General features: G+C 47.3%; 8 protein-coding genes and 2 pseudogenes across 23 annotated transcripts in view; 9 read left to right on the forward strand and 1 right to left on the reverse strand.

Moving 5' to 3' along the window:
* The window catches only part of LOC308417608 (uncharacterized protein), a gene marked incomplete at both ends in the record, with an annotated part of 23,735 nt that extends 21,316 nt beyond the window's left edge, over positions 1-2,419 (forward strand). Inside the window, 2 exons of the mRNA XM_080912968.1 lie at positions 862-913; positions 1,711-2,419. Coding sequence (XP_080769094.1) covers positions 862-913; positions 1,711-2,419 — 761 coding nt within the window. The remainder of the gene's footprint in view (positions 1-861; positions 914-1,710) is intronic.
* A 6,705-nt stretch (positions 2,420-9,124) lies between these two features.
* On the forward strand, positions 9,125-9,841 carry LOC308417137 (uncharacterized protein; the record flags this gene model as incomplete). Of its 3 annotated transcripts, none has more annotated exons than XM_080912269.1 (2): positions 9,125-9,302; positions 9,435-9,841. In XM_080912269.1, 2 exons carry the CDS (start codon positions 9,125-9,127, stop codon positions 9,839-9,841), a joined length of 585 nt encoding a protein of 194 aa, XP_080768395.1. The 3 variants fall into 3 exon arrangements, with proteins under 3 accessions (XP_080768395.1, XP_080768396.1, XP_080768394.1); XM_080912270.1 differs by having other exon boundaries at positions 9,125-9,272; XM_080912268.1 differs by having other exon boundaries at positions 9,125-9,841.
* Positions 9,842-23,956: 14,115 nt separating this feature from the next.
* On the forward strand, positions 23,957-34,622 carry LOC308417136 (uncharacterized protein; the record flags this gene model as incomplete). The annotated part of the gene is made up of 2 exons (XM_080912267.1): positions 23,957-24,348; positions 34,070-34,622. The coding sequence occupies 2 exons, from the start codon at positions 23,957-23,959 to the stop codon at positions 34,620-34,622; spliced, it is 945 nt and encodes a 314-aa protein (XP_080768393.1).
* An 8,964-nt stretch (positions 34,623-43,586) lies between these two features.
* On the forward strand, positions 43,587-44,037 carry LOC308416445 (small ribosomal subunit protein uS9-like; annotated as a pseudogene). Its single transcript has one exon. The product of its transcript is annotated as a small ribosomal subunit protein uS9-like (transcript).
* An 8,175-nt stretch (positions 44,038-52,212) lies between these two features.
* On the forward strand, positions 52,213-67,757 carry DUSP8 (dual specificity phosphatase 8). Its single transcript, XM_080912137.1, has 7 exons — positions 52,213-52,519; positions 57,173-57,495; positions 58,907-59,045; positions 62,844-63,010; positions 63,605-63,764; positions 63,980-64,103; positions 64,339-67,757. Exons 2-7 carry the CDS (start codon positions 57,265-57,267, stop codon positions 65,441-65,443), a joined length of 1,926 nt encoding a protein of 641 aa, XP_080768263.1. The 5' UTR covers positions 52,213-52,519; positions 57,173-57,264; the 3' UTR covers positions 65,444-67,757.
* Positions 67,758-83,874: 16,117 nt separating this feature from the next.
* On the forward strand, positions 83,875-137,447 carry MOB2 (MOB kinase activator 2). Of its 11 annotated transcripts, none has more exons than XM_080911463.1 (8): positions 83,895-83,953; positions 114,479-114,662; positions 115,526-115,648; positions 116,501-116,536; positions 129,407-129,567; positions 129,741-129,834; positions 135,621-135,745; positions 136,414-137,447. In XM_080911463.1, exons 6-8 carry the CDS (start codon positions 129,818-129,820, stop codon positions 136,722-136,724), a joined length of 453 nt encoding a protein of 150 aa, XP_080767589.1. In that variant the 5' UTR covers positions 83,895-83,953; positions 114,479-114,662; positions 115,526-115,648; positions 116,501-116,536; positions 129,407-129,567; positions 129,741-129,817; the 3' UTR covers positions 136,725-137,447. The 11 variants fall into 11 exon arrangements, with proteins under 11 accessions (XP_080767591.1, XP_080767583.1, XP_080767585.1 ...); XM_080911461.1 differs by lacking the exon at positions 116,501-116,536 and adding an exon at positions 108,889-109,003 and having other exon boundaries at positions 83,896-83,953; positions 114,513-114,662; XM_080911464.1 differs by lacking the exon at positions 116,501-116,536 and having other exon boundaries at positions 115,507-115,648.
* Positions 97,225-98,318, forward strand: LOC308416794 (adenosine kinase-like; the record flags this gene model as incomplete). Of its 2 annotated transcripts, XM_080911873.1 has the most annotated exons (2): positions 97,225-97,773; positions 97,945-98,318. In XM_080911873.1, 2 exons carry the CDS (start codon positions 97,225-97,227, stop codon positions 98,308-98,310), a joined length of 915 nt encoding a protein of 304 aa, XP_080767999.1. In that variant the 3' UTR covers positions 98,311-98,318. The 2 variants fall into 2 exon arrangements, with proteins under 2 accessions (XP_080767999.1, XP_080767998.1); XM_080911872.1 differs by having other exon boundaries at positions 97,225-98,318.
* A 6,478-nt stretch (positions 137,448-143,925) lies between the features above and the next one.
* BRSK2 (BR serine/threonine kinase 2) lies at positions 143,926-193,757 on the reverse strand (the record flags this gene model as incomplete). Its single annotated transcript, XM_080912969.1, has 20 exons — positions 143,926-144,095; positions 145,255-145,302; positions 147,481-147,570; positions 147,646-147,826; positions 149,213-149,336; positions 152,110-152,158; positions 152,591-152,798; positions 153,598-153,658; positions 155,592-155,657; positions 157,655-157,975; positions 158,174-158,338; positions 158,637-158,668; positions 159,926-160,072; positions 160,187-160,255; positions 160,403-160,436; positions 160,798-160,914; positions 161,228-161,368; positions 162,721-162,806; positions 164,132-164,226; positions 193,664-193,757. The coding sequence occupies 20 exons, from the start codon at positions 193,755-193,757 to the stop codon at positions 143,926-143,928; spliced, it is 2,298 nt and encodes a 765-aa protein (XP_080769095.1).
* A 1,607-nt stretch (positions 193,758-195,364) lies between these two features.
* Positions 195,365-224,968, forward strand: LOC308417610 (splicing factor U2AF 35 kDa subunit-like; annotated as a pseudogene). The gene is made up of 2 exons: positions 195,365-195,404; positions 224,270-224,968. The product of its transcript is annotated as a splicing factor U2AF 35 kDa subunit-like (transcript).
* Positions 224,969-238,973: 14,005 nt separating this feature from the next.
* On the forward strand, positions 238,974-259,560 carry TOLLIP (toll interacting protein). Its single transcript, XM_080910903.1, has 6 exons — positions 238,974-239,110; positions 247,575-247,724; positions 248,280-248,462; positions 249,504-249,656; positions 250,762-250,852; positions 256,537-259,560. The coding sequence occupies exons 1-6, from the start codon at positions 239,078-239,080 to the stop codon at positions 256,749-256,751; spliced, it is 825 nt and encodes a 274-aa protein (XP_080767029.1). The 5' UTR covers positions 238,974-239,077; the 3' UTR covers positions 256,752-259,560.
* Positions 259,561-269,865: the final 10,305 nt, after the last annotated feature.

Consider the following 269,865-nt stretch of genomic DNA (forward strand, 5'->3'; position numbering starts at 1 on the left):
TAAGCAGGTTTACTCAGAGTAGCATGTGACTTAGCACCCCCTGGTGGTGAAAACTGAAGATGACCAGAAAGACTTAAGCCCTAAGAGCTTTGCACTGAGTCTCTCCACCCCCTGAACAGGTAAAGGCACTACTCCTGCCTACTAAAACACCAGCCCTAGGCATGCCATGGGGCAGGTCCTCAAAGTCCTCAGACTTAGACTGCTGGGGTCCACCGCTGTTCCAGGGACTAGCTCATAACAGAAAGTTCTAGAACTCCCTCCCGCACTGAGAGTCTCTGGCAAGACCCATAAGATCAAAAATCTCCAGTGGAGACTATGAAATGGTGCACATGCCCAGGCTCTCCTCAGTTGCTGGAATTCCAAGCACCAGTCACCCCTGCCTTCCTTCTTTTCTTTTTGAGAGACAGTGGTTCCCCACCTCTATTCCCAGTGTCCTCTCAGAGAGAAGTTATATGATAAGCCAGATGGCAAGGAAGCATTCTTCCAGCTTGGAACCTACCAGAAGTTTTGTCCAAGGGGCAGCCTCCAGCATTGCCTTCTTCCTCTCCCACAGCCTGAGAAGGTGAATGGCGGAGAACTGGAGTGGGGTAGAACTAAACACACAAAGCTTTCTCCTGCCCCAGGCTCCTGACCCGCTGTTGTCTCCTTGTGGAATATCTAACCAGACTGGTAGAACCACCTTTCAAAGACTCCTTTCCTGGTCTCTCTCTCTCTCTCTCTCTCTCTCTCTCTCTCTCTCTCTCTCTCTCTCTCTCTCTCTCTCTCACACACACACACACACACACACACAAACACACACACCATCAGGACTGCAGGGGGCCTTGCAGACTCAATCCCGAGAAGTCAAAGTCCCCTTCTCAGATTATGAAGCAGAACCACAGATGACAATGATGGTGATGGAGAAGAGGAAGAGGTAGGTTTCAGCTTACCTGTTCTCATTGGAATGGATGTGTGAGGAACAAGATCTTTGATGTTTGGTCACCCCGTTCCTTCCAGTGTGGACTAATTATTCCTGTTGAGTTATTCTTCTAAGCTGCACTAGACATCTTACAGTTTTCTCACTGACCCCATCCCTCCTACCATGCTGAGCTGACCTGGAACACACCTCAGCCTGCCTCTAGATATGGCTAGGAGCTCTGCATCAGCAAGGGGGTGTGCCTAGGGAAGAGTGAAAACTATTGTGTGGGAGGGCCTGTAAGCTGCTCTCCATCCTCCCTGCTCAAGGCAGGGAGTACAAGCCATCCTCTGCCTTCCAGGTTTGATTTATGTATTCATGGGGCCCTGCTCTGAGGTTGTTCAACATCTACAAACAGGCAGGATCTTCACAGGGGGACAGACAGGACTACATCCAGGCAAAGACAAGGGCCAAGTTCACTCCAATGACATCTTCTCCAAAGTGTCCCTGCAGAAGCTGCAGAGAAGTATCTGAGGAACATATAGATCACTGGTGGTACATGTGACAGACCTGCACTTGAGACCCAGTCAACACAAGACAATCTCACAGTAGGTGAGGAATGAGCAGCAGGGAGGGAAAAGGAAACAAAGCCACAGCCAGGAAAGGACACAAACAACAACAGGGAAGTGACCATGTGCAGCCTCACACCTGACCTGGGTGGGGATATAAAGACCCCAGGCTCAGGAGGCTCCACATCTGCACACCTTCCTCTCCACCTTCTCCTCTCACCTACTCCATCCTCAACCACACACCAGAACCATGACCTGCTGTGGCTGTTCAGGAGGCTGTGGCTCCAGCTGTGGGGGCTGTGGCTCCAGCTGTGGGGGCTGTGGCTCCTGCTGTGGGGGCTGTGGCTCCTGCTGCTGCAAGCCTGTGTGCTGCTGTAAGCCCGTGTGCTGCTGTGTACCCACCTGTTCCTGTTCCAGCTGTGGTGGATGCAAGGGAGGCTGTGGCTCCTGTGGGGGCTGCAAGGGAGGCTGTGGCTCCTGTGGAGGTTGCAAGGGAGGCTGTGGCTCCTGTGGAGGTTGCAAGGGAGGCTGTGGCTCCTGTGGGGGCTGTAAGGGAGGCTGTGGTTCCTGTGGAGGCTGCAAGGGAGGCTGTGGCTCCTGTGGAGGCTGTGGCTCCTGTGGAGGCTGCAAGGGAGGCTGTAGCTCCTGTGGAGGCTGTGGCTCCTGTGGGGGTTGCAAGGGAGGTTGTTGTCAATCCAGCTGTTGCAAGCCCTGCTGCTGTCAGTCCAGCTGCTGTAAGCCCTGTTGCTCCTCAGGCTGTGGGTCTTCCTGCTGCCAGTCCAGCTGCTGCAAACCCTGCTGCTGCCAGTCCAGCTGCTGCAAGCCCTGCTGCTGCCAGTCCAGCTGCTGCAAGCCCTGCTGCTGCCAGTCCAGCTGCTGCAAGCCCTGCTGCTGCCAGTCCAGCTGCTGCAAGCCCTGCTGCTGTGCCCCTGTGTGTTGTCAGTGCAAGATCTGATGTACTGGCCATAGGCTTCATGTGGTTTCCCTCAATCACAACTAGGGAAGCTTTGTGTTTTGTTGTTCCCTGACCACTTCCTGATTCTGTGGTCCTGTGGCATTTTTCTCTGCAGTATCACAAGGCACACATCTGATTCATTCCCCTGGAGGAAGTATACATTACAATCCTCAGGCATGCCCCTACTCTATCCCTTCTCTAGTTTGCTTCTTCAACTCTTCTAATGGACAAAACCACATTCCTGTGCTTAGTTAAAAATGTCAGGGGGGAACCACCCCCTGCCTTCACCCATACTCATTTTTCTGCTTCTCTGACTGTGAGCTCTGCCCAGCAGGGCTTTCTTCCTGGGAAAGTGGGAGAAGTTCCCATCTTTGTCTGTTAAAATTGTATTAAATTCCCAATTTAATAAAAGATTCTTTGTTCACTACAGACAATTTTGTCCATGGTATCTGTTCTAGTTTCTTTTCTGCTACTGCAATAAAACACTCTAACCAAGAGGAACTTAAGAGAGGGTCAATTTTGCTTACACTTCCAGGTCACAGGCCATCCTTTAAGGAAGTGTAGGAATTCAAGCAGGAACTTGAAGCAGAATTCATGGAGGAATGCTGTTTGCTAGCTTCTTCACAGGATCATGCTCACTAGCTTTCCTGTATAGCCCATGTCAACCTGCCTAGGGAATGGTGCTGCCCATAATGAGCTGGACCCTCCTACAACAATTAATAATCATACAATCTCCCACAGACAAGTTCACAGGCCATTCTTGCCTGGGCAATCCTTCAGCTGATACTGTCTTCTCAGGTGACTTATAGGCTGTGTCAGAATGACAGTGAAAGCTAACTGTGACCGTATGATTCTTTCTCAGCCCCCTTTCTTCATATCACAGCACTTTTCAGTGTTTTATTCACTCCAGGAAATCTATACCCAGTCAACAGGTGTGAACATATACTATCCACTTCTGTCCTCAGCCCAGAGGCATACAAATCCCCTCATATGGTCCTAGTAGGTAACTGACATTTTGGAAGGGGGAGCTGGAATAGAATGTTTGCCTTGACTTAGGGTCCTGAGATTTAAGACGCAGTTGCCTTGATTTAGTAGATGGATATGAGGCCTCTTCATTTTCACACTGGTCTCAGTTTCCCCAACTAAACAACAGAGAGATAGCAAGGTGAAGTCTAAGTCCTTGCATCATTACATAGTCTCTGTGCTGTAGGAAGGAGTCCACAGGATTCCTTCAGACCACTACCATACAGATCTGCTTTCTGAGACTGACAAGCACTTGGGATTGCCAAGGTCCAGGAACCCATAAAGTGATGGGTGAGTTAAGCAGATCGTCACAACACACAACAGTGACCCTTATACATGAATATAATCTAAGATGTTCACCAAACCTCCTCACCCTTTCAAATAATCAAACCCTAATCTGAATGTTGTCATGAAAGTTGCCTACATTTTAGGTCTTGTATTGGTCTGTTCCATGTTACTAGCACAAAACACTGGAGGCTGGCTAGCTTGACCAAGAAGTGTTGACACATACTTTGGTTGCAGAGCATGGAGAAATCAAGCTAGTACTTGGTTTGAAGTTTCCCCTTCAGTGGCTAGCCCTTCTGGTACTAGATGGTGCCATGCAGGTTGCTAGGGGAGACCTGTCACCGGTGATCTTACTCTGTCAACCTGCTAGTAAATACATAGATATCTACTGGTGCAGTACCGGCATGAGTCTTTGAAAGTATCCAACAGCTTTCTGATTGGATTTAAGGTTCCTTAGTCAGGAAGATATTTACATCTGGTATCGTAAACCTGGTCAAAAGCTCACAGTTGGGAAGATCATAGGACCTAGTGGGAAAGCTGCTGCTACTATTGTATTACATCAACATAATGCAGCCATCAAACTACCTTCGGAATATGTTTGTGCCTGTAAATTGGCATTGTCAATAGCTTTGATCAGAGAATCTTCTTTTTACAGAGACTCATAATTGGTAAGTTTTGGGAATCAGTGACTGTTGAATGTTCAACCCTAAATGGGACATTTAGATCATCTCTTCAAAGGTTCGGGAAACACTGAGGAAGGGCGGTTGAGAAAGGATGTACAATCAAGAGGAAGGGGAGACTGTGGAATGCCAGCCTCCATGCACATGGCCACTGCACTTTTGAACCCTCAGCAGCTGTGATCAGCTGTATGAGACCTGCACACAATTGGGTTTGACACTTCTTGGCTATGGGGAGAGCAACTCACAAGACCCCACTCTCCTTGAGGATATAAGGCAGTTAATGGTTGCTTAGAGTTACCCAGGCTCCTATAAGCAATTCTAACTAAACTCATTGGGTCACAAAAAGAGCATGAAAATATAAGAACAGCTCATCAGAAGTTTGAGGGGGCAAGACTACAAATCCATGGAAAATACTTTATTAAAAAGATAATCGCACTGCATGCCTTTAATCCCAGCACTTGGGAGGGAAAGACAAATGGATTTCTGTAAGTTTAAAGCCAATCTGATCTACAGATGGAGTTCCAGGACAGTCGGGGCTACACAGAGAAACCCTGACTCAAAATAATAATAATAACAACAACAAACAATAATGTTGATTATCAGTGTAGAAGATCTAATAGAATCTGCAATCGCATATGAAAATTAACTAATGAATTTAAGGTCAATTTAAAGAAACCAATCCTAGAAAGAAGAAAAAGAGATTGTCTTAGTCAGCGTTTCTATTCCTGCACAAAACATTGTGACCAAGAATCAAGTTGGGGAAGAAAAAGTTTATTCTGCTTACACTTCCACATTGCTGTTCATCACCAAAGAAGTCAGGACAGGAACTCACACAGGGCAGGAACTTGGAGGCAGGAGCTGATGCAGAGGCTGTGGAGGGATTCTACTTACTGGCTTGCTTCCCCTAACTTGCTTAACTTGCTTTCTTATTCAACCCAGGACTTCCAGCCTAGGGATGGCACCACCCACAATGCCCCCTTCCACCCTTGATCACTAATTGAGAAAATGCCTTACAGCTGGATCTCATGGAGGCATTTCCTCAAGGCAGGCTCTTTTCTCTATGATAACTCCAATTTGTGTCAAATTGGCACAAAACCAGCCAGTACAGAGATGGAAATTTTGGTTTTACCCTCATTAAACTAGTGTGAAAACCATGTGAGTAAATTTAACAAAATCTTTTATTTAACTGTGTAATAAATACTACAAAATAATGCTAAAGTGGATTCAAATAAAAATAGAGAACGCCTATGACTATGAATCAGTATACCCAATACTGTGAATTCTCTCCAAACTGATCTATAAATTTGGTATCCCAATTAAAAACCAAGTAAATATTCTTGTAAATTTTGTTTAATTGATGCAGCTATTCAGAGAGGAAAGGGAAGGCAGTCCAACAAAGGGCTACCCATGCAGGGTAACTTGGGAAAACTAAAAATATGTTGAATGATGAAATGTTAAGGCCTAGGAATCTATTACCTGGATAACCAGCCATTATAAGGAAACTTTATAATATGTCTTTGTTTTTACTAGGAAACTATTTAATGTCAAGATTGATTACATATTTTGTTACGTTTTGTGCCCTTGTAAGCCAACCATGATAGAAGTCAGTAGACTGTTTTATGTTGTTACCCCCAATAAGCTTGGACCCAAACCAACCACCCAACAACACCCAAAAAGCACCTGTGTATAAGCTTTTATGGTATAAGCTGCCCTTGGGATGGACCTCAACATAAGAGAGATAATTGCACCAATATAAGAAACTATTTGGAATAAGACTTCCATTTTGAGTAGTGTTGCATATAATTTTCAAAATGTCACACTTGCTCTGGCTAGTTTCTGGGACTAGCAGCCACTCACCTGCCATCTGGTTGACCTCCTTGGCTAGCTAAGCTGAGATCCCGGCTATGTTCTGAGAACAGCTGCGGCCTGTATTCCAAAGAGTGCCGCCTATTCCTCCTTGCCAAGTGCTGTATTCTGGCCTCTAAGAGCATTTCACACATGTGGTGTACAGACAGATATGCAGGCAAAACACCCGTGTACACAAAACAAAATATTTTTTAAAAAAGACTGAGTCATAAAAATAGATAAGTTAAATTATTTCTATGCTGGTCTGATACTATAGTAAACACCATAACCAAAAGCAAGTTAGGAAGGAAAGAGTTTATTTCATCTTATATTTTATAGTCCATCATGAAGGGAAATTAGGGTAGGACTTGTAGGCAGGAACCTGGAGACAAGAATTGAAGCAGAGGCCATGGAAGAATGCCACTTACTGGTTTGCTCATTATGGCTTGCTGAGCCTGTTTTCTTATGAAACCCAGGACCATCTGCTCAGGAATGACCCGCCCACAACAGGATGGATCTTCCCACTTCAATTAACAAGAAAGAAAAGGCTCCAAAGACGTTGTCGCAGACCAGTCTGCAGGAGTTAGTTCTTCAGTTGACATTGTCCAGGTGTGTCAGGTTGACAGCTGAAGGTAACTATGATATTATCCAAATGAAAAAAGAATGTATTCTTTAAAGAATCAAGGACAGGCTGGGAGGGAGATAATGACTGGACTGTAATAAAAGGTTAAAGATTATATATATAATATTATATATAGAGAGAAGTGGGGGAGAGGAGGGAGGGAGGGAGAGAGGGAGACAGAGATAGAGAGAGATAAAAGTATTATATATACATGAAAAGATATTTAATATCATTTAATATAATTCAACATCAGGGAACTTAAAGCCAGGAGACCTGTCAGAATTAGGAGGTTAAAAAAAAATCACAATAGCAAATATTAACAAGGATATGGGGCCACCGAAGCTCTGCCCTCTCTAGCTGCTATAGGGGTACAACCCACTGGAACTCTGGAATTACTCTGACTATTCCATTACACTGTTCCATTATTCCAATTATACTATTCCAGTATTCCAGTATACCTAACTGTCTGTCAAGAGGTGAATGAAGAAATGGAGTCTATAGTGGAATATCACTCAGTACTACAAAGAAAGAAACTGTATGTACCAACACAGACTCATCTCAGAGGGGTTGTACTGAAGAAATGGGTTTAGCATGAAAGAGCAGAAACACTCTGTGAAATCACTCAAGGCTCTGTAATGATAGAAAGAAAACTTCCAGGTCCAAGGAGGGTGAGGGTTAGCAACAAAGCGATGTTGTCAAACTCCGCTGAAGTGAGCAGGACACATCTAATGAGAACTCACAGAGGTATTGTCAGAATCATAGACTGTGTGTGTCAAATGGAATGAGTATCAGAAATTGCTCATAAGAGCCATTGACAGAAAGAGATAGATAGATGACTGGTAGGTAGATGGTAGATATATTCTGTGATGATTTGAATATGCTTGGCCCAGGTAGTGGTACTATTAAGTGTGGCCTTGTTGGAGTAGGTGTGTCACTATTTGTGTGGGTTTTAAGACCATCATTCTGGATGCCTGGAAGCCAGTCTTATCCTGTTTGCCTTCAGAACATGATATAGAACTCTCAGCTCTTCCTACACCATGCCTGCCTGGATGCTGCCATGTTCCCACCTTGAAGATAATGGTCTGAACCTCTGAACCTGTAAGCCAGCCCCAATTAAATGTTGTTCTTTTAAGGGTTGCCTTGGTCATGGTGTCTGTTCACAGCACTAGAACCCTAAGACACATACATATGTGATAGATATATAGATTGATAGATGAATAGATATGGGTGATATATATAATGATTGCTGATAGATTTAAATTAATAGGTGACAAATGAAATAGGTAGATGATAAATAGATAATATATAGATATGAGATAATGGGTGAATAGTTGATAAATAGATATTAGCCACTCCACATCATTAAATACTCATCATAGTAATATTTGATTTCCAAATGCTATACTCTATATTACTATCTGGTAATTACAGAATTATGGTGCAACTTGATTCAGAAATATATTACCAAAGACAGTACTGGGGGGGTCCATCTGAGCATCATGGACAAACATGGGGTTGTCAGTGGTTCCTCTGGAAGCTCTGAAGGAAAGTCTGTTTCCTGACTCTTTCAGCTCCTCACAGATGCCAATGATTCTTGGTATGGAATTCCCATCACTTGATTCTTTGAGTCTCCCTGCTTTATCTATACATCTTTCTCTTCCGCTGGTGTCAAATCTCTTTCTACTAAGAATGCACCCAAGTGCCTGTGGTCCATCCAGATGACACAAGTGATACAATCTCAGTTTACAGAGTTCTATAAAGTCTCTAATTCCAAACAGGATAACTTTTACAGGTGTCATAATGAGGGTGTCATGTCTAGGGACATTAATTATTCTAACAAGTGAACCTAGGAGGGAAATACAAATAGAGCTGGTTTAGAAGAACCTGGACATGATACTGTCACCCCCCCACAAGTCGCATGCAGTCAACAAATGGCAGGTGACCACAATCCAAGAGCATCTATAAAGAAAATACCACCGTTAATATAAACAAGGAAGAGCTCAAATTTGGAAACCTAAGAAAAACCACCAGTGCATGCAGTTAACAGACAACAAATAAACAAACAAGGAAATAGATACAGCAAACAAAACTACATCAAGGAAAGAGCCTGAAGACACAAGGAAGTGACCAAGGGCCCAGCAATATCCTGGGCAGGTATATAAAGGCCCAGGCTCAGGAGGCTCACATCTGCACACCTTCCTCTCCACCTTCTCCTCTTACCTACTCCATCCTCAACCAAACACCAGAACCATGACCTGCTGTGGCTGTTCAGGAGGCTGTGGCTCCAGCTGTGGGGGCTGTGGCTCCTGCTGTGGGGGCTGTGGCTCCTGCTGTTGTAAGCCTGTGTGCTGCTGTAAGCCCGTGTGCTGCTGTGTACCCACCTGTTCCTGCTCCAGCTGTGGTGGATGCAAGGGAGGCTGTGGCTCCTGTGGGGGCTGCAAGGGAGGCTGTGGCTCCTGTGGGGGCTGTGGTTCCTGTGGGGGCTGCAAGGGAGGATGTGGTTCCTGTGGGGGCTGTGGGTCCTGTGGGGGCTGCAAGGGAGGATGTGGTTCTTGTGGAGGCTGTGGCTCCTGTGGGGGCTGCAAGGGAGGCTGTGGCTCCTGTGGGGGCTGCAAGGGAGGCTGTGGCTCCTGTGGGGGCTGCAAGGGAGGTTGTTGTCAATCCAGCTGCTGCAAGCCCTGTTGCTGCCAGTCCAGCTGCTGTAAGCCCTGCTGCTGCCAGTCCAGCTGCTGCAAGCCCTGCTGCTCCTCAGGCTGTGGTTCTTCCTGCTGTCAGTCCAGCTGCTGCAAGCCCTGCTGCTGCCAGTCCAGCTGCTGCAAGCCCTGCTGTTGCCAGTCTAGCTGCTGCAAGCCCTGCTGCTGTCAGTCCAGCTGCTGCAAGCCCTGCTGTTGCCAGTCCAGCTGCTGCAAGCCCTGCTGCTGCCAGTCCAGCTGCTGTGCCCCCGTGTGCTGCCAGTGCAAGATCTGAGATATCGGACAATCTAGTCATCAGTTGAGTTCTTCCGGTCTCTTTGATGGGTTAGGGTGGGGTGGGGTTGGCTTTTATCAGTGTTCACAGAGCACTCCCTCTGATATCCCTTCTCTGAGATGCCCTTTCTCAGAAACATGGTCTTCTCTACTACTCAGCCACGGAGGTTAGTGGCCCCAGCGACTTTCTGACTCTTCCTTGGTCAGTGTCCACATCTCCCAGGTGTTTGATATTCACGGTCTGCAGCACCTGGTGAAGGACACCTATGCCTGGATTCTTAACAGGAAAAAGCCCTGCGCTGGCCACACCGCACCATTTCCTCCTGACAGCACGGACCACATGGGTTCCCCCTTCATGCCATTTTCATACCTGTGTCCTGAACACATTCATATTTTCCTTCAATAAAGTCATCTCTGCATGACAAATTAATCCTGCGTCCAGTGTAATAATTTTACGTCCTCTGTGTGTGTACTGAGTGGCAAGTTCACTGTCAGTAGGCTCCTGGAAGACTTAGGAGGTCTCTGTTGGAACTGCAAAGTGTGACCACCGGGAGGGTGCAGTGCTCGGTTTGCCTTTGATGCTCCTTGCAAACTGGTAGGTGATACTCAGGTGAAAGAACATGGCCTTTTTCTACATCTCAGGGTATTTCCACAGTCCTCCTGTCAGGACTCCTCTGAGCCTCATCGCCCTGGGCTCAGGTTACTCTGTACCTTGCAGAAGGAATACATAAGGGTAGACATTATTCACCCCCTCTGAGGGAGGCTGAGACCTCCTTTGGATGCTAAGTCTGGGGCCTCCCATTACCCTACTTGGACCATCAAGGCTTTGTGAAACATGATTCCTGGTGCTTCCTTCCCTGGAAGTGCCCAGTCAGGAAACAGACAACAGGGTAGCCATGCTGACCATACTGTACAGGAGATACAAGAGGCCAGAGGGTAGGCTCAGATTCCCTTCTAGAATGTACAGGATATGAGTCGGGGTGGATTCCAGAAGAGAAAAGTGATAACCACAAACACCATGATCATTGCGGTAGAATGTTAGCCAGTGACCACTGCTGGGGTGGCATAGGCCAGGGAGGGCCTGGATCAGATTTGACCCACATATTGTAGAGCAGATCAATAGCTGATATATCCTAAGTCCTGAATGAGGAGGGTCAGAGGCTGAGCTCTCCACCCAGTGCACACAGGCCTCAAGGTATGCAAAGAAAGCACCAGAACCCTGCTCAGAGCATTAACCACTGCAGAAGTTCTCAGGTGTGAAAAGGACACACAGGAGCTCTCCACACTCGTGGCTGGCAGCAGACAGAAAGCCACTGTGTCAGAAAGGAGATTGGCTTCAGAATCACACCAACATGCCACACCACCTCATGATTGTGTCTAGTCACGTCCTCCAGCAAGACCCTGATGGTACAGATGAGACTGGGGATGTCAGCAGAGAATGTTAGTCAGATGTGGCCAGGCTGAGAACGGAGGCCACATAGGAGCTGCTGCAGACATAGAAACAGAGAAGCCAGCAGGCTATATTGCTAGCTACCACCCCCAAAGAGGGCCACCAGCACCATGAAGGACAAGACCACCTGCTCAAACCTCAACCTCTCATGTCTTTGATTGCAACCTCCATGAATCCTAGTGTTTCTGTGTCATTGTTCAAGCCTATCTCCCAGGGGAGGGGAGGGATGAACTCAGCCATGTAGCTACCCCAGCCATCTGGGCACATCTGTGAAGACAAGGGCTCAGGGCTTACCTAGCTGCTACCCTTGATCCCCAGGCTCCTAGTCCAGTTCCTGAGTTTAGTGGAGTCCAGAAGAGGAACAGCAATCTGTGGCTGTCTGCTTTCCAGATCCTTGGCTGCTGTGACTGATCTGGGTCTCTGGATATTTTTATTTTTGATACTCCCAGCCAGTGTGTATCCCTGCAGCTAGACCCACTTTGTACTCACAAAAGATAGATCTAGGGTCTGCTAAAAATTTTTTTTAATTGGTAGACGGCTTGAATTACAAACAAGAGGACCTGAGTCCAATCCCCATATAAAAAAGCCAGGCTGAGCAGATGGCTCAGAGGAGAGCTGCTCTTACACACGACTGAAGTTTAGTTTCCAGCTCCTATGCAGGAATATCACAACTATCACAACTACCTTAACCCTAGCTCCAAGGGATCTGAAACCTTTATCTACCATTCACATATATTCATATATATATTAGAGACACATGTACATGGCACACACACATATAAATTAAAGCCACAGTCACATACTCACAGTTTCCTCTCTCTTTCTCTCTCTCTTTCTCTCTCTCTTTCTCTCTTTCTTTCCCTCTCCTTCTCTCACTCTTTCACTCTCTCTCTCTGGCACACTGGCATATGCACACATATACACACACACAAAATAAAATACTAACTTTTAAAGTGAGGTGGCATGGTGGTATGTGCTTATAATTCCAGAGCTAGGGAGGTTGAGAAAAAAGAGGACCCCTGGGACTCACTGGCCAGTCAGCCTACTCAGAGAGTTCAAGGCCAGAGAGAGACACTGTCTCAAAAACCAAGATGGACAGCTTCTGAGAAAGGACAGCTTAGGCCTGCACAAGCACAGATGGATGGATGGGATGGATGGATGGATGGATGGATGGATGGATGGATGGATGGATGGATGGATGGATGGGTGGGTGGATGGATGGATGGGGAGGTGGATGGATGGATGGATGGATGGATGGGTAGGTAGATGGACAGACAGGACAGTAAATTCTATATGAGGATACAGAGAGAAGACTGTCTGAAAGCCAGCAGGAGATGACTTGGAAGGTGCCAGCCCTGAAGCATCTCCATCTTGACCCTCGAGTCTCAAGTACATGGGCTAATGGGCCTCTAATCCTAAAACCATCGGCTATGTTGGTTGCTACAGTAGCTCCAGTCAATACCATGGGTGTGATAAGAGCTAGACAGACCCAACTGAGGGAGGTCAGACTGGTGGGGTCAACCTGGCCTTACAATGCAAAGTTACATAGTCCGTGTTTGTAGAAGCTCCTGAAACACTGAGCTGATAAATAAATAAATAAATAAATAAATAAATAAATAAATAAATAAAAAGACAAAGCAAACAGTTTTGTTCGGGAAAGCCAGAGCTGAGCTTGGAGTCTGACCGAAACTTGGGTGGATTCATCTCTCAGATGTTGAGAGCATGTCTGAGACTGTGTATGAAACCCCCTCCTTTCCAAGAGTACACCACCCTCTAGGTCCCTGTTTCTATTACAACGAACCAACCTAGTTTTTCCCACCCTCCCCTGTAGCCTATACCTCCTTCTCTGAGATTATTGAGGGTTGCAGATCCAGCTCAGATGTAATCTGGTCGTATGACTAGGCACAGGGCTGGAGATGTACAGCGTTTTTAGAAACAATGGCATCAGCATGTCAGAACATTGATGGGACTGGCTGAAGAAGGTGAAATAGGACTTTCCACACTAGGACACCAGGAAGGTACAGCTGGGCTGTGTCTCCTGCCCCTGCAAGAAGAAAGGGACATATAAATAAAACAGTCTCAGCGAGAAAAGGTGATGCCTCCTCCACCAAGGTCGCAGGTAACCTTGATAGGTTCTCAGTCAGTCAGTTCAGACCAAAGCTCACCACGGAGTTCCACAGCACAGCAGTACCATTAGGTGGTATCTCTGTCCCCACAGAGACCCCACCTCTGGAAATGCCACTTCCCAGATGGGCTGGAACTTGGCTATCCAGGGCAGACAGAGCAGACTGAGTGCCGAGACTGAGAAGCCCGGATGGTGTTCAAACAGAGACCGCTTAAACAGCAGATCAGCTCATCCAGACTGAGAGGTGCTCTGGATCACACGTGAGCCTCCAACCCCCTCCTCTTACTGATTTCTTTTCTGAAACAAGATTCCTCATAACCCAGGCAGGCCTTGAGCTGGCTGGGTAACCGAGTATGACTGGGAACTCTTGACCCTCCTCTATCCACCTCCCAAGTGCTAGGATTGCAGGTATGCACCAGTTCACCTGTTCTATGCAGTGACAGGTTTGAACCCCGCAGTTCATACAAGGCAAGCAAGCACTCTACCAACTGAGCCATCATATCCCTTCATCCTTATTTGAGTAGAAACATACACGGTGTCATGGGAACAGCTCAGCCATGTTCAGCACATCTCCAGTATTTTGCAGCCAACGCCCTGCAGAACCCCTAACTATCCATCACTTCTAAACTATCTCCACCAGCAGCCTCTTTCCATCCCCCTGAATCCACCATTATGCTTCCTGTTTCTGGGCCTTTTCTACTTCAGACAGATTGTGTAAATGGAACCACAGCTGTGGCCTTCTTTTTTTTTTTTTTTTTTTTTAATCGGGGAGTTGTTTTTGCTTTGTGTTTTAAGACAAGGTATGGCTATGTGTCCAAGCTGACCTCGAATTTGCAATCATCCTGCCTCAGCCTCTCGAGTGCTGGAGTCATGAGTGATGCTTGATTATTTTGGCCTCTGATTGGCCTCTGGCTTATTGTATAGCTAAGAATAAATTTGAACTCATAATCTCCTCCTGCCTCTACCTTTGCACGTGCTGGAATTACAGGTATGTACTAGCAAGCCCAGATTTCATGAAATTTTAAATTCCAGAAAAATATATCTCAAGATTGAGATAAAACGGATAAAAAGAGAATAGGGAGCGGGAAGCTGGAGACGGCTGAGCTGATAAAGTACATGCCGTATGTGCACGAGGGCCTGAGTTTTAATCCCCAGAACCTACGTGAAAAGCTGAGCATGGGGGCTCGCATCTGTAATCTAAGCACGGGAAAGACAGAGACAGGACACCGGGAGCGCACCAGTCAGTCAATCTCGCTAAACCTGCAAGTTCCCAGTACCGTGGAATACCCTGTCTCGAAAACTGAGGTACACATACCTCTGACCTTCACGGGAATATACACAGATGCACACATGAGCCCTAACATAAATGCACACACACACACACACACACACACACATTCCCACACACCACACATGTCCACACACACACACACACACACACACACACATTCCCACACACCACACATGTCCACACACACACACACACACACACACATTCCCACACACCACACATGTCCACACACACACACGGAAAGAAAAAGAAACGAATAGAAGCATATTCCCTCCTAGTTGGAGGACCTTGGCATCCTGTGGCCGCCATGGCAGCCAGTGTGCTCTGGTGAATTCCTATCCTTTGTCAAGCATGCTATGGGCACTTCTGCCAGGGGATGAGTCTTGATGCTGGTGACCAGTCCTCAGTGTCTTTGGGTCTTCCTGAGCCTCCTGTGGACGACTCACAAGTCAGGGTTCAGATCTTTATCAGAACCTTCGCTTCTCATCATCCCATACACCCCCCCAAACCAAGAAGGCTCCCCAAAAGACGTTTCCGTCTCTGTACCAGTACCCATCTCTCACCCTGACATCCAGAGCAGCCTCAGCAAGCTGGAGGGTTTTGAAATGGGATCAAGTATTCAGGGAGTTCAGATGGACTGGCATTCATGAAATAAAGAGTGCTTGCCTAGCTGCACAAACCCCTGGGTTTCATCTGCAGCACACTGTAAACATGGTATATTAGCACACGTCTCATTCAACACTTGGGAAGTGAGGACTTGTAGAACAGAAGTTCAAGGTCATCCTCAGATCCATAACATTTTAAGTCCCTCAGGAAAAACCTAAAAACTATAGTCTTTAGATATTTCTGTAAGTCCACTCCCCACCTCTAGGCTCCACTGGGGCAGATTGTCTGTCCACCCTACTTAGTTTGCACAAGATCAGTGAAAGACTAATTTTTTTGTTCGTTTGCTTGCTTGCTTGATTAATTGATTGTTTGTTGAAGCAGGGTTTCTCTCTGTAGCTGTCCTGGAACTCACTCTATAGGTTAGCTGGCCTCAAACTCAGAGATCCACCTGCCTCTCTGTCTTCCAAGTGCTGGGCTAAAAGGTATTTGCCGACGCCACCTGGCAAAAGACAATTTCATTCCCAAGAATTTTAACCTGACAATCAACCAGTCGATTAGTTTACTATAATTAAGTTCCTGTCCAAGTCAACTGAGAGGTACTTTCAGGAATCTGGCCACTGGGACGCACCAGACCTTTTAGAACACACACTTAAAGGAACTGAACCACAGCTGGAGACGGCATGCGCCACCTGGTGGAGAAGATGGGAAGCACATGCCAGCGCTGCCCACCTACTGCTGAGGAAGCCGAACTAGGTGAGGCTTTGTTTCAGCCGCTTCCGTCACAGATGTTAGCGAGAAATGTAAAGAAAATACAGTTTCTTCTATCAGAAATGATAGCGATGAGATGACTTTGGAAATGTATCTATTGTCTCTTGAGTATGTTCCTTGGGAAAAGCCTTTCTCCAGCATTTAAGACAAGCAAGCAAGGGAGTAAGTATCTTGTTCAGCCAGGCCTTCTTCCTCTGTCATTAATAAGTACTGGCTCTGGAGGCTACAAGAGCAATGGCCTGAAGGAATTGGCTTGAATAGTACTGTGGGTTTGAAGAGGGAAAAGGAAAGCTGAGAACTTTGGATTTTCATCCCAGATGTTCTGACTGTTTCTATGACAGAGAGAATGTAACCAAACTGCCTCACCTCTGGGACTGAATCTTCCCTTGACGGCCGAGATAGTTCCTGCAGAAGCAAATAGAAAACTGCAAAGCAAACAAAGAAAACTACTTAAGAGACTCGGTTTTCTCAGTTAAGCACACTGGGGAATCGTAAGTGTGCAAATCCATGAAGACTGCTAAGCATGGATTTCATCGTGGTTGACTTTAGGAGGAAACGGAAGCCCAGAGAGATGTGGATAACAACTCCCTCTAATAGAGAGGGGCTCTCCCAGGCGTGCACCTGCAGCCAAAGGCTGACTTGGTTTTGCTCCTCGGCCCCTGTGTTTACTCAGTTTTGCACCTACACCGCTTGTTGACTTGGTCACAGACCTGGACACCTGGGTATGCATTCATACCCTGACGTGCTTCTTCGAGTGAGCCTGTCCTTTTTCTCACTTTCATCCTCAAGTTGCTTGTTACTTCCCTTAAAACCTAATTTGGGGGGCTGGAGAAATGGCTCTGTGGTTAAGAGAACTGACTGCTCTTCCAGAGGTCCTGAGTTCAAATCCTCAGAAACCACATAGTGGCTCACAACCATCTGTAATCGGATCTGATGCCCTCTTCTGGTGTGCCTGAAGGCAGTACATAAAACAAATGGATAAATGCTTTAGAAAAAGCAGTTAATCTGCGCAGCCTCTTTGATCTTTCATCTTAGAAAGCTGATGTGATATAGCAAGAGAGGACATGTGAAAACAGTATCTGAGGCTCGATGATTTAAGGCAGTCTCCAGAGAGATGCCCTGAATTCAGGTGAAGCAGTAGGCATAAAATTCTATGAGCTGCATCCTCTGCTCCATCACAGTCAGTAGAACATCTCTGCTCTCCTATCCTTGGGGCTTTCTAGATGACAGCAAGCCTGCTCACCTTGGATGTCCCGATGTCTGTCAAATCTGATCACCTAGATGATCTGAGTCCACAGAATCTGAGTCTTGTGGGCTATGCCCTGCTTACTTAATTGCTTTTTGCCCTTAATTCTGTAAACCTCACCAAATACATTTTTGTGTTTCTGATTTAATTTTCAACCTGCTTTCTGAGGATAGCTGTCTTGATATTTCTTCTGCCTAACGAATTCATTGCTTGTGAATTTGGCCTCATTCAAATTTTCCAGACATAGGCATGGTCTATCTCTTTTCTTTTCTTTTTTTTTTTTTTTTAAGCAAAACACACACACATAATTTGACAGAGGAACTTCAAGACAAAATAGCTCTGAAGTGTGGTCAGTGTTATAAGCTATCGTTATCCCCTTCTGTCATCCAGGGCTCAGAAAACTCAGGCCAGGTCACATGAGGACTGTAAATGTCACAGGACACTGACTAGGGAGCCATTAGGATCTACAGATGCTGTGGCTTCAGCCCCTGCTCTCGGTATTGCAAAAGTATCATGGCCCAATCTCTCCAATATGCATACCTGGTGACCAATGTCATATGTTATTCACAGACACAGAGGTCCAAGCCCAGGCTCCATCTCCATCAGGCAGCTACACACAGTTACACTGGTGCCTGAAACACAAACACAAAATGTGCTAGACTGTTCTCTATAGGAACACCATCTGTGAGCATCTGTCTCTTGCTATGGTTTCTGTTCTAGTTGCATTTCTATTGCTGTGATAAAAACACGCTGAACAAAAAAAACATGGGAAAGGAACGGGCTTATTCATTTTATTATTCCAGGTTACAGTCTGTCATAGAGAAGTCAAGGCAAGAGCTCAAACTGTTAATCACCACTAGTGAGAAGAAAGAAACAAATGCACTGTGCTGCTTGCTTGCTTGCTTGCTTGCTTGCTTGCTTGCTTGCTTGCTTGCTTGCTTGCCTGCCTGCCTGCCTTCCTACTAGCTAGTTTTCTTCACTCATATACAAATCAGGGACCACCCTAGGCAATGATGCCACCCACAATGGGCTGCACCTTTCTACATCAGTTAACAATCGAAACAATTCCCTATAGACACTTATGCCCAGAGGCCAACCAGATCTAGATAATTCCTCATTGAGATTGCCTTGATGTATGGTTCTAGGCTGTGCCAAGTAGATAGACAATTAAAGCTAACCTGCCTGCCTTGGTTCCCATGAGAGTGCCCTGCCCATGCCTATTGAACACCTACTAGACTGAAGGAAAGGGCAACTGTACTCTAGTTTCTGGACTTCATCACTTCCTTCCCTTTATCCTGTCAACCACAGCACTCTGCAGCACTGCCTTCACACACTTCGTGAAGTATTTCCTCTGCCTACTGGGTCTAAAATCCCTGGCTTCTACCAGCAGTCAACACTTTCCCTGAATCCTCTCTCTTCTCTAGCACAGACATCCTTGCCCACATCATAGGTTCCCCATCATCTGACTAGCTCTGTCTTCCCATGGATGAGCCTGGTTGCTACAGATTGCTTCCTGAACTTCTCCTTTGGCTGCTTTGTCTTGACAGTGCTGCTGCTGCACACAGAGAGTGATCAGTGTGACTCTACAGGTGGCCCCAGTGTGACACCCAACACTTCTTGTTCTTTCTCACTGGCCTTGTGTTTCCTTCTCCCTTTCCTTCTCACAGATGTTTGCATGGTTTCTACTTACACGGGGAGAACACCCATCTTGCACTGCCATGTCACTGGGGACCATTTTGTAGCTGGACCTGACCATGGCTTCTTCTGTTGACCTTTAGAAACCTTATAGACATTTGCAGACCACCAAAGATGTGACAGCTCACAAGACGCTCTCTAAGTTGCTCTAGGACATTTTACAAGGGAAGTGCAGAAGAATGAATTTGAGGTTCTTTTTTTTTTAGTTTATTTTACATCCTGCTCACTGTCCACTTCTAGTCACCCTCTCCCACAATCCTTCCCCCCTATTCCCCTCTCCCTTTCTCTTCTGAACAAGTGCGGCCCCTCCTGGGTATCCCCCCCCCACCCTGGCAATCAGCTCTTTGTGGCTAAGTGCATCCTCTCCCAGACAAAACAGCCCAGTTAGGAAAACATATCCCAGATACAGGCAATAGCTTTTGGGCTAGCCCCTGCTCCAGTTGTTCGGGACCCACACAAAGACCAAGCTGCACATCTGTTAAATATGTGCAGAGAGGCCTAGATCCAGCCCGTGTATGTTCTTTGGTTGATAATTCAGTCTCTGAGAGCCTCAAGGGATGGATTCAGACTCTTGGAGGAAGGCTATAACCAGCCATCCTCAACTAAAAACTGAACATCTGACTCTTCCTTGAGGTCCTGTGGGCCTTCACATCTCAGCAGAGGAATGAAGGATGCTACATCCCCTGTCCAGGTCTCCAGAGCTCTGGGAGCCATTGTGAGCTAGCAGTGATGATGAAACCAAATATCCTACCAGAGAGCCAAAATTTCCAGGAAGACCTCAGGATGCCCAAGAAGAAAATTCTCACAGGTCCAAGTATCTATGAACTTTAATTCCTTGAAGACAATAAACAGGTGAAGCTTTTGGAGACATGGGGTGAGTTGGAGAGGGTGTTTCATAAACAAGGGGAGACACTGAATGAGGTAACACAATAGGTCACTGTAGATGGTCGCCATGATTCAGAGCTCATAGGATGTAGTAAGAGCCTTCAACATAAACAACAGACTCACTCCTACTGACCTGAGAACCGCCAGCTTAGTGAGGACAGAATAGACCACAGCTGTGAGCAGAGGGCCAGCTGCTTCAGTAAGGGATGGGCTGGAATAAAGTATCAGAAAAAAAAAAGTGTATCAAGCCCAGAAGACTGAGGCAGGAGGATTGCTAGGAGTTCAAAGCCATCTCAAACTACATAGTATGTTTTAGACCCACCAGAGTTACACTGTGAGACCCTGTCCCCAAAAATAATAAAAAAGAAAGCATGGGCTGGGAGGGTGACACAGGCAGGAAAATACTTGCTTCCCAACAGGAAGACCTGTGTTGGATTCCAGGCATCCGTATGAAAGCTGGGTACAGTGATGTGCACCTGGAACTCAAAGCTGGAGACGCAGAAACAAGATACTTAGAGCTTGTTGGCTAGCCAGAATGGCTTAACTAGTGAGCTTCAGTGAGAGACTCTTTCTCAATAAGATGGGGCTTGACTGAGGAAGATACCTAATGTCAATCAACTTCTGGTCTCTACATACATGTACAAGAGTACATGTGTGTATATGTGCATGTCACAGAGAGACGGAGAGAGAAATTGAAACCACACCACACCTGTACCCCACACCTGCTTAACCAATGTTAGCAAAAATATGGGAACAAGGAACTAGGTCACTGCTGGTAGGAATTTAGGACAGTACTTAGGAGACTAACAATGAAAGTCCTATTTGACATTTCTTCACTTATGAAATCCTCCTTGCTCACAACATGTTAGGACCATATGAGCACCATTTGTAACAGCCAAGAAGTAGAACGAGCCTCAGCATCTACCAAACACAAATGAATAAGGAAGATACAGTCTACGCATATAGGAAAATGAATTTACACCTCAGATACCCTGACCTGTATGTGATGCTGAGAATGAACCTGGAGGACCCCATGCCAAACGTGGTAGCCCTATCTCTAAAGGTTTAGTGGTTAGAACATGTCAGTTTTATACCTCCAGAACAGAATGTCAGAGGGGCGTAAACTACAAAGAATGGGGAAAATCCCTTCCCAGACAGTTCTTTAGGCTGGAAAGCCTCAGATGCCACAGCTGGGATCCCATAGTGAGGCCCAGTAACAAACACCTCCAGCCTCAGCGACCAGGAGATTAAGATGGGAGGATCCTTTGAGGGCAGGAAGTTGAGGCAAGTCAGGGCAACACTGTGAGACTCTGAAGAAAGAGAGAGGTTGGGATGGAGGCTGCATGCTTCAGGTAAGATTCACTCACTGGTGCCATATTATAGAGTAGCCAATTGCTATCTGATTAGATTAAAGGCCTACCTCATAAGAGGGAGTTTATTCTTGGCCAGAAGTCCATGCTAGGGATAGGCCAAAGTTAGGGAGCTTATTACTGGTGTTTTGATAAATAAATATGTTTTAAAACTATCTGCTGAATATTGTGTTCATACACATAGATTAGTGGTCCTCCTCAACTTTGGTTAGAGAATTTTCTTTTTGTGAAGGGCAGTGACTAATGCAGAAACTCTTAACTGGTCAAAGTTTTGAGAATACGTGACTTTTAGATAATCAGCTCTAAAAGGGAAACCCATATCAAACCTCCCTCCCTTGTAAGACACAGGGACCATCACATAAGAGGGGACAAAAAGAACCTCAGAGCAGCGAGATGGGCGGCGCGCTGAGAAACTGCCTTCTGGACATAACAGGGATGTTGTACTCGTGAACTCATGATTCAGGGCCCAAGATCTGTAGGGCAATTGGACCATGCCACCCAACAGAAGAACTGCTAAGGTTGAGTGATCTCAGAAATGGGAATCTCAGGGGCTTAGATCAGCAGGAGTCGAGACACTCCCTGCCTATTTCTGTACCTGCTCTAGAACTGCCTTATGGACATGTAACCATGACACCCCACTGAGAGGACCATGGCAGTCAGATACATAAGGAAACACCTGGAGTCCTTCCCCAAGCAAATACAGCATCACCAACTTCTCAAACTGAGCAACAGGAAACACCCACCCCTAAATGTCACTCTACTCCCTCCCCAGTGTTTATATAGTCCCTGTTCACTAGGAATACAGCACACACAGTTTCACCGAGGCTCATTTGCAAGTGGCTGTCTTTACTGAGCTATAACAATTGACGAGCTCTCTCTCCCGAGGCATTTGTTGCTGGATCGTGGGCCTTCCTGGCTGGCTAGGTTTATGCTGCCGCTGCTACTCCTCCTGCAGTGGTAACCAATGAGAGACCCAGAACCTCAGCTACCTGTCCTGCGAAAGTGGCCCAAACCTCTTGGCTTCTCTTCTGAGAGCTGTGACATTTCTGGCATACCAGACTGGATCCAAGCCCTATGGAACCTATTTGTCCCGACAAAGGATGACAAAGATCCACAAACCTTACAGTGTTCCAACACAAATAGGTGTCATTGGCACTTGAAGGCTGACAGAGATGGAGAGTTATTTTTCTTCAGGAACATAGCCTCTGATAAGTTGTCCATGTTTCAGTAAACAGATTCCTACTCACGTTCATGCAGGTAAACCTATATAAAACTCAATGGATTATTAAAAATAAATAAGTAACAGGGCTTAGGGAGTAAAGGCACCTGTTACCAAGCATGATAACCTGAAACCAATTTTCAGTATCCACATAGTGGAAGAAAATAACTAACTCTTTCTACATATCCACTGACCTACACACACACACACATACACACACACACACACACACACACACACACACACACATACACACACACACACACACATACACACACACACATACACATACACACACATGAAATAAATAACTATGAGAAAATACAGAGACATGTTGGGATGAAGAATTACAGATAGAATGTGAGGGAGTAAAAGCATTATAAACATGAATGAAATTGTCAACAACAACAAAAAAACCCAATGTTTTATTATTTTTACAAATAAAAAAGAAAGCCACCCACATCTGGAGTGGCCCACTTGGCTATTTCTTCTCATGACAGGAAGGCAGAAACCACAGCACTGTACCTGCTAGCCCTTTTCACAGTAACAAGGATCCACTTATGAGAATGGAGACACCACCCCTGGGCCCATCTCAGCATAACTGCACTGGAGTAGTTTCCAGCACCTGAATTGGAGACACAGCCAGTTCTCAGCAGAAAGAACCTCTGCCCCATAAAACCCAGATGAGCACAGCGGCAAACTCTAACCGGCAACAGCCCCAGAGTGGGCACTGAGTGGAAAAGTGAGAAAATGCCCACTGGCCTGATAGGGAAAGGGATCCCGTTGTAGGTATGAAAATGGGGTAAGTTTGCACTCACAGGAGAACACGGGGAACACCTCCCCAAAAGACTGATGTAGGCATGAAGAAACCGAGGCAGAATAAGCCCAGGAGTGTCTTATTTAATTTGTGTGTGCCGTGTTTACAGAGACCAGCCAAGTGTCATCCCTACGACCAAGGCAATGATGCATTTGCTTTCTTCTTCAGTGTTTCCAATAAAACACCATGGGGGACTTGAAAACTAGAATGTAAAATAAATGTCACCAGGGAATAGTCAACAGTGAAAGTATGTACAGGTGACCAAGATGGTGTTCTTATTAGTCGCAATGTCAACAGTGACAGTAGACAACCATTACACTGGCCTCTTGAGGAATATCAATAACCGCCTGGAACCCAGGCTCCAACAACAGGGAGGAGACAAAAAAATAAAAAACAGGAACAGAAATATAAAAAACAAAAACAAAGAGAGGGAAGCTCCGCTGAGCCAGCAGGAAGCCATTCCAAGAGGGAAACTTGACAATCTGGAGGATCACAGAAATAGTCACAAGGAAGTGACTGCAGACAGACTCGCACCTGCCCTGGGCAGGTATATAAAGGCCCCAGGCTCAGGAGGCTCACATCTGCACACCTTCCTCTCCACCTTCTCCTCTCACCTACTCCATCCTCAACCACACACCAGAACAATGACCTGCTGTGGCTGTTCAGGAGGCTGTGGCTCCAGCTGTGGGGGCTGTGGCTCCAGCTGTGGGGGCTGTGGCTCCTGCTGTGGGGGCTGTGGCTCCAGCTGTGGGGGCTGTGGCTCCTGCTGCTGCAAGCCTGTGTGCTGCTGTAAGCCCGTGTGCTGCTGTGTACCCACCTGTTCCTGCTCCAGCTGTGGGGGCTGTGGTTCCTGTGGAGGCTGTGGGTCCTGTGGAGGCTGCAAGGGAGGTTGTGGCTCCTGTGGGGGCTGCAAAGGAGGCTGTGGCTCCTGTGGGGGCTGCAAGGGAGGCTGTGGCTCCTGTGGGGGCTGTGGCTCCTGTGGAGGCTGTAAGGGAGGTTGTGGCTCCTGTGGGGGCTGCAAATCTAGCTGCTGCCAGTCCAGCTGCTGCAAGCCCTGCTGCTGTCAGTCCAGCTGCTGCAAGCCCTGCTGCTCTTCAGGTTGTGGGTCTTCCTGTTGTCAGTCCAGCTGCTGCAAGCCCTGCTGCTGTCAGTCCAGCTGCTGCAAGCCCTGCTGCTCTTCAGGTTGTGGGTCTTCCTGTTGTCAGTCCAGCTGCTGCAAACCCTGCTGCTGCCAGTCCAGCTGCTGCAAGCCCTGCTGCTGTCAGTCCAGCTGTTGCAAGCCCTGCTGCTGTCAGTCCAGCTGCTGTGCACCGGTGTGCTGCCAGTGCAAGATCTAAACCTCTGATGGTAGGCCTTCAGTTCTCTCAAAGCTCCATGCCATATCTAGTGTTCCAGACTACTTCCTCTCCACAGACTCTCCTCTTGATACTTTAACTTCAACCCCCACCTTTTAGCCACGTTCTTATCTCCTTCTCTGGTACAACCCTCCCACTGGGTCTTATCTCCACCCTCCCTCTGACATAAGGTACTTTTACAAGCCCTGAAAATGGCCCCATGTAAAGGTAGCTACTCATCTGATGGCCACAAGGTGTCACTGTCTGCCCTTTTGAGGATGCTGAGATCCAGAGTTTGACCCACACCGGCTGTGCTTCAGATTGATGAGAGACTGTTTTCAGTGGGTTCTTCAGCTTCCAGACCTTGAATCTTCCAAGGAACTTCTTCCCTTTCCCCCATGACTTCTTTTCTAAGAACTTCCTGTTGCCTCCTACTTCACCTGCTTAAATAAACTGATAAACAAATTTCTTTTGTGTGTGAGTGTACATGTTTAGAAGAGGCAGTGTGTTCAGATATGCGTGAGTATGTGAATATGTGGAAGACACAGGTCAGTCTTGGTCACCATTCCTCAGCAGCCATTGTGGTGATTAGTTGTCATCTTGTGCGGGATTATCTGGATCATGGTTAACCTCTGAAAATGTCTATGAGGACCTGCCTTTAACACTTGAAATGATGTGGGAAGACACACCTTAATTGTGAGGCGGGGGTGGGGGGCTACTCTATGTGCAGGGTATTCTGGTCTGTATAAAATGAAGAAAATGAACTGAGTACTACCATTCCTTCATCCACCCTTCTCTCTGCATTCTCGTGGTTAACGGGTGTGACGAGGGGCTCCCTTGGTTTCCCTTGATCTGTAAGCCCAAATAAACCCTTTCTCTCCCAAGCTGTTTTTTCTGGGATATTTTATCACAGTGACAGGAAAGACAGCCATTCACCTTGTTTTTTCGAGGCAGGGTTTCCACTGGCTGAAACCTGGAACTCTGGTTAGGCCAGACTGTTTGGTCACTGAGCTCCAAGTGTCCTCCTGTCTCTACCTGATAGGAAAATGACCAATCACAAACGAACACAAAGAATTTCTCAATGTTATTTTCATGTGAGTCAATCAAATAAACACAAAGTGCTTTTGTGGGCCTTGCAGTCTCATCGAAGTAAAGCAATCCTGTGCACAGCTTCCAACACACAGACTCCATCTTGGGTACAGTAACCACTAGAAATAAGTGGCTCATTAACTGTGCATTGTGTGGCGACAAAGAGCTCCCAGAAGGGTGGTGGGGTTTGACTGAAGAGGTGTGAATAAAGTGGAATGCTTGTCGGCAGTTAGAAACATCCCACTATCTTTCCACGGAACAATATAGATGAATCTCAAAGGCACCGACGTTGCTAACTGAGAAACAGAACAAGATGTAGAATCACTGTGGATGTGGATAAACAAGCTGGGGAGGTGGATCCAGGCAGATCTGGGGGCTTGCTGTCCAAAATAGTGTAGCCTACTTAACCAGTTCCAGGTCAATGAGAGACACTGTCCAACAAAACAAGATAGAAAGAAATAGATAAATGAAAGCCAAACTGTCTGCTGGCCTCCTACATACACACATACACACACATGCATGCACACATACATGCACACATACACAAGAACACAAAACCCTATGGAACTCAGAAACTTAAAATTGCAATGGTATCAAAGTACTTTCATGTAACAGATCTGGCCCATTTGGAGGAGAGTAGACTGAAAGCTTCTGAAAAGTCTCGTCAAAATCACCAAATTAGTTGCAGCTCTAAAGAGACTAAAGGTAAATCAAAACTAAACTAAACTAGACTAAACTAAAACTCAGTCTTGAGAGAACAAGACAGTGACTGAGATATCAGTTCAGATATCTGTAGACAACCACAGGTCATTCAAGAGATGTCACATAGCTGAAAAATCTGGTCATACATACATACAGTCACATAGAAAGTGTGGGTACCAGCATACAGCCATTTTCCTTATACAAAGCTAACTGGAAAGACCCCACATGTTTATCAACAGCAAATGAATAAATACAATATGGAAGACCCAAATGACTATCATTGAGCAGGAAATACTCACTGGTCAGTTCCAAGGGTGGAACCATTCCTTAGGCAAAGGGTCCTGAATTGAGTAAGAATAGAGGAAAGGAACCAAGAGGAAGCAAGCATGCAAGCACGCATTCATAGCCTTCTGTTCTTGACTGTGGATGTGATGTGACCAGCTGTTTGAGGCTCCTACCTTTGAATTCTCAACAATGACACATTGTAACCTGGAACTGTCAGCTGAAATAAACCTTTGTATGCCCTCAGGATAATTCACCATCATAACAACAGAAACAAAACTAGAATAGGCAGATACAATGGGACACTCTCATGGGGAAAATGAGCAAAAACCTCAGATTCAACAGGCACTGTGAATCAATGCACAGAGATTCAGAACACAGACAGGCACATGGCCTCCCCAGAGGAAAATATAACTGACCTCCTAAAAGAGCAGATTATCAGGGCAATGCCTGGAAGCTCTAAGGAAAACAACCATTCCTGTGGAGTGGTATCCCCAGACAGAGAGCATCATTCTACTTCCCTACCAGGCTGGGACATTCCCTAGCAGGTTCTGGGATTGAGCACATGATGCAGGAAGAAAGGAAGCTGAGCCCCACAGAAAGGACAGCATGTGGAAGCAGCAGGACTAGAGTCCTTGGAAGCATGTGGGTGTGTCATTAAACAAGGATTTTAAAGTGTGGAAAACACCCATATCATATGGGTGGCTGGGCTGGGCTACAGCAGCTTCCAACTCTGACCACACCCTCAGGTGGGAAAGCTAGAGATAGTGGGCATGCAAAGTGCTGTGTTTACAAGTATGGAGGGGCTGCCAATGAGGGAAGACTGTGGGCTAGGGTGCTGCTCAGGATACAGCACTGGCTTCCATACCAAGCACAGTGAAGTAAAATGGAAGAGGAAACTCTCTGTCTCTCTGTCTCTATCTCTGTCTCTGTCTCTCTCTCTCTCTCTCTCTCTCTCTCTCTCTCTCTCTCTCTGTGTGTGTGTGTGTGTGTGTGTGTGTGTGTGTGTGTGTGTGTAAAACTTCTGAATGAATCACAGAAAAACAAGACCTCCCCTGAAAAAACTTAAAATCTCACCAGGTATGGTGGTGCATGGTTTATTCTCACCGTTCTCTGAAGGCAGAAGCAGTGATCTTTTGGAGTCAAGGCCAGCCAAGCTCCACAGAGGAACCATGCTTGAGAGAGAGAGAGAGAATGGCAGACAGAGCTGGGTCTCCACCATCAGGACTCAGGGCCAGCCTGCCCACAGAGAGCTGAGCACCCAGCCAAGCCTCAGAAGTGCTCTCCCACCTGAGCCCATGGAGACAGAGCCTGGTCACTGCCATCAGAACTCACTGCCTGCTCTCAAAGAGCCGAACACCCAGGAGCAATCTCCATCTTGAGCCCTTGGTCCCTCAGACCCACAGGAGAGACAAGCTAGAGTCAGAAACAACAAGATCACCTAATATCACAGATAACAAGATGGCAAGAGGCAAGCACAAGAACATAAGCAATGGAAACCAAAACAACCTGGCAACATCAGAACCCAGTCCGAGCTGCCTCCATGGCCCAGCCCTGTCCATGAAACTCCTTTCCTGATGGTTTTATACCTCCTGGTTCTTTGCCTCTGTCCTGAGGTGTTTCTTTACCCCCAAAATCCCACATAAATACAACTCTACAGCCCGATCGCTTTTCATACAGGTTTATATATTCAACTCTCAACCCACAAACCCTCTACACAAGATTACATCAAATAGACAAAGATACAAACTGCTCTTCTATATGAGATACTAGGCCTATAAAATCCTTAATGTTCATAGCTATTTCATGCCAATTAATATCACCTGGGTCTAGCTGGTCCTTGGGAACCTCCATCTTCCCACAACCTCCACCCTCATTCTCTGACCTCCTCAGACCTCTCCTCTCTCCACTTCCCTTGGCACACCCAGTCACTGGCTTTCCTTTATTTTACTAATTAAAATGGAAAGGTTCACCTCTTCAGTAGAGCCCTTCTTGAGGAAGTGGAATTAACATTAAAATACAGCTTCAGTACAATCTACAGCCATGAGATTCCACCTCACACCAGTCAGAATGGCTAAACTCAAAAACTCAGGTGATAACAGATTCTGGTGATGATGTGGAGAAAGAGGAACACTCCTTCATTGTCGGTGAGATTACAAGCTGGTACAACCACTCTGGAAATCAGTCTGGTCATTCCTCAGAAAATTAGACATAAATCTGAAGACCCAGCTATTCCATTCTTGGGCATATACCCAAAAGATGCTCCAACATCTGACAAGGATACATGCTCCACCATGTTCATAGCAGCCTTATTTATAATAGCTAGAAGCTGGAAAGAACCCAGATGTCCTTCAACAGAGGAATGGATACAGAAAGTGTAGTACATTTACACAATGGAGTACTACTCAGCTATTAGAAACAATGACTTTATGAAACTCCTAGGCAAATGGATAGAACTAGAGACTATCATCCTGAATGAGGTAAGCCAGTCATAAAAGAACACACATGGTATGCACTCACTGATAAGCGGATACTAGCCTCAAAAAACTCTGAATACCCAAGAAACAATTCACAGACCTTATGAAGCTCAAAAAGAAGAAAGGCAAGAATGTGGATGCCTCAGTCCTTCTAAGAAGGGAGAACAAAACACTCATGGGAGGAAATACAGGGACAAATAGAGGAGCAGGGATTGAAGAAAACATCATCCAGAGACTGCCTCACCTGGGGATCCATCCCATATACAGCCACCAAACCCAAGCACTATTGCTGATGCCAAGAAGTGCTTACTGGCAGGAACCAGATATGGATGCCTCCTCAGAGGCTCTGCTAGAGTCATAGATACAGCTGAGGATGCTTGCAGCTAAACATCAGACTGAATACAGGGACCCCAATGAATGAGCTAGATAAAGGACGGAAGGAGCTAAAAGGGTTTCCAACTTCATGGGAAGAACAACATTATCAACCAACCAAACCCTTCACAATTCCCATGGACTAAAACACCAACCATTGAGCACACATGGAGAGACCCATGACTCCAGTTGCATATGTAGCAGAGGAAATCATTGTCTGGCATCAATGGGTGAAGACGCCTTTGGTCCGGTGAAGGTGCATTTTCCTGGTGTGGAAGAATGCCAAGACACTGAGGTAGAGAGGGTGATTGGGAGAGAGAGCACCTTCATGGAAACAAGTGGAGAAGATGGGGGGATAGGAGTGGGGGGAATAAAGTTTGAAATATAAATACATAGAATATCCAAAAAAATTTTTTTAAAAAAGGACTCTGAAAATTCCATCTAAGATCTAAGAGACTGGACTGGAGAGATGGCTCAATGGTTAAGAGCACTGGTTTCTAGAGGTCCTGAATTCAATTCCCAGCAACCACATGTGACTCAGCACCATCTGTAATGGGATCTGATGCCCTCTTCTGGTGTGTCTGAAGACAACTACAGCGTACTCACATACGTAAAATGAATACATCTTTTTTTTAAAAATGATCTAAGAGAACGGGAAAGTTAAGAGCAGTGGCATGAGTTAAGAGTCGTCGTCGTGGGCTACAAGTCAAGAAGACCTGTCTCGAAAAAAACAGAAAGGGGGAGGACATTCTGAAGAATCGGCTCAGTGATTAAGAGTGCCTTCTGCTTTTCTCCCAGAACCCAGATTTGGTTCCTAGCACCCACCCTGAGCAGCTCACATTTGCTTGTAACTGTGAGAGACCAAATTTTGGGGGTTCAGACTCTGTCTTAGACAACCTGACCTAAGACTGAACGTGAGTTAACAAACAGGCTGATACCTAGCACCAGCTTCCTAGCTACCCCCAGGTAAGACCTGTGTCTAGCACCAGTTTCTGGGTTATTCACCAACAAATCTGCACCTCCAGGTTACAAGCTCACCCCTGACACTTCAGTTCCTAACAATCACCAACCAGGAGAAAAACAGAAATGAAGTTTATGGTTTGAGTCCCAGTACCAGCCAATTAAGTTAAAGGACATAATGCTCTCCCCCCGCACCATCCCCCCATCAGATGTGTATCAAGCTAGATACTCCCTTCTTGCCTCTATAAATGCTTGCCTAAAACTAGGCTCAGGGCCCCACCTTCCTGCTGTGACAGAGTTGTCGGGGAGCCCAAGATCAAAGTTAAATAAAGAGGTTTCTTGGTGGTCTTTTTGGGGTTCACAAAACATTTTCTGGCACAACTGCAGATCTATGAGATCTGGTGATAGCCCCATTGGTACAGTGCTGGCACCACATACATGAAGCTCTGGGTTCAATCCCCAGCACCTCATTAACTAGGTCAAGGTCATCCTCCACTAAACAGCAAGGTCAAAGCCTGGGACAAATTAGATCCAGAAATGAGATTGGAGAGATGGGGGGGGGTGATAAAGAAAGAAAACAGAGAGGGGTTGATATTGAAGTAAGACAGTTAAATGCAAATGACTGTAAGAACAAGTTTGAATAACTCGGCTGGTAAACAGCTGAAGCCTAAGACTGGGGGAGTGGACTTTGCACAGCAACTCAGCCTCAGTCTGCTGGGGAGGAACAAGGGCACAGGAAAGAAGAGAAGGGGGATGGGCCAGAACACCACAGCTGTACATCTCCCTATCAGGGCAGCTCCTGGAAGGAGGTACGGATAAAGCTACAGAAATCACCTGGAAGGAGGACTATCCTGTTTATGTGTACTATAGATGAGTCTTATATATATAGACTATAGATGGAGCCTTAAATTCCAGAATTAATTTTTGTTCATTTTGTAAAACAGGATCTTACTGTGTGCTTCAGGCAAGCCTTGAACACACTCTCCCCTGACTGCAGCCTCTCTCTCTCTCTTTAAAAAAAAAAAAAGATTTATTTTATTTTATTTGTGTGCATACACACTCACATAGGTGCAGTTGCCTTTGGTGGTCAGAAGGTGTCAACTCCCCTAGTGCTGGAGTTACAGGCAGTTGTGAGCACCTGATATTGGTGGGGAAAACTGAAGTCCTCTGCAAGAACACAAGGGTTGGTTTTTGTCTGTTCGTTGTTATTTATTTTCTATTTGATTTGGTTTGGTTGTTCAAGAACAGGTTTCTTTCTGTAGCCCTGGCTGTCATGAAACTAGTTCTGTTGACCAGGCTGAGTTTAAAAGTGTGAATCACAACCACCTTACTGCAGCAAGTGCACTTAAAAACTGATCTATCTCTCCAGGCCCTGAGGTATCTGTTTCCACTGCTGCTGTAACAAGTAACTACCTGCAAACTGTTCCTCCCACCCCTCCGCATACATGCTGTGACACACACACACACACACAGAGAGAGAGAGAGAGAGAGAGAGAGAGAGAGAGAGAGAGAGAGAAAGATGGCTCAGAAGTTAAGAGTACTTGCTGCTCTTGCAGAGGACCCAGTTCAGTTCAGTTCCCAGAACCCACATGGTAGATCACAACTATCTCTAACTCCAGATTCAGGAGATCAGCTACCCTCTTCTGAACTCTGCAGGCACAAGGCATACTCACTGTACACTACACACATGTAGGCTGTGATGGCTGTTCTTGGTTATCTACCTGACTATGTCTGGAATGAACTAAAACCCAAGCAATTAGGTACATCTGTGAGGGAGGTTTTTCTTTTTTTCTTTTTTCTTTTTTTTTTTGATTGAATTATTTGAGGTAGGAAGACCCACCCTAAATCTAGATGTTTTGAGGTGGCAAGATCCAAGTTAAAACTGAGGACACTTCTGCTGGTGATGGCCTATATAAAGGACTTGGGGAAGAAGCATTTGCTTTTTGTCTATTGGTCCTTGCTCTTGATGGCAAGTTTATTCCTTCACTAGTACTAGAGCCTACCTTTTCCGGATTCTGACATATACTAAAGACCAGCTGAGACATTCAGCCTTGTGAACTGAGCAAATCCTGGATTCCTGGCTTTCCTGTCAGGAGGCAGACATTCTTGGAATAGTCAAACCACTATATACAGATTCATTCTATCAGTTCTTCGTTTCTAGAAAACCCTGACTAATGCACAGACAAAACACTTAGAAACATAAAACAGACGATCTTTCAAAAACAAACTTTAAAAGAGAAAAGGAACAGAAGAGGTGAGGAGATGACTCAGTAATTGGTAAATTACTCAGTAGTCAAGCATGAGAATCTGAGTTTTATTTCCAGAAACCACATACAAAAGACATGCAATTGTGTTCCTGCAATCCTGCTGCTGATGGGTTGGAGATGGGCAGGTCACTGGCCGGCCAGCCTAACCTAATCATCCAGCCCCAAGCCTGTGAGAGACCCTGTCTCAAAAAACAAAAAAGGGTCAGGCTGTAGTGACACACACCTTTAATCCCAGAACTTGGGAGGCAAAGACAGGAGGGTCTCTGTGAGTTCAAGGCCAAAATGGTCTTCAGAGCAAATTCCAGGAACTATAGATAGACTTTAAAATGTTAGTAACGTTAACTAAGGTTAGAAAAAAAAAAGCAACAAGAAGAAACAATAAGAGGTAGGTGGCACCCAAAGAACAACACCTAAGATTGTCCTCTGGCCTCCACAGGTACATGTAACATATGTGTACCAGAAAGAGACAGAGACAGAGAGCAAAAGAGGAAACGATTTGCTACTAAAAGTTAATGGAAAGTGGCGCCCACCCCCAACATAAACATTGCTATACTCAACACCCAAGAGCAAGTTCCCCAAAACAACCCAGGACTGAACAATTTCTGCCATATACAAACTTTTGCATAGATAGACAGTTTGAGAGAGGTTCATCTTCTTACGGTGGCTGGGGACCATGTGTATTGGGTACTGAATGTGCCAGGCACAGCAGGAGGGGAAAGAGCCACAGAGCAGTCTGATGTAGGCTGTTCAAAAGCTATCTGTCAGCAAAGCCAGCTTGAAATGTATGAAGCAAAATAAAACCCCTCAATCGGGATGTAGCCTCTGGCCAACACAAGCATGCACATACCTTAATGCATTCCCACACATGTACACACACACACACACACATACACACACACACACACACACAAAGACATTGCATGCACATACACAAGCAAAAAATTAATTACTTAAATACAGACAAATATAAGGCTATATTTTATTGAAATGAGCTGGACCTTTTGGGGCCTTGATCCACTCTGAATTCAAATTCAACACCAGAGTTGGACTTTCCAGGCAACAAGCCAAAGGTGGTGCATAAGGGGATGATAGCTGAAGGAAAACAAGAGAAAGTGGCCTAAAAATGGCATAAACAGGAACCAGGAAGTGATCACATGCCAGCCTCACACCTGACCTGGGCAGGGATATAAAGGCCCAGGCTCAGGAGGCTCACATCTGCACACCTTCCTCTCCACCTTCTCCTCTCACCTACTCTATCCTCAACCACACACCAGAACAATGACCTGCTGTGGCTGTTCAGGAGGCTGTGGCTCCAGCTGTGGGGGCTGTGGCTCCAGCTGTGGGGGCTGTGGCTCCAGCTGTGGGGGCTGTGGCTCCAGCTGTGGGGGCTGTGGCTCCAGCTGCTGCAAACCTGTTTGCTGTTGTAAGCCTGTGTGCTGCTGTGTACCCACCTGTTCCTGTTCCAGCTGTGGGGGATGTGGCTCCAGCTGTGGGGGGTGTGGCTCCAGCTGCTGTGTGCCTGTGTGCTGCTGTAAGCCTGTGTGTTGTTGTGTGCCTGACTGTTCCTGTTCCAGCTGTGGGGACTGCAAGCCCTGCTGCTGCCAGTCCAGCTGCTGCAAGCCCTGCTGCTGCCAGTCCAGCTGCTGCAAGCCCTGCTGCTGCCAGTCCAGCTGCTGCAAGCCCTGCTGCTGCCAGTCCAGCTGCTGCAAGCCCTGCTGCTGCCAGTCCAGCTGCTGCAAGCCCTGCTGCTGTCAGTCCAGCTGCTGCAAGCCCTGCTGCTGTCAGTCCAGCTGCTGCAATCCCTGCTCTTGCCAGTCTAGCTGTTAAAAGCCCTGATGCTGCCAGTCCAGATGTTGCAAACCCTGTTGTTGCCATTCTAGATGCTATGCTCTAGTGTGCTGTCAATGCAAGATGTAATTTTTTACTATGCCGGGCTTTGACCAGACAAATATGACCCCTGTTAGGAATTCTATCCTAGGCTTTGCTTATGTTTCCTGCACACTAAGCCAGTTTCCCCCACTAGTTCTGTCTCTCATCCTTTGTCCTTTCCAAGCATGAACATTTTCTTTTGTCTTCTTGTTGGCCCAGCTGCTGCAAGTATAGTTTTGGCTCTTATCAGGGTTACTTGGCCAGATCTTTCAAGTCTAGTTGCTTAGGCCTTGGGGTCAAGAAGAATATCTTTCAGAGCTCCCCTGCCACCTCTGTAAATCATCTCTGGACATTTATACAAGGAACAGTCTCACCCTTAACACAGGGCTATCCCTGGAGCAAGGGCCCTCCTCAACCTGCTCACTCAGCTACTAGGAACTTTGATCTCTGCCTTTTAGACATCTAATAAAGCCACTACCCAGCACCCTATTTCTGCATTTTGTGTGCTTTTCTTTGGTTGGAGAAGGATGCATTAGGATAGCACCTGTGGCCACACTGCATTTCCAGTACATCATAGGCCAATGAACTAAGTGCCCTACTTGGCACAGCTCCACCACACACTACAGATGATAGGCAGAAGCGTCAATGACAGCCAGTCAGCCCTTACTGTACAATTCCCCCATGCATCTGAGGAAAGCAGAGAAAATTATGGGAGCACATCATCATCTTCTTTGCTGATCGGCTTGGGTAAGGTTGCTATCACAAAATGCCACAAATACAGAGGCTTATCAACAATAAAAGAAATTCTTCTCAAATATGGAAGGTTGTTCAAATGTGGCAGAATTAATGCTCGTAGGTCTGTCTGTCTTTGAGGTGTGTGTGTGTGTGTGTGTGTGTGTGTGTGTGTGTGTGTGTGTGTGTGAGTGTGTGTCTGACACATGCGCCTGACAACAGGTGCATACGCAGGTGAATGTATATGCAGAAGTCAAAGGCCATTGCTAGATGTCTTCCCTGATTTCTCTCCTATTTACCTCTTGAGACATATCTCTCCTTGAGTCCAGAGCTCACTAATTCTAATAGGCTGGCCAGTGGGCCCCATAGATCCATACCCACTCTCTTAGATAGGGTTTCTATTGCTGAGTAGAGATACCATGACCATAGCAACTCTTATAAAGAAAAACATTTAATTAGGGCTAGCTTACAGTTCAGAGGTTTAGTCCATTATCATCATGGTGGGGTGTAAGGTGGCACACAGACAGACATGATACTGGAGAAGGAGCTGAGAGTTCTACATTTGGATCAGCAGAAAGAGAGAGTGAAACTGGATCTGGCTTGAGTATCTGAAACCACAAAGTGCATCCCCCATGACACACATCCTCCAACAAGGCCATGCCCACCCCAATAAGACCACACCTCCAATGTTGTCACTCCTATGAGTCTATGGGAGCTGTTTTCATTCATATTCCATACCCCAGTGCTGACATTATAGGTGCTACATGTGGCCACTACACTTGGTTTCTATGTGATTGCTAAGGATAGAACTCAGGACTTTATATTTGTGCAGCAAGTACTTTACTGACTAAGTTGTCTCCCCAGGCCCCTGGAGCATCTTATGTAAGTGCAGTAAACCCCAGGGAGCAAGCTCTGAACTCATGATCTAACAGCCATACAATGGTACTACTATCTGTTGATACCATCACCCTGGGGCAGAGAGTCTCAACATACAGCTTTCAGGAACAAACCATTAAGACCTGCGCATGCCCAACTTACCAGAGAGAGTCCTGGTATGCACTCACACTGTTTCTGCTTCTCCCTGCAGTGGCTTGAAAGTCAGATGTCCCTCAGGCTCAGGTATGTGAACACTGGGTCCCCAATTGGTAGCACTGTTAGAAGTGGTGCCCAGTTGGAGAAAATGAGTTCCTAGAGTTGAACGTTGAGATATTACAGCTGTGTGAGGAGAGGACCTGAAGCGGGGAGAGGGCTGTGATCAGGATGCAGAGTAAATAAATAAATAAATAAATAAATAAATAAATAAATAAATAATACAAAAAGATATTACAGTCTCCACTTTCTGTCTGCTTTCTGCTTCCTGATGACACAGTGTGACCTCACATTGCTACCATCGTTATGGCCCCTGCCCTCAGACTGTATGTTAAAATAAGCCCTTCTCCCCTTAAGTTGTTTTATATCAGCATTTGGTTACAGCCACATGAAGAGTAACTCACTCCCTGTCCTGGAATGTCGGCTTCATTCTGCATGATCTGGGAACGACATACACAGTGTTATTGGGGTGTGGGAGAGGGAGGGTAAGGAAGATTAGTGGGAAGAGCAGATAAGGAGGACATAGGTAGGAGGGGGGACAGAAGACAAAGAGCTGAGAGGAGTTTGGGGGTACAACAGAGTCTGCTTTCTGGGACTGATCAGATTCCACTCTCTGCTCTGTCTCATGGTTTCTCTGTAGAATGTCAAATCTCAGATGCCTCCATGGAGAACAGACTCCTGTGCTGTGCTCATATTCATGATCCAGAGGTCCTTTGCCAGGCAGCTCAGCCTTCGAACCACATCCAGGAAGGCATAGCCTCTAAGACAGTGATTCTCAACCTTTGGGAGCCTCATATCGGGTATCCTGTATATCAGTATTTACATTAGGATCCATAACAGTAGCAAAATTAAAGTTATGAGGTAGCAATGGAATAATTTTATGATTGGGGGTCACCACAACATGAGAAAGTATACTAAAGGGTCGCAGCATCATTAAGAAGGTTGAGAACCACTGGTCAAAGGGATAGCAGAGCTTTAGGCCCATGCTAACCCCAGTCCAGACAGTTGTCTGAAAGTGGTTCTTCCTCCGTACTTCATGGAATGGAAAGGACTCAGCCAAGTAAAGGAGCCAGTTGCTAATGGAGACATTCTGGGTCCATTGGAGAAAAGGGTCTAATGGGTCAGCCCTGGGGCAGGATGTGGGACCAGTTCAAGCTGTAGACCCTCTAAGATCACCAGCATGAGTGACTTGGGGAAGAAGGGAAGGCAGAGAGCAAGAGTAGTTTGGCCCACAGACAGCTAGTTTTTTCTATAGTGGGCTGGGCCTATCTGCATCTCTGACACTGAGCTCATTAGCATTCCTTCTAGGTTCCTTCCAGCAGTTACCTGGCCAGAGCCAGGTAGGCTTGGCTTACTATAAAAATGGTTATTTATCCCCTCCTCACTCTCTTATTCTCTCCTAGTCTCTTCTTCTCTCCCTGACTCCCCCTGCCCATGTTTCTGGCCAGCCTCTTCTCTCTCTCTCTCTCTCTCTCTCTCTCTCTCTCTCTCTCTCTCTCTCTCTCTCTCTCTCTCTCTTTTTCCCCACTCCTCCCCTCCTCCCTCTCTTCCTTTTTCAACTTCCCTTCCCAGGCCCTAAACAAAAACCCAGAGACATTTGTACCTATCTCTGACAAGAGGGACACTTTGGCTCTTTCATTAATATATGACTAACTATAGTGTCTTTTAACATGTCAATGGTAGGCCATTTTTCCCCTCCCGTCAAAAACCCCACCCCAGCTCCAGCTCCCTCTTTTCTCGCTTTCTGTTTAACTCTGGAAATCTGTCCCTGTAGTTTCTCTTTGATTTCCTGGGAGGCAGCCTTGGCCTTGTGGAATAACCTTTCCCTCTTCACCTACAGATCAGATACTTTGGTTTCCTTACTGTTGGGATTCTGTAAACCCCACCCCTCAGTTACCTGGCAGTAGCCAGATATGCTCTGCCCCAGTGACCTGACACTATAAAAGGGGCTGCTTGCCCCATCCTCTCTCTCTAGCCTCTCTTGTTCTGTTGCTCTCTCTTGCTCTCCTCCCCCTATCCCTCTTCTTCCTCTTCCCTTCCCCCTCCTCTCTCCACATGCTCATGGCCAGCCTCTAATACTCTATTCCTCTCTCCTCTGCCTCTACTTCCCTCTTAACTCTCCAATGACTTGAATAAACTCTATTCCATACTATACCGTCATGTGGCTGGATCCTCAGAGGGAAGGGATTCCCAATATGGGCCCCCCCCCAGAGGCATCTCCCTTGCCCCCAGGCCTCACCACACCTCCATGGGCCATATCCCCCAAGTCTCTTCATCCTTTTCCTAACTTTGGGGCCGAAACCCAGGAAGCCATCTTTTAACAACACCGGTGCCCCGTGTGAGAAGATTAGATTTTCTCACATCCGGATATAACTTTTTCCTTTCACTTACTGAGCCCATTTTCCTTATTGAAACCATTTTCATTCACTAACAGCCATGTGCCCAAGATTATTTCAACCTACAAATACTTAGAGCTACTGAAATCAGATTTTTCTGGAGGTCAGCTCCAGAAATCTGTTCCCCAGTGGTCTGGTTTTGTTTTTGCTTTGTGAGACAGGGTCTCATTAAGTAGTCTTGGCTGAGCTGAAATACATAAAGATCTGGTGCTGTAATCAAAAGCATACCAGCCTAATTACCAGGGTTTTTTGTTGTTTGTTTGTTAGTTAATTGAAAAAAGCATAAATCTGGTGTGGTGGCACATGCCTTTAATATCAGAACTCAAGGCAGCAGACATAGGTGGGTCTCTGAGTTGAAGGTCGGTCTGTTTTATAGAGTGAGTTCCGGGATAGAATAGACTATACAGAGAAAGTCTATTAAAAATGAATAAATAAATAAATGCAAATGCCTGAATCTGATGACAGTTTAGTCATGGAAGATATTAACAAGACAGGCAGTTCTGTTGTCTCATTTGTCATCATAACTGGGTATTACTTGTCGTCCGCACAATGCCAAGACTTAAACAGAACTGATGTCATCTTGAACCCTTTTATTTTGACCATGATTTACTTACAATGGAGGCATTATTTCCAAAACCAAAACATATCATGTGAATTGTCAAAAAATAAAGAGCAATAGAAAAGAAAATACCTTATTCGGAAAGTGGTGGCTCATGCTTTTAATCCCAGCATTCGGGAGGCAGAAGCAGGCAGATCTTTGAGTTCTAGGCCAGCCTGGTCTATAGACAGCCAGATCAACACAGCCAAATCCTGTCTAAAAAAAAGAGAATACCTTAAGGAACTCATATACCACAGCACCAAGTTGGCTTCATACCAGGAAAGCATGGTTGGTTAAATAACACATAATAGAATGACAGAGATCAAGTGATCATCCCAATAGACACAAAAAGAATTTTATGTATATGAGTACACTGTAGCTGTCTTCAGACACACCAGAAGAAGGCATCAGAGCTCATTACAGATGGTTGTGAACCACCATGTGGTTGCTGGGATTTGAACTCAGGACCTCTGGAAGAGCAGTCAGTGCTCTTAACTGCTGAGCCATCTCTCCAACTCCACAAAAAGGATTTTGAGTTCCTTTGATTAAGTTAAAAATCTCTTCATGATAAAAATCTCAAAGAAACCAAGAATGCCCTAAACACAGTAAGGACTATATGTAACAAATCTATAGCCAATATTGTATGGAAGGGGGGGTGGGTAAGGGGAAACAGAAGTGTTTCCTCTAAGATGAGTAAGGAGGTGAGGATGCCCACTTTCTACCTTATGCAACACAGCCTTTAAAGTCTTGCTTAGAGCAATAAGACAAAGTAAAGAAATCAGATTACCTCTGTTTGTTGACAGTGTGATTCTTTACTTAAAAACTGTACAAGGAAACTCTCAGCTCTGAGAAATAATTTCAACAGAGTAGCAACATACAAAAATCTGTAACTTCCTTCATACCAATAATAGATAGGCTGAGATTGAAGTCAGGCAAAATTTCCACTCACAGTTGCTTCAAAATATGAAATAAAAATACCTAGCCACACCCAACCTCTCCACCCTACCAGATCTGGCACACCCTTCTCTGGGGAGCATTAGAAGGAACCAAATGATCTATCTGAAAAGAGGGATGGGAAAAATGGGGGATCCTGATTAAGGAGGGGAAGAAGATAAATACAGAAGAAAGAAAGTAAAACAACAGTAAGGGTGTCCAAAACAGTGGAACCATGCTATTAGCCATGTACTAAAACAATCTATAATGCACATAATCTAGTGTGTAAACGTACATATATAGTCTAAGTAAAATTTTCTTATCTGGGTTGACACTGCCCCCCCCAAGAGCTATAGACCATTTAAAACAAACTTCAGCACCAGGCTTGAGAACCCCTCTTTTATGTTATTGGTGTGGGTGTTATCAAGAGACTCCCATAATATTATAGGCTGTTGTTATTACCTTTGATGGTAATAGCATCCATAGATGGAAAACTCTCTATTGCTGAAAACACCATGCACTTTGGACATTGTGCCCAGTTGCTTCTTAGCTGGAACTGACCTGAGAACCCTCCTCCCTAAGGTCCAGTTTTTATAGTAGATACCGGAAGGCAACTTCCAAAGGAGAGAAACAACCAGTAGTTCTACCCAGTGATGGCACCTATGAACTACAATGACCGACATGGCAGGATGTTGTAATGTAATAAGGGTATAGTAATGTCATGCATTACTTGGTAGCAACAACAGACAAGTGAACTTAAGACTCACTTCACAAAAGGGACATCATGCCTGGTACTGGAAACCCACTCAACTAACCTAGATCTGGTGAAGATATGGATCTTGAAAACAACCTATAAACACCAATTCACTAAACCAACATAATGCCTAACTACTATCTAAATATCAGCCCTTACACCTACAGAAAAGCATAGTTCTTATTCTTCATCAAGGAAACTTCTCTTTGCAACAGATGGAGATTATTATTGGAAACCACAACCAATCAAAATGCAGAGTTGTGGAGTCCAGTACCAACTGATAAGTCTACAACATGATTGTGTACCTAAAACTCCAGGATCTTTGAGAAAAGGTGGGGCATAAAACTGTGAGGCCAGAGAAACAGAGTTTACTGTGAAATTGTGTCTCCTAGAAATCTAAGAAGCCACGCCCAGGAAGTCTCACCAACATGGCTGCCCAAACATGGCCCAAATAAGGACAACACCAACAGACAAGCTAGCATGGAGAGTGAAAAGCTATAAGGCCTGAACTCTGGACAAAGACAAAGAACTACAGGCAACTATAAATCACTGAGAATGGGACAAATGGTCTTCCTTGGGGAAGAACCCAACAATTGATTATCCAATATCAAATGCTCAGCCCTGAAAATATATGTACAAGTAACCTTATAGAGAACTAGCAGGTTGGTTGTATTTATGTATTTAGGAAAATATACATATACATATATGTGCCATGAATGTGAAAGAGAATAAGGGAGATGCATAGGAGGGTTTGGACAGAGAAAAAGGAAGGGAGAATGATATAATTATTGTGTCCCAGTCAGGGTTACTATTGCAGTGATAGAACACCATGATCAAAGTGGCTTAGAAAGGAAAAGCTTTGTTCATTTGGCTTCTGCTTCATCATTGTTCATCACTGAAAGAAGTCAATGATAGGAACTCAAAACAGGGCAGGAACCTGGATGCAACTCCTGGAGGACTGCTGCTTACTGGCTTTCTCCAGGGCATGCTCAGCCTGCTTTCTTATAGAACCCAGGACTACCAACCCAAGGCTAACCCCACCCACAAACAGACTAAATTCTGCCCTATTAGTTACTAGTTTAAAAAATGGCCTACTGGCTTGCCTACAGCTTAATATGTTTTTTAAAGATTTTAATTATTTATTTTAAGTATGTGAGTACATTGTTGCTGTCTTCAGACACACCAGAAGAGGGCATCAGATCTCATTACAGATGGTTGTGAGCCACCAGGTGGTTGCTAGGAACTGAACTCAGGACCTCTGGAAGAGCAGTCAGTGTTCTTAACCCCTGAGCCATCTCTCCAGCTTGCCTACAGCTTAATATCATGGAATCATTTTCTCAATTAAGGCTTCTTCCTCTCAGATGACTCTAGATTGTGTCAAGCTGACAAGAAACTAGCCAGCACAATTGACCCCTTATCAACTTGACACACAAACATATCATTGTTAAACCATAATCTTTCTTGCTTGCTCATCCTCAAAATTACATGCTAATATCAACATTATAATATAGACATTCCAAGTACTAAAAGTTCCATTGTCTTTAAAAAAATAATCAAACACATAAATTTAGTATCATTAAAATTCAAAGTCTTTACAAATTTCAAAGAAATAGTAGAAAGGAGACTATTGTAGTTTGCTTTGTTGATGGGGCAAAACACTGGAAAAAGCCAACTTGGTATAAGGTAGAAGTTTTTGGTCTGTTTTTTAATGAGCTAAATTAATGGTGAAAAGCAAGACAAGATTTATTCAATGTAGCTTACAGCTTATAGTCCATATTGAAAGGAAGTCAAGGCAGGATGTCAGAGCAGGAATCTTGAGGTAGAAATTGAAGCAGAGACTATGGAAGAATGATGTTTACTAGTTTTTCATGGCTCACTAAGTTTGCCTTCTTTTATAGCCTAAGATGACTTTCCCAGGGGGGCACCACCCATAGAGGGCTGAGCATCAGTCATTAATTTAGACAATACTTGACATACAGTCTCACAAACCAATCTGATAGAGGTAGATCTTCAACTGAGGTTCCTTTTCAAGGGACTGTGTGTAGTTGGCAAGACTGACCAGCACAGGAACTATGGGAAGAGAGAATAGAAGAGGGTAATGAACAACACATCACAAGAAAGGAGGAGAAGAGGAAGAGAGGACCAATTAGAGGGGATTAGGGAGACTGGGGAAGACACTGCAGACTAAGAACACAGTATAATAATATATGTGTGTGAAAAATGTCACAGTGACGTCTGGAGAGATGGCTCAGTGGTTAAGAGCACTGACTGCTCTTCCAGAGGTCCTGAGTTCAAATCCCAGCAACCACACGGTGGCTCACAACCATGTGTAATAAGATCTGATGCCCTCTTCTGGTGTGTCTGAAGACAGCTACAGTGTACTTAAATTTTTAAATAAAATGTCAGCTCATGTTCGTACTTCTAGCTTGTCACTATGCCATCCAAGGGTCCGCTGCAGTCCGTGCAGGTCTTCGGACGCAAGAAGACAGCCACATCTGTGACTCACTCCAAACGAGGAAATGGGCTCATCAAGGTGAACGGACGTCCCCTGGAGACGATCGAGCCGCGCACAAGTACAAGTTATTGGAGACTGGTTTGCTTCTGGACAAGGAGTGGGTTGCTAGTGTGGATATCCGGGTCCGTGTGAAGGGTGGTGGTCACGTGGCCCAAATTTACGCTATCCAACAGTCCATCTCGAAAGCCCTGGTGGCCTATTACCAGAAATATGTGGATGAACCCTCTAAAAAGGAGATCAAAGATATCCTCATCCAGTACGATCGGACCCTGCTTGTAGCTGACCCCAGTCACTGCGAATCCAAAAAGTTTGGCAGTCCTGGTGCCCGTGCCCGATACCAGAAATCCTACCGATAAACCAATTTCAAGGATCAGGGTTTACCTTTGTAATAAACATCCTAGAATTTAAAATTAATTAATTAATTAATTAATTAAATGTCACAGTGAACTTCTGCATTCTTTATGTTACACATAACCTCACACCTCATTCTAGGATTCCAAAGATGCATTTGGTGCTCACTCGGTTTCTTTTTCTGTCTTTCCAATGTGGCCATATTGGATAAATCTCTTTGTCCTGCTTTTTACTATTAATGTGTGTGTGTATGTGTGTGTGTGTGTGTGTGTGTGTGTGCATGTGTCCAAGTAGTGGTGGTGCATGCCTGCATGCCTTTAATCCCAGCACTCAGGAGGCAGAGGCAAGTAGATTTCTATGAGTTTGAGGCCAGCCTGATCTACAGAGTGAGTCTAGGATAGCCTGATCTACTCTGTCTAAAAACCCCATGTATGTCTGTGTACCACATGTGTGCAAAGCCCAAGGAAGCCAGAGAAGATGCTGGGACTAGAACCCAGATCCTAGAAGAGTAGCCAGTAGCTCTTAACCACTGACTATCTCTCCATCACTGGCTCTCAAATAAAATTAATTTTTCTGTGTCTGTGTCTATGTGTGTGCATGTCACACGTGTTTGAGAATTCACAAAGGCTAAAAGGGTGTCAGACCTCCTGGAGTTGGAGTTACAGATGGTTGTGAGCTGTTCTGACCTGGGTGCTGGCAGCAGCATGAGCCTTTTCTCCAGCCCCTAATTTGGCTCTTTAAATTGGCCTATTAAGGAGGGGTGAGCAAGCCTGGCTTGTTGGAGATGCCAGAGCACGGGCTCTGTTCTTAGAAGTTCTAGGGGCAAAGCCATCCAAGTGTTCATTAGCACAAGAAGGAAGAACACGTATTATAACATGGATAGACCTTGAGGACACTGTGTTGTGTGAAACAAGCTGGACGAAAATTGACAATGCTTTGCAACTGTATTGGTGGGAGGTCCCTATATTCAACAGCACCATAGGAACAACAACCCCCACAGAAAGCAGGGTAGAGAAGCCAAAGGCTGGGGAAGGGAGGGGAGTCAGCATTTAGTGAGGATGGCAGAGCTTCAGTTTGGAAACATGAGAAAGGTCTGGAAGCAAATGGTGGGGATCAACATGGATGTACTTGTGCTGCTGAGATATGTGCACTTGGACATGCTTAAGATGAGGACTTTTAAAACTGCAAACTGGTTCAGCAGGTAAAGCCACATCCCTTGGAGACTCGGTCCTAACTGGGCATGTGGCTCAGAAGTACAATGCTTAACTAGTATTTGCAAGGTTGTGATGTCCATCCTGAGTATTACCAGAGCAAAATAATAATAATAATAATAATAATAATAATAATAATAATAAAGTTGGAGGTATGATTGGGCCAGTAAGATAGTTCAGTGGGCAAGGACACCTGCTGCTGTGGTCTGATGTCCTGAGTTTAATCCCTAAGACCACATGTGAAAGGAGGAAACCAGAACCTGAAATTGTTCTCTGACCTTCACCACCACATGACAGCCAGAGAGCACAAACACACATACACACTCATATACACTTTCATATTACACATATTTTAACCACAAATTTTAAATACCAGCAGTCAACTTTACTATATAACAATTTTTAACTATAAAAATTAAAGAGACATATACAAAAGTGAAAGTAAAATATTGAGCATGTGTATACATATGGACTTGCTAAAACATATATCTTGGCTTGCAGGGCCCAGGCAATATAAAACAGGTAGCCAGGGAGCAGGAAATTATCTATGAAAGCTAAGCATCCATCAGTGGTCACGTGAACAGAGTCATGCAGCACTGTGTCCTTGGTGACTGGTTTGTATCATAGTGTTGTAGATAATCAATCACACATGATGCTTTTCTAAAGGGAAGCCTACACAGAGGAAGGAACCGGACTCATATCAACAGAAACTCACAGCCCAGAAGAAAAAAGTAAAAGCAAGGGCCTAAGAATAGACAGCAAGCCTTATCTGTGAACATTCCTGACTAGACATGGGGCTCAGAGGTAGAATGTGTAGTCAGCATGAGTGAGGCCACAGGTTCTAGCCTCAGTGTTGCCAAAGGAAAAATAACAAAGAACTGGAGGTATGATTGGACTTGCATCATGGCTCTACTAGTAAAAGCAATGGAGGGCAAGCTTAACATCCAGAGTTCAATACCCAGGACCCACACACTGGAAGGAGAGAACTGACTCCTAGTCTTCCTCTGACCTCCACACATACACCAAGGCATATGCCAGACCCTCCTGTCCACACACATTCACACAAAATAAATAAAAATGTATTTTTAAGGTCTATTTTTATTTTATATGCATGAGTATTTTACCTGTATGTGTATGTACTGTGTGTGCGCCTGGGATTTACAGAGGCAAGAAGGCACTTGGTCTCCTAGGAACGGGAGTATTGGATGGTTATAAGCTGCCATGTGGGTGTTAGGAACTGAACCCAGGTCCTCTGGAGGAGTAGCCAGTGCTCCAGAGTGCTCCAAAAATGACTGGGCATCTTTCCAGTCACCATTTTTAAGAGAGTTTAACTCCAAAGCACACAACAGGATAAAACTACCTATATGTAGGGACCTACAGATGTTGTGGAACTACACACACCATTCAGGAGGGTGCTCACAAACCTGGTATTCTTGTTCCTTCTCTGTTGGTGTGACAAACATCACAAATACCCTGGCCAAAAACGTCTTTGAGGGAGAAAGCGTTTATTTTGATTACAATTTCGGGTCACAGTTCATCACTGAGAAAAGTTAAGGCAGGAACCTGAGGCAAGAATCTGAACATAGGTCTGCTCGCTATTCTACACAGCATTACCTCTGACCCAGGAACTCACTTTACAGTCAGAAAATCATGGCAGGACCTTGAGGAATAGCTTGCTGACTAGCAGGTAGGCTCATGCTTCCTAGCTATTTTTTTAAGTGTAAATAGAGTTTATTTGAGGCGTGGAAAGGGGAGTTAAGAAGGGAGTAAAGACAGAAAGGAGGGAGGGCAAAAACACATGGAGAGAGGGGGGAGGGGAGGGGAGAGACTGAGAAAGGGGTCAGGGAAATAAGAGAGTCAAAGAGAAGAGACATAGAGCTTTTCCTGGCTTTTTTATACAGTTCAGAACCACAGGCCTAGGGATGGTTTCACTGCACAGTGGGGCGGTCTTTCCTACATTAATAAGCAGTCAAAATAATCCCTTCTACCCATGCCCATAGACCAATCCAGTCTAGGTAGTCTTTCAGTTGAGGCTTTCTTCTCAAATGACTCTAGACTGTATCAAGTTGACAGGTAAAGCTACCCAGGACACCTAGGTAGCAACTGCCACTGGGCACAGTAGCCTGGGGTGGTGGGAAGTGGTGGACATGGGATACTTCCTGTTGCTTTTCTAATCCAAAACAACAAGGACAAAACAGGACAGTGTTGAAATTGCTTTGTGTGGCAGCTAGATGCTTGTTATATTGTGGGTCCCACCCCCGACCCCCAGGTTTCTTTGTAAGTTTAATTGTGTCATAATTTAAAAACAAAATAGTCTGAAATGTGTACTAGGGGCACATGAAAGAACAACACCCACCATGCTGTTTACACTAGCCAAAGTATGAAAAAAATATCTAATAAAAAAAAAAAAAAAAGAGGCCTGGGGGCTGCTCAGTGGGTAAAGCCCTTGCTGCACAAACCTGAGAACCCAAGTTTGAATCCTCAAAGCACCAATGTGACAAGGTCTCAGAGATGCCTGTGACCCTAGCACTAAGGAAGGTAAAGACAAAGGGTCTGGAGCTTGCTGGCTTTCAGCATAGCTAGAAAAGTAGAAGCTCTATGTTCAGGAAAGACCCTGCCTCAAAGAAATAAGGCAAAAAGTGACAAGAGAAGATATACTCTATGTATGCACAAATGCACATAAAGTAAATGGGATACCACACACACAGCTACACATAAACTAAAAAGAACAATGAAAGGGGACCTTAAGGGATGCAGAAGAGGAGAAAAAGAGGAAAATGGAACTGCATGAGGGAAGTAGGCAGAGCTATTTGGAGGAAAGAAAAGTTGCCAGAAAGAGAAAGGCATGGAGATGGCAGAGGGCAGTGTGTATGTGTGTGTGTCTGTGTGTGTATGTGTGTGTGTGGTGTGAGTGTGTGTGTATGTGTGTGTCTGTGTGTATGTGTGTGTGTGGTGTGTGTGTGTATGGGTGTGTGTGTGTATGTGTGTGTCTGTGTGTGTCTGTGTTTGTGTATGTGTGTTTCTGTGTGTATGTGTGTATGTGTCTGTATGTGTGTGCCTGTATATGTGTGTGTGTGTGTGTGTGTGTGTGTGCGGTGGGGAAAGTATCATAATGAAACCCATAACTTTGAATGCTAACTTTATATTCTAAAGGGGTGGACAGTAGCAGGGAGACTAGAGAGAAGTTAAGAACCACAGTTAAGAACACTTGCTGCCCTTGCAGAGGACACAGGGTCAGTTCTCAACACCTACATGTCACTCACAACAGTCTACAAGTCCAGTTTCCGGGCATCTGACTTCCTCATCTGGCTTCTGAGGGCACTGTATGCAGATGACGCTCATCCACACATGCAGGCAAATGTTTATATACATTAAACATAAGTAAATAAAAGCTACCTCATCTATTACAAAATAATAAAGTGTAAGAATAAACATCACCTTTTAACAAGAATTATTTTTTATGTATATGAGTACACTGTCACTGTCTTCAGACACACCAGAAGAGGAAGGACATTGGATCCTATCACAGATGGCTGTAAGCCACCATGTGGTTACTGAAATTGAACTCAGGACCTCTGAAAAAGCAGTCAGTGCTCTTAACCAACGAGCCACCTCTCCAGCCCAAAATCGCCTTGTTTTAAAAGTTTAAAAAAGATCAGGTTGAACAGTGGTAAATGGGCTGAGGAAGATAAATTCTAGCAGAGACCAATGTTCTGTTCTGTAGACAGACAAAGAGTTCTGCAGGTGGGTGGTGGTGGCAGGGTATATTCTCAAGGCTTCTGGGTTGTACTCTTCAATGGTGAAAATGTAGATGTGTGTTTAACTATAAAATCTAATTTAATAATAAAGATTGAGGGTGTGGCTCTGTGGCAAAGTAATTGCCTAGCATCCATAAAGCGGGGGGTTGGATCCCTGGCACTGCCATACTGGTAGTGATAATGGTAACTTTTCTTTTTTAAATCAGGAAAGAGCCATCTGCTGCACTATCATTTTATCTATTGTGCTTCAGAAGTCAATCTGGGCAACCCAAGGGCACGGGTGTTTCTCATGCCTCATAAGCTGAAGCAGAGAGCTACACATTACTTCTCTTTGCCAGGCAGTGGGGTCAGCCTCTGGGGTGACCTAGTTGTACCTCAGGCGGCCAGCTCGTGCAGTGTACTGCTGTGAGCGACAGAGGGCGCTCGTGGACAGAGCAGATAGACCCAAGCGCTATGCACCTGCTAGACCGGAGTGAACGTCTAGGCTCTGCACTCCGAAGCAGCCAGTACTGCCCCAGTCTGAGCGAGCCTCTAGCACTTGTCAACACAAGAGATTCCAAAAAGCGTTCTCGGGGCCCGGGACCGGTATGATTCAGAAAGGCTGCCAGATGTTGAATCGTGTCCTACCTTGGCACAGATGCTGCTGACTGGATTTAGCTCAGAAGAAACCAGCACCTTGAGACAACGTTTCCAGCTCCAAACCCTTCTCATCGTCTCTTCGGACTGCCTCACTCCTTGTGGGTGTGAGGGAACAAGATGAAGGAGATGGGAAGAACTCGGCACCCACTGAGAAGGCACAGGTCTGTAGAGCAGGCGGTGCTGGAATGGGTCATAACTAGTATCATTTATAAGGTAGAGCCTAGCAAGTCCGCCCACAAACTGCATGTCTATAACCAGAAGTATGTCCTAACACAACTATAAGCTTACTTGAAATACTTTGAGGGTTTTTTTTCCCAACTGGATTATATCATATACAATATTGTGTTCCAGTCTCAAAGGCATAGGGACAGGCTACTGGCTAAGCCCGCCTGCCTGGGGTTTCCAGAAGGACCTCCAGGTCACCTGTACTCTGCTGCTGGAACCTGGCAAGACTCTGCCCCCAGCATAACCAAGATCTAACTGGGCACCCCCAGAGTATCGACTATGCCCTGCCATAGTCTTCCTCACCTGGATACCCTCTCAGGGGTCCCCACTGGGCTCCTCTTGAGCCTGATAGAGTGAAAAGCAAAACGTGGTCTCTTGCTCCCCTCCCCCCCCCCAAATACATGAACACACTCCTTTGTCAGCCTCCACACCTTCAGGCCCCAAGCTCTTTCAGGGCTGCTACTACCTCCTCCAGAGACCTACATGTCCCGATTGCCTGGACCTTTCCATGTCTCGGCATGTATTACTCCCCTTCCCAGACCCCAAGCTCCCCATTTTTGGGGCTCAGAGTGGGCAGGAAGCCAGCACATCAGCCACCCCCAACACTGACCTGAGCAAACATCCAGTAGAGCCGGCTATCTTCAGCCTCAAGGGCTACCTTCAGCAGGAGGCCTCCACTCAGAGCCCAGCCTGAGTCAGGCAGACAAAGATCTGAACCCACAGCCAACCCCAAACATCCCTGGGGCTCTCCATGCTTCCTTCCTGGCATCATTCCCAAGTTGTTTGTTTCTTTTGTGCTATTTCTGAGCCAGAGACACCTCTTCTCTCCAACCTGTATTAATCCCAGGCTAGACTCCCAGACTCCCCTTGGGCTACATAGAGAGGTTTCTGCAAGCCGCTTCTAAACACCAATAATGAACCAAGCCAAGCAGGATACAGTGGGGCAAAGGCAAAGGTCCCTGCAGAGCCTTGCCCAGCACCCACTGCAGTTTGTAGTATTCTTTGCACAGCCTACACTGACATAGGAGTGCTCTTTTGTGCCTGCTTCACTTTCTGTGACCCTCCCTTTAACCCATCCATCTCCTAAACTCTGCCCTTCACCTAGTGTGAAGCCCAGGAGAAGTTCAGGATACCCCACCCACCCACCCACACATACACGAGACTTATGTTATCTGGTCACCTCACTGTCCACTCAGCTGCCTAGTCAGAGTAATATTTTTTTTTTTGAAGTATCCGAGGTGGTCTGGCATCGTGGTGGGAGCTTGTAATTTCAGCACTCAGAAGGCTGACACCAGCCTGGAATACAATAAGGAGTTTTCGGCCATCCCGGGTGGTGTGGTGTGTGCCTGAGGAGGGGGAAAACTAAGAGAAACGTGGCTTATGTTTGCAGGTGGACCATTTTGTCCCAAGACTCCCCTTCCTCTCAGATCAGCCTGACCCCTGTGTATTTCTGCCCTAGTTGTAATTACCCATGTTTTGTTCTGAGTGCTCACGTGGTTGTGCTCGCACAGTGGGATGGGGCCCGACAGTCTCCAGCGGGTAGGGGAGACATCGGGGTAGAAGTAGAGGTCTGTTTCCAGGCGGCTTTTCATTGGAAGCGTCAAGAGCTGGGTGTCATAGGTGGGAGGGGGTGCAGCGCCACCCTGGAGAGCACACCGGTGGGTCTGGAGCCCCGCCCCCGAGTTCCCTGTATGAGTGACTTGAGGCAAACCACATTGCCTAGGAGCTTCTCCCGCAAAGTGGAGAGCTGGACTTCCACCTCCAGGGGTCGTGGAGAGGACAAACGGTGGACGCCGCAGGTAAGGCCCTTTGCGGGCGCGACTGTCCGTGACCCTGTGCCGGGGCCGCATTGGGGCAGAGGAGGCGCACTCTGGGAGGGAGTCCTCGCGCGAACAAAGGCTAAGGGAAGGAGAGAAACCCGTGACAACTACAATCTAGGCGAACTGAGAGAGGAGGACCCTTGCATACTGGGACAGTAGGCGCGGGTTATAGTGCCGCGAGGTTGAGGGTTCTTGGGGATACCAGGAGCCCTGGCCTGGGAAGACTTCCCGGAGGTGGGGAGCCGCAGAGTGCGTGGCCCCTTTAAGAACCGATGCCCGAGAAGCTTGGGGCGCGAGGGACGGAGGGCGGTGGCAGAGAGACCCACGGCCGCCGCCAGGGCTCCGCACCCAGCGCCCGCTCCGCTGACGTCACCTGCCCCCGAGCGGCTCACTCTGATTGGCTGCAGGTGACGTCAGGGGCTTTTTCGCTCGGCATGACCTCATCCCCACCGGCAGCCCCGCCCTCCGCCCCGGGCCTGTCACTCGCGGCTCCCGCGGTGGCCGAGCCGGCTCCGCTGACCCCCCGCCCCACCCGGACGCCGGACTCCGGACGCTGAGCCGGGCCGGAGCCACCGGCCGCGCCCGCCAAGTCGCGGGCTGGGATGCGCGCCGTGAGCGCGCGTGCCCGACCGCAGTACGCGCGTTCCGTCCCGAGCGAGCGCTCCCCGCGGTGGCGGCGACGACGACGGCGGCGGCGGCGACGCGCCCCGCGCACCTCTCCGGCCCTTGCCCCGGCTACGCGGGCCCCCGACAGGCCCATGGGTGGCAGAACAGAGCGGGCGCCCTGAGCGGGGCACGGGCGTCGGGGGCAACCCCAAGGCAAGAGAGAGCCAGGTGAGCCCGGCGTTGACACCGGTCGGGTCCAAAGCCGAGTGTGGGCCCGGGGCGTGCGGAGATTTCTGGGGGCGTGTGTCCTGAAGGAAGCTCTTTGGGGCACCGAGGAATAGGTGGCTCTGCCCCGCGAGCAGCGCGCGCTGCAGATCCGCGCCCGCAGTGAGCTGTCTTTCTCTGCATATTCCTTCTTATCTGGAAGGACATACATAAGAGACCTAGGGATTCGCGGGGGAGGGCTAAGATCCAGCAAAGATCCGTGAGAGTCCCTGCGAGGCGCCCCCGCTGGCAGCCAGATTTGGAGAAGGTCGTCCGTGGCTGCAGCGGGCAGGGGCATGCGAAACCTCTGATGTCAGAGGGTCGGCTCCGGCCTGCGGTAGGCTCCTTATCTGCAGGGGGAAGCTCTAGGACCCCCACTCTTCGGCTCGCATGGCTGTCCCGTTACCCCCACTTCATGGTGTTCCACTCGCCTCTGCGGATAAAGAACATCCTTACCCGACGCAGAGGCAGTAGGCGCGATGTTGGGGGAGGGGCCGGCACGGCTACCTCCTGCAGCCTGTCTCCTTGGTCTCTCTGCCTACCTTGGGAGGGAGTAGCCAGTCAGAATCTGCTGGTATCCGTGTGCCAAACCTTGCAGGTGGAAGAGCGAGAACAGGCTCAGCTTCCACTAGATCAGACCTCTTGGAATAAATTTGCCTCTGACTCCTTGTTGACAGGGTGTGTGCTGCGTCTGTAGCAGGGAGATTGGGGGCCTTGATGGTGCAGTGATGGGGGTGGGGGACCAGTGTGGCATCTGCAATGCTCTGTTGTGCAGCGTGGTGTGGGGGTGGAGGTGCTTCAGGTCAGGGGCACGGCTTTTTTCACTGTATGAATTCAGAATGGGAATCTAGTGATCTGTAGACCCACCCTCATATTTGTTTGCCTCTAGGGTACTGGGTTCTTGAGGGTAGCTTACAGGGCCAGGCTCTGCCCTGGGAGGTCAGAGTCCCCGTTGCATTCACTCCTTGGTTAACAGGCACCTGCTACAGATAAGCAGATCATGTGACCAGGAGCTGTAGGTTCATCTTTATGTCTGACTGCTGCAGTCAGCTTAGGGACCTCAAGAGAGTTGCTGGGCAGGTTCTCTTTTCCTCCTTCCCTGTGCCCTTGGGGAGACTTGAGGATGCCTCTGGGGACTTAGCACTGAAAACAGATGCAAAAAGATGCTTCAAGTCAATGTGTATAGGACTCCTGCCAACATCTTTCTTCTTGGGATGATACTGAGAAGTTTCAACTGGACAGTGTTTCCGTGGGGTAAAGCTGTGGGTTTGGAGAGAGTCCTATAGGCAGCTCACAGAGGAAGCAGGGACAGAGGCTGAATCCACAGCAAGAGAGAGTTATGCTGTGATCCTAAGAAATGTGTTAGCCAAAGAATCTGGCTGGACCTCTCAGGACCACAGCTCTCTCGGGCCTCCACTGTCTCTTTTTGGCCTGGTTGTTTGCCTGATGGAGAAAATGCTTCTGTTCCTTCTCCAGGGATAAGGGTGCAGGTAGCCTGAACAGAGAAGCCAAGGGCTCAGCTGCCATGCAGGAACATTTGAGCCCCTTCCTCTAGGAGATGGTCCCTGCCAGTCTTCAGAAGTGCCTATTGTGACAGTAAGCTGGCATCTCAGCATCTTGGGCTCCTAATTTCTGGCTCTATTTCCTGAGAGCCTGCCTGGCTGTGAGCAGGGATGCTCAGGTCAGACCATTGTAAGAAGAGACCCAGTCTTAGAGTGGCTAATGGTCCTGGCAGCCATTTCTAGAAGTAGAGAGTTTCTTGTCACTAGGCACAGAGCAGGAGTAGATTAGTGAGGATGCCACTCAGGATTTGAGCTTTTATTGGTCACATAAGGGTTCAGGAACCAGAACAGGTGTGGGAACCCTAGTGTGAAAGGTAATGGACTGGCACTTGTTATGTGGGCACCAGGGGCTTCGGTATGCAGAATGCAAGGATGTGTGTGCAACTGTATATTTCGGTTATGCACTCCAGGAGATTGTAATGTCTGTGTATGTGCAGATGTACACAGATGTACACAGTTTCACTCAGGGACAACATGGATTGTCAATAAAGCATGCATCTGCCAACGTACAAACAGGAGTGTTCCTATGCCCAGAAAACAGTGCCACGGGGCCAAGCTTTGGACCTGGCCTTCAGCAAAGGGGCTGTCTGGGATCTCCCTGAGGGGTGTGGCCTGGGAAAGGCTTCCTCTTGATTTTAAATTTAGGTATGTTTGTCCCCTGGCTCACAATCCTTTGATGAAGGCCTACAGCCTCTGCATAAAGGATCTTGACTAACCGAAACCCCATTTAAGGCTCCTGAAGAACAGGTTGATGGTTGTTTTCTCTGAGAAAGATTGGGAAGGGGGGTGCTTGAGAACGTAAGCTTTGCTAGGATTTTGCATGATATGTTCTGTGCCCTGCTGACCTTCTCAAAACTGACCCTACATATCTATTTCAAGCCCCAATGAATTCTGTCCAGCGCTAGGCTTGATGCCCAACATTGAGGAAGCAGAGGTGAGGGTATAAAGAGGTGCTGTTAGGATGTGCCACTGAAGACCAGCAAAGTGCAGAATTTCCTATTGGTTGGGGGGGTCATCCAGATCTTTGCAGTGCAATATACAGAAGGCCTCAGAGGAATGGGGAGCCAAAGAGCTACAGTGTGGGGCTAGGTCCTGGGAATCAGGGCCAAGCAGGGCAGAGTTGGAGTAAGGGGCGCTGTCTTTGAGTTATAGGCCAGAGCTACTGGGCACCTGCCATGGAGGAGTGGGAGCATAGAGGAGGAAACCTGCCTAATCTGCAGAGCAGCTTGCTTCATGGCTGCTGCAGTAGGAGCAGCCGTTGCCTGGCACCTCTGCTGTTGCCATGGCAACGTCAGAGGTGCTAACTTGCTAATGAGTCCCCCTCCGCTGCAAATAACAATACTGTAGCGGCTAATAGGGCCGAGCTCCAGTTCTCAGGGTTCCCTTGGAGGTACAGGAAGGGACAGGTATCTGGCCTAAGTATAGATCGCTAGCTGTCCCCATCCCACCTGCCACCAACCCCCTCTCCTCTGCCATTCCCTCTGGGTCTCCCTTTCCTGCCATCCTCAGCTGCAGCCCCTCGTGGGGTTGTGATGAGGGTCTTCAGAGGAGGCAACCCTAGCAAAACTTCTCTCTGGGTAGTTCAGGGCTGCTGCAGAGAGGGTGAAGCTGTGCCTTCTAGCTCCCTGTACTGGTAGCCCTCTGCTTCCCTTGATGCAGTTAATTCATCTTGCTCACCTGGGAGGAGGTGGACATTGTCACTACTGGGTTGACAGGGCCAAGGGACTCAGAAAAGGCCCTTCTGCACTCCAGCATCCTGCACTATGATCCTCTCAGAGCCCTGGCTTTTAGTCCTATTGTCCAGCTCTACTAGTAGAAAAACCCGTTCCTTCCTCTGGCCTAACCACTAGCCTGTTGTTCCCTCATGCAAGATTTGAGGTAGAACTCAGGGAAACATCCCTGAACATCTAAGATAAGCATTAAGTCAGAATGTTTTCAGCAGATAGAGGACCCCTTGCGCAAGTAGTCAATTGCTTTTGAGATTCCTCAGTGTGACTGGCCCAGGCCTGACTCCCCAGGGCTTGCAAAGTGGCCAGAGTCACACATAGATGTTAGGGATTAGCACCCCAAAACCCCCACTGGCAAGGTTTGGAAATTTGCCCTTGCACCAGCATGGTAGCTCCATATAGGTGGGAAGGGGCCAGGCCTGGAAGGGGCTCAAGTGAGTGTCTAGAGAGCTAAGTTCCTTCCTACCCCACTACATTTGTAAGGCTAGATGAAGGGACTATTGTACCTGACCTGCTATTTTACCTTCCACTGCCTCAAGCTTCATTGTCCTGACACTGCATGCATCCTGGCGGCTCCAGGGGAGACAGCATCTGACAGATGAGAGTCATCAAGCCTGAAGTACAGGGCTTCTAGGTCCCCTGATGCTAGCCATTTTCAGTCCCTCTACATATTCTTCTACCCAAGAGCTTCTGGGGCCATGCAGAAGGTCCAGCAGTTCCAAGCATTCTAGGTACCACAACCTTCATTCTAGGGCTCAGTAGAGTGCACCAACCTTAGCCTGAAGCACACATCAGGAAGAGTAAGACAGGAGATCTCTAGTACCTGGCCTTCAGCTTCTAGGAGCTGGGGTGGGCCGTCCTGCTGGTCCTGCTCTTCTATCCACCAGCATCAAGATTATGAGCTTAGAGAGCCTTTTCTGGAGATAGATTCTGGGAATTAGCCATGCAGCACTGTGCCAAGAAAGGGAGGGAGGTCTGAGAGCCCCTACCTGGGAAAAGAGCAGAGTCAAGCTTTGCACCATAGGGTCCTAAGAAGAGGAAAATGCAGAGATCAGCAGGACATAGGTTGAGGAAGGCACAGGTATTGCTGCACTCCAGAACTCACTTTTGGGTCCTCATTTGTCATTCGCCTAAAACTAGAGCCCAGGCAGAGCAGGGAGTGGTCAGGGGTCTCTTCTGTGTACTCACCCCACTGGGTAAGGCATTGGCTCATCCATTCAGGAGGAAGGGCTCAAAGGGCATGCCAGGTGCCAAACACAGGGTCTGCCTGGAAGCCAGCTGAAGCTACCCAGATCCCACCGTCTGCTGACCATTCACCTTTCCCTCAGGTCTGGCACCATGCACTAGGGTACCCAGAACGCTGCAAGGCCACACCCTCCTCACTTCAGGGGTCACTTTCCCCACTGCCTACCACCCCACCATGGCTGGGGATCGGCTCCCGAGGAAGGTGATGGATGCAAAGAAACTGGCCAGCCTGCTGCGTGGCGGGCCCGGGGGCCCTTTGGTCATCGACAGTCGGTCCTTCGTGGAGTATAACAGCTGCCATGTGCTCAGCTCTGTGAATATCTGCTGTTCAAAGCTGGTGAAGCGGCGTCTTCAGCAGGGAAAAGTGACCATTGCTGAGCTTATCCAGCCTGCTACTCGAAGCCAGGTACCTGTGTCCCACCCTTGCATATGTCTCTAGGACTGACTGTTCCCGAGCAAGCATGCATTATGCCACCTCTGAAAGAGACAGAGGAACTCCTAGGCCTGGTGCCAAGAGTCTTCTGATCAAGCATTTTCCCTTCCTTGTCTCTTAATTCCAAATTGGGTTCCTTGGGGTCACAGCTGGGAGTGCTGTAGGCTTTCCTCTAGAAATCCTAGGGAGGCCCTTTGTCTCCCCTTGTACAAGGCAGATTCAGAGGGAGAAGTACTGAATAGATCAGGGAAATGGGGTTGCACAGGAGGTAGAGCAGGGTAGATGCAGCGGGATGGTACATGCTGAGGACAAGGACAGCTGGGTCTAGCCACTGTGGTGAGGCCAGGTGGGGAAGACTAAGGGAATTAAAATAGGCAGACCATTTCACTAGCCTCCCCATTTCTCTTCCCACCTCTGGGGGTCTTCAGTGACCCAGAATGCTTTCTGTGGCCTCCAGAAAGAATAATCATTTTATGGAGGAAGGGACAGATTTCTTCCCCAAGACTATCCAGCGCAGCATCTGTGTAGGGAGTAGCCTATCCCGGAGCATTAGTGGCCTTGGATGGGCTACCAAGTACCAACTTCTCCCACCTCTTTTGGGTTAGAGGGGCATGTCAAGGAGCTTTAGAAGGATTTCAGCTTCTGAACTGCCTGACTCTAAGCTATGTTATGAGAAAACCCAGGTGGGATGCCGCTTGTCGGGAGTCCCCCACTCCAAGGCCAGAACCAGCTCCCTGTGGTGCCAATGAAGGGAATCCAGTGATTAATCACCCCCAGCGAGGACTCCAGCCAGAGTGCAATTCTATTGGCTGCTGATGACATCATCCAGCCTGGGGTTGACAGCTCAGCTGGCTTAAAGACTGAGTGTGCTTGGGAGGCGGGGACATCAGTCTGAGCAAAATCCCCTCAACATCTGGCCCTAAGGCCACCACAATGGGGAAAAGGGCAGGAGGAACCCCAGCTTCCAGCTTCGCTTCCTGACCTGGTGGTGTTGGGGAAGGGGAGTCCTACTGCAACCACAGTTTCCTCCATCAGGAGCTGGGGGAGAATAAATAAGAAGAGGAGCACTGGCCTTCCAGGAAGCTCAGGAGCCAGCTCAGACTGTGTGCATGTGCTCTCTGAGGCCCCATTAAACTCGCCCATGCCTCCTTAACAGTTCTGGTTCTGGTGCTTTTGCCAGTGAAGTACAACTTAAGCCAACCCAAGCCCTAGTCCCTGTCTGGTGCAAAGCCTGTTAGTGGAGCCATGGGTTTTTCTGCTTCTCCAAGTTCACCTACCTGCACACCTAGCAGATGAAGTGGGAGGGAGTATAACACTGGACCCCTGTCTCTCCTATTCTCTTGCTCTTCCAAGCAGCCTAACTTCTGCCCTTATGGTCCCCTAGGTGGATGCCACAGAACCACAGGATGTGGTGGTGTATGACCAGAGCACACGGGATGCCAGCGTGCTGGCAGCAGACAGCTTCCTGTCCATCCTGCTCAGCAAGCTGGACGGCTGCTTCGACAGTGTGGCCATCCTCACAGGTGATCTCCCGGGATGGGCCAGGGCTGTGGGATACCTTCTCTTCCAAGCACCCCTCCCCATGCATCTGGCTAGGACTAGGGGTATCAGAGGAAACTTTTGGGACATAGGGGGATCCCAGTACTTCTGTACTTCTCAAAACCCACTTCTCCCTACCACAGCAGGAGAGGTAGATGAGCAGGAGCTCTCCAAGACAAATTTTTGGTAGACAGGGGGCCAGGGGCCCAGGAAACAAACTGTCTCTGTCTCAAGGAGAGGAAGTAAAGGCTTTACCTCAGTCTATCCCAGAACTGGTAACACAGCAGGGGTCATACCCAGAACTGACCACAGATGATCTCACAACAGCCTAATCTATATCATGGCCACTAGCTGAGGGACCAGCAAGTATCTTTCTGGGCTATCTGTGCTCCAAAAACTGCCTGGCCAGCTGGTCTCCAAGTCCTACACACACACACACACACACACACACACACACACACACACTCACGCACACACAGACTCATGGCTCATGCTCCCACTCTCTACCATACTAGGCACACTCATCCTCAGGCTGTGGCTGAAAGGGCTTTTGTAGACTCTACCTCCCCGGGAGGCAGCCTAGATTCCTGAATAGCTGCTAGAGTGGGCTTGTTCTAGGATGCATGCCTGCTCTGGATGGCTGGAATCCGGGACCATTGCTGATGTCCTCTGCCCATGCTGGTAGCCTCTGCATAGCACGTAGCTGATGGAATGTCTTCCACACCCACTACATATGGAGTGGAATAAGTGAGTGTGGGTGGCCAGGCCAGTTCAATGGCACCAGAATCCCATGAGTACCATGGCATCAAGCCCAACCTGAGAAGAAGGCTGGGAGAGCCTGGACTGCTTTAGTTAAACTGCTAGGGAGATGAACCGATTCTGAGGTACTCTGACTTCTCTGACTGGTTTGGAGACTCAGTATCATGGGTAGGGCCAGTGTCTTTGTATACATTTTGATATGAGTTATGTCCCACCACACTCTGGGCCAGTATCTGTGTGTCTATGTGCCCCGAGCCTCTGGTATCAGCCATGTGTATAGGTACATGCACCCTACCTCTGATGTTTGTACAGATGCTAAGCCTGACTGGGTAAGACTCATGACATTGTGCATGTGTGACTTCTTGGAACCAGAAGCCACATAGCTGTACCCTAGCTCCAGCCTCTGGGCTTAGTGTGGGAGAAAGAGGAGTTTGAGCCTTTTTACAAGCCCATTAAGCCTATAGGAGCCTCTCTAGGGCCCAACTCACCACCCTAGAAATGAGCGGAAGAACAAGGTTCTTCTGAAAATTCAAAGGGCTCCAGAACTACACCCTTCCTGGACCTAGCAGGACAACCCCAAACCTGAAAGTGCCTGTCTCTTAGGGGTAAGGGCAAGGAACAAGGATAAATGGAGACTGGGGTAGCCTTGGGCTGGGCTCCTCCCAGAGTGTTCATTTGGATCTGGTTATACTCTACCTAGCTCCCTGCAGTTCTGGGTGTCTACCCTGTCAAGTTCTTGTTCTCCTTTGTTCAAATACTGGGCTAGGGAGTCCTCCTGGTCAATGCAGTGTGAGACAGGTTCAAAGTGATACCATAGTGGCCAGCTCCTTCAGAAGCTGACTACTGATCAGGGACTGGGGATGGTTTCAAAGAGTACACAGAACTCTCTGGTCTCATGGCCAAATACAACACAGACCAGGCTTTTACATATCACCCTCTGGCTGGTGCTCACAGGAAGCTCAAGGAGATAGGAATGGCCAGTGAAGAGAATCAGGAGAAGGAACTCAAGCAGTGCCCCCACAGTCATGTTGCTTTCGGGGAAGGTAATAAACTTTGCTCCCCTTTTTCCCTAAGTAAAGTTGGGGTTTATTAAGAAAGAGCTTTAAGTTAGATGTCAGTATGCCTTGGCTACATTTCTGCTGCTGTGGTCAAATGCAACTTTCAGGAGGAAGGGTTGCTCAGACTCAATAAGAGTACAACCATCATGGTAGGGCAGTTAGGATGGCAGGAGCCTGAAGTAGCTGATCACATCACATCCACAATCAGGAACAAAAGAATGCATGTGGGTGGCCTCTGCTCAACTCCGTTTCTGCACTTTGTACTGTCCAGGATCCCCTGCCCAGGGAATGGTTCCCACAATTAGGATGGGCCTTTTATATCGATTAGCATACTCAAGATATTTCCCAATAGGAAAGTGGTTTTAGATTCTGTCAAGTTGACATTAACCATCACAGTGTGCATTATTATAGAAAAGTGGAGGAAAAGGGAGGCTTTAGTCTTTTAGACAGCAGGCAGTGCAGCCTATGGGTTGTTCTGTCACTGTGGAATGTGGGCCAGTGATGCCACAGCTGTGAGACAGTGTCTGTAGTCCAACCAATAGACTTGGAGATGCTGACATGACCCGGACCCTTGTGGGTAGGTGGCTGTAGTGAGAATAGATCAAGCCTGTCCATCAGTTACCTGAGCTGTACCAAGTCCATTGCACAAACAAATGTATGTTTCTGTATATGTCTCCTTATAAACATCACAAAGGGGGCACTGTCTCTGGCCTCCCAAACACAGTGGATGGGGTAGTGTATGAGAACGTTCTATAGAAGAATGAGCTTCAGATGGCCAGAGCCTTTCCTAGGCCTCATAACAACTAGCCAAGGCTCTCTCACTTAACCTTGGTGTCCCCATTTCCATCCTCCCCATAGTCTTGAATAGCCCCCCAAATCCCTGGGTCCTTGGTACCTGCCTCTCTCTAGACCAGGGAAAAAGTAGTGTATGTGTGTGGGGGGTATGACTGAGACCAGAAACTGAGGCCACTTGCTTGTCAGAGCTTGTCATTGCAGGACATAGAAAGTTTCCATTCTACTGAGTTTACCTCACCATGCTGAGAGCTGGTGGCCACCAGATAGAGGCTGCTCAGTTTCTGGATGAACCCCAGCCAGGCTAGATGTGGCTGGGGTCTATTTTCACATTTTTATAATTGTTTTCTTTGAGCTTCTCAACAATGCTGTGTGGCAGGAAAATAAGGAAACTGAGGCCAGGGGCAAGGCATGCCTCTGAGTCAGACATACCAGAGGAGCCAGCTTGGATATCTCAACCTGCTGGAAGTTTTTTTACCCCTAGCCCGGAGTCCAGATCTTGGATGTATCTAGACAATGGCCACAGGAAGCAGGCTGTGTGTGTCCTGTGTGCAGGCTCAATCCTGCTTCTCTGTCATCTGCTGGGTAAACTGGAGCCATGACCGAACCACAAATGCCCTGTGGACTATGGCAATTCCAGTGGGTGATGTCATGCCCAAAGAGGCCCCACCTCAGAAGCCCTTTCCTCCCAGACCTGGCACTGGAGCCCAGGCCTGTGGCTTCCAGCCAGCTGGAGTCAGGGAAGGATTGCATCAGCAAGGAGAGAGGCTAAATGCCAGCCTGGCCCCAGGCCAGGGGCTGGAGAAGGACTTACCATGTCTTACCTGGGAAATAAAAGACCCCTGATGAGGTCTAGGCCATCCCCATGACTGGCTCCCATGAGCCATGCTGACAGGCCACCTTGACCCCACATTTATGGGCATCAAAGCAATGCCCCTGAGCCAGTCCCTAATTAGCTTGAGGAGGAATGTGGGCGTAGGTGCCTGCTCTAAATGGGCAGCAGCACACCCCCAGTGCTGCAGAGAAGAGCAAGTAGCCTGGCAGCAGGAGTCCAGGTGCTAGGCCAGAAGCAGGCTGGGCTTGGGGTCTGCAGGGTGTGGCTAAGCCCAGAGGAACTCTCTCCTGTCCCAGCTGGCCAGCCTCCTCAAGAGCCTTCTGTGTCTCCTCCCACAGGAGGCTTTGCCACCTTCTCCTCCTGCTTCCCTGGCCTCTGTGAGGGCAAACCTGCCACCCTACCATCCATGAGCCTCTCTCAGCCCTGCCTGCCTGTGCCCAGTGTTGGCCTGACCCGAATCCTGCCTCACCTCTACCTGGGCTCTCAGAAAGATGTCTTGAACAAGGTGAGTACACAGGGGACACTGCTGATGGGAGAAGGAGGTGGATGGCTCTGGAATTAGGTCCTCGGGTGGTCTGAGAGGAAGATAAAATGAGTACGAGCTGAGAGCACAGCACTGGCCTACAGCATGGTCCAGGCAGGGACACAGCGAGGCTGATGGAAAAGCAGGCTCCCAGTCTCTTCTGCGGTGGGGCTGGAAGCCTGCATGCCAAACTGCTTCTGTCACTGGGCCCCTGGCCAGCTTGAAAGAATCCCGTGTTTTAAAAATGGTGAGGAGGGAAAAGGATGAAGGCACCGCCCAGGCAACCATAAAATTCCTGGGAGCCCAATGCTGGCTGTGGGTGTGGCTTGCAGAAGCCATCCTTCCTGTACTCATCCTGTAGTCTCCATGGGTGGGATGAGAAGGGCTTTCTGGACCCAGTCTTTTTCCATATGGCAAGATCTTAAACAAAATTTGAGGCTTGGGGGCATCACAAAACTTTAGAGTCTTTCTGTTCTGCGGGGTGGGGAGGGGAGGAATGGGGATTGGTTCTTCTCCCACTAGGGGGCTTTGCTTTTCTCTGCTTTTCCATTCCGACCCATCTTTCTATCCCTCCAGGATCTGATGACCCAAAATGGAATAAGCTATGTCCTCAATGCCAGCAACTCCTGCCCTAAACCGGATTTCATCTGTGAGAGCCGTTTCATGCGTATCCCCATCAATGACAACTACTGTGAAAAGCTGCTGCCCTGGCTGGACAAGTCCATTGAGTTTATTGGTGAGGGGAAGGGAGGGTGTGTCCGTCTCTATAGGGTGGAAGAGGCTGGCTAGGGGAAGACTAGACAGAGGCAGAGGGGAGGACTGGGAGGGCCACCCAGCTCTGAGAGGTCACCAGCACTGTCTGCCGTAGGGAGGGTTGGAGGCTACCTTGGGTAGGAAGGAACGGTGCAATCTTAGCCCTCACCTGATCCCCCACCATTCACCTGTCCCCAGATAAAGCCAAGCTGTCCAGCTGCCAAGTCATCGTTCACTGTCTGGCTGGCATCTCTCGCTCTGCCACCATCGCCATCGCGTATATCATGAAAACCATGGGCATGTCTTCTGATGACGCATACAGGTATTCTCCCTCCTTGAGCCCTAGGGACCTAGGAAACTCCACAACCAATGGCTAACAGCATTGCCCTCTCTTCCTCTCTCCACCCACTTGGATTGTACAAATTACTACCCTGGCAGGGGGGGAAAGCCTGAGCCCAACACGGAGCTTGGGTACTTAAAGGTTTGCCATGGGTGCTGCACAGGAGGAAAAATCAGGTATGCGGCTGTTCTGACAGAAATGTCTCTTGCTTGTTTAGGTTTGTAAAGGATCGGCGCCCCTCCATCTCGCCCAACTTCAACTTCCTGGGCCAGTTGCTGGAGTATGAAAGGAGTCTGAAGCTGCTGGCTGCACTGCAGAGTGAGGGACCTCACTTGGGGACCCCCGAGCCCCTCATGGGCCCGGCAGCAGGCATCCCACTGCCCCGGCTGCCACCATCTACCTCAGAGAGCGCTGCCACCGGGAGCGAGGCAGCCACCGCAGCCAAGGAGGGCAGCCCGAGTGCTGGAGGAGATGCTCTGATCCCCAACACAGCTCCAGCCACCAGCGCACTGCAGCAGGGCCTGCGTGGCCTGCATCTCTCCTCTGACCGCCTCCAGGACACCAACCGCCTCAAGCGCTCCTTCTCCCTGGACATCAAGTCGGCCTATGCACCCAGCAGAAGGCCCGACTTCCCCGGCCCACCCGACCCCGGCGAAGCCCCGAAGCTCTGCAAGCTGGACAGCCCGTCTGGGGGCACGCTGGGTCTCCCTTCGCCCAGCCCCGACAGCCCGGACTCCATTCCAGAGTGCCGTCCACGACCCCGCCGGCGACGTCCCCCGGGCAGTTCTCCCGCCCGCTCTCCCGCGCATGGCCTGGGCCTGAACTTTGGAGACACGGCCCGGCAGACTCCGCGGCACGGCCTCTCGGCTCTGTCCGCGCCAGGGCTGCCTGGCCCTGGTCAGCCGGCTGGCCCCGGGGGCTGGGCGCCGCCACTGGACTCTCCAGGCACACCGTCACCCGACGGACCCTGGTGCTTCAGCCCCGAGGGCGCACAGGGTCCAGGCGCTGTGTTCTCCCCCTTTGGCCGGGCGAGCGCAGGCGCACCTGGACCCGGTAGCGGCAGCAGCAGCGGTGGTGGCGGCGGCAGCAGCAGCAGTAGCAGCAGTAGCAGCAGCAGCAGCAGCAGCAGCGACCTGCGGCGGCGAGAAGTGCGGACGGGCTGGGCCGAGGAACCTGCTGCAGATGCACAGTTTAAGAGGCGCAGCTGCCAGATGGAGTTCGAAGAGGGCATGGTGGAGGGGCGGGCACGTGGCGAGGAGCTGGCAGCCCTGGGCAAGCAAACCAGCTTCTCTGGCAGCGTGGAGGTCATTGAAGTATCGTGACCCTTCAGGAGTCCCTGTGCCCTTGCTCCAGCCAGGCCAGGTATAAATATATATTATATATAAAACACACAGAAAAGGTAAATGGTTTTACTGCAGTTTTTATCAAGAAGTAAATATTTCGATTTTTTTATTTATTTAAGCTAGTGATCTGGCAACTGTGCGGGGCGGCCCTAAAGCTCTGTTTTTACTGTCTGGTATTTAAACTGAAACAGGTTTCTAAGCAATATGAGGCCACCTTCAATCCCAAGATGGGTTGACAGGCCTGGGCCCCTCCTTGTCCCTCCCCTCTGGAAACATTACTGACCTTTCAAAGAGCTGCCCAGCTTTCCTGCACTTTTTACATAAGAAAAGGGGGTAAAATGAAAAACAAAAAACAAAACCCCAAACCCTTACTTGCCACAAACTGAGCCGCAGACCCCTCCCCTTTCTTTCCCTCCTCTCCTGGTCTCTCCTTTCTTGTTTCTTCTGTCTTGGGCTCTGCAGCAAAGCCATAGGTAAGGGGAGAGGGAAACCCTAGTGTCCCTGCAGAAGGTCTCACCAGCAGTGTCCCCACACCTCACATTGCCAAGTCTTAGTGGCATAGGGATAGCTTCTTTGCCCTTCACCCCAGGGCTGTTCCCTGGCAGGTGTTGGTGGGCACTGGGCCCAATAGACCAGAGTGTTTAGGGAGATTTTGACAAGAGAGTTCCTGAAAGACAGATAAGGAAGCTCCCAAGGCAAGGATGGAGGAACTCACTCCTGTGAGAGTGAGGCCCAGTTCCTTAGAATGGCCCAGGAGGCCATTCAGAGAAAGTATTTCTCTTTCCTTTGCAGGTGCCCCTGCCCATTGGGAAGCCCAGTAGACTTCCCCAGCATGTACTGGGGCAGTGTCCAATGCCAGCAGAAGGAGCTAAGCTAGCTGGGGCTGGCAGGGGCTATCTCTGCTGGTCAGAGGGGAGCTCTGGGCCCAGTAAGAATGGGGGTAGATTCAAGCTTTATTCTACGTCCTTCCTGCTACAGGTAGGACTTGGAATTCAAGTGCACCTGCGGGTTGAAGGGCCACTGAAGCAGGTGGAGTAAAGCGCCTCCCAAGTCCTTAGGCTTCCAGAAAGTGGAAATTCTCAGCTTTAGGAGAACTGTCTCAAAGCAGAGAAAGACCCCACCTAAGGACAGATGATGGGGAGGTCCTCATGACTGCCCCATCCCCACAAGGGCTTCACAGGAGAGAGTCCTCTGTGCTCCCTTTCCACAAATGATATGCTAGCCTCCATCCAAGGTGGCTTTTTTAGGCTCAGAGCCGATCTAGGAGAAGGATGAGGAGAAAAGTATCAGCCACCCTTGTTGAATATCCTCTTGGACTATTGGGGACCCAAACTTTTGAGGCAGAATAGAGGTTTTTGCCCTCAGATGTCTTCAAGTCTTGGAATGGGTCTGTCCTTTGAGGAAGAAACCAGGAGCTTGTTAACAGGTAGCTGGGGCAGGACAGAGTCTTGGAAAAGACCTAGGGTGATCCCTTTCTACCCCACCTCTCTTGCTGTGTCCTGTCTGTTCTTCTTTTGACCTGCTCCCAATGTTCCTGTCACCCTCCTTCTTAAACAAAAGTCCTGTCCTAGTTCTCTTGATGCCACCCATCCCGATCCCTGAGAAAATAAGCTATTGTTGTATTTGCAATCTATGGATTAGAGGTTTAAGTATTTATTATTATTGGTTAATTATTATTATAATTATTATTATTAATTATGTAAATTTGCCTCCTGTCTGTCATTGGATTTCTGAGGTGACCCTGGGTGTGGAGGGTGCACTGGCTTCCCCCTCCATGCCCCCACTCTACTGCTGTCCAGGAGACAGTGGTATGGGGCCACCAATTGGACCCTAAAGCTCCCCCTTGGGTCTGGTCCCTCCCCTCTCTTGATGGAGATATGGCATCCATCCTGGACACATGGGGCCCATTAGCCTCAGTCTGTCTCTGTTCTCACTTACGCATGACCCTGGTCTCCCTAAAGTGAGCAGACAAGATGGAAGAGGTCTCAGCTCCCCCCTCCTTTGTGTTGGGGGAGGTAGAGCACAGGCTTTTCCTGGTGGCTTTTCACCCACTGTCTAAGGTGTGGAGGGTATAGGGTTTTCTCTTGCTCTCCCACCCCTCCTACCTGGTCACTGCCGGAATGGTCCAGAATGCACCTGGCCCCCTCCTGTTGTCCAGTACAGGATAGGTCCCTTGCCCAAGGCTTCCGGTCCCCGAGGGCCAGGGTGCCAGCTTCCCCCTTGGGATCTTGCCCCATGAGGCCGCACTTTCCTGTCCTTCCTTTTGTATTTGAAACAATGTGTTGTAATAAATCATGAGACGGATGTTTTCCTCAGGCCTCTGCTGACTCTTTCTTAGGGCTTGTTGTGGGAGAGGTTGGGCACTGGGGGGCACTCTGGAGGCTTCCTGAGACAAGGGTTTGGTAGGTTGTGCCTGCAAAGTCTACTTACTAAGTGGGCAGAGTCTTATTTCTGGTAGGCCAGGTAGAGAGAGGGGGCACAGATCTGATATGCACTCCTAGGATGTTAAAGTACCCATTTTTCTATCTACTATTAAAATCACTGAAAACTAGGTAACTTTAAATAATTTACAGGCTGTAGAGATGTTTCAGTCAGTATATGCTGGGCAAGTATGAGTACCTAAGTTGGATCATCAGAGCCCAGGAATGATGGCAGACACTTGCAAATCCACTGCTAGGAGGCAAACAGAAAGATATTGATGCTTATAGGCATCCAACCTAACCTACTTGATGCCCCAGGATAATTTGTATGTGTCACAAAACAAGTTGGATGGTGTTTTAGTTAGGGTTGAAGAGACGCCATGACCAAGACGACTCTTATAAAGGAAAACATTTAATTGGGTCTGGCTTACACTTCCAGAGGTTTAATCCATTATCATCATGGTAGGAAGCATGGCAGTGTGCGGGCAGACATAGTGCTGGAGGGGATGAGATTTCTATATTTTGACCCAAATGGAGCCAGGAGAGACTGTCTTATAGGCAGCTAGAAGGAGGGTCTCAAAGCCCACCCCCATAGTGACACTTCCTCCAACAAGACCATTCCTACTCCAACAAGGCCACACCTTCTAATATTGCTACTCCCTGGGCAGGCCAAGCATATTTAAGCCACCACAGATAGCTTCTGAGAAATGATACGTGAGGTTGACCTCTAGCCTCTACATACATGCCCACGCATGCTGCATACACAAGTGCACACATACACAAGAGCTCAGTTCACTTGTCAACTCCCCTCACAACACAATTCAACTGTTAACACAGTGTATTCCTCCAGATTTGTTTTTGCACATATACACACCTCACCCCTGTCTTTCCAACAGACACAGGGTTTACATATATTCTTTTATGCAGCACACATACTATACTAAAGCTGGACCAGTATGGAGAAGATTAACATGACTCTTGTGCAAGGAAGACACATAGATTCATGATGAATTCCAGTTTTTGAGACTCCCTGGTACACCTACTAACTGGTCCCTGGTGCAGCCCACCATTTCTGATCCCCCAGAGGAAGTGCTCTTAGCCATAACTATAGCCCCTCTGTCTCATTCCTTCCCCTATAACTCCTGGGATGCAGAAGGGTAAAGGGAGTAAGGCCCAGACCTTAGGTCATGAGTGTCTCAACAGCCATCTTTCCCCTTACCCCCTCCCGCCAGGACCATGAAATCTCTCTTATGCTTTGTTCCCCTTGCTCACTGTCATTCCAACTGCAGGTCTTTGGACTGGTGGAAATGAAAGCCAATTTGGGTGTTGGCCCAGCTTCTATAACCTTCATTTTTTAAAGTTTGTTTTTGTTAAAAAAAAAAAAAAGGACATTAAGCAAAAGCATACTAGCATGTCTGGTGTGACCCTATCCTTGTCTGTAGACACAGGACTCCTCTCTCTCTGGACAGATGGCCCCTACACCAGTGCAAACCAGACAGTGCCCAGACTTACGTTCCTATGTTATTACAAGGTATGTGGCCATGGGCATCCATGTGTCATTTTATAGGACAGACTTCCAGATGTGGTTTTTCTGGGTCACCTCAACATTTGGGTCTCATCCTAACCATATTTGTGTGTAACACTCAATGTGGACTGGATACAGTGTAGGAATTCCTAAGTGGGCTTCTTGGGGAATTTTTGTTTTTATCTCTGCCCATGGCTAATGTAGCTTTCTCCAGGTTTGGCCATCCTATTCCAGAGGCTTTTTCTGTTTTCAGGCAGACAGTGACATTGGCCATTCATGTGAATAGGTGTGTTGGGGGGGGTGGGGGAGAGGAGACGGAAGAGGAAGAATCAAGAGAGGAGGAGAAAAGGATGTGGCTAGCCCCTCTTCCAGTGGATCTCGAATTCTGCATCCTCAAGAGCCCTCAAGCTGAAAGCTAGCAGTATAGTCTGCCTCTAGCAAGGTTATTTTTAGCTCAAGAACATCTATTTATAGCCCTGGCAGCCCCTAGGAGTCAATAAAACCAAGGACTGGAAAAAGCTGATGGTGTTCTCAAGTAGGCCCAGTTCTCCTTCCAGCCTCAGCGCACAGCAGCACCTGCAGTTGCAGAAGGTGAGTGACAGCACTTCTCCTGGGAGGCCAGCTGAGCCCATAGGCTTCAGGACCCTGGAAACAATGTAAGACAGCACATGGAAGTGAAGGAGGTACCATTGACCAACACACCAAGACTACTAGAGGTCATCTCAGTCAAAGACTGCACAAGAGTGAACTATGCTGGGGTGGGCCCAGTCTTCAACTCCTATACTGTCACACCCAGGTACATTGCTTCTGCAAAAGACCTGACTCCGGCTTGCAACTCCCTCCACAGCCCTAAGCCAGCCAAGAGCTGTCCTGTTGACAGTGATAATGACCAGAGAGGGAGGGAGGGATATATATATATATATATATATATATATATATATATATGTGTGTGTGTGTGTGTGTGTGTGTGTGTGTGTGTATGTATATATATGTATATATATGTATATAAAGAGGGGGGAGGGCGGGAGGGAGGGAGGGAGAGAGGGAGGGAGGGAGGGAGGGAGAGAGAGAGAGAGAGAGAGAGAGAGTGAGAGTGCTAAAATAACCACAAGACTAGCCCCAACAAAGGGTAGACAGCTGGGAGTGTGGAAGATAAATGAATAGAATAGATAGAGGATGGATAAGGAGGACAATCGATGGGAGGATCAATGGATGACTGAATCGATGGATGGGTGAATGGGATGGATTGATGAATGGGTGGACATTTGAATAAACAGGTAGATGGTTGGGTAGATAAGGGGTAGATGATGGCAAATGAATAGACAGACGACTGGATAGCTAAGAGGGATGGTGATGGTATGCACAGGTAAACACTGCTCTATTACAATTAGCTCTACTGTCTAATATTAAAGCTGTGTGTTTAACCATGCATGGTGGTACAAGTCTATAATCCCCAACACTCAGCTGAGGCTATAGGATTGCTCAGAGTTGAAGACCAACCTAAGTTACATGAAGTATTATTTTAAAAAAGTCAAATAGGGGTCAGGCAAATGTGTTTAACAAGCTAGGACACTTGCTGGCAAGCCTAATGATCCCAGTTCAGTATCTGGGACCCACATGGTGGAAGGATTAGAATCAACTCCCATAGGTTGTCTTCTGAGACCCATGTGGAAACTGTGTCACAGACACAAATATGCAGGTCACACATAAATAAATGTGAAAAAAAACAAGCAAATGATAATGATAATGATGAAAATGTATGTGCCTCTTCCATTCTATTTTGGGCTATAAGCAGACCCTTGACTTAAACATAGATCACGTCCAGTGAATGCTTTTTGACTAAGCCACACATTCACAGTTCTAGGGCTGCACACCACCATAGAACCCAGTTTCTCTCCCAGGCCCAGAACGAGGAGCAATTTTGTCCAACATCCCTCAGCAAGTCAAGGGCAAAGTACATCGAAGCATGCTGCCCATTTGCTCTGTTGTCACTCCTTGCCAGACCCTGTGAAAAATCTCTGAAGATATTCTAGGGGGCTATTCTTGGTGGTCTGATGTGACCTGTGCTGCCCTTGGTGAATTTGTCGAAGCACGAAGCACGTCATTGCTCAGGATTAGAGGAACTTGGGAAGCAATGTGGGAGGTCAGTCTGCAGCAGCATTTAGTTTCTAAAGGCTAAGTGGTTGGGAGACTCTGGCCCATAGAGAGGTAGAGGGAATTGCAAAGGGTCACCAGACAGGAGGAAGGATGAAGGATACACAGCCGGGAGCCATATAGATGCTGGAAGCCTCTGTCCAGGCAGGAAACTCTGGAGATGGACTGAACCTTGTCACTGGACATTTGGTTACTTTGTGAGTCTTTTCTCTTCCACCCTTCCCCACCCATATTCCACCCCTTTAACCCCTTAACACTAGGTAGGAGAGAAAAGAGAACAGTGGGGAAAGGCGGTGATGTTATTGTTAGACTATTTCCTGCAGATTAGGGGCATTATGTTTCTTGGAGGCAACTTTGATCTTTGCTGTCAGGATATCTAATTTGTTTTTCTCTCATTTCTTTTTTAAGCACAACTATTTAACAAATTATGTGACCAACAGCAACCAACCACCAACCCACTAACAACAACCCACACCTCCTCTCAGGGCCCTCTGAAAAGTCCCCAGAATTCCAAGCATCACACAAACACAGAACTGTCTGCCACTGGCAAGATCATGTCCCTGCTAGAGCAAAGGGCAAATCACAGTCAGCTGCTGTGGACAATCTGAAGCAGCCTCATATCCCACATCTGGGATTAAAATACAAGCATATTCCCATAATATTTCTGCATTTTTTTCAAAAAAACCCAAAATTTTCACTTACCTGACTTACCTGACTCTGAAGAGCAAATAGGATGTGGAGAAAATAGGGTGGAGAAAGGTGGCTCATCTCAGGGTGGTGGCAGGGGGGTTGGAAGCAAGCTCTCAAGAGAAATCAGATCCTATATAGAAGACCGGCAAGCTAGACTAGAGAGGCAGAGATCAGCTCCGGCCCATTCTAGGTCCCTGAGCACTGGCCTCTAGATGTAAGGTATTTCCTGGAAATAGAGGCAAGCACCTTGAAATAAGGTATCATTATGAAAGGATTGGGTCCCCCACCCCTTGCAGATCAGAAGGAGAGCCAGTCTTGACCAAAAGAAAGATGAGGCTATCTGGGACAATCTCCAAAAACTATTCTGAAGGGTTGGGGAGCATAAACGTGCTCTTTCTTCTGCTACCCCGTGACCCAGGTAACAGAGAAGAATGCTGCAAGGGCAGGCTTGTTGCCAAAGCTCAGGCAGATGTGAGCTCCCTCCAGCCTTTCCAAGTAGAACAAAGCCTGTCTGCCTCTAGCTTCTGCCAATATGTCTCTTCCTTCTCCAGGAGCCCCTGTACGAGCATGATCTCAGAAAGGGAAAGATTTGAGACAGACAACTTGGGAGACTTTCCCTAAGTAGAAGGGTGTTGAGGAAACTGCAGGTGTGACCTAGAGATGCCCCTGCATATTTGCAAACACCAAACCAGAAACTAGAGCACTAGCCAAGGGAAGTGCTGGCAGCCAAAGCTGAAGTTTCCTCTTACCCTTTCCTCACCAGGAATCACACCAAGGTATGGGGTCAGTGGTACCATTGGCATCTGTGGAGGAAGCCGGACTCAGGCTGATGCAATTAGTGGATGTGACTATAAATAGCCAAAGAGAGCTTTAAATAGAAGGAGCAGAGTCAGTCCCCAAAACATTAGTGAGGAGGAGATTGGACCTGTGTGCCTGACTCAAGAGGAGGCAACAAAACCAGTACTCCTGGGTCCTTCAGTCTTCCAAGGCCGTTTAGTCCAACCAGTCTGCACCTAGAGTGTTTCTGGGTAGAGCACAGTGTCTGCCCAATCATTCTAGGGTGGTAACTCACACTGGAACTGGAGAGGCTCAGGGAGATGGAAACCTGTGTCCTTCAAAGCACCTCAGGCTCCAGATTCTTTCCTGGTAGCAGCCCCTCCCCCTCAGGACTAAGAACTAAGTAGGAAGGAGCTAGACTATGTAACCTCTTTCTATCCTTTTCTAGTCAGGTCCTTGAACTTGACTCCTCCCACACCTCACAGACACACCCAGAAACATCCAGATGGATTGACACTTCACTTGCCCTGAGTCTGGCCAGTGAATGGTCTTCCCTGAATACCTTGATCTTCTCCATCAGAGCCTACCCCAGGTTAGAGGTGGATCCAAAACAGAAGTCTGAGTGAGACAGGTCACATGTCCAAGAAGACACTACATCTAATGGGAAGCCTGGAAAAAACTTTAGAATCCACGTGCCTGCCCTCCTTGCCCAGGCTCCCTCCTTCATTTTGTCCACCTACCTAAGTATTGTACACTTAGGCCCAGGGTAGCAGCAGGCACCCAGCATCCAGTAGCCACAGTAGGCTGAGTCCTGGAAGTTAAAGAGAGAACTCTACAGCCAGTCAATGGCTTCAGTCTAGGTTTCCAAAGAGACATACTCTTCCTGGATTCCCCACCCAGCCACCCAGCTCTTTGCTTGATGCTGATGGTCATTTGTGAGGAGAGAAAGATGGGGCTAGTAAGACATAAGTCCCTGCTAAACTGAATCATGGGATTTTGGATAGTTGGACCAAAGGGGAAGAGGAGGGGATGTTTGGGCCTCACCCCTTGGCCCTTGGCTAGTAGCAGCGTCCCTCCCCAACTTCTACATTCTGGTGTGGGTAGGGCTAGGGTCAGGGGCATGCTGCTGTACTAGTGGGAGTGGCAAAATCTTGATAGATTTTGCCACTGAGAACACAGCGAGAACTCTGGGCTAGAAGGCTGGGTAAGGCCAGTTCTCCCCATTCTCTACAGGGTCCTCCTCCTAAGCCCTTCAGGGGACCTTCACCAGCGCCCAGAGACAGAGGACCACTGGTGCGGTGAGCATCTGTTCACTCTGAGATCTGTACCCAGCGCCGCTCGAGATCTTTGCATTGGGTGGTTAAATGGTTGCCTGAGTCTCTCCTGGCACAACCGTCTTGAATAGGATTGTATTGTGCACGGAGACCTGGCTCCAACCTGAGGCGGCAGCTGGGAAGGTTGAGAGCAGCCCGCTAGTGCCACCTGCTGCCCGCGTCTGAGCGGACAAGGGCTGGAGTCTGTCCATGAATGATAGCCATTCTACTCTGCTTCCCGTTGATCTGATTCTCCTCAAGCTGAAAGGACTTGACCCAGACGGAGGTCTCCAGCCCCACCACCTTCCCGCCTTTCCTCTGAGCCCCTCCCCTTAGCCTGTCTGCATCTGTAACTGTGCTGGCATCTTGCACCTGCACCTGCTGTTGGTGTCCCTCAGAGAGGTCAGCCACACCCATGGTTTCAACCGTCAATTGACCTGATTGTTCCTTCAACCAGATTTTTTTCTGTACTTTCAGACCTGGAAATGCCAAGTTCACCTGGATGGTTTTACCACCATCCCTTTATTTGCCCAGCCACCCCTCCCAGACTATCTACAATACCTCCCAGAAGGTATCTGCCTTCTTGGCCTGCCTCCAGCCTGTGCATGCACCGGGCTGGCACACCTACCTCTTGCCCAGGGGCAAACTGCTGCCAGGTTCAAGGCTTCATTTAAACTCTTCTATGTTGGGTGGATAAACCTTCAAGTCTTGGGGTGGGAGTCAGTGGTAGCCATCATATTCAGTAGGGCCTGCCTGGTATTAGTTTCTCTTTAAGGTAATATGTGTTTCCTGTAACAATCCTCAGGAATAGGTGGTTTAAACAACTAGAGTTTCTTTCTGAATTCTGGCTAGAAGATGGAAATCAATTATTGTCAAGTAGATGAAGGAGTGGGCTCCTTCTCAGTGATGAGAAAGAAAACTCAGCCTGGGCCTCATCCTTAGCTGCAATGGGCTCCTAAAACCCTTCAGTAGATCACCAATTTTTTTGGATCAGCATCCCACATATTTCAAAAGTGATTTCATCTAAGTTATATGGATAAGGTTACAGGTTCAATAAGATTGCATTCTGAGATCCAGGGTATTAGACTCAAATATGAATCTAGGAGGACACAACCCAACCAATTATAAGCATCAGAGGGTGGCAGGGTGCACATTCTGGGTCTATGGTCCTGAACTGCCACTAACCCTGATGGAAACTGTAGGCAGGAGGTTGATTAGGGAAAGCCACTAGTGACCATGTGGCCTTGTGGATTTCCATTTTGTCATTTCCAGGGAATGTCTGTAAGCAGGTCTCTCGGGCCCAACCCAAACTTCAGGATGAGACCTAAGGGAAAAGGCTCAGGGACATGTTCCCAGAGATTCCCCAGAGAGATCATTAGTTTGGTTTGATGGTATTCATCCATTGGTTGGGAGGAATAAGAGTGAGCTCCAGGTGGTCAACACAGAGAAGGGCAGTCTTCTGGCTTCCTCCAAGTCCCTTTCCTGCTCTCATCTTAGTGGGTCATCTCCCAGAAGTGGTTTGAATACCAGTTAATCGGGTTTACTGAAACACAAGCTATACCTAGTTTAACACTACTTGAAAACCCATAGTTGAAATACTGAATGCTGCCCTTGCCCATCTACCTTTGTGACAGTCAACCTTTGCTGTCAATTTGATTGCATCTAGAATCAACTAAGAGGTGTGCCCCTGGGCAAGTCTGTGAGGGTATTTCCTGGAAGTATTAACTAAGGTGGGGAGATCCTATCCCAAACTAGATGTAATCTCTAGAAGTAGCCCAAATATAAAGATGGCTGAGAGGGATACAGTGCTGCTTTTGCCTGCCTGCCTTTGCTCCTTGTTAATAAGTGCATCTATTATGTTTCAGTTGCCACTGCCACTATTCTTTGCAGTTATCAAAGCCCAGTTTCTTTGCCCTTCCAATGATGGTTGGAAGCTCTCCAGGAATCCTCCAAGCCTTCAGCACCAGATTCAGGCATTCAGCCCTGTGGACTGAGCATCTACAGGGGTCTTGGCTTGGCCATTATTGGACTACCCAGTCTAGATTATATAAGCTAATCAAATAAATACCCTTTGGAATACATATTTATTATATCAGTTCTGATTAATAGAACCTCAAAGTCTCAGCATTGTATGAAGACAGAGGCAGAGTTGAGCTATGTGTGTGTAGCAGAGGAACATTAGGAGACAGTGGATCTCTCCAACCCAGCATAAACTCAGAAGTGACAGCCTCTGAAGTTGAACTGTAAATAGCCTTTGGGAACAGAGCACCTGATGTGTGTCATGCTTTTCAGGGCCCTACCACCTCTTTTGATGACTGGAGGCCTAAGTTAAACGGACATGATGCTTTTCAGGAAGCAGGGAGATCCTGATTAGCATGCTGTCTCATTTGGACTTTGACTTGCAGGAGCTGTAATGAGCTTGATACTGCTCCCTGCAGATGCCAGACCAGTCCAAGGTGAATAGAATCAGATATAGCCCAGGATGCAAAGCACTGTTTCTGAGACCCTGGGCAGCACAATACACAGTATGGACCCTGAGCGCAACCTTCCACTGTGCCACCTTGGTCAGCTGTCTTGGCTGTACCTACCTGGAGTATAGTGCCAGGCTGCCCCAGGGGCTGCTTGTGATGCATTCACTAAGATCTTGGTGAATGCCTGGAAACGATCCATACTCATAAGCATCCCTCACTCTCACTACCCCAGGAGTAGAGCACCATGCTCAGTGAGCCACAAAAGGGGCTTCTCATGCTCTGTAGAGGGTAACACAGGAGACTCTAAAGACATTTCAGCCTTCCTCTGTCACTGGGCAGAGATCTTGCTATCCAGCCTGTAACCACCCCAACTGTTTTCTTGGGCCTGAAGAGGAGAGCCCCTCTGAGAAGCAGGATGACTTAAGATGAAAGCACATGGTTGGAGATCTTGGAGATTGCAGCTCCATGCCCAAGTAGTCCTAGGTAAGTCTCTGTCCCCTGGGAATTCTCAGTCTTTATCTGAGAACCACCTCCTAGAACGGCTTGAGAATGCAATGGAGACACAGAATGAGCTGCAGGGATGGGTGACATCTTAGGTATACTGAAGACTGTCAGGGCTTGGGGGAGGAGAGGTCAGAAAATTGAAACCCACAGAGGTTTGACTCTCCACAACTCTTCCCCAAAACAAATCCCTGGACTTATAGAAGATGAAGTAAATATTGTCCTTCATGGATGGTAAGGGGAAAGGAGCCCTCTTTCCTGTCTAGCAGGCACTAGAAGCTGTGGGTACCCTCAGATTCACTTAGGACAGTCCTAAGCACAGAACCAGCTCCTGATGTGTGAGGGATGCATTGTACCCAGTCTCCCAAAGGCACTAGAGTTTGTGTCACATGGGTCACCCTGTGCTGACCTTCCATCCATGGGGTGGAATGGGGCGATGCTTGCCCCCTCACACTGGCTGTGCCTTTAGCTGGGGGTAAAGCAGGGCAGCAAGAGAACTCCAGGGAAAGAAAGAGTAGTTGGACCCAAGTCATGAGAGGAGAGGGCCCAGCAAACTCACGTGTCTCCAAAGCAGAGTCTGACTGGGGTAAGGGTGTTATCCTCTGAAAATCTGGCCAATTGGTTGGTGTCAGCCCTCCACTCCATAAGGGAAGAGCTATTTGGGGTATAAGTGAGAGTCCCAAAGGTTCTGACTTGAGAGCTGGCTCACCTGGTAGACACTAACCCTTAGATAACTAGAGAAATCTATTCCCCCACTTCATGACTCAGAGACCCCTAAAAACTGGGCAGAAGGAAGGGGTATGGTAACAAAGGTAGGAATATAGAACCTGTGTCTTAGTCCCCAAGGCTGCTATCACAGTGTGCCACCAACCAAGTGGTTTAGAGGTGCAGGCATGTACTGTCTTAGCTTTGAAGGCTCAAAGTCCTGTGTGTGTCCTCAGGAGTGGTTCCTCCCTAGGGCTGTGAGAAGTACCTGCACTGGGTCCCTCTATGCCTTGCAAGTGGCTGGGTTATCATAGCCTTTTATTCTCAGTAAATGTCTGTCTGTACTTTCCATTTGTGGAAGGACATGATCTAGTGGATCAGGCTCCTATTCCACAGTGACCTCACCTTCAGTGATTATACTTTATACTTCCAATGCCTGTTTCATATATGGTCATGTGCTGAGGTACTAGGGGTCAGGGATTTAGGGATTCAAAATATCTTAAAAAAAATTTTTTTTTTTTGGTGGCATGCATCAATCTTCAACAACCAGCATTCTCTGCCCCCTGTAAGCAGTGGTTTTATTCTCCAGTGTGTCCATTACTTTCTGACATGCATAGCTTCTCTTTGTTAATCAATTAGTAAGTACTTTTGCCAGCCAACTGTTCTTCTAAGGAAGATTTATGTGTACTTTTCCATTTCTATTTTCCAAGCACCTTATAAATGCCTAGTGGATGGTTGACCCTCTGTACTTGTTAATGTATGAATGGGTGGAAAAGGCAGGGCTACATGGAAAGCTCTCTGATCGCTACCTTTTAGATAAAATGGCACACTAAAACTAAAACTTCATCTCTAGAGAAACCCAGAGGTTGTTACCACTCTCTCAATTCCGATAGACATGGAGGAGGGGCTTATAGTATTACAATTTTATTCCTGTGTTCCAATCCTGCATAGGACAAGGGATGTCATTAATAAACTGGATTGTCATAAGTTGGAAGACATAAGTGAGTCCAGTTGCAGCTATTTCTCCAGAAGTGGGGACCATATAGGCACAACAATAGTTATTAACCCAGCAATCCATTAATGTATCAATGAGCTTTAATTCACTATAATAAAATATTGGACTCAAGCTAACTTTGTAGAGTAAGGAGGCATGTTTAGTTTAGTTTTGTGCAAACAACATGGTGCAGGCTCTGGTATGGGCCCCCTCTTAGCTAAAGCACCACCTCACAATATACAGCAATGGTGGGAACATGTGTAGGAACAAGTGATCAAAGTCCAAACCCAGTGGCAGAGAGTGCTAGGAAGAGCCACCTCTGCTTCTTTTATTATAACAATTACCTTTTGAACAACCACAAGAATTACTTTAATATTTTTTAGAGCAGGGCCAAAGGACTACCCCCTCCACAAAATGGCCCTTAAAAGTTCTGACACTTTTCCTACCATCCTAGGAACTACTTTTCTAACATTTCTATACCACATCGATAAACAGAGAATGCCAGAAATAGCATGCTGTCTCTTGGTAGGATAAACTTATCTCTGCCATCTTGCCTCAAAAAGGAAACCTGTTCAAATGCTGTTCACCTCAAGTTAAGTCCACACAGACATGTTCCGACATGTTTAGGGTGTCACAGCATTCCACTACACAGACAATGTTCCATGGGTAGATCCAGAGGTGAGGTACTAGTGAAAGGCTAGATGCCAAAATAACATATATCCTTGCAAAAGGGCACTGCCCTGTTTTAGTCACTGTTCTATTGCTGTGAAGAAACACCAGGACCAAGGAGATGCTTTAAAAAAAAAAAGAAAGCATTTAATTGATAACTTGTTACAGCAGTAGAAGTTTAGCTCATTATCATCCTGGCAGGGAGTATGGAAGCGTGCAGGCAGATGCTGGAGCAGTAGCTGAGAGCTACATCCTGATTTCTAGGCAGAGAGAAAGCCCAGGGACTGGCATGGGCTTTTGAAACATCAAAGTCCACCACCAATGACATACCTACTTCAATAAGGTCACACCTGTTCCAACAAGGCTACATTTCTTAATCCTGCTAATCTGTTCAAAAAGTTCTACTCTGATGACTAAATATTCAAATATAAGAGCCTATTAGGGCCATTCTTATTCAAAGCACCACATATTCCAAGGAAGATTAATAACTCAGACACTGGTAGCATTTGACGGCTTCTGTGGTCTGGGAATGCCAAGACATCAGCTCCAACCAGGTGTGGTGGCTCATGACCATAAAGCCTAAGGCAGGAAGGAGGGTTGCTGATATGTTTTGGCCAACTCGGGCTATGAAATGAATTTCAGGTCAGCCTAGCTACAGAGTGAGACCCTGTCTTAAACACACAATGTTTTCTGGATGTGACAGAGTCATTGTAACTATGAACATTTACCACTAGATCAAGCCAGTGAAAAATTCCAGTATGGACAGGAGAGGGGATCATGAGGAGCAACTGGCAATTGATTACTGCTGGAGGAGGAAAAATCATTTTTCTTTAGAATATGGCTGTTGGTAGGTTGCCCATGTTCCAGTGGATGGGTACACACTTGCATGTAACCAGGACTCAGTGTGTTATTATTTTTTAAAGAAGAAGACAGGAAAGCAAGAGGGAAGAGTATTGGAAGCCTCTAAGAGATGGGAATGAGGGTTTTTAGTTAAATATAAATATAACATTTAGGTGTAAGGAATTATCAAATAAAACACAATTTTAAGGAAAAATCACACATGCATGCACATTCACACACACAAAAACAAGCAAGCAAACAAACAAAAACATCACCCCCAGAGAGAAATATAAGCCATCTTTAAAGTAGTACAGTCTTAATCTCATCTACTTGGGAGGCTGAAGCAAGAAGACAAAAATCTCAAGACCAGCATGGCTTACAGAGTGTGTTTAAAGCCAGCCTTGCCTACTTGTTAAAGCTCTGTCTGAAAATAAAGGTGGTTGGGGATATAGCCCTAGGGTACAGTACTTGCCTAGCATGAACGAGACTTTGGGTTCAGTTTCTGGTACTGCAAACAAGAGTGCTGCAGGTTAAACATTCTACCACTTGGACATAAGGCTCTCAATCAGATGGCTTGTAAGGTCCTGAGGTATCACACAACAAATGATTGGAAACTGCCCCCTTTGAACTAGGCATTTGGGTGTGGCCTTTGGTGCAGTATCATCCATGGAATGAAGACCAAGCTTGAAACTGGGTTTGCTGTACCAGCCAGTGGACCACAAACCCACTATTCTCAGTCACACCTCACTCTCCCCTATTTTCCACCTATACAATGACTTCATGAAAGATTACTTATGCCATATTTTGAAATTTGTAAGATCTTTATGTGACCTATGTTGTGGTAACAGGTGAAATGCTTAAGAGTTTAATGGAGCTGAAAACTCTGACTGATGTTATATCTTAATTTAATCCATCACTTCTGTTTGTGGTGGTGCTGGTACAAATGATCAGTTTAGATACCCAGATTCCACTGTGTTCCAGTTACCTACAATGCAGTAACACACTGTACAGATTTGTGACTCAGGGATAACAGCCTACACTATGTGCAAAAGGCCATGCCATCTAGGACTGTGCATGTTGACCTTAAGACATTTGTGTAACAAAATGGCCTCATAATGAGGTTCTCAAAATAATATTTTCCATCACGGGGCAACACATGACCAAATTATTATTCTCATCACAATCAAAAGGAAATGGGTCATGAATGGTAGTGCATGCCTTTAATCCCAGCACTTAAAGAGGCAGAGGCAGACAGATCCCCGTGAGTTCAATACCAGCCTGGTCTACAAAGCAAGTTCCAGGACAGCCAGGGCTACACAGAGAAATTCTGTCTCAAAAAATAAACAAATAAATAAAAAAGAGAAAGAAGAAGAAGAAGAAGGAGGAGGAGGAGGAGGAGGAGGAGGAGGAGGAGAAGAAGAAGAGGAAGAAGAAGAAGAAGAAGAAGAAGAAGAAGAAGAAGAAGAAGAAGAAGAAGAAGAAGAAGAAGAAGAAGAAGAAGAAGAAGAAGAAGAAGAAGAAGAAAAGGAAATTGAGGCCCAGAGGTTAATAGTGCTTGCTGCTTTTCTAGAAGACTGGAGTTCAATTACCAGTATCCACATTGGGTAGCTCACAACTCATTGTAACTCTAGCTCCAGGAATTTGATGATCTCTTCTGGCTTCTGCAGGCACCAAAAACACATGGTGCATACACACACCTACTCTGATATCTACATACACACTCACACACACATTTTTTTATACATATAAGAAAAGAGATGGAGGCACAGGCTATTAAACAGCTTGTTCAACTGTCGCACATTAGAAACTGGAAGTGGCTAGCACATCATATGACACCCAATCTAGGGCAATAGCTGATGGCAGATGGTGGCAGTTAAAAGTAGACTTGCTCACTAATGACTGACGCTTCTCAGAAGCAGTGGACAAGGCTACACTGCAAGGCAACCAGCTGATGGTTGGCTAAAGCAAAGTGGTTATGGGGTAGGGGAGTCATCCAGTATGACTATGGGCATCCATGGGAATAGAAATGGAGGAAAGCACAGCCCTGCCTCCAGATATCTCTTCATCTGGTGACTTTTCCCTTTTCAGGTCTCTCATTCTTCAGTTTCATCTCAGGTAATTTTTTGGTAATAGAATTGCCATCCCACCCACTCTGGGTGCCTGACAGTTCATGCTATAAAGGAATGGACTGGACATTTCCCAGCATCCTGGAATGGTTCTTTTGGGAAGAATGAATCCCATTTCAAGTATATGACAGCTGTATTATAGTGGGCAGCTGGCCTAAAGGTGCTATTTGACTGGTGCCTGCTATTCATGACACCCCATTGAAGACACTAGTGAGTTAGGTTGCTGTAATCCCTCTGCTCAAATATATACTCCTGGAAGCATCTATCCAGGAAGAGACTGGAGAGTCAGCTTTTCAAAAGCATTCAATGAGTTCTTAGTACTGGTCAGGCTCTGGAAAGAGCAGACAATATGATAGATACCCTGGATCATGAAGAGACTGACTCGCTGAAGAGAAGTATCCTGGGTAATAGAGGGTCACCTAGGAGCTAGATGGTAGTTTATAGAGAAAGGGAAAGGTGGGGACTCAAGAGGACAACCATGCCCACAGCAGTGGGCAGCTGGGATGCAAATGAACAGCCAGCAAAGCGAGGGGATACAGAAGAGGCAGTGTGGTAATAGTCGTGGCAGAGGCACTAGATGTGGGCAAAAGATGACAACAGGTTGAAGGTGGACACCATGAGGGATGTAAACAGCAAGGAGTGAGGCACTGCAGGGGAAAAGAGATCATCCTGCAAGGCAGGGGCACTCCGATGTCCCAGCCTGAGGGTTCTGGTATTCCTAGATATGGAATCTAGAATTGGGGCCACTCTTGGATTCTAGGCACTTCTAAGTTGGGGCACTCCCAGGTCAGGGATACTCAGGTCGATGGAACTTCAGACTCCCACGGGTCTGTGCATTCCACAGATTCAGGCACTCTGGGGGTAAAGGTTTACTCCTGGGATCAAGGTTCTCTGAAGTCCCTCGAGGTGTGCAACACCGGGGTAGGACACTCCAGGATCCAGGGCACTGCGTAATTACAGGCATTCTGCGAGTCCAAGGCACTCCGGAATTCCGGGCGTGTGGGTTTCTGGGACGCTCTGAAGTTATTCGCACTCTGGTGATCCAGAAACTCCGGAGAGTCTTCAGGTACAGGATGTTCCTGGGTCTCGGATCCCCGAGGTTCGCAGTGCGGTTAGGTCCTAGCACTCCACAACAGACACCCCGGACATCGCCGCAGGGGCCGCTGGGACTACGCGTCCCAGCAAGCCGCGCGCGCGTCACTTCCGGCAGCGGGCGGGAGCCATCGAGTGTTTACTTCCGGCCGCCGGCGGGGCTGAGGCCGAGCGAGGCGCGGGCTCCGCGCAGCCATGGACTGGCTCATGGGGTGAGTGGCGGCGGCCGGCGTAGCGCGGCGCTGTGCGGGCGGCGGTGAACGTAGGGAGCGTAGGGCGGCGGGCGGCGGGTTCCAGGAGGGGCCGGGGCTCGGGAAGACGGCCAGCTGCTGCGGGGTGCCAGAAGGCCGGGCAGGCGGGCGAGCGGGCGGACGGCCGGCGGGAGCGAGGCCCGGTCCCCGAGGCGCTGTCCCGAGAGGCCGCAGTCCCTCGCCGCGGATTGACGGGTCGCGAGTCGGGCACCCGGCACTGTCGGTCGTTGGTCTTCGCAGGGCCTGCGAAAGTTCTTCCGCCCAAGTGACTTTCTTTTAATTTACTTTTGAGGAGAGTGAGAGGCGGGCGCTTCTAGCCGCGCGCATTCTCCCGGTGTCTTGGTTCTCGACCCAGTGGCGGTGCCCGCGGCCCTGCTGTGGGGTCAGTATAATCCTGCTGGGTCATAGAGTTGCTGGCCTTCGGATTCGGCAGTCTGAGAGCTGTACGGGACTCTGGAGATAGAAGCCGGGGAAGGTGGAGGAAAGTGTAGTGGTGGTACTGTCAGGACGTCTGAGGCGATGGTGACAGATTTTGACCTCCCAGTACTACAACCTAGGGAGAGGGCGGACTAAGGGAGCACCCCCAGGGATAATCAGGAGACTCAGGGAGGCTGGGAACCGCATAGTGCCACTTAAGTGTGGGTGACACAGGGGACCAGGAGGAGGCCCATCTGGTTTCTTCAAGAGGCAGCACTGTCATTGGTTCCCCTCTACTTCCTAGCTGTGTGGTCCTCTCTAGACTTGTTTAAAGGATTGCCTGTCAGATGGAAGCTGTGAAATACGCAGAACAGGTTTACTGAAGGGTTAACTGAGGTAAGGGCCAGCACATGTTTTGCATACGGTAAGCTTGGCAGATGATATGGCCTGGTCATTTACAAGGTCTCTGAAGCCCAGAGGTTTTACATGTAGGACACATAGCTGTATCCAACCTATTCCAAATCATTCTTCCTTTGTGCATTTGTGGAGAGGGCCAGCACTGACTATACTTGCCTACCTGCAAATATGGTTTCACTGCAAGAAAACTGGATCTGTCAGCTTGGTGACCGAAGAAGCTGTCCACTGTTGTATGTGTAATTTTTACAGGCTCAGGTCCATCAGTGGCAGGTGCTTTTTGCCTGAAGACTGACTAGAAGTCTTTAAACTGACTGAGGACTGTGTTGTGGACTGAATCATCATTGCAAATATGCAAACATTAACCTTCATCTGCCTTTGGAGGCACTGGTTCTTGTGACCCTTGTCAAGGCCCTGGTTACAAGGAGCTCTGTGGGAAAGGACAGGGGACCCTTATCTTTTACCCTAGGATGGGGGTCATTCCAGGCCCTAGAGTATAGCTGGGAGATTTCTCTGCTTCTGGGACCTTTGGAAAGGAAGAAATATCAGATTCACTGTAAAAATAGAGATATAGTTACAAAGGGCAGTAGAGATTTTTAAGAGTGATCTGGCTGCAAGGTAATTGTGTGTCACAGATTGAATATTGGATATTGGTAGTCATAAATTTTTTAACAGTTCCTTGCCTAAAATTCTCTCTCTCTCTTCCCAGTGATACCTCCTTGGTATCTTTGGAAGATAAAGGCAAGCTGCCCCAGTATTCCTCATTTCTCTTTCATAGACTAGTATTGCTATAAAAGGAAGAATGGAGGTTGCAGAGTGAGCCTTCAGAGACACCTCGCTTTATCCCACCAGATATGCTCCACTTTGTTTTCTCATCCCTGGTGAGGGCTGGCAAGGTGGTCAGTACGGAGTGAAGCCTTTTTTTTTTTTTTTTTTTTTTTTTGCCTCAGAATATCCACTGTTTGCTCAGGGCAGAAACTTTATCAGCAAGTAACCATTTAAGTAATTTTTCATCTGGAAGAATTGGACAAATGTATCGTCTTTTATTGTGTCTTAGTATTTTTCTTAATTTAGAGTATTCAATATCAAGGAGGTGCTTGGAATGTAGTGCTCATGTTTCAAGGTTTGTTTGTTTGTTTGTTTGCTTATTTTAAAGTAAAGGTTTTGTTAAATTACTTCATGTTGGGTGAACCCAGTATGGGTGGGAGAGTAGTGTTCTCTTACAGTAATTGTTAGAGCCAGAAGAGAGGTCTACAAAACTGTAAGTGGAAAACTTCATCTTTCTCTTAGCTTGCTGAGGATCAAGCTGGGACTTTGAGCATCTCAAAGCCTTATCTTTTGTGTTCCAGCTGCTCAGGAGGAAGGGAGGCCCTGCAGGGAAGCATGCTTGGGATAACCAGAGCAGAATTTGGCACGTTGGGACTTGGCGGTAAACCTGCTGGGACTTTTCTGGAGAATGTTATAGGTGTGGCTTTTAGCCACTTCTTGTCCCGTAGGTTTCCTCTGCTTGGAGAAACTTCAAGCTTGTTGTTAAGCAGTGTATATTGTCAGACTACCTTCATTCTTTATTAGAAATGGTTACAACTTTTGTGTAGTGGTCTTTGTTCTGTTCTGGATAACCAAGAGGAGGGTAACACCCAAGGGGAAGCTGCTCAGAATTTGGAAGAGGGAACCTCAATATGCTGTGGGATACTTTAGGCAACACTAGAATCTTTTCTGGGGCAAGCATTTAACCAGGAGGTCTGAGTGTAGTTTGAATTTTATCTAGCAGAAAGCACAGTCCAGAAGCCCCTTGGAGTCAAAAGAATACATTTTCTCCTCTTCCCACTAATGATAGTGAATTGTCCCTTCTGCCTGGCCACCTTTACTGAACCTCTGCCCTCTCCAGTAGTCTCTCTCCAGTCTGCTACTGTGGATCCTTTTCTGGTGTACCTGACTCTTGTGGAGCCTTTAGATCTCTCCAGTGCATGTAGAGTGAGATGAAACCTAGTGTTGGCCATTTGATATAGTGTATTTTCGAAGGCTTACTCTTGCTCAGCTAACAGACTAAAGCTAAATGACCTCAAGCTTTTCCAGCCTGTCTGGAGCAGCTTTTAGCAACTCTGAGCAGTTGTGTGCAGGTGTTTGCAAGGTTGGCATGGGGGTATTAAAGGTTTTATCTTTCTGGGAAAGTATTTCTGGTGACTGACGCCTGACTAGGCTTGTAATTGCTTGTGGGTTTTGTTTGAACAGGTTCATGTGGTATCATTTACATACTACTAAGTTTGTTTGATTTAATTAAGTTTATGATTAGGTAATTTTTAATAAAATTATAGACTTTTGTTTCTTTGACCATGATTTAATTTAGTTTAAAGTGTGTGTGTGGGGGGGGTAGGGGTAGAACCTAGGGCTTTAAGCATGTTAAGTAAGCCCCTTACCATGGAGGCACCTTCTCAGACCAATGGAACATTACCATTACTCTTTGAAGATCCCTCTAGTTGCTGCAGGTGCCTACTTCCACAAGAGGCAGCATCAGTCTGCTCCATTAGATTATTATGTTTAAATGGAGTCATGAGATCCGGTGTGTGATGGCTTCAGTGGTGGATGTCAGCAATGATATCCATTGTTGCTCCACTGGTCATTGTGAGGAGACCTGCATATTGTTTCTCCCTTTACCTGTGGGTAAATGTGGTTGTGGAAATTTGCAGGCATGATTGATGATGCTGTAACCCAGTCTTTTAAACTGAACTGTACTATTTCCTCAGCCAAGGATTCTGAGCCTATGCTGAGGGGTAAGGCTTCTGAGGGCTCCAAGGTCAGTGCTTTGAGGGCTAAGGCAGGCAGAGGAGGAAGAAGATAAAGGTACCATCTCTTATAGCCAGGCTCTCCAGTGGATGGCCCCTCTGTAAAATATGATTCTAGGAATAACCTTATGAATAGCCTCTTCCTTGAGAGGCTGCCCAGGTGGTTATCTGGGTTGGGTTTGCAAAGGTGTCTGTTTGGGTCTTTTGTGTACCCATTCCCTTTAAAGAAAGTAGTGGTCATGTACGCAGTGTACTTCAGGACATTCTGAACAACACTTCATTTCTCTTGTTTGTTTAGAGTGTCCCTTAGGAGTTTATGCAAGTATTGCCAAGCTGGCTAGCAGTGAACAGGGTGAGGCTAGTGGTGTATTACACAAGAGCCCTGTTGACTGGGGACAGTTGGGTGGTACTCCTGTGCTTCCCTATAAAGGTGTGCCTGAGCGTAGTATGAGGCTAGTGGTTAATATCTTAGTCAGTGCTCATTCCAGCTGTTGTCTGGAGCTATCATACTCTGTATCAGCTCAGCAAGGCATCTTCCCAGGCTGCCTCCAGAACTAGCTATCATTGTTTCCTGTGGGATGACAGTTCAGAGTGTGCTTACTTGCAAGACTTCCTCTCATCTGGTATAGCAGGGTATTGAAGGCCAGCTTGTGGGGGGGGTGGTGGTTGGGGGAACTCCCATAGAAGTGGTCTTAGTAGCCCAACATTTCCTGTATCTTCCTTGCAGTGGCTATGGAAACAGAAACACTCAAACCCCACTTCCTGTGTTTGTGTAGATATGCTGTATAACCCTGAAGGAAGCTCAGCCTGAAGGGTTGGTAGAATGGGTAGACCCATATCCTGGTGGGCTCTGTTTGCTCTCTGTTGCTCAGCTGGGTAACTAAAAAGTATTGGGGTGAGGTGGTTAGTCATTTCCTGCTGGGGATTTTAGTGCATCCTGCCTGTTGTGGGTTAGTCTGGCAGAAGAAGGTGTGAGCTGCTCCTGCCTGCCTTGCCAGAAGTTCTTCCCGTTCTATGCCTACCTCCTGTTTGTTTTTCTTTCTGGACAGGATTTCTCAGCTGGGGCACACCCACTGGTGTTCGCTGTAGCTCCATGTGATGGTGCCTGGGAACACGGAAGTAAAAACAATTGGAATAAAAACAAAAGGTTAAAGAGAGGAGGAAGAGGTTATTCAACAGGGTATCAAAGCCACATATGGCCCATGGCTTCTCCACTTGGCATTGTCAGTGTCTGTGCCATGGACCATGGCCATACCTACTGGTTTTCTTGTCTTTGTAGGCTTCCTTTGCCAGAATGCATGACCATCTAGTTTGTAGTTTTCATCCAGTTGGTCTTAGAATCCTTAAGATGCATTCCTAACCACCTCACCCCAGCACTTTTTAGTTATCCAGCAGAGCAACAGATAGCAAATGGTGCCCACCAGGATATAGGTCTACTCACCCTGCCAACCCTTAGGCACATCCCTGACAGGATCATGGGGCCATGTATAATTAAGCCCATGCTTTGGACAGCAGTGATTTTGGCTGAAGTACTTCTTTGTTGTGGTGTGTCAGGACAGCATGGGTGCTCACTTTTGTGAGTTTGCTCCTATAGGTTATGGATGGTTGACAGGTTGAGACAGGAGAGAAGGCCTGGCCTCTGCCTTTTGCCTGTGACCTTTCAGGGTCAGGCACTTTTTCTCAGTTGCTTTTTTACTGACATTCCTTTTCTTTCCTTCTTGAGCTAATGTATTCTCAATCTTCCTAATGCTATGACCTTTTGATACAGTTCCTAATGTTATGGTAACCCCCAACTATAAAATTATTTTTGTTCTTACTTCATAACTAATTTTTTGCTGCTGTTATGAATCCTAATGTAAGTATCTGTGTTTTCTGATCATCTTAGGTGACCCTTGTAAAAGGTCATGCCACCTCCAAAGGCAACCCACAGGTGAGAACTGCTGAGCTAGCAGAAGGGATACAGTCTTAGGAGCCCTTGAAGGGTGTCCCTGCCGAAGGTCCCAGCTCTCACCTTGTGGGCTGTGTCTTGGTCTTTGAAAAGGCCTGAGAGTACCAAGTGGCCCCAAGGAAGTGATGTCTGAGCCTGAGGCTGGCCTTGGGAGTAAGTCCAGGAATGTAAAATTAGCTTAGACATGGTGTGACACATAGCTTGGCTTGTTTGCATGGAACCTTGCCGTATGAAGTCCTGGCTAGGTCCCCAGGGCTGTCTGAGGATCCTCTGCAGAGCTTCTATAAGCCTGTGGGAGCTACTCTGCCACACACCATACTTGCCTTTCTCCTCCTTAGCCTGTTTTTTTGGTGCCATATGTGACAAGGCAGTTTGTGTGAGTTCTTTTTTTTTTTTTAAGATTTTCTTTTTATCGGCACCAATGTTGGGAAAAGGATGAAGAGAGTTGGGGGGTGGATATGGCCCATGGAGGTGCAGTGAGGCATAGCGGGCAAGGGAGATGCCTCTGGGGGGGCCCATGTTGGGAATCCCTTCTTCCTGAGGGACCAGCCACACGACGGTATAGTACAGAATAGACTTTATTCAAGTCATGGGAGAGAGAGTTAAGAGGGTAGTAGAGGCAGAGAGAGAGAGAGAGAGAGAGAGAGGAGTAGAGAAGAGGTCGACCATGAGCACATAGAGGGAGAGCAGGGAAGGGAAGGGGAAGAGGAGGGATAAAGGGGGAAAGCAAGGCTGCAAGAGAGCAAGAACAAGAGGCAAGAGTGTGTGAGTTCTGGTGTTGTAAGAAACAGTGATTCAGAGACTGGTGGAATCCAGGAACTGCTAAAGGTGTGTGCTATATGAACAGAGAGGTAAGTGGCCTACCTTTGGTGGTCACTGCCTGCTGCTTAGGGTGACAATAAGGAAATTGGAGCATGGTGGATGTAGTTTTAGTAAAGATCCTGAGGTCTGAGAAGGTGCTATGAAGATGACTGGACTTAAGGCAGGCTGACATGGTAGACATCTGCACAAAAGGGCTGCCTGTGTTATGCTTCCTAGGCTACTATAGACTTGTTCAGTATTACACAGTCAAGCACAGTCTATTATTATTTATTACTTCTTTCTTATTTTGATGAGTGGTTTTGAATTGCCTCTTTACCCCTTGAATGGGAAAGGAGTTGGGAGCTGTGGCTGGGAGATGGGGAACCTGAATTTCACTCTAGGGAGGTGGTTCTCAACCTGTGGATTGAAATCCCTTTGGGAGGTCAGATGACCCTTTCACAGGTGTTGAACATCAGATATTTAAATTACGATTCATAACTAGCAAAACTATAGTTATGAAGTAGCAATCAAAGTAAATTTTTGGTTGGGGTCACAACTTAAGGAACCTTATTAAAGAGTTGTAACATTAGGAAGGTTGAGAAACCCTTGTGCTAAGGGGTTATGGCAAAGCTATTTTGACTCATGATTTGGCAACTGTCTTTTGAGTATTGTGGCTTAAAACAAATATGTATGTATGTATGTGTGTATGTATGTATGCATGTTTGTATGTAAGTAAGTAAGTTAAGTGTCATCAGGAAACAAACTTCTCCCCTTCCCTTTCCCCTTTTGGTTTTTAAGAATCAAAGACTTGTTTCAACCTGCCCCAGTCTATCTATGAGTAGTGGAATTGAAAGTATCTGAGACCATGCCTGGTTTTTTGGGGGGATGGGGGCAGGAACAAAACAAAATAGAAAATATAATAAACTAACAAAATCCCTTTAATGTTTCATTGGTGTTACCATAAACTTACAGTTCTGTACAGTTATTCCTCAGTATTCCTCAGTATACTGAGAAGAGTGCTCTCAAGTACCAAGTGCTCAGATGCTCATGTTCCTAAGTAGCATGTTTATATGGAATATAATCATCCTTCTATGTATTATAAATAATTTCTATATTTTCTTTTTTTATATGTATTTATTGTATGTATGTGAATACACTGCAGCTGTCTTCAGACACACCAGAAGAGGGCATCAGATCCTATTACAGATGGTTGTGAGCCACCATGTGGTTGCTGGGAATTGAACTCAGAACCTCTGAAAGAGCAGGCAGTGCTCTTAACCACTGAGCCATCTCTCCAGCTCATCTATATTTTCTTCTAACAAATGATAAGTCCAGCTCTCTGAACAGTTGCAGATTTGTATTATTTAGAGAATAATAACAATATCTGTCACCTGCTCAGCCCAGAAACTATCTTTCGTTTATTGGTTGGTCGGTTGATTTGAAGCAGGGCTGGTCTACAACATGCTACCACCTCTTGAGTGTTAAAATTATAGGTATGTACCACCATACATGGTTTATACCCTACAGGGGATGACCAAGAAATTCATGTATGCTAGACAAGTGGTATACCAACCAAGTCACATACCCAACCCCAGATACACTTTTAAAAAATATTTATTATTATTAATGGTGTGTGTGTATGTATTTGCGTGTCTGTGTGTACATGAAAGTAGGTGCCCACAGAGTTTAGAGGAGTTAAATTTCCCCAAAGCTATAATTATAGTAGGTTGTGAGGCACTTGATATGGATGCTGGGAATCAAACTCTGGTCCTCTGCAAGAACAGTTTGTATTCTTGACTGCTGAGCCATTTTTCTATCCCCTTCCAGATACAATTGAAAAAAAAAATTTTTTTTGATCATTGTTTGGGTGAATCGTGGATTCCACAGATCACTGTATTGTTTCATGGCTCTGCTTTATTTAGACTTTGCTTGTATATGAGGAACATTATGGGTTGGCCTTGACTATTCTAGTACTTAGGTAAAACCAGTGGCAAGGAAAGTCTTCTCCAGAGCCCTCTTTAGTCTTTCTATAGTGCTTTTGCCACATCTTTTTGAAGTAGTGTTGTGTTGGTTCTCAGCAGAGAATACAACTGTCTACTAATGGTGCTCACTGTTTCTTCACACAGCTCTAACAGGGATACTCAGTGAGGGAATGTGTATATCTTATGGCAGCTCCTGGGGCAAGTGCAAATCTTTCTCTGCATCTTTGACTGTGATGGTACTTCAGCAGCCCCAGATGGGCAAGGACTGGGGGGCTGCTCATCTCCTGTTGCCTTTGATCCCAAACCTTTGTGCTTCAGACAAAAGGGTTTTTTGTTTGTTTGTTTGTTTTTCACCTAATCTTTCCTAGTTTTCCAGGTAACCTGTGCTGCCTCCCTTGATGGCTATTCCAGGAGGCCCAAGAGGGTTTTGCTTTCTTGAGTGTCTTGATACTGGTTGTCTACCAGAGCATGTTTCCCCAATGTAGCTTCTTATATGAAGTTTCCTCTTTGGCCTAGAGCATTCTCAAACTTTTTGCTCCTAGGAACCTCTTTATACTCCAAATTTTAACTGGATTTGTGTTAGTTGTATGTATCAGTATTTACCATTTTAGATGTTAAACAGAAATATCTTTCACCATTTAAAAAGGATAAGGACTAAACATAGTTTAGCATAAATAACATTTTTAAATTGAAAAAGAACCATTTTTCTTTTTAAAAAAGATTTATTATTATATATAAATACACTGTTGCTGTCTTCAGATACACCAGAAGTGGGCATCAGATCTCATTACAGATAGTTGTGAGCCACCATGTGGTTGCTGGGATTTGAGGATCTCTGGAAGAGCAGTCAGTGCTCTTAACCACTGAACCATCTTTCCATCCCCTAAGAACCATTTTCAAAGTGGAAAAGCTGCCAAGAACAGCCTTGCTTTTTGCCACCCCTGGAACTGGGTTTTAGGGTGGCTCTGTGTTCTGCTGGGATTTGGCCTTTACTAAGCCTATGCAGGGCTTCATTGAACACTAATAGGGTGAGGGTGAGCAAGGGAATTTTGGTCAGCTTGTGGGTCTGGACCCTCCTCTGAGTTCTAGCTCAGGAGTTCTCTTCCCTGGGGGAGCTTCCCACCACAAGGGAAATAAGTGGAAGGGGAGAGCAGCATTCCTGTCAGCTTCTGTTAGTCAGCATTACAGCTACTTGAATAAGTGGGGAGGACTGGGAGGAAAAGCCTTGTGAAGTGATATTGTTGGTGATGTTAGCCCTTGGTTCTGTTCCTAGTAGGAAGCTGGGCAAAAGGGTAAGGCACTAAACATCACCAGGATGACATCTCTTTTCTTAGCAGGTGGGTGGAGTTCTGTGGCATTTTAGCTCCAAGTTGACCTCCAGACAGGGTGAGATAGACTTCTGCCTATATCCTGCTACCTAATCCCATCCCTAAGTGATTATTGCCTTCTGGCTTGTGCCACTTCTGCTGTAAACAATGGAGAGCTACTGAGCCCTGACACCTCACTACTGGGATAAAGTGAATACGTAGTGTGACTGGGCTCTTCCCTTGGCCCACTTTTCTAGTTGTGTCTTTTTCTGTAACCTTGTGAACTGTGACGGACTCTAGTACTCAAGGGCCAGTGCTCTTGACAGCTAGTAAGGGGAACAGAGGCAGCCGTGTTGGATGAGTCTGCTCTGCTCTTAGCCTACCTGTGCTGGGCTTTGTTTCTTATCAGAATGACAATTTCTTAGTACAATGTTTAGCTTTTTGTTTTGTTTGGCTTTGATTTTTGAGACAGGGTTTCATTGTGTAGTCCTGGCTGTCCTGGAGCTAGCTTGTAGACCAGGCTGAACTCAAACTCACAGAGATCCACCTGCTTCTGCCTCCCCTGTGCTGGGATTAAAGACATGTACTACCACTTCCTGGTGTTTAACAGTTTTTAAATTATTATTTCTTATTCTATATGTGTGAGTATTTTTCCTGCATGCTTGTATGTGTACCACATGCATACTGTGCCTGGTGCTGTGGAGGCCAGAAGAGGGCATCTGATCCCCTGGAACTGGAGTTGTAGCCAGTTGTGAGCACTAGGATGCTGCATCCTCTGGAAAAGTAGTCAGTACTCTTAATCACTGAGCCATCTCTCCAGTCTTTAGTGAAATACTTTAAAAGTATCATTCTCCATTTGTATGACACCCTCTGCATGCTGACCTGCTCTGGTCTTTTTTGGTGGGAATACAGTACTTCCTATTTGGAATCTACCTTTATTCTGTTCTCTTGCCAGGAAGGAACATTGCTTCTTAGTGTCTTCCTTTGGGATCTTGCTATTTCCCTCAACTTAGCCTCTCATCCCAATGCAGATAGACTTCTTTCTACTGTCTTGCTTGGTTTATCCAGTATGGCTTGCTTCAAGTACCTTGCTGGCCTCTCCCTGACCCTTCCTTGTTCCCTGTCTGGATAGGATGTGGCCACTTGCCTTTCCTGCCCCATATTTCCTCCCTCTTTTCTTCCACTTTCTAATTTCCCCTCAAGGTTCCTGCAACTGCAATACCAGGGCAAGGTAGTGAGGCCATGAGTAACTACTGTGCCCACTGCTCTCCGGTTTACGTTCTAAAAGGAGATAACTCATTATGATGGGACCACATGCCAGATGGAGGTGCCACTGGAATCAGAGGCCTCCTCAGGATTGAGCCCATCTCAGGGACTCCTTTCCTAGTGCATTTCACATGAAGCCTGTATTGGGGAAAGTGTTGCCCTACATCTTGAGATATAGTGGACTTTTTTGGACTGCCAGCAGTATGAATAATGAATCAGAGACTGCTAATGAAGTTTAAAGCTTAGGTCTTTTGCTTGGGCCCTCTCCCAGCTAACTCATCTATCTTAACCCAACTATTTAGCCTATGACCTGTAATGTGACTAGCTCTATACCCTATACCTTTCTCTGACCTCTTGTTGTCTATGTCTGTTCTGTTCCTTTTCTGCTTCCTTAATCTCCCTCTTTTCTTGTATCCTCTCTGCCCAGAAGTTCTGCTTCCTCCTTCCTGCCTAGCTATTGGCCATCACCTCTTTATTACAACCAATCATCAGCAAGACAACCTCTCATGTAATTCTAGATTGCCTTTAGGCAGGTGAGGAAGGACAAGTATTTACAAAAGAGAAAACCCGGGGATTAGCAATAGAAGTGACAATACCAGAATCCTGCTGTTCTCTGCTGGTACAGAATTAACAATTGAAAATACAGAAATACACTTTCATACAAAGTTTTTAAAAAAGGTTATCCCAACTGTGAGGTTATTTCTTAGTATCTGGAGGGAATGAAGAGGGATAGTTACCACCTTTTTCACACTGACTTTATTCCTGGACCACCATGCTGTGAGGACAGTGAACTCATGAGCCTGATAAAGGTCCCAAACCTTGCCCCTTGTTCTTAATCTAGACAGCAGTTTTCAACCTGTGGGTTCCACCCTTTGAGGGTCAAATGACCCTTTCAGAGAGGTCACCTAAAACCATTGGAAAACACAGATATTTACATTATGATTCATAACAGTAGCAAAGTTATGAAGTAGCAACGAACATTTATGTTTGAGGTCAGCATGACCTCATAAAGGGTTGCAGCATTAAGAAGGTTGAGAAAACCACTGCTTAAGAATGAGGCATAAGCACAGCCCTACTGTTGTAGAAGGTAAGAACGTACTGCATGTAGCATGAGCAGCCAGTCCTAATGTGTTTACAGGAAGGGTAGAGACTGGAGGGACACTGTGTTAGATTTGGTGAGTGGGCCGTTACCTTAGCCTGATGCTTTGACTCTGTCAAGCAGATATTCTGTAGGAGCCAGGCTATCTGAGGAAGGCTTAGTGGTTGGAGGCTTTGCTTCAGTCTGTGTAGCTTGAGGACTTTCTGTATTGAGTAGCCCCTGTCCCAAATGAAAGAACTGAAGCACTGTTAGAACCACTTAAAGTATCAGTTGTATTTTGGCTTCTGAACTCAGCTAGCTCTCTAAATGCTTTACTTTGCTCTTCAGGTCCTCAGAAACTGGGAGTCAAGGAAAGCCAGCAGAAAATGACCCATCTAGGAGTTAGGAGGAACCTGTGATTACCATCTAGTTCTAGGTAGTCAAGAACTAGAAGCATCTAAGCAAATAGACTGTTCTTCCCTTGGTTGGGCTGTCTCCCCTCTTTGTTGTCTTGAAATGCTGAGGGAGATAGGCGAGAGAGGATCCCCAGTCCTACAGCTAGTGCCTCAGGAGTACTCAGGGCTGCATATCAGCAAGGGTGCTGCCAGCCAATGACTGTCAGTGAGATGGGTATGTGGTCTGAAGCCACAGACTAGCTCCAGTGCTGTACAAGTGGTATGGAATCTCTTTCTGGTCTGATTTAGTACCCACTCTGTGTGCGGCTTGGCCTGGCAGTTTTGTGACTTGAAGCAGAGATTCTCTGACTTCCATATGGCTCCACTCAAGTGTCACCTCCCTAGGGCTTTATAAGGCTAAGTAATACCCTGAAAGGTATGTCCTGGATTTGCTTGTTTAAGAAGAGTTTGTCAGGGTACTCAGCATTTACTACATATCCTGGATTTACCTGGCACCTAGTAATTGGCAGAGTGGTATTGCTGAAGAAGAGAAGAACCCGTGACAACAGGCCAGGGCAGGCAGCTGACTCCTGTGAGACACTATGCTTCCACTTAGTGACTGTATCTAGCCAGGTTTCTTTGGGAGCTGTTCACCTCAGTTATGGGCCTGCACATGATATAGGCTTTGCTGACTTGCTGCACTCTCTGCAACAGCAGACTCCACAGGAACTTAACAGTGAATATAATCTGTGTATGAGGGTACAGTGGCCTCACAGGGAAGGTAGGATAGGGGTACATAAGAGACTATCATTGAGAGCCAAACTACGGTGAGAGTGCGAAGATGGCAGCTGCGGACAAGCTGAAGCCCAAAGAGCTCAAGGTGGAAGCTCCACAAGCGCTGAGTGAAAATGTGCTGTTTGGAATGGGAAATCCTCTTCTTGACATCTCTGCTGTAGTCGACAAAGATTTTCTTGATAAGTATTCTCTGAATCCAAATGACCAGATCTTGGCTGAAGATAAGCATAAGGAATTGTTTGATGAACTTGTAAAAAAATTCGAAGTTGAATATCATGCTGGTGGCTCTACGCAGAATTCAATGAAAGTGGCTCAGTGGATGATTCAGGAGCCACACAAAGCAGCAACATTCTTTGGATGCATCGGGATAGATAAGTTTGGGGAGATCCTGAAGCGTAAAGCTGCCGACGCACATGTGGATGCTCATTACTACGAGCAGAATGAGCAACCAACTGGAACGTGTGCTGCGTGCATCACTGGTGGCAACAGGTCTCTTGTTGCTAACCTTGCTGCCGCCAGTTGTTATAAGAAAGAAAAGCATCTTGATCTGGACAGGAACTGGATGCTGGTGGAAAAAGCCAGAGTTTACTACATAGCTGGCTTCTTTCTTACTGTGTCCCCAGAGTCAGTACTGAAAGTGGCTCGCTATGCTGCTGAGAACAACAAGGTCTTCACTTTGAACCTGTCTGCACTGTTCATTAGCCAGTTCTTCAAGGAAGCCTTGATGGAAGTCATGCCTTATGTTGACATCCTCTTTGGAAATGAGACGGAAGCTGACACTTTTGCTAGAGAGCAAGGCTTTGAGACTAAAGACATTAAAGAAATAGCCAAAAAGGCGCAGGCTCTTCCAAAGGTGAACTCGAAGAGGCAGAGGACTGTGATTTTCACTCAAGGGAGAGAGGACACTGTAGTGGCTACAGAAAATGATGTCACTGTTTTCCCCGTCTTGGATCAAAACCAGGAAGAGATCATTGACACCAATGGAGCTGGAGATGCATTTATTGGAGGGTTTCTGTCTCAACTGGTCTCTGACAAGCCTCTGACGGAATGCATTCGCGCCGGCCACTATGCAGCGAGTGTCATAATTAGGCGAACTGGCTGTACTTTTCCTGAGAAGCCAGACTTCTACTGATAGAAGAAAGAAAATGCAGGCTATGGAGTAGAGACTGCAGTGACCACGTCCTGAGCATTCCTGCCATAAGAAAGAATAAAATTATCCTCTGTCTTTGCCCACCATGATTCTCATTATTAACCTAGAGGGCTCAGTGCTACTCCTAGAATCTTTAGTCTCTCAAAATCTGGGAAAAATGTTTATTTCCATAGTTTGTTAGTGCCTCTTCAATGTCAAACAGGTATACAACATTTCATTTCCAATTGTTTGTAAATTCATCATTATTTAGTAAATTGATCATTTTTTATATTTCTGCTTCTAATGTAGGTACAATTCAATATAATAGACTTTTAAAAGAAATTAATACTAACATCATTCTTGAGCTTTTTATATAAATGTATTTGGAAGCATGTGTGCACACACGTTTCATACACACACATACACACACACACACCTGATAATTGTCAGATAAGGTACAGAAATATTTAATAACACCAAATTACTCTGTGTAAGTTCTTACGTGTGCTTCAGACACCTGATGGACTTGGGACAATTGATTAATCCCCAACTTTGCATTATGTTTAGATTGTAACCTTCTGCTCACTGATGGTACTCTGTAATTTGATACAAATAAAAATTGTCATATAGGGGGACAAAAAAAAAAGAGACTATCATTGAGCTGGACTGGTTATAATAGCAAAATAGAAGACACACCACACAAGATGGGAGGGGTCAAACCATAATCTTGGCTCTAACATGTGGTCTCTCTCTGATCTGCTTTTCTCCTAAAAACCAGTGAATCATTATCCTTGCCTTACTGAAGGTAAGTAATTTCTTGCACTGGCACCCCACACAGTGTCTGGGAAGCCAGTAGGGAAAGTTAGGTTGCCATTTTCCTTGTTGCATTGTTGATGTTTATGACAAAGAAGAAAGGGTATAAGAACGGCACTGGATCCTGCTGCTGTGTTAACACAGAGGGAGAAGAGCCCGGAGGGCACTGCCAGTCCTAGGTAGAAATCGGGTCAGGTCTGATCATTGGGAAAGATGAGATTGAGGCATATATTTCCTTGGAAATGTGAGCTTCTTTATCCTCATGAGCTGTTCCCTGGTGGTCCATGGTGTTGTCTTGGGTTTTTGATGAGGCTGGGCCTGGTAGGTGTTCATAATGAGTTCACAGTAAGTCTTGGTTTCTTTGCCCACCTCTGAAGTTGTGTCACATCTGGGAACTGGGTGCACAGGCATGTTTAGAATCTTCTGTTGGATTCATAGTCTCGTCTGTCCAGAACTTATAGAATTCTGATGGGTGTGCTTTGAAGCCTTGTATGCATGTCATGGGAAAGGGAGCAGGTTTTCTGCTCTTGTAGAGCTTGGTATTACGTGTCTATTGTAGAAGGATGAATCACAGCAAAAACCAAAAAACAAACTTAATTATCCTGTCACTCAGATGGTTCAAGCTGTCACACTCTGTCCTCTTTTCTGTGCTGGGTATTTAGGATGTTTCCAGGCCAGATTGTACCTTTAAAGGTCCAATCTGCTATACCTGATGTTTCCATGGGTGGAGTTCTTGAGTGGCTGCTGACATATTCCACAGCAGTTCTTGGTCCATCCTTATCCCACTTTTCCTGGTAGCATTAAGCAGAACAGTGTTATTGCCTGGCACTGAGATCATATGATTTTCTTTTGTGATTGTCTGCTTTGCCTACTTTACCTTGATTGGTTTTGTCTTCATTTGATGGGCACTGAGTTCTCTGGACAAGGTTCTGAGTATTAGGATTTAGCCTTGAGTGGGTTCCTAGAGATAAGTGAAAGCCAAAGCAGACACCATGAGACAGGATAGGGCCAAAGCATCTTTATTACTTAGCAAGACAAAAAGGCAGCTGGGCAAACTCCAAACTCCACTTCTCCATGTCTCATATCCAACTCCTTTCTGCTTTGTTGGCTATGGCACAATTCTTGTTTTGGCTGGTTCTATTCCCTGTTAGCAGCTTTCCCAGCTCTGGGTCAGATGTCCCACAGCTCTGGGTCTCAAACATCTTGGGGTCTCCAAGGCAACTCCAACATTACAGCTTCTTGTTCCACTGTCTGGGATCCACATGTGATCTTCTGGGCTCCTCCAGAGGGCTTGGGTCACATCTCCAGCTTTGCCCTCTGTAGTACTTCAGGGTCTAGTTGAATCCACACCACTACTGCTGTTCTTGGTGGTCATCTCATGGTACTAGCTTCTCCAATTCGCTGGAGTCTTCTGCAGCATCTAGGCTTCACCAATAGCCTCTCATAGGCTTTCTTTATGCTGCCAAGCCTCAACTTCTTTGCATGACCACTTTAGTTTCGGGCCATCAACTGCAACTGAGGCGCATCTTCACCAGTGGTCTTCCTTGGCCTCTCAGAGAGCCAAGCCTCAGCTGTTCTCTATGACTCCTTCATACCTTCAGAACTAGTACCACCTGGGTGATTCTTACACATTACCAAGTCTAGCTGCAGCATGAGGTAGGTACAACATTGGCTATCTCTGGAACATAAGTTGTACTCTCAGAAAACACTTCCCAGAAGATTTTACCTGAGTGATTCTGGTCTTTTTTAAATTACTGCTAATTTCTTAGCTCCAGCTAATTATACCATGGTTGGGAGCTGTTTCAAACTCTGTTCTCTCTTATGAGTTTTATTGGGGTTCTGATTTTGGCTAACTACCTTACCAGTTCTTCGGTCTGGTGGCATGGTCCACAGCCCCACAGATAACTAGATAATAATAATAATGCCTAGATATAACTATTTCTTTTTCAATGGAAAATACATAAACAATAAACTTATATGGGTGGGATCTTGCCCCAAAGTCACCATTCCCTTAATATATTTATCTCCTCAAACACAGGATTTAGTAGCTCCTTTTCACTTCCTGGTGCCCTTTATAACTTGAAACATATATTTTGTACTTTTCCTTTCAAAGCTTGCTACAACTGATCAAAATGCTCTTCATGAGACCAAACCAGAGAACAAAGTCTCTGTTGGACTTTTTTGAGACTTTCTTTGTCAATGCAATTAATACTCTCTTTGCTTTAGCCTCAGGTAGACTCTTCAGACAAAAGGGGCAAAAACAGCCATATTCTTCACCAAAATACCACAAAAACAGTGTACTGGCTGGTTTTGTATCAACTTGACATAAGCTGGAGTTACCACAGAGAAAGGTGCCTCCCATGAGATGTTTCTATGATATCCAGCTGTAAGGCATTTTCTCATCTAGTGATGGGGGGAGGGGGAGGGGGACCCAGCCCATTGGGGGTGGTGCCATCCCTGGGCTGGTAGACCTGGGTTCTATAAGAAAGCAGGCTGAACAAGCCAGGGGAAGCAAGCCATAAGTAACATCCCTCCATGGCCTCTGCATCAGTTCCTGCTTTTCTGACCTGTTTGGGTTCCAGTCCTGACTTCCTTTGCTGATAAACAACAACATGGAAGTGTGAGTTGAATAAACCCTTTTCTTCCCAACTTGCTTCTTGGTCATGATGTTTTGTGCAGGAATAGAAACCCTAAGACAAACAGTCTCTAGGCTACATACTGAAATTCTTCTGCACTGAAACCTCTTGGGCCATGTCTGCACAGTTCAAATCACCCTCAGCACTAGTGTCTTTTAATGAACAGTAGAGGAAAATGAAGGCTTACAACTGATGCTAGATAAGGTATTAGGGTAGGGCAATAGCCCCAGTATGTCTGTACTTGCTGTTGTGGAATGATATCTCCCTCTCTCTCTCCCTCTCCCTCTCCAAGAGGGAGTGTGTGTGTGTGTGTGTGTGTGTGTGTGTGTGTGTGTGTGTGTGAGAGAGAGAGAGAGAGAGAGAGAGAGAGACAGAGACAGAGACAGAGAGAGAGACACAGAGAGAGAGAGAGAGAGTGTGTGTGTGTGTGTGTGCCTGTATGCCTCTTGTGCAGTTATAGAGCAAGGTTCCTTAGGAATGGAAGGAGCCAGTGGGACCTCTGCTCTCAGTCCTGTGATCTGTTGCCTCAGGGTACACCCACTGTAGTTACTAGGGGAAATGCTGACCCCAGTTCTGTGCAGAACAAGATGCAAAATCATCAGGCAGTCCTTAAATCAGTACGGCAGTTACATAACTGCTATAACCTAGGTCTCCTAGAAGAGTTCTAAAGAAACTATCACTGGTGAACAAGACCCTATTTTCCCTTCTCTTTGCCAGTGTAGCAGTCTGGATTCTGAGTTGTGTAAAGAAACTCCAGGCCACTTTTGCTTCTGTAAATTATGGATCTCCTTGCCTTGTTGATGTTGAGCCACGTGTGAGGCTGGTGGTTCTCAAATCCATTTCGAGACATTGTCCTAGATGAGATTCCTTTTTCAGTACAACTTAATCCTGAAGTTCTAGTTTTGATTTATTTGAGACTAGCCTTGACTGTCCTGGAACTCTTTGTATGCTTGGCTGGCCTCAAACTGACAGAGATTCACCTACCTCTGATTGGGATTAAAGGCATGTGCTCCATTATACCTGGCCTGAAGTTCTGGTTTCAATGAGACTTTTCTTGTTTGTTTTTCTTTGAAACAGCATCTCATTCAGCCCAGGCTAGCATCAAACTTGGTATGTAGTTGAGGCTGGCTTTGAGCTCCTGATCCTCCTGCCTCCACTTGCTGGTTTCTATAATTATAGTCATAAGACTCACATATGACGTAGTATAACTTTTTTTTTAAGTTATTGTTGAAATAAAGGGGTCTCCCGGTCCTCCCTTTGCTTCCCTAGTGCTGAGATTACAGGTATAAGCCACCTCATTTGGGTCTAATGTAACATACATTTATTATTATTTTGAGAGAGAATCATACCTTTGCCTCCTCAGTGCTAGGATTACAGGAATGTGTAACTTTTATAAAATTCTGCTGTGATGTACTTGAACTACTACTAGAGCCTATACTAATCTTATTGGTATTCTTCAGCCTGGCAACAACCCAGAATTTCTCTCAGCTTTCAGAAACTTATGTTTGGTAGCAGCTTACTCTCTGATCTTTGTCTTATGTCACTGGCCAATGCCATAATCTATCTTTACTACCAGAGACCATCCAGAAATGAACCAGGTCCACATTCCTTTGCTTGCTTCTATCAATGTGCTGAGATTCTCTCCCCAACACTAGAGCCTGTACTTGCAATATCTCTTTCTATAGACTTCATGTTTTAGCCTTCATCTAGGAACTGAATGGAATAGTTAATTCTTGCTTTCTTTGTGCTATGGTCTCATGTCGCTGGCCTGGGAAAGACAACTGTTCATCATGCTCCCTCTGTTGCCATTGCCCAGCTTCTGGCTGGCACTCTAGAGAGGCAAAAGAGCCCTTTCCGTGCATGTAGCTTGTTCAGGGTATTTGGTAAGACAGAGCCTTGCCATTTGTTTTTAGAGGACTCTTCAAGGTACTCAAAGAGCTATGATAACTTATGGTAGCTAGACTCTGAACATGTAATTCTTAGCTACTTTCTTTATAAATCCTTGTGAATAAGAGTTAGGGCCTGCTTGAAAGGCTTGGGCAAATATTAACCCACTTTAGAGGTTAACTATAAATGGGTCTCAAGGCATTAAACCCACTGGGTTATAAGAGATTCTGCTACCTGTTGGGGATATGGTGTACAAACACTTTATCCCACCTGTAGTCCATGGGTACCTTAGGGTCCTGTATCTTTCCTTGTTAGCACAGCCTACTGCTGCAGCTCATTGCACACTGCCTTGGGGGCAGAACAGACAGACTCCTCTTCCCTCATTTTGAGGGTCTCTGTCCACATGTGTGTCAGGACAAGGTATGGCAAGTTTTTGCAGTGGCTAGGGCAGGAAAACAGCTCCTTTGGGAATATAGCCAATTTACCCCCCAGATAAGAGTTGGACTTGGACTCTCATTCTGTTTCTGGTCTGCTCTCTGTTCAGATAGCAAGCAAGTGAATTTTTCACATTTCTATGTAGAGCTTGGGACTTGACTACAGGTTCCATGGTCTGATCGGGGTGCTTAGGGGCTAGTCCAGGAGGAACCTGAGACTGATCATGGTTCTACTCATGTATTGATCCTTTTTCCTTTCTTGCACACCTGAACTGTTTTGTTATAACTCCTCAACTCTAGACACTGACTCCTGCCTTTACTCACACATTGCCCTGAGCTATTAGGACTTTATCTTAGAGCAGATATGTATACAGACCAGAGCCTGAGAGGAAACTAAAGGGAACTTGCTGTGTGAGTACTGGGCAAATGAGTACCTGTTTGGTGTGTTACATCCTCTACAGGAAGCTCCTCCCCCTGAAAGACATTGGAAGAGCCAGAGAGGTATCTGAGAATTTTTTCAGAAGTGAGAACCTGTAAGTCTTGGGCCAATTGCCAGCACATATTTTACCCAGGCCCTAGGTCTACTTTTGGGTCTTTGGCTGCCACCCTTTTCTAGTGGGAGCTCTAGTGTGGTGTGGGGAATACGTTGATGCAAGAAATTGCTGTTTCTAGATTTGGCATCTTCTGCACGCACCCATGATAAATGGTTCTACAGCTGTGGTAGATGTAGCTGGTTATGTTAAGTTGTGTCCTGAGGTTGTTAAGGGAGGACTCAGAAGGGCCATTTCTTCTGTAGAAGCTCCTTGTGAGGAAGGATGTGTCTGTGACCTCATCACAAGGCTGGATCTGAGGGCAGACCAGGCCCAGGCCTTCAGGTCTGTAATAAGCTAATTGTGCTGACACAAGAGTCACTGCATGGGTATCCTGGGTTTAGAAAAGGTGTGTCAGGGTGAATGGTACAGTGGAAGGTAAACCTGAGAGAGTCTGTCCTCCTTTTTCCCTTCTCCTCTTTTCCCTCGATGAAGTGTCATCCTTTCTAATCATGTCGCGATCATGGCTGTGTGGGCCTCTGATGGAGCCCAGAAAGTTGATGGGCATAGACCTTGATGTGGAATGTTGCCTAGGCCACAGAATCAGAGAATGGTGTTGATAGCATCAATTTATGACCAAATTCCTGTTCCCCTTACTGTACCTTTCCCTTCCTGACCAAGCATTTGCTGAACTTTATTTCTGTACATGGTGCTGGAGAGCAAACTCAGGCCTCATACAAGGTGGGCAGGTACTTTACCACTGAACTATACTTGTTTGCAACACTTTGCCCAAACATATTGCAGTCTTAGTATTCTCTTGGAAGTATTTCAGTGTACATCTCTGAAAGATGGAGTAGGTTTTTGTTTTGTTTGAGATAGATCTCACCCAACGTGGCCTATAACTCCCAATCCTCTTGCCCCTGCCTTCTAAGTGCTTGTAGATGTGTGCCACCATTCTAGTCACAGGAAGTCTCTCAGTGTTCACATTTTCCTAAGAAACTCCACATACCTGTTTCTCTTCTAGTTTTTCACTCTCTTTTCTTTCCCTTTACTTATCCCTCTCTCCCATCCAAGACTCAGGTAAATCCCATGGGTGACTCTGTTGGTGTTGCCATATGCCATCTGAGCTGGAAGATCACCTTCTCTGTACTTCTCTGTTGAGGAAACAGATTTTACTCTATGACTACTATCTGGACAGTGTCTTTCACAATATTTGTGCTTGGGCTAACTGTCCATAGGTTCCTTGGCAAAGGCCCAGACTTCACCAGTGTAGGTGCTTCCTCAGTTATGGTGGTGCTGTCATTGGCAGGATCCGTGAAATCTGGATGCTTCTGGATACTGCAGGGTATTCCCCTTGTCTCTTTTCTTACTAGGTAGATAACTGTGAAGAAGTATCTCTTGTGCCTGCCTGGCGCCCCCAAGAAAGTTAAGGTACATGCTTGTCTTTTTTTTTTTTTTTTTTTAGTTTGCCCACTCTCAGAATGAAGAAGCTGACCCTAGCAGAAGTGCCAATTTAAGAATCATATCTGTAAGCACTTTTGGATTAAAAGTCTGTCACCTAATATGGCTTTCACTATATTTAGGAAAACCATGTCCCATCTTGAGCCAGGTTTGTGGTCTTCTCAGCTCTGGACCCCTATGTATGTGTTCCTTGGCCCTGTCGAGGGTCCCTGCTGCTATCATCAGTCTGCAAAGTAACCCCAGTATGTTTCTTATACCTTGCCTCAGCCTGCAGGGTACAAGTAATGCATATAGTAGTAGATGACATCATCACTTAAGGCTTCCTTGAAAATGGAAGCCTGAAACAGGGAAACTTGGGAGATACAGAAGAGAGGGGCCAAGCTAGATACAGTTTTTCAATACAAGTGAAGGCCAAATATAGAGGGGTTCGGATACTTTGCAGGCACTAAAACAATAGCATTTATGGGTTCAGCATGACTATATTTGTGTTTTTGCAAGAGCACTCTGATGATGCAGGGAAGATTCTATCTCATAAGTATGGCTTGTTGGAGCTGTGATCACGTCCCACACATCTACTCTAGAAGCAGTCTCTCATTGTTCTCTGTGGCATGAGATGCCCAGGCAGAGAGATGTCAGATGGGCAGTGGACATAGGATAGGTCCAGCCAAGCCCTAAGGCAAGAGTAAAATGAGTAAGGGTGAGGTAAAGAAGGAACACAGAAGTGGGACTCAAGAAGGCCTGCGTGGTCAGGAGTAGGGTGCAAAGATGGACAATGAGAAATACAGGTGAATTGTAGGTGTGTATCTCTGCAAGCAGAAGGGCTGGGTACAGAGGTGGCTTGTTGGGTTAGGCTTCTCTGGGTGATAAGACAGGGATGACCCTGTCAATGCATCTAGTATTTGGCATCATTTGTCTTGCAGTTGGAAGATTTCTCTTCATGTTCACAACAAGCAGCCCAGACAACTCCCATCTGCTAGGGTTCTGTTATCTTTGAAACACTACTTCAATCTGTCTAGACATTCTTCAAGTACTGATGGCCTTTCCATTTCCAGGTCCAGGTTCAGCTAAGGGTGTCCAGGGCTATTGCCAGATTTCTAGAAAAGTGCTGTACTCTGCTCATTTGAACACACCTGAGCCATTATTTTTCACTTCACAAGTAGGAAGGTGAGTCACAGAGGTTGATGAGTCCAGGAAGTCTGGTTTTGCAGAGCCCAGAGCATTCAGGCAGTGTCCAAGAAATTATTGCTCCTTCAGGACCCTGCAACCATTGTGTAGCAGTGCCTGTGGTCTCTAGCTTTCTGAAGACCTCAAAGGATTGTAGGCCTGGAACCTGCTAGCCCAGACCACGGCGGCTCATGTGGAACCCACCAAAGCTGATTGAAAAGAACTGGCTATTTATCCACATGTTGGTATGTCCCATCCCTATATGTATCATCCTATCCCCACTTCCGGATGTAACTGCATGCAGGCTAGGCTAGATCTTGTTTCCACTAGAGGGCACTCTTGACCACTTAGTGATCACTACAGTGATCCTATCCGGTTCACAGTACAAAGTACAGTTACTCTTGTGATTTTTCTGTGTGGTTGGTGGTCTCTCCTGAGTTGCTGTGGGTTAATGAGCGAAGGCTGGAGGGAGTTCTGCATTGTGAGAGCATATCCAACACCAAGTGCAGAGCTGGCATTGGGGCTAGTGCCTAGCAGCCTACACATGCACATATGACCCAGGAGCCATGCCCTAAGACTGGTGGTGCCTTGTTCCAGGAGTGGTGGGAGAATTTGAATGCTCATCTGTGCCAGCATAGGGAGACACTAGTATTTTCATCTCTGACAATCCAGTGGGTGAAAAGAGATTATTCTAATTGAATCACTTTTGACCTTGTTTATTTTGATCCATCATCTTCATTACTGATATTTTCTTTTAATGGTTTCAGGTTGCCTTTGACCACTTTTTCATCCCAAGAGCAGTAAGGATAGCCATGGGGATAGGTCCATTCTGTTTGTTTGGTTCTCTTGGCTCTTTACGGGAATGACATGTAGGGGGTGTTTGTTTGTTTGTTTTATTTTTTTGGAAGGGATGTTTAGAGGAATATCATTGACCCTATTTAGATAACAACCCTGCTTAAAGATTATGGTCTGCTATTAACCTCCCTCACAGATTGTCCTGGGTTTGGGGGTTATGTCACTGCCAGAATTGTGGTTGGTGGCTCTGCACCAGAGGAAGAAGGAGCTTCTGAACCACAAAACCACCTGAAAGTGGTTGCAGAATTTTGTGTGTGATGGATGTGAGGTAGGTACACAGTGTTTAGCTGTGATGAGTTTGTGTGCCTCATCTCCAGGGACCTGGTTTGCTGCATCCTTCCCTGTATATGTTGGAGAGACAATGATTGACAACTCTGCCCAGGGCAATAAAGAACATAGCTGGGTGTCATGTAGTCATTGGAACAAATCGCCTTGGAAACAGTATTCAGGGTTTTGTTATGTTTTTGTTTTCTTAGTTTCTTTCCTTTTGGTGCTGGGTAAAGGATGGTGGTGGAACTCATGCCCTTGTGCATGTTAAGGAAGTACCGTGCTACTGAGCTATATCCTCAGCCCAAGTACATCAGTTCTGAAGCCTTAAGTAAGGACTCTGGTGTGGTCCATGGACTTGGACAAGATGGAGTCCTTGACCTTCAGGGTCACAATCGTGACACTTATGGAATAGGTGTGAAGCAATGGCTCTGTCTTAGGTTTGTTTGCTGACTAGGAAGTAGGGCAGATGTGGAGCCAACCCATCTGTCATTCATAGGAATCTACGTTAAAGGCTTCCTCTGAATGTCCTAGAGTCTACCCAAGAGGGGATGGATGTTCCTGATATGCCCAGACCTCCTACCACATGGACCTTCTACCTCACCAGCTGCTGTAGTTGTAGAAAAGCAGTCTTCTATCCTTCATGAGGGTAAGGACCATCTTGCTCTTTCTGGTGTGTCATTCTATAGTTAGTGCTTCATTCAACCTCATTATTTGTAATTTATTCTGAGTTTAGGTGTTTGATTAATTGCTTAAAACAAAACAAAACAGACTTTCTAGTCCATGGGTGTTCATGCTTTACATGCTGAAGCATTCTGTGATGTGGACTCTGGGCATGGAATGCCAGGCCTGCTGTGATGTAGGATGGTGATAGTCATTGTCTTTAGTTGTTTATTTTCTTTTGTTTGTTGGCCTTTTGTTCTCCCACCTCTATTGTGTATATTTTCTTCCTTGCCTTTTATTATTGTTCTTGGTTGGAGTAGGCATCTCCTTGAAGTTGATTTGTAAACACTTGAACCTATGGCATTGTCCCTTTGCTGCTTGGGTCCTTCTTTAGGATTTAGGTGACAACAGCCTACAGACCAGGCAGGACAAAAAGGACGGGCTACTCCAGAAGCCACAGCCTCTCAGATGCTGCCTCCTTGAAGGATGTGAAGGATGGTCCCTGGCACCTGTTCTCCTGTTGCTTACATTTTCAAAACACAGACAACTCCCACATCTAATGCCTCCCTTCTATCTTTAAAGACAAAACCATTTTCAATTAGAGAGGAATGTGCCTTTGAGGGGACAGCCTGCCTGCCTGCCTGGTGACCCGCACTTGGTGGTACAGGTGGCCAGTGAAGGACCAGTGGTGCTCTGTGTCTTTTTGGAGTGCCAGCTTCCTGTTGTTCTATCCTCCCAGTCTTTCCCTATTCAAAATGACAAAGACTGATAGAGCCCTGACAAGGCCTGGTGGTTCTCCTGGATACCTCTCTCACCTGGTATTTGTGACACAACAAACAAGGACAATACCAGGCACTGCACTTACCTCTCAGAGTCTACTTGGTGGTTTCTGACTCTTTCTCTTTAGAGCCATAGGCCAGACACAGTCCTGGAGGGGTATATGCCATGCTATGTGATTGATGATGCACTTCTGTGGCAGTAGGCCTAGGCTTTTCCACCTACATCAGGTGGTGTTCCTGATGGGCTGGGGCAGTGAGCAGTCCTCACTGGAGCTATCTGCATTGGAATCCTCTGCACTGTCTTCTGGAGATGCCTTTTATCCTTCCATAGAGGTTCTCTTTCATTTTCCTCAGATAGATAGCTTCTCTGTATTTTTTTTTTCTTTGAAAGTCTTACTTCTCTGTTTCTGGATTTCAGGCTTTTCTTTTAGGGGGGAAAACCCTCACCTAAACCCTACTAATTTTCAGGGTTGTTGTTGTTAAAGTACTGCAAAAAGATCTCTGTAGAGGGTTCCTTGCTTAGTATATAACATAGATGAGCAGGGTTGGAACTCAACACTCAGAAAAGCAAAAGCACCCAGCAGGTTCAGTTGCTCCATCTAGCCAGCCTTGTCAGAACTGCTGCCTCCCTTTTGTGTAGGGTTCCCTGCCTCCTCCCTGTGGATTGAGCTGGGCTATATTTTGCAGCTGATGTTTTTATACCACCAGGCAGGGAGGGGCAGCTTGGCAGGGCTAGCCATCGCCCTTTCCTGGCTGCCTGTGCTCAGGGCCTGTACAGCTTGGTGACATGCCAAGGGTGTGTGATAGACAGGATGTCACAGTCTTCCTGCTATGAATATAGGCTTTGGAACCTACAAGCTCCTAGGAAGAGTGAGTAGTCTACTCGGTGGGTGTGGGCCCCACTTGTGATTGCAGATGAGCATAGAACTGGTTCTATGTTTCTCTAGTACTGGGCATACCTTATCCATAAATACAAGTCTCCCTTCCTAGATCTCCTTCCCATTTGCCATGTGTGGTAGCCTGTGAGCTTAGGATGTCCAAAAGGAAGTGATGCTGAGGCCTTTTAACACCCCTGCCCTTCTGTTGGTACAGGAGCTGAGCCAGGCAAGGTGACTGTTTAGGCACCAGCAACCTCTTTAATTGTTCAGTTTCTGGTGGGATGAGACCTTGGAACAGAAGGATTTAGGTGGCATGGTGGTGCATTTCTTTGCTTTCTAAATTTGTCCTGGAATTCTTGCCTTCCTTCTTTACCCTCTTGATTATACTAGGCAGCACTTTCTTTCCAGCATTACCTTGCTGCACTTTCTCAGTGCCTAACCTTTTTTTTAGGAGGGTGTTTGACGTGCTGTGTGGTCCCTGTGAGTCCTCTGCTTGCTGCCTTGGAAGTGGGGCTCTTGCTAACTTCTTGTAGCTGAGCTGTGTGAGTTTGTAAAGCATGAGGGGGTTTTTCTTTGCTTCCTCTTACAGTTGGGGTACCCTGGCACACTGCCTGCATCTTTCTACATTTTATACTGGCTGATCCTGCCCAGGTTGACAGCTGTGGAAGGGAGACTCCTGATGAGAAAGGATGTTTCTGTCCTTGTCTTCTCACTTCATTGTGTTAAGAGACAGGGGCTAAGTCCAAGTATCACTGGCTGGCTTGTGGGAGCAGAGGTGTGGTTAAGGGAAGATCTCACAGCAGCTTTTCCTCTGCAACCCTGTGAATGAGTGGGATACCGCATCTTGAGTAGGAGTGGATTTGTCTCCTGAACCAAGCACACGATTCCTGGTGAAGGGCTATGGAGTCATGGCACAGGAGTATCACCACATGGGTGTAAATATGGTTGCCTCCTTACCCTGTGTACTTGTACTTTTAGAGGTGGTCAAAGATAAAAGCTCCAGTGTTGGGCTGCCAGTTCAAGAAACCACATAGAATTTGAGGTATAAGGACTAGGTTAGACCCCATGGCAAGGGAAAGTCTGCCTCAGCTATCAACCTCTACCTCAGTTTCCTCTCTGGGTGCATGATGCTGGTAAGTGTCTCCAGCCTTTTTGGCAGCTCTTTTTATTGTGACTGCTAGGATGTTAGTGAATAGTTGAAGCTTTTCTTAAGTTGCTTCTGTGCCCTGCTTTCCTTCCTTCCTTCCTTCCTTCCTTCCTTCCTTCCTTCCTTCCTTCCTTCCTATGGGATTTAACTGATTTTCAAAGATTTATTTATTTTATTCTATGTTATTTTTTTCTCACATGTGTATCTGTGCACAATGTATATACCTGATGCCTGCGGAGGTCAGAAGAGGGCATTGAATATCCCCAGAACCAGAGTTACAGGTGGTTATGTACTACTATGTGTTCTCAGGAATTGAACTAAGATTCTCTGTAAGAACAAGATTCTCTCTTAACTGCTGAGCCATCTCTTAAGCCTTGTACCAGTTTTTGTGCTGCTTGGCACCTAGAGGTTTTTCAGGGAGTGGCTTTCTTCTCCTTTCTTGGAATTTCAGCCTGTAGTTTGGTATAATTGTTAGAAGCCAACTGCTTAGTGTCTTTGCCTGACTCCTGCACAGGCTATCTCTTTCTACCTAGTCTAGCCTGGGATTTGCAGCGAGATTTGGGTTTGGCCCAGAAGCCTCCATGTAAAGGATACCACCTAGTAGGTGTGAACGTCCTACAGTCCAAAGGGAGTCTGTAGCTACTGCTATAGTTGTCTTGACTACCTCTACCCTTCCGTTTTATTCAGGCTACTCATTCCCCTGAAGGGAGCTGATAAACTGAGCCCCTGGGTGGGATAATTTCCTGCTACCCAGAATCTCTTGGTGTAGCCATCCAGGGTGGATGAGGCACTTGCATGCAGAAGGCATCATGGAGGAGGATGAAGGGTCTTAGGGAGCCTTTCTTCCCCAGCTGGAAAGGTAATGTCCACCATCAAGTTTTGAATCCTGTGGCAAACCAAGGAAAGAGTATGCACCTCTGGAAGTAAGCAGAACAAAGACTGTCTCCCAGTCACTGATTGCCTGAAGCTCCTGGGCTCTGGAGGGAGGACCTCCAGGAGACTGGGACAGAGGAATCTTCACCCCAGGAGCTCTTGCTCTTGGGTAGTGAGTATACAGTGCTCCTTCTGCCCAGCCTTGGTCCTTTGGCTATACTGCCTGGGAGTTACCTCTGATCCTATAGGCTCTCCTTAACTCAGGGAGGAGCTGGGAGCTACTGCAGCCAATAGGACTAAGCATAGGATAATAGGATACTGCAGTCAGTCACTCTAGATTTCGTTCAGGGAGTCTTTTCCACAGGGATGTGGCTTGTGAGGAATTATTCTATAGCCTTGATCAGGTATGTTCCCAATGGACTGGGACCTGGGATGCTTTTTGTAGGGTGACTAAGGTTGTGTAGGTTGCAATATTTACTTAACCCCAGGGCAGTTAACTAGACTGTCCCATATATGTCTGGAGGACACACTTAACTTTGCTTGGAGACAGTAGGGCATTGAGATAGCTACTTTGTTAAGGGATCTATGTTCCTAGCTAGAGTGGGTCTGTGGGCCTTGGAGCTTCTCAATCAGAAATTTGCCTCAAAGGTGTAAGCTAAAGGCAGATGTGTGCACAAGGGTGCTTGCTTATGGGCACCTCTTCTGTGGGTGGGTGGTCCTGTGTGGGTATCTGCTGTACCTGAATCTACAGTGTAGTAATACTTAATGATGATATCAACTTGTTGGTCATTCATAAGTGTGAACTGTAATCATCTGGATGCTAAGCCCTGAGTCTTAGGAGGAAGCTCTCTGGAGGCATTGCTCAGCATGCTGGAACAAGTCTATTTCCAACTCTTGTTGGGGTTTGGGAGGACAAGGCTGAAGCCAAAGCTAATGCCTCTACATTGGGATGCTACAGTGTTTGTACCATGTGGTTATCTAGGATGTCTGAGTACACTGGATCTTACTGCTGTTGCTCTATGGTGCCAGTGAAATCTCTCCTCTTCCAATTAAATCCTTTTTTTCTTAATTAAATCCTACAGGGACTTTCCAGGTCCTCAGACCAGAGTTTAGATCTTACCTCAGTTCCTAGAAGTTCTGTTCCTCTTATGCATACTCCTCCCTTTAACCTTCCCAACTATTCTTCCTAACCCTCTGAGCTCCCACCTTAAGACTCTTTTTTTCTCTGATCCTTTCCCAGTTGCCTGTTTCAAAGCCTGGCCAAACTGAACCCTCAATATAGACTGATTTCCCAGTCTTACTAGCCTTGGTTGGGCTTTGGTAAGCTTTTGAAGAAAGAACCTGGGACCTTGGTACAGGGTATAAAGTCAGATGTCTCTCACACAAAGAACTCTACATCAGTTCACTGGAGTTCTGTTATGCCCCTTCTGGAGCATAACATATAGCAGGTTGGGGTACAGAGGGTCCCTGGTTGTTTCTAACGAATCAATACCCCTTGTTGCCTTATCTGCTCATTGTTTCAAAAAAATGTCAATTCTCATATTTTGACTGGTGGTTGGTTGTTTAAAAGGAGATGAAACTCATTCCTTTTTATTTTGTTTACTGGCTTTCTTCTGTAAACTTTGGCTTGAAAGGTGTGCTTTCTATACCTCTAGCTTCATAGTTCCTGAGTTTCTTAACTGATCTTACTTAACTGTGGAATCTCAGGTGTGCACATCCAGAAAACTGACATTTTCATTGCTATACTTCCTGCAGCTGTGGAGTACTTTGTTCTCTACCTTCAGGTATCTGACCATCTCCATATCTGACCCTGTGTAGCTTCTGACATCAGACAGGGTCAGGATGGTATGGATCTAGGCCCTTGCTATCTTTGATGTGGACATGCTGAGCTGTTGGATGTCAGAGAAAAGCTGGGTCTTGACACCAGAAGAGTTCTCTCTGTGTCTCCAGTGGCAATCCAGTGAAGAGGTACTGGAGTATTCCCACAACTACAGCTGCATGTCTGCTATACCTCCTAGTCATACACGCAGATCATACTACCTATAGCTTGTTTGCACCAGCTCTCCAAATGAACCCTACTGATCATTGGGCAGTGCCATCCTAGAGCAGGCCTCTCTCCTACTTTTAGAGCAAGGCTTTTGCTTTCTAACTGCTGCCATGTTCATTCCTAAATCTTTATATAAACAAACATTTCTGTTTTCTCTTGCGTTAGTGTTTAGCTGTTGACTTACTGTCTTGATATAACTTTAAAAGAAACTACCAACTGTTTCCCAAATTAGTTATCCCATTTCCTGTCCTCAACATTGTGTTCTTTCTCTGTTTGCTCCCCTTCTTTACCTCCTTGTCATGTATTTGCATGTTGTTTGACTTGAGCCATTCTCAGGTAGCATGAAGTGAGAGTGACATGGAAGGGTAGGGGGTGAGGCGTGGAACTTGTACCTCCCAGCAATCAGTACTTCTAAGCACTTTTTTATGCATATTAGCCTGTGTCTTAGTTAGGGTTTTTTTTTTTTTTTTTTTTTTTTTTTTTTTTTTGAAAAAACAGGTTTAAAGTTATGTTTTTTCTTTTCAAAGATTTATTATGTATATAGTATCTGCCTGCATATATGCCTGCATGCCAGAAGAGAGTACCAGATTTCATTACAGATGGTTGTGAGCCACCATGTGGTTGCTGGGAATTGAACTCAGGACCACTGGAAAAGCATGAAGTGCTCTTAACAGCTGAGCCATGGTATCTATTAGAGCTTTTATGCTGTGATAAAATACAACTTAGATAGGAAAGACTTGTTTGGTTTTTTCCTTCTTCTTACAGCTTTTGGTCTATCATCTAGGAAAATCAAGGCAGGAACCTGGAGGCAGGAACTGATGCAGAGGCCATTGAGGAGTGCTGCTTACCAGTTTGCTCCCCATAGTTTGCTCTGCCTGCTTTCTTATACCATCTAGGATCCACCCAGGTTGGTATCACCCACAGTAGGCTGTGTCCTCTTATATCAATTATCAATCAAGAAAATGTTCTATAGACTTGCCTACAGGCCAATCCTAAAGAGGCATTTCCTAGATTAAGATTATCTCTTCCCAGATGACCCTAGTTTGTGCCAGGTTGACATAAAAATAGCCAGAACACTGTGTTGTCTGCCTTTGTAGCATATCTTGTTCAGCCTTTATTTAGCTTTTCTTGAAAATCTGATTGTCTTAAATCATTGAGTTGTAGGACTTTTGTACTTAGTGCAGATAAAAGTATTTTGTTGGGTACATGCAACTTACCTACTTTGTTCATTTTTAAATTTAATGATTAATTTATTTTTATTTTAGGCATATGCATGTTTTGCCTGTGTGTATGTGTGTGTACCATGTGTGTGCCTGGAACACAAGTGTGGCCTGTGGAGGCTAGAAGAGGATATCAAGTGACTTAGAACTGAGTTTCAGATGTTTGTGAGCTGCCACATGAATGCTGCGAATAGAACCCAGGTCCTCTGGAAGAGCAACCAGTGCTCTTAACCACTGAGCCATCTTTCCATCCCCTAGTATGTTCATATTTTAGTAGCATAAAAAAAAGTTTGATTGTGTTTAAATGTTGGTGAGATCCTTTTTTCTCTTTTTAATTTAGTGCTGTTTATATTCAGAAAAACTTTGCCTACTCTGGGTTTGGCAGAGGCACTGCTGAGCTTTGGTTATGTTTAGTTCTCTGATGCATCTGGGTGTGAGATGGGGCTTACCACTATTTCTTACCGACACATTTCTTTCTCCACTGAATGATTTCATACCCTTTTCATACCTTTGTTTTGACATAGTTTTCATTTCTCTAGGTCACATGCCCAGGAGAGAAGTGGTTGAGTCATATGGTAATTGTATGTTTAACTTTTTAGAATACCTTCCAACTGTTTGCCAGACTAGCTGGTCATTTTAGATTCCCGCCAATAATGATTAAGGAATCTACTTGTTCTATGTGTTTGTTAGCACTTTATTTTAGCCATTCTGATAGGTGCTGTTGTGGTCTGAATATGGTTTATGTATGCTCCCTCACCCCACCTCACCCCAGCCTATACTATCCAGTGTAAGACATTCATCAGTGAAGAATGATTTCTACCATGATGTTCAGAGCAAGCGCTTTAGTGGGTGATTAGGGTTAGAGAAATCTTTCATATGACACCTTGGAATTTAGTCAGCAAAAAGGCAGTTGATATGAAGCTGGAGAGGTGGCTCAGTGGTTATGAGTACTGATTGATCTTCAAGAAGACTGGAAGTTTGATTCTCAGCACCCACATGGCAGCTCACAACCATTTGTAACTCTAGTTCCAGGGAATCCTATGCCGACTTGGCCTCTATGAGCACCAGACACACATGTGTAGATATACATGAAGATAAACACCCATATGCATAAAGTAATAAAAACAAAAAGGAATATTTGAAGTTTTTGTTTTTTGTTGTTGTTTGGTTGGTTTTAGTTTTGACACCTGCTAGATGGGGCCCCCTTGAATTGTAAGCTAAATAAACCCTCTCTTTAAGATTGCCAAGTTTCAGGTTATTATTCTTAATAGTAAGACAGAATAAAATAATGCAGGTATGGAGTGGCTAAAAGCTGTACTGGATGCCATCTCTTCCATCATCCATGCCAAGCTCACTGTCTCCAGAGCATGTTGGGCAAGTGCTTCTTCCCACTTCAGGTACCTCAATGCTTGGAGAAGATGCTAGCCCAAATTCTTGCTCCATCCCCATTAGCACATATCACAACCAGAGAAACTTGTGAGGAACATAAATTGGATCATGCCACTGTCCTGAATAGACCTTTTGATGGTTTTCTGTCCTGATCCCTCCCTGGACTTTGAGCCTTGTACCATTTGGCCAGCTTCTTTCTGTGTTCCCACCGTTACAGAGCACTGATTCACCTTTTCAGTTCTCGCCTTTTAAAATTCTTATTCTACTTTTTATTGGTTATTTTATTTATTTACATTTCAAATGTCATCCCCCTTTCTGGTCTTCCCTCTGCAAACCCCCCTTTCCCATTGGCCCTCCCCTTTGCCCTTTCTGAGGGTGCTCCTCCACCTACCCATCCACTCCTGCCTCGCTGCTCTACTAGCATCCCCCTACTCTGGGGCATCAAGCCTCCACAGGACCAAGGACCACCCCTCCTATTGATGCCAGATAAGGCAGTATGTACATATGTAGTTAGAGCCATAGATCCCTCTATGTATACTCTTTGGTTAGAGGTTTAGTCCCTGGGAGCTCTGGTGGTGGTGGGGTCTGGTTAGTTGATATTGTTGTTCTTCCTATGTATGGGGTTGCAATCTCCTTGAGCTCCTTCATTTCTTCTCCTGACTTTCCCATTGCCGTCCCCTGCTCAGTCTGTTGGTTGGCTGTGAGTATCTGCATTTGTATAGTCAGGTGCTGGCAGAGCCTGTTGGGACAGCTATACCAGGCTCCTGTTAGCAAGCGCTTCTTGGCATCAGCAATAGTGTCCAGGTTTGGTGTTTGCAGATGGGATGATCCCTAGGTGGGGCAGTCTTTAAGTGGCCTTCTCTTCAGTCCCTGTATTTCCTTTAGACAGGAATAATTCTTGGTTAAAATTTTTGAGATCGATGGGTCACCCCATCCCTGGGCTGTGCCTGTCTACTAGAGGTGGTCTCTTATAGGGTTCTGTCTCCCCTTTGTTGGGTATTTCAGCTAATGTCATCCCCATTGGGTCTTGGGAACCTCTAGCTTCCCTGGAGTCTGGGACTTTCTAGCGGCTACCCCTAGTCTCCCACCTCTCACTGCTACATATTTCTATTCATTTTTCTGACCCTCTGTATTTCTCTCCTGTCTCTTCCCATACCTGATCCTGACCCCCCCCCCCTTTTACCCCTTCCTCTTCTCTCTTCCTCCCAGGTATCTCCCTCCCTCTACCTCCTGTGATTATTTTGTTCCCCCTTCTAAGTAGGATTGAAGCATCCACACTTTGGTCTTCCTTCTTCTTAAGCTTTATATGGTCTGTGAGTTGAATCATGGGTATTCTGAGCTTTTGGGCTAATGTCCACTTATCAGTGAGTACATACCCTATGTGTTCTTTTGTGTCTGGGTTATCTCACTTAGGATATTTTCTAGTTCTATCCATCATGAAATTTGCAGGTTCTCGCCTTCTATCTGTTCTTTAGCCAGCTGGTTGGCTTGCCCTGCCTTTTCATGTCACTAGGGTCTCATTTCACAGTGTGACATTTTGACTTATATGTTTGTGTGTCATTCATTTGGATACTGTTTTTAACTTCTAAAAGTTGATGCATTTCTGCTTATGGGGTTTAGTTACTCAGGATTGTTGTCATCTCAGAATCTGTTTGCACTGACTTTCTCTCCTGCTCATAGTTTGCATTTTTCTGTTTTTTGTTTGTTTGCTTTTTCAAACATCTAGCACTTTTCTATATACTACTACCAGGAAGTATAATATTCAAAGGCTCAGCTTCTTGTAACCAGATCACCATCCAGGAAGTAGGGCCAAGCTTTTCAGTATTCACCTACTCACTTGTGGTTGAACAAGCTTTTTTCTTCCTGAGAGGAGAGAGCTCTGTACAGTGGAGACCTTACAGACAGCCTCTAGAGACAGCCTAGCAGGAGAGCCAGGGCACCAGGATCAGAAATAAGTCACATGGGAAGCTTTAGTGGGGGGTTAAAAGAAGATCATTTCCCCTTTTAATCCCATACATAGATAGCTTGTCTAACTCGGGAGAAAACATAAGAAACACCCAAGCCTGGTTCATACCTTTTATCTCTGTGGAGAATCTACAGTGTCCATCTCTTGATTGGCAGGAGAATAGGAGCTTGACTCCCACCCAAATCATAGTAGAGCTTAGAGGCAGTACCTCCCTGTCAGTCTATGTTGACTATTCTGATACTGCAGTGGAGCCCAGGATGAGATGGAGTGGGAGTGTCCACTCCCAGGTATCTGATTTTGAAGGGTTGGTGGTCTCCCATAAACAAGGCCTTGGCTACACAATTTGGATGCCCATGGGTTCCAGATATTGCTGCTGCCTATGGCTCATAGTGGCAGTGATCCTGACTGGCAAACCTGAGGAACAGAACTGTCCAGAACCACTTGGTGTCCTTCAGATACTCAAGAAGCCTGCTGACCCTTTTGGAAAAGTTTGTCTGACACCTACCTGCAGAGTAATAGCAGCTAGTGCCCACTCTGCAGGGACCCTAATGGCTTGTTTTTTTGTTTTGGTTTTTTTTTTTTTTTTGTATTTATTTCTATTCAAAGGAAAATGATTTTATTACATATTTTCTTGATAAACATTTAAAACCAAAATGTTCACTGATATAAATAAAATATAAATAGATTTATCTTAATATTATAAAAGAATAAGATTTACAATTCGGCTATGAACATGTTATGTCAGAAGTACAAAATCTGTTTATATGTAGATGTTACGATACCACTGGGCACTATTATATAAATGACCAGTCAGTGAAGACACCTTCCTCAGGCTTTTTTACTGGAGAAAACAAAAGTAAAACAAAGACCCCAAACAAAATTTCCTTTCTTGTAAGTAGAATTGCTAGAGGTGGGACATTTTAATTTGACCCTCGACCTGAAGGCATTTTCATTTCTACTCTCCATTGGCAAAATGTTATAAAGGAAGAGTGTGCTAACAAGCCAGCAGTGGGACGGGAAAAGAGCTCTCTTGGTACAGTGCTTGCCCCAATGTGTCTAAATTCTTGGGCTCCTTCCTCAGCACACATTTATAATCCAGTACTTGGGAGGTGAAGTCAAGATCAGAAATTAAATGTCATTCTGGGTTATCTAGTAAGTTTCAGGCCAGCCTGGGATACCTGAGACTATCACAACAAACAAATATACATCATGGATGGATGGGTGGGTGGATGGATGGATGGATGGATGGATGGATGGATGGATGGATGGAAGGAAGGAAGGAAGGAACGAACGAAAGAAAGGAAGAAAGAAAGAAAGAAAGAAAAAGAAAGAAATGAAGAATGTTGAGCCTTTTGACTTAGTTGATGGCAAATGAGGATGTGGGTTGAAGATCACCTTTATTAATCTACCTTTAAACACACAGATCAGAATCAGAAATAGTTCACTGCTTTTAAAAAGGATAAGCTGCAGTTTGCTCTCAGGAAAATTCTAATGCCTTGTTGATCCCTGTCCTGAGAGTGCTTGTTAAGGAAGCCCTGCTTGCCTGCTGTTTGCAGGCTTCCCTCATTAAGGCTGTATTCAGGCTAGGTCTAGGTGGCAAGGGAGGGCCTCCAGGTGTGATTTGGATCTCTTTACAAGCCCTTCCAGTTGCTGGGTCCACCCTTTCTCCTCCTTTCTGGCCTTGCTAATTCCATCCTTCCCAGCCAGCTCTTCACTTTGCAAAAGCAGTTCAGACACTCCCCTATTTCACCAGCCTGGGCGGCCCTTACTGTGTAAAGGGAACAGCTGTTTGTCTCTGCTGTGGTCCTCATTGGCCTAGAGCTAGGGTGGAGGGCACTTCAGAGGGAGGGAACCCAGAGCTACATTGCCTGGACCTCACTTTCCCTCACCAGCTCTGCAATCCCCACATCATGGTTAGAGAGCACCGCAGTCTCTCTTCAGAGCGAACTCTGCTCAGCCATCCCCCAAAAACTGGACTTCGGTGTAAAATGGTGCTTCGGGCTGTCAGCAAAGTGCTCAGGTAACATCCTGCCCAAACACACACAATCTGCCTGGGAGGTGGTTGGCTGTGGCCCTGATTACTTTCTCAGTAAAGCCTGCTGTGCTGGGGTAGGTGTGCCACCTTTGGGATTGGTGCTGGGGTAATTGGTGCAGTTTAGCCAGTCTAGCAACTGAGCTCATTGCATGCTACCTAGGGGCACAGCCACCTGCATTGGATCTTTGCTACATAAGCACCTTGACTGTCGGATAGGAGTCCTACTCTGCTCCCTCTGGAAACTGCTGGACAGTTAGTGGACTTTATCATCAGCAAGTTTGTCTGGGTTTATGTTTTTGGCCAATGGCTGTCTCTCTTTGTCATGAACCTTGGCTACCCAAGACAAGAATGTCCTGGAGCCTGTCCTTGAATGTTCAGAGAAGTGACATGTTATATCCCAGGTGCTTGATGTGTGACAGATGCTACTGGAGTGTTGCCAGGAAAGCTTTTCAGACTTTTCTTACCTGCAGTGGTGTTCTTTCTCCAAGTCTGGGGCATGTGTAGAGTGCAAGTGGATGAGTGAGAGTGTGGATGACTTGCTAATGGGGTTGGTGGTTTCAAGTCAGTCTGGGGCTGAGGTTCCCCAGCCAGGAGGGAAGAGGTATGCCTTTTGGACTCCAGTCAGTTTTCCCTTCCATGTAGGAATCTTGTGTTTGTCTCTTAGCAAAATGGGCCACTGTCATCCATCTTTTCTTGTCCTGCCCTGCCCTCTGTCCCTCCCTCCCTCCATTTCATTCATTCTTTTTTTTCTTTTTCTTTCTTTCTTTCTTTCTTTCTTTTTTGGAGACACGGTCTCACTGTACAGCCTTGGCTATCCTGGAACTAATGTAGACTAAGCTGGGTTTGAACTCAAAGAGATTTGTTTGCCTTTGTCCAATAAGTGTTAGAGTTAAAGATGTGTGCCACAATGCCCAGCAGTTTAAATACATTAATATTTAAAATGAAAGTAAATAGCATTTGCTTTTCTGGTGCCTCTTTTAAGTGTGAACTCCCAAAGCATGGAATTCTTGGTGAGGCTTTGATATGAATCCAGCCTGTGATAGCCCCTTACAGTTGACTGGCAAGTTCTGGAACATGTGTCTGTGCACCTACCTCTGACCCTACCTGCTCCTATGGGCCATTGCCACTATATCATTACTTGAGCATCTAGACAGGGAGCGTCCACGGGGGATGCAAGCAGGAACCAAGAACTGCTGTCCATTTCATTGTGAAGGTGTGAAGTTTTAGAAGAATGTCAGCAAGGTGGTGGCATCACTGCCCTAACTTGGAATGTGGTTGATGGCAGTAGTAGAAGGTCACATACATGTTAATGTTTTTATCTCTTCATATGTGTGGTTAACAGATACCAGTATCAGCTCTAGGGAGGCTAAGGAATAGCACTCAACTGCCAGTGATTCCTGACTATTTATACTGAGGGTGGTCCCATTGGGGGACACCCTAGCCTGCCCTTCCTGTGAATCACACTGTGTTCAGTGAGGATAAGTGGGTACTGTCTAAGCGTACCTCAGCCCTAATGTGTGTGTCTCTTCAGTTCCTTGTTCTTCAGGTGAGTAAGTCCTTTACTGGGTCAGCGACATTAGTGAAAGTGTGTCTTATCTGGAGGTACTTAGCTTTCTGGATAGGAAGCACAGATATTCTTGAGAGAGCTCCAGTGGCCCTCTTTACTGCTTCTGACCAGCCCAACCTGTGTAGTATGGTGGTGCTGAAGGGCCGGGAGGGTCTTCCTATCTTGGCCCTTGAAGCTAGGCATTAGGCAGTGCAGTTTGTGAGGACTTGGTCCAGATAAGAGTTTTCAGTATTAGAACTGTACTTTCTGGGAACCACAGAGACCTAAGCCCTAATAGTCATGCAGAAGGGATAGTAACCAGGAGTGAGTGTATTCATAGTCCAGCCCTGGGGAACCAGCTATTGAGGATTGGGGAAAGCCTGAGAATATTTGGCTGTGCTATGAGGGCCATGCTAGCTTGTCAAAGAGGCCCCTACAATGATGGGAAGAGAGGTCATTGTTTTTAGTTAGTGCTTTGAGTAGGCTGCAGCATGAATACTTGCCCTCACCAGAAATATGGGAGTGCCCAGTAGAATAGCACTCTCCTTTTAGCTTTTAGCTGTTCTCTACCTTAATAGTAGTATTTCACAGACCTGACCCAGGAGGGCTTATATCTTTAAGATCCTTGTGCCCCTGCCTGCTTCCCATACTCCATGTTTATTATTCATCCCTTGAGTGTTATTCCCCAACCCCTTATTAATATCTCCTTCCTTAATGTTAACTCCAGGTCTTTAGAGGTTAACTTTAGGTCCCTTATTGATAAATTCCCACTCTATCTGGCCCCTTACTATTAACCTAGCTGAAGCTGTTCAGGTGCCAAGGTGGGAAGCAAACACATTCTCTGTTTTTCTAGAGACTCAAGATATCCATACTCAATGTTCCTTACTTCTTTGGAGTTCCTTACTTCTTTGTCTCAAGACTCTTGGATGCCTTCTCCACCATCCTCAGACCTTTTTGTTCTTAAGTCCTTCATCCTTATAACTTGCCATGTATGCCTCCCCCAAGTCTGAGCATTCCTCTCCTAGAGTACTTTGCTTTGTGAGCATCTGTGTTGGTCCAGAGGCTGGGGAAGTTAAGGTAGAGCTCCAAATGGGACTTTGTGGGGAGGATGCAGGCTAAGCCTCACTGCAGGGCAAAAGCAGATGCCAACATAGCATCTTACCATCCTAGTCCCAGAAAGATGCTGCTAGCCTACTTCCCACCAACAATATCAGAGCCATCCCAGCCTCATGCTTGACAACATGTTGTCACAGGGATTCGTTTTACTAACTCTGCCCAGAGGAACTATGTCCTCCCTTGTAACTATGAGTGGGAATAAGGATAGGATGCTGTTCATAGGATAGCCTCCCTGAATGGTACTCAGGAATCATGGTGATGGCTGGTTCCTACCAGCCACCTTCCTAGTTGTCCTGTCTTTACTTCCTTTAGTTTACAGGTGAACATCCAAGCTACAGAACATGGAAATGACTTGACAGCCTGGCCCTCACCAGCCCCCTGCTCTGTAGTCTTGGTTTCCAGGATAGGATACACAGAAGACAGAAAGTAGTTGATAGTTTCAAGGAAAGCCTACCCTTTGAGGACACTACAGGCCTAATCCAGCATTAAAGAGGTGGGTCTCTTCTTTCTGACTGAATAGTAGATAAACTTAGCACACATCAGTAGTGGAAGATGAGGATTCAGAGAAGTGCCAAGGACAGAAAGTGGATGTGTCCCAAAGTCATTGGCAGAGCCCCTCCTCAATCACGTCCACAACTCCTAGAGAGTCCACACCTACACTGCTGGGCTACAAGGACCCAGAAGCTCATGCTGGGGCCTTAAAGTGCTCTCTTTCTATATGGTACATCCACACCTGTACTTCAGCCCTAACAGATTTCTGTGCTGTTTCCCTTAGAGCCTATGCTGTGCCAGGAGCCTAAGGCTGGATTCAGCCTGGTTTTGGCTGCTTTTGGCCCTGCCCTGGAGGCCAAGCACACATTGCCTTTTAAGGCTAAGCTCTGCCATGAGAAGCCAAAAGGAAAACATTTCCCTGGCATTCAGAGAACATTCTTCTTTCTTCTTTCTCTTAAATAAACCATCAGCAACTTTTTAAAGCACAAGAAAGGAAAAAAATAGGTCACAGTCAAAAAGACCTTTCACCCTACCCCCATGTAGCTTCTTGGGGCTGTGGAACATAGGACTCAGAGCCAAGCCAAGCTGCCTCCTGATACCTTGCATTCTAGCTGGCCTAATTGCCTATGTTCTCAGGACAAAAAGACAGGTATCTAGCTGGTGCCCTGGCCTAAGGGCCTACATTTTTCTTTGTCTGGACAGGCAGGGCTGACTTGGAGAGAGCATGGTGAGAATCTGAGCCTAAGGCTACCTCCTGTACCACTACTTCCATCCTTTGATTGCAAGGATTCTAAGACCCTATAAGTCATTCCTTTAATATACTGTTCTTCCCTGCTGGGTGGTCTAGCTACTTCTCACCCCTGTGAAACAGGATAGGTACAAGGAGACTGCTTCTGGAACGGAGGATCCTTCTGCTGGATCTGCTCTTCTCCTCACTCCCCTGGTCTGTTGTAGGCTCTGGATAGCTCCTTGCAATTGGTCACCTTACTAGAGAAGGCCAAACTGTGTTTCTTTCCTTGGACCTCCAACCGTCCAGCACCTTCCATAGAAAGCCATATTAAGAGTTTCTGATAAAACAAACAAACAAAAAATCAACCTTTTCTGGTCACAAAGCTTCATGCCAGTATCAATTTACCTCTTACATTTTAAGTCAGAAAGTTTACTACTGAAGAATTAATTTATGTGAGGACAAGACTCAGCTTTGCTTTGGGAACATTTATTGTGCTTTTCCAAACTATCACCCAGTTCTCTCATCCTGAAGCCTGATCATGTCGGAACTGTGGGTACCAGTAGTTCAGAGATTGGTAGAGGCTCCTTTATTTCTAGCATTGTGTAATCAGTGCCTAGAAGAGCCTGCTATCCAGTGTACTGGTCTGACATGGCCAGCCTGGAGCATCTGTAGACTATATCACTTAACTACCTCAAGGAGCTCACCAGGGAGACTTCAGGTCAACAGGCCTTTCTAACCACTCATACTTAGCTACATGACAGAGACTTGAGCAGAATCATCTGTTCTGATGGGCTAGCACCCCATAAATAACACAGGCCAGGTAATCAGTCACTGGAAGTTGGGCACTGTGGGTCTCCTTTTCATAATGTCACACCCCATCTCAGTGCCTGCCTAAAAGCTTGTTCACCAAGAGCCAAATGCTCTCAGTGCAGCCACCAGTGTTTGATGAGTGCCTGGACAGGAGGAATCGAGCATGTGTGAGATTGGGCTGTGCTGCTCCATAAATGTAGGATCTCTATTCAAGTGAAAACAATACATTTTAAAGACATACATTTGTTGTTTAAAATAGATTCAATAAGCTCACTTTTTGTTAACAGCATGTTAACAGAGCAACCTAATTTTATTTAAAAACAACAACAACAAGGTAGAAACTAACAGTCCTGTGCAGTCTGGAATGTGAGGAGGCTGGGTTCTCTTATTGCCTCTGCCTTTACATGGGAACTAGGAGAGGGAGTCTCAGTGCTGAGGCAGAGCCTTAATCCTGGGGGTTGTTTTCTCTTGCATTCACTCCATGAAGGATGACCAGGTAGGAGTGTAATACCTTGGCAGGGTGCCCTCTGTGGGTTAGCAACCTGATACCTTCCATGGGCAGTCCTTCCTCTGAAGCTTTGATGGTAGTTGTGCACCTTTCTGAACTGTCCTGCCTAGAAGGAAGAGCCCTGGTGTGGCCTTTGGGGGCCTCTGCTCAGGAATGCCCTTGTGTAAGTGTTGGAGCTCTGAGGGGATAGGTATCCTGGCAGTTGGGAGCCAAGTTATACCACAAAGTCACACCATACAACAAATCTCACACAAGAGATTTATTGGGAAAGACACAGGAGGGTAGGTGCATCTGCTCAGATGAGAAGCAGCAAAAAACTGAGCAGGAGGTAGTGGTTCTTAACTTGTGTGGGTTGCAACCATAGGGGTTACATATCAGATATTTATTTTGCATTACAATTCATAAAAGCAAAATTATAGTTATGAAGTAATAGTTTTGAAGTAGCAGTGAAGTAATTTTTGTGGTTGGGGGGAGGGTTACCATAACATGAGGAACTTTATTAAAGGGTTACAGCTTTACGAGGGATGAGAACCGCTGATACAGGGATTTTGTTGTTGTTGTTTTGGAGGTGGAGCTCTCAAGGGTAGGAATTGATGAGATTTCACACCCTGAACTTTGGGTGAGCTCAGGGATTGGTAGGATTTTTAAGCCCTGAGCTTGTCTACCTGTGTCTCTAGGGGGTGGGTCAGGCCATTATGGCCATTAGAGTATTCTGTGAGCAGAGCCTGTCAGTTGGAGATTCTCAGGGATGGGGCCTGGCCACTTGAGCCCCTTTAGGGGTTTACATTTCCCTTTTTTGTTTACTATTGCTAAACAATGAGGAGTCAAGAAAGGAGCAATGTAATCATTAGACTACTTCCTGTTGAATGGGGGCATTGAATTCGGGGCAAGTTTGATCTTTAATGTTGGTATAAATCAGGAGTTGCAGGCCTCTGGCTTCCTAGCTAGGAACCTATAATAACTGATTAAAAGTCTGGTTAGAAATCTTAGATATGTTGTTGAAGAAATCTAGACAAGAAGTTTATAAGGCAGGTTGTGACAATAGTGTTAAGAAAAGGAGGTGGGGTAATTAATTAAATTAAGTTTAATTCCTTTACTGGACTATCGATCCACTGGCCAGAAGCATGGAGTTGTTTCTTAAGTTTTAAAGACCTGTCTGGAGTTGTTGGATCTGATTGTTTTTACTATCCCCAACTACTTGACATAAGAGTAACATTTCTTCCTGAGGAAAAGACAAAGACCACCTCTCTGCTGTTAGTAAATCTGATCCTTGCTGATCTTAAAGTGTTACAATGACCAGGGATACTATATGGCCTTAGAGTGTAAGGATGGTCTGAGCCACCTATTCAAGATTCTGGATAAATTTAGAGGAAAACTGATGGTCAATAGCTAGAGTAGTTGTCAACTCTACCACTCCAGTGGCAGCACCAGTGGTTATACCCAGGACTGCAAGAAAGGGCAGGACCCAAATCACTCCTGTGATGGGAACTGGCAAGGGTTCTTCCCCGGTACCATTCCTAATTTTGGAAAAAGAAACACAAGGGCACAAGTCCGAGACCAGCCAGTGGATAGGCAGCAGAAAACTTGAGTGCTGCAGAGAACTGAGGTATGGTAAATGTTTGTACATAGCAGCTGGGTGGTAGTACTGAAGGGTAAGGTATTTTTGTAGTCTGCAGAATCCAGTGTGCCCCCAAAGTTAAAGGAGTTTGTGATGTGGGAGAGATAAAGGTGATGGTGATACTTGGTTTAGAGTAATTAATGAGTAGCTAGGTAAGAGTTGTAATAAGCTGGTGAACGGGGCCACAAATGGTGATCTTAAGTTTGACTCAGGAAGGACACACAAACTACATTCTTCAAAGTAGTCAGGTAGAACATTATTTAAATGCTAATGTGTGGAGGATAAGGTCTAAAACAAGATGAGTGACAGGGTGGTGATATTAATATCATCTAAAAGGGGTAATATTATCATGTTAGGACCTTTGAGGAGAGCTGTGGACTTCTTCTACCATGTCTGTACTTAAGGGCTGAGAGAATGGAATGTGTACCCTCTGTATTTTGACTGTGCCTAATGGGCATCTTTGATAAATGCTATAGTAAAATTTACCAATGACCCTGTCTGCCATCTAGGGTACAATGGGTCCTTAATTAGGATATAAAGATCCACCATTCTGCGTAAAAGGCAGAACACCATCCTGGAATATGTATCATGTCTCTTACAAAACTAATAAGTCTCTGGCCAACACTGACGGTAGCTCTAGTTTGATCATAGAGAAAGTAAGCATAGGAGACAGATGTTTTAGATAGGTGTTAAAAGGACAAGTGTCTCTTTTTGGCAACCTGCTGGTAAGCAGTTTCCAGACCTCACATGATCTGGTTAAACTGTTGAGTCTAAGTCTCCTGCGCCTTTGAAATCTTAGTATGATAATAGCATAGAGGGAGAAGAAATCTGAAACATCTTTTATACCTTAACTTTTACTTTCTTAGACCTTCAGAACTTTAAGCTTTCACATCCTCAGAACTTTATGTACTTATTTGGGCCCTCAGAACTTACTTAAGCTTTTTGAAAGAGATTGAAGCTTCATGCATTAGGTGCTGCCCCCTGCTGTCACACATGTGTTGCAGCACAGATCCACAGTACTACCCATCAGGATTTCTATAGGGTCATGACCATTTGGATTGGCCTATGGGTAGCATAGCCACCTAATTGCCCAGGGAAGTCTGGCCTTTGGTAGCCTCTCTCCTTTCCTGCATCTGACCTAATTAGCCCAGTGTGTAAGAATTCTTCCTCAGAACACTGTGGTTTGGGCCCAGGTGGGACACATGATGACCATGCCATCTTTTCTTTCTTGGCAGGAAGTCTAAAGCTAAGCCAAACGGCAAGAAACCTGCTACAGAGGAGAAGAAGGTGTATCTGGAGCCAGAGCATACCAAGTCCAGGATCACTGACTTTGAATTCAAGGAGCTGGTAGTGCTGCCCCGGGAGATCGACCTCAACGAGTGGCTGGCCAGCAACAGTGCGTGTGGGTGGGGAGGCGGGTGCAGCAGCTGCAGGACAGGAAGCCTCCCCCATCTCTAGGTCCCCCCAGAGTAGTAGTCAATGGACAGGCTGAACTCATGTGAACCCACTCCTTGTCACACCAGTTGGAGCAGGGGAGTTTACTTACCAGGCCCTTTGCTTCTCTTCCAGCGACAACATTTTTTCACCACATCAACCTGCAGTATAGCACAATCTCAGAATTTTGCACAGGAGAGACGTGTCAGACAATGGCCGTGTGCAACACGTGAGTAGCAGCCTGGCCATAGCACCTGTTGGGAGTGTGGGATGGGCTGTAGTTGACCTTGCTATCTGGGCTACTAGCTTCTCAGACTACATTCTTACCTGGATTCCCTGAATAATCTCAGGTTAGGCAAAGTCTTTCTGTGCCTAAGAGGGCAGGTGCCCAGCGTGAGTGTCTCTGTTGGGTACCATCAGAGGCCAAAGGCAGGCCATACTTAACATGGTCCCTGAGCCTGGATAGGCCTTGACAACTTCTGAACAGGTCCAGTCTAGTGCTGACAGTTCTCTTCTGGTGTATTATGTGTACATTCAGTGCTGTAGTATGCAGATATCTTCAGGGGCTCCAAGGACTCTCACTGCCATTGAGTGACACATTTGCCAAAAGCTCCAAGTTGATGGTAGAAATGACTGTGCTGGTGCAGGCAGAAGGCTGGATGTGGCCAAGGAGATGGAAGAACTTCCATGATGGCTTCTTGTCATCAAAATGCTATGGATACATGGAAGTGTGTGTGTGTGTGTGTGTGTGTGTGTGTGTGTGTGTGTGTGTGTGTGTGTAATATAGGGTACACTCAAGCAGTTCTCCATGTAGGTGCAGCTCTCCCCAGACAAAAACAAGTCTATTTTAAGTTCTTATACAGCAGGTGACAGGAGTCTCTCTGACTCAACTAGCTAGATCAGCACTTATAGCTGTGGTGGCCACAGCTCAGTTTCTGGTGATATAGGGGAAACAAAGCACTAGCTCTGTTCCTCCAGGAGGATCGGGTATCACCTAAGTCTTTCCAGAGAAAGTGGGTAGGCTTTTGGGAACAGGCTTGGTATATGTAGGACAGAGGTGTGGCCTTGAAGGAACCATGACAGATTTTGAGGTAGCATTTGAGAATGTGTACAGTCTAAACAATGTTGAACAACATGGTACCCTCCCTGGCTTCTCCGATGTGCCTTTCAGTGCAGACTTTGTTTGGGAGAAGCTTTCTCAAAAACATAGGAGCTAGTGTTGTACAGACCTGCATTTGGTGTGTACTGGAGAGCCTGAGCATCTAAGCCTTTTGTTCACTTTGTGGTATCACTTAATAATTCCTATGATAATCCCCTTGCAGGAATCATGTGAGACCAAGGAATTTTGAAAACACAAAAGTAGTTTAAAAGAAAAAAGGGGGTTAGTCAGAAATCCACTGAACTCCTTGCTGTGCACCAGCCCTAGAGGTTTACCTAGGTTAGGGAGGGTCTGCACTAGGCTAGGACTCATTTCCATCCTTATAGCACCTGCAGGATAACCTTTAAAACCAGCATTGGGAACCAGGGGTTTAAGACATATTTAGAAAGATGTCTGAAGAGGTCTCTCACCCTTTACATTGGCAGAGCTGAGTGAACCCTTAAGGACTGATCTGTGAAGTATCACAGATGCCAACACAGTAAGGCCCCATGGCATCCAAGGCAGAGCTGTGGGCCTTGTGGAAGCACCTCCATGTCTCAGGTGCTGCAGGGAAAGGGTTTTGTTCCACATTCCATATCCAGCAGCTATGCCCTTCAGGAGCACAATTGAATAGACCACTGCAAGCTGTTTGACCTTCAGTTCTTTAGCGTGTGACAGCACAAAAGAAGAGTCATAGCAACATGAGAGACACAGACTCTTCTTTGGAGCTCTCAGTAGTAGTTTGAGAATGAAATGGACTGTGATCTGACATATTCTCAGGGTTCAGAGAAGGGACATGTGAGCCATGGTGGTGAGAGGGGAGAGGTTCCTTACTTTCTGTTGGTGACTAACTTTCCCCAACTAATGCCAAACTCAGAGCAAAATCTTGAGCGTGAAAAGTCAAATTTGTACTTTGAAATTCTTGAAGCAACTTCAAAAAATGACACAAAATCAGTCAGAACCATAACAGGCAAATTGAAATGGGATACTTAAAAAGACAGAGAGGAGATACCCCCACATACAGCAAGAGCACAGAAGTATAAAGATTAAAAAACAGAACAAGCAGAAAACCAACAATGGCGTTATAATCTAGCAGTGACCGCCACAATATGAACATGAGAGTTTCCAAGAGATATTTATGAAAATATTCTTGTAGAACTAAATCTGAACTCCATATGAGAAACACTCAGTGTTGTCTGTCTGGACTGCCGTGATTAAGTGTCCATGATGGAGGCTCCTGAAAAGCAGCTATATTTCTCATGGGCTGTAAGTTCAGACCCAGGTTTGGAGTCTCAGAAGAGCTTTCTGGTTCATTTCAGCAGCTCTTTTTGAAAAGCATGAGTACTGATCATGGGAGCACTGCCATTGTGGCTTGATCACCTCCAGAAGCCTACTTACTAATAAATGACCTTAGAAGGATTCATTTTAGGGGTTTGAGGATCTTAGATACACCAAAGAGTTCATTTTGATTGATTGGTTGGTTGACTGATTTAGGCTGAAGCTCAGAGCCTTATGCATTTTACCAAGCCATATGGCCTACCCTGTTTTAAAGTTTTGTAAGAAACAGAATTCTGCCATGTTGTTTAAGCTGACCTAGAGCTGGCACCCTCCTGTCTTTATCTGCCAAGTAGCAGAAATCACAGGTATATTCCACCCACCTGCTCTTGGCTCATAGTGGCACTTTAAATGTTGTAAACTAGGAGACTTAACAGTAGAAGATGGCAAATCTAGAAAACACTACCAAATGAAAGCTGAAGTAGCTGTGTTCATGCAATAGAGACTCAAAATCAGCCAGGTTACAGAAGGAAATTGTGAATTGGGAAAGACCAGTGGTGTTCCTCAGTGTCTGTGTGCCAGATGGCAGAGCTTCACAAAGCAAACCACCAGCTGCAAGGGGAAGGGCAAGAGAAAGAGGTGCCAGTTAAGGGCATTCTGTCCCAGCAGCAAAATGAACTGTATTTTCAACTTTACAAGGAGTGCTCACCAAACAGGATGCTGTCCCAGCTCCCAGAAGAGCCCTTGACAAACTTTAAAGAGTTGAAGTCACATTTAGTAAGTTATCTGATCATTGTGGAGTTATACTGGGAATCAGTGTCAGAAAATTAACACACAAATTCCCAAACACTTTTTAACCAGCACATTCCTAAATAATCTATAGGTCGGGGAAAAACAACCTGAAAGGCATTGAGAAGCTTGTTGAACTAAACATAAGTAGAAATGCAAAACTTCAAAGTTACTGAGATAAGCCAAGTGTTGTAGTTGGTAATTTACATCTGTAATTCCAGCATTTGGGAAGCTGAGGCAAGAGAATTGCTATGAGTTTGAGGCCAGTCCTGGCTATGGAGTAAACTGGTATAAGAAAATGGGGGACAGGGGAAAGAAGAGAAAGAGAAAAAGAAAGAAAAGAATTTGTGGGATGTAACTACAGCAAGGTGGTGAAAGCAGTTTACAACACCAGGTGCACATTTTAGACAGACCTCAGACAGCAAGAGTAAAACCAACCTAAGTAAACATAAGAAAGGAAATCATAAAACAAGAGTAGAAGACACTCAAGTTGAGTTTTAGAAATTGTAAGGGAAAAATATGTGCTTGCTTGGAAAGAACAATAAAGTTGATAAGCCTTAGCAAAAGACATAAAGATAAGAGCAAAGGTAGAAATTATGAGCATAAGAATGTGCACCAGTTCCCTATGAATTTAACAGACATTACAAAGGTAGGAAACTGCAGGATCCTCTTCAAATGTTACACAGTTAGCATGAAATCACCTGTTCTTTGGAGAAGAAAAATTGAATGCTCATCCAGGAGAGGGAGTAAAAGTCCATATTAGAAAAGAAAAAAAATCAGCTACCGCTCTGTAAAGAACACAACTTTTGAAGTCTAGCAACAACATAAATTCTGCAAGATCAGCACACAGAAACAGTCAATGGTTTGTGTGCTAGCTGTGTGATTGAAAACCTAACTAATAAATCAGAACCACTTATAATAACTCCAAAGGCAACAAAATGTTTGGTTATAAACAGCATTCACGGGGCTTTTTCACAGACACCCAGGACGGAGAGTCAAAGACAGCACACAAACAGCTTCACTGTGTTCTTTGGATCGAAGACAACAGCTTAACATACAAATCTACACTGAGTGAACCTGTGGTTTAGTATGTTCTCAGTTAAAAACTCCATTAGAGCTATTAGCTACTAGACTTCTGTGTTTTGGAATTTACACGAAACGGGCAGCAGGAGTAGCCACAACAGTACAGCTTGAGGAGGCTCACAGTTTGAAGATATATTATTAAACATAGTGACAAGAAGTGTGGTGTTAGCCAGCTGTGAGACAGAAGTTAGTGGGTCAGAGCAGAATCCAAAAGGAAACCCAAAAGCATAATCCTTTGATTTCTGATGAAGTGGCCAGTGAAACTGAGTGTAGAAAAGGACTGTTTGGTTTTGTTTCCAAACAACTGTTTCTGTGAGGTGTAATATTACACAAAGGAAAGGAAAAGTACCTCAACTTTAAGGCTCCCACCTGATACAGAAATGGGAAAATACAACAGCTTTAGAGGCAGGAGGGGACCTTTGTGACCTAGTATTATGTTGGTGGACATTACACAAAAGGAGTGGCCCTCTGATGATCAGAACTCAGCCAACTGGACTTCATGATGAGTCAGAACTTCTTCTTTAAGAAAGACAACTGTGAGATGAAAGAACAAACACAAACTATGTGGAAACATCTGGGAGGCACCTGTTACACAAGAACTAGTATCCAGGACATGCAGAGAACTCTTAGTGCAACAGCATGCAAGCAGTGGCTTGACCAACAAGAACAGGGAAGGCCCAGTTGCTGCAGTGACAGCGTGGCAGTGAGACACTATAAAGATAACACAAATGGGGTTTTAAAGCAACACAAAGGCCACATTGGTACTGCAGAACACTAGGTGCTGAGGAACATGTCATACTGATGAGATACAGGTGGCAGAGCATATGGGATAACTTTGACGCGTTCTTATGAAATGATGTACAGACCTGCTGTGAACATAATCCTGTCCTTGGCTTTGCTTTAGAGACATGAAAACTTGTATTAACATAGAACTGTCCCCTTCCCATGGGGACAAATTTAACAGTATGGTCCACTATTGTCCCCATTTGGAAAGAATCACAGGCCCTAAACAGGAGTTTGAGGAGCATGCTGTGCCCTGAATTTAGAACACCAACATGATGTAACATCTCCACAGCATGCCCAGATACCAGAGGTTTGTGAGAGGCTCCTGTGGTTGCTTTATCCAAGATCTCCTAAGGAGATGCCTGAGGCGGCAGCACTAGCTCCTTTTGATAGAATACAGAGTGACTGTGATAGTGTACATGATTAAGACCCAGGAGCTCTATACATCTAGTATCTCTCCATCCCTGAGGCTGGTCTTCTCAGAACTGGCAATCACACAAGAACTGGCTACCTCATGCATAGGCTAAAGGGTTTGAGGTGGGCCTCTAGGGGTCAAGTCAATTGACTGCAGGCATCTACTATTCCCTATGGGAAGACTGTGGCTTCTAATTCTGGGAATAGAACACTGTCAAGGTTCTAGGTTGTGACTAGTGGCAGGCCACCTCCTAGACAGATAACCAATTAATTATAAAAGGCACAGATTTATTTAAAAGAAGTAAAATCTCCAGAAGTAGGCAGAGATAATGTGTCAAATTGGGCTACCTGTACATGAGGCCTTTGCTCTCCTCAGATGCTGTTCTGAGCACTTTGTCCCATTGGAACAGTTGTATATAGCTCACCACACCCAGCTGCTGCCGCCTTTGAGTTTGTGTTGTATGTGTGGGAGCCTACACTGGGGCGGGTATTTGGCAGGGTTGACACCCTGACCAAAGTCTCTGTCCCTACAGACAATACTACTGGTATGACGAGCGGGGGAAGAAGGTCAAGTGCACCGCCCCCCAGTATGTTGACTTTGTCATGAGCTCTGTGCAGAAGCTGGTAACTGATGAAGATGTGTTCCCCACAAAATACGGTATGTCTTTTGCAGCTTGCACCCAAATCCTTATGCAACACCAGCAAGTTCTTCAGCACTGGACTAGAGAGTCTCTGGGGTATGATTGCAAGTGGGGTCTAGAAGGGCTACAGTTTCATGTTTCTAGCTTCTGCTTGGCACAGGGAACCTGGGCTAAAGAGGGAGGAAGGTTCCCATGCAGAGTTCAACCCAGCTGGGGACAAATGCCCACCTATACTCTAAGGCCCACCACTTGGGTCCCTTTGGCCCTGCTACCAGCTCCGCACAATGAGGCCATCACAGTCTACCTTCTTGAGGCTGGTATTTCTAGACCAGTCAAGGTCCTGATGGGGGCAGAAAACTCATGCTGAACAGTAAAGGGGCCAGCACTGGCTTACAGGGATTCCCATGTACTTGTTACTGCTCCCCTACCTGCTCTACAGATACCCTGGGTGTCTGCTGGAGGAAGCACATGGAGCCTGAGTGCCTACCACATATTCTTTGCTGTGCAGGCGACCAGCATGGCTCAGCTAGCACCTGTTACTCTGGGCAGATGCCACTCTGGGGGACAGGTTGCTAGGAACTCTGGAGGAGTGGTAGCAATTGTGAGCTCTTGAGGCCCATCCAGAGAAGCCTAGTTGTAGGAGCCTGGCCTCCTTGCAGGTCTGTGACATGTGGCCTCCCCCTAGGCAGAGAATTCCCCAGCTCCTTCGAGTCTTTGGTGAAGAAGATCTGCAAGTATCTGTTTCATGTGTTGGGCCACATCTACTGGGCCCACTTCAAGGAGACCCTGGCCCTTGAGCTGCATGGACACTTGAACACACTGTACGTGCATTTCATCCTCTTTGCCAGAGAGTTCAACCTGCTTGACCCCAAAGAAACCGCTGTCATGGACGACCTCACTGAGGTGCTGTGCAACAGCCCGGGTAACAGTGGTGCCACTGGGGATGGGGCCAGCAGTGGAGCTTCTGGAGCACAGAACCACGTGAAGGAGAGATGAGTCTCCAGGGCCAGATGGGTGCACATGTGCAAAAAGACAACTATGTGTCTGTGTGTGCGCACACATGCCCGGGCGTGCTGGTGGCAAGGTCTGAGGGCCCCGGGCTGCTCAGAGTGTGGGCTCCATGGATGCCGCTGGAGTCAAGGCGTGTTTCCTGACTTCCCTGTTGGATGGATGAGTGCTGTTTGTAGTGAAGAGCCTTTGGAGTCATTCATTCATTCAACAAACATTTATTGGACTGATGTTTTGATTTTTCTTCTGTGGGGTTTTTCTTTCTTGGGTCTTCCATGTGGCTCTTGCCCTCCCCTCCCCCATGGCGGGGGGTTGGGGGAAGCTCTGTGGCTTCGAAAGGAGCACCTTGTGAAAGGTGTCTCCCCCTTATGGGGTTTGCCCTGCAGATCTGAAGTTCTGCTGTGCTTTGGGGCTGGGCTTTTACAGAGGCCTGCCCTGCAGCTTTCCTCCCTAGCTCTTGCCTGGATCTTGGCTCAGAGTTCCTGGGGTAGAGAAGGCCTACCTGGGGTGACCCAGGAAGGCCCACACCTGCTGCTTGCTCCTATTACCCCTTCTTGCTGCCTCCTAACTGCCCCAAGGAGGCCCCATTTGTGTGTAGGGGACAGGGCAGCCCAGGACCTGGCTGAGGCCCTGTATGGAGACAGGGCTGTCAGTGAAAGGCAGAATCTGCTTTAGTTCATCTGTTCAGACATAATAAAAAGAATTCTCTCAGGTCAGAGCCTGTGTCTTCTCAGCCTGCTGTTTCATATTGTTCTGAGTCTTCCCTGAGGTTCCTGGGTAGGGAAGGGTGCAAGCACCTTAACCTTGTCCTCACTGGCTCTACCTTCTTGAGCAAAGATGGAGGTCTTCAGGCCTGTAGAATTGGCTCAACTTTGGGAGTCTAGGAGCAGGCAACCTGTTGCCTAAGTGGAAATGGGATCTAAGCCCAAGCCTGGAGTTGGCCTGGTGCCCCAGTGGGGGAAGAATGGAGCCAGGCATGGTAATGGCTTGGTCTTCAGACAGCAAACTCAAATCTTTGGATCTTGGCAACATGCTTGCTGTGCCTACCAACTGGCACCAAAAGCTCTGATGGTTGATTCCTGGGATGCTCAGAGACCCCCTGATATGTTTACTTTAAATTATGAGACCCTTCTAGGATTTGGTGTTTGCCTGGCCTTCTGTCTTAGCCTGTGCAATGCATTTGTGGCTACTGACATACACACACACACACACACACCTTTTACTTACTGTACCATCAGATGCCTCTGGGAGGCTGAACTTGGCCTGGAGGCTCTTCTGGTAACATCTGGACCAACCTCACCTGTCTTGTGACATTCTCAGTGGCCATTTCCCCCTGTCTGATTTACCAAAAAAAAAAAAAAAATCCATGGAACATGGAATCTTAGCCTGGGCCTACTCCTCCATAGGAGTCCTTCTGAAACGGAGGCAGGAAGATTATGAGTTTGAGGCCAGCCTAGGGCTGCACAGAGAGCTCTTGTCAAACAACCAACCAAAAAAAGCCAACTCCCTGTACCAACTCCAAGCTTTTTGTCTCAGTTCTTGGGACTGGAACCCACCAGACTGCCTGAGCATCTTCCCACATCTCTGGTTTCAACATTGACCCCTTAAGTAGAAGCCAGTGGAACTGTATGTCTGGGACATAGGATCCTGTGGCAGGACCTCAGCTGGCTATGTGTCAATGTGGAGTCCTGGGGGTAAGGGATGGCAGGAACAAAGTGATAGTTGTGTAGCAAAGGGATAGCTTGGCTCAGTGCTACTGCCTTCTGAGCTCCCAAGTAAAGGGAGAGCTGGATTCTAGGCAGAACCCCTCAGGGAACAGCTACCATAGTCCTGACCACCTAGCGGAGGGGAGGATACCCAGTACGGAGGCCATGGCTAGCTGCTGGGAAGATGAGTTTCTAGCTGGAGCTCCTGTGTGGATCCTGAGACAGTCTAAGTGAAGTGGTATGTCTCCACCTCTCTTTGGTGGTCAGGAGAGCTGCTGCTGCTGCATCTGATATGTTTGGTCTCATAAGAAGAAGTGACCACATGATAGTGTCAGAGCTTTTGGAAAGTGCCAAGGTATATGTGGTAGTTGTGCATGCCCTCCCCCACATGGATGGCTCCCTACTGCTTCCTTGTCCCTTCCTTGACGATCTTGTCTCCGTCTTCCACATGGAGTAGGTCCATGAAGAGCTATAGATCATCAGGGAGCTAACACTTAATGACTGGGGAGTACTCAGGCCGTGTGACTGACAAAAGTTTTGCTGTCAGGAAAACGTGCTCCAGAGATAGAGACCAGATGAACCTATGCAGTTCTTTGGACCTCAGCAAGGCAGAAAGGCTAGCCTGGACTATTCAGCAGTTACTGACACCTTATGTTAGTCCTCTCACTAAAAGATAAAAGTAGAGCACAGATTATGTGTGAAGGACTTGTAGACAAGGCTTTTTTGTCTTAGGGACTGAATCCTGTGAGAGACACAGAAGTCGGATAGGACTCTTGAGAACAGTGCATCTCACCAGAAGCCCTGAGATGGGATGAAACAGCATCTGTTGAGCCAGGGAGGTTTCAGGTAGAAAGCTAACTAGAGCAGTAGTGAATGCTATTTTTTCTACAAACAGGACACAGGGCTAGATCTCTGAGGCGTAGAGTATGCCTGCCACTGGCTTCCTGTTTGTCCTGTAGCTGGAAGCCTATGATCTTGTCTAGCTCTTTGGCCTATCAGAGTAGAAAGAGCACTCCTAGGATGGATCACACCTAACACCCTCCTTTGACTTGTAGAATGCAATTTGAGGCTTCTGAGCTAACAAGGTGAGGTATAGGGCCTGGCTTCATACTATGCTGTGTTGAGGCTTTGGGATGTGTTGAGTATTTTACCTATGGGATGGAAGTTTAAGTGGGGTCCATGGGCAGACTGAGACTATGCCTCTCATATCAAAGCTCTGGTCCTCACCCTGGAACCTGTTAATGTTATTTAGCACTGACAGGACATAGAGTTACAGATGGGATGAAGGTTGTAATAACTGATATGGACATGGAGGTGACCCAGGCCCTTAGTGAGCAACAGTGGGAGGGGCAGCAGCCAGTAGAACTAGAAACAACACAGTGACTCAACCTGGAGCTTCCGTTTGGAAGGCTGAGGCAAAGCTATGAGCAAAGGGTAGACTGACCTCAGGAACCTTAGCAGCTCCAGGATGGCTCTACACCCCTGGTGACCACAATCATCCTCTGCTTTTTTTTTTTTTTTTTTTTTTTTTTTTTTTTTTTTTTTTTTTTTGTAAATTACACTAGGAGACTTGGGCTAGTGGGTAGTGGTGTCAGTGGAGGGTGGGCATTGAGCCTCAGGAGAATGGGTCATTTGTCAAGGAGCCATCCATCCAGACTGGCTATCCATAGTGAGCCAGAATTAAGGTATTGATTGGGGTGTACAGCAGCCAACTTTGTAGCTGACCTGAAAGGTTTTGAGACCCCCTATCCTTCAAAGAATTGTGCCATTCTGTTCTCAGAAGGTAACATGAAGCCTGGGATGGCTCACCAGGATAGAGGTTGGGTTTTTCAGCATCTCCTGTGGGTACCAGGCTGTGCTTTACCACCCAGGGTAGGAAAGATCCATTAGAGTATCCCTCTGTTGCTGCCTACACACTGCTAGGCCAATCAGGTTTAGCTCCTAGCCTCTAGAGGATTTTTATTTTTTAGTAGTTCTCATTTTAATTGCATTAGACTAATGTGCAGGCCACTAGGTTTAATAATCAGTGTGAACTGCACAAGGCATATCTGGTACATCATTTCTTCCTGTTTATTTTTTGTATGAATAATAAGCTAAGATTTCTTTGATTTATGTACAATCAAAACAGCCTAGTGTCAGGAATGAGATTGTGGGTGGATCCTTTCTCAGCCCTGGGGGTGCAGTCGTGTGCAGGTGGGAAGCTGTTGGGTCTGTGAAGTAAACTGGTCTCCTTAGTGTTCACTAAGCTTGACTGTAGATTAAACAGCCAGTGGGCCAGCTGGAGGAAGATTGGGTGGGAGTGGGTGGGTTGCTGCTCAGCAAAGCAGATTTAAGACTACAGGAAGGTATCTTAGCATCCTGATACCCCAGACCCAGATAATCAGACACCTTTGGATCAGATCCTTATCTAAACCTGTGTTTTGAGCTACAGTTAACTGAAAAGCCGCAATAGGAATTTAGTCCCTTGTCTACACTAAGTGCCTTTTGGGTATCCCATTTCTTGGAGGGACCAGTGACATTCAGAATTTAGCAAAGGGTGACCCTAGTTCATTGCTTCTTATTTTGAGCTTGAGTCTGCAGAGCTACCCCCTGCTTAGCTTACAACAAACCTAGGCCAAAAAAAAAAAAAAAAAAAAAAAAAAAGCTCTTAGGCTTCTCTGACAAGATTGTGTGTTACCCAGGCCTTAGCTTTAGGGCAGGACTGCATTTGGGACCACTCTACTCCCAAGAGATACATGATACATGGTAGTATCAGAGAGCACCTGGCTGCCCCAACAGGATAGAAGACATCAGGCATCTACTATGTAGAGGCTAGGGGTGCTGTGAACTCCCACAGTGCAAGGCAGTAGCCTTCATAAAGAATCATCAGCCTTGAATTGTCACGTGCTATCTAGTAGAGAGCACTGGCACCAAGCAGTGTGGCACCTTTGCCAAACACACAGCTTCACGAACTGAGCACTTTGATGAGACTCCTAAGGATTGTCCAACCTCAGACTCTTGGGCATTCAAGACATGATACTAGACATGAGCTCAATGTAATAGCAGAGAGGTGGTGATAAAGCCAGGGCAGCTCTGGCTAATCACAGGTAGTGTGGTCATGGACTCTTCTCCCAGAGAAAGTCTAAGTGCTAGGTGACTCCAATATTTGGGGTGATGGAAGTGCCATGAGGAAAATAGCACACTCTCATTCCTATCTTATCCAGTGAAGCTTAAAGCTTTCTGCCAGCCAGCCAGTATCTCTATACATAGAGTGCTCTTTCCCTAGCCCTGTTCTCAACTAGAAGCCCACCCCTGGTGAAAGACAGCCTAGAGAAACACCCAGCTTGAATAACTGACCCTAACACATGGATCTTCATCCAGGGTAGACCTTAGCACAGCCCAGATAGGTACAGTTGGTGACAAGAGTCACTTCTGAACATCCTGTGCCATTTCCCATACCCACCCAGCCCGGATGGAAACCTTGCATCATGTGTCTTTACCGAAGGAATTTATTGTTCCAGAACTGAAGTTGCTCACAGTTATTTGACAGGGGTTACACCAGATGGGGCTTGTCCATTTTTGTGATGTCTGCGAATCCGCATATGTCCAAAGTACAAAAGAGGAAGGCTAACGAGAGGTATTGCTTTCAGTATCCTGACACCGTAGATATGCCCCTTCCCACTTGTACTGCGTGGCTTTGCTGTTGTTACAGGTGTTTGATTTTGTTCTATGTATAGAAATCCCAGCCTGTGGTGGTTGAATGTAATAGAAGCATTAAAATCTGTACATGAGGGGAAGAGCAAAGGCATGCATGAAACCTGCCCCCAGCCCCTCCTGCTGCTATGCTGGGCACCTTGGGCCAGCTGGGAGGGACTGGCTCAGCCAGACAGAACGGAACACAGACAAAAGCTGAAGATGAGGGAAGTGAGGTGGGCTTTGGTGGGCAGCAGGCAGTGATGTGGGCCCCTTGCCCTTGCCACCTCCAAGAGGAACCCACTGCAGAGCACTCTGCTAACTCCATTTCTGGCTTTGATTTTTTTTTTTAAACTTTTATTTTAATTAAAAAAAAAAAAAAAACCAACTGGAGGTACCATTGCCATCCTTTGTGTGAGTAGGGTACCAGCTCAGGGCCTTCTACACTTTCTCAATCAGACACCAAACCAAGATCACCCTCAGCCTGGTGCAGCAGAGAAGTACTGGGCAGTACTTCTGGGCAGCAGGCACAGCTGGCCAGTGCAGGTTGATGCCCTGTACCCTGAGCCCTCGTGTGGAACTGGAGCTGCTGCTAAGTAGTAATAAAACAACCCGGGACAGAGCTAACCACATCGTTCTTTAAATATATATATATATGTATATATATGTATATGTGTATAGAAATAGCCAAGAGCAAGGAGCCGAAACACAAACTCTAGCTCTGCCCCAGCAGCCCCACCCGACACCCTTTTCCAAAAACAACCAAGAAAAGAAAGTTTATAAAAATATCTTGCAGGAATTCTTTTAAAGTTTACAGTAGCTTGCCAGTGCTGCATCCACTGGCTGGCTCCCCACTGTCCCCAGCCCCACAACAGCTCTGTCCTCAGAGGGAACTTGGGCTCTAGACCCACCCTGCCCAAGTCAGAACAGACAGACAGATGGCAGGAGGGTGCTGCTGCTACTCCCCCTTCCCTGAACAGAGAACAGAGACATAAAGAAACTCAATAAATTAAAAGAGCAAATAAATAATACTGGTCTCAGCCCAGCCCCCTGGCATTTTGGAGCACCCAGGTCTTTTATCTCCACTTCAGCCCATGAGAACCATCACAGCTGGAGCTCTGCAGCCTGGCAAGGTGGAGCAATGGATGCAGATGAGAAGAGGTGGCCCTGGTGAGGCCAACGTGTGGAAAAGGCGAGGTGAATGGCCCAGGAGGCCTCCAAATGCGTCGTGGAGGACAATCCATTCCCACTGCTTCACCCACCATGGTCCCCTACCCTGGAAGATGGTGGTCAGGTTGTCCCTGCTGAAGATCTGGTCACTGGGAATCCAGGGTGGCTGGGCTAGAAGAGGAATCCCCTGGGAGGCAGGCCCTCCTCCCTTGGGCCATGCGGAGCTGCCAGGGACCAGGCAGAGGTGGTGGACAGTGGGCTAGCCTCTCTGCCCAGCAGCAGCAGCAGCAGCAGCAGCAGCAGCAGCAGCAGCAGGAGGGTGGTCCGCAGCAGCTGCCTTCGGTCAGCCAGTGTCCACACGCAGCACAGAGGATGGCCTCGTGGAGGTGACATGTTAACTTTTCGGGATAATTCCTGGTATCAGAGCGGAAACAAGCGATGCTGTCAGAGACCGCAAGAGAGAAAAAGAGAGCAAGCCCAGCAGCCCAGCCTGCGGGCCGCACCCTGGCCACTCTCCTTTCCTCCCAGGCTTGAGACAAGGTCTGGGCAGGCAGGTGGGGCCTGGTCCACACAGGGCGGCAGAAGGCCACAGTCAGTGCTGTGTTGTGCTGTGCTGTGCTGTGCTGGGGAGGGACTAGTGTCTAAGGCTGCTCACGGCGGGCGGCGGGCGGCCCCATCTTGGCCATGTCCTTGCCCATCGGGTACTCGGTGTCCCCTCCAGGGCCAGCGGCCGCGGAGTCACCCAGGGGGCCGTGGGCACTCCGCTTGGCGGGTGTGCTGAGGGCCTGGGCCGCCTGCCCGTTCTTCTCGTCTGAAAAAAGTTGTTTAATTACGTCAAAGAAGTTACTCAATGGGGTGCCTGGGTACACAGAACAGAAGACAAAAAGAGAGAAAAGAAAAAAAGGGGGGCAAGGGGAGAGAGGGAGAAAAGGAGAGAAAGAACAAAGAAATGAACAAAGGAGCCTTGACAAGAGAAAGAAAAACCCAACGAGATGAAGTCAGATGGGATGGCAGAGCAAGGACAGGCAGGTAGCAAGCAGGGTGGGCAGGCGGCCAGTGGGGTCCCTAGTGCCAGGGGCAATGCAGTGGTAGGGGCAGTTGCTGTGGGATAGACCCTCAGACTTCCATATCCCCAAAGTGGCATGGAGCCTGAGGGCTGCTTCTGAGAACTGAGGCCCAGGACAGGCAGTGAGATCCCTCCCTCACCCAATGTGGCACCGAAAGTCCTGGGCCTCCCTTTCCAAGTGTCAGGGTCACATGAGCTGGCCAATGCTAGGTGTAGAAAGCAATAGAAAGATCAGGCCTGAGTTGGACCCTGGGGTTGTCTGCTGCTTTATGGGTAATGCTTGCTCTTGGAAAGGGTGGCCAGAGCCAGTGACCAGCAGCATACAGGGAGACCCCTGCCCTGGCTAGTACAGACAGTTTAGCAGCAGATACACAGGATTAATGGTGGGTGGGCAGGCAGGGAGCTGGGAACAGGCAACCACAGCTAGATTTTTAGTCCTGGGGGTGGGGCAGAAGTAATGGGTAACCCTCCACCCTCCTGGGCCTGTGCTTACAATACAGCTGGTCGAAATACTTCAATTCCATCCCCTCACTTTACCTCATTCTAAGCCCAGTGCTGCATACCTCTCCTCTTCTGACTAGCATGGTTTGTGGACAGGTGTGCACTACCTCCAGGGCAGTGCTACATATAGGACCTTTATTGGCCTCAAGCACAAGACCTTTTTCTGCTCTTAAGAGTTTAAGTCCCTTTATCTAGCTTGATTGTAGAAATGGTGAGCAAGAAGTGAGTGGTTAAGACGACTCTAGGCAGAAGATGGAGCCCAGGGGTGGTGGGTGGTCCAATGCCTGTGCATACACAGGGGACCCAGAACAGCCCAGGGACAGTGGGATTGCACTGGTCAGGCTGTGGGGGCACACAGTGGAGGTTGCAGGCTAGGGGCCAAGTGAGCATGAGGAGTTCTTACCACATTTGGAAAGCCGCCCCGTCATCACTTCCATACAGTTAGTGGTGTCTGGAGCACAGAATGGAAAGAGGGAGGGAAAGAGTGAACAGGCTGCCCACCTGCTACCTGGGGCTAGCTGGCAACCTGTAGCCAGCCAGGCTGGGAAGGGGGCAGGGTCTGAGGGCTGGATCCAGGAGTGGACAGAGCCCAGAGGGGTTGGAGCTCATAGAGGAGAAGGGATAGGAGTAGGCAGCGCCCAAGGATATTAACTGGCTGGAAAAGAGGAAGGAGCTGAGCCTGTAGAGACGAGGTGATGGTACAGGCAGGTCCTGGGAAGTGTAGAGTTTGGAAGGGCAGAGCGGAGAGGTAGGGTCTAGGTCAGAAGAAGCCCATGACTACAGCTGGGTGGGAGCAAGGCAGATAGTGAATGGTCACCCTCCAGTAGCCAAAGCCAGAAGACTGGATTTGACCTTTCTTCATGGTGGGCCTGTCTTCCCCGGCCTGGATAACCTCTTGCTTTGGCATGATGTAACAGGCCAGCTATGTCGTGCCTGTACCTCATTACCCACTGGCTTTCATACACCTGTCTCTCCTGCTATGCTAGGCCTGCTTCAGTCAGGTGACCTGATGGGACATGTCCAGTGGGCCTACTCTTTGGAGGTTCCCAATCTCCCTAAATAGGATTCCTGTATAGATGGCCTCCAGGTATCCTGGAGGTCCACACTTCTGCCTACCTCCAGCATGGTCTTTGGAACCAGGCTCATTGGACAAGAGCCCAGGACTCAGGGACACAATAAGAGGGCATCGGGAGACAGGTTGAGATCCAAGAATGGGTGAAGGGTAGGCTCCAGCACTGACAGGGTTGACTGAGTAGAATACACCCACCATGTTCCCTGCAACATTTGGGACATGGCACTGGGTCGAGGTATGATAGACCATGTCATAGGATAGGGCATGGAGAGCTGTCCGATATTCAGGAGTACAGGAGGGCTGCAGTATCTGATGGGTCACCATGAGCAGAACCCCAGCAGTGTGCTAGAGACCCTTGGTTTTACTTGGCCTGCCTCTGCCTGTCATTCCTTGTCCTCAGTTTTACACTACTACTGCTGTTCCCCAGCCTGTTTTTCTCTTTCCAAAAGGGAGGCTTAAAGCCCGAGAAAGACAAGGTTGACTTAAACAATGCCCCCTAGGGGCACCTGGGCCTACTTGCTTTCTTTCTTCCAAGAAGAGTGGGTAGCTGAATGAGTCCAGGGCTGCTGAGGGCTCCAGCCCCACCTGCCAGGGGACGATGAGGCCCATAGTGGGAGTACATCTACAGGCAATGAAATGAGGATGGAATGGGATGAGGAACAGGTGGAAAGGACCTACATACACACAAGAAGTGACCCTAATAGCCCCAGCTGTGGAGACAGTAAGTTGGGAATAGGGCTCAGAGAAGCTGGTCCTGAGCCACATCCCATCTCTTCTAGACTTCTAAGCAGTCCCATGCCATATACCATCAGCCTGTCCCATTGCTATATAGACTATACCCTAGCTATTCATACTCTGACATAAGGGTCCCAGGTGTGTGCCTATGCATAGGGCCAGGCACACAGATACTGCTTCCTCCCATAAATACCAGCAGCCTAGTGGCCTTTCTTGAGCACCATACTGGAACTAGTGCCTCAGAGCCCATCCTGCTTAAGGCAGAGCTTTGGTGGTCATTGGCATTGAAAAAGGGAGCCCCAGCCCTTGGAGTGTGCTACAAGGGGAGCCCCAAGGTTCAGAGCCTTGGGTCCTACTCCCAGAGCCTACTCAGGCTGCCCTCATATCTAGCTGCCTAGGTGCTGACCCTATAGGCCTGCCTGCAGCCAGGCCAGATGAGTGGGCACAGGGTGCCCCTCTTAGGACAAGCCTGGCTCTTGCAGGAGGCCCTGCCCGCAGTCCCTCCCCTCCCCGGCAGCAGGCCGGACACCTTACCTGCCAGCGTCAGAGGCTACTCTCGTAGCTGGTGGCCACCTTCTGGCCCTTAAGCCCAGCACCCCAGCTTAGTCCTGGCGCTGGCGGGGGTGGTTCTACGGTGGACAAGAGGCGCCTTTCAGTGTGATGCAGCCCACCATGCCCGGGGAGGGGCCCTGCTCCCTGAGGGGTGCAGCACTGCTCAGGGCAGGGAGGTGGGCATCCGTCAGAGTAGGAGGCCATGTCACTTTTCATACCTCCCATCCAAACAGCACTAGCCACAGGCACTGTGCTGAGCCCCCGCCTCACCTGACAGGTGCTGGGCTGATGGCTGGTCATGGGTGCTCAGCAGCTGGGCCTGGATGGTCTCCACCACCCTCTTGAAACGGCGACTGGGGCCTAGGGGAAGACTGGCTGTCAGGACACTAGAAGCATCAGTGAGAGTGAAACACAGCCACCAAGTCTGTGGCTTACCTGAGAGTAAAGTGAATGTGACTGAGTAGATGCCATTCTCCTTCTGGGCCTCTCCACCCTCAGTGTAGGTGATGTCCACCTGGAACTTGACTGGCTTCTGGAACACTGCTGGGCCCCCTGTCGCCTTGTATTCAGCCCTGAAGCTTGTCTGGGAGATAACGCTGTGGCTGAGGCTAGGGATCTGCAGTGTATACAGGTTGGATGTGATAACAGCCTACCAGAAGGCCCCACTAGCCCACTCCTGACCTTCTGCAGATGTGGCATCAGAAGTTCCCGCACTATGTGGGCACCAAACACAAAACCAGCCCTCCTAACCATCTCCAGTCTTGAGAACCAAGCATTTGGCAGAAAAACCCACTTCAGAGCCCCCTCACTCAGCCACCCAGGGTGCACACTAGAAGGACCTTAAACTGGAAGGGGCTAGATGACCTTACAACCCCGAGTCAGGGGCAGGGATGAAGGAGCATCACAGCAGTGACCAGGGAAGCTATGAGGTGTGTGAATTCACAGCACTGAACTCTGGTCACATTGACGTGACAGTAGCAAGAACAAAATGAAAGATAGGGTCACCCCAGCTTACAGGACTAGCCACCGTGGGGAAGTAGATGGGAGCCCCAGGCTGATCTGGTAACCCAGGGTCCTTGTAAAGGGATGTGGATTTGATGGGGGTAAGGACACAGGCTCACATCAAAGAGTAGGAGTGCTAAGGAAACACAACAGGCCCAGAATCTGGCCAATCTTAAATACTGTCACTTTATCAGAAATGGCCTTCCCTGGCCTGAAGCTTCTAGCATACATTCTCAAGCTGTCCCCACGGCACCAGGGAAATCCTTCAGTTAGGTAACTTGAAGGACTCCAGGACAGAATGTCTAATGAGGCAACGGTACCCTAGAGCCTAGAGCAAGTACCTTCAAATAAACAAATACTCATGAGAGATGACTCCCCTTGGCCACAAGTCAGCAGACTGAGGACCTGGTGTGGGAGGTACACACTAAAGAAAGCCTCAAAGAGGCCTGGCCCAGATAAGGCAGCCCTACATGGGAGTCACGAGGGACAGGGTCAATTCTGAGAGTACTCTGGGAGTTCATATGCTGGCTGGAAAGTCTCATCTCCAGTCTTTCTGTACCTTTCTACTTGTCACAACCTAGAGATGCCTCCATGTTCTGAGAATATCAGCCTCTCCAGGCAAGCTGGGGGCTACAGGAAGTCACAGACTTCAAATAAAGAAATAGCCTGGGAAATAAGGTACTGGGCTTCTAGATATTGAGTGGGTGTTAGAACCCTCAGGGTCATAGCCTCTTCTTGATGCATGTGGTCTCCTTTATTTCACCCTCAGTCATGGGGAGGTTTCACCTGGAGACTAGCACACCCCAGCCATAGACAGCTCCCCACTCCCAGAGGTGCTGTGCATCTCCCAGCAGGATAAAGGCCTAGGGAGACAGGGGTAGTCCAGGCAGAAGAACAAAAGGTTAGGTGTACATTGTTTGTGTAAATGAGAGGTCCTATAATCTGCCTGGAGGCTGGGCCCATGGATTTGGGTGTCCACCTGTCTCTGCCATGGCCTCACCGACAGGAAGGCATGAACGATGTCAGCCTTGATGGAGCTCAGAGGCTTGTCCTTGATCACCACAAAGATCTGCTCCTCCTTCTCCAGGTTGATGAAGTTCCCGAACCATGATTTCTTGGCCAGCCTAGGCAGAGCAGAGGCTGTCATGATGGGGATGTGATGCCTGGTCCACTTCTGTAACCTTCATAGGGGCTGGGTCCATCGAGCCCTTACTACAGAGCAGTGTTCCTCACATCCCAGACCGGCTATGTGGCCCTTATGCTAACCTGACCACACCTACTCCCCTAACTCCACAATTCAGCCTTAAGGGTGGTCCCCAACTCTAAAGTTACCCCACAAACAAGATAAAACCTAACCAAATACCTCTTACTATAATTATAAACCAAAAGACTTAACCCTAACCAAACTTCTCTAACCATAACCTCTACCCTTACCCTAACACTCATAACCTAGACCTATACCCCTAGCCTGAATCCCATGTCACTAACATATATGTCATTAACCATACCCCCCTATCTTTAACATGAACCCTTTGTCCCAACCTTCACCCTACAGCCCTTATCCCAATCTTATCCTTAACAATAAATTTCACCCCAACACACACAACTGTAAGTCCTTGACTCTCACTGGATGTCTGAGTGCCACTTTCTTGACATTTCACTGTACAGGACAGGGGACAGGTCAGAGTGTCTAAGTCTTAGCCTCTATTTGGGTCCCTACATTCTGAGAAGCTCACTCTACCTACACCTTCCTGTAAGAAATGTTCCCAGACTACTGGAAGCTGGAGCAGGCTAAAGAGTCTGGTGGGGGCTCTCTGATATCAAGTAGATTGTATGGCTCTACACCTCAGCTAGTAAGATCCCAGGCAGACCCTCAGGTTCAGCCACTCTCATCCAGTTCTGGCACATATTACCCACCCAACTACAGGACTAGTTATCTTCCCATGATAGCTTGACAACTGGCAACTGGAAGAGATTCTTTCCTGGCCCTAGAGACCACAGTGATCTAGAATGCCCAGTGAAGTCATTGCTATCTGTCTGTTCAGAGACCCTGGGAAGGTTAAGCTGCAGGTTGTCACATGGCAGCTCCCAGTTAACATGGCCAGGCAGACTTCCAGCTGCCTGGTGTAAGTACAGTGGGGCCACAGCCAGCCCCTCAGTCAGATACATTTCTGAATCAGGGACTCAGGCTAGAAACTGAGGGAAGTGACAGCAGCAGCCACACTGGTGTTCAGGGATAGGGTTAGCATGTGGCCAGTGTGAATGAGAGTCTCTATGCTGGGTAGCACTAAGCCACTGTTAATTTAGGTTGTATGAAGGGTTTCCTGGTTGTGACTTCCCCTTTCTTGTTCATTTCTTGGATGGTTCTTTGGCCTCTGTGGCAGACACAGACCATCAGCCCTTCTGTGCTCCTGTTGTCAGCTCTGCCCAGTCCTGTGTACAAGCCCCTGGTGTACCCTTGTCCCACCTGTACCCAAGACCCATGCCTGGACCTGGAGACCAGCAATGTTCAGGATATTTCGAAGCAGACAAGTGGTTCTAGAAAACAGAGTTTCTGGCTGAAAAATCACAGGTGCAAACAGTCATACATTTCTGAAAGAAGCTGCATGATCAGATTGTGTGGCACAGGGTGACACAGCCCATGATAGAGCTCTAGTATCCATAGTGCTGGGCCCTAGTACTAGTCTTCTTGGTGTGGGCCATAAAGGTGCATGAGAAGAGCCTAGGTCAGTAGACAAAAAATGTTCAGCTTAGTGGGCCCCAGTTAACCAGCTGAAGGCACTAGAAAGAAAAGTAGCGGGGGGGGGGGGTCAACTCTATAGACTGCTATAGCTCCCATGGCTTCTGGCTAGCTGACCTGACATAATAGACAACCGGGCGAGCCAGTTCCCGAGATACCTTTCCTTTCCTGGTCATGGTTCTGTGGAGGCTATGACCAGTGAGGGATGAAAGATGAGGGTGCAAAACTTTCCTGGGCCAGAATGCAGGGCTTGGGGGTAGGGGGATAAAGCCTGTAAGGAGATCAAGGAGGAAGGAGGTGGTGGAAGCCAAGGGCTTTTCTCAAGCTACCATTACAAACGTTCTACTTTTCTTTAAGAAAAAAAAGTATTAATAAATAGATCTTCAAAAACCTTTTATCAGAGCAACATAAAGGCCTAACCTATTCAAAAATAATCATGTGCCCCCAGAACCTCAGGGCAGTTACGGTGAGCTTAGGCCCCTGACCTCTACTTGGACAAAAAGCACAGCAAGTACCTCTACTACTTTCAGTTGCTAGCACAGAGCAAGCAAGTACCCACAGGTCCTCAGCTGTGTTGCCTTTCTTCTTGTCTGGTCACTGAATGTGGCTGCCCAGCTACAATGATGGTCATTGCCAGTACATTCCCCTACCCCAGACCCCATTCATATGACATTTTCCTACTTTCACACCAGTAGCTACCAAGGAAGTAAATACTGAGAGGCCACTGTGAAAGATACTGAGAAGCCACACTGTACAGGTACTTGGCATCTGTAGGGTGGGTACACTGGGCCCACCTACATTCCCATCCCTCCAGCTGAAGGCTAGAGGGATTCTCTCTTCTGCCAGTAACCCTGGTGCTTTCTCTGGACCCTATATCTTGTAGCTGTCCCTCCTCAGCACAGCCCCATTTCTCCTCGTGTCCAAACACCCCCTGTGATCCCTTAAACTCCTGGGAAGCCCAGAGCACACCTACTTGTCCCCAGCCAACTCCAGAGTCCTCTGAGCAGCGTTAGGACATGCCCTACCCCTAGCATTTCTCATGTAGACAGGATCTGAAGTTCATAAAGACTTGTGGGCTGAGACAGGCCCAAAGGGTTCAGGCCAGGGACCAGAAGCCCTCAGGTGGTTATCCCCTGCCTGATGGCAAAGCCACTTACTCTGGGGAAGATTCTGGGGTCAGGTTGGACATTTCCTCTGGTGTAGGAACTGTGCACAGAAAAGGACAAAGGCAAGGTTGGTGAGTGCTGCAGGTTTGAGTCTCAGAACCATGTCTATCACCTCCCTCCCCTCCACCCCCAAACTCCCTGCATTCCCCCCATCACCCCGGTTCGAGGTGCTGTCCATGCTCTGGTGCTGAAGCCCCGTTGTGCTTCTCCAGACCCCAGATGAACAGAGAAACTGTCCCCAGCACAGCCCAAGACCTGTGTGTAGGCTTCCTAACCACCCAATAGGCCTCGTTGAACATAGCTGCTGTCTAGAAGATGATAGAAAATTCTGGGACAAGAGGGTACAGGACAGACTCAGAGACCAGGGCTTGAGAGGCTCACAGACCTGCCAGCTGTTGTTATGTTCTATCTGAGCAGTGCAAGACCCCATATGTAGATTCTGTCCCCTACCCAGCCCCACATCAGTACTAACCTTGCAGTTTCCGGCGGTGGAAGCGAGGTGAGCCCAGGAAGCTGTTCTTGATGGAGTTGAGTCGTGTCCGCCAGGGCACTCCTCCAACACTTGGGCTAGATGGTGGTGTGGGGTTGGGTGTGCCAGCTGGGCTCTCCTTTGGCGTGTGAACAGGCGTCCCTTTGGGGGTAGGAAGGGGACTACCCCTTGGTGAGGGGTGAGGGGTCACCTGTATGGTGGGGACAGATTTGGTGTTTGGTTCAGTCCCAGTTGACAGAAGTCGGGCAGGGGCCGGCAAGGTGGGTGGCCCAGGGGACAGGGCCAGTGGAGTGCCAATGCTGGCTCCAGGAGGCTGGGTCTGAGTGCAGGCTGGGAGCGGGTTGGACTTGGTGCCCTGCAGCGGCTTGTCAGTCAGCTTGGCCTTGCACGGCAAGGTCTGAGTCTTGGGGTTGGGCCGCAGAGCGGCCTGTGGAGAGAGGATGTGTCCTGGCCGAGAGGTGCTCCGACAAGCTTCAGGCTCCAAGGAGGTGGCCAGGGGGCAAGCCACATACGGGAGCTCAGGGGGCAGAGGGGGCAGGACAAACTTCCTAACAGGCTACAGTGACACCAGGAGGGGTGACCGCGAAGTGGAGCCCGTGCCCACCCCACCCACATGCACACATAGCAACCAGGATCAGCAATAGCATTCAAGCAGGAAACCCAAGCAGGACCAGAGGGAGGGGACAGACAAGGGGAAGGTTTGCCACCAAAAAAAAAAAAAAAAAAAAAAAACCAAAACAACAACAAAACAAATGACATACAAGAAAACGGACAACACAAAACAAAAGAACATGCAGTTAGCCAGAGCCCAGCAGCAGAGCAGCAGCCAGGAAGATGCCCACAAAGGAGGCCTGTGTGCAAGGCAGAGATGGGGTTTTTCCCAGTCTGTGGAGGCCCTGCTCCCCACCCCCACGCCCTCTAACTATGATCCCTTTTTACTTCCTGAGGCTAGTCCTGTAACCTAAGGCTTAGGTGGGGTAGTCACTCACCCGAGGACTGCTGAGTGGACTTGTAGAAAGGCCTGAGGAGGCACCACTGATGGATCGAGATCTGGGGAAACAAAGCAGAGTGTCTGTCAATTCAGCAGGAAAGGGTTGCTGGCTCCTGTCCTCTAGTTGGACTTTCTAGGAGGCCTGGGGTCCTGACCCAGAGCTCCAAGGCTTCTACCATGCTGAGGAAGGTCTCTAGAGGCACAGCTGTGTCCAGGGCCATCCTGCTGACCTTGGCTGTCACCACCCAGTATGTATCCAGAGTCCCTAGGGCTCCTTCACACACAGAGAAGCCACCCACCATCAACTTCAGACCAGGCACAGGAAAAGGTACTAAGGGGCTCTCAAAAGCCCACAGACACTGTGTGGACAGAGATGCAAGGATAAGCTATGGAGGATCCCTGTGAACTATATCCAGCCTTATGCATTCCATGACCCTGGCACCCAAGTCCAGCCTCTCCAGGGATGTACTATTATATATATATTATATATATAACTATATATATAATATATATATACTATTATATATATATTATATATATAACTATATATATAATATATATATATATATATAAATAAAAAATTCGGTATATAGTTCACTACATGGGTACTTGCCAAGTCCTTTCACATCCACAGCCACCTACAGGAGAAGCCCAGGGCCAGCCCACAGCCTTCATCTTAACCCACTATTGCCCCACTGGGCTGAAGACCTAGCCTGCAAGTAGCTGGAAGCAGGTACTAGCTGCTGTGTGTCTGTTACAACATGGTGAACAGCTAATGCCCTGTAGGTCAGAGACTAGGCCTACCATCGGCTCACCATGAGAATAGACACAAAAACACAGGTTCACTCCTGGCTATGGGACCTGCCATCTTTGGGGGGAAAGCGGGGGTAGGGTGCAGCCACAGGACAAAAGAAGATGAAAGAGCATTAGACCAGCTTGCACTGCCCTGGCCTGCCCACCACGAAACAGACTATACACAATGGGTTGCAGGTTCTCACCCAGGCAATGCCAATCTCTATTGGCTCCTTGCCAGCTCTCAGAGCACCTGTGACCAGAACCCTGTGTCCATGACTTCCAAGTCTCTCCACTTACTGCTAAAGAAGCCTGAGGAACAATGTAGACCAGGGCAGCATGCCTTAGTCAGGGTGGTACCAGGGCCCCCCACTGGAACAAAGGTCCAGGTATACAGCTAGGAGCCAGTCGCTGAGAAGATGGAGATGGGGATGGAGATACCAGAGGCCAGGGGAAAGGGGACACAGCCACAAGCAGTGAGGCCTAGCCTAGGCCTTTGATCCCACCATGCCAGAGAGGAATGCATTGCTGGGCACAAGGGAAGAAGGGAAGCTGAAACAGAAGCATAGGGGCCACATCAACCTCTCTTCTCTCTAGCAATGCTGGAATTGAGCTGCAACTTGTCCAAAGTAGGAAAGATAATTCCAGCCCTGAGGGAAGCCAAATAGACAAGAAGCAAGCAGGAAGGGACACAGGCAGGTACAGGGGAAGTATGCAGCTCAACAGGTTGTGGGCTAGCCAATCAGCAGCATGAGCAGGCAGCAGCTGTTACTGGCCTGCTGCCACCTGCCAGGAGCACGGAACACTCAGCCACTTCATCTAAACTGACCAGCCCTTGTGGGAATAGTACCCAAGGCCATCTGGATAAAAGAGTGGCAGGGGTGGCAGGCCTGCAACCACAAGGCAGGTCTGTGCAGGGTGATGCCCCTGTCCTGGACCTATGTAAGCCTTGAGTATGTGGGCCTCTAGCTTGGGCTGGCCATGGGCCTTGCCCCAGCAACCCCACCCCTCCTTGCATCCTTATAGCTGCCCAGGCCAGGCTCTTCCCCTGGCCTGTTAAGATAGTTCCAATCCCAGAAAGGAGAGGTGGAAGTGTCTGTCAGTAAGCCCTGCCTCCAGCCCCGCCTCTGTCTGCCTGGCTCAGGCAGGAGTCCTGCATTGTAGGGCTGGAAAGACGGATTGGATGGGCAGGGTGTATACCTGTCTTCTTTGCTGAATTGGGGATGGGCTTCAGCGATATCCAGGCTTTTACTGAACACTGCTTTACTACAGCAGGAACAAAGCGAGAAAACAAAAGTTACTGCCCTGGCCACACACACGCAGGTCAGCTGCTGGGCCATGTGCTGCCTGACCACACCAAGCAAGCCCTCCAAGCATGGCCCACCAACCCCAGGCCAGGGTACAGAGATGAAGAGAGAGGAAGGGGACAGAAGCCACAGCACAGCCTGCCCTGGGTGACCTTCTAGGTAAGGAGGTAACCAAGTTTAGAGATGTCTAGACTCACCACCAGCCCCAGGATCCCTTGTCACCACCAGTGGTCCCATCAGAGCCCAGTGTCAAGTGGCAAAACCAGAGCAGAAGCAGGCTAGATGTGCCAGGACAAAGGGTCTTCCAGATTCCCTTAGAGACAGCCACCATCCCACAGATGGGCCCACCCTGCAGCACATAGGCCTGGAAGCCGTATTAGAAACCAGGAAGCTCAGAGCTGAGCACTGACCCTTAGCTACCCTTTGGGATTCAAGAGAGGCCAAGGAAAGGCAACCACCTCTTGAGTACATGGTGTACACTAGAGCTACTGGGAGAGTTCTGCTGAGGTGAAGCATATCCACAAGAGGCAGCATCCAGGAAAAGGGTTAGGTAAGAACATGGCCAAGAGGGACCCTTGCTGTCCCACCTTGTTGCCAGAAGCCAAGGGATTGTGAGCCATGGCTGGCTAGAAAGTTGAAAAAAGTTTCTCAAGGAGTGAAACTTTCAGGCTGGAACATGAGCTAGCCTGGATCCATGGGGAGGAGCTAACAGGTCAGAAATATCAGGACACTAAAGTTAAGTCAGAGGAAGTTGTTATCTTGATGACTACCTAGCCATGACATAGCTCCCAGTTACTGACAAATTCAGGGGCAGACCTGGCCTGCTTCATTACCCAAGCTCCCAGCAGCAAGAATGGGCAGTGGGTGCTTCATGCAGAGTACAATGCTGACTATGCTGCCAAGGCCTGTGGGATCTCCCAATTCAGGTCTGTTTGCAGATGACTAAGACCCCTGCCTGTTAGGGAGCTCCACTCTGCCAGGGCAGGCTTTGCAGGCTCTAAGTGCCCTTCTACTTAGCACTCTCCTGAATTGTACATCCTGCCCACAATACTGCTACTGGGCACCCGGAGATGCCCAAGCATCAGGGAGGGATGAGCTTGCTGGGCAGGGGTCTCTGAACAAAGCCGTACTACACCACAGTCCAGCTCAATCCAGATCAAAGATAGCCAAGCACCAGGTAGGGACGAGCCTGATGAGCAAGGGGCTCTGAACACAGCTGCACCATATCACTGCCCAGCTCAATCCAGAACAGAGCAGCCAGGCACAGCTCAGCCCAGCCTAGTCCAGTCCAGCCCACTTTAGCACAGCCTAGTTCAATTTGGTTCAGTCCAGTCTAGTTCAGTCCTGTCCAATTCAGCCCAGCCTAGGACAGTCCAGTTTTATAAAATCCAGGTCATACCAGCTCATTCCAGGCAAGCTCAGCACAAACCAGTTGATTCCAGTCTAGTGCAGCTAGGTAAGTAGAGCTAGCCCAGATAAAACCACCTAGTCCAGTTTAATCTAGTACAGTCCAGTCAGACCACACAAGAATAGTTTAGTCCAGCCCAGGTTAATCCAGGCCAGCACAGCTCAGTCTCATCCATCCCAGCTCACCTCTGTCCATTTCAGTTCTATCCAGCCAGTGCAGCTCAGCCCAGTCAGTACAACTAGTCAAGTCCAGCCAACTCCAAGTCAGTTAAGTACTGTCCAGCTTAGCCTAACCTAGCCCAATCCAGTCCAGTCCCCGCCCCCTCAGCCCAGCTCAATCAGCTCAGTGCAGTGCAGCCCAACTTAGCCCATGCAGCCAGCATGCTTAGCAGTGAACTCCAGCCCAGTCCAGTGGCCTCAGTCCAGATCCCAGGGAGAATGGGCAGAGACAAGCAAGGTCAGACTAAGGATAGTAGGCTGAGAACCTGATGCTACCCTGGCCTGGGCAACAGGAGGGAGGCTTTGGCCCCCAGGGCAGCAGGCACGTACCTCTGGCCATGCTGGGCCATCTCAATGGCTCTCCTTGCAGGCACTGGGGAGCCACCATCTGTCACACTGAGCACTTCCATGGACTTGCGTTCAGGTCGCCGCTTGCCATGCCGGTTAAGCATTGGGGAGTCCACACGCTTCCGGGGAGGGTCTGTGTGAAGACTGGGGTCAGACTGGGCCAAGAGCCAGAAACGGGGGATGTGATAGGGTGGAAGCTTTGTACCTATCTCATTCCTGGGGGGCAGGTCCTCATCCTCATGGCTGGGATACCGTTCTTTCCGGTCCAGGAGGAGGAAATAAATCATCTTTTCCTGATTCTCCCTGCAGCAGGTGAGAGGTGCCAAGGATGGATATGTGGTGACATGGGGTGCCTGACAATGGCCTTGCAGGGACTCTACTCTGGCTATGGCCACCTACCTTAGAGGATCCACAGGGACCAACAAGGATGCCCTTTAGAGCAGCTAGATCTTAGGAAATGGAGCCCAGTGACTAAAGCACCCCTACCACACCCCAACATACTCCTCAGATAGCAGGTCCTGCAGCAGCTTGTTGCGGTCTCGGAAGCAGCCCAATGAATGCATGCTATCCAGCACATCAGGGTCAATGTCTTCCAGGCTGGGCAGGGAGCGGATCTGCACCTTGCGTGGGATAGGCTGTTCTGGCTCTGGCTCATTCTTGCCACCTCTGTAGATGATAGGGCACCCAGAAGCAGTCACTCATTTCTGGACTATCCTGAAAACATTCCACCCACCCTGAGGTGGCCAGGGGGTGGAAGATCCACCCTTATATTAGCCCAAGTCCTGATGCTGTCCCTGCACCCTGCCCTGCAAACCTCCTGCATCCTATAACAGCCGCTCAGGGAGGTGGAGAGAGAGAGGCTAGGGCAGCCCGGAGCTGGCTGGCACCCTCCCCCCATCCTAGCAGGCCCTGCAGGCCACAGCAACAGGCAAAGCAGGCGTTAGTGGGCAGAGAAGCTACTTACATATACCATATGTGTTTCTGAATGTGCTCTAGCTACAAGGAAAGAGAAACAGGGGGTTAGTACCAGGGGGAGCCCACGTTAGGAGGTAGGGGGCCAGAGTGGGAGAATAGGAGAAGGCAGGGCAGGGGCTGCATTCTCAGAGGCCCAGGCTAGCACCCCTACTCCTGCCCCCACCCCAGATGCAGAGAAGTAAAGCCAGGGAAGGAGAGACTAAGGAACAAGGGTTCACAGAAAAGAGAGGCAAGGAAGCAAGCAGCACCCTGGGGCACCTGTCCTGCCTGGTTGGACCCTCCCAGATCAGAGGGCATTCTATGAGGAACCAGTTCAGGAAGCAAAGCCAGGTGGCTAGGAGGAGCTGGGTGCAGGTGTGGGCAGGAGGCTGGGGTAACCCAATACACCTTTCTATCCTGACTCAAGACAGGGATAACTTGCTTTGTGGGAGAGAGCAGGTGATATCTCTTCTAGAAAAGGCCAGCCCACCAGGCATCTTGCTTCTTTTATATGGGCAGATGTTTCATGGCTCAAAACAAGCTGCTGGGCTTCCTTCACACCTTTGCCTACCCCATAGCTGATGGAGCTTCAAGACTCACATCGCCAGGAGGCATACCACAAGGATGCCAGAGGAGCAAGATAGCAAAGGAGGGCAAACTTTCCAGGGTTCACCTGAACCAACCACTTATAGGCTCAGGGCTGCTACCTAGTGTACCTGTGCCCCTAAGATTTGGACACAGGGCCCCTATGGCTGGACATACACACACACTCACATGCAGCTGTACACAGCCATATACACACACCATGCATATCTGTATCCACATACTGCTTGCTGTGTGTAGGTGAGACACACCTATGGACTGAGCATGTACTATTCCCCACAACAGCTGGACACACACACACACACACACACACACACACACACACACATATACAGGTAACACACACGTGTGCATTCATCTTCCATGCATTTGGGTACATACTCTCCTTACATAAGCCTGGGCACACATGGTGGCATGTACAGACCCACACTTGAGCTCATCCATCTGGTACAACGCAGACTCATATTGATATACACGTAGTATGCCTACAGCACACACTCAGACACAGGTGGGAAGCCCCCACCCTTAGGGACATGTTTTCTTTTAAGTGCCAGAGATGGAAGCTTAAGATTCCACCAGTATGTCTGAGGAAAGGACAGGTCCAAGAGATGGTGTGAAAGGACAAGAATACACAAGGGCCTGGCTCTCCATTGGCACTCGAGTTCTGAATAGAACAGAGAGGTAGACAGGACGCACCGTGAGGCGCCGAGTTGCATCCACCTCAATCATGCCACGCAGGAGACTCTGGCAGTCTGGCGGGATAAAGTGTGGCATGTGGAACACACCACGCTTGACCTTCTCCAGCAACTGCCGCAGGTTGTCATCATCAAATGGCAGAGCCCCCTGTGGGTAGGCAGAACAGCACTCATCATGGGTCGTAGTATAAGAGGAGGAAAGGGGGAGAGGATGTGGGAAGATAGGGGAAGGGAACAAAAAGGTTAGGTGGGTGGGGCTCACCACCAGCAAGGCGAACAGGATCACACCACAGCTCCACACATCTGCCTTGCGGCCATCATACTTCTCGCCCTGTGGGAGGAGGGCAATGCCAGATGTTGGCAGTGTGCAGGGTAGGGGTACTAGTGGGGGAGTGGGTCTGAGGGAAGGCAGCTGAGCTGTGCCAGCGGTAGCAGGATGAAGGGTCCTTCCACCACAGGGACCCCAGTGGCTGCTTACCCGAATCACTTCCGGACAGGCATAGTGTGGGGATCTAAGGACAAAACAGCAGGTCAGGGGGCAGGAGGCCAGGGTGCACAGCCCAGACCCTTATACCCTCCTTGAGACTTTCTCCACATTAGCTCTGCCCTAGGAAGCCTGGATGTGAGGTCCACAGGCCATGGCTGGGCTAGCTCCAAGAGGCTGAATGGCTTTGAGACTAAGTTCTCTCAACCTAAATGCCCTATATGTTCTTATAGAGGATGGGGGTTTGGACTCTGGGCTTCTCATCAGAATGTCCTGTAACTCTGCAGCCACAGGCCACCAGTCTCAAAGCTTGTCTGGATTGGGTAGAAGTATCTGTGGTAACTACCCCCAGGGTCATGTTGTGGGCCCGCAGAACACTACTCACTCACCCACAGCTGGTCTCCAGCAGGCTGTCTCCCACCTGCAGGGACGCCATGCCAAAGTCTGCAATACGGATGTTGTTCCTCTCATCCAGCAGCAGGTTCTCTGGCTTCAAGTCTCTATGGCTGGGGAGTAAGGGCCAGATAAGCCTAAATGCAGCTGGCACCCACTTCCCCACTCCCACTCTTTGATGAAGACTGCTCCCTTTCCAAACTGCTGTTAGTGGGACAGGCCTGTGACAATCTAAGCATACAGTATGTAGGCAGCTAATACTTAGTGGTCTTCCTGGCCTTGGTGACAGGGATGCTGTATCCTCCTGCCCTTGACAGAGATAAAGTCTAAGTGGGCTCCTGGTAGCCTTTCAAGGCCTAGACAAAACCCATAAGAATCACACCACCCTCAAGATGCAGGCCTGACCCAGCCTGGTCTGGCTCGCACCATATGGAGTGGCTGTGGCAGAAGTCCAGTGCAGAGATGATCTGCCGGAAGAACTTGCGGGCCTCCTTGGGGGTCAGCCGGCCCTTCTTCACCAGGTAGTCGAACAGCTCTCCCCCAGACACATGTTCTAGCACCAGGTATCTGTGAAATGGGTCAGGGGGACATCAGTGCCAGTATTATGACCTGCCCTCCTGCTGCCTAGTCAGAGAAGCCTCATGCAGGGCCCAGAGTAAGGCCCCAAAAAGGGCCCACTTGCTGTGGCTCCTAGTGGTTCTCACACTAGGTAGCTGTGTCCCACTGAAGATCATTTGGACCCCCTGTAGCTGGGCAGTGGGTCAGGAAACCACAGAATGGAGTGAGGCTGATCCAGCAGGGCTTGCCATCTCCTTACCCAGTTTTTATCAGTCCCTTGGGATCTTTGCTATACAGCGGAACCAGAGGGGACTTGTTTCTAGGGGGAAGTGCAGGTGACTTGGAAATTACTCTCAGTCCCCTGGGATCTCAGCTGTATAATAGGACTCAAGAGGTGACCAAGAGGATACATGGGGTACAGTCTGATGAGCTCAGATTGAGCTTGAGATAGGTAAGGCCTCTGAGATAAAAACAAAGGGCAGCTAGTGACATGGTCAGGAGCCATCTCGTTTGTTGGCAGGGATCAGTCGTACTAGATAGGAATCTAGACTGAGTGGGGGATCTGCCAACAGTAGTTAGCTGACCTGGGGTCCCAAGCCCAGTGACTAAGCCTTGTGGGAATCTAGTAAGAATTAGGGAGCCAAAGAAGATCCTACAGAGGAAACACACTGGGAACAGCATTGGGGGACCCAGTGGGAGAAGCTAGCAGTGCCTCAATAGAGCCTTTCCCCAGTTTCCTTCTGACCATCATGGAGGTCCAGGCTTATCAACTGCCCAGCACCAAGATTTATGGTGCCCCACTCATTGATCCCCACTCCCACCACACATCCTCAGCTCTCAAAAGGGAAAAAAAATCAACTCTTCCTTTTGGCTGTTTCCTTTCTGATATTTGGTCACAGTTAGACAACAGCTAGACACACCCTCTACGTAGTATCTAAGATACCTCACTCATGGCCCCACTCCCTGGCCTCCTAATGGCTCTGGGAAGTTATATAATAGATCTACCCTCTTCCCAGACTGTCTCACTGAGCCTTGGTCTTATTGGGCACTGGGAGTTGAAAGACTGATGTAGCCACATAGAGGTACTACTCAGGAGGGGACAGTAGGAGGAGGGAACAAGTACCACTGGCCCTAGACTCCAGATCTTCCTCCAGAGAAGCCCTTCCCATCGTTGGCCTCAAGTTAACAGCCTGGAGATCCCCTGGAACACTAGCCACAGGTCTGGTAAGAAACCTTTGGCCACTGTGGTCAGGGCTGAGAGCCCCTCAGCTAGATGGCAACGCTAACACAGCCAGCTCTCCGAGTGCAAGTGTGGCCACCCACCCTGGCCTCCCCAGGTCTCCAGGCCCAGCAATACCTACAAATATTTTTTGTTTTCATAGACGTCATGCAGCTTCAGTACATGTGGATGCTCGATGAGCTTCAAGATGGCGATCTCTCGCTCCACCTGCAGAGAAACCATGTCACTGCCCTGCAGCCAACCACAGCCCACCAAGACAGGCCTTGCATAGGCTACCTGTATTACATCCTATGATGGTGACACTGCATTTGGGGATGAGCTGCATAGAAGGGATATCTGCAGCTTGGACCTTGCTATCCCAGGAGGCCGGGGAAGAGCCAATGCCAGAACAAATGCTTGGGGCAGGGGTTCTGCATCAGTTGTCAGTAGGGACCAGGATATAGTTGGAGGTGAGTGTGCTTGCTGCTCTGTATATGTGTAGGGGCTGCATGTGTATACAGAGGGCTGCATGTGCGTGCATATATTGGGTGTGGAACTGTGTGACAGGTCCTGTTCAAACACAGGCTCCTCTTCCAGTCTCCAAGCTATCACCATTCTTGAAAGGAAATATGGAATCTGTCCTAGTGGCCCCCCGCAACCAGGTCTGTTTTTGAGTTTAGGTCTAGAACTTTGATGATCACAGCCTTGCACATAGCTACCTTGGCCCCACAGGACTGGAAAGGAGAAGCCACTAGTCTGTAGTAGATATTAACCGTTCATAGGTCTCTCTGTCTCCAGAGCCTCAAAGCTATAGATCTACCCTCTTCCCAGACTGTCTCACAGAGGCTTGGTCTTACTGGGCAGTGGGAGTCGAGAGACTGATGTCGTCCCACACAGGTACTACTCAGTAGGAGCAGTAGTAGGAGGGAACAAGTACTATTGATTGGCCCTCAACTCCAGATCTTCCTCCAGAGAAGCCCTTTCTATTATTGGCCCATATGTTACCTCCATATGGTTCCATGTATACAGTGTCCACAGTACTAAAACCCTGTTCTATATTTCAGGGCCACTGTACCATGGAATATATCCAGCCAGTCTGTCTCCAGTTCAGAACTGGTCAGTCCACCAGTGCCAAATGTTCTTCACTTCACCCAAGCTGTTATCTCCTCTTACAATTGCCAACTACTTAAGTCTCTTAGCTTCTCCACATCAGGGCAGCCTGGTCCTGATAAGAGGGGTCTCAGAGAACAGGGGCACTTCCTCATTCTAACCAGAGAACTGGGAGCCAGTTAGCTGTTCTAACATGTTGGCCCCAGTAACACTACTGTCCACTGTGGGTCTGTTCTCCAGGCTAGCAGGGTCAAGACACGTAGAACCCTTCCTGAGGACGGAATGTCCCAGGAGCCACCTTGGTGTTGCTCCAACAGGAATAGACAGGACTTCATGTGTTCAACTGGGGTTAGAGGCAGGACAGAAGCTATCCATGTTAGTCCCAGATACCTAGGTCTATCCCTCCAGGTGATGACCCTTCTAACCTCAGCCCACTGCCTCACCTTCATCAGCACCGACTCACTGAGCTTCTCACGGTTGACGATTTTGATGGCAACCTTCTGGCAGGTGACACAGTGGATTCCCAGCTTCACCAAGCCTGCAGGAGAGAGGCCAGATTCAACCCCAGCACTACATCATGTCCACTGTGGTTGTCTGAATAGGTTTAACCCCACAGAATTATGTGTTTGAATGCTTGGGTCCTGAGGAGTTGTACTAGTAGATGGTGTGGCTTTGCTGAAGGAAGTGTGTCACTGTAGAGGTGGGTTTTGAGGTCTCCTCCTATGTTCAGGTTCCTTCCAGTGTGGAAGAGAGCCTCCTCCTGGCTGTCTACAGAAGACAGACTTCTCTTGGCTCCTCCAGCACCATGTCTGCCCGTATGCTGCCATGCTCCCTGCCATGATGATAATGGACTAAACCTCTGAAACTGTGAGCCAGCCCCAACTAAATGATTGCCTTTATGAGTTGCTTTGCACATGGTGTCTCTTCACAGCAATAAAACCCTAAGACACCACCCTAGATAGCAGGGACCTCATCCCTACTTAGAAGTTCTGAGTCTTGATTTGCAATTCTCAAGCTGTTCAGACCCTGGCCATTGATTACCTTGCTCACTGATCAGAATGGCTCCATGGAAGAATGGCTTGCTGCACTAAAACCAGATTCCTCCTGAAACCTGAGGTTTTTGTGTACCCTTGCCCCATCCTAAATCACCAGAGCCCTTCCTCCAAGCCAACATCCCCAGCTGAAGAGACAACATGCTCTGAATCCAGAGCCATTCTGCCCTCCAACATGATCTTACTTAAGCCCCTTCAGCCTCTATGGGGGCTATAATCTGTGCCCCAGCACCCTCTCCTTCCCAGCCTCCGAACATGATTACATGGAGGAGTTTAGCTTGAGGTTGGTGCCTGAAACTGAAGGAGGCTCTAGTGTCCAGCATGAAGCATATGGGTGCTAGGCAGGCTGGAGGAGGTGGCAGGGGTCCATCGTTGGGATCCATGATGACCAGTGGGAAGCAAAGCTAGACTGAGATCACCGGCCATGAGGCAGAGACTCAGGGCGGGTCCAGATGTTATCCTAGCAGAATGAGGCACAACAAAAGGGGTGAGAAGAGTGCAGGGCAAAATCTGTAGAAAGGTAGAGTAGGGCTAAAGAAGCATTTCCAACATGGACTCTATCTCCCTCCTCCACAAAAGACTCATTCCCAGCCAAATCAAAAGGATATTGCAGCTCGAGAAGAAAACACATACATGCACACATGCACGCACACACAAACATACACAGATGTGTGTGTGTGTGTGTGTGTGTGTGTGTGCAAACCTATGTATACATACATGCATATGACAGTGTTTTACAAATTAGACAAAAAAGTGAACATAAAGAAGATAAATATGTGCAAGACAGTTTACATTTTGATTAAGATCACAACAGAGATGAGGTGATTGGACCCCGTTGGAACTAGGGCCTGAGTAACGAAGTGCAGAGCTGAGTTTTCATGGTAGAGGAAAGTCCAGGCTGCCTGCCATGAGAGCTCCAGCTGAGGGGTGGCCACAGTGGGGTGTCTTAGTCAGGGAAGCAATCGCTGAGGCCTGGCACAGGCTCTGGAACCGCTTTCTGGCTGTCTTTGATGCAGCATGAGTGTCTGATTCCTGCTCAGGTACTGGTAATCCACTACCCATAATTCAGTAACCACGTGGACTGTGGCATTGGCACTAAGACAGGAGCCCATCCATGCTTGGTCAGATGGTTCATGAGAGTTGGTAAAACCATCCAGTTTATGAAATGAGATTGTACATACAAAAGAAATGGGGAAGGACAGAATGACAAGTGATAAAAGCCTCCGGCCCAGGAGGAGGGGTGCCTACACATCTATAAGACCCAGTTAAGTAAGGATAAGGTCACAAGGGCAAAGCAGGAGATGAGAACACCCAGAAACAACGTGTTCCCCCAGGAGATCCAAGAGGGCAAAACCCAGGTTCTTCCCAAGGATAGCATAAGAGCAGGGATAGCAGGTAGGAAGAGACATGGCAAGCATCCTCAAATGTGTTCCAGGCAGGTGGGCCCAGCCTTTCATCTGACTGTATGTCTCAGCATGTGAGGAACAAGGAACACTGGAGTTCCTTGGCAGGAACATGAAGAGTTCCATATGTCATCACAGTTCAGCAGGCAAGCACACCTATTAGCCATCAAACCAATAGTGCAGCCAAGCGATGATTTTCTTACTGACTAACCTCCCAGGACATGCTGAGTCCTGGCAGAGGTTCACACTTCTCATGTCCTCTCTCTTATGTTCATACTACAGGCATACTTGCCCTTATATTGCTGTGTGCACCCCAACAATGCACTTATGCATATCCATTCACATACTATCTTCATGCTTATATACTCACTCTCACAACCAGTGGCATAAACATTCAACCTCACATACATCCGAATGCTCACATCTCATCTATGTGTATGCCCCATGTACTCGCCCTCCTCTGAATGTGCACACATACTCCACACTCAACCCCACATGCATGTATTCATTCACATGTATACTCTGCAGCCTGTACATGGTCTCAGACATAAGAGAGACATAGAAAAATACTTTCCTGCCTCAGGAACTGGGAGTGAACAGTATGAAACTGGGGTATGCTATCAGCAACCACGGAACAATTTCCCAGACATCAAATGTTCAGAAGACAATGCTGTCATCTCCATCCAGTGTGACTTCTAAAGTCTGTCGAGCATAGCTGTGTACCAGGCACTGCTTTGTGCCCCACCTTAGAGGTGAGGGAAACTGGGGTTATGGCATCTGCCTAGCTGGCTTCTAAAAAGCCAAGAAGACAGAGGGCCACCAGAACAAGGTACCCTAAGCACAAGCCTTCTCTAGAGGCTTCCTAGGAAAATAGGATCATGATTCCTGCTCAGGGGAACGTGTGGCTCCGGACACAGCATGGCTAAGGTACAGAGGAGCCACCCTCCCTTCACCTTCTTCCACTTGTTTCCAGTATACACAGAGGGCCCATTTCCCATCAATGTAACTCGAACATTCCTACATAGCTTACATAGCCTAGCATGGCAATGCTACTCTTTGGTAAAGCTCACCCAATATTCTAGGCCACTCCTTCCTACTTCCATGTGGTAAAATGGGATCCTGCCTCAGGAATAGGGGACAATGGTGTCCTCTGATGTTAGATGTCTGGATTATGAGATTTTCTGCCCATTTTGCTTGACAGGGAGTGGGAAATATACCCTAAGGAGTCCTGCTACTGGGCCTGCAGCCTCAGGGACAGAGGCCTGCGGCTTTCTGGCGGGAAGCCCACAGTCACCTCTCATTACCCAGCCCTCTAACTCGCTGGGGCTTATTTTCCAATTGTGATTTTATCTCTAATTATTGTCTTCACACAGATGCAGCCTCACAGAGAAGGGGAAAGTATACCATGTCACAGATAATTACATGGGGCTGTGCCAGGGTAGGGTTGAGCTAGAAGCATGAAGAGTCACCAGCTTCAACTGTGCACTGCTCCTGTATGGGGCAGCAGCAGGCTCAAAGGGACTGGGGCTTCTATGTCTCTAAGGAGGGTCCCCAGGCTCCCAGAGGTGACTTTGACATAAGTGTCAAGGCTCTAGGTTCTTCCAGAGCCACTCCCACCCACAATCACCTAGGACTTGTGAGCCTGACTAGAGAATTAGAGGTGGTAGGCAGATGAGCAACTATAGCTAGACAATTCAAACATCAGGAAGGTGCTGACTGGGCCCCTACCTGCACAGGGAACATAGGATGTCTGAATTCTGAGCAAAACTGACCCTCACTAGAGGTAGAGACTGAATAGTGTTCCAGTATGGGCAACAGGATGACCTTCCAAATAACACCTGTCCTCTGCACAGCTAAACAGCAAGACGCTGCCATATGGACTGGGCACTTTCTAGGGGGTGTGGTGTAGTAGCTTGGCATACCACCCTGCCCTCTGGACACTAGTGACCCCAAAGAATCACTGCCTCAGTCAGGGAGAGGAAGGAATAAGACTATTTGTGGATCAAGCCAGGTGATCTCCAGGAATACCCCAGGGATAATTTTGGGCAGTGGGGATGCAAGAGGATAGAGCCACTATCTTAGAGGCAAATTTGGCTCCCCACGAACCTGCAGGAGTCCTTGGCTAGGAACAGACTAGGAACCAGTGCCTCTTCCCTCCTGTCCTGCCATTGCTGGCCTGTCTTACAGATTATGGTCCTTCTGAACATCCTAGCTGGGGTTCTTTGAGCCCTGAGGATCATGAGTGCAAAGGTCAGAGAGCTCTGTTCCCACTGACAACAAACCAGGATGATCTGCTGCTGTTCTGTGGTTTGGGCAGTATACCCTAGGTAGACAACAATGCTAGCATCGAGGAGGACCTTTTGTAGCCCCCAGCACCTCAGGCCATGGCCATGGATTGGAGGAAAAGAGGTGACAGTCCAGAGATGTACTATCCTGAGATATACAGAGTGTCCACTTGGGTGGTGGCACCAGCTATAGATGCAGCATGTGCTTGCATGTCTCATAGTGCTGTCATAGTGATCAGCAGGCAGAGCTCAGGGCTGCATCACACACCCCACTAGATCCCAAGCACGATATTTCTGCAGAGGCATCAGGTCAAATGGACGACCAAAATCCATGTGTATCCTCCTGTTGCCAGTTCCTTTCCTTGGTCTTTCCACACCTGGCCAGGGTACCCCAGGTCACCCAATGCCACCACCCAAGACTACAGACATCCCCACAGGATTCTTACTACGGGGATGTGGCCCTCAAGCTCCAGTGTCCCAGAGTCTCCTGGTGTACCCAGCCCTCAGCAGATCCAGGCTTAGGCCTAAGCTCACCAGCCCCAGCTCCCCCCAATGAAGGACACTGATTTCTCCAATTCACTCTTGTTACAAAGCCAAGATATGGCCTGTATGCAGCAGCCTGAGAGGATCAGTGACCATCAACCCTCCCTACAGGGTCATCTCAGGCCTTCCCACTCCTGCTGCTCTACCTCTCCTCCTGCTAATGTCACGGCAAGCAGACAGGCCCTATATGTTCACTGCATACAGACCTCAGTACAGACCTGACTACCCTGTGCAGAAGGGAACCCAGAGTAAGCCCAGAGTCTAAACTCCCAGATGTGACAGATGCACATGCATGTGGGCTACTTGCTGTCAGGAACACATGGTCCAAAACCAGGCTGGACAGGGAGGAATGACTCCTGCAGACTCCCAGATCCCTCCACATAATACAGACTTCTTAGATCCTTATACAGTGGTGCTCAGGTGGGGAATGGCTGTACAGAACCCAGCAATGCTGTAGCAGCTGCCTAAAAATCATGTTCCCATGGACCCTGTCCCACAACTATGGAACCAGTGCAAAGGAAAGGCAACTCCTTAGTCAGGGGCTTCCAGGAGACAGGTCCAATGAGACCTTGGCCAAGTCTCCTCTCCTAGACAATCTCTAGTCAGCCACTCTCAGGTTCACCCCTTTCTAATTCTCAGAGGGTCCAGCAGATAATCTGCCTAGGCCCCTCCCTGACATCTCCTGAGCCTTGTCACTGGCAGGCTCAGTTCTCCACAGGAATTCATGAATATCCAGGTGTGAGGTAATACCTCTTCTGTGACCTGTCTGCACACACTTGGGTGCATCTGCCTTGCCACTACTGTCCATGAGGTTGCTCATCTGCCTCACCCTGGGTGACCCGCTTGGCTTCTCCCAACTCCTATGCTAGCCAGAGTTGGTCTAGAGAGTGGAAAGGAGTCCATTCTGGGTAAGGCAGAGTGCTAGTGGTCAGATGCAGTACTAATAAAGAGGATGGTGAGAGCAGGCCTTGCTTGATATGCCTTTTGGCTGAATGAATCAGCAGGCCTGATATGGACTGCTGTCCTTGGTGCTGAACGCAGTAGGCTGGGGCATTGGGGCTTGGCCTGTGGCAGCTTTGGGGGCAGGGTCCTGCATACTCAGCTAGTGTTCGGGTATAGTGTATGAGTGGCTGGCAGCAGCCTCCTCTGCGGCTTTTGAGGAGGAAGGCTTATCACCAGGCAGGATGCAACTGAATGCTGGCCCCAGTTAGCTAATGAACATACCACCCCCAGTTCCTGTTTAGCCCAGCAGGGGGCACTTGACTTGAGACTAGTGCTCAAGAGAAAAGTGCTTCAAGGGTGACCTGTACTTCCCCCATAAGTGACCACTCTGCCTTTGGGACCAAGTGTATCTTATCCAAAGATTCCTGCCTCTCTACCCTGGGCTGCTCAGCTTCTAGGGCAACCACTGTAGCACACAATGACCTATTTTCCTCCAGTTCTCAGTAGGCAGCACTGTGGGTGTGTGAAGGGGCAGTGGCTCCCATTTCCCTGAGGTGACAGATGGGACTCACAGCCAGCCTGGGTGGGACTGGCAGGAGGTGGCCCCATCCTGGGAAAATAGATCACAATGAAGAGCCCAACTTGTCCTGGCCAGGCTGCCCATGACAGCAGCAAGTTAGTCCTTGAGAAAGCATCTGGTAAAATGCAACTGAGAAATGGAGTCCCTATCCTTGCCAGAAGGGGGCATGTTTTCTACATCAAACACAAAGTCTCACTGAGAGCAGAGAGTAGATAAAACCATACTTGCCAGCCTACAGCTGTCCTTGAATGTCCTGACAACTCTGCAAGCTCTGCCCAGAGAGCTGGTAGTAGCAGCCTCATGGTGGTCTCAGCTGTCACTACAGGTCACATCCCCATCACACACACACACACACACACACACACACACACACACACACACACATACACACACGGTGGGAAGGGTGGGGGAAGGCAGGAGACCACTGGTGCACAGAGCTGGCTGGGTTCCCGTGGGTTCCTTTAAAAAAAAAAAAAAAAGCTGACCCTAGAATTGGGGAGGAGGCAGCAACTTTCCAGCTCCTGGTTCTCCATGCTGGTAAGACAGGATAAGGAGGCAGGGCCCTTGAGCATAAGTAGCCACAACTGCCCAGTGGGCTAACACCTCCTGGCCTTAGCTCTTCCAACCTCTCAGACACTGTTCCACCAGACTTCACCAAGGCCCTCAACAAGCCAGCCTATTGGAGTCACACCCTATACAAGTACCTCTTCTGGCCATGGGCCCCAGAAACATGGGCACTGTTGGGGTGATGTTCTGTGGCAAGCCTCCTGCAAAGGAATGAAGTTGTTATACAGCAGCTCTCTGGCCCTGTGAAATAGGAGTGGCCTTACCTCCAACAACATCCCAGCTAAAACTCATGAGAGCAGGACCACAGCTAAGCTAAGATCAGAGCTAAGGCAGGGACACACCTAAGCCATGACTGCAGTTAAGCTGGGACTTGCTAAGACAAGGCTACTACTAAGCCTGAATCACTCACTACTAAGCCATGACCATAGCTAAGCCAAGCTATTGCTAAGCGGTTTCAAGTTCCTGACACTAGAAACCAGAAAAAGATGGTGTTTGCCACCCTAGGCAACTCACCAAGTCATACAACAGTGATGAACACTCAGTCCGTAAAGGCCCCCAGATGATGCTAGAACAGACAGACAGGCATAGGGGGTAGCCACTCACTGTAGCAGTACCCCAGCCAGACCCACTTACCATGTGGTCTCTAAATTGCTTCACCTCCTCCCCTTCTCAGGCCAAGGAGGACAAGGCTGAGCTCTTCTTGAGCAACAGAAGGCAAGACTCAAAGGCATCAGCCTGCTTAGCTCCATATTACATCCCCAGTCATGACTATGGCCCCGGAATCCTTCCTAATAAAAGTCCCTTAGCCAAAGCACCCCCAGTATAGCAAGGGTCCACACTGCTCACTAATTCTAGCAGGTTCAAAGCTTGGGCCTCTCAGATCAGGATAGAGGGTAGTGGGCAGAGGAAGAGGGACACGGGCAGTCAGCATGGATACTGGAGAAGGGCCAGGCATCAGGGCCTTGGCCATATCCTGCCCTTGATAAATATCAAGAAGTCTCAGATTCTAGGGCTTCTATATCCCTCTCCCTGTTTACATGCTGGCAAAGTTCCCACTGCTGGATTCCCACTCTAGTCAATAGACTCCCCATCCTACCACATCTCACATGAGGATTCCATGGCTCCTTCATTACCTCCTTGGAAGGCAGGGTCCTGAAGATGAGCTGAAGGCTACCCCCAGGAACACCTCCTCCCCACCTAATCCTCCATAGTCGTGCCCTGGTACTGGGGAAACCCAGGGTGGGAGGTAACCTAGGTGTATGGAGAGACAGATTTGGTGCAGATGGAGATGTCATGTACTTATTGCTGATGCCTGTACCCATCTTGGGTGCCAAGCCTCAAATGGGACACAAAGGGAACAGGTAATAACCTACTTGGTAAAGGGCTTTTGCATATGATCAATCAGTTAAATACCCCAGTGCGAGGTCAGCTGTATTTGGAGGTACCAAAGACTACCAGCAATACCCCAACACTGAAAAGAAGCCAGAAGGAATTTCCTACAACTCGAAAGACTACTGTACCCTGCAGTGTGGGACTACACATCCTCTCATACTGACTTCTGTCTGGAGGCCCAAGGAACTAACACATGATAGTTCAGCTCACACACACATAAATGCTCTTCTTCATCACAAACTGTTCATGTCTCCACAAAGGTTTGTTCACAAAGACTTCCTTGCTCATTGCACCATAACAGCCACCAGCAAATACAACCTACACTGGCAGAGGCACTGAGACCTATCAGCATCCTTGGGCATGGAAGACAGAATAGTAGTCTGGGCAGGTGTGCTGGCAATGCCACTGTATGACCAGGATGAGGCTCACATCCATCTTTCTGTAATTACAAATCTCTGCTCTTTTTCTTAGAAGGGGAAGCAGGCTCAAGGTCTGGGGTCACATGGTCTGAAATCTAGGTTCACAAAATTTCAGGCTGCATTCTCCTGCTGCAGCACCAGCAGTCGAGGCTTCCAGCTGGGTGGCGGCACAAGCATTACCTCTCAGTCAAAGCTCAGGATATCTATCATCCTATCATGCCTGAACAAATGGATAATCAAACTGAGAGATGCCGGAGGGACTATACTGTTTATCTACAGTCAATCACATTTGGTAGACAGTCCAGGGACCAGGCATGTGGGAACATATGGGTCTTGAGAATCTTGGGGTCATGAAAGCTCTTTGACATCATGGACGCCAGCAACACAGCATAGCACAGCTGCCAGGGTAAATGGCACCTACCACACAAAGCTGGGCAGCTTGGGAGAGCAGTCTTGCTCGGGGATAAGCTGGGAGTGTCCTTGGAAAATGGTTGCCAGTGTTCCCAAGTCTCCAGGGCCCAAATCTGGTGGGGCTTCAGGTTCCAGATCTCTAGAAGCTGACCCTCCCTCTGCCTGCTGAGAATGTTCTGGAGAGAGAGCCTGGCTTCTGACCCAGAAAGGCCCTTGGATTTCCTCCCCGAAAAACCCTGACTGGCCCTTTTTAATCCTGATCCTGATGAAAGATCCCATCAGACTGGAAATCAAGGCTGGTGGGCAGAGAAATCAGAATGCCTGGGGGCACACACAGAGGAGGGAACTTGGCTTCTGGGTTGGGGGTGCTCAAACCCAGTGGGTAGCTTTAAAGGCAGTCTGGCTTGGAGCATGCATCTCCCTCAGCTGGGTTGTGGAGACTTTGAAGTTGCAGACATCAAAGTGTTCATGTTCTCAGCAGCCACACAGCTGTGGGTGCTGCAGCGGCCTCCCCAGCCACTCACCTCGCCGCCTTCACCCCCATAGCTCCGGCACTCATGTTTCCAAGCCATGGCTGTAGTCAGGATTCCCCAGTGCTAGGGGAAGCTAATGACAGGGTGCAGGCAAAGCTCCTCCACAAAGATCCCGAGGACGCCCACCAGTGCAACAGGGAAGGCGCACACCTCTGGGGAGACAACCGTTCACACTCTGAAAAGGAATCTCTCAAATTAAATTAATTAAGCCCTGAAATATTCCGCATGCCTGCGGCCCTTTGGCTGCCTCTGCATGCCCGATCCTCCACTGCCTGTCACAGAAATAGGGGGCAGGTGCTTCCTATTCTGCAAACTGTAACCCCAGGTCTGTACTCACTAAAGGAGTCTCTGACCCAGAAAGGGAAGGGATTTAGAAGGGGAAAGCATCATCCTCAAGTGACCTTGCTATCCTGAATCCGAAGTCTCTTACCAGACAGAGTGAAGTCATTTATGCAGTTCAAGGATGGTCAAGGAAGGCTGGGAACTTGGCTCTACTATTACCTGGTCTAGAAGGACCCAAGTCCCTCCAGCCTTGCTGGGGGTGTGTATGGGTCTCCTGGTTTCCTTTCCTAAACATCGAATATGAAGACTCTATACTTGAAGTACCAATAACTCTGAACTTTCTTATCTCACCCCCCACTGAAATGTGGCTAGGAGCTCACCAAGAAATAGACCCAGGAAGGAGTCAAGCCAGGAGCTATCCTTGGCAGTCTTGGGGGGCTTAGATGATGAGTATCCAGGCCTCCAGGGACAGACTGTTATAGGCTTTGAACAGATGGGAGAGAATGTCACTTTTGCCCAGGAGTGGCCACAGAGGCATTTTACCCACCAGGCCACAGTCAGGTGAGAGTAAAGTGGCCACAGAGAAGGTATAGGAGGGAGACTGCTCCTAAGAGGCCTTCCCAACACAGGCAATGGAGCAGGGGACACTTGCATGGAAATGGCATTTATAAAATCAAGCTTATAAAAGGTTAAAAAAAAATGCCACCCAAAGGGGAAAGGGGGTAACTTAGAACTCCAGAAAACTCAAAAGCCTCGGAAACATGGTGAAATGTAAGTGAACCATATCATGAATATAAAACATTCATGGTGTCAGATAAACACATACTCAACAGGCTTCCAACCCCTGGCCTCCCAACTCTGTGAAAATCAGGTCTCAGCTGAGAATCACTGTGCAGGAAGTAGTGTCCTTCCCGTGGGTCCCTCACTACACTGGCTGACCATGGCTGTCCCTCACCCCACCTGCCCCATTTTCTTGTCTTCTAGTAACAAGAAAACAGTGAAATTAAAGTGATCAATATAATGGGAACATTACACCAAGTGGCCAAAAACTCCATTTTAATTCCTTACCTTGGGGATTACCCCTCTGCCTCTCTTCTACTTCTCCAAATAGGCCTCGGTGATTGAGAGTTCCTCCTGCACCAGGGCCCGGAGGACCCAGGTCCCCTGTATGCATTTCCTTTCCAACCAGAGAATGGCAGGAATGAGCAGCAGAGGAAGCCTAGCCAACCTCCATATCAGGCAGGGGCTGTGGTGAACTCTGAGGCTTGCCTGTGTCACCCCTGTGACCTCAAGTCTGATAGCAGGCAAAGCTAACAGGTTCCTTCTGCAGGGAGACATGGGGCTTACAAGGAATCACCCACCACAGCAATGAAGCACTAATCCCAACCCACCCAGCCTGTCAGCCCAAACATGTCCTTTGGTGACAAGTCAGTGTCACTTCCCACTGCTAGCCCAGGACAGGAAGTCCATGCTTGTATGTGCCTGTGCAGTGACTTCCTGGGAATCAAGAGACAAAGGTCTGGGGCTAGAGGGGTCTCACACATTGACAGCTGCCTCTCCCTCCCCTTTGCTTGGCCCAGACTCTGGGTACAGGGCAGAGAGAAGAGGACTTGGTACCCTTTCATAGAAGCAGGTAATATCCTTCATTTCCCAACATATCTGAGGACAGGGTCACTCTTCCAACACAAGTGTCAGGGGCCCCCATAGGCTAAAGTGACCCCCTTGAACCCAAAACCTTGATACTGGCTCTATAGGAACTCATAGCTTCCTGAGGTGATCCATCTCCCCTCAGCACCTGCTCCCATTCACAGGGACCATTGGAGGTCAGATTAGAATGCAGGAACTGGGAAGAGCAAAATTCCCAGGATTAATAGGGAGGATGGTGTGCATGTGCTTACCTCAATTATGTTCTACTGAAGTCATCTGAAGATAGTAGACTAAAGATGGGAGAGAGCACTGTCCGCAGGACAGAACCACTAGAGGTACCCATAGGCCAACTGGTTCCAGCCTTAGTGTGAACTGGGGTAGCTATGAGACAAATACCTACCTCATCATCCTCCTTGGGAAGCCTGTCTGGACCACCAGGCTTTTAGCAGACAGGGAGGGGCATATAGTGGAGGTCCATGCAGTGGCTGCCAGGTGATATTATATATTATTCTTTGCTCTGGGGCCCAAGGAGATCCTGTCCTGTACCTTACTCTGGAGAATGAGAACCACATGGTGGTGCTCTGGGCTCCACAAATGCTGTGGGACACTGTATCACTGTGTAGTCTGGGTCCCAGAGCCTCCACTAAGCAGGTGATCAGTGTTTTACCTGGGGTAGAAACTACCATGGTATCCTTACCACTGTCTCCAATTGAGGAAAAGTCTTCCCACTGACACCAGCCCTTCCTCTTTATTCCCTCCCACCTAAGTACTGACTGGGCTGACTACTCCCTTGCCACTGGGCCTCATCTAAGGAACCCATACCCCAGTCCACTGGATGTCAGGAAAGCTGCAGCAGGATTGGCATACAGGAGACTAAAGGTTGCACTCCAGAGGTAAGGCAGGTAGGGGTTCCTAAAGCCAAGCTAGGTGGCAGGTTACTCCTGGGAACCAAGGCCAGGGTTATAGTCAATGATGACCTCCCTGCAGTCGACAGTGCCAGGCTCAAGCTCAAATGCCAAGCTCCCATAGTACGTGGGAATGAAGCATCTGGCTAGAGCTTCTCTTCTTCCCCATGGTGAAAGTTTCCACTGTTTTCACAGGCATTTTCCTAGGCCTACTAAGAAGGCCAAGTCCCTCTCTAATCTCATGAACCCATATGAACTAGCACAGGCTTAAATGTCCCACACAGGGTTGCTGAGCCTGCCTACCTACTCTCAAGACTTCCTTTGAAGAGGTCGGAGTGCTGAGTGAAGGCTGAACCTGAGAATGCAGCCAGGTGGAACTCCATAGCCTAGTTCTACCTGCCAGGTCAGACCAGGAGGCTCTCGGGGGGAAGAGGGGAGAAAGGGTTCAGAGACCTCTTGGGCATGACCATCAATATGGTGAGATTGGTGTTCCAGGGAAGCCTTTTCCCTGGCTTCAGGTTAGGGGAGACAGAGCCATGCCCAATGCCAAGCTCTTCCTCCTACTATTTACCTCAACCCATCAGATATCCAGCTGGGCACATGAAACTCTCCCTGTTCTATTGATGATTATACCCCAGAAGTCAAGCTGGGGGTCTTAAAAAGGAGACTCAACTCTACTCCAAAGCCCACTCACAAGTCTTGGGGTTCAATGGCCTAGGAAGAGGGCCTGATGCTATCTATATCCCTCCTTCTTGAATGGTCCTTGAAGGATCCCTGCTTCCAAATCCCAGTCACCTCATATAGTGTCCTCCTTTTCTTTCAAACCTCCATCTGTTGCCATGGTGACAGGAGCAGATAAGGCAGGAGCATCTAAGGCTCCCCTTTTCTTCTTGCCTCCTTTAGTTGAGCTAGGTTCTGACCCCCCACTGTGCCCTAGTCACTTCCCTGGTCCCTGAGCCATCTTCCTTACTGACAGCCCTAAGAAGGGGTGCTCTGGGACATCCTGGCTGGGGTCCATTGATTATTCCTGGGTGGTTAACCAGTCCCCAGAGTCAGAGAATATGGCTTCTTCTTTCTGTGTAAATTTCCAAGGCTCAAAGAGCAGAGGAGACATCCAGCGCCCACCTTTGCTTAACACTGGGGTCTCAGAGCTGTCCAGGACCCAGAGCAGCCAACAGCAGGGGCCCCCTGAGACTTGCTGTTCAGTGTGCTGCATGCGGGTCTTCTCAGCACCACTATGAAGTTCTCCCCACTCCACAGAGCAGAATGCTGGGGCATCTCTACTATAAGCCAGTCGAGCCTCAGAAACTAGGCTGCATGACAGAAAGGACACATGACAAGTGGCAAGTTGGGAAGGGGACATGGACCCATCCCTAGGGCCTTCAGAGTTCCTGGAACCTTCTGTTTTGAATTGTCAGTGGGACCCCTGAGACTTGCTGTCTAGCATTCCCACCTCAGCTACATCCTATAGCAATCTCTGCAGACTTGACTTACAACGGCTACAAGAATTTCATTCATTTGGTCTTGGATTCAGCACTTATGTACTAAGTCATCAGCCAGTCAGGAGAGCCTACACAGCCTTCACCTCCAAAGTGTCCTTGTGTTCTCTGCAACCATGGCCCACTTCCACCACTGTCATGGTCGGCCTTCTGCAATCTCACAACTCGGTTCACATGGAACATTACCCCAGCCCTTGGGGCACCACATTGACCCTGACGTAAAAGTGACTTCTACAATCCAAATACATTCCAGAGTGACTGGCTGGTGTGAATGGGGACATGAGGCCTGTTGCATCCAAAGAGCTCTGGTTCAATAGCATGACAGGTGATTCTCCAATGTGACCTAGATGGCTGGACAAGTGAGCTAAGGGGTTCCACATGCCCTGCCAATGAAGGGCCAGGGAATCCTGAGAAACTGTCCTCACCTGCCAGCACAACGATGACAAGAGCCTTGAGTGTTCAGAATGTTCCAAGACCATATCAGTTCCTCAGGCTAAGGGACGAACTTCCTGGTAAGGGGGAAACCTTTATGTCAAGGAAGACATAGGGGCAGAGGAATAAGGAAAACCCTGATACCATACCTATAGCCTTGGCAGGACCACCTCCCAGGGGCCACATCACCAGTCTCGCTCTCCCAAAGGCTTTCTTGTTCCCAGGATCAACACGAGGGCAGGTGAAGGGGTTTGACTTGGCCCTAACTCTGTGGCCATGCTAAGGTCTACAGGTAGATTCAGAGCCAGTACTGGACTGGTGATGTGGGTGTCTCCACATGAGACCCAACACCCCAACCTTGCTAACTGGCTTAGGACTCATGAGTCTGGCAGGAAGAGTATATTCAAGCTAAGGGACAAAGAAGATATGGGTTCTCTATAGTTGTTTCAATAGCTATGCCCTAGAGGCTGACCCAGGCCCCTTGTTTGAACAATGGGACATGGCGTAGGCATTGAACTCCAACCTCTTAAAGTTAGGATTCAGGATGGTCAGGTGAGCCACCCCAAGGGCAGACCATAAATGTGTACAGAAATAGGAAGCAAGGGCTAGACAGAGGAAATGCCCCTGTAGCAGACTGTAAACCCCACTTTGGAGGAGGCTTGGGGGAAACTATGCTAGGGCTAGAAGCCCCAGGCTATGAACTGGGTATCTCAGGACCTCCATGCTAGCAAGAGGGAACAGACTACAGGTTGGATGTCCTAGGAGGAGAGGGTTTGGGAGGATAGGGAGGTGCTGAGAAGTATCCTGAGAGATGGGTTCTACAGATAAAGGGTCCAGGTCCCTGGCACACTCCCAAGATCTACCATCAGTACCCCACAGTGAGGGATGGAGGACAGCTCCATGTCTTTCATTCATGGAGAGAGAGGGTCCAAGTACCTATAGTGAAAACAAATCCTTTTCTCTTGGTCAGTCACAGCCTGGTGGCTGCTTCCCCAACCCCTGAAGAGGGAGCCCAGAGACAAACTTGGTGTGATATCAGTGAGCCCCATCCACAGCTAGGGTCCCAACAAGTCATAAACTGACACTTATATCCCGAGAAGCCAACCAGCAGTAAGAGTCAAAGACCCCCTTGTGGAGGACATCCTCCCTCTAGTTCCCTTATCTGGAGTCACAAGTAAGTCCTGTGAAACTGGAATTTATAGAGCACACGAGGAATCTAGCAGAATACTCCCTGTACACCGCTCCTAGTGTCCATGCTGGAGCCTCAGCCAGTTCTGGGAACACCCTTCTTACTGAGGCATATCTGTAGAGGAGGGTGAGGACCCCACTCCAATTCCTGCAGTGCCAGGTGATCACATTACATTTCTATTAACCAGTCTCTGCAATTCAATACTGTAAGATTACCCCCAATGAGATATTTTTGATGAATCCCTTATCTGTTCAGCAATTCAATTGAGGGAATCATTTGTCTAAGCCAGTGTCCTAGTTAAGGAAGCCTTGCTCTTTTTAACCTCCCTTGGGCAGGACCTAGGGAATGGAAGCAGGCGATTAGGCCACTGGCTGAGCCACTTTCAGAGTGACAGGCCTGGAGACCCCAAACAGAGAAAGTTCTGACACAGTAGCATTGTCCTGGAAGGCTTGTTTAGGATAAAGGAGAAAGGTTAAAGGGGGCTTGTACCCACATCTAGAGATCCAATACTAGGAACTCCCACTGGCTGCCATGAGGTTGGGGGTAGCCTCCCACCTTCTGGATGCATACCATGGTGTGGCAAAGGAGACACAGTTAATGGCAGTGTCTACCAGCAGCTGTCTACCTTCTGAGAGACAGGCAGGGCAGGGCAGAGATGACAGGATTACAGTGTGGGGCAGTCTATAATGCTCTAGGAGGGGGGGGGGCTGGAAGGAGCCACTAGAACCTGTAGACCTAACTATGAAGTCCAGACAGAAACCTGCTCCAATGCTTCCATGCTGGTAAAACTCTGAATCCTGCGTTGCTATCTCCTGCTTTGCACCTGCCAGGCCCCATCCCTCCAGTGCCCAAGGGATGGGCAAGGGGTTGCCATGGTGATAAGGTTGGGGATGCCTTCCTTGGGAAGCCCCAGGGAGTCTCTATCATCCCACACACAGGCAGGCATGGAAGTTCAGACCTTCATAGACACACAAGCCCTATACACATGCGCACGCGTGCACACACACATCACTTTGCATACACAGTCACACAGACCTACATGCCCACAGGCATACAAGCCTACAAAACACAGGACACACATGCACATGTGTGCATACACCTGCCTACTGTGACACAGGCCTATAGATCTGCATGTACCCTCAAATCCCATCCGAAAGCAGAAGGTTCCAGGCCTCCCCATCTGAGCATCCTGGAGTTTTCTCACTTGGGTTTTCTGACAGCCCAGCAATGGGCCACCCCAATGTCCTCCCAGAAACAAACCCAGTGATGTCCCAATTCCAGTTTCACAACCACCAACAGTGCCCCTTAGTAACATCCCCCATAGGCATTTGGTGCTCTGGTAGGTTGCCCTGGACTTTTTCACCAGCAGAGCCCCAGTGTCACCTTGAGAAGTTCAAGGGTAGAAAAGGCCTTCATCCTTAGTCTTTCAGGGACACTTCTCTGTTACTGTTGGCAGCTATGAGCACCAATAGGCCAGCATAGGCAAATCTACTCTCTCCATGCAGGTGGGATCCATACCGGCCTTGTACCGACCCTGTTGTAGGAATCCATTGCAGCTGAACAGCTAAGACAGAAGCTTTAAGAGAAAGCTAAGGGGTCCAGCTGTTGCCTATGTGTTCTTATAGCTAAGGAAAAGAAGGCAGCCTGGCCAGCACTATTCTCAAGTCCAGGGAAGCAACCTCCCTGGAGGAACCATACATAGTTCAGGGGCCCCACCCTACCCCAGGGGGACATGCTTCTCAGATTATCAAAGAGACAGATGGACCCATGCCTGGCCTATAATGCCCGTGGGAGGCCCCAGTCAGAGAGGGGAGTCACGCTGAACCCTGCAGTCACCTGCTGTCAGGGACAGAAACACTAGCTCCACCCCTGTGCCAGTGCCTGCCTGTCCATCCTCAAGCAGGCCAGTAATCTGCAGTAAGGTAATAATAGAATCTGCTTAGTGGGCAGCATGCAGGAAGGACAGGGAGAGGAGAGAGGCAGCGCTTGCCGGCCCACACTCTGATGCTTCCAAACAGCAGCATTTGTCCCCAAGTACCACTGAGCTAGTGTCCAACTAAGAAACCTGGCATTAGTCTGCCTCATCCACCTCTTCCTCTCTAGGCTGGTACTCAGGCTGGGGGTTGCCTTTTCCCAAGAGCTTTTGTCTTTATTCCAGTCCCCAAATGGAAACCAGAACTTGAAGTCAGAAGGCCTGTGGGGTCTCTATTCACACGCCTGACTCCTGGGTTCCATGTAGGGTTATCTGGCTGGCTATGTCCTTGAATGCCCACTCTGAAGTCCATAGCTCTAGGAAGGAACCCCCAAGGAGAGGTTGTATTAGAGGAGGAAGGGTCAAGAGTTTGGCATTGGGGTGGGAACAGAGCTGGGCAGGGCAGACAGGGAAAGGGGTGGGCATGAAGAAGTAAGGCCTGCACAAAAGAGCTGGCCCTGGTACCTCAGGTCCCATAGTCCTGAAGGCCTTGGGATACTGGAAGTCAGGAGGCAAACCATCTGACCCTGGCAAGCCTCCCAGGATAGCAAAGCCTGGCTGGAAATTCTGTAGGAAATGCAGGTGTTTCTGAAGGGCTGGGAAAGAGCACCAGCTCTGGAAGTTTCCAGCTAGAGAGTAGGTCAAACCACACTGGGCAGCCAAACCCAGGATTGGCAGCAAAAGTGGGCCTGGAGGCTGGCAATTGTCTGTGGAGATACCTCCACCCAATCTAGGTATCTACTAGTAAGAGACCAGTTGCAGGAGCATCAGATCAGCATGTGCCACACCAATAATTCTGTACCATGGAAAATGGTACCCCATCAGCTCAGGACCCACAAGAATTCTCCCTGATGGGATTGTCATCCCAGCACCACATCAAAAGATCCAAGGCAGATGTCCCCACTGTGACAAATGAACCAAAGCTAGTGTGACCAGGGGTGACAGCCATCTGTCTGCCTTCTTGGGCCTGAGAACAACTGCCATTGACCCCAAACTGACCTAACCAGGTGCTGTGTTCCTCTCCTCCAGAAGATGCTAGGGTATATCAAATGGTGCATAGACCCCAGAGGTGTGTATCAGGGAGAGCATGTGACACAAAGAGAGGGGTTGGGAAAGGTTCCTGCTGTGAACTCACTCCTGACTGTATGTGTTAGTGTGTCTAGGACAGCAGGCCAAGCTCTAGGGGACAATGGGACTACTAAGGGCCTATGCCAGGCTTCTAACATGACCTCTTTCCCCACAGACACTGGGTCCTGATGTCATTGGGTAGTGTTTCAACTTGCAGACTGGGATGGCCCTCAGTGTGTCCTCTCAGGGATGGGACAGGACACTGGGACTCTGAACTCACTCACTGGACAGAGCTACGTCTACCTTATCACCCTGTGGCATTTGCTATATACTGTCGGTGACACTACCAACTAGATGAAAATCCTCTGAGATTTGGGGTTTGTCACCCACAATCTCCAATCTGAGATGAGCCTGCTTCTCTATAGATACCCCAGCAGCAGTTCCCACACCAGTCTCCTGGCTAGCAGCCACTTCAGAGCCCCCAAGGTCTCTCCTTATTCCTAACATCACTTGTTTCCAGTCACTACCATCTCCCAGTTACCCTGAGGGGATGACAGGAAAGATGGACTCTGTGTTCAGGGAACCACCAGAGGTGGCCTAGAATCAAGCCCTGAGGAAATGAAGGGCCCAGGTTGGAAAAACCAGAGGTGAACACCAGCAACCTCTCACCTTCTAGGGGTAGGGTGCAGGAAATCAGTCTGGCCTACAGCCAGCTTCTCCCCAGTCCATGCCCAGCAGCTACCCAAAGCTATCACATTCCTGAATGCCATACACTCTTAGGACCATGAAACAAGGGGCACCCAGGAGTGAGGACAGGAAAGGCTGCATCAACAGTAAGAGGCCTGTTCCCAACCCAAGATACCCATACGAATAAGGCCATGTCCTTATTTTCCTGCAGTTAGGGGCCACTCATGGAAGGATCTACCACCAAGAGGCCAATGTCAGAGACTGTATCAATGAGAAACATTTTCTTCCAGTCAGCTGGAGGCCTGCACCTAGCTCCCTTGAGTATGTAGGCCAGGCCCGGACCAACAATATGAGGACCAATATGCATAAGTTTCTACCAGCCCATAGCTAGTTCCATGTCCCAACAACAACCCAAGGCCATCACAAAACCCAGGGCTATACCGGAGAGACAAATATGGAAATTCACCAAAGACCTCTGAGTCCCTCTCATAGTTTTGGTACAGCTAGATCTGGGGACTAAAGACCAGCACCTATCAGAAGCACCCTTCCCCAACCCCACCTGGCAGAGGTTGTGGACTTCAGCACGGTCTGGCTGGACAGCTCCCAGTAAGCTGGGAGTAAAGGCTTGACTTAGACTCTCCTGTCTGAGTGCAGGACCCAGAGACTTGAAAGGCTTTCTCTGCAAACTAGGGTGGGCAGGGGTCACTAGATGTTGGTACCCAGTAGTCACGAGCTCTCAGTATAGAGTGGGCATGGATCTGGGACTACTTTAAAGGGTAATAGTTCCAAGGACTCATGAGCCCTATCATCTCCCATACAGATTGAAGAAAAGATATACTCTTCTAAGTTGCCACAGTTGCATGCACCCCTAAGATTCCTGTGTTCTAGAATGAACCCCAATTTACAGGCACTAAGCTTAGCCTCCACAACAGCAGCTCCAACACCAATGGAAATACATTCTCCAGGGATACTCCTCACGCCAGTTTCCCAGCATCTGCTAGATGTCAGACAGTGTGACCGTGTCTCTCATTGCTCACTGACATCCAGCGCCTAGTACAGCCTCCTGAGGTCACAAAGAGGCCATAAGTTAGTGTGTTATGGGCAGGCTCATGAACTCCATGCCTACTGTATCCACTGTCCATCTGCAGGAAATGTAGTACACCTAGAGGTTCACACAAAACTACTGAACAGAATCCTCCTCCCTAGGGATGGAAGCTGTATCAGGAGCCACTGGGCAGGGAAGGAGACTGCTGTCCTGCCTGATATACAAGAAAGCTCTCTGAGAAGCAACTCAGACATACAATTCCATAAGAGTTTGGGAGACATGGTCTGAGCTGGGATGCCATCCTTCTGGCCCCACCATGGTGGGGTCTAGGCCAATCCCAGTACTCTCCCTTGAGAGGACCACTATACCCAGGCTTTCTGGAACAACAGATGAACAGTTGGGGGTGGCCAATGGGAGAGGTCCAGTCCAGGAAATCTCTACTTTCATCCCAGTGCTGGACAACCTTTGCTCTAGAAGTCAGAGTTACTTCTGGGGTGGTAGCAGCTCTGTGATCCTCAGAGCATCTGTCTTTTTTTTATATACACACTGGAACATTACTAGGTAGGATCTGTTTCCAAATAAACAGAGTTGAAGCAAAACTGAGTGCACAGTGCTGATGGCTGGAGCTGAGCATGTCAGAGAGGGGAATGCTGTAATTTAGAGACTCCATAATCTAGGTCAGACCCAGCACTGGGCACACAATTTCTGTAACAGCCGCAATCCACAGAAATCCCCTAGGGCTGAGTCTGGAGGATGCCCTTTAAGCTGGAGACCCACAGCTGGCTTACTGCAGTAAGTCCCCTTCCTCCATGCCCACCAGGCTGGGGCCAGAGCCAAAGTGGGATGAGCTCAATTCAATAGGAACCCAGGGATTTGCTTGAGGTTCTTTGGGCACGTGACAAGAGACAGATTTAGCCTGCTCACTAGTCCAGAGTCTGTGATAATGGTAGAGGTACCATTCTGAGCATTAAAAGGCTGGGCCTGTACAGCATCCTCTTGGCTAGCAAAGGTGACCACAATCTTATTACCTCTCACTGCCTGTTGCTATGCAAACAAGAACTACAAGAAAATTCCCTTGGTGGAAGGGGTGAGCAAGTAGAAAGGCCCATATATCTTGTTTCTCTTCATGCCTTAGGCCCCTTACCCTGAGCCCAAAGTTGTCACTCAGCACAGCGGGAGGCACAGAACTGCTCAGTCTCGTGTAAGAATATTCCCCTGGGATCATATCATTTTCATGCTCCTGCTGACATATAGACAGGGAAACCAAGATACGGAGAAGAGAGAATTCCCTATTATAATCCGGTCTCTCAAACTAAGCCCAGAGATAGGTCTACCCAGAAACATGGCACACAAACTATGACATAGGACAGCCATGACCCCAGAGCCTCCAGACAGTTGCAAACACTGCGTGCCATACCATGCATGGGATGGGGCTTGCTCGGCTCCTAGTAGGATGGACTTGCTTTTGGTAGGAATCAGGTCCAAGAGATTATACCTGCAGCTCCATCAGTCCATAGGAAGGTGACACAATGTGACACCAAAGATCAGAAACCTAGCTTGATGATGATGTGTATGAGATCTAGCTGCTCCAAAAACCCAGCAAAACAGTGTCCCTCAATATGGTCTAAAATGAGAAGGGTTGGCATTCTGGGTATTTGGGTGACACTGGGTCACCCTTAGTACCTAGGTTATGCCAAGGGCCAGCTGATAATGCCAAGACAAGCCAGAAGCTATGTTTGAGAATAAGGTTGAGGGTGGGTCTTGAAGCTCATTGACCTGAGGGAGAGACTTCACCTGGCTACACAAGAAGCTGATCAAACTCTCTTGCTCTCTTGCTCTCCCACCCTTGCCCCTCCTCCCCCCTTCCTTTTTCCCCTCTCTCTCCATGTGCTCATGACCGGCCTCTACTCCTCTACTGCTCTATTCCTCTCTTCTCTCTCTCTCACTCTGCCTCTACTACCTTCTTAACTCCCCCCATGACCCCAATAAACTCTATTCTGTACTATAGACAAAAAAAAAAAAAAAAAAAAAGGACAAGAAAAAGCTGAACAAACCCTTATCTGGCCAATGGACTCCAGACCTAGAGCATGAACAACTCCATCTTAGCGATAGCCTTCCCAACCCCAGCATCAATAATCCCTCAAGGTAGCCACTCTGGCTAATGCCTTTCCTCAGGCATGGACTTCTGGTCAGATTGAGAGAACTCTCAGTCCAGGATAGAGGCCACATGCTAAGAAAAACAGTATCCAGTGGCCCGAGAGTCCAGGAGAGCTCGTAGAATGCTAGCCTATGCCACAGTAAGCCTACAAAGCTGGTTTTACTCTGGCCACAGGTTCTCAGGTACTCACAGTCACGTGACTCAATCTAGCAGCCCTACTCTTTGAGCACTGAGGGCCCTTCCACCACATCTCCCATCCTGATACTTTCCCCTTGCAAGGGCTGTAGGCAGCTGGGATGACCGGGACTCCCAGGCCTAGCCATCCCTCAACAGGCACATTCACAGTTTCCCTGCGCAAACCGCCCACGTCTCTGAGCCTCAGCTGACGTATAGCCGCCCCCACCTGCGTCACTAGCCCTGAGGCAGCTTTCCAGGCTGCCCCCAAGCCTCTGCCCAAAGGCCAGAAAGGCTAGCTCCATTCTCAAGACCTCGAGTGGGCAGTGGCAGTGTGAATGTTCGTACAGCACTTTTGTCCCCCAGAAGGAAAAAGAATTTTCGTGCCAGAGTCCCTCAAAGGAGCCTTGGAGTCCCACTGGCTCAAAGAACAGCTCTGTACCATCTTCTAGCCATCCCAGAACCACAAGGGCCCCAAATTATCCATTCATTCCTGGTCAGGTTCACAAGGATGCTGTGTCGACCCAGAGAAGGTGTCCATGTCCTCCCACACAGTTAGGAAGTGGGAACACGACTGCACTCTACATGGATTGATCAGTCACTCAGGAAGATTCTGTCATTCTGTCAAACTATGCCTGGGTCAAGATCCCAGGCCCAGCCTATGATCAGTATGCCAGAAAGCTACCCTCAAAAGGGGGAGGTTTCTTATCAAACAGATGGACTTTCAGGATATTGTCCAGCAGGCGGGGCTGGTTCCCAGCTGCTGGGATCCAGAACACTGGCCCTTCAGAGGCAAGAGAACAAGGCCTGGGCCAAGCGGGCTGGGCCCTGAGTGGTGGCCACCCTGGCACAATCCCTGCTTTGTCCCTGAAGCTGCAGCCAAAGCCCAGCCTCCATCCTGTTCAGAACTCTGGGCGGCCTGGCTCAGCAGCATCTCTGGGCAAGGCCTTATGGAGGCTTGTGGGCAGCCTGGACACATTAGGCTGTGACCTGAGTTGCTGGGCACATTAGCTACCATGCAGGTGTGCTCAAGTCTTACTTCTGACCAGGACAGGAAGCTTTCACGAGAACCTATAAACTACCTACAGAGTAGGACAAAACAAGGGGCCCCATCAAACAAAGAAGTCCACATCTCTCCCACAGTTTCCCAAGAAAGACCACAATAGGAAGCTTACTTGCTCCTACCAGACATTCAGTTTTGGAGCCTCACAACATCCCAAGAAAACCCAATTCCCAAACCCATTAGTAAACGGGGCCTAAGGCTTAAAGCCTTTCAACTATAGTTAGTGGCCAGTGTATAACCTCCAGAGTCAGCAGCACAGAATTGCCTCCACTAAGTTCCAAGTAGGCACAGGACTCCCAGGTGTGGGACACACACAAAGGACAGCCTGCACAACCAGGTGTTAACTTACCCCAGGGACACTCCAAAAGAAATACTCGGCTAGGTCATTGTGAAGGTGTCCTCCTTGATACTTTGCCAGAGCCCAGACAACTAGACTTCTTAGTGACTTACTTGTGCCACCCTTAGTGATGACTGGTGGCTGTCCTGGGGAGGATGAGATAATGATATGCTCTCCCTTGGCCCACTCCATAAAGACCAGGGAAGAATCTAGGGCAGATGGTCAGGGCACCAGGACACACTTGACAAACTGTCCAGGAGTGGGTCTGTCTGGTGCTTCTAACAGGGGGGTTGGGTGGTGGTGGTACAGGCCTTGCCAGCCTTACACTACTGGTCATGTGACTAGCCAGGGAGGAGAGCAGTGCACAGCAAGTTAAGGGAGGGGTGTCTACACACCAGTTGACCACTTTCAGAGAAAGGAAGGGCTCTGGCTATCTCAGGTAACCAGGGTATAGTGGGATCTGGAGCCCCACAGAGCCTCAGCCCACCACCACCCACTGCCGTGGTGGCTATGGATAGCCAAGTGGCATTCAGCTCAGACTGCCTGATGATCTGTCAGAAACAAAGCCTAGGGAGCAGCTGCAAGAGCTGATTCTGCTTCCAGTCACTGTAAGAGCTAGCTCTGGAACTACTTCAACGCAGGTGTGAAGAATAGCTCATTCCACTGCTTCTAGATGCAGTTCTCCCTTGTACAATGGCAGGACAGAGGCCTAGACATAGCCCACTCTGGAAGCCTACCCTGCATAGGCCTATTACACCAAGGCTCCTGTGCATAGCCAGGTCCTGGGCAAAGTCCATATAGGTCAGGCCCATGAGCACATCAAGGGAAGCTCTGTGCAGGCATATACCACATCCTTTCTCCTTTCCAATCCAAGCATACTCCATTCCATGTCAGGAAGCTTATGGGTTAATGAAAAGGCCTCCCTGGCTGTCATCACTGCTTGTAACAAGGCAAGACCCATGTGCACAGGGACACAGCTCAGTAGGCTGGGACAGGATGGAGTCCTGGGCTTCCACCACCTCCACCCAGAACACTTATTCTTCAAGCACACTTCCTCTTCCCTAGCCTCTGCGCCCCAGTGCCTGCAGAAACAGCTCTCGTAGAGAATAGGCACTCCTGAGCAAGTGTGAACTGTGGCAGGAGGACTGCCAGTGCCCGGGCTTAGCCGTGGAGAGGGGCAGAAAAGATCAGAAGAGAAGCAGGATGGCGGCAAGGCCTTTTCTCTGTACCCAGTAAGCACAACTCTAATGGGGTGCTAGCTCTGAAGCCACAGTGCCCTCACCTGCACAACTAGGTCAGATGGCCAGAGCCAGATGTGGGGGAAAGCTGTGTAATCCCACAAGGTACTCACAGCAGGGACCAGAGGAGCGTGCTGAGTAGAGATCACCAGACACTGCATGCTACCCACCTTCATTGCTGTAGAGGCCACCAGCCCCTTTCCACCCACATTAGGGGCTCTAATACCACACAGCTTCCGATTCAGCCCCTCACCAGCCTGGCCCATCTACAGGGACTGAAGCAGAAGACACTCACTAGTTCCTGTGTAACATTCAAAAAGCTCCCTGGTGCAACAGCTACCTTTCCTCCTGCTTTTGTTCACTCTATCACCCTCCACCCATGAACAACAACATTGCCAGTCTTTCACACCCATGGGTGTGCTACATGTTCCTCACTTGTATTTCTCTACACCTGTCTCCCTTCTCATCCATCTCTCCCCAATCACTTGTCTCTCGTCTCTGTTCCTTTCATCTGTCCTCTGAACTGCCCCTTCACACTGTCTCTCCATGACCCAACTTTTCACCCTCACCTAAATGTCATTGACTTGTCTCCCCAGTCATCCGTCTCTCTTACCAATCTCTCCCTTGTCCCACCTGACTCGCCCTCACAGGCTTCTTCTACCCCATGATTCACCTGCAGCCTGGCAGTCATCAGAGCTCTCACCCAGCCTCTTTAGTGGCCACTTGCAAGTGTGAAATGGACAATTCATCTCTCACTGTGGCAGTCCATCTACTGACCTGTGAGCCCAGTCAAGTAAGCTTGAAGGCTGCCCCACTCATTCATCCCCTTCTCTTGGCCTGACTGAGGACTTCTAGGAGGGTAGTGGGCTCTGTCATCCCACCCCCCCCACCCATAGTAGGTCTGTGCGGGCTAGTTTTGTCTTTCTTTTTCTTACACTAACACAGAACCATTTAGAAAGAGAGAAGATCAATTGAGAAAAATGCCCCCCCCCAGATTGGCCAGTAGACAAGGCTACTGGGCATTTTTGTGATTAATGATTGATACAGGAGGACCCATTCCATTGTGAGCGACCTCTTGGATAGGTAGTTCTGGAGTTGCACAAGAAGACAGGCTGAACAAAATCATGAAGAGCAAGCCAGTAAGCAGCATTCCTCCATGCCCCCTGCTTCAGTTTCTGCTTCCAGGTTCCTGCCTTGCTTTAAGTTCCTGCCATGGCCTCATTCTATGAAGGTCTGTGATGTGTAAGCTGAAATTAACCCTTTACTCTCCAAGTTGCTTTTGGTTATGGTGTCTTACTTAGCACAGCTATAGAAATTCTAACAAAGACAGGGTCCTACAGCCTCCTGGGCTGTGAGCCCACAAAGGCAGAGTTCTAGTATGTGCAGAAAAGTGTCCTGCCCTGCCTCTTACAGGCAGAGCCATGAGGCTACATAACCTTATTCAACCCTCCCTCTGGTCCTGACACCACCTAGTTTTGACACCATCTCCCTCTTCCAAATTCAATCTCTAGGGGTGCCTTCAAAGCTAGGGATTGTCTCCCATCTCTGCAGGGGTCAAGTCTGGAAGGAACTGGAAAAACCACATCTCAGATCAGAGGAAACTCCTGCCAGAGCCTTTGCCAGTGGATTCCCAGCCCAGCCCAGGAACACCTGGCCCTGGTGAGCCACCAACTCCCCAACAACCTCTGTTGGCCAGTCTTCCAAGTGTCACTCAGCACCTGGACACAGGTAGACAAGTTACCAAAGGGCATACTCAAGGCCTCCAATGGTGGTTTACAGGTGCACACATGTAAGAGACTGCATGACCACAATTGCAGCAGCCAGAAGCAAAGGCCAAACACAAGCAAAAGTGATAAGAGAAACTAACTGGGTCCAAGCCAACTATGCAAGGCTGAGCTACTTCCTAATGGGTGTTCCAAGAGAAGGGGAACGTTGGATGCTCCAGAAAGCATAGAGAAGCCACAGACCTCCCACCCTATCTAACTCTATGGTGGCAGCATCTTGATGTCCAGCTTCACATAGGTAATGGGCTTACACTACTCCACAAGGCTCAATGCCACCAGACTATGCCCATCCACAATCCCAGGAAGCAGCTTCTATGTGGATAGACACACACAAGCAAAGTAGAGCAAGGGTTAATGTTGAAACGAGCAGGTGGGGAGGAACCGAAAGCCATCTGTGTATGTGTTCCCAAGACGTGGTCATGCCAGGAGAAGCCCTCAGATTAGCAGTGGACAGAGGTCTGGCCTGCACTCCCTCACCAAGCTTTCCTGGCAAGAAGTCTGCCTCTGCCTGATCCTGGTGTAACCCATAAGGTTGAGATTCTGCTAACATCTAGTGCTAAGTGGCCAGGCCCAGCACATACAGTCAGGATCTACCTACATCCAGCAGAATGACCCTTCAATAGTGAAGAGGGAAGACACACAGGATGAGCAGTCTGCTGAGCTGCATGCTTGCACTCCTCAGACGATCAGAAGTGTGGAGAGAGGGTGCATCCGAAGGGCCCAGGAGCACGGTTGCTAGGGTCATTCTATATCACCCTCCATCACTGTGTCATTAACCATATGGCCATGTAATGCCACAGAGAAAACAAGGAGGCCAGCCCCTACCCACCGTCCACAAGGCACCAGCATCATTCACTGCTCTCATCACTTACACACCCAGGGCTTCTTATAACAACGTTTTACTGGCACGGTAATTAGATTATTTCACTGCCTCCTGCATTCTGCTGCTCCAGGCTCTTCCCTCACAAACTACAGTTGCTCATCCCAGGAAACATGCATATCCAGAACTCAAGAGAACACCAGCTGCCTCTGCCTTCCTCTCAGTCCCAGGCCCCATGCTCAGTGCCTTGGTGTTGACTGCTCAGCTCAGGGGTTGACTCTAGGGTGGGAAGATGTAGCCCTGGAGCTTAAAAAAAAAAAAAAAAAAAAAAAAAAAAAACCATCCACCGTTAGATCAGTGACATCAGTTACAAGCCTCTGAGGGAACTCAGCCTGGCCCACCTTCTTCTCAAACATCACCTTTTACTACTGTCTCCCTGAAGCCCCAGGGGTGCTTGTAGAAGGCTTCTAAGCCCCCACCGGAACCACACTGCACCTTCCCACTGTCCTCCACTCCCTAGCCTGTACTGGCTCTGGGGAACTTTTTCCAAAGGGAAAGATGTGGGCAGTGCCAATCGGACGTTTGGGCAGCCGGAAGACAGGCCAGTCCTGGGAGAAGAAAGAAAATGGCTGAGTCCCAGCCTCCCACAAAGACGACTGTGTGAATGCGCCTCGCTGACCAGATGAGGGGGCTGACTAAACCTAACTCGCCCCAGAAAGCTGGCCAAATGTAAGGTAGTCGAGTTCACTGCCAATCTATAGGAAAGCTGTGCAGAAATGGAACCTGCCCAGGGAAAGACAGTGAGGACTCTTAGGGAGGTTCATTTCAGCTGTAGGCCCAGGTTTGTTTCAACCGCCAGGCGGTGATGTATGGCCCAAGCATAGGAACCGTCACCCTCTAACTCCCCAGGGAAGCCCAATGTCGCAGACGCTCAGGCTTGAGACTGGGTGCAGAAGAAGGCGCTGTCCAGCTTTCCTTAGGTTCTTGCGCTGTCACCCCCAACCAGAATGGGAGGTCCAGGGTAGGAAACCCAGGCCAGGACCCGCCGGGCGGTGGCCGCTGCCTGGATGTGGGGGTCATGCGGCCGGGACGCAGCTGCTCAGGCAGCACGCCTATTAACGCGGCAGACGGCAGATGGGCGCCCGCTCGTCCCCCTCCTCCCGCGGCACAATGGGCCCGGCGCTCGCTCGGGCGCACAATGCGGGCCCCGGGCCGCGCACCTGCAGCGGGACTGCTGGGAGCCGCCAGGCCCGGCCCATGCTGCCCCATTCGCCGTGCGCCCCAGGCCGCGCTGCATGTCCTTGGGCTGCGCCCGCCCTCCAGCAACCGGTGGGCTGAGGGGTTCCACCGCAAGACCCAGGAGTGCGGCGGACGTCGGCGCACCGCCGCCCATTGTTCGCGGCCGCCGGGCCCAGCCTGCAGCATCTCTGCTCTGCGGCCTCCCTCGGCCGGGTGGGGCCGGTCAGCATGGTCTCCCCGGCCCCACGGCCGCGCGCCCGCCCTGCACCCCGACCCCGCCCGCGCCCCCAGCCGCCGGCGCGCACGCACCTGTCTGCCCCTTGCCCAGCGTCTTCTCCAGCCGGTAGGGCCCCACATACTGCGCGTGCTGCGCCCCGCCGCCGTCCTTCCCCGTCGATGTCATCGCTCCCGGGCCCCGCGCCGGCGAGTGGGCGCCGGGGCGCGCGGGCAGGGAGGGGCCGGCCAGCCGTGCGTCCGAGTCCGCCGAGCGCCGTCCGCGCTGACCCGGCCCGCGGCGCCCCCGGGCGGGCCGCGCTGCTCCGCGCCCCCGCTGCCCCCCACGCCGCGCCCGCCGCACCCGTGCGAGGCCGGGCCGCGGGGATGCCTCTCTGCCTCTCTGAGAGGACCCGGCGGGCGGGGGCACCAGGCTTCCGCCGCCACCTCTGAGGCCCGCGCCCCGCGCCCCCCAGCGCACGCCCGTCCGCGGCCGTGCAGCCGAGCCCCGCCGAGCAACCGAACCGAGCCACTCAGCCGAGCCCAGACGAGCAGCCGAGCCGCTTCGAGTGCGGCCGAGCCCGAGCCGAGCCCGAGCGAGCGCCACCGGCTGCAGCTATCGTGACAACTGGTGCTTTCAGCTGTCAATCAGAGGCGTGGCCCAATCAACGACGTCCGCCTGGACCGCCCCGCCAGTCTCTAAGAGCGCGCTGGGCCGCTGGGCCAGGAAAAGCGAGGTTGGGGTGTCGTTGGGGCGGGGAGGGCGGCGGGGGGGAGAAGGAGAGGCCAATACTGGGCTAGTAGCCTCCGGACCGTGCTTTAGCTGCCTGGTGCCTTGTCATTAAAACGAATACCGGGGCGGTGCAGGCAGCAGGCCTTGTGGAGACATCCGTGTGGCCACCTTGGTCTGGGGGGTTCTCCCTACACCCCTGGGTTTTGGAAGGAGTTTTTCGCGCCTCGCGAGCGTTTTTCTTATAAAAGGGGCCATTGGAACGTGGGAAGGTGCTGCAGTCGGGTTTGGAGGGCTGATCACCTAGCACAGGTGCTCCCTGCAGGGTGGGGATATTAAGCACTGGCGAAGATGTGGGATGCAGGCCGGGTTCTGCAGGCGGGGTGGAGATACTGCTTTTAGGTTGGGGTGCTGCATTCAGCGTGGGTGCTATGTGCAGGCTAGAGCTCTGAGTACAGGTAGTGATCTGAGTACGAGGTGTAATGTTTTATGCCGGGTGAGAGCTGTACACTGCAGTGCCCAAAGTGCCCTAGAAGCCATTCTCCACCTGCTGTTTCTGATCCTGTGGGAAGAAGGGGACAGCGTTTCCTCGGTAAGCTGGTAAACACCAGTACATCAGGATCAATGCACTCTGCAGCAGGCCCCCTGGTGCCTCCAAGACTTTAGGTGCAGACCCCTCTCTGTATGTAAGTAAGAGAAGCAGTGAGTCAAGGGGTTCCATTGCACCTACCTTCTAGAGAAGTCTCTGAAGAGTATGGCCGGTGCAGAGAGGCTGTCAGACCTACGGGGACCCTCCTTTTCTTGCATGAAACACTTTCCTAAGATGTGCTGTGGACGGTGGTAGAAGAGAAGGGATGGGGGCCAGGCTCAGAACTTTATAGATGTGGATTATACTTAATGTATTTCTCAATGGAAGGTATGTTAGTCAACAGTGTACTGGGTCAGCAAGTCCCTGGGTCCGAAATGTCACCTTCACTTCAGCCACCTGCTTGTCCTGATCCATCCTAGGTGTCACAGTGTGAACTTGAGGAGGGCCCCACTCTTTCCAGCACTGTCCAGGAAGGCCCATGCAGAGTGAGGACATTGTGACCCATTTATATTTCCAATGTAAGAAAGAACCAGGCCTTGGAATGGCTTCCACTCCAAAGAGCTGGCCTGATCTTTAGAAGTGGTAGGTTTAGGGTCGCTGGGTTGTTCTGGAATGAGTACTGTCCTGCTAACTGGGACACACAAGCCATCACAGAGAGCCTGAGGTCGATGCTCACACCACTAGGGGCAGTGGTAATTTCTCAGCTGCATGTATTTGGGACCTTGGAGAGTTCAACTGGATTTGGCCAGAGGTGATCAATAGAACATGGGTACACAAGAGGGGGCCAATGATCCACAGGAGAAAGGAGATGCCGGGTGCATTCCTGTACCTGTCCTGCTGGTCACCTGGCCTCCCTACATACCTTGCAACCTTTCCAGTGTCCTTGGCAGCATTTGGTCTGTGGATATCTTCATCTGGTTTCCAAAACTTTTATATTCGAGATTCTGTTTTCTCCCTACCTGCAGTCTACCCTCTGCCTCTTGGTCTCTTCCCCTCTCTCTGGTTGTTCATTTTTGTGTGTTCATCTAACCAGCACCAATCAGCAGGTCACCAGGTTCAGGTATAGCATCTCTTCCCTTGGATGTGCAGCCCTCCCTCTAGGAGCAGCTGTGTCCCTGCTCCACCCACAGCTTTGTCTTAACAGTGACTCTCTATTGCCAGAACCCCCTGGATCCCAGGTCCCAGCCATATCTATCCTGGAAATACTCAAATTCTACAACTTCACGACAGATGCCACATCCCCTATCCTCAGCGTTGTAAAATCACAAACACAAACTCTTTGGTTAGTCTGCTGTCATCTAGCTTTCTCGGGTCTGATACTGAGAGACATTCCAAGTAATGGTCATCTAAGAGGCATTGTGACCATAGCTAGTGGGGGACCACTTAGTCCATTGAGTCTTGGGGACAGGAACTGTGACAGATCTGGTGCTTTTGAGCAAATTGACCTGCTCCAGAGTTCCAAAGGGAGGTCCTTGTTCAAATGAAGAGGCCCATCTGGCAGATCAGCCTCCCACTACACCAGTACTTTCAGAATTACTTAACATAACTCAGGACCAGATAAATACAGGTAAAAAACAAACAGAGTGTCAGCAAATTGATTCCAGTGATACATGATAAGAAATCATGGGAACTTGTAGGGTTAGGAATATCCAGTTAATGTTTCAAAAATAATATTAGTAGGTTATGTCATTGGACCAGAAAAAAACCCCTATAATATACATCATTTTAAAACATGCTTTCCCACTGCCCCACCTAGTATCTGGGTGGTCCCAGAGCCCTTAGCCTGAGGGTCCCACTGTAGTTCCTTAGCCTTCTCCACCTGCTTCTTTTTGGTTCTGTTCTGAGACAGGCTCTTTTTATGTGTTAGATCTAGCCTGGCCTTAAATTCACTTAGGTAGCCCTAGCTGGTCTCAAGTTTGCCACTATCCTCCTTTTTCAGCCAAGTGTTGGGATCACAGGCATGTGCTGCCATGCTTATTTCTGCCTGCCCAGGGAGAGGGGCTACAGAGCATTTATGTGGACAGCTAGGAGGGAGACGAAGAAGCACGGAGGGCCTCAGGATGCCTGCAGACCAGGCTTGCTTCTAGCCTGGGCTGATCTAGAGAAAGTGATGGAGCTAGATAACCCAAAAAAACCCAGGACAAAGACCACTACTTTGGGACTACTTTTACAGAAGTTCAGCCATGGGGCCTGGACTTGTGAAGGGGCTGATCCATTTGCCGGATTTAAGAACAGCAGGTGGCCAACCATGTGGAGTGCGGTTAGAAAGTCATACCTCCACTTACCTTCACCGGTTCCTCCACCCTGCTGTTATTCCATTCACATTTGCCTATGAAGGAAATGAGGCTAAGAAAACACAGCACTGGCCTTGGGAAGGGTTGCACAGCACCAAATGTGGATAAGAGACTGGCATGTGGATACATCTGAAAAGGACCACAGATAGTGTGTGTGTTTTCCCACGCTTTAACAAATTGAAAGCAGGAGCTTTTGTTTCTTTCCTCCTTTACTGTCTGGCACATGGGATATTGTTGTACAGAATCTGGGGCCCCCACAGCCAGGGCTTCAGAAGCCAGAGCCAGATGCAGGATTATGGGGAACAAGGAAAGGAGACATTGTTTCCAGGGCTTCCTAGATCAGGTTAGAGCATTAATCCATTTCCTGGGAAACAGCCCAGGCCCCTGAATGCATTCCCTAGGAGACAGCACCAGGGGGCCCTCATCCTGGCTCCCTACTGTCTTGTACGTACAGTATGGCAAAGCACAGTGGAAGGCAGGCTGGGAGTGTGCGCCCACACTCAGGAAGAGGAGAGAGGCAGGCGATTTGGAGTGGCAGTACTAAGCAAATGCAGTAAATGCAAGTACTGCAGTTGTCAGGAGCATGCTTATTTTCTCTTCCCTCCACTCCTCTGGAGCAAGCCACAAAGAACTGATGCAGAGAGAAACTGTGTCCGAGGCAACTGAGCAGAGTGCTCTCTGCATGGAGCCTGTGCAGCCCATTGGTACCGGTTGAATCAGATGGAACGGTAAGCTTGACCCTCCTTGAATTGACTCATTCAGTGAGATGCTCTCTAAGGCAGGGGTGAGGCCCCAGCCAGGAGAGGTGCGCAGCCTTGCATTCCCATCCCGCCTGCTCTTGCCCATAACAAGACTATTTATGGTTTCAATTTAGTTTTTATTACTATTGCTGTTTGCTTTTCAGAGTTTGGAGATGTACATCAAGGCTTCTCCCGCCTCACACGCCTCCAAAGCTTTCCTCCGCGCTAGGGAAGAAGAGCATCACACTCATGGTGCACGCTGATAATTAAAGTCAACATCTCAGCACACTGAGCCAATTTCTTGAACACCTTTTTTATTGCTCAGCGACCCTGTATGTCAATTCTCTATACCCAAATAATTGGTGGGTTCCCTTTTTTTTTTTTTCCCAAATTTAGTGTCTCTCATGAAATTTACATTTAATAAAGGTTGCTTTCCTGCCTTTCCCAGGAACCTCCAGTACTGTGGTCCTTTCTTGGTCTTGACCTGACCATTTCTCAAGTGATGCAGGAGGGTAAGGGGCTGCCTATGGCTGTCATGACACTGAGTGTGCATTATACTGCCCTGTGCTTGCTCGCACATGAATCCTGTTTTGCTCCAGCAGTGTGGTCCTTGGACCTCCAACTTCTTCTATGAAGTCATAGGGCCCTGTCTTCATGACCCCCTTCCTCAGGTTCCAGTATGAAAACACAAGTCACCTGCTGTAGCCCCACCACAGCCCTGAAGTGCACATGGCTCAGCTCCCTGGAGTGATTCCAACATGGGTGGTTCATTTCTGTCCACCATGATATCAAGCCTTTTATGGTTGGCTATAGTTGTGTGGTCTCATGTAGAAACCACAGGTCTCCCTCTCAGATATGGGACCTCTGGAGAGAAACTGTGGTCCAGGGCTTTATAAGGGTGCCAGACTTAGAGGGCTCCCTTTTCAAAGGGCAACTGCGGGCACCCTGATTGTCAGGGAGAGGGTATCAGTGGCCCACAGTTCTCTAGGATTTGAACTTTCCTCTCCACCCTGTCCACCCTCTGCTCAGTACTCACTGCCCCTCTAACAACAAGGCAACTGAAGGTCTCCCGCATCCTCTAGGGTCTAGCCCCATGATCCTCACCTTGCAGCAAAGCCCAGGGATTTTCTCTGTTGAGCCCACCATCTTCTTTTGTCCCTCTTATCCCTGACCCTCTCGAAGGCCTTGGGTCTACACAGTGCCTCCTTGTATTTAGCTGCCTGCCTCGTATATCCATGATCACTACCTGGACTCTCCCCAACCCACTCTGAGCCCCCTACTGTCTGAGCCAGCATTCCTCCTGAGCAAAACCCAGGGCCCAGACCCAGGCCTGCAGGAGGAATGCTGGCTTTTCCTAAGGCCCCCTCACAGAACCAGCTCTGGATCGGTGCTGACATGACACAGAGTGATCACAAGCTTGCACTTGACAGACCTTCTTGCTTCTGTCATGGCTATAAGGACAAGAGGTCTCGGATAGCTTCTCCAGGTGTGGCACAGGAATGGAGGGACTCCAAGGTGTAGTCTGGAGTCACAGTCCTGAGCCACAGCTCAACTGTCTTGCACACCTGTACAAACAAAAATGTTTCGGCTGCATACATATTTGTACAGCACACTTTCAAGCCCGAGGTTGTTATCTGTGCCAAACTTTGTCTTTGTGACAGACTGGGGTTCCTGCCACTCCTCCTCCCCCAGCCTGGTGACCTCAGGCCACTATCCAGACAAGAACCCAGGGCTCCTTAGCAGTTCTGCCTGTGTGCATTCCCCACAGCCCATTTCTCCTCCGGACAGCTCTTTCAGCCCAATGACTAGAAGCAGCAAAAACATCTGATCTCCCTTTGACAAAGACTAACAGCAGACCAGAAGGAAAATTGAGAGCATTTTATTTTCATTAAAACATATCAGATATTAAGAATTGTGTTTTCCTAAATCGCTGTGCTGGGCTTGAAGCCAGGACATCTCTGCTGACATCAGCTGTGTGTGAAGGCAGGCATGGCCCAACCCCCTACCAGTTGAAAGCTTTCTGAAGTTGCTGGGAGCTGACACTTTCTCTGTGAAGCTGGTGTGGCCTAGTGTTAGGAGCATTCATTCTCCACTTGTAGCTGATGCTGTGACTCCTCTTGAGTATAGATTTCTGCATAGCGTTGAGTTATCCTACATCCACCTGTAGTTGAGAGCTGCAGACATTGCTGCATATGGGTACCGGCCAGGGACTAGGCTCCAGGAGTTCAGCAAAGAGCAGGCATGGGAAAAGAAGAGCTGCCCATCATGTGGTGGTAGCCTAGAGGCTCCTGGAGCCACAGGGTTCCTGAACTCCCAGCAGAACCCCAGGAGACAGGTGTTGACAAAGAAGTGAGCACGGGCTGGACCTCGTCCCCCACCACATACATATGTAGCAGATGTGTAGCTTGGTCTTCATGTGGGTCTCCCAACAACTGGAGCAGGGCTTGTCCTTGAATGAAAAGTGAATAAATTTTAAAAAGCAACAAACAAATACAAACAAACAAAAAACAATCTCTCTTAAAATCAGAATCTGGTTTCCTAGACAGTAGGACAGGTCCTAAGATGGGGAAAAAAATGCAGTTCAGGACCTTAGTCCTAACCGGCTAGACTGTCCCAGCACAGGGGACCCAGAGTCAAGTGTTCTGGAGGACACTGTGGCAGAAGGGGGCCAATGGCTATTTGTGAGTGGGTGTCTTCATGCTGTGAAGCAGATCTCCCAAATAGCGGCACAAAATACTTGTTTATGACGCTAAGGGTATGAAGATCAGCCCAGCAGGCCCGTGTGGGAGACAAAATGGCTGGCCCTGTCATAGGAAAGTGTGTTTTCAAACTGCATGTTTTCCCATTGGGCTGGTCCTTAAGGATAGAAATTAGTGGGCAGGTAAAGAAAAGCTCTTCTAGTGCAGGAAATCCTGGGCTCCCGAGTACCCAAGACCTAGGACAGGCTGGCAAAAATCCACGCTTACAACACAAGTCTTGAGAGCTGAAGGCTTACTGTTCAAAGTTATAGAAGCTAGGGACTTATGGCTCTAAGTACACAGCCTTATTACTCTGCACTTTGACCTTCAATGGCCCCAGCACTTAGCAGCTATGCAATCCCCAGCCTCTATCTTGACTGAGTGGCAGCAGTGAGCTGCAGAAGGCAAAAGCAGGCCTACTGCTGACCTTCCTAAATAGCCTATAGGTGACCCCAAGCTGCCACCATGGCTAGTTTTACAGGTGTCAGTCCTAGAGAGAAAAAAACAAGAAGACAGAGTGAAGAGAGGGAGGAATCCTTCCACCATTAATAACAGCTGGAATTACAGCTCTTGGGCTGGGGGTGGGGGTCTGAGGCCCTTGGCCCTGTGGCTTAGCAGCTCCCTAGAACCCTTTCCTAGCAACCAAAGCAATAGTGTCTCATCTTTAGCCTCTGTCTTTCTTTTAAAATAAATTCCAGGAACTGGAGAGCTAGCTCAGCAGTTACAAGTACTTGCTGCTCTTACAGAGGGCCTGGGTTAAGTTCCCAGCACCCACATCAAGCAGTGCGTAATTACCTGTAGCTTCATTTCTAGGGGACCTGATGCGCTCACTCTTCTGGCCCCCATAGGCTCCTGCTGCACACTGTGTACAAACATACACTCGAGAACGCACACATATGCATGCAATAGCAAAACAAAACAAAAAAATTTTTGCTTTTCTTGGATGTACATGCTGGAGTGTGTGTATCACAACATACAGTTGGTCCCTTCCACCACAGGTCCCAAAGATCCAACTCAGGTTGTCGAGCTTGGTTGCAAGCACCTTTTTCTGCTGAACCAACTCAGTTTATGCTCACCCCGTCTCTGTCTCTGTCTCCTTCCCTCCTTCCCTCTGCCTCCCTTCCTCTCTTTCTCCCTCCCTTCCCCCTCCACTTCTGCCATGCCTCATCTTTGCAGTCTCCCCTTCCCACACCCACAATTTGTTCTGCAGCCACTTTTTGGAACTCCTCAGGCAGCTTCCCATCTCTGTTGCCCGAAACCATCACCCCCACTGCCTGGATAACAGCTGCCACCTTCACCTTTGTTACTGCCCTGCTGCCACCATTTCAAAGGGCACTGACATTTTATTCTCATGTAACCAGAATATTCAACTCTATCAATGATAAAGCTCAAAAGTCAGCAAGAAAAGTCCTCTCTGGTGACACCTTATATTATCCCTGGGCTTGTTGACTTTTTTTCATATTTCTTTTTTTATTGGATATTTTCTTTATTTATATTTCAAATGTTATCCCCTTTCCTGGTTTTCCCTCCAGAATCTCCCATCCAATACCCCCTCCCCCTGCTTCTATGAGGGTGATCCCCCTTCAACCCACCCACTCCCACTTCACTGCCTTGGCATTCTCCTACATTGGGGAATCAAGCCTTCACAGGGCTTCTCCTCCTATTAATGTCAGACAAGGGATCCTCTGCTACATATACAGCTGGAGCCATGGGTCCCTCCATGCATATTCTTTGGTTGGTGGTTTAGTCCCTGGGAGCTCTGGGGGCTCTGGTTGGTTGATATTACTGTTCTTCCTATGGGGTTGCAAACCCCTTCAGCTCCTTCTGTCCTTTCTCTAACTCCTCCATTGGGGTCCCCATGCTTAGTCCAGTGGTGGGCTGTGAGTATTTGCAACTGCCTCTGTATTTGTCAGACTATGGCAGAGCCTCTCAGGAGACAGTTATAACAGGCTCCTGTCAGCAAGCACTCCTTGGCATCCACACTAGTATCTGGGTTTGGTGTCTGTATGTGGGATAAATCCCCATGTGGAGAAATCTCTGGATAGCCTTTCCTTTAGTCTCTGCTTCACATTTTCTTCAGACAGGAGCCACTTGGAGTTACACATTTGGAAATGAGTGGGTGGCCCCATCTTCCAACCTGGGACCTTGCCTAACCTCTGGATATGGTCTCTACAGGATCTCCCTCCCCTTTGTTGGGCATTTCAGCTAATCGAAACCCTCTTGGGTCCTGGAACCCTCTTGCTTTCCTGGCATCTGGGGTTTGCTGGTGGCTACCCCCAGTTGGGCTGGGTCTGTAGCTCTGAGCAGGGGCTTCTAGACTGAGCCTGAAGCCATAGACTCCCAGTACGGGATCAGGACCATGCAGAAAGCTAGTTTCTCAGTGGGCTCCCCCTAACTCTCTAGACCCCTCTCTACACACTCTTTTTCATTATGTCTTCTGTTAATTAATTGGAGTGTGCCCCTTTGTCACCAGCATAAATGCCAGGACACCAAGGGCCCATTGCTTTAGTTTGACATTTGTGGGTCTAACTCCTTGCTGTGAACAGAACTCTTAATTTCCTCGAACAAGCTCACCTACATTGCCTCACTCCACAAACAACCCTGCAAGATGTTCTCCATTGTTCCCAAGAGCATAAGTTGAAAGAGATGGGGCTCAGGTGATATGTGTCCAGGACCAAGTTTCTTACTGAAGAGAGACAATGGAGGAAGACCTAGAGGGACCCAGGGACTTGCCTGAAAGCCAAAGGAAAGAATTTTTAGGGCAAGTGGATCTGCAGGGGCATAATCCTCCACCCCATCCCTTGAAGTACTTTTTGATGGGGTGGAGAGGTTCCAGGAGATGGGTCAGGTGGGGACCTGATGCAGTCTGGGGAGCAAAGGAGAAGAGCTGGGGAACACATCTGAACAGCTGTCATGTTTTCTGCTCATGCTCTGCTTCCTGGGCTGCAGCGCTCATATATAAACTGTACTGATAGCTTTGCCAGATGCCAACCTCCCTCTGCGCTGTGAGTACCTTAGCACTGGGTACTAAGGGTACAATCCACTTAATGCCTGAAAAAGGGCCTCTGAGGGTGGTATTTCTGGGAAGAAGTGCATCTGTGGTGTATTCACACTCCTGCGGGGTTGCTACATTGGATCCTTGTTACATCATGCATTACTGTTTACGGAAGGAAGAGGGTCCTGGTATCAGATAGGGATTTTCTGGCTTTCCCATCGAATGCATTGGTTTTCCTTTCTTTTTATCCGCCTCTTCCTTCTCATCTTTTTCTTTCTTTCTTCTTTTTTTTGCTCCTTTCCCCTTTCCCTTCTATCTTTTCTTTCTTCGTTTCTTTTTTCCCTCCTTTCTTCTGTCCTTCCTTCCTTTCCTTTGGGGGACAAAACTTTATGTAGCCCTGGCTTGACTTCAATTCACTAAATAGCAAAGGATGACCTGAAACTAATGATCCTCCTGTTTCTGCTTTCCGAGACTGGGATTACAGGCATGTGACACCACAGCTTATTGCTGGCTTTCCTTAAAATGAGAAGAAGCCATCACAACCAATGGAGTGCCAGTATTTCTGGTGTAGGCAATTTCATACGTTTTGGCTAAGGTACACACCCTCCCGCCCGGTGCTTCACTCCAGAGGAGTTGAAAAACATGCTAGATATCATATCAAAAGTTCCCCTAGAGACTGGTAATATATGATTCAGGGGATAAAGGTACTTGCCAGCAGGTTTGAGAACATGAGTTCAGTCCCTGGGACCCACATTGTGAAAGGAGAGGTCAGCTCTCACAAGGGATCCTCTGAACTCCACATGTGCTCTGTGGCTTTTATCGCTTGCATGTACACAGAGGTATGAAATAAATAAATGTAATAAATGTTAAAACTAGAGGCTGGAGTTCAGCACTGAAGAGAACTTTCTCTTTTTTGCAAAGGACCTTGATTCAGGTTCTAGAACCCACATGACAGTTCCCAACCATCTGTAACTCCAGTTCCAGAGGATCTGATGCTCTCTTATGGCCTCCTCAGGCACCAGACACCCATATTTTACTTACACGTGAAATAAAAATTGGTCAAATAACCATTTTCAAGTACACACAGCTCAGTAGCACAAAGCTCCCTTCACCATCCACCTACGAACTTTCTATACTTCCAAGTGAAGTCTGTCCCTCTGAAACATTTTCTTCTCACCCCTCCCCAGCCCCAAGGAGCCTATCCTATTTTCTGCCTCCGTGTTTCTGATGACTTTGAGGACATCCTATGGGTAGATTCTTGTGGCACATAGTCTTTTGTGCCAGCTTATTTTCCTGTCCCTGTCCCCCAGGTCCATCCATGCTGTAGCATGTGTCAGAGCTTCCCCTGAAAGCCTGACCACATTTTGCCTGTGATGTGGGTGGACCACCTCATCAAAACACAGGAGAGACTGGACACCTGTTCAGACTTCCTGCACGACTTGGTCACCAGCTGGCCTAAGACAACATTCTTGTGAATCCCATGGGAGGAACCCCAGAAACATCAGTGTCATTGGTGGAGAAGAGCCTTGTGCACAGGTGTAAGAGGGCAAGAGTTCCTGTCATGCCTCCTGAGTTCCAGTGTGTTACATTCATAGGATAAGGGCTCAAAATAAGACAGAAGCAACCTAGGCTGGTATGGGGGTTCGAGCATTTGAAAACTGTTTTTCCAGTTGATGAAGTTGTTTGGGAGCTTATGGGACCTTTAGGAGGTGGGCTCTTGCTCTAAGCAGCGTGTTACTGGGGATGGGCTCAGAGACTTTAGAATCTCACTCCCACTTCTTTTACTTTCTCTGCTTTTTGCACGTGAATCTCTCAGCTTCCTGCTGCCAGGCCTCCTCTGCCATTATACTCTTTCCCTCTAGACCCGTAACCCAAAATAAACACTTCTATGAGTTGCTTTTGGCCATGGTGCTTTATCACAGTGACAGAAAATTTGCTAATACGGCTAGAGAGTGGCTCAGTTAGTAAAATGCTTGCCACATAAGCATGCAGACTGGGACGCCATCTCCAAAACACCAACAGAAAAGTGTGTGGGTGATCAAAGTGCTTTGTACTGGGGATATAGAGATAGGAAGATGCCCAGGCTCTCTGGCCAGCCCACCTAGCCTAAAAGTATGATACGGAGTCTCAAAGAATAAGACACACAGTGCCTGAGGAAAAACACTCAAAGATAATCTGTGGTCTTTAATGTGTATTCATACACACATGTGCATTTACAAATAAACAGTAATACTCGTGTGTGTACATATGCATATACACAGGGAGAGCACACATGCCAACACAGGCACACATATGCATACACACATACATAGAAGAGAAAGAAAAACACATGGGGAGGGGACATTGAGAGGCTGAGAAACTGTTCGAACTGCTCCCTGGCCCAGGGCCAGAGGCATGAAAACTGCAGCCGAACCTGGGCAGTGTCTTTCCTGCCTCCCCTTGGTGTTTCTCAACTGTATCTGCTTCACTCCAGCCTCTGTCTCTGCACTCTTATGGCCCCACTCCTTTCTGCCCATTCCTCTTTGATCTCTTTTGTTAGCACATTGTCTCGGGGCCACCCTAATCCAGGATGGTGTCATCTGGAGCTCCCCCACTTGATTATACCTGTGAAGGTCCTTTTGTCATGCAGATGCCCTCATAGATGCTGTAGACTGGACATAGGTGGATCTCCCCATAGCCTCCCCATAGCCCACTCCAACTCTATATAACCCCACAATGTCGATCAGAATTACTGTAAAAGCAAGGGACCCAGATTCTTGAGTAGGGGCCAAACCTGCTCTACCTGTGGGAGTAGTGGCCCTTTCCCAAGGAGTGGAGGACAGGGCTGGGCCCAGAATATTATATGTGGGCTTGAAAATCATGAACCTAGAGGTCCTGTGCTCAGGAACACCCAGGCCATGAGTGTTTTCAGATGTGAGCCCAGCATCAAGCTGAGTGTCATTGGCTATGGAAGAGCTACTCTAAGCAGCAGATGTTCTAATTAGGTCTGCTACTGCCAGGTGAAGGTTTGGGTTGGACCCTGGCAGAGCCCCAACTAGCATCACAATTTCTGCAAAGGAAGAGGATGCATAGTGTACTGGCTGGTTTTGTGTCGACTTGACTCAAGCTGGAATTATCACAGAGAAAGGAGCCTCAGTTAAGAAAATGCCCCCATGAGATCCAGCTGTAAGGCATTTTGTCAATTAATGATCAAGTTGGGAAGGGCCCAGCCCATTGTGGGTGGTGCCATCCCTGGGCTGGTGGTCCTGGGTTCTATAAGAAAGCTTCCTGACCTGCTTGAGTTCCAGTCCTGACTTCCTTTGGTGATGAACAGCAATGTGAACAGTGTAAGCTGAACAAACCCTTTCCTCCCCAACTTGCTTCTTGGTCGTGATGTTTTGTGCAGGAATAGAAACTCTAAGACACATAGCAACCGGGGCAGAGTGGTTTCTGAAGCTCCCCATGACTGCAGGCTGAGGCTTAAGGGTAATATCTGTTTCCACACGCCCAGGGGCTATGAAGGTCCCATTTTTCCAGCTTCCTAGACCTTGCTTCTAAGTTAGTGCAACAATGCTACCATGGTCATCCTGGAACTGCATGGGAGTTATTGGCCTCTTGGGACAGAACCTTGCTTTCCTGAGGCTGTGGATCAGTGCAGTGGGAAAACAGATGGTCAATTTTACCCTGGGTATGTGAGTGACAGACTGGCCTGCCAGGTTCTTAAAAGGTCCTGGGAACTCCCAGACCAACAGGGAGACAAGAAACAAAGCAAAAGATTGCAGAAGCTAAAACCACTGACCCAAGGAGCATAGAGGCCCCTGCAGGGCAGGTCGTGAGGATTAGAGGCAGGTGATTCTACTGGAAAAACCTTGCTACCCAGTTCTTGATCAGACCCCATCATCCTGCCAGACCCCTCCCCTGAGGAGTAGAAGCCCACAGCTTGGTGAATGAGAGACAAAGGGAAGGAAGGCCAGCAGCTGGACACTGAGCCTGCCCCCACAGCAGGCAGCCTATCTCCCAGTGTCAGACCAGACAGAGCAGGTGCAGGCCACCACCAGGACTGGGGCTTTGTGCTGTCAGCCCCAAGCCTGAAATACATCATCCATCATCAACCTGAAGGTCCCTCATCTGCATTCTAATGAGAAAGGGGTGGGGACATGAAGCAGCTGATCCACCAGCCAGGGTCCCAGGGCCCCCTAGGGCCAGGCAATGAGAGGCTTCGGCCCAGAGAACAGAAGTGCGAGTGCCCATGGCTTTCCTGGAGATCCACTCAGATTGTACCACCTGCCACAGAAGGAACTGCAAACAGCCCCTGCCTGCTTGTAGAGAGGTTTTCTTGGACTCTGGCCAGCCCTGCTTGGCTAGGACTGAGTTCACCTGGGCCCTAATGCATCTGATGCAGATTTTATTTTTGCCCTCAAGTGACCTGTGTACAAGAAATTATAGATGGATGCCCCTTCCCAGATGGGTGCAGTGTCCCACATTGGGCTCTGCCTATGCATTGGCCGGGAATATTACTGTCTGGCACTCAGTGGGACCCCAACAGGGCCACACATCTGCGCCTATGTGCACAGACAGGAAGGATCCAGGCCTAGGTTTTGAACCTCCTCAGTAGGAGAAGCAGGATGAGTTCCAAATGCTGTGGGGAGTAGTATGGAAGAGATGGGATTTGTGGGAGAGATCCCCGAAGACTATGGAAACATCTGCAATCTTATTCCAAAGGAATATTCATTTGCTTCCAGGCAGAAAGGCAGAATCTGGGTCAAGTCCTGGGCCCCACACAAAGCAGTTAAGAGTGAGGGAGAACCACTGACTAAGGTTCCCAGCTGTTTTTCTCCTTAAAAGAAAGGGGTGAGGAAGGTCCTCTGTAAGGCGCTGGAGAGTGTGTGCTGAGGCTAGTTAGAAACCAGCCAGTGACAGAGTTGAAGGTACTTCTCGGTAACTGTCATAAAACTGGCAACAGCTAATGCTTTCAGGATAGTTACATGGCTGAGCTGCCCCTGGCATCAGTGTGTGCTGATTTGACTGTTTGAGACAAAGTCTCAGCTATGACCCTGAACTCACTACACACATCAGGCTGGCCTTAAGTTCACAGAAATCTGCCTAAGCACTGGAATTAAGGGTGTACATCACCACACCTTGAGTGAGTTAAAAGATGATAGATCAATCTAATAATTTCAAAATTAAGGTAATAGCTTAGAGTGTGTGTTCTTGCATGTTTCTGCCTGGTGCACATGTGGAGATCAGAGAAGGACTTGTAGGAGTTATCTCTCTGTGTTCACCATGTGATTTCTGGAGGCCACACCCAGGCCATCAGGCTTGGTGACAAGCACCTTTCCTTATCTCACTGACCCAATAATCAATATTCTTAATTAGTTTGGAGCATGATTTCACGACATGAGAACTATACCTGACATTTTGAAGAAAAATAAAGAAAGGATCAAGCTCTCCAGAGTCAAGGAGAGATACGTGACTGTTGTTCACCTCTGAAGCCACACCCTATACCCAAAGGTCAACCAAGTATAGGAAAACCTGTCTGTGCTGAGCATGGAAGATCCTCCCTCCGGCCCCAGCGTCCAACCATTAAACTGGTATAATACCCTATGTTTATGATCCTAGAATGAGAAGGCTGAGACAGGAGAATTACAGATTGGAGACTGCTAGGTATTACAAAGTAAGTTTTTATGGTGTGGTGTAGTGTGTGTGTGTGTGTGTGTGTGTGTGTGTGTGTGTGTGTGTGTGTGTGTGTGTGTGTGTAAGGAGGAAGAGAAATGGAGGGGGAAGAAGAGGGAGACAACTACTACAAAACAAACAAACAAAACAAACAACCCAGCCCACTTCAATGTGGTTTTCAGTCTTCAGAACTCAGGTACACTGGAGGATTATATGTCCTATGTAAGCATCAGGCTATTTTTACCTACAGAGCAGAGTTATCTTTACCATTCTTGGTCTTAGTCTCCCATGGAAACTTGTTTTTGATCAATAAAAAAGAGTTATTGGGGGGTGGTGCTGTAGAGATGGCTCAGTGTACAAAAAGTGGCTTAAGCTCACATTCTGGTTTTGCAGAGGACCTGAGTTCAGTTCCCAGCACAGGGTGGCTTGCACAGGGGAACATACACTCTGATAACCTCCATAGGCAACTATATTTAAGTGGTACACATAAACTCATAGAAACACATGCATATGAATAGATATAGATAGATAGATAGATAGAGAGGGAGGGAGGGAGGGAGGGAGGGAGGGAGGGAGAGAGAGAGAGAGAGAGAGAGAGAGAGAGAGAGAGAGAGAGAGAGAGAGATGTTTATAAAAGTTTGGATCAATAGCACAGTATGAGAGGGGAGCTGAGACCAGAGTAGATATCTGACCTGCACAAGCTTCCACTTAAAAGCAGTGCTTTCCCTTCTCATCATTTTCATGGAAGAGTCTGACGAAGATTGAAGGTGTAGTCCTCTTTCCAGCACTTCTTAATGTCGCACTATGCAGAGCATCTGCTCCCGAGGGTCCTGCCTGCCCCACACAGTCTCATAGCCTAGAACCCAGGAGCCAACATATCTCCATCCATGGCTTGTAGCATTCCCTTGTCATAAACATCTGGGCTGCTTCCTTCCCAGAGGTTTGCAGGGAGTCTCCAAGTCTGTGCCATCTGGTTCCCTTACAACTTTTTCTTTCTCTGACTTTATTGTATTGTATTTGCATGTGCATATATGCACGTATGGCATGACATGGATGCGGAAGTCTAAGAACAACATGGAAATCTGTTTTTTTTCCGTCACCACATGGGCCCTGGGGATTGCACACAGGTCATCAGGCTTGGCAAAGGGTGCCTTTCCCCACTGAGCCACTTTGTCAAGCCTCCCTCACAAGTTTTCTACCCTCCTTGTTCTGATACAGGTATTTGGGGTTTTTTGTCAGAACTTTGGGGTCAATGCGTCTGATTCTACTACTTGGGTCCTGAATTTTCACTGGAATTGTTCAGAATTTGCAAGTTAACATGGGAAGAGCTGACATGAGCATGGGACTTGGTCCTTTACTCACACGTAGGGGATACTTCTTTAATTCCGTAGATGACTTGTGTATCTACTGGGCATCCAAAGGCTCCTGGTCTTAGATCAGGAGCATGGCTCACGGCAGCTACATTAAGTGACAGGCATTCATGGTGCTGTTCTAATCCCGGTATGTAAGAACTCCCCGGAGGAGTGCCCTTGCCCCCACGCCTCCTCTAAACATCTCTGTGCCCATGGGAGAGATCCCAACCTTGCCAGAGTCCTAAAGGAGACCAGTAAGCCCATCACTTCAGCAGAACTGAAGTCATAATTTTGATACGGCAGATGAACTTCAGAGAGGATAACAGGTGAACATGTGCCTGGGATAAAGGACCTTTGGAGGGCTCATCAGCAGAGCCCGTGTGTGAACAGAGGGAAGGAAGGAATTGTTGGCTCTTTTCAATTGATGCTGGTAATGCTTTGAATACGACCTAACATTCATTCATACTAATTTTTAAAAAAGCAGCCAGCTAGGAACAGAGAAAATGTCTTCAAGCATCCTGGTGAGTCACATAAGCCATCCATGATGTTATGAATGGAGCTAAGGCTTGTAGAAAACTGCCTTTAATCCTGGGCTCTGGAGAACACAGAGAAAAAGCAGAGTGCTACCCGCACACGAGACAGTTGGACACACAGGAAATCCAGCCTCTAGCCCCAGTATTGTACACTGTGACCCTATGATGGGGCCATGTAGGAAGAAGTAACAAAGTTATGGGGAGGTCACAGAACGGGAGTCCTAAGAATAAAAGGATTTCAGGGCGCTCATGATTCTATAATCCACCCTAATGAAACTCACTAGGTAACCAGGAAAAAAAATAAAGATATAAAAGTAGGAGATGTATTTATTAGTTGTGAAAAGGAAGGAAACTGTTGGGAGTGGGGGTGGGACAAAAGACAATAATGAGGGGATGAATACGATCAAAGTAAGTTATATACATGAATGAATGTCAATGAAACCCACGTATGCAGAATTACTATATGCTAATAGGACACATTTAAGAAGAGGCTGGGGGAGAGGGCTCAGTGGGTTAAGCACTTGCCGTACAAGCATCAAAACCTGAATTCGAATCCCCAGAACTCACATAGAGCTGGGTGTGGGAGCGTGCATCTGTCATCCCAGTGCACCATGGCAGGATGGGAGGCAGATACAAAAATACTCTGGAAGACTGTAGGCAGGCCGGACAACCTACCAGCAGCAACAGAGAATAAGAGACAAGACAGTGTGCAAGGCTGGTACCCAAGGTTGTTCTCTGATCTCCACATACATGACTGACCCATGCATGTAAATGTGTGTACACAGAAACAGAGAGATATAAGAACAGAAGGCATTTCAGGGCACATATAGCCAGAGGACAGCCATGTGAAGACAGAAGATACTATCTCAAACCAAAGAGACATACCATGGAGGAGTCAGCCCTGTGGCACCCTCGTCTCTGACTTCTAGTCTCTAAAGCTATGAGAAATAAATTTCTATTTAAGCCCTTGGCCCATGACTCTGGGACACTTGCTGAGGCAAACTGCAAAACCAACACAGAAGGAGTGGTTTTAGTTTAGGAGGTAGAAGATCTAGAGAGGAACAGCCACACAATAGTGTGAGGTATGTATTGCTGCTGAGTTGTGTATTCACTTAGAATGGTTAAGATGGTTAAGGTGGAACATTTTACATCATATGTATTTTGCTTTACTAAAAAGAAAAATTAATGTAAGAGGGCTGGAGAGATAGTTCAGCAGTTAAGAGGTCTTCCAGAGGTTCTGAGTTCAATTCCCAGCAACCACATGGTGGCTCACAGCGATCTGTAATGGGATCCAATACCCTCTTCTGGTTTGTCTGAAGACAGCTACAGTGTACATAAAAATAAATAATTCTTTTTAAAGATTAATGTAAGCTGAGAAGAGGACTCAGCAGATAGAGCACGTACCGTTCATGTGAGAGGACTGGAGTTTGGATCCCCCAAAAAAATATACAAGTGCCAAGTGGACAAAGAAGCCCACCTATAACTACAACCTTGGAAAACAGAGATGGGATTCTTGGGGCAAGTTGGCTAGTGAGGAGGCTAGCCAAATCTAAGAGCACAAAGGAAAGGCAGAAGAAAGCTCGAAGAAGACTCATGACATCAATCTTTGACTTTCACATGTGCTCATACTCACATAGACACACACTCATACACATCAGCACACATTCACACACACACAACACACATTCAGACACACACACACATACACACACACACCTACCATACACACACCAACACACATTCAGACACACACACACACACACACACACACATACACACACACACACCTACCATACACACGCCAACACACTTTCAGACAGACACACACACACCTACCGTACACACACCAACACACATTCAGACACACACACACACCTACCACACACACACACACACACACACACCTACCATACACACACCAACACACATTCAGACACACACACACACACACACACATACACACACACACACCTACCATACACACGCCAACACACTTTCAGACAGACACACACACACCTACCGTACACACACCAACACACATTCAGACACACACACACACCTACCACACACACACACACACACACACACACACACACCTACCATACACACACCAACACACATTCAGACACACACACACACACACACACACACACACACACACACACACACCTACCATACACACATATGCGGGAAACTACAAAGATAAAAGGAAGAACGATGCAAGAAATGAGTTGTGATCCAGGTGGAGTGATGTACACGTGCCCTCTCAACAGTTACAGCTATAGGCAGGAAGATCAGGAGTTCAAGGTCACCCTCAACTATATTAGATTATGTCCAAGTCAAACAGCCAGCAACCACCACAGCAACAAAAACTATACTCAAACCAAGTTATAACAAAAACAACAAAACAAGTTGTGCACATGCCGGCATCAAACTATGGCTAAGTGGAGACGATGTTCATGATATCCCCCAAATATCAAATACCTGTAAGTAAATCCAGCAAGAAAGGCATCAGAGAACTCTACAAAAATCATGACAGTCTGAGAGAATTTAATTCATAACCAAAAGCAAAGAAAAACTCCTCAGCCATGGGCCAAAACCTTGCAACTGAACATGTTGAATCTCCCTAAAGTCTCCTTTGTGTTTCATTTCAGACATAAGGGGTGCCCTGTCCATCTGACGTGGAAGAAGTCAGGGATCATTGCTGGGGGTTGAGGGGTTCTGAGCCACATCCTGGGCTGCTAAGGCAGTGATTTCTATTCCTGAGGCACTTCTCGCTCTGTGCGCAGAGCTGGGCACGATAATAGACTTCCTACTGTTGCCGCCCTCGCGCCGAGATAACCCGCTTCCCACCATGACTAGCTGCTATTTTCATCCTCCCGTTCCTAGTGTCTTATTTAGGAAGCACAAAAGCAGCTCTGTGCATTTCCACAAGTGTAGAGAACCCACAGTTCCAAGCCTGGAAAACCATTTATCTTGGGAGGGGCAGGGGACAATCCATAGGAGACAGCCATGGGACCGGGATACCTCCTGAGTGTGTGGCACAGGCACTAACATAAACCAGAGTGGACCTCCTTGGAGTGTTTGTGCCCTCCTCTGAGGTATTGTCCTGTGGCTTTCTCTTTTGATATGTTTCTCTCTTGGTGTGTGTGTGTCTATGGACGTGTGACATGTAGGCTGTCTATATGCAAGTCTATGTGTATGTGTGTATGCATGTCTATGTCTGCGTGTCTCTGTGTGTGTGTGTGTGTGTGTGTGTGTGTGTGTGTTTGTGTGTGTGTGTGTGTGTGTGTGTGTTTCTCTGGGCCTGTGTGTGAGACTGGGTCATGTGAATGTATGTCTGTGTGTGTGATATGTGGACTGTCTGTGTATCTATGTGTATATGTCTGTGTTGTGTGTATGGACATGTGACACATGGACTGTCTGTGTACATATCTGTGTATGCTTCTATATGTGCTTCTCTGTCTAGTCTGTGACTGAGGGAGTTGTCTGCAGCTTTAGGGACAGTATGTCACATTTGGACAGAATATATGAGTTGACTATTCACTAAGCCTGTTGTCAGGTTCCTGCCCTGTCAGTGTCGGGCGAAAGTCACTACCCTCCACTCTCCCGGTCATCTTCAGCCTGGCTATCTGCCTCTCTGGGTACCATTATAAAGTCAGAGGGACCTATGTTCATCTACTCCCTGTCCCCCCTCTAGTTAGCCTGGCTCCTAGGATGCTCTCACAGAACATTTGGGAATGAGTTCAGTGAATGACCTGTTCTGACCCCAAGTGTTCTGACCTACAAATTATCCATTTCAAAAGATGCAAGTTTATCAGCATAAATAGAAAAATGTCTGTAATGTCAGACATTCCTTTCCTTTCTCTATATGTGCTGAGTTTTCACTTGTGGTTTATTTATGTGTGTGTGTGTGTGTAGGGGCACTGTCCACATTTGTTTTATTTTGTCAGGCAGGGGCTCATAACATAGTCCAGGATGGTTTTGAAATCACAATTCTGCTCCTTCAGCCAGGGTTACTGGTATACACTACCACATCTGGCTTAATATTTTAGAAAAAAATGTAATTACATTTTGTGTGTGCTTGTGTGTCTCTCTCTGTGTGTGCACGTGCAGGGGTTCTAGTCAAACCCAAGTTGTCAGGTTTGCCAGCAAGATGACTTATCTGTGGCTGTGAGCCAGCCCACACCTGACATTTAAAATGTATGTATTCTATTTAATACTTTTGGATGTTTTGCCTGAGTGTATGTAAGTTTGTCCATTGCCCACAGAGGTTATAAGAGGGCATCAGATCCCGTGGAACTGGAATGACAGTTGGTATGGGTGCTGGAAACTGAACCCAGGTCCTCCAGAAGAGCAAACAGTGCTCTTAACCACTAAACCATCTTGCTAGCTCCACGCCTAACCATTTAAACGAGCATCTATTATATGTCTTTATAAGCACAGTTGTTTTCTGTTTGACTTCTTGGCTGCCTAACCTCTGCTTTCACCTTTCTGTTTTGTTATTCATTTCCTATCATGTCTACCATAAATGGCATATTGGCTCTGCTCCCCTTCCCCACACTCTCAAGTCTGGAAGAGTTGCAGTAGAAACTGAGGTCTGTGCACTTCTGTGACTCCCAGTATCCCCATCTACTCCTGCTGAGCAGGCCCTTACTTTTTCTCCAGCTGTGGTGGTTTAAAATAGAATGGCTCCCAGAGCTTCATATATTTAGTTACTCGATCTCCAGTTGACCAAACCATTTGGGAAGAATTAGGAAGTGCGGGTATATTGGAGGAGATATGTTACAGGGTGGGAAGGGGGGGGCTTTGAATTTTCAAAGGACTCAATCCTCTCTCCTGCTTCATGGTTATGAATCAAGATGTGAGCTCTTAGCTGTTTCTTTGCTCCACCATCATGGACTCTAACCCTGTGAAACAGTAAGCCAAATTAAATGCTTCCTTTTCTAAGTTGCCTTGGTCATGGTGTTTTATCACAAGATTAAAAAGATAACTAAGATGTGAGCTGTCACCATATTAACTGAACTCTCTCTGTTCCACAGGGTGGATTGCACATTTTACATCCTACATCTATCTTCTTGTAACTGCCCTTTGCATCTTATCATGCACCAAAAAGTATCTCCATCAACATCAGAAGTGACTTCCTGTGGTCCACCCATTCCCTGAGGGTTGATTACTCAACAGCATTTGGGACAGTCATTGTGTGATGTCAACACACACACACACACACACACACACACACACAGAGAGAGAGAGAGAGAGAGAGAGAGAGAGAGAGAGAGTATTATTGTTTTGTGAATCCTCTTAGCACCTGGGTGCAGTACTTACCACTCTCTTGGTAGGTAGGTATCATTAGCCAAGGTTCCCTCAGAAACAAGAAGAATTCCAAACACTGGATCAGGAAGGCCCCACATGCACACGTGTGCACTTACACCTACACACACAATGCACACATGCATGTAACATACAACTATACTCTGAGAACTGCATGCCTCTATGCCCCCATTATGTACTACGCATTGATGAATGTGTATGTAAAACAGACATGTATGTGTGCTACATAACCACACACATACACACACACACTGCATTCATATGCACAATTGTACACCCACACTCCATTACATTTGTCTATATCCATCTCACATACTTTTGTGCCCATAGCCATACTCGTACATGGACTGCACACATGCATACATACACAGCCTCTTTGTGTATAATACCTACCTACACAGTGTGAGGACTAATCATGTACTACACAGGCATGTGGGAGACCCCTCACCTACCTCAGCCACACATGTCTGCACACTCTATTCTCACTCCCTCATAGCCTGGCTCTCCTCTCTGCTCTGGCGTTGTCTTCCATGTTTCTCTGGCTTGTCTCCCTGAGATGCCAGGTCCTGTGGATACTTGGTAGTGACCTGGACATAGAGAGTTAAGGGGTGTGGGTCAGGTGCTGATGGAAGCAGGGTACAGGGCTCAGGTTGTCAGCTTTGTCATCTCAGGAGCAACTGTGTCCCTGTCCACTAATGCCCAGAGGCTCAGGAAAGGGACACTTTGGTGCCTAAGCCCCTGCAAACAGCCACCATTTTGAAGACTGTCCACTGCAACCTGATGCTCCCGGAGCCCAGTGGGTCATACAGCCAGCAGTCACTGGAGGACTCAGCTTTGGGGACACTCTGGCCACACGGACAACCTCCAGATCCCGAAAAAGAGGGGGGTCAGTGTGCCAGTGAAGAGCAGTACCCCTTCTTGCTGTGGGAGTGAGGCCAGGGCAGGGTAAGAGAAACAGAAGATCAATCAGAAAGCCTTTTAAAAGGAGGCAGGAGGTGAAAGTGAGAGACCTAATGATGGAGACAGATACAGGGACAGAAAAGTCGAAAAGGTAAGGGTAGGCTGTCTGGGAGCCTCAAGAGCTGGACAGCTTTATTGCCATCCTGGCCGCCCTAGCCTGGCCTCTGAACCCTCCCTCTTTCATAGCTATAGATGTGGGGGAGGGGACGGAGACTCATGCACCTTGACCGCCAGGTGGCGCTAGAGGGCCCCCGGCTTGGTTTTTGCAGACAGGACTATGATTTTTGATTTCTGACCAGAGGCCCTTCTTCCCTCTTTTATTAGAAACATTGTCCAGAAAAGGCTAGGGAACAATGGTGGGTGTAGGGTGAGAGGAAGGAGTCTTGCAAGAGGCAGGCTCAACACCATGGCATCCTGTAGAAACAAACATTCTCTGAGGTGCTCAACATCAAACACAGGTGGTCCTAGCGGGGGGCTGGAAGAACTGGGAGCCCTACTTCCCATACATCTGTTCCTAGTGTCCTCTCCCACAGAGCCAGGGTCATAGGACACAGTGTTTCCTCCTAAACGTCTTTTCTCCACAATCAGCCGACTGAGTCACTCTTTAATCTGTAATCTTTCCAAGGGATGCTGAAGTCCACACTAACAGTGAATCACAGCCAGAGGCATCACTTCTGTGGGGCTGTCCTCCTGCCTCTGTTGTGAATTTTCTGGGGAGACGTGAAGAGAACATTTGTTCGCTCTAGGTAAGGTATCAAGGACACATGGAAGAAATCATTTCCACCCAAGACTAGCTTGGTGAACCGATGACATAAAGCTTTCTTCCTAGAGCACAGGCTGCAGGTAGCTTCACCGAGGGATCTCTTCTCCCCAACACTTACTGCAGTCTTATATAATCTTGGTAGAGTTGTGAGCCCCCTGAATTGCAGAGTTTTATCTGCATGGTCGGCATCCCGAACTTCCTTAGTTTTAGGAGCCTCCCACTTCTTTCCAGATAAAAGGTTGAATTCTGAGTCCTTTGTCTGTGCTGTTCAGTAAATAGTGTTTCCCATGGAAACTCGGAGTTCAATCCCCAGCACCCATGTTAGAAAATCTGAGCACTGAGGTTGGAGAGATGGCTCAGTGGTTAAGAGCACTGGCTGCTCTCCCAGATTGCCTGGTTTCAGTTCCCAGCACTCACATGGAAGCTCATAACTGTCTGCAATTCCAGTTCTGGGGGATTTGACTCTCTCTTCTGACTTCTGTGGCTACTGTATGCACATGACTTATACAAATCATGTGGGTAAATACTCATACACATTTATAAATACAAAAACTGAACATGATGGTGTAAATCTGTAATCTCAGAGCTGGGAAGGCAGAGACAGGAGGATCCCCAAGGCTTGCTGATTAGCCAGTCTAGTCTAATTGGCAAGTTCCAGACCAATGAGAGACTTTGTCTGAAAAGGCAAAGCTGGGCACAGAAACAGACTTCTATAATCCCAGCACTCCTAATGCATGATAGGTGGCAGAAACAGGAAGTGTCAAAGCTCACAGAGCCAGCCGGAAGTCTATAGCAGAGAAATGACAGAGACGATGTCTCAAACAAGGCAGAACTTGAGACCAGACATCTGAGGTTGTGGTATGATTTCTGCACTCCTGTGATGGCATGTGTGTGGCCACACCCAGACATGAACACACACACACACACACACACATATACATACACAGATGTTTATGCACACACGGGAAGAAACACAAGGTTTTGGTTTTTGTTGTTATGTGGGGAGTGAGGCTCTTGTGAGGAGTAAGAAGCATCTAAGTTCACCCCAGCCTTTTCATGGATGTCAGCTACATGTGCAGCAGCCACTGAGCCCTGTATGTGATGATCTGTTCATCTGTGAGAAGGGATATTTCTGCCAGATTCCAAGATGGTTAACATCAGTGATGGTGCCAAGGACTATGGAGACTGCCTTGTCCTGGGACTCTGTCTGTTCATCCATCCATCCATCCATCTGTCCATCCATCTATTTTTTTTATTTTTAGTGTGTATATGTGTATACATGTGGGTGCATGTGTGTCATGGCATGGAATTCAGAGACAATCAGTTCTTGTGGGAGCCAGTTTTCTCCATCCTGTGGATCTCAGAGATGAAACTCGAATACTTGAGTCTTGGAAACAAGTGCTTTTATTCCCCCCAAGATGTTCTAACAGCCCCCAGGACTGGGTCTTGTTGAATGAGCAAGAGATTTCCAGGCAGAAGGTGGTGGGAAAGGACTTAAAAGCAGAGAAATAAAGGAACAAGAAGAGTTTATGGTCACTACAAAGAGACAGGCACCTCAGACCACAGGCAAAAAATCAGTACAAAAACAAGGCAAGCTAGACAGGCAACGGGAACATGGCTTAGGCTGCAAGGTGGCTGGAAGCTGATGTACCTGCATAGTTGTATTATAGTTGAGCCACTTGAAACTGGCCAGGATTATCACCAATCACGAGATGACCACATACTATCATTTGCTTGGTTACTATGTCATTTCCATATCATTTGAATTACGAAGTCACTTGCTGCTGTTTGGAACATTAGAATAGAACTAAAAGGGCCCACTAAGGACAAAGGGAAATGCTATGGTTTGAATGGGAAATTGCCCTGTAGACTCATACAGTGGAACTTTTGGCCCCAGGCTTGTGCTGTGTGGGAGACTGTAGCATCTTTGAATGAGCTTGAACCTCCTGTGGTTCCTTGTCTTGTTGCCATGACAAGTACCTGATGAATTTTCTCTTTTTTATTCAGCCTAGGACCCCAACCCATGGCATGGCACAGCCTTCACTTAGGGTGATCTCACTTCAGTTAACCTGATCTAGAAACTCCCTGACAGACAGACATACCCAGAACTTTGTCTCCTAGGTGATTTCAGACTGTCAAGTTGACAGACACTAGTAAGCTTCACAAGGCCTAGAGCCACATTCTGAGTCCATCTCAAGGTTTCTGTTTCTACAATGAGCAGCTACAGGCTCTCTCCTCTACAGGCCCAGCCGCTCTAGAGAGGCCTGCCAAGGAAACCTCAGAAAGTTACCTGGACCTTTGCTTCCTCTCTTCCTCTTAATTACAAACTGCCTCTTGCAAGTGGTCAGAAATACATAGCCCATCCCTTCAGGCCATTAGACTCAACCCTAAGAAGAGAAGACAGCAGAGTCTAGGACTAAGCATGAATTCTTAGCCCCTCTCTTCTTTTCTGGCATAGGGAGCAGCTATGGGGAGAAAGGATCTGGAGACCTAGGGAAAATACCTAGCCTTTTTCTTGAAGGAAGAAGACCTTACCTTGCTTGAGCGGAAGCTCCTAGGGCTTCCTATTGGGGGCCAAGCACAGGACCTGACCCCTACATGCACAAAGAGGGTACAGAAGCCAAGAAGGAGCAAAGTGGTTCTCCTCTTGCTTCTCTCTATACCCTGCAGATCCTTCTCCACACACCAGAAGAGCCTAAGCCCTATAGGGCCCAACAGCAGCTTCCATCTGTAAGACAAAGCCGAGCTTGAGAGAAGCCCACACAGCCAGGCTTATCCATGCATACTTATAGTTCCAGCACTCAAGAGACTCAGGGGGTTGCTGTAAGGTCAAGTTTAGGTTTGATTACATAGTGAGCACTAGGCCTGGCAAGATGATATAACAAGACCAGGTTTCAAAACTAAAACAAAAGAAACAAATAACTAATTCAAGATGGATGACTGTTGTGGTTCACACTTGTAATCCCAGAACTCAGGTTGAGGCAGGAGGATTGCTGTGAGTTTGAGAGATGCTTAGGCTACAGAGTGAGGCCCTGTCTCAGAGAAAGAGGAGAGAGAGAGAAAGCTGCATTCCCTGGGCTCATCCCCAGACAGCAGCCCAGATGGGCACTGAACCCTTTAAAGAGGTGCAGTGGTAAATTTCCACCTTGCTGTCTCCTGTTACTTAATTTAAAGGCAGAATGACTTTATCCTCTTGGGACCAACTCCTAGAGGCAGAAATTCCCCTGTAGCCTGTCTCCATGGCTGGCAAGGAGGACAGTTGAACGGATGTCTCTTGTCTCTGCGGCTCCTGCTGTGCTTGGCTGGTGCACTGATACCTACCTGCCCGCCTGTTTATGTTCCTTCGGGTTATGCTGATTTTAGGATTCCTGCCCAGTGCTGGCCCCTTGCTGGACACTTGTTCTGCAAGCATAGCAGACAGTATCTTTATCAGAGCATCTGTGAGTGCTTGCAGGAGACTGTTGGCATTCCCAGTGTACGAGGACTGGTGGGGAGTCCCTGGACCCTTACCAAATCCCAGCCAGATGTGCCTAGCTCTGCTCTGCTCTTGTGATCTCTGAAAGTACTAGAACATACTGTAAGAAAATTAACTGACCTGAGGACCCCATTTTTTGTGGCTAAGAGGGCATCATCATTCATACCAGGGTGAAATGCTTTAGTAGTGGCTTCTTTGGAGTCACCCACACTCCTATAATTTATTACCCATGCTCTATAAGGAAGCCAAATAAACTCAAAGGCTCACCAAGCTGGACTCTGGTTGACTCATATTTTGGTTTGTCCTTTTTATTCTATAAGGACAGGGCAGACAGTTGTTTACATCTCTCCAGGGAAAGAATTCCATAACTTCCCTCCACTGAAGGAGCTCACAAAGAGGCATAGGGGGTGGGGGGAAAGGGAAAAAAATACATTTGTATTGGTTACTTTTCTGTTGTATGGTAAAACACTGTGACCAAGGCAATTTAATGAAGAATTTGTTTTGGCTTCTGGGTCCAGAGGGGTAGGAGTCCATGATAGCAGTGTGAGAGAGAATTGGGGGCGGTACCATGTTTTGAAACCCCAAGGCCCCAACCACTAATGACTACTTCCTGCAGCAAGGCTATACCTCCCCAACCTCCCCAGACAGCACTGCCAACTGGGGACCTGGTGAACCAAGGACAGAGTCTATGGCAGATTCAGCACTCACTCAAACCACCCTAACCTGCTTCCAAATACTGCTACACTCTGAGGCGTCAGTGGTCAGGATTTCAGCACAGAAACTTGGGGCACACATGATGCATCTTGTGACATAGCCTTGTTGAGAATACCAGCCTCAGAAACCTAAGTGACAAACCAAAGGAACAATTCTGCTATGGGGAGGGTGGGAGAGGCTTCTCAGAGACAGAAGAGGAAGCAGGGACAGTTTTGTGTCAGAAGTGGCCACACATGATAGTGCTATTGTCCAAACCTGGGCTTTGATGGATGAGGATGTACCAAGCCACTAACTGGAATTTTTATCCACAGCTTAAGGGACAGCCAGCAGAGAAAGACATTGAACTCATGATCTTCCTCCCCAGTGCTGGGATTATTAAAATAAAATAAAATCTTTGGAAATATTTTTTGAGAATAGATCTTAAAATCGTTATGCTGTGGACTAAATACACCCAAATAACCCATGCTTCAGTGGCAAAATAAAAGGAAATTTCTCAGTCCTTAAGGAAATAAAATAAAGCATATAATGCTTTGTAAAATGAAGCTGAGGCAATATTTAGGGGAAACCACAGCACTAAGCATCTACATTAGAAAAGAAAGAAAGCAACATCTTACACATCGGTAGAAAATTAATTTTAAATAAGCAAGGTAGGAAGAGAAAATAATCTTATATTATACACAGGTCTTTTCTGTTCATGTCATTTGCCCATTTGGCTGAGCTGTTGATTTTCTTGTTATTGGGTATAAAGCATTCTTGGTACATTCTACCTAAAAATCCTTTATCTGATTGGTAATTTGCAAATATTTTCTTGTCTTCGGCTGTCTTTTTATTCTCTTTAATTTTGAGAATTTTGTTTTTACTGTGTGTGTGTGTGTGTGTGTGTGTGTGTGTGTGTGTGTGTGTGTGTTGTGTCCCACAGCATGCATGTGGAGGTCAAATGACAACTTTCGTGAGTCAATTTTTTTCCACCACGTGAGCCTTGGGGATTGAACTCAGGTCCTCAAGTTTAGCAGTAAGCACCTTTATCTGCAGAGCCATCTGGTCAGCCTTGATATTATTATAAATTGTACTATTAAATTTAATTTCTGAATATTACTGCCATAGAAATACAACAGCATGTTTACTTAAAGTCTGGTAATTGGCAAAATTCACTAATTGTTTCTAGTAACTTTGGTAGTTTTTTTTTCACATAGATTCTTGTCCGTGAAATTGCATCTGTCCCTTTTCAGTTGGGATGCCTGGTGTTTCTTTTCTTACTTTTCTCTGTATCCTGAACAAGGGTGACAGAAGTGATATCCTCCAGGACCTGGGGGCACTGTCCCTCATCTGCTGGCACCTGCTTTGTTTGCTGCTCAGTGGGTGTTCTTTCCATTCCTACTCTGCAGAAAGTTAACTACCAAACAGGTTGAGGTGTTTTTCTTTCTGTCCTCTGAGGTTCTGTCTGCATCCCTTCAGTGATGCACCTCCTTGTTTTCTGTGTTAGTGTGTTATGTGAGAGACATCGCTGAGAGATGATTTCAGATGAAAATCACCTGCTATCCAAGGTAGATGCTTCACTGTGCCCATGTTCTGTCATGTTTTTGGTTTTTAGATTTATTTTACTTTATTTATATAAGTACACTCTAGCTGTCTTCAGACAGACCAGAAGAGGGCATCAGATCCCATTATAGATGGTTGTGTACCACCTTGTGATTGCTGGGAATTAAACTCAGAACCTCTGGAAGAGCAGTCAGTGCCCTTGACCTCTGAGTCATCTCTCCAGCCCATGTTCAGTCTTTTTATATATATATAATTGCATTGTAAAAAAAGATTTTGGGTAGTCTTCTGGAAAAGGGTTGGCCTCCATCTTTGGCACCAAGAAAGACAAAGTCTTTTTAAAGACAAAGACTGTTCATTTTATTTCAAAACTGGAGCATATCGTCATGGAAACAGATGTTCTCTGTTGCACAATAAACCGACCTTTAGCCAGACCATTGCCCTCTTGAGCATTTAATGTAACCCTCAAAACTCTTCCCAGTCTGCTGATGGTTTGTGCTGTGCCGTGAGCAATGTGGAGAGGCAGGAGCACTATGATGAGTTCATTGAGGAAGTCTTCATTGAAATGGGAAAAAAAGTATGGGGTTGAAGAGATGAACTTCTGTGACAACCTAGGAGCCCACCTGGTGGGCAATTTGTAAGTAAAGCTTCCTGTGAGGAGGATGGGGAGAAAGCTGTGATCATCTTGAATAACCGCTGGGTTAAATGGGCAGCTAATCCATGCAGAGCAGTCCCCAGTAACTGACTTCAGGGAAGCCTGCCACAAGTACAAAATGGGGAAGTGCACAAGAAGGGGCTTCTGCAACTTCATGCATCTGAACTCAATCTCAAGAGAGCTGCAGCCAATTTCAAGAGAGCTGCGACAGGAGCTGATGGGTGCACAAGCATAGATCCAGGTCCTGATCCAGGGAATGGCATTTTGATCCAGAGTCCTTGGGCCCCGTTGGTGGAGGAGTAGGGGGAGGTGGTAGAGCCTGGGAGACGGTGGGGGTGTGAGGAGGCAGTCAAGAGACCTGGAGAGATCTGGGGGATTCTGAGCAGAGCCCTTTTTGTCTGCTAGACAGTGTTTTACCTGATTGACAAGCCAGTTCATAATGGGATATTAAAAAAAAAACAACAACAACAAAAACAAAGATGGGTTTCTGAATAAAATTTTTAGTGATACAGTAAAAAAAGGATTTTGGATTTTAAAAGATTTATTTATTTTTTATTTGTATATGTATGAGTGGCTTGCCTGATTTATATATGAACACTCTGTGAAACCTGGTGCTTTTAGAGGCCAAAAGAGAGCAATGGATAGAGACTCTGAAACTGGAATGAAGAGTAATTGTGAGTGGAGCCAAATCCAGCCATCTCTCCAGCCCCACATGCTTTTTTTTCTCCTTTCTTTCTTTCTTTCTTTCTTTCTTTCTTTCTTCCTTCCTTCCTTCCTTCCTTCCTTGCTTGCTTGCTTGCTTTCTTGCTTTCTCCCTCTTTCTTTCTTTCCTTTTCAAATTTCTTTTTCTTTTTCTTTGGAGACAGGGTCTCACTATGCAGCTCTGGCTGGCCTGGAATTCACTAGGTAGACAAGGCTGAACTAACTCACTGAGATCCACCAGCCTCTGCTGCCTACAGGCTGGGATTAAAGGCGTTTGATACCACATCCTGACAATTTTGGTTAAACTCTTTTGTCTGGCTTTCTGTAAGAGCATGCACCTGTGATAGAACATTTGGAAATCTGAGGCAAGCAGAGGCCTACCTGAAATACACCGCAGGAATATTGTCTGGAAAGCACAAGACCTATCCCAAAAACCAATAGCTTTGCACCTAGGTTCACAAGCGAAACGGGCGTGCTGGCTTCAGAGTGTCAATTGGAAAGTGTTCTCTCTACTATAGAGAACAGATGTTCTTCCTAAACTATTTCTAGCACTTACCAGGACAGCCACTTGAGCCTGAGGTTTCTCTGTGGAAGGGTTTTAGACTTCTTTAATAAGCAAGGGCTGACTTTAGTCATTTGCTTCTTTCACAGAAATTTGTTTGAGCCAGACCTGTTGGCACAAACCTGTACTCACAGAACTCAGAAGGTGCAGACAGGAAGTTCAAGAGTTCAAGGCCATTCTCAGCTATATAGGGATTTTTGAGGAGACAACCTGGTCTTCATGTGACCCTGTCCTAAAATAAAGCAATGGCAACAAAGAATTAGCTTAATTTTGCTACATTTAACTCAGTGAAAGCTGTCACTGACAGCTCACTTCTCTTATGAGCTTGAACTCTGTAGAGCTGTAGTGATGTCTCCTTGTTCATGCATGATGCTAAAAACTTGTGTCTTCTGGCTTTTGTTTTCAATATTCTAGATGTTTATTAACTTTACTTGTCTTCTCAAGATGCATGATTTGGTTGATTTCTTCTATCACCTATATATTTTCTCTTCCTACCTTGCTTATTTAAAATTAATTTTCTACCGATGTGTAAGATGTTGCTTTCTTACTTTTCTAATGTAGATGCTTAGTGCTGTGGTTTCCCCTAAATATTGCCTCAGCTTCATTTTACAAAGCATTATATGCTTTATTTTATTTCCTTAAGGACTGAGAAATTTCCTTTTATTTTGCCACTGAAGCATGGGTTATTTGGGTGTATTTAGTCCACAGCATAACGATTTTAAGGTCTATTCTCAAAAAATATTTCCAAAGATTTTATTTTATTTTAATAAATAAATGCATAGGCCATAAGCTTTGGTTCGTTTCCTGACTAGCCCTTAAGTTATTTAACCATTTTAACTATTCTATGCCTACCACTTGGTTAGTTATCTCTTCAGTACTGGCCCACTTTCTTAGCATCTTCCTCAGCATCTTCCTGAGTTCATCTACCTGCTCAATTACATCCGTCTCCTCCAGCTCTCTCCTCAGTCCATCTCCTCATCTCCTAGGTCTGTCTTCCCTCTTGTCTCTCACTGCCCTCCCCAAGTCTCTCTTTTATCTCTTACTATTTCCCAGAATTCTCTCTCTCCCTGCCAGTGTCCCACCTCCTATTTCCTGCCTCAGTTCATTGGCCATCAGCCTTTTGATTGACAGGTAATGTTTATAAGAGATTCTCTCTACATTTCCCCCTTTTAGACCAATAAAAGCCTCTTTCCTCTTCCATCAATAAATATTAACAATTACGAAAACCATCAGATAAAAACTATATTCACAATGTCTAGTCCATTTGTATTTGACAACTTTGGAGAAAGTACTTTATTGTCTATCTACCTTGATGAGTTAGAGTTCTGTACTTAAATAATTTTTTATCATAACTTGTAACATTTTTATCATAACTTATAACATTTTTAAATCCAAAAAAATTAAGCTTAATTGTGAGACTGTCTAGTCTTCAACCCATCAGATACCTGAGAAAGAATAAATATTACTAGAATATGCAGGAAGTGTAGAGCAAGAAGCTTCGAAAATTGTTGAAATGACAGAGAAAGCTGGCTTCCTAGACAGCCCCCACTCCAAATTTATCTGAGTCATAGGAGCATTGTCTTCAGCCTTCTGGCCCAGTAGATGACAGACTTTCCTGTGAAGCAGGAATTATGAAGGACTACCTTAACCTTGCAAAGCTTGGCAGTCATTGACTTCCCTGAATCTTATTCATCCATTTTAGACATTATTTTGTCTGCAATGGATACAAGGGCATTTCAAAGGTTTTATTTTACTTTCAGTTGTGTGTATATGAGCATGTCTGTGTGTGGGTATGCATGTGAGTGTAGTTCACAAGGAGGCCAAGAAAGGATTACAAACAATCATGAGCTAACTCTTCTGGGTGTTGTGAGTAGAACTCAGATCCTGTGCAAGAGCAGGAAACACTCTCAACTTCTGACTTCTCTTGTGGTCTGGTTTCTAGTTTAATTCCATGTTTACCAAAAAGCATACTTTCTATTATTTTAATAAATTCAGACTTGTTTTATGGTCCAAAATATAGCTTATTTTGTAAATATTTGATATGCAACTTACACATTCTGTTGTCTAATGTATGAAGTGACTTGTAAAAAAATAAACATTAACTGGGTGATGGGGTCTTTCACACCCTCACTACATTTGTATTTTTCTTTTGAATACTAAGAAAGGAATGTAAAGATATTTAGGCATAGTTTGGTATTTGTTTATTTCTTGTGGTTCTATCAATTTTGGCTTCAAGTATATTTTAGCTCTGAAACTGTCTAGACTTCCAGGATTTTTGTCTTACTTTTGAAATGACCTTACCCACTTGCCCCTAGGAAGATCCCTGTTTCCTTTCTGAGGCCCCTCTACGATATTCTGACAGCTACGTGGTCTCTTGTTCTGACTGGCAGTGGAGAAGCTTTTGCTGCCCCTGGTGAGCTCAGGGTGTTAAGTCCATTTGTTTCTGGAAGCAGCTGCATGAGATGCCTGTATTGATCTGTCCTGAGTCTTGGAGTCTCCACAGCTCGCTGTTGCTTGTTCTCTGTTTGCTGCAGATTCAAGCTTTTTTGCTCTCCTCAGCTTAGGGAGTCCTGGTCTTTGCCTTTACCCCTTCTTCGTGCTGCAGCCCAGAAACCTTCCTGACAGTAAACAGAGTCAATTCTAGGGTTCTCATCGCTTGCTGCTTGTCTCATAGGATGAACAGCCTTTCCTTCCCTGATACCCGGTGCCCTGAAAAACCACTGCCTAACCCACTTTTCTGGATTAAAAATAAAAGTCTGCAAGTTGCTCTGTAAACATCTGCTTTGTTGCTTCTCCCTGCTGCACAATGTCCCATAGTGAATATCCATCACCGTTTGCTTATTCATTTCTCTAAAGAGGAATAATTAAACTACCAACTCCTGCTACACAAACAACTGTGCAACAGACAGTCTGAAGTGTGCTCCCCTGTGAGCCCCTGTGAGAGTATTTACCGAACAGACTCCAAGGGAACTCATTAGGGGTGTCTTTTGACTTCCTTAAGCAAGCTTTACCATGTCTCAGAGACCCTATACCGTCTGTCTCCCATCCAGTGCTTTCCCTCTCTACGGCAATCACCTGCACTTGCCATCCCCCCTTCTAATTGTTATTCTGATAAACACAAGTGGAGTCTCAATGCTGTTTAATTTCTCCTCTTATTGGTGAGAGCCCCTTGATGTATCTAGGAAGCATGTGAGATTCATCTTTCTGCTTCCAATTTGCAACAGAGACTTGTTTAACTATAGCTTCTTTTTTTCCCTTTGATATTTTGTAGTTATTTATGTGTTGTGTGAATATGAATCATTTATTGGATTTGGACATTGTCAACATTTCATCTGCCATCTGTTACCCTCAGCTTGATGCAAATGACCCCAAACCACACTCCTCAGGGTTGTGTTGCCCGGTCACTGAGATGATAGGCGTGACTGAGAGCAATGTCTGGAACACATTAAGTATTCAAACATGTCACCTAACATTTTCAGCATTCAAAAAGTCCACTGATCTAGGCAAGGGGGTCACACGCCTGTAATCCCAGCCGCAATGGAAAGGCTGAGGATCTCGGGCACAAGATCAGCCTGGTTTACATAGTAAGAACCTGTTTTGAAAAACAGCAGCAGCAACAACAAAAATAATGCAACCTAAAGATATGAAGGAAACATATCTGGACTCTCTGAATGCTTACAATGTCCCATGAACATAAAGGCACCTGTGCCATTGTGAGCCTAGGCTGAAACAAAAAACTGAGCCAGAGTAGGCTTCTGCGGGCAACATAAAGATCATCTCCTTAAAGATGAGGCTCAGAGCACTGTATCAGATGCCTAAGGCAATTCACAGGAGCTACTGAAGTTCAAATTGGAATTCCTTACAGTCTACACAAAGGACAAAGATGCATTTGGCTGGATTCCTGGCCTTCACCATACCTCCTTTTATAGTTTTCCCGCCAAAGACACCATCTCTGCTCACCATGATGGGTCATCCTTGGTCATCAGGATAAGGAGACATTCTCCTCACTCACCTGAATGATGTGATGGCCTCTTCCCTATTTACCTTGTGAGAAAGTCTTTTTTTTTTTAAATCAACAATGGTTAACCCACAAGGGTCTATATTCTACAAACTTTCCCATCTTGTGAAACTTGTGCACATACCTGTTTATCCAGGATGCCCGACATTCCTGAAACTTGACTCTATCACACCCTTCCCCTTCATGATAATAGTGAAATAGCTAATTATGCCAGGCTGTGGGGTTGAGCAATTTATCAATGGGGTGAGACACAATCACTGCTTGGGTTAGGATAAAAACAAGGTGAGCTTCCTGCCGGAAGTGTGCTTGCTCATCTGGTTTGTGTCTTGGTGCATGCTTTTGCAGAAGTAAAATTGCCTTGCCAAATCTACTTCCACTTGGTTCATCTGGTTTTTTGTAAGACACCAAGATTATCCTTTTCCAACAACCTGTAAAGGGGAATACCTTCCCCGATCACTTTGATGGGATAGTATTTTAGTGGTTCATTGAAACAGAACATCTTACCCACTCACCTAGATGGGAAGACATGTCTCCGATCACCCCACTCCTGAGAACTTGTGGTTACATATCACTCTGCCTATGATAGCTCCTAATGTCCTTCCTAGGTGGGAAACTGTTTTTCTGGCCCACCTGACTTGTTTTTCCTCTCCATGAGCCCCACCTTTTCATGTACAGCATGCTATTCTGTGCCCTGTCAGGTTGCCTTAGCCTGCTGGGCACCTCTCTGCTACGCCTGGCTTACTAAGTGGCTCCATTTTCAACATACCCATTGTTTCCCAACACTTAAGTGCCTGCTCAAACTTTCCCAAATGAGTCACTGCACAGGTGACTTCCTGATCATCATTTGACAGACATAATACAGAGATTGAATCCAACAGTAGTTATTGGACCAACTGTATTAGGAATTGCTGTTCTGTTTTTTAGTTAAAACATTCATTTGTGTGTATGCATGAATATATATATATATATATATATATATATATATATATATATATATACATATGTATTCTATTTCCAATAAATATAAGCTGTTTGAAAAGTTGAATTTTATAGAGCAATTTTCAGAGAACTGTCCAATTTTGAATACAAGTCTTCCACAATGCCTTCCTCAACTTAAAGCCAAAATTGTTTCTTTCTTCCATTAAGTTGTTTTTGTTATGTATTTGTCACAACAAGGAGAAAAACACACTGCATGTTTGTTATACTTAGAAGAAGCTCTTAGTGGTTGCCCCATATTTCGTGTTAGATAAATATTTACAGCTAACAGAACGAGGATTCACAGGCGGTATGGATATGGGAAGACACATTCTCTACATTCTGCCATTGATCAAAGCCACATAGAGGGTGAAACCCTCAAAAATGTTGTCGTGCGTGCATTTAAATAAACTTACCTGTCGTGCTTTGGTTTTGTCTGGTCTTGCCTTTTTTTCTTTTTCTTTCTCCTCCTCCCTTTCTCTTTTCTTCCTTCCTGACCAGGCTGACCTTGAACTCACAATCCTCAAGAATTTTTTTTTTTAAGAGCTAGAATTACCAGTGTGTATTACCAGGACTGGCAACTCTTACTTAAAGATTTACTTATTTACTATTTTATGTATTTGCGTGATCTATCTTCATACACACCTGCATGTGACAAGAGGGTGTCAAATCACATGGTTGTGAGCCACCATGTGGTTGCTGGGAATTGAATTTGGGATCTCTGGAAGAGCAGCCATCGCTCTTAATCACTGAGCCATCTCTCCAGCCCCGTCCTACCTAAATTAAATGTCAACTAAAAATGAGGAAAATTTACATTTTAATTTTGCCTTCACTGTTTTCTTCTCTGGTGTTCTTCCTTTATATGAGCCTGAGTTACTGACTTTATCACTAACCCCATCAGAAGAACTTGATTCAGTATCTTAGGGCTGGGAATATATTTCAGTTGGCACAGATAGTATTTGTCTCCCATGCATGCAAACCAGGTTTAGATTCCAGATCTTCAACACTCAACTAAACAAAACCGCAAGAAGAATGAAGACCTTTTTTCAGTGTTCCTGGCAAGGCAGGTCTACCGTGTGTGTTCCTATTGCTTTGTGAGGATTTTTAAGGACATAATCAACCCCAGCATGGAGGTTGCTCGGTCTCTCAACATTTTACTCCATATCACTGTCTTATTTGTACAGTTTCTGAGACAAAGCTGTAAATAATTATTGTCTTTGCTTTCTGTGTGAATTATTTTCCTCTTCTCCCAAGAATTTTAGAAAATGTCTCTTTGGTTTGGTTTTGTGTTCATCCTGCCCAGTGTTTCTCGAGTTTTCCTGTACCTTGCTTTTGACATCTAACAATAATTGGAGGGAATTGTCAGCCATGTGCTTCAGATGTTGCTTCTGTTCCTCTCCTTATCCTTCTCTTGGTCTTTCTGTCAGAAGTATTCACACCTCCTCAGTTACCCACATAGCTCTCTGTTCATCTCTGCTCTGCTTTTCCAATTTAGAAGTCTCTATCAATATATTGTGGAAGTCAGAACTCCTTTTCCTGGGTATGTTCAGCCTGTTAATGAGCTCACAAGGACAATCTTCATCTTCATGACTTTTTTTTTCCTCTGTGTGTCATTTCCTTTTGATTTTTTCTCATTTCTCTGCCTACCTTTTCCACCCCTCTCTCAGGTTTCCCAATGTATTATTCCAATGTTTCTCTGAGAGTATTAGCCATAGTTGTTTTTGAATTCTTGTTCTGACTATTCCAACACTCCTACTGTATCTGAGTCTGGCTTTGATGTCTCCCCACCACCACCACCATAGTGGTGTCTTCTGCTCTCTGGGGTACCCTGTAATCTTCTGTGGAAAAGCTGACCTATTGCCAAGAAGCAACCTCAGAGCTTCTTGGGTTTCTACACAACCTCAGGTTGTATGAGAGAGACAGACAGATCTGAAATTGAGTGTCTCCTTTCTAGAGTGGGAAACAAGACAGAGTTTGTACCCAGGTCAGCTGTGTGATAACATTCTGGTTTGGTTGGTGCTGGTAAACTCATTTCTCTTGAGGGCAGGCCTTCTTTATAAAAGCAAAGCATGTGGCACAGGTCGAAGCAGCCTCCTTCCCTGCCTACTGTGCATTCCTGGGAGGTGTTTCTTAGATCTTCCCTGAAAAGGCTGTATCCCACAAAGCATGTCGCTTCACACTGGGTCCTCTTGACATGCTGAGCCTCTTGCACTTCATCTATTAGGTGCCAGGTTGTTCTGCTGAGGTTTCTGCTTTGCTGAATTGATGATTCTTTGTTTTCTTCTGTCTGTCTCTCTAGTTTATCTGAAAGGGACATTTACCCCGTGACCTCGATTCTCTGACAGATCCTGAGATCTGCTGATTTTTCTAGGTGTTTTATCAGCAAATTACTCGTGGTTGCTAGGACGGAGTGTCCCCATTAATTATCTTTTTGAGCATGCCATCTGTTCCCTACTGGGATCCCGACTAACACAGTAATTGGTGGCAGAAGTGGTCCCAGAAAACGGACTTTTGGAGTGGGATTCTAGTACAGAGTGATGAGCACAGGGGTACGCTCCCTGCTGGGGTGAGACATTGGGAGTTGGTATCACATGGCGACAAATTCCCTTCAGAGATGAAGCAGAGGGATCATCAATGGAGCAGATAAGGGCTTAGGCACCTAGTTGTTTTGACAGAAAATGTCTAAGAGAATGGGGTGGCCACTTGTGTCATTTCTGGGAGCTGTACACACAGGACTTGGCATTTCCAGCCTTGAGTATGCCAAAGCCCTCTGGCCAAAGACTTCCAAGAGCACACCTCCAGCTGAACAAAGCAGGGTCATGCCTCGCTTCTGGCAGGAGAAACTGCAGAATGGCTTTCAGAGGGCAGTACAGTGAGCTGACAAGATGGTAAAGGTGCCTGCTTTCAAGCATAACCTGAGTGTGAACCCTGGGACCATTGTGGTGGAAGGAGAGAACCAACTTCCATAAGTTGTTCTCTGACACATGTGCACATGCAGCATGCAAGCATACACCCACAGACAGAGAGACACTATTGTGGGACAAGTTTTCTCTTGTGATATCACACACACACACACACACACACACACACACACACACAGAGAGAGAGAGAGAGAGAGAGAGAGAGAGAGAGAGAGAGAGAGATACCTCTGCTTGCACCAGAAAAAGAACCCAATAGGGACCAAAGTTACAATTGAACCAAAGTCTAATTTGGCGAACTGATGAGTGTTTATTGAGGTAACTTACAGCAATATAGGTGATGGATTAGTTACAAGGATCAAAGATGACTCAAAAATCCATTGGATAACTGAAAAGCCCACCCCAACACAGAGGATGCAATCTTGGAGTGTTCTGAACAACTTGCAGGTGGTGCAACAGTCTAAGAATCCTTTCTCCATTGCAACTCATCTGGTAAGTCTCCTCTCCCAGAAGTTACTTAGTCCTTTTTATACTGCTGGGGATGAACTATAAGAAAAACGTTTCTATTTTCTCAGATATAAGACCTCCTAAGGCTCATGAGAAAATGTTTTATTTCATAAGACTGTCATACAATAGACAAGCACGCAAGTGCACACACAAATTAAATAAAATACAACAAATAATAAATATATTTTTTTCTGTCAAAACTAGTCATCTCAGTAAAAGTTCTCTGTTTCCCAGAATTCCCTTTTCCCCTTTGAATTTATTAGCTAATTGCATCAGAATGTGAGGATGAACTCCCACTAATAGAATAATTCTCGTGTCAAGAATAAATGTCAGAGGGCATTTTGGTAAGTGCATTCACTATACCTATTTGGGTTCTGGCATACTCTTTTTGCAAAAATAAATCACGTTGCCAAATTCTTTCACTATGTTCATGTGTTCCTTTGTGCAATGCCAAGATTGTTATTTTCCCAATAAAAAAAGATAGCACAGGTATGTATGTGAGAGGGTTTGGGGAGTGAGACTTTGTCTGGATTGGATGATACTAGGGAGAAGAGGCAAGTCTATTATTAGACTTCTAGAAATTCTTGTGTAGACTGAGCAATATGAGAGTGAGGTTAGTAGGCCCCATGGCGGTCATGCTAGGTGGGATTGAAGGCCTGCTTATTTGGCTTGGATGGTGTCCTAATTGTTTTCTATTACTGTGATAAACACATGACCAAAAGCAACCTGAGAAGGAAGGAGGTTATTTGGCTTACATGTTGCAAGCATATTCTAATATTGAGGGAATTCAAGTCAGAAATTCAAGCAGAGGAGGGACGTATGAAGCAGGAACTGAATCAGAAGGCATGGAGAAACACTGCTTGCTGGCTTGCTTTCTAGGACTTAACAAGTTTGCTTTCTTATCAAACCTAGGACTTACTCACAATAGGCTGTCTCCTCCCACACACTATCAACAGTTAATCAAGAAAATGTCCCACAAGTTTGCACATAGGCCAATCTGATGGAAGTATTTTTCCAGTTGAGGATTCCTCTTCTCAGATGACTTTAGTGTCTGTCAAGTCCACAAAAAAACAACTACCACCACCACCACCACAGCCACAACAAAACCAACCAGCACAAACTGTATTCAGACTGACCCCATGTCATTGCCTCATTTTCACACAGTGGCCTTGCAGGGATAACTTGTTTATGGCTTTCCAAAATACCAGAGTGGGTATTGCAGGCTATATGCCAAAAGCTACCAAATATTGGGTCGAATCCTGGATTTTGGGGCTGTGCCCTAGGTAACTCCACTTACAATCAGCATTTGGTTCCATTTTGAGTTCAAATGGACAGGAGAACGCTTCACTTGTTGAGCACACAGACAATACTACCTGTCCAGTACCACCTGTAACACAGATGGAAAAAATCACTTGTTTGTGTAAGGAAAAGAGAATAGCATTAGAGAGAACTGAGGTGATGTATCAGTGGTTAAAGAGAACTGACTGCTCTTTTGGAGGATCCAGGTTCTATTCACAGTACCCACACTATGGCTCACAATTGTAACTCTAATACCAGGAGATCCAATGCCTTTTTATGGCCTTCTTAGAAACCAGGCATTCATGTGGTGCACAGACATACATACAAACTAACATTCTCTCTCTCTCTTTCTCTCTCTCTCTCTCTCTCTCTCTCTCTCTCTTTCTCTCTCTCTCTCTCTCTCTCTCTCTCTCTCTCTCTCTTATAAAAACAGAGCCTGTAGACTTACTGAACATACTAGACTAACAAAGGATGCACCTCACATCCCCCTGTTGCAAATAAGATAATACAAACTCAAGATGTAAAAATAAAGTAGTTGCTTGTAACCTCAAAGCCTGGGTCAAATGGCCCACTGCCTCCACCTCCTAAAGTTCGGTAATCTTCCAATATGGGAACACCAACTGGGGACCAAATATCTAAGCACATGAGCTGTGGGGAGCATTTCACAACAATGGGTATGTGGACAATCATGCTACTTCTAACTTCTTCCTTCCTTCTTGTGGTTTTTTGTTTTTTTTTTCCTTATAAATTTGCCAAGCTTTTAAATAAATTGAGATTAGCAACCTTCTCAGATACATAGGAGGTGTTTTGTCACTTTTAAAATTATTGAGGCAAAACTTGTATATATGACAATGCACAGATCACAAATACACAACTGGGTGTATTTTGATAATCATATACATTAATGTAACTGCTACCAGTTATCAGATGATTGGATCTTACAGTATGGAAACAAAAGAAATGGGACCAAACCCTGTATGGTGAACAACACAGACAAAACTTTGTTGACACATAGTTCATAAGCAGAGGGGCTTAAAGCCTATTGAAGAGGTTACCAGACTGTCCACTCCACTAAAGTAGAAGCAGGCTTTTATTGATTTTTTTTGAGGGGCGAAGATCGAAATTTGGTGATTTTTTGTTGTCCATGAACATATTTTTCATCTTGTGAAAAAATATTCTGGTCCTGGCCATAGAACCTCAGATAATTGAGTCACTACGCTTGACAAGAAGAAGCACATACCAGTTCCAATGTCCAAGTTAGCCCACAGTCTTGAACATAACTGCTTTTCACTCTATTTTTGTAGCCCAGGCTGGCCTCCATTTCCCAGTCCAGTTCCTGCCTCATCCTCCTGATTGTCAGGATTATAGATACATGCCACAACACATTTCTCAAGAGTTTTAATGTCTCCATGCAGAGTTGAGTAGGATCTTGTGTCAGTTGAGCCCATAGCCCCATATTAGAATAGTTGATCCTCAGTTGGTACATTTGAGAAGGGTTAGGAGGTATGACCTTGTTGGAGGAGGTATGTCACTGGGGAAAGACTTTGAGGTTTCAAAAGACTGAACCATTCCTAATATGCTCTTTGTCTCCTGCTTGCCTCTCAGCAGTTGGTCCAGCCATCTGCTAGTTCTGTGTCACCATCATGGACTCTAACCTTCTGAAACCATAAGTCTAAAATAAACTATTCTGTAAGTTATCTTGGTCTTATCATATCAATAGAAAAGTACTACAAATCTGAGCCAAGAGTGAAGGCCGACAAAGGGGACAAATACAAGATGATGAACACAGAGTTGTTAAGCCTTTCATCCATTTTCTGTTGTCCATAACATCTCTCTGCTGAGTGGAGTCAGTACTAATAGCAGAGATAGTTTCCAAGTTTCTGCAATGTAACCTAGGCAAATTTTATTATAGCCCACCTATACCAAAGTTTCTATCTGCAGCAAATCTAGTAGGAACAAGTAAGTTTATGTTCAGCCATGTAACCCCCACCATTAGAGAGCTTTAAGTCAAGGAAGACCAAATGCTATGATTCTGTTTTGACAGACTGTGTCAGAGCTTAAACTGACTTCAGGGACTGAATGAAGCATTTATGAGATAAAGCTTTTCCTCTGGAACAATTCCCCCTTGTTTGTTTTTGTTGTTTTATGTTTTAAACCTGCTTAATATCGAAGAATTTGGGACCTGTTAGAGGCCATATGTGTGGACATCTCAAACCCAATCAATTTTACCTGGTCTCAGTCACAAGGAGTTCCCATTCTGATATCCAGATATAATTTTATACAACAGGTTATCTGCTGCATGTTAAGAAATAAGTCACAGGTTTTGTCTATATAACCAAGAGGAGAGGATTATATAGGGATGTGGATACCAGGAGAGATCAGGGGTCTTTTTTAAACTGTCTGCCACAATGGAATGAGTCTTTTATGTCTTACCTTCATCTGCATAGAGTGATAGTTTGGGTAACAGGAGCTACAAACCATTGAAAACTGAATAGACCAGTGTCCAGGAACAGAGCCCAGATGCAGTCCCATGTTATGTCAAGGCAGAGACTGTCACTGGAATTGGAAGATGTGATCTAAGGGATGAAAGGAATATGGTGTGAGGACACGTTCTAGGAGTAATGACAGTACCAAGTCTATTGCAGCGCAAGTAAAAAGGAACCTACAGACTGGTGACCACCATAGGGAACTACCCATAGTCTATCTGGCCAAAGATTCTTCTGAAGAGAGTGCTCTGAAAAGACAAGAGTGGGTGGCCTGGGTTTCCTAGGGACAGATCTTCATCCTTTTCATTCCTTTAGTAAATCCAAGGCTGGTGGAAATGTTCCGGCCTACTCTTGTCTCCCCTTCAGCTTGGTTTCTTTTTTTAAATTTTAAATATAAATGTTCTCCCTCCCACACAATTTTGAGGTAATTCAAGAACTTGAGGGTAGCTGGTTCTACTGCCATCTGTTTTTCCCTCAAGCTGCCAAACATCAGTTTTCTCCAAGTGGATCAGGCACCTGCAGGCGATGGTATCACAGCTATCTCCAGCTAGGCGACCAGACGCTGTGGCGACTCGACCGAGTAGAGATAGAACGTCCCTGTTCTAGGTGCCTGCGGCTGGTTGAGCAGGCTTCTGCTCGCAAGGGAGCATTCAGGTTTAGGCATGCGCAGACGTCTGACAGCCATTTTAAGGGGCCATGGAGCGCCAGAAAAAGCCACTGCGCAGGCGTATACCGGAGACTCTGCGCGTCCCCCTGAGCCCTGAGTACGCGTGCGCGGACTAGCCGGAAGAGGCGGGGTCAACTATTGCCAAGCGCTGTGCTTTGGGAACACCGAGGTGGGGCGAGGCGGGGCGACTGTCAGCTGACTGAGGAGCCGATTGCCTCGCGGGACAACGGTCGGCAACGCTGGTTGTGGTGGGAGCGGAAGAGCTCTTCCGGCGGGTCTCTGTGCAGTCGGCGAGGCAGAGGGCCGCCGCAGCACCATGGCGACCACCGTCAGCACGCAGCGCGGGCCGGTGAGTCCTCTGGGCCAGAGCCTGGCTGAGGCAGCGGAGCCTGGGGTCGGGCTTCTCTTTTCAATCTCTCGCGGGGCCCCTCGCAGGTTGCTCTGCCATCCCAGGGCTTCGCGGGTCCTACCTTCGGGAGCCCATACAGAGTAGCGACTCTGGTCCTTCGGACCTCTCGGGTGAAGGAAGGCAGAACTTGATGGTTCCCCAGATGCCCACGGGCCCTGAAGCTCCTTGATAGAGAGGGATCCTGACTCCCGTGGTCCTCCTGGGTGGAGGCCTTGAATCCCTTAGTCCTCTACACAGCGGAAACCTTACCCCATTGGTCCCCAGATGGAGTGGGACCCCAGCTCCCCTTAGTTCCTCAGATAGAAAGGGCCCAGAATCCCTCCCTTACTTTCTCGGATTCATCACTCACTTGGTCTCCCAGATGGACACGAGTCGTGACTCTTTTGGTCTCCTAGATGGATCGTGGTCTTGACCTCATTAAGTTCCCAAACCGAGAGGGGCCTTGGCTCCCGTGGTCTCTTAAGAGGAGTAGAGCTGGACACCGTTGGTCCCCCAAAAGGAGAGATATCCTGGTCTCCTTGGTTTCAAAGATGGTGAAAGATCCCACTTTGTAGTCAGTCCTTAGTTGTGACAGTTTCCTCCTCTCCCTAACATCTATAGCAAATAGGGTACTCCTCTTGAGCTCAGTTAGTGGCTACCTTCTCAAGCCTCAATTTCTTCATTTACAAATTTATAAATGAGGAAAAAGGAGCAGAGAACTTGGAAGACCCAACAGAGTTGTCTCTTCGGGATTGTCTTTGGTTCTATGATATTACCTGTCTTACCTCCTGGTGTGGATGTCCTACCAGTAGCTCCCTGAGACTGGTGTGGGTGGGATGTTGTTAGCCAACAGTGGCTGTGTGTAGTAGAATACAGTTCTGATGAGCACCAATGTCTTTTTCCCTGAAGTTAATATTGAATGTTCCTACAAAGGCTGTGGTTTTTTTCACCCTGACAGCTTGGTGTTGGCTCGTGGGGTGTGTGTGTGTGTGTGTGTGTGTGTGTTAGATGCTTTTTAGGAAGGGGTTGAATGGAGCTTTCCAGAGTTGGAGTTACCTTCATGTTAACAATCTTCTTCATCTTCACTGTATCTCAGCAAACTATAGAAGATTGATGGTGGCTGACAGAGGAGAGAGGGAGCAAGAGCTTTGCCCTTTTTTTATCCCCTGCCAAGTGGACACATGGCCAAGGAGAGTGGATCCTTTCTTACTGTGTGGTCTGAGAGGGTCCTTACCTCCTGTGGCTGAGTTTGAATTTATCTAATGGTGAGCTGGGTGTCTGTCATGAACAAGAAGCTATCTTTCCCTGTTGCTTAGAGAAATTGTGGTGGTGTACAGCGCTTAATAACCTACACAGTGATGAGTAATTGGGAGTGTCAGATGATGTTCATACTAGCAGAATCTGTGGTGTCAAATCCTACTTGCCCAGTGTTCCAGGGATAACATAGTCATAGAAATACAACATAGACAGATGAATAGTTTTAGAGAACTCTGGATGGTTTGTAACTTTGGGCTCCAAGAACTTGCTGTAAGTGACCAGTATCTCAAGCTTTACTTGGAAAATGGATGACTTCATCATAATATTAGTGGCCACAGTATTTTGAGCAACCAGACACTGAGCCACAGGTGTGGAGCACAGAGACACAGCTGTGCATGGTAACTTACATAAGCCAGAAAATAACAATCACCCTCAGACCAATGAGAACAGAAAGGTATGGACTTGATATGGGAAGACTGTATGAGCCATGGCCAGGGTCTCTGTAGAATAGAAGGCCTTGAACTTCATCTGAGAAGTGCTGTTTCTCAGAGTGCAGACATTTTTCAGTTTTCAACTTTTCACTGGCTGCTTCACCTGGAGTGATATACCCATCTAACTCTGGATTCACTAATGTTTGCAAAGGCTTTCAGCCAGTTGTCAGGGTCTAGTAGAACTGCCAGAGTGAGGTATGCTTCCCTGCTCTTCATGTCACACTCAGGGAGTGCTGCTACCAAACAGAAGAAATGCATGCATTTGGTCAGTGTGGGGCCCTGCAAGGGTCTTTGTGTAGCCCCAGCAGGGGTTAGGCTATGGCCCAGTGTCTCCCTCCTAGGAGCCTGGACTTAGGTCTGGGCAGCTGACCTTTACCTCTGATGAGTGGGAAAGAACTAACAAGAGTGTCTTGACAGGTTATGAAAGGCAGAGGACAATCTCACTTGGGCGAGGAGGGCTCTCTATTCTTGGTTAAGGGTTTAGGTGGGCAGGTATGAGGGCCAATAGCCTACACCTACATAGTTGTAAAGAAATCAGTTTTTCCCCAGGATATGTGGTCTTTTACCTGTTTAGATTTTAGGAGTTTTGTTTGGTTTCATTTTTTTAAATAGCTACCACAGAGCACTGCACCCTATGCTATATCCTTATCACTTTTGAGAAATGCTGGCTTTCAAAATTTGCTACCTAGTCCATAAACCCACTCCTTTCCTACAGTGAGTGACTTGGAGGATCCTACTTCTTGTGGAGATACATGCAGGGAGGTCTTGCTGTCTGGAGGTTACACCAGATGTAGGAGTGGCGTTTTGAAGGTCCTCCTTTATAGATGTGTTGTGTATAGTCCCACAGGTCCTGATGTGTCTTGCTTGAGACCAGTGAGCTTTGCCAGAGGCCACTGCATCTGGCATTGTCCCTCCTCATTCTGTGGGGGTGGTCTATAGTGCCCATGCCTAGCTGAGCCAATGACTTGACTAGTGATGGCAAAGTGATTTTTTTTTTTATTTTTAGGTTACTTTATGTGTATAAATATTTTGCCTGTGTACATGCATGTATATACCATGTGCATTCTTGGGACCCATGGAAGTCAGAAGAGGGGGTCAGATTCTCCAGAACTGGAGATACATATGGTTGTGAACCATGTAGGTATTGGGAATTGAACCCAGGTTCTTTGGAAGAGCAGCCACTGCACTTAACCACTGGAACATCTCTCCAGCTCCAAAAGAGTCATTTTAAAATTTGTTCATATATTCTGTACTTGGTAACTAGATTTGTTGTTATAGATAAGCTTTTCTCATCAGCCAGAGGTGCCTGGGTTGTCCCTAAACAGTTTCTAAAGTAAGGTTAAAATATAGGCATCTAATTTTCTAGTAATAGAGAAGAGAGTTGAGTTCTTTAGGGTATGTCAGATTTGTTTGTTTGTGTTACTACATATATGTAGTTTTCAAACCTCCAGTGTAAGTTGGCATCCTCTTGTCTATGCATCTTCACAGGGCAGAACCTGAGCAAGAGGTTGTGCTCCCCAGCTGGCCACTAGGCCTATGTCTCTGGGTCTTTGAGAATGTCTGCTCTGGATTCTGAGGTGAGGCTAGACCTGAATATAAGTTCACAGACTTACATCAGGCTGTGGTGACAAGATAGTGACCTCTACTGTTTTCTTGCCTTTTACTTTATGTGATTTTGTGACTACTCTACTTTTCCTTTTAGAAAGTATTTACAGGGTTTTTCTTTCTTTTGATAATGTTTGACTTTACATTTTATTCAACATTTACATTGCTATATGTTACCCATAGCAACATATAGCTGTACCCTTAAAAGTCAAATCTAAGAAGTACAAGTTTCTGTTGGAACCTATTTTAATTTATTTTATACAACATAAATATATACACATTTAACACTTTAAGGCTTCCATTTGTTTCTATTCTTGCTTTGAGTCATTAAAGAGTTTTTAAAGTATGTAATTAGTAGTAATTACATTTCTAATGTTTGTAATCAGTAGTAAATTCTTTACCAGTTTGGTAAATGTATGGCTTATTTCTTTTCTCTTGGGAGTTACCCTAGGAATTTTAACACACCGTCTTGCAGATTTGAAGTTGATTGCATCTGTCTTCCCCAGTGTGCAAAGACTGGTGACTGATGGCCCCATCCACCTGGTGGGGTTGTGCCATATTTGCTGGTTCTCCTTTCCTTTGAGTAGGTCTGAGATGTGTCTTTTTCTTCCTCACCCCCTCTGTGTGTCTGTTTATCCCTTTGCTCTGCTTTCAAGTTCCTCTTTTAGAACTCTTGACTGTGGTTCCTGAGAGCTCTGTCTCAGTCCACTGCACATCTGCCCTGCTGTCTTCCTACTCACTCCTTTACTAGTCTGCCATTCTTGAGTTTCCATCCTGACTGAGGGCTAATCACAGTATATAGAACTGTTGTCAGGGCTCATGAGGATGTACCAAATTTATGTATGGAGAGTGCAACAGGCCCACAAACTAGAGAGATGCTAGGTCCTTATGAATTATTTTTCATTTCTTAGAAAGCATATTTCTGTGGTTGAATCCTTTTCTAATAATATTCTGCTTTGACACCAGAGAGGCAGTAGAGATGGGTACAGGTGGGTTGTGCAGTTGCCAGGTACCTTTTGGAGGCAGATGGGACTGTCTCTGGTGACTGGGGAGACACAGCAGCAGCTAGTTTTGTGCGTAAGAATCCCTTTGATCACTGGCTCTGGAAGGCTGTCCTGGCTTTGGCATCAGGCATCAGGCATCTCTGCCCAGCTGCCACAGAGGCTCTAAACTATGAGCTGGTGCTTCTTTAGGATTCTTCCTTGCTCCTTTTAGCCTTGCTAGTGCCATAGCCTCACACATACATGCATGCATGCAGCTCACACATTCATGCACACACACCTGTTGAAGTAACTGTCACTGTCCATCTTTTTTGCTGAACTTGAGACTAGCAGTTTCTTGACTTTTCCTACAGTGTCCCAGACATGCTAGCAGGCAGGTGCTTTGTGCTGGGCAGGCCAAAAGCCTTTGGACAACCCTAGGAAAGACAGCTAGCGTCTCTGATGATGGGGAAATTCCATGGGCTGTGCCACAGCTTATAAAGAATTGCCCTCAAGTGCTACCCGGAGCCAAGGCTGAAGCTTACTGTGCCTTGCCTACTCGTCCCCCTTTTTTGGTCAGGGTCCTAGGGATTTCTTTCATTCTTTTAGGGACACAAAACATCCCATTCTTTTTGACAGTTGTGAGTCTGGACCATGTAGATACTTCTGACTAGGGAAGTCAAACATTGCTTGGGGGCTCTTCCTTTGTCCCAGGCCATAAGGAATGAATATACTTTTGCTTACTTATATTCTTACAGCTTTTCCATGGGGATGGTGCCTGGAATTGAAATTGTTGGATGTTAACCCTCATGTTTGAACTCATTTGTTAGTATTGAACCATGTATTTATCTTTTACTCTTAGGTAAACTATAAAAAAAGATCCATTGTGAATCTGTTAACAGAATCTTCGTTTAATTTTTCTGAGTGTTTAAACCATGATTAAAAATTTATATTTCATATGACCAATATATAGCAAAAATTTCCTCCATCAGTATATGGCAAAAATACATTTTAGGATTAGCCCTGTATTTTAAAACTTTACTAAAAATAGCTGTTTATTGATGGTATTTTCTAGTGCTGTCATTGACTTTATAGAATTTGCACCAATGCCTGGATTCATTTCTTGCTTTGAAGTGTTTCTCACTATGCTAACACTGGTGACTCCTTTAGATACACAAGAGGTCTGTGTCCTCATTTAGACAAATCATCAGGGAGTTGCAGCAACAGGCAGGCTTGTCTTTTCTTTCCCAGGGACAGAGAATTTTGGTTGTATAACCACCTTGTTTATCTGATTCAGGCTGAAGTCTTTCCTATTCTCCCTGTTTATTCTTTAGGTTAAGGTGAAACTTTTTCTAGTAAAATTGTGACTTGAGGAAAGCTATAGAACAAAATTTTCTTCGTATTACTCTATTTCCCCTGATGTCATATTCTCAGACCATGTTCACTGCCACAGAACTGGCTTCAGTCCATGCTCTAGATTCAGCTAGTTCTCTTCACTGTCGTGGACTCCTCCCAGTACCTTGCCTTGCCTGGCCTTTGACCATATCTCAGGCTTTTTTGTTTTTTGTTTTTGTTTTGTTTTTTGAGAAGGTACATTGTTGATGGTGTTGTAGCACATCCCTTATTTGGATGAAGGGTCACCTAGAGAAGGCAGAATGGGTTAGCTTTTCTACCATGTTGCTTTTCTACTCTTCAGTAAAACTGTTAAATTCACATTGTTAAAACTTTCCTTTCCTATTTATAATTTTATAGTTACATTCTTATTGAAAAATAGCACATTTGAATTTAATCTTTGAGGGGCAAAAGTACTGAGGATTGAATTTAGTGCATTGTGCATGCTGGGCAAATGTTCTGCCATAGAGCTCTACCTCTGTCTACATCTTATCTTAATCTCACCCCCACCCCGACAGCCTCTTCCTCTTTAGTGAAAGCCTGGAAGAATATAATATGAAATCTCAGTGTCTGAAGTTTCTAGTCCCAAGAAGAGGACAGATAAACAATTAAAGTAAAAAATAGCCTGACTTGTTCCACATGGCCTTTCCTGACTCTATTGCCTGAAGCAGCCCCCATGACTACCTATATCCTGACCTAACACTGTGATATCTGCTGGCCTGCTTACTCCCCTGTGTGTGTCCTTTGGAGATACAAGTGTGCCCTGCTGCAGCACTAACACTATAATACATGGCATACAGTTGATAGTTATTCCTATGACAAGTGAGAACTTGGTCTATAGGTTAACCCCAAGAACCTGGCTTAAGAAAACCTGGTTTTTCCCATTTATGATGTATAGATAAAGCTGGGTAAACATCTTAGAGGTGCACCCTCTAAATTCACTATAGATTAGCACAGGTATGAGCCAGGAGTTCTTCTGGGAGGGTCTCAGTGTTTTCTATATACCATAGACACTGGTTCTTGTCTTCTCGAGCCACAGCCCTTTCTCGTCTCTTCTGTACTCCCCAGACGCATTTGTGATGTGCCTTGGGAAAGGCTGGCTGTCCAAGGGAGGCTTCAGGCATTTGAAACTGTGCCTTTCTTAGAAACCATGGGTCTTACTGGCCACAGCTACTTTGTGGAAAGCTTCTGCTTGTGAGAGCTGTGTTCCCTCCTGGTTCTGGATTGAGAGACCCCAGAGGTGCAGAGAGGCATGTTACTGAGTGGTCACCACTCACAGACAAGTGTGATGCACTTTTTTTAAGTTAGAAGAGAGTAATGGGAACATCATCAGGTCAACTGCTCAAGGGTGGCCTACAGAGAACTCTGGGCTGTATCCTTGGTTGGTTCTGAACATCTGACTAGTCTGTATTTTCTGGAAACACAGAAATGGAGAGGATAATGGGCTACACTTGTGGATCCAGTGACTTTTGCTTGCTTATTTCCTTTAATTAATTGTTTGTTTATTTTGAGATAGGGTCTTGTTTTATAACTCAAGCTGGCCTGGAACTCACTCTAGCTCAGAATCTCACAGTACTCCACTGCCTCATTCTCACAAGTGCTGGGAATGCAAGAGTGAGCCATCATGCCTACCTTTTTCAAGGACCTTTGAAAAGAGGACCCAGACCCCTTGGAAACAGGGTTTTCCAGGTGCTGGGAGCTGAAAAACCTGCAGAAAGTGCAAGTGTAGATAATGCTTATCAGTGGGAGCCCACAGCCAGGTGGATAGGCAGGAGTGTGTGCAGTGGAGGTAGTCAGGGTGTCACAGAACCTGGGTGCCAAGTGCCCCAGGAGCTCTGTAAATTCACTCTGTAACAGCTCACATATGACATTGGTGTTTCTAGGGAAGCATGCGTGGAGGGACCACTTTTAGGCACTTGGTTGCTGCTCAGGTCTTCTCAAGTGGGTTTTCAGCCTTCACAGCTTCATCAGCTGTTGCTTAATTGTGAGCATTCCCTCTATGTAACTCAGACCAGCACCCACTGGCAAAGAGCAGTTCTGCCTTCTGTTGGGTTACCCTAACTGAAGCTGTGGATGCTTGCTCCCAAGGCTGTTCTTGCTGGTCCTAAGTAGCTAGAATCTCAGCTGCTACAAAGGGGTCCTTGGTCCTCCCATCTTGGGCCCCAGGCAGGTGTATGCCATTTCCAACTGGTGTTTTCTTTCCAGGAAGTCCTGTATTCCTGTGGTCTCCCTCTGTGATAGGGTCCTGTAGTTAACTCCAGAATGACTCTTAGTCGGAGCTACCATGAGGAGTCTTGGTTAACCTTTCCTTTGCTCTCCTATTTTTCTTGAAAAATGTTATTTTCTTAGAGCACTTTAGGTCTCCCTCGAGCCGTAATAGCTTGCCTTTTTGGTGACTGAAGTATATTCTTAACCTTTCAAGGGCATTTGTTTGCCTTGAGCACCTCCTGAATAAGAAGGTATGTGTCTTCAGGGGAAGGAAGCTCAGATAAGGACAAGCTGGAATCTCTTGTAGGAAAGACAGACAGATAGACATATAGACAGACAGAAAACAAAAAGCACTCTCTGGACCTTGGTAAGGTGAGGGGAGCTAACCTGGGCTTGAGTGACACAGTGCTCCAAGGTAAGGCAGAGAGTACTGTGTGGTTGCTTGGTAACCTGCTGTGTTTGACTCTACTCTTCCTCTCTCCTCACTGGAAGGTCTACATTGGTGAACTCCCCCAGGACTTCCTCCGTATAACGCCCACACAGCAGCAGCAGCAGATCCAACTGGATGCCCAGGCAGCCCAGCAGCTGCAGTATGGAGGAGCAGTTGGCACTGTGGGTCGCCTCAGCATCACTGTAGTACAGGTGGGTCTCCATTTCCTGTTAAAGACTGGTGGGATTGAGCAGAAGAGGGGGAAGTGGGTATGGGCATGGGGCTTTGTACTTATTTCCCATGAGGACAATAATACCTGTTGATTTCCCAGGGATCTGCCCAAGATACTATTGGTCCATGTCGGGCATTATCCTCCATGAGGATGCTTTCCCTGACCCCTTTATAGCAGCTGAGGTCTTAGCTACTCAGTTCTACACAACTGCCCTGCAAACAGTGGTTCCCATTCAGCCTCAACTGCATGCTGAGGCCTAGGATGTGCAGTTAGTTCAAAGTGTCAGATGAAAAGTCTTGTCTTGCTGCTTCCAGGTAGTTGCTTACTCCAGGTATGGCCAGGTTCCCAGAGTCATGTGAGTCTCCAGGAGTGACTGGCAGCATGTTCAGGAGCAGGTTACTGACACAGTTAGGTGAATGTGAGGGCTACTCTTTCACACACTGGGAAATACCTGTAGGAAAAGCAGTTTATGTAAGTACTGGCCTTTGTCTCTGCTGGTGGAGTCCTCATTTTTCTAAATTTGGTGTTATTTCAGGCAAAATTGGCAAAGAATTACGGCATGACTCGTATGGACCCTTACTGCCGGCTGCGTCTGGGCTATGCTGTTTATGAAACTCCCACAGCACACAACGGCGCCAAGAACCCTCGATGGAACAAGGTCATTCAGTGCACAGTACCCCCAGGTGTGGACTCGTTCTACCTTGAGATCTTCGATGAGGTGAGAGATGCCCCAGTGTTACAGACATGCCAAGTTTGGGATCTGACAGCCATGGGTGTGCTGTAGTATGCCTTGAGGTTTTAGTCATGAGGCTGCTCTACTGGTGCTCAAGCTCTGTGTACTAGCATTTAGTGGCTAGTGACTGGTTGACCTGCCTGGACACCTGGCATTTAGTAGCTAAATGACAAGGTACAGCTTTCTCCTGTCTCGGCTCCTTTGACAGAGTTCATTGGGAACCATCACAGTGATAGAAGCATGAGTAGAGTGTGAAAGTAGGTGCTCATGGGTGGGTCAAATTTCAAGCAAGGCAGGCTGCACTAGTGATAGGAGCACTGTTCTTGCAGGCCGGAGTTCCAGGCTCTGCCAGTAATGTCCCATGACCATACCAGCAGTTAGGCATGTAGTTATTTTAGGGCAGTAAGGAAACTCAGGTGGCTGAGATATCTCCTCGTAGCTTAGTTCAGGAGACCATGTGCTTGCCTCCTTGAAACAGAGCAAAGGGCAGTGGAAAGAGAATAGGGACAGTGAGAGCCAGAGAAGAAGTGGGCATGGGCAGTCTAGTGAGGAGGACACAGCTTCTCCTTTGTCTTGGCCCTCTTTCTCTGCTTTCTTCCTCTGTGTATGAGAATAGTAGGGATATGAGGAGGAGGTTTGGGGCTAAGGATGATGGCTTGGAGCTCTGTACCTACTGGACTTGAGACTTGCAGCTTATATCTAGTTGATTAGGAGTAGGGCCACAAGAACTGGGGAGGACAGTGTCCATCCCTGAGCAAAGATGACAGCTCAGAGATTCTTTTTTGTCCTTTGGCCTGGCCTTATGGTGGTTACTCAGAAGATGCAGAAGTGGTGGTGGCCAGATATAGGTGATCTATGGATATCTGGGAAGCTCCTTGAAGGAAGGTGGAGCAGTGAGGAGGATCCCTGTCCTGCCAGGAAGATAGAAGGTAGATATAGACAGCAGTCCAGGTGTAGTCACAGCCATAGGCAAAACATGGGTTGTTGAGGGCCATGATGAGGTCATTTTACTCTTGTCTTCCTCAGAGAGCCTTCTCCATGGACGACCGCATAGCTTGGACCCACATCACCATCCCCGAGTCCCTGAAGCAGGGTCAAGTGGAGGATGAGTGGTACAGCCTGAGTGGAAGGCAGGGTGACGACAAGGAGGGCATGATTAACCTGGTCATGTCCTACACGGTGAGCTCACTGCCTGGAGAGGCCAGCCTCAAGAGGTTCTGGCAACCTCCGTGAGGCAGCTATGGCTCCCAGAACCTTGGGAAGTCATGGGAGGCAGGGCTGGGGGTCTGGGCTCCCACTTTGTATTGTCTAGGCCTTTTGTTTTAGTTGTTTTTAAGCCTTTGAGAATAGGGGTATAAAGCACCCTGTATTCAGGCCTCCTCAGCTTTGCCATCCTGCATACCTCTCCTGGTGTTGAGTGTCAATCTGCCCTGAACAAGTGCTTTATGTAGCATAGGTCCGTTTTATACTAGCTCATCTACAGCTTAAGATTATTTGAGTTGGGTCAGAAGTGGCTCAACAGGTAAGAGCACTGCTGCTCTTGTGGAAATTTCCAGGTTTGATTCCCAGCACCCACATGGTGACACACAACCAATTGTAACTCTAGTTCCAGGGGATTCAATACACTAAACTAACCTTCACTGGCATCAGGGACATACATAATACACATACGCACATGCATGCAAAACACTAAGACATGTTAAATAAATAAAGCCGTTCAGTATTTCTGAGAGAAGCTACTGATACTGACGCAGTCTCCACAACAGACCCTGAACGGAGCTTTGTAAGTCCTGTGTGAGAAGTGGTGGTGGTTGCAGCTCATATGAGGCCAGTGGTTGACATCATTTGTTTCCTTTAATCTTCACCCTAACTTTTGTTCTCATTGAAACTGAAACGCCTTCATTTCGCTAGATTGGCTGGCTAATGAACTTGAGGGATCTTCTTGTCTCTGATTCCCTAGTCCTAGGATTATAGATACGTAGCTTTATGTACGGGCACTGGAGATTGAACTCAGGTCCTCATGCTTGTGCACCAAGCACTTTCCTAACTGAGCTGTAGTTCTATGAGTCTGCAGCCCAAGTCTTCTAGCTGAAGGGAGTTAGTCTGCGGGAGTGGTGCAGATGAATCCAGTGGCCAGGGACACTACATTCTTGCTGAGGACTCCATGTCTTGGGTGTTATTGTCTGGGCTGTGGCTAGAACTATTCCTATGGTACTGGAAGTAACAAGATTGACATATGGTATGATCCTCCTTGATACCCATAATTTTCTTTGTTGTGTTTCAGTCCCTCCCAGCTGCCATGATGATGCCGCCTCAGCCTGTGGTCCTAATGCCAACTGTGTACCAGCAGGGTGTTGGCTATGTGCCCATTGCAGGTGTGTACTGCTCTTTGGTAGGCAGTCAAAGTAGGATAGGAGGAGGGAAGGGCCCAGTGTTTTCTATGAAGCTTAAGTAGTGTGGAATTATGTAAGCACGTCTACTTTACATGAAGATCCTTCTAAAACTTATTCCAGTGTCACATTTGAATTATTTATGCATACATAGGAAATAGTGTTTGCCCTAACTGTTGCCATAAGTAATGGATTGAAATTTTTGGAGGTGTAGAAATGTTGTCTAGAACATTTTCATGTATGAATTACTGGAATAAGGAAACCTGGTTCCTGTTAGACAAGGCATACTACATTTTAAAAAAAATATCATGCTTTCATTGAAAGTGTTTACCCACATAAATTAATACCTGCTTGGGTCATAAAATCAAGATGGGGATATTATGTATTTTTAAAAATTTTCTAATCTTCCTGTGGATTTCTCAGTGCCTGGTGTTCAACTGGCCCTCCTACCAGAGTAGGGCAAGCCAGATGAGATCACACAGCTGCTTTCTTGGCTTCAGCCAACAAGAAAGACTGTGGCTCTGAGAGTAGACCCCAGGGCAGGCCTGCAGGCCCCCTGTTTTCTACTAGGGGCCAGGAAACTGGAGTCCAAGCAGACCATGGTAGTCCTGCTATCCCAAGGAACTCAAAAGGCTAAGGCAGTGAGGATGGCCAGTCAAGAGGGCAGGAGGGAATATGAGGTCCTGGGTGGTCTTGGCCTATATGGTCCCTGCTTGCTGGTGCTCAAGGTGAGTGTTGCCTTGGATCTAGAACAGCACAGAGCTGCTGTGGCTCAGTGGTGTGGGGTCTGAGGGTCCCACAGCCAGAATGAAGTGACTCATTAGTCGTTATTAGACTCAGCCCTCATGCCAGCTGAGCTAGGGAAGATAGTACAGGACTTGGGAATGAAATCTACCCACACATATCCTGAAAACAGCCCTGACAGACAGAACTTGGGCCTTCTGCCTATGACAAATCTTCCTGCAGGAACAAAGAGTAACACTTTGCAAAGGAAAGGGAGGGTAAGTTCACAGGGTTCCAGGCCCCTGCAGTATTTGGAATGGACTAGGTTGTCACCAGATCAGCAGAGACTAGACTGTACAGCCTACAGTAGCCTGCAGTAGAGGGCAATCCAGTAAAGTGGGGAGTGACTTAAAGGACCTTAGAGAAACCTTAAATCAGTGTGGTTGTTCACTGGGAGCCTTAGAAATCTAGAGAGTGGGGTTTTAGGGTGTATGCTTTCTGGAGTCCCCAATACAAGATCCTGACCTTTCCAGTTGTTCAGTGATTGGATCCTGAGGTTTGAGGGTTGGGTTCCCAGAGTGGCTCTCAGGTTCCCTTTTAAATTGCAGTCCCCTCAGGGTATGTATAGAATTTGTCATTGGGCTGTCTGAATTGGAGGTCTGAGAAAGGAGAAGCAGGTGGAAAGCAGTGTGCACAGATGGTACCCCAGTGTAGCAGAGGCAACTGGTCACAGATGGGACAATGCAGCAGAGTCTGTTCCCTGAGTCTCTCAGGCCAGAAGTCATAACAAGGGCTGCAGTCCTTTCTGAAGCTCCAGAGAGGGAACTTTTACCTTCTCCAGCTCTTGTATGTCTTCATACTCTTGTGGTTGCCACCCTCTTTGTGTGTTTGTGTCCTGTAAGGTCATTGGATAAGGGCTCTTCTGCTCCCTCATGGTCTTATCTGAACAAGTACCCTCTTTCCAAGTAGAGTCTGTCTATAGGCACCGGGTCATACTTTAGTATATCTTTGGGTGGAGGCAGAGGGGTGGGGAAGCAACAAAGACAAACTTCTGTCTAATTACAAACAGGAGAACTACTTCTAAACAAAAGATAAAAGTTGTTGACCAGTTTACCCTTTCTTGGCTCCTGTCCTTCATTCTCTGTAATGCCTCTATACTGCTCTAGAATGTGTATTTTAGGAAAGGCACCTATACAAATAGACTTTGATCCTCACTTTTGATGTAGTACATTTTTAAAGTTAGAAATAGTTTCCTACCGACAGAAAAGCTTCCACAGAAATAAAAGGCTGTTTTTTCTTTGGAAACCAGCCTCTGATGTTTGATCTATCCCCATGTAAGCATGCTTTCCGGAAGTCCTCTTCCCAAGGGGATGTGCTGCAGGCCACAGAGCCGGTGGACTGGGTCTTCCCAGAACTTGGGACAGGCTCTGCAGTTATTTGCTACCCTGTTCATTATCTGGCCAGGTGTACCCAGATGCTGCTAAGAAAGCTGCTCTCTTTCATTTGTGCTGCTCACAGGGTAGTGTTGGGTAAGGTGACACAGTTTGCCTTTTCATTCTCTTGAGAACCTCTTTGTATCTCCTGAAGGATTGTATTCAAGGTCACAGTTGCTGCCTGCTTTTTTTTGTCAGACTGAGCTGTCCACTGATAGTTGTAGCAGTGTGGACTTAAGGATTGTTTTATTTTCTGAGCTATTAATTTGTTACTGTATTGTCACTCAGTGATCCCAGATTGGCCAGACCTTTTGGCTGAATTATGTGCTTTTTGATGTCTCACATGCTGTGTGAGCTTCCTGACGTTGGCACAGGAAGCCTCTGGCCATCTTGTACTTTTCCTTCTTCTGCCCCAGAATTAACCACTTCTCCCTGAACCCAGGCTTCCACTAATGGAGACTCAGTTCTCAAAAAGTTCTTGAATTGTTTATTTATCTTAATCACTGGAGGCATTATAAGCATGTTGCTTCACTGAACCCAATGTTCAGCTTTGGTTCTTATAATCCCTATGTTTATGATAGCAGAGCTATCCTAGCAAGGTACTTGGGGTATCCTGTGCAGAGATGACTAGGGGCTGCCATCTGGTCAATGTGTCAGGTTATCTCAGTCCACAGAGGCAGGAGCAGCAATTCATCCAGGGCGTTTTTATTCCTGTTGCCCTTTGGCTTCTCAAAAATGAGGTCAAGTCACATGATATTTCTTGCTTATATCAGCTTCATGCTGCAGAGTTTACTGTCTTGGGAAGAATCATAGCCTTGACTATTCACAGTGTGAGGTGTGTGTACACAGACTGTTCGTGAAAGAGGACTGCACTCAAGCAGCTGACAGTAAGGTGAGATAAGTCTGTGACCAGTTAGACAGGAATGAGGAGACTCACATGTTAGCCTTTTCTCACTGCTCATTGGTCCATATGCCCAGGGGCCAATGCATAGCCTTTAGGGGCCTGCTGCCTCTGTAGTATCAAGAGGCATAGACCCTGTTGTCTGTGTTTGAAGTATTGGGTTCAAGATCACAGCTGCTGCTTTGCAGAGCTGAAGCTGAAGGTTGAGGATCAGGGCCTGTGTTTATGAATCTATTAGTTTGAGAGCTTAGAAATGTCCTGTGATATGCAGCCTGCTCCTCAGATCCTTAGCCAGTAGGGGTAGCCTCAGATGCCTTTAGCTGTTGGTGTCAGTTCTGGGCTGTTGCAGTAAGGCCATTTAGGACCCAGACAGTCTGTGCTGCCATGCTAAGCACAAGTTTTTCTTGGATGGTAAGTTCCCTTGCTTTTGTTTTCTGAGTGGAATTCTGTTGGTGAAAGGCTTTTGTTTCACCGAACTTTTTGTGTCTGCCTATCTATAATGTCTAAGTTGTAGCTAAGTGTCCTGCCATTGGAAAGAAATTAGTCCTACTCCATCAGTTTGTGTCAATTTATGATGAGGGGTCATAGGGTTATACCATTGAGCTGCCCTTATTCAACATGGTGCTTTAGTGTGAGCTACAGGTTTACTTCCATCTGCCTGGCTTCTCACTGTACCCACTTGAACTAGAGAGGACACATTGTTTGTATCCCAAGATTGCAGGGTCCTGTTCATTCTTTACCCGCAAAGTTGGCTGGTCACCCCACATCTGCTCTCACAAATTCAAGAAAGTTTTGATAAACTGGTCCATACTCGCTCATGATAACAGGTCAGACTTGGATTGGGAATAAGATATCCACTCTGGAGGATGGAAGACACTAGTGCCAGCCTTTCTTGGAGTGGCCTGCTCCCAAAGGAGCTGGTTTATGAGAGCAGATTACTGCAAGCAGCTTTTCTAGGCTGACCCCATGCAGTTGGTCTGCAGGTTTTGTAGCAGTGCCCAGTCCTCTTTTCCCTGTACCCAGCTTGGCTGAAAAGTGTTGGAAAAGTTTGAGCAGGACTCAAAAGAATGCTACCTAGCCTGGATATAGTTAGACACCTTTCCTTGTGTTGCTGCAGTGGCTGTGTTCATTCCTGCATTCATGAGATTGTTTGGGTCCCTTTAGAAACAGGCTACTGTCTTACACCTGGGCCAGGCAACAATTTTGTCTTTTTGTTTTCTTTAGAAAACACAGAAATATTATAAGAATATGTTTTTGTTTTAATCCCAGGTGTGAGACATGAAGCTGCTTCAGATTGTCCACAGCAGCTGACTATGGTTTGCCTCATGCTCTAGCAGAGGCATGGTTTGGCCAGCTGCAGATAGTTTCTGCAGTTGTGTGGTGTTTGGAGTTCTAGGGACTTTTCAGAGGGTATATAAATGCTAGGGTCCGGAGAGGTGGGGTGTGTTGTTGTTTGTGGCTTGTTAAGTAGTCATGTGCAAAGAAGAAACAAGAAGGAGTTAGATGTGTTGATGGCAAAGGTCAGACTTGCCCCAAAGATCTTGATGCCCCTAATCAGCAGGAATTAGTCTAATGATAAGCCCCCTTCCTTTCTATCCTTTTTTTTTTCTTTTCTATCTAGTATTGGGAGTTCAAAAGATTGGAGAAGGTATTAAAAAGAAGAACCCACAAAACAGCAAATGTCAGCTATACATACCCCTATATAGTGACAACTTGTAAGGTATCTGATGACAATCTGTCCAGGTCACTCAGGACAGAGGCATGAAGATGAAGGCTTGGCCCAGAGGGTACTTAGGAAACCTGCCTCTGTTCCTCGGTTTGTACTCCTTCATCTGGCACAGGGTGCAGGGGAGCCATGTAACATCAGTGCTGAGCCCTTCGCCAGCAGCCTTTTGTAGCAATAGATTTGGCTCCTGTGCTCCACTGAAGGCCCTGGTGCCTCTGGCTGCTGAACAGTGATGTACTTTCTGATGTGTATTGTCTTCATTGTGAAAGGCTAGTATGCAGCTCTTCTTGATGCTTTCAGAGAGTGTTTTATTTAGCTTTATCTTACCATATGCATGATTACTGTAATGTCTTTGCTAGGTTGTGAAGGTAAATTCTAGAATGTTGCCACAAGCAAACTTTGGAGTATTGGGTGAAACAAGCATAATACTTTGTCCCTAATCCAGTAAAGACTTATGTCTGTGATGAGTCTCCTAAGTTCTTGAAGTAGCACATTTGTTTACCAAATTTTCATCTTGCTCCCTGTAATTTTTGTTTAGATAGATTCATTTTGAATTTTATGTTCAGAAAGAAAATAGATCAGGAGAGGGAGCCTCAGTAGTGAGGAGGATGGCCCATCCCATCTGCCATGGGCCTCCCTGTGGGATGTGGTTTCAAGTCAGACTTAAGGTAGTCTTTCCCCGTGAGGCCAGTGAGATATATTATTTCTTCCTTGGCACTGTAGCTTTGTGACCCTACTGTTTTTGTCCTAGAACTCACTCTGTAGACCAGGTTGGCCTTGAACTTAGAGATTCTCCTGTTGCCTTCCAAGTATTGGGATTAAAGGCATGCACCACCATGCCTGCTGACCTCACTCTTTTTAACCAAACTTCAACTTTTGTTTTCAGGGATGCCTGCTGTCTGCAGCCCTGGCATGGTGCCTATGGCCATGCCCCCACCAGCTGTGGCTCCTCAGCCCCGCTGTAATGAGGAGGACCTCAAGGCTATCCAGGACATGTTTCCCAACATGGACAGGGAAGTAATCCGTTCTGTGCTTGAAGCCCAGAGAGGGAACAAAGATGCTGCCATCAATTCCTTGCTGCAAATGGGTGAAGAGTCCTAGACCCACCTGTGGCCCTCGACTTCACACCACTGACCCTTGGGCTTGTCCACCCAGGGTTCCCCAGGGTCATCATCCCAAGATTCCAATGAAAGACCATCCACATACCCCTTCCTTGGACATCTGCGCCGTCCCTTCCCACATATTTTGGGGATGCATGTGGATTTTCGGTTCTAGGCAGGCAGTCCTCCTCAATGTTGCTAGGGGACAGGTTTGGGGGTCAGTTCTCTCCTTGTCTCTAGCTGGGTGATGGTGGCATGACCCTGTTATTGCACAGACCAGTGGTCCTATTTGGGGACCTGCATCTCCTTCCTCACCCTATTCTGGAAAGCATTCTTACAAAAAGCAACTGCCTCTGCCAGGATACTAGAAATTGTACAGCATCCTTCTGAGTTGATGATGGATGGCATGGAGTTACTCAGCCTAGCTGGGATGGTTGTTGAGGGTACACGGAGTTTATGTGCACTTACTTACAGGTTATTTTTAGAACTTTCAAGCTAAAAGCTCTTTCCTCCTCTTATGTTGTATGTGAACCTGGGCCCCTCAGCTAGTCCTGGGCAGTGAGATATGCTTCTCAGCCATATCCAGCAGGTCTCTAACCTCCTGTCTAGCTTACCTGCCACTGTCTGGCTATGCTTCAGCCACAGAAACCCAACCTGAATATAGAAGGTGTCCAGACCTGGTGCTTGGCTGGCATGGCCCCACCTTGGCCCTCATTGTTGGAGGCTGCTTTCTACTTCCTCTTATTTAGTACCAGCATTGTGGGTCTTACTCCAGGGGCTGTTCTTGTTGATAGAGCTTCTCACAGAGCCCAGGGTTAAGTGAAGAGATGGGTGAGTGTGGCACTGTGTACTTACTACTAAAATTTAAGCATTGTGACACTACTGACTGGCAGTATCCTGTGTGGACCCATACTGTAGCTTGGCTTGAGTGATAAAATCCACGCTTAAATTAAGCCTTCATGGAGGTAGAGGTGCCTGTACCTGATCAGTGGATATTGTGTGTTATATTTTGGGTTGCAAACCTTTGAGCCCATGGCTTGGCTATAGATCTGTTTAGGGAGAAAATGGATGGCACCTTGTCCTAAGATTCAGTCCTTGATAGCTTTCTCAGAATCAATACACTGTACAGGTACTGTTACGATCCTATCGAGCATTGTCACATGTTTATGGTGTTCCAGTTTTGCCTTACATTGCAGTTGCTTTTTGTTTCTCTGAGAATTTGCACACCCAGTGTTTGAATATATGATCCACCAATATGGGCATGAAGGTGACTCCTAGCAGTTTGGACTATTGTGAAGGACTTCAAATAAGAAAATTATTGCTTCAGTTTTGCTCCTAGCCTCCTAAAAACACAGTAAAATATACTACTTTCTGTTATCCGTGGGGGTGCTTTTTGTCAAATGTATTGTTCATAAGTATTTATTTTTGTAAGCCTAGAGGCAGTATGGAGTGATGGTGATCATGGGATGGTGGTAACAAGCACTTTTCTTTAGTTGTAGGCCTTTTAAACCTTTTAACTGCAAAATGGAGAAGAAAGACCAATGTTTGTTAGATTCAACCACTCACTTTAACACAACCAGGCACTGAAGTCTCCATTCTAGACTGTTGTGTGCCCTTGTGCTTGGTAAGCAAATGCCCTCTTATAGGGTGGATGAGTCAAGCAGGCAGGACTTTCTTAAGTGGTCTACTCAGTGTTACCAGCAGACTCGAGACACTGCAAAGCAGGAACCTCAGCACATGTCTTTAGGTCTCAGGTGTGGCTCTGTGCTTCAGCTTCTGCCTTAAAGAGCTGTGTGCTGAGCACAGGGCCACTTTGTTCATGTGAGGTTCTGTAGCGAGCATCAGAATTTACTGCCAGCCCCTGAGCAGTCCCCAGGGCACTCAGGGGCAGCAATCATTAACTTGTGCTTGCTTCAGTGAGGAAGAGTGATGGTTTTAAGACAGATTTAAGACTTGAGATGAACACAGACAGACCCTTCCCTTTGTCACGAACATTTTATTTTTTTAATAGATTGAAGAAAGATGACATTTTCTAAGACCTGAGTGATACTCCACTCTCCTAAGTTTTGTGCTGTTTTTGTCTTGGAATTTCACATCAGCGCCCATCTAGTGCAAGGAAAGAGACAGTGCTTGTCAACGCCTGTGTAGGTACCAAGGCATCAGAGCATGGCTTGCTTGGCCTTCCATCCCATCCTGAATCTTCTTGAGATGAAAAGTCATCCCTGGAAGGAGCTCAAAGGCAGAGGCCACAGCAGAGGCAGACAAGCTTCTGTGTGGGGACCAGGCTTTCACTGGGTGCCATTGCTGCCCTTGCCAAGTTTGAAGATTGATGTTGGTAGCAAAATTTCCAAAGGTGATTTTACTGGAACTCCTGCCCTCAAGGTGTTCACTGGAGTCCCTGCCGTCAGGCCAGCTCCAGGGTAGGTAGGCATGGGTCTGGGGATGGCCTGGGCTGTTTTTCTTTGGACATGTTGGTTGGCTGAAGTTGTAAACTGCTGCACGTTTGTGGTCTGCCATGGCCAGTGGCTGTCATCTCACCATGTGAGTAATGCTTACCTGACTGACAGAAGTGTGGTGCCTGGGCTCCGCCCTTGCCCTCCCAGGCCACTCTTTACAGACACTGGTCTCATCTGGTACACTGTCTAGAGGTTGGTGGGAATGGTTCTCAGAACTCTGTCTGTGGTTATCTTGGGGATGGGGGTCTATGTCCAGATTTTTCTTTGATTATACAATATATTTTTACTTTTCAGCCTTCTAATTTAAAAGTAGTCTATATAAAATAGAAAAATAAAGTCCTTTAAGGAAATGTTTATCATTTTTTGTTCTAGAGTATTTTTTTAACTATTTATTGGTTCTTTGTGAATTTCACATCACGCACCTCAGTCCCACTCATCTCCCCTTCCCCTAGTACCTACCTTCCACCCTTGTAACCTCTCAACCCCCCCCCCCCCGAAAAGAGGGGGAAAACTCTCGTTGTGGAAACTAGTGCATCGCACTGTGTCCCATAATATATCCTTTTGTCTATACTTGCAAATGTTTATTACCTTGAGTCATTGGTCTGGAATGAGGCCTCTGGCTTCTGTTACACCATCTATACTGGAACCTCATTAGACTCCTCCGGGATATCCTGTTGGTGCCTTGTGTTATGGAGATCCTGCAGCTTTGGATCTGTAGGACCAGCCACTTGACGCACTCCAGCAGTTTATCCCTGGGATGGATGTTGAGGTGGGCCAATTCAAAGTCCTGGACCTGGGCCTGAGAGGTATCTGATCTGGGGACAGAGCCAGCTATTCTGGCTCATCCACGCCTGCTCTATCAGGGCCACTGTGCTGCCCAGGTGAGGTGCAAGGCCTGCTCTCCTGACCCCAGGGCCAGGTCTCCAGCCTGCTGCAAGTAGCTAGGGGTGAGTGGAGAGGAAGATATCTCTCCCTGATCTATGCCACCACACAGGAAACAAATGTCAGGGCCAACTCTCCCAAACTCAAACCGTGGGCCTGAGTCACCTAAAACTCCCATTACCAGAGTCAGCTCTACTTTGCTTCCTGGGTCATGTGCAGAACCTGTTCTTCCAAGTACTGCAGCTAGCTGGGGAGTTGAGGGTGGGGGTGAACTCTCCTGCTCTCACACCCCAGGCTCCCCTCTGATGCCCAGGCAAGGGTAGGGCCAGTTCTGCACTACCTCAGACATCAACATGTCCCTCAGAGAGGGGACTCCACCTGGCTTTTGATAATAACAGCCCCCTCCTGCTGCTGCAGGGCTATGGAGCAAGATGTGGCCCCAATGGCAGAATAGGCCAGGACTCTAGCACTGTCCCAGAGAGCATCAGCAGTTGCTCACGTCAGGCTGTTCCACAGTACCCTCAAGTCTCCAGTTCTGCCTCCCTTCATTGTGCCCACATTCTTTCTCTTCCATTTCCCTACCACTTGCTTGTTCCTCTTAGTGGCACCTAAGTTTTCTGAGTGTTTGAGGTCATCCCAGGAGGGGTTTTAGGAGTGCTATGCGCTGCCTGTGCATTATGGTACAAGACTGGTGGTCATCTCAGGCTAGCTCCCTATCTGGGCCCCATAGCACCATACTAGTTGTGGTCTCGGTTCACTTCTCACCCAGGCCCACCTGTGTGGCCCTATCAAGAGTTGTCTGTTTCAGGATCTCTGTTCCTTGTATCCTTTGTTTTAAAAAAAAATAATAGAAAACCTGCTGGAGACTGTGGCCTGGCAGGAGAGAGCCAAAGAGTAGGAGAATCCTGATTGGGGCTGCTGCTGGAGCCAGAAGAGAAATGGGGTGCAGTGCTGGGCATGTGTGGATGGATATAGGTCTGAAGTCTCAGGTACAAGGTGTTTTGATGTCAGGACTACAGCCTTGGCTCAAGAATGGGACTGTTGTCAAGCTGGGGTGTTAGAAGAGTGATGGTTTGAATATGCTTGGCCCAGGGAGTGGCCTTGTTAGGAAAAGTGTGTCACTGTGGGGCTGAGCTTTGAGACCCTCCTCCTAGCTGCCTGGAAGTCAGTCTTCTCTGACTGTCTTCAGATGAAGATGTAGAACTCTCAGCTCCCCAGCACCATGCCTGCCTGCACACTGCCATGCTCCCCACCATGATGATAATGGACTCCAAGCCTGTAAGCCAACACCAATTAGATATCTTTTATAAGAGTTACCTTGGTCATGGTGTCTGTTCACAGCAATAAACCCTAACTAAAACAAAGAATAAGATTTTCATCCCCAACTCAAGCGAGGGAAAAGAAGATCTGACAGAGACAAGAAGGCGAGGGATGAACAACAGAAATTGATTTCTTTTTCCCTGCTGTCTTGGGTTGTGGTCCACAGTCACATAGTCTGGAATCTGGGGTATGTAGGAATAAAAGCATTCCTTCTAGAAAAGCAGGGCTTGACTTGGGCCCACCAGCATCCAATGGCAACCACTTGTAAATGCTATGAAAAGTTAGGAACACTGAGAATCAAGTTGTCAGCTGGGACCAGCAGAAACAGAAATGCCCCAGAATCCATGCTGAAGCTTGTGGCAGTTTTTTTTTTTTTTTTTTTTTTTGGTAAGGTTTTAAAAACAGTTTAAAAAGTTGTAAGCAAAAATCAACAGACTATTAAAAGTACACAACAGTGGCAAGAACTGAGTTGAATATTGAGATTGAGATTGGTTTTTAACCTCTCAATCTCTTATAGAATCCAGGTCTACCAGCCCCGGGATGGCACCACCCACAATGGGCTGGGCCCTCCTTGATCACTAGTTGAAAGAATGCCTTACAGCTGGATCTCATGGAGGCATTTCCTCAACTGAGGCTCCTTTCTCTGTATAACTCCAGCTGTGTCAAGTTGACACAAAACCAGCCAGTATACCAGTATAACTGCCACTGCAGAGAAAGGCCTGCTCAGCCAGGTCATCAGAGACATGGTTTGTCCATTTGCAGATCACAACAAGAGCCCATCCCAGATAGCCCTTGAATTGAGAACCTATTAGAGGAGACATTCTAGGCACTTCCAGTTCAGCATGTGGGGGCAAAGTCTCCTAAGGAAGTTCCTCCCAGATGTGAACCAGGAAAGAAAGTACAAAAGACTAGTTAGAGCATGGACAGTATGTGGCTCCGGACACATGGCTCTCGATCAGGGTCCTCATCAGGCTGCCTTGCAGTTAGCTGTCTTGGAGCACATGGCTTCACCAGGGTCCATCCAGTCACTGCATGTAAGCCATTTGAAATCACTTCATCTTTCTACACACTGTGTATTTGGTGACATAGATAAATTTGTTGAGGTTGGTTGTCAACTACCTGTCAACTGCCAATAGTCCTTGGATTTAGTTTTGGTTTTGTTCTATATCATGTGAATGATTTGATTCAAAGTTAAAGTGTAAAACAAAGTGGGTTCAGAGAGATTGGATTTTCCTCAGAATTCCCCCAGGGCATTCTGCGATAGGTGCCCATGTAGTGCTCTTTTGTCTGTCCCTCCTTGACACAGTATATGCTGAGTATCCACGGCCACATAGATCTCAGCCTCTTTCCCCTCTCCGGTGTTTTACTGAAGTGCTCAGAAGACCTCAGATGCCACTCACACCACTGGAGTGTCTCTTCTAGGGACTGATCAGTTGTTGCTAGTGTGACTATGACATATCCATCATTGGGACAGATCTCTGGATGACAAGATAGTAAGCTCAGGATAAATCTGGGATGTGCATACCTCCTCAGAACCCGTGGAGGCTGGAGGAGTTTCCTTCCAGCCACAGGCCATGTCTTCTTTGGGGATGTTGGTCTTTTCTTTGTTCTCAGCTTCTTTTTCTGTGTTGCAGGCATTGGGCTCAGTTATAGACTGCTTGCCCTGCACGCACAAAGCCCTAGACTTAGTCCTCAGCACCACAAAAACCAAAACACAGTTTTATGTTGCAGGCATTAACTCTAGCAGGGGCTACAGGGTCTTTGCCTTCCACCTCTTTTGTCTTTTTACATTGTTGTTGATTGTATTTTATGCAAGGTTTTCTTGTGTATGTATTGCCACGTTTGCTAATCTTTTCCCATGTGGTTTCCACATTTTTATTACAATTAGGAAAACTTTTTCTACTTTCAGGTTTTAATGAAAGTTATACATTTCCTCCTAATGCATAGGTCCTTCTTTTACCACTGTCTGAGGCGCTGAATAAGTTACTGTTCTATTGGTGGGAAGAGACACCATGACCAAGGCTGCTTATAAAAGAAAGCATTTAATTGGAGGTGGTTTCAGAAGTTAGTCCATGATCATTATTGAGGACATGGTAGCAGGCAGGCTGGCAGGTGGGCGGGTGGACAGGACAAGCAGGACAGGCAGGACAGGCAGGCAGGCAGGACAGGCAGGCAGGCAGGACAGGCAGGCAGGCAGGACAGGCAGGCAGGCAGGATGGCTGGCAGGCAGGCAGGCAGGCAGGCAGGCAGGCAGCACAGGCAGGCAGGCAGGCAGGCAGGCTGGCTGGCTGGCAGAGCAGGGTAGGCAGGATGGCTGGCAGGCAAGCAGGCAGGCAGGGCAGGCAGGATGGCTGGCAGGCAGGCAGGCTTGATGCTACAGCAGTAGCTGAGAGCTTACATCCTGATTCGAAAGCAGGAGGCCGAGAAAAAGAGAGATTAGGCCTGACTTGAGCTTTTGAAATCTCAAAGCCTAGCCACAGTAGCATTTTCCAAGTCCATACCTTCTAATCTTTTGTAAACCAGGAACCAAACATTCAAATATATGAGCCTATGGAGACCATTCTAACTCAGATCTCCATGGCTGCCAATCCAATTGCTGTTCCCCAGAGTGAGTGTCATTTAGCAGCAAAGTGTTCATCTGACATGCTTGAGTCTGTCTATTTATCACCCACTGCAAAAATGACAAGAAGACAGAATATGAAGACTTGATCCAGGTGTCATTTCTTGGCCGTTATTCAGTTAGCTGTAAATCTTCTCTGCCTAAGTCTCCATGTTTCTGTACATACAGGACCTGCATCTTTGCCCTTGCTCTGTCTATGGGACCCTTACCACTTTAATTTTCTTCCTTGTCATCTAGCAGGCCTGGGCTGTAACATCACTATTCTTTTCACTGCTCTGGCTATTGTGGTGCTTCAAATAAAATGAGTCCCATGGGCCCACAGGGAGAAGCACTCTTAGGAGGTGTGGCTTTGATGGAGTGGGTGTGGCTTTGCTGAAGGAGGTGTGTCACTAAGGGGGCAGGCTTTGAGGTCTCAGATGCTCAGGTCAGTCCAGTGTGCCTGTCACTTTCTGCTGCCTATGGATCCAGATGTAGAACTCTCAGTTCCTTCTCCAGTACCACATCTGTGTCTGTCCGAGTGCAGCCATGCTTCCCGCCATGGCAATACTGCACTAAACCTCTGAGCTGTAAGCGAGCCCCAACAATAAAAGATTTAGATACAGAAGAAAAAAAAAGTTTCCTTTATAAGAGTTGCTGTGGTCATGGTGTCTCCTTACAGCAACCCTAACTAACCTAATAGAAACCTAAAAAATATGTTTCCTTTATAAGAGTTGCTGTGGTCATGTTGTCTCCTCACAGCAACCCTAATCTAATAGAAACCCTAACTAATATAGCTGTTATTGTTGGAACTCCTGGACACACTTCATAGTATGGAAGGTAGGCTCTAGGAAAAGCATGGTGACGTTGTACCGGAATTTATACAGTTGGTGTGTTAGGAGGCAAGCCTTCCCCGGCAGCACAGTCTTAAGTTTATTCTACTCTCAAGTATGCTGTGAGCATCATTGTTACCTTTGTGTCTAGACTTGATCATGCTTTCATCTTGCTGTCTTGGAGGACTCTTAAGCCCATCTCCTCTCCTAAGTGCTTAGCCTTGGAGTAGATGGAGACAGAATGTCTGTTGGCAGTATCTGCACCTGCTCTCTGCACTCATTGCCACATCTCTCCCTGGCTGGCTTTTCTGTAGATCCTTTGAAAGTTTCTACATCCCATGAGCTGAGCCTAGAGGTAGCACTCATTCCTCCACAGTTCATTCCAAGCACCAAGGCAGGGTGACATCACCAGGAGAGAATATAAAGGGCTTACATTTGTTAATTGTCTGATTACTGTGACCAAAGACTTGACAAGAAGCAACTTAAGGCCATCATGGAGGGAAGGCATAATTGAGCACAAGGATGCTGGCCACAGAATCTGTAGTTACAAGCCATCAGAAGATCTGACTGTAAAACTTTAAGGCCTAGTTCCTTGCTTTGAATGTCTACCTCTCAAAGATTCCACAACCTTCCAAACAGTGCTAAAACCTGGTGATTAAGTATTTGGACACATGGGTCTGTAAAGAATATTTTGAGTCAGTAGAGTATATTTCACATTCAAGCCACAATAGGACCACCGGTCTGAAAAGGCTTGGGCAATAAGAGTGAGGCAGGGGCTGCCATTTCCAAAGGAACAACAGAAAGCATGAAGTCGTACTGCCTCACAGGAAGGCTAAATGGCTCATCATGTTACTGTGTGCCTCAGGCTCCAGGACAGCTGAAAGACCAGAGAAAAGGAGAATTCCTTCCTGGCCTCTAATACAGAGCAGGCTCAGCAAGGTGTCAGCACAGACTATGCCAGAGAGCAACCACCAGAGTGTGCACAGTGGAGGGGCTGAGAAGAAGGTTCCTGGAGGCAGGGCGTAGTCAGTCAGATAGTATGGAGATACAGAGATGGAGATATCACTGGCTCGAGGACATCAGTAGGATGGTGGAAAAGTAAACAGGGAGCAGTGGAGAGCTAGGTCAGTGCTTCCTGGGGATATCATGTGCACAGGAAGAATAAGGCCCCATGTTAGGATTGGGTGCTGGCTCCATGTTTTTGTTCTCTGACATACACTCTACTCTATGCCCCACATTTGTCCTACATCCCTAATGTCCAAGTACCTTGTCTCTTCATCTCAGTGACTAGCAGAGACCTTCTAAGACAGTGCCCAGCTCTCTGACAGTCTCCTCTTTGTGGGTGCTTGGCATGCTCTCTTTGCGGCCTTTGAACTTGTTCACTTGTCCCTGTAGGGTCACTCTGAGCTCCTCATTCCTCAAGCTTCTCCTTCCTGCTTAGCTTCATAATGGTGTGAATGAGAATGGCCCTTATAGGCTCATAAGTTTGAATGCTTGGTCCTCAGTTGGTAGCCATTTTGGAAGGATTAGGAGGTGTGGCCTTGTTGTAGTAGCTGTGACCTTTGGAGGAAATATGTTATAGGGGTGAACTTTGAGGTTTCAGAAGCCTATGCTTGTGCTGCCACTCTGAGCTCCTGTCACCTGTGGATCAGGATGTGTCTGAGCTCCTGTCACCTGTGGATCAGGATGCGGCTCAGCTCCTGCTCCAGCATAGCAGTCTGCCTATCTGCTTCCTGTCATGAGGATAATGAACCAACTCTGAAGCTGTAAGCAACCCTCCAATTAAATGTTCCTTTGTTAAGAATTGTGTTGGTCAGAGTGTCTCTTCACAGCAATAGAACATGAAGATACTTTCCTTTCCTCCCAAGCATCTTCCCTGCCTTTGGTAGAGCAGACCTTACCCAGCTGTGCTTGTGAGCTCACAAGAGTAGTACATGCTTCCTCATCGTGACATCTCCCAAGTGCTGTTTGTGGGAGGAACAATGTCCACCATGTTTCCACCACAGGGCTTTGAGCAGGTCTCCCAGGTACAAAAGCCAGTGTTGCTGAGGAACATTTTCCCAGAGTGCTTACCTTCTGCTTAGCAGGCTGGGCCCTTGAGACTTCCCTGGGTGCTTAGGAGAGAGTGAGCATATTTGTTTTAAGTTCAGTGTGTGTGTGTGTGTGTGTGTGTGTGTGTGTGTGTGTGTGTTCATATGCATTTGGAGGTTAGGGGTCAACCCTAGGTGTTGTCCTGCAGGTACTGCCTTTGATTTTTGAGACAGGGTAGAGACTAGGTCTGGACTGGGCTGGCTGGTCAGTGAGTCCCAGGAATCTGCTTGTCTTCTCTACCTCCCCAGTACTAATATTACAGCATACAGTACAAAGTCCTGCTTCTGTGTGGGTTCTGGGGATTCAACTCAAATCCTCATGCCTATATGGCAAGCATTCTACCAACTGAGCCGTCTCTATTTACTTAGTTTTACGTTTCATATATTAATTCATATATTAATATTATGTGTGACTATATGGTGTATGTATATGTGTGTACACGCATACATGCACACATGTGTACGTGTGTCACCTTGTGCATATGGATGTCAGAGGATAACTTTTAGAGTCAATTCTCCCCTCCTACCTTTATACAGGTTCCTGGGATTGAACTCAGTAGCCAGGCTTGAGTGACAAGTACCTTTACCTGTTAAGTTTTGCCCCAGACCCTCATTCATGTCTTTAAATGTTTATTATCTTATGTGTATGTGGATCTTGCCTGCATGTATGTCTATGTACCGTGTGTGTGCCTAGTGCCTATGGTCAGAAGAGGTTGTCCTATCCCCGGGGATGAGTTACAAATGGTTTTAAGCTATCATGTAGTTTCTAGGATCAAACCTGGATCCCCTGGAAGAACACCAAGTGCTCTTAACCACAGTCTTCCCTCTGGCCTCTCATATTTTGAGCCAAGTCTACCAGAATTTTTTTTTTGAGCTGTAGACCTCTGCTGTGCTATCAATGGAAATGTGACCCTGCATCCAAGGTCTATTTAAAAGCTATGGGGTGGAAATGTGGGAACAGGGAAAGCATGTAGACCACAGCTTTCTCCAAGTTGAGAAGTATCCTTCCTTCCTCCTCATGACTGTAATACCAGCAAGAACAGTCTGGTACTCGCACTCACACACACTCCTCTCTCTTCATGGTCTCACTGTGTAGCTGAGGCTGGCTTCCAACTGGTGATCCTCATGCCTTAACCACTAGAGTGCTAGCATTACAGGTATGTGCCCAGCTCCCTCTTAGTTCTTTCCTTTGGGGGAACCTCAGATGTATTACCAATAATCTTTAAACTACCCTACTTCATCTGCAAACCTGAGTGCCTGCTGCTTGCTCTCATTTTGTTTCCTGACTCTGCCTCACTTGGGGACCCAGAGGCCTGGTGATTTAGGAGCTAAATATACACTCCCTGTGGGGAAGGGTATTGGGCCTCCTGATGTGGACCCCTAGGTTGCTCTGTCATGGATGATGTATTGCTAATGTCTTTTTCTTTTTTCAGAAGGATGTCTGTCTTACTTTCCACTTAATCCGAGTTGTGCCTACAGTTTCCTTTTGTCACTGTGGGGAAAAGTTGCCTACTTTCCTATCCAGAAGGCAGAATCCCTCTTAGAATATAAAGTGAACCTAGGGCTGCTTGTCTATTCATGTGCCTTGCCATGATTTTCCCCGAGCTCCAGTCAGGCCTTAGATTTTCAGAATGGACTCTCGGGTCTGCTTCCCTGGCTAGAACAGGCACTGCTCTTGCTGAAGCAGTTTTTCATCTCTTAGCGCCTCTGTTTACCCAGTGGGTAGAACAGTGATGGTGCACACTATATATTGGCCATAGCATCCCTTGACATGGAAGACCTCAACACTTGAGAGCATCCCTGCCAAATGATGCCCTTGACTCCCAGTGAGGTGCATGGAGGTGACTGGGGTTGAGGAATCAGCATTTTGTTGTGGCTTCATAAGGATGGGGAATTTTTTGTCCTGGAAGCCACACTCTGAGATCAGAGGTGAGCTTAGAGAAGCTGGCTTCAGTATTCTCCTGCTGTCCCTCAGCACACCTGCCACCTCTTCAACCTCTGGACCATGTTTGTCAGTCCTCAGTGTGCTGTCTGCTAGATGGACCTCACCAAATGCACAAGAAAGGCAGGCTTACTGGCCACATCTGTGAAGACCTGTGTCAGCCTACCCCAGGTCCAGGAGCTCTGCCACACTGGGTCTGTTTGCATCCACTTTTGGAAAGCAGGGTAGCCCACAGCCCATAGCAGGATCCCTCTGGTTCCAGAAGCTAACCACCGTGCTTTTATCTTCCCAGGTCAGAGCCCACCACAGACCACATTCTGTACACTGGAGGTTATCTTGTACCCTTCCTACACAGCCCAGCCAGAACATTATCTGTCCCACACCACATAGAGGTTCCCCTTTGTCATGTTTCCTTTGTGCCACTCCTACGTCTGGAACCCAAGTCTTAGAACCCCACATTTCCAACTCATGTGATTCCCTTTTAACTTACGGACTGTTCTCCACTTTCAACAGAGGGAGGGAAAGAAACGAGCAACCTATAGCCACTTGTATAGTAAGCCAGTTGTTGTCAGGTATCTTAAATATAGTACACCTGAGGAGGCAGAACAGGACTTGGGGTCCTAGCACCACTGTAGCCACAGCCTCTTGGTGTTTGAGCAGCACAAAGCACCCTACTCTGCGTTCCTGTGCATTGCAGTTACCATACTGCTGGGTGCTAGGTTGGTCTCCTCAGCCCACAGGCTCTGCTGGCTATCGAGAATGTCCTGGGTTCAGTGGCTGAGAGGCTGGTGTGTGGGTCCCTAGCTTGCTTCCCAGTCAATGGCTGAGTACCTTTCCTTAAACACCCACTCATCCCTCATGTTCTGTTAATAGCTCTAGCTCTGTCCCTGGCAACTTTGAATCACAAACAGGGAGCCACGCAGAGTGCCCGGGAAAAGACACCAGGAGGAGACACGCAGTGCCAGAGTTTATTGCAGCTTAGGGATGAGTGAGCAC

The sequence above is a fragment of the Micromys minutus genome, assembly GCF_963924665.1.
Source record: "Micromys minutus genome assembly, chromosome: 2".
Lineage (NCBI taxonomy): Eukaryota > Metazoa > Chordata > Mammalia > Rodentia > Muridae > Micromys > Micromys minutus.

Excerpts from the sequence above, each read along its gene's own strand:
- DUSP8 (XM_080912137.1), top strand. The coding sequence starts at position 57,265 with ATGGCTGGGGATCGGCTCCCGAGGAAGGTGATGGATGCAAAGAAACTG. Across the intron at positions 59,046-62,843 it reads CAGTGTGGCCATCCTCACAG|GAGGCTTTGCCACCTTCTCC; the intron begins GTGATCTCCCGG and ends CTCCTCCCACAG. Across the intron at positions 64,104-64,338 it reads TCTTCTGATGACGCATACAG|GTTTGTAAAGGATCGGCGCC; the intron begins GTATTCTCCCTC and ends TTGCTTGTTTAG.
- MOB2 (XM_080911457.1), top strand. Across the intron at positions 129,568-129,740 it reads CGAGTGGCTGGCCAGCAACA|CGACAACATTTTTTCACCAC; the intron begins GTGCGTGTGGGT and ends CTTCTCTTCCAG. Across the intron at positions 129,835-135,620 it reads ACAATGGCCGTGTGCAACAC|ACAATACTACTGGTATGACG; the intron begins GTGAGTAGCAGC and ends CTGTCCCTACAG.
- TOLLIP (XM_080910903.1), top strand. The coding sequence starts at position 239,078 with ATGGCGACCACCGTCAGCACGCAGCGCGGGCCG. Across the intron at positions 239,111-247,574 it reads TCAGCACGCAGCGCGGGCCG|GTCTACATTGGTGAACTCCC; the intron begins GTGAGTCCTCTG and ends CCTCACTGGAAG. Across the intron at positions 247,725-248,279 it reads TCAGCATCACTGTAGTACAG|GCAAAATTGGCAAAGAATTA; the intron begins GTGGGTCTCCAT and ends GTGTTATTTCAG.